Consider the following 288,358-nt stretch of genomic DNA (forward strand, 5'->3'; position numbering starts at 1 on the left):
CACAGCTACTTGAAAGGTGTAAGTGGGAGGATGGAGGGCTGAGGCTGGCCCTGGGCAAAAAAACAGCTAAATCTGAAAGGGTTTGGGTATGTGCCTCAAATGATAAGAGTGCCTGCCTGGCAAGTACAAGGTCCTGAGTTCAAACTCCATTTTTGAAAGAAAATAAAAAAAGGACTAATGTAAACTAGTATTGTAGATGGTTGTTAGGGTGCCATAATAGTTCTACAAATGAGGTGACTGAAACAACAAATTTATTGTCTCAAAATCATAGAGGGAGATGTCTGGAATAAGGGTGCATCCACATGAGTCCGTCCTGGGGCTGTAAGGAAGAATCTGTTCCATGTGTCTCTCCCAGCCTGCTGCAGGTATTCCTTGGCTTGTAAAGGGATTTTTTTCCCCTGTCATCACATCATCTTCCCTCTGTATATATCTGGGCTTGTGTCCAAAGTTCCCCTTCAAATAAGGACAGACACTAGTATTTTAGATTAGGACTCATCCTAATGACTTCACCTTAACTCATCTGCAAATATCCTATATCCAAATAAGGTCACATTTACAGTTGTTGGGGTTAGGACTCCAACATCTTTTGGGACAATAAAGTTCAACCTATAACAAGTACCATAGTTAGAAATGAGTGATTTTGCTTCTTAATTGAAAAATGAGTATCTTTCTGCAGAGAACTGATTAGATCCACATATATTTTCTTCTATTTATCACAATAAAAGAATGCTAACCACACAAGAGTGTTTCAGACTATATATCTATCACATACATAAATTATCTTATTTTCAAAATTAAAAGCTAATAAAGCACCCAAACTGTAAGGTTTCTAATGAGTGTTCTCTCATGTATAGATGAGAAAAATGAAGAATGGGCAGGAAATTTAACATTCATAAAAATTAGGACAAACTTGTTTTCACCAATTGCAGTGGCAGCAATCCTAAAGTTTGATGACATGCTTCGTTGGCAAACTTGTGGGTAAACTAGTATTTTCATCCATGACTGGTGAGAGTGCAAAAGAGATACCTTTAGAGAAGGAAATTTGGTAAAGTCTCTCAAAATTACAGTCTGATTTAGCAATCTCTGTTCTGGGAAGTTATCCTACAGGTATAAGTACACACATAGCAAGTTATGTGTATACCTGAGTTACAGTGAAAGAATGGAAATAACCTAAGTGTCCATCTACAGAGGCTGAGTTTACAGAAACAGTGGTCCACTAGTACAATGGATGTAAAATCTCTCTGTGTATTAGAATACATTAAGTACAAGAAGCTGCATGCCGAATATCACATCTTGTCTTTTGTGGGAGAAAGGGGGATCAATGAGAATATATATGCTTATATTTACACATATAGAAGCTCTCAGAAGGATACATAAGAAACCAAAGAATTGTCTGTTGGGAGCTTAAAAGGAGGTCAGAATAGATGGAAATAGGGGTGGGAGCAAGACAATTTATGTCTGTTATGTAGTTTTGATTTTTAAAACTGTTAATGCATTACATCTTCAAAACTTTAGCAAGAATAACAATAAAATATGACTAATATTACCACTATGGAAAATATTTTTAGAACTCCATATTTTGGAAACTTGATTGCTAAAAATGATGACAGAAGCCAGGCACCAGTGGCTCATGCCTGTAGTCCTAGTGACTTGGGAGACTGAGATAGGGAGGATCAAAGTTTGAGACCAGCTCCAGGCAAATAGTTCTGGAGACTGCATCTCTAAAATAAGCAGAGGAAAATGAACGGGGGGTGGGACTCAAGCTGTAGAGTACCTGCTTCGGAAGCTCAAGGTCCTGTGTTCAAACTCCAGTCCCACAAAAAAAAAAAAAATTCTTCATTCAGCCAACCTCTGAAGGAGCCATTGTTATTTGTATTTAATGGTACCTTGTGCTTGTGCACGGTGGTTGGGATGGGACCAGCCTTGTGCCTGCTAAGCATGCACTCCGCCACTGAGGTACATCCCCAACCATTTAGTTGTATTATAAATTATCAGAGCCATTGTCTAAAAATTGTTACATTGTACCAAGTTTAAAATGTTTTGAGTACAAAGGGGAGGGGAAATCCCTTTTCCTTCTGCTCCTGGTAGGTTCACTGCAGGGGGTGGGAAGTGGTCTTATAAATTAGGCTAACAAATGACATTAACAAGAGAAAAGCAGTTAAGGTTTGCAGGAGTAGGAGCCTTCATAAGGTAATGAAAACCTGCAGAAACAAGTAAATCTAAGTATTTCCATATTAGTTTTGATGAAGAGTGGAGAGTGGTGGGCAAATCTGATAAGAAAAAGGACGTGATCTCACTGTGGAAAGGGGGAATTTAGCAAGATCTGTTTTGTTAGAATTCTTCTCCATGTCCTCCACCTTCAGAGACAAAGATGACACCTTCCTTTAAGAATAGGATGAGTACCATTCATATGAGGGTCTTAGGACCTACTTCAGGGGAGAAAGAAAGGTCTGAGAATCCCTTCCAGCATCTACATTTCTCAAATTCCTTCACTTTAGAATATTCAGTTCCCAACATGTCAAATTTTAGGGTCGAATGTTCATATATATACTTATTTATAGGTTGTATACCTGTATTGAGGTTCTAATACATTATGTACATTGTAAAACATGCACAAAGTAAAAATCTTAATGTGACAAAAAATCAGATTGTAAAGCAGCACTGTGGTACATTTATATAATACCAGTTATTTGGGAGGCAGAGCCACGGGGATGGCATCAGCCCAGGCATTGGAGGCAAGCCTGGGTAACAGGCTAAGGCCCCACCTCAAAAAAAAAATCAAATTTTAATTATGTGCTTCCCATTCCTCATTGGCATGTCTTCTGTGCTCATCCCACCTACTTCGCTTTGAGCATCCTGTGATTGCCACCACAGATACAGGTTGGGTACCTTGGTCAGTAAGGAGTCCCCATCCCATCCTGCTACTGTTTAAGGGCATAATGAAAACAGAAAGAGTGCAGATTAACCGGAAATTTATCCCCACTTATGAAAAACTAAGATCCAAGACTTAGTGTAAGTGCATCAGAAGTGTCTTTTACGTATGCTACAACATAGGAATTTATCCCTATGAAGACAGGTGATTTTCCTTGCCTTTTTCCTTTGCAGTAGATACACAATAAATAGTTGTAGAATAGATTCAATAAATTAATATCTGCTCTGCTTTCATGTAGTTCTCTCAAGTTTTTGAGGCAGGGAAGGACTTGTTAGCCCCACTTTATAGGTGTGAAAACTGACATTTTACTTTTACTTGGAAGTAAAAAAAAAAAAACTAGTGTTCAAATTCAGATCATCTAATTATCAATGCAACACTCTCTGTGTGCTGTAGGGCTTCATCAGCCTGATGTTTTTCTTTTAGATTTTGAACTCATAAGTAATGGAACCTTTCAGTGACCTTTTTATTTTTTTTATTTGCACACATAAAAAATTTACAAATACTTCCTCCTTCCCATAAGTCTCTTAAATCCTCATATATTTAATGTTAACCTTACTTGTAACATCTCTCCCTTTATTCTTAAACTTGGCTAGAATTTTGTAAGTAAAAATATACATTGTTATTCAACTTTTTCATTCAATTCAGTCAATAATTCTAATGCTTTTTAAAATGATTTATTGTTAATTTGAGCTTTTGTGGCTGTTTTCTGTTTTAACAGTCTTTCCCCCATTCCACTATCCTTTAAAATCATTTCATCCCATCATCAGTATTATATGCAATAAGGAAGGGGCTAATTTATGATAGATTGATAAAAAACATTCTGCTGCCATAAAAAACAATTCAGCGTAAATATATTTATAATAATAACATCTAACATTTATCAAGGCTTATTTTTTTGAAGCCTAATATAAAGTATCTCAAAGACACTTTTATAGGGATCCTTCACAACTATTCTCCTGGTTATTCTGGAAATTGATCCAAGGCTCTGGCCACTCTACATATGTAAATGTTTCTGTACTAAGCATAAGATTAAACATTAGGGTCTTGTATATTTTTTGAGAATCAGCAAGTCCCTCTACTTTCTCAAATTGTCATCTCATCAGCATAACAGATTTTTGCTTTTTTGTTCTTTTTGCTCTTACTTGGACTAGTCATAGCAGTGCATTAGCTGATCTTTCCCTACACTGAGTTGCATACGTTCACTCTTTACCACACACATTATTATCTCATTGTATCCTAAAGCTTTAGAGATTTTTGAAAGACTGTAAGATGTAGTGTTAGCATCCCTGCTGACAGAGATAGTATTCCCTTGGTGATCAGTTCAGTGACATTTTGCAAATCATCGTATCTCTTAAAACCTCAGCTTTCTTGTGTGTAAAATGGGCATGTGCTTGGCCTATAGCAAGCTCTATAATTGTTTGGTGTTTTTTACATCAGGGTGAAAAAAACCACAATGCACATGATGCTTACGCAGATCCTAAATCTCAAAGTCAAAACCAAGCTCTGCACATACACCTCATCCTGTGTCATGCAGTCAGTGGTATACTGGTATTCCTTTCACAAGACACTTACCTAATATAACATTTAAAATTTTAATAACTAGCATGAGGTAACAAGTTCTTTCACAAATATACTTACATTTTCCCTCAATATAAATCTGGTCTATTCTTTAAACAAATTTTTATTACACAAAGGTTGTCACATAATTGGATATTTTTCTAGTTTATACACAATTATTCTTACTCTCCACAGAAAGGCTGCTTCTGAACTTCTCCTCTAGTACTGGCAAACACTAAAATACTGATTTAACAGAGTAATAGTCAAAATGCCTCAGCAATTTGAGTTGAAAGCAGTTCATTGGCCTATGACCCTTGCACCCAGTAACAGGAGTGCACAGAGGTCTTTTTATTTAAAAATAAGAAGGAAATTATCTGTAGACACGGACAATGACAGGACTAAGCCGTTATAAATTGTCAACTGAAACCAGTAGCCATTGGTTATAGTGACTTTCTTAAACACCAGTCTTTTCTCCAGTCCTTTTGTTCCACTGACTTCTCTGAAGTTACTGGTGAGGAACCCTGCCTTGAGCTCCTGTCACAATTCATCAATAATGGTAGAGCACTAGTCTAGGTATGAAAACAAACCACCTCCCATTCCACTTTCCATTCCACCCATTCCAGGGTCCTCTTCCTTAGGAATTTCAGTGACCAGGAAAAAAAAAAACAGAAAAGCCGCCCCAGCAGCATTCAGTAAAGCAGTTCTTAAAACCTTTGTTAGATCAGTGATTCCTTTTCTACCAGATTCACAAACTCTCCAAGGATAGCATCATAACCAACTTCTGAGGAACTCTGCAGAACTTTCCCAACTGTCAAAGATCTTTCAACATCTGCATTCTTAGCAGTGGGCTCTGCAGGAATTTTGAATGTTCTTTTTTAATAATTTCTGTATCATTTTTTAAATCTTTGTTAGTAGGAGTTAATGAGTCCAAGGCTGGAATGCACTGAAGCAGAGAACCTCCCTGTCTAAGAACAATATCTTCTTCAACATCCCCTCCTTGTAGCATTGAGGGCAGCTGTAACTGTCTTTCTTTTCATTCACTTCAACATCATTTGTCTCATCAATTCCCACTTCAGCACAGCTATTGACTGCTACAACCTGAATACCAACTTTTAGCCAAATCAAAGTGAGTGTACTCAGAGCTTCTTTATCAACATCTTCAGCAATTATGACCGAATTTATAGTGAGCATTAGCAATGTTAAGAGCAAGCACAATGGAATGAATGCTGGAAATTTTCTTTTAACTCAATAGATGATAGTCATCCTGAAATTAACATTTTTGACATTTTGTTGTATTCATCAAATATGGAGAAATACATCCTAATTCATCATTCAGTGCTTTTCCATACTTTACAGTGATGATACCCCAAAATAGGCAATATAATAAATGTTACCGTGAACTCTGGCCCTCAGTCCCTTTGCCACCTTCTGTCATATGATGTCTCCACATCATGGGAGCCCACTCACTCACTTGTGGGAAGATGCCAAGGGCTCTTTGTTACCATTACCCTTCCATTTTCCACCAGACCCACTCTCTTTCTGATGAGAACTAACCTGGTAAATAAACTCTTTGTGCATATGTGATTATTGGCTAGTGTCTTTTTTATGTGGCTGCTCATACAATTTTTCCTGTATTTGCTTTTTAACCAGGACTCTTGGGGAAGAATTCCTAAGACAGGCAAATTTGTTCTGAGTCACTGATGGATGGTATTCAACGAATTGCATAGGTGGAGAACACCGCTAACCTTCAAATCATGCCCTGTCTTCTCTACCTAAAATTAATACTGACTCACTGACCACTGAATTCAAGCATTGGAGAATGACACACAAAGTCTTTAAAAGTCAGGAACTTCCATCTTTTTACAGATTTTCTTTCAATGATGTTATTCAAACTTTTCTCTAAACATAAATTATAAGAGGTGCAGCGGCAACACAGTTCAAGATTCTATAACATGAGCATTATCTAATCTAGAAAAGATCAACTGGAGTCATCTGCTTTTAGCTTTTGTTGGAATATATTTATATTGCAAATAGTTTTTAAAACAGCTTCTTTTTCCTCTCTCCTCCTCTGTCCTCCCTTTCCTCTTCCCCCTTCTTTCCCCTCCTCTTCCTCCTCCCCCTCAGAATTGCAATCTTGCCTCGGTGTTCCAAGTGCAGGGATTACATGCATGCACCACCACATTGGCTCTTTTTCTTCTTTGTAGAGTGAAAAATAACTCCTAAAATTGAAAAGGGGGGTATGGGTGGAAAATCAATATATGTTGGATGTTTACCAGGTGCTGGACTCTGTTCTTAGTATTTATGTGCATTGTCTGATTTATGTCTCATAAGAAACCTATGAACTGAGAACAATCATTTCAGTTTGCAGAGGAGGACTTTAATGGTACTCACTTGATGTTTCTCAAAGTGTGTTCTGCAGATCAGTCAAAGTAAAATCACCTAGGAACCTTTAAATTCCTTTCCTCAATTCAGATTTTCCCAAATCACAAATTCTGTGGTACTTTAAAGAGAACCTACTTGCTAAATTATACCAAAGTTGTACAATACATGAGTTTTCTCTGATTGGTGACTATTAAGTCATTAGTTAATTCTCCTATATGACAGACTTCCTTAATGATCAGTAGCTCTATTTAAAATTAGATTTCTATGTTTTAAAGGATCATTTTTTTATAACTTGTGAATAAAGGCACATAATAAAGAAGAAAGGGGCCAGGCACCTGTGGATCACACCTGTAATCCTACTACTACTACTCAGGAGGCAGAGATCAGGAGAATCCTGGTTTGAAGCCAGCCCATACAAATAGTTCAAGAGACTCTATGTAAAAAATACCCAACACAAAAAAGGGCTGGTAGAGTGGCTTAAGCAGTAGAGTACTTGCCTAGTAAGCGTGAAGCCCTGAGTTCAACCCTAGTACCACCAATAAATAAATAAATAAGAAAAGAATCAACATTCTAGACTTTGGTATGTATAGAATCTCTTCTAAATAGACTGCCAGAAATGGTACCAGAAACAATTGTTACTTTTATTACTAGTAGTTACCTTTAAAGATGTATAATTTTCTATTTGCATTCCTTATTTCAGTCTCTTGCTTACTTTCTTATTCTGTACCAATTTTCTTCTTCCTTTACTAACTATGCCCTATGTTTGTCACTAGTTTCTGGTGATTATTGAGGAGGCATTAAGTAATACTCCCTTTTCCTGGTTCAGTTAAGATATACACAGAGAACTGAGACAGATGGGGATTGAGACCAAAAAGTTAGCTTGAAACCTAGGGTTAAGCTTCCTAATACTTCTCACCCCAAGTCTAAGCCATAGGATGATCCACTTACCTGAAATCACTGCCTTGAACCTGTCAAACTCAGCAAGAGGTAACAGACATGCAGCCTCCAGCCATGCTTCTAGAGACATTTTTAAGAATGGATATCAATGCATGCATATTAAACATGTTAATATTATATACATATGTATATATTTACATGAAATGAAAGGATACCTAAATAAAATTCAGTCAACTTTTGTTCTAGGGGTGGGCTGCTAGACTTGGCAGAATAGATGAGGAAACATGTACTTCTGGCAACTGCTTTAGGACACTGCGCCCTCTCAATAATATTGTATAGGAACACAGATAAAATGGTGCTATAATAGAGTCTCTCCTGGTTCCACCATGCATAATGACAGCCAATAAAGCATGTAGAATCATGATTAGTTATATTAACTATGTTAAACCATTCAATGGGAATTAATATATGGTTCAAGAAGTTACATATTGACTATTAGAAATACAGATGTCCAGGCACTAATGCCAGTCCTCTGTGACTGTTTTAATTGGGATCTTGAAAAAAAAAAAAAGGAACAGAGCCATCTTTAGCATCCATGAAAGAGGGTTAATAAGCTTCAGGTAAAGCCTCCTAAAACGATATACAGAAATGAATAAGACTGTCCTGTCATTACAGAGTTTATAGTTTAGAAGATAAATGACATGAGGAAAAGTTATTTGAATAGCATAGACAGGAAGACTAACAGCAGTCAGCATTTACTGGGTGCTTATTATACTCCAGATAGTCTGTCGAACAGTTGTCCTTATCACAGAATCCTGATGTAGGTATTAATATAGTTCTTATTTTATAGATGGAGAAACCAAGGCTTAGGTGGGTGAAGGGTGGGTATCAAGTAGTGTGTGTACAGACATGCAGAAAATGGGTCCTTAAGCTAGAATCTAAACTCAGAAAAAATTATGTAAAATATTATGAACACAAAACCCGGTAGACTAGGTAGGAAGAGAGACTTTCAGAGTGATGTAAAAGTATGATTGCTGCTAATTCCCTTTTCTCAAGACAAGTATCTTTCCTAGAACACTGTACTAACCTGAGTGTGTGTTTGTGTGTGTGTGTGCATGTAGTCATAATGAACTTGTTCATTTTTTCCTCTGTTACTCTCCTGGTCTGAAGAGAGAGGCAGGAGGAAGAGGCTTTAGCAGCCAAACTTCAAAACAGAGAGAAGCCAACTCTGCCAAGTGAGAGAGTGCCAAGAATTTATGTCCTAGAGATTATGGTAGATTCAGGCATGGGTAGCTAGGCAATTAGAATATACAAGCAATTAGCCCAAGCTAATTAGTTAACAGACTTCTGGTCTGAGCTCTAAAAGCCTGAACTTGAGAAGCAACTGAAACAGCTAAAGTAAAGTGTTAGGTATCAAAACTGTTTGCAACATAGAACAAACTAGGGCAGCAAACATAATTGTAACCAGGCCCCAAATACCACAAGTGGAAGGTTTCTATTTTTCTTAAAGGTGGCAAAGAAAACCAAAGATTAAAGAGCCACTGATTGATAAATGCTCACTTTCACAGGAATATGATTTGTACCTAAAAAGACATTTCTTTTATTTTTTTATGTATTTCACTTTGTGTAATGAATTCTTAATTTATAGCATTGAGTAAATGGTTAAATATTTAGATTTAAACTACTTTTCAAACTACTTTTCTGGAACTCAATGGATTGTCATGAACAGATTCTAGCCAGAAGGCTGTGCTTTTAAGTCTTGAGGGAATGCCCCAACACTGTCTTATATGTGGAACATAAGAAATATCTGGTAAATGAAAGATGGAAGAATGGAGGGAGTAGCCTTGGTTATTAATATACCCAGTGAGAAGTACAAAGCAGGTTATAAAACTTCCACATTGTTTAGACTCCCAGAACCCCTTGGAGAAAGTTTTGGTGGATAGCTACTGTCCTGTGATATCAAAGTTAGGACAAAGAGGGGAGACAAAATCCATCCAACCTCTATGGAGAATGGGGTGGGGTGTTAATGTATCAGGAAAAGAATTTACTGTATTTTTGGTCAACAAGGAAACGGTTTTCTATTTCAGATTTTTTTTTTATAGCTGTTCAGTTGGGGAGAACAGTTCAGTTGTGTTTATCTGACCTCAAGCTCACTGCTTCTATCCTGTCATCTCCTCTCTATGATTGAGCCCGTCCAGTGAGGATTCTTTGTTGTTATTCTTGTTACTGTATTTTTCAGTTTTCTATTTGATTCCTGAACTGCTAGCTCTTTGCTGAGGTTTTTTATATTTTAATTAATTTCAAGTGAAATCATAGTTGCTTGGCAAAGCATTTTTATAATGGCTTTTCTAAAATCCATGTTGGTAATTCCAACATCTGATTCATCTCAGAGCTGGTGTCATTAATTGGCTGATGTCATCTAAGTTGTGATTTTCCTGGCACTTGGTATGATAGGGAATAGGTAATTTTCTACTCCCCCCCTCCTCGCCCCTGCCAGTGCTGGGGATTCAACTCAGAGCCTCATCCAGACTAATACTGTGCTCTACCACTGAGCTACACCTGCAGCATTCTATTGTATACTGGACATTTAGGCTATTGTGTTAGGAAATTCTAGCCCCTATTTAAATCTTCTATTTTAGCAGGAAATTGCTGGGTTTAGATTTAACAAGTAGGAGGTGCTGTTCTACTTCTAAACTATGATTCCAATGACAACTTAATTTTTCAGAGCCTTTGCTGTGCTATTTTGGTCTGCTTAGTTCCTCTGATGTCACTAGTGTTCCCATTGGTCCCTGCAGTTACCTCACATAGAGATGGAGGGCATTTCCTCAGTCAAGGAAGGAAGTCTCCAGATCTCTGGGTTGGCAAGTACTTCCCTGGGGCAATTTGTTGTAGGAGCTTTTTCCTTGCCAGTGCTACCTGGCCATCTGGTAGTGTTACTTGAAATCCTGTTCAATCCAGGCAGAAATAAGACCATCTTCTGCTACTAGGTTAGGGCTCAGGAACAACAGGAACTGGGTTGCCTTCTGTTGGTGGTAGGATCATGAGGTACCTGGCCACTGTGCTGATTCTCCTGTCTGGTATCTCTAGTCAGCTTTCCTTTCCCTATTTACCTGCAGAGCCCTGTTATGGTTTTCCCTCTTTCTAGGGCTTAAATTTGTACTAAGAAAAGGAAGGAGAGATAAGTGTGCAATTTTGTTTGGAGTAGAAGTACACTACAAAGGATATTTCTAAATGCTGTGTAGTGCTGTTATTTAAACTCTCTGTAGGCAATCCACAGGAGATTTGAAATATTGATTGAATAAATATTATCAAACACTTTCTATGTGCCATGAACTGTTTTGGATATATGGAAATGAACAGTGTAGATACAGTGCCTGCCTTATGGGGTGAGGGATGAGACTTTTCAGTAGAATGAGGAACTATTTAGTAGTTAGAGTTATACTTAGAGGCAAAAAGGATATCACAGAAAATGATAATTGATCATTTCTCTATCTTCCACTGCAGAAGCAACACAGTAGAAACAAGGAACATTCTGTGGCCATGATGGTAGTGAAAGCAGTAGCCTAGAAAATAACATTACTAAGGAATGGAATTCTGCAGTGTTTACCAATGAAGAGCCCTAGGCACATCAGTCAGTCAAGAAAGCTGACTTGAGAGTTCTAGTTCTGATAGTGTGTAGAAGTTCAGGCCAGTTCTTACTGCCTCCCAGAACTACATTGCACAGAGATGTAGGAGATCCGTGACTATCCTTGGATGGCTGGATAATACTAAGACATGAACAACTTGAAGAGGATAACTGGGGCTATGCTTCACACAACTAGTAAGAAACAGGGTTGGTACTAAAATATATCTCTGATGGGAATGCAGTGAAAGTAGTGGGGATGTAGCTTAGTGGTAGAGTGCTTAGTTAGCATGTGCAAGGTCCTATGTTCCATCCCCAGCACTAAAAAGAAAAAAAAAAACACCTAATGTCAATCATTTAAATTTCTACCTTACAGCACTAGAAAAAGAATACCAAAATAAATCCAAAATAAAGAGAAGAAATGAAATCATAATTAGGGCAGAAATCAAAGAAATTGAAAACAAGAAATCAATAAAGAAAATCAACAAAACCAAAAACTGTTTCTTTAGAAGATGAATTGAGCCAGGCGCCAATGGCTTGTACCTGTAATCCTAGCTACCCAGGAGGCAGAGATCAGGAGGATCATGGTTCAAACCCAGCCTGGGCAAATATTTTGTGAGACACTATCTCAAAAAAAAAAAAAAAAAAGCAGGTGGAGCAGCTCAAGGTGTAGACCCTGAGTTCAAACCCCAATATCACAAAATAAATAAATAAAAGATAAATAGATGTCTCTAGCCAAGCTGAGAGAAAGAAAGAGAGAGAAGGAGGAGGATGAGGAAGAGGAAGAGAAGGAGGAGAGAAGGGAAGGGAGAGGAGGGGAGAGGAGAGGAGAACAAATTACTAATATCAGAAATGAAAGAGGGTCATCACTACAGATCTCATGGGCATTATGATTTAATAAAGGAATATCACAAACAACTCTATGCCCATAAATTTAGATGAAATGGGCTAATTTCTTGAAAGACACAATTTGCAAAAGTCACACAAGAATATTCAACATGAATCAATGAACAATATCTATTAAAGAAATAAAATCAATAATTAAAACCTTTCAAAATAGTATTAGACCCAGGTGGGTTCACAGATGAATTCTACCAGGTATTTAAGGAAGAAATTGTGCCAACTCTATATTTTCTAGAGGATAGAAACTCAGAGAATACTTCCTAATTTATTCTGTGAGGTTATCATTACCCTGATACCAAAGTTAAAACAGAAAGTATTTGATAAAATTCATGACCCATTCATGATTCAAAAAAGTTAATTCTCAGTCAACTAGGAATAGAACAGAAGTTTCTCCTCTTAAGAATATCTATTAAAAAAATCTACAGCAAACATCATAGTTAATGGTGAGAAAATCAAAGCTTTCCTACCAATGCCAGAAAAAGACAAGAATGTTCTCTATCACTATTCCTTCTCAACATAATATTGGATGTTCTAGTTAATGCTGTAGGACGAGAAAGTGAAATAAAAGGTATACATATTGGGAAGAAAAAAAGAAAACTTTCTTTGTTTACAGATGACATGATTGTCTATGTAGAAAATTCAAAAGAAAAAAACTTCTGCCACTAATAAGCAATTATTGCAAGGTTGGAGGATTCAAAGTTCAAATACAAATGTCCAATGAACAAATGGAATTAAAAATTAAAACTCAGGTGCGAGGCACTGATGGCTCATGCCTGAATTCTAACTACTCAGGAGGCAGAGATCAAAAGGATGTGGTTTGAAGCCAGCCCCAGACAAATAGTTCAAAGGCCCTATCTTGAAAAAAACCCAACACAAAGAAAGGGCTGGTGGAGTGGCTCAAGTAGTAAGAGTGCCTGCCTAGCAAGCATGAGGCCCTGAGTTCAAAACCTAGTGCTGCCAAAAAATTAAAAGTAAAACACAACACCATTTATTTATTTGTGGTACTGGGGTTTGAACTCATGGCCTACCCCTTGAGCTACTCCACCAGCCATTTTTTGTGATGGGTATTTTCAAGATAAGGTCTTATAAACTATTTGCCTGGGCTGGCTTTGAACCATGATTCTCCTAATCTGTGCCTCCCAAGTAGCTAGGATTATAGGCATGAACCACTGATGCCTAGCTCATAATGCCATTTATATCAGCACCCCAAAATGAAATACTTCTTAAAAAAATGTGTAAGATCTATATAAGGAAAATTACAAAACTTTGATGAATGAAATCAAAGAAAAGCTAAATAAATATTCTATGTTCATAGATAAGGAGACTCCACATTTTCAAGATGCCAGTTCTTCCCAACTTGATCTATCAATGCAATCCCAATCAAAATCTCAGGAAGTGGGCTGGGAGTATAGCTCAGCAACAGAGCACTTGCCTAGCATGTGTGAGGCCTTGAGTTTGATCCCCATCACTTCCTCCTCCAAAACACAAAACTCCAGCAAGTTATTTTGTATACATTGACAAAGTGATTTCAAAGTTTATGTGGAGAGACAAAAGACCCAGGATAGCAAACATGATATTGAAGAAGAACAAAGGTGGTTAACTGAAACTACCCAACTTGAAACTTACTATAAAGCTACCATAATCAAGAGAGTGTGGTATTAGTGAAGCAATAGAGAAATAGATGAATGAAACAGAAAAAAGAAATAATCTATATAAATATAGTCAACTGATCTTGATAAAGAAGCAAAGGTAAGACTATGGAGCAAAGATATTCTATTCAACAAATGATTATAGAACAACTGAACATCCATGTGCAAAAAAAAGAATCTTGACACAGTTATTAAGCCTTTCAGAAAATTAGTTAAAAATGGATGTAGACTTAGCTGTATGATGCAAAACTACAAAACTTCTTGAAGGTAACATAGGAGAAAATCTAGGTGACTTTCTGAGCATAGTGATAACTTTTAAGATACAACACTAAGAGTATGGCCCATCAAAGAAATAATTCATTCTCTGGACTTTTTTAAACTTTAAAACTTCTGCTCTGAGAAAGACAATGTCAAGAGAATGAGAAGATAAGCCACAGGCCGGAGGAAAATATTTGCAAAAAAACATAACTTATAAAGGACTGTTATCCAAAATATACAAAGAACTCTTAAAAAGAAAACAAACAACTGGATTTTAAAAGTTAGCCAAAGGGCTGGGCATGGTGGCACATACTTGTAATTCTAGCTACTCCAGAAGCAGAGATAGGAGGATTGCAGTTTGAGGCCAGCTGGGGCAAAAGTTAGTGAGAACCTAACTCTTCTTTAATTCAACATTATATTGAATACAATTTTCACTGCATTTCAATAAAATTTGTGCCTGTCATCACTGTATGTACTTGCACTGATTTACTTAGATTCAGTTAGGATAGAGTTGGTAATTCTCTCCATTTTTTCTGCAAAGTATTTTCTTATTTACATATTGCTATTCCACATTTAAATGTCAAATGTACTACTAGTTGCTGCAATATTAAAGCTGATTACTTTTTAAAAATGTAATCTTAAAATTATTGAAATGTAAGCATATTCAAAAAATCAGAACATGGTTGTATACATAAAGTAATAAGTAGAATTTTTTTAACAGTTTGGTATATACTTTTCCAAAGCATCAACAAAGCATTCCCCTACTTGAGGTCATTTGTAGTGTTGTTGGAAGTATGTCAAGGTACCAGGGTGCCCATTGTAATTCTTTATTTTGAAGAGCAAGTCTGAAAGCATGTGAGGCAACCAGAAAGGCAGAGACTAAGTAACCTGGATCCCTGTCCCTCAATGCAGATGATTAATGATAATATACCTCGTGGCCACTAACTACCATATTAAAAAAATCTCTATTCTTACTGGGTGTGGTGGGGAATATCTATAATTCCAACACTTGAGAGGCTGAGGCAAGATGATCTCAAGTCCAGAGATGAATTAATGAATTATTTCTTTGATGTGCCATACTCTTACTATTGTATCTTAAAAAGCTTCACAGCAAGACCCCGTCTAACAGAAAAAAAAAAAAAACATGCCGGGGCCAGTGGCTCATGCTTGTAATCCTAGCTACTCAGGAGGCAGAGATCAGGTGGTTTGTGGTTTGAAGACAGCCTGGGCAAATAGTTTGAGACCCTGTCTCCAAAATACCCAACACAAAAAAGGGCTGGTGGAGTGGTTTAAGTGGTAGAGTGCCTGTCTAGCAAGTGTGAGGCCCTGAGTTCAAAACCCAGTACTACCTCCCCCCCAAAAAAGTAAAGTAGAAAAATCTCAAGCTTGGCTCCTTAATCACAGTGAGAGATCTCTAGGGGGTAAGAGAGTGTTAGGACCAAAATTTGCAGCAAAAGAGCAAAGAGGATTAGATGCAGAAGAAATAGTGGTCCATTCAAGAAAAAAAGGAAAGAAAAAAGAAAAAACAAAGGAAAGTGGTTTAAAAAACTATGGGATGTCACACTTATTTGATTTTTAACCAAACTCTGTGACTCACTCTAAAGACAAAGAATAAACATATACCTAAGGACATCCTACTGATGATGAAAGATATGATACTTTTCACAACTTGGCATAACTGGGTAGTGAAAGATATTTTAACTTTAACTTCTAATACTCTATGTATAACACCAGATTTTTAACCTACTCCTCTTAGGCAACTACAGGACTAAAAAGTAAAAAATATAAAAATGAAACTTCCATCTTATATTTTAAGGTACATATTCAAATGGTCCCCAAATACATAAGAAAAACGTCAAGATGATTTCACAGGTAATATTTTTTTTGACAAATAGCAAGAAAACCCCATCTGTACAGAAATGCTTAAACAAAAACAAAATGGAACTGGAGGATGTGAATTACAGATGAAGGATGGACTTTGGAAGGACAAAAATCCTACATTGTTGCTTCGATTCTCAAGGAAATTAGAAAAAATATGGGTTCAACAAAACAAGAAAAGGCAATGTTAAATAACCCTAACTCTATGTCTAGTTATCCATTTTATGTTTTTTCCCATATTATCTGTACTGACACATACATCTTTAAAAGATAAATGACAATATATGGCCAGGTTATATAAGAAAGGACTAGTAATATATAATAAACTTGTTTATACACAGAATTTAACTGGCAATCACGGTCAGAGAGCAGAACATAAATCTTGTAATTATTGAAGAAGCATTTTAGGGCATAATGATCATCATTTAAATGTAACTAGTCTAGGACAAAATTCTCAGAGCATGCAAACAAAAACTGGAAATTGGTAAGATAGAGGGAATGAAAAGCAAAATTAGTGCCTTATTCTCTGTTATAAGGCACACAATCAAAATGGTAATTCTATGATATGACTTTACTGTATTTTTATTTTAAAAATCAGAATAAAAACCATTTTCATTTTCTAAAATGGAGTTCAAGTGGTGCAAGAAACGGGCTACTTAACCCAAGGGCATTATAGAACCTCGGATGCAGAAGGGTCTCTGAGTCTACCTATGGAAGTATCTAATAGCCTAACAAATTCCATTAGTTCATTTCAAACTGATGAAAATAATGCCAGTCAGCTGAGCCAAGTGTGTGTATTCTTCAGCTCCAGACAGCTTCCTAACTGCTCATTAGGCAGCTAGTTAGACTCAGCCACAGGCTCGTAGATCCTACGCAGTGGACACACTTTCTGCATGATCCTGGCTCTCCTGTACTTCACTTTGTTTTGCTATTCACAGGCAACTCGAGGAATTTTTCTGTTCTGTTCTAGAACAGAATATATATATATATATATATTAGGCAGCCTGTCAGTTTACTGATTGTTATTTTACTTTTTGTTGGATAAGCTTCATAAGAGGAGTACTGTATGATTTGTTACTATCACAGCTTACATCTAAAAAGAGAAGCCAGGTGGGATGGTACATGACTGTACTCCCAGTTACTTGGGGACCTGAGGCAAGAGGATCACTTGAGGAGTTAGGGGCCAGCCTGAGAAGCTTAGCAAGACCTTGTCTCAAGAAAAAAATATTAAGGGCTGGGGATATAGTCACTGGTGGAGTGCTTGTCTAGCCTGTGCAAGGCCATGGGTTTGATCCCCAGCACTGGGAAAAAAAAAAAAAAGTAAATGGAGAAGCTTAATACAGTTGCCGGGTAAGTGGCAGGAAGCTACAGAGACATACATCATGCAAGACCATGCATGTGGTTCTTTGGTGAAGAGAAGTACCTTGCTCTCATTATCTGAAGAAACCCCCAAATACATGGATTGAAAGTCCACTTATTTGACTCTTGAGGTGATAGGGTATTGTGTAAGGAGAATCCTCATGTTTAGAATTTTGTTGTGGCAAAGTAACAATTTGTGGATCTCCACGGCTTGCAAAATGATGATTTTTATTTTACTTAAACTGAGGTTTTATTCTTGCTATAAGAATTGTCACTATATTTGGGTTTATTCTATTGTTGTCTAAATATGTTATTTTATGTATTTCAAGCAAACATTTGATGTTTATTTTCCAGCAATATTTTACCATAAGTTATATCTTAAAAATGAGAAAAATTAAAACCAATATCATTGTACTGCCTGGGTTACAGTTTCATAAGTGCTGACATCTAGTGGTTGCTGTTGTTCCAGGTAGTCTTTTCTGCTGGCTACATCACAATGCAGTTTAAGAAATATTTACCTCAGAGTCTAAGATATAAGAATGTAATAAACTTTGTGTACAATTTTCCCTCTAAAAATAAGTATTTACTTCATGATTTAGGTAATATTATTTTTCCTTATAAAACCATGTGCATTTGAAATACTCTTGGTAAGAAAACTTGTTCTGAAACCTTGGAATTAAAGCAAGATTTTCTTTTCTTTATTTCTGGAGTGCAAGGGATCAAACTCAAGGCCTTGCACATGCTATACAAGCATGCTGCCACTGAGCTACACCCCCAACACAAAATGCAGGGTTTTCAAATGTATTTTCCCCTGCAGCAATGCAACTTCCCAACATCCTGCTAATGCAATGATTTTGTACAGAGGCATAGAAGAAAGGTAGGAAGTCACAGTACAGGTAAGAAGTTTTCCAAACTCATCGAAACATGCTATTTTAATTTTTTTCTTTTGTGTCTGCTTATGAAGGCATATAACGTCATGATGTTTAAATTCGCTGAGATTTTCTGGAAGCTTAAATGTAGTACCATTTTGGTGATCTCAAAGAACACTGAGAAAGAAAACACACTTATTAGGTACGTGCTATTCCCAGTCTAGCTCTAGAGACACATGAATTCTTATAAACCTCATCACCAAGAAATTTTAAGATAAGGAAAACAAGTATGTCATGGAATAACTGCAATTTAGTGTGATAGGTAGAATATTTGATCTACAATGAAGGATAGAAAAAAACATAAGAAAAGAGACAATTGGAGAGATTAAAAAAACTTCACAAAGAAATTATTGCTAAACCAGATTTTGAAGACTACTTATGAATTATCCAGATGACAAGATAGTGGTAGTCTAGACAGTCATTTATTCATTAACCTTTCAATAAATATCTATTGAGCACATACCATGTATCTAGTACAGAATGTGCAAAGGCTGGAGATGCAAATAGTATTTTTAGAATATGCTATTGATAAAGCAGCAACTAGAAGAAATTAAGGAACAGTAGGAAATGAAGGAGTGCAGTGGAGAAGGACAAATCTAAGTTCAAATCACATAGTATGTAAACTTAAGTACATATATTTACTAAATACCACTTGTTCAGGTGTAAATACAAGAAAGACTGTTTCACAAGTTATTTTGAAAGTTAAATCAACTCATAGGTGTAAAAGTTCTTCGCAGTGGCTCACACCTGTGATCTTAGCTACTCAGGAGGTGGAGATCAGGAAAATCAGTGTGGAGATTCCTCAAGGAGCAAAAAATAGAATGACCATATGATCCTACTATGCCCTTCTTGGCATATATTGGAAAGAGTATAAATAGACATATAAACATAGCAGCACTATTCACAATAGCCAACTATGGAATCTAGCCCAACAACCTATGACTGGGTAAGGGAAATGTGGTACATATATACAATGGAGTATTATTTGGCAATAAATAAGAATGAATTTAGCCGGGCACTGGTGGCTCACACCTATAATCCTAGCTACTATGGAGGCAGAGATCAAGAGAATCATGGTTCAAAGCCAGACCAGGGAAATATCTGTGTGACCCTATCTCAAAAAAGTCCATCACAAAAAAAGGCTGGTAGACTGGCTTAAGGTGCAGACCTTGAGTTCAAACCCCTGTATTGAAAAAAAAATTCTTCACATGGTTTAAAAACTAAAACACCAGTTATTATACTCATCATCTTTCAGTATATAATAAACAACCATGCTGGGGATGTAGCTTAGTGGTTAAGTTTGTTTGCTCAGCATGCACAAGACCGTGGGTGCAATTCCCAGTACTGAAGAAAAATAACCACAAAGTTATTTTTTAATTTTTTATTTTACAATTTTTATTATATTATTGTGGTACTGGGGCACAAAATTCTTTATAGCACTTATTTTCATATTGATTTTTGTGTAGACCAATAGCAGATCAGCTGGTCAAGGTTCTGGTTGGCTAGGAGACTCTGCTTCCAGCTGTGGGGCCAGCTCACACATCTTATTCTGAGGTCAGGCTGTAAGGACAGAGGCTACCAGTGTATTTTCTTCTCACGGTGATGGCAGAAGCACAAATCTAGCCATGTAAACTGCTCTCGAGCCTCTATTCATGTCATGTCCCTAATGTCCCATTGATCCAAGCAACCACATGGTCAAGTTCAAAGTTAAAGGGTGAGAAGAACTTCGTGTTTTCTAGAGCCATGACATGGGCATGAATGTATCATACTACCAAGGGGAGTGAGATTTGAAAACAATTTCCTTTGCTTTCTGTCTCTTATTGTAAGGGCCTTAAATGTCATCATAAGAAGCTTGGACTTCATCCTGAAGATAAAAAAGAAAGACCTAATTGAATCTGTGATATTAGAAAGACGGCACTTCTGATGCCATAGAGGAGTTAAAAGGGAAAGAGACTGAGAGCATAAATAACAGTTATAGTAATTTCTTGGTCTATAGATGACAAAGACCTGGACTGGAAATGCCCCTTTCCCTGCATGGATGCAGGAAACTCAATTTTTAAAAAATGAGAACAGGCATGGTGGTGCGTGCCTGAAATCCCAGCCTTTGGGACAATGCTGAGGCAAGAGCATTGCCAGTTCAAATGCAGCCTGGGCTATATTGTAAGACCCTGGAGAGAAGAGAGAGAGAGAGAGAGAGAGAGAGAGAGAGAGAGAGAGAGAGAGAGAGAGAGAGAAATGCAATCTTGTAAGATTATATCTTGAGTCTGAATCCTGAACGAATTATTAGTTTTATTTTATTTGATCTTGTTTTTTAATGTTTTTGAATAAATTGGTCAGAGCTGTTCTTTCAAAGTCCACAAAATTTAGACCTGATAAATTAGAGGTAATTTTAAATCACATAAACAAATCTCTGATGGATGTAGAAAGTGAAGCTCAAACAGAGATGTGCCAGAGGCATATTTTGTACTGGTTTGTGAAAATTTTAGAAATCTTGTGAGTGAGTCGATTTACAATGCCATCACTAAAATTTTAACTATATACACTTGCAATAAAATGAATTGTTCTAAAAATAGAAGAGCATCACTTCTACTTCCAGGCAAGATGAAGTAACAACAACTGGATTTATTTGCTCACTTGAAAAAATAAGAAAACTCAGATAAATTATGGGAAGCCAGTTTTCTAGATACTGAACATCCAATAACAATATGCAATGCAATTTGAAAGATGAGGAACAAATAAGGTGAGCCTTACAAGTGTCCCAGTTTACTGCCTTGAGAAAGGTACCATGTAGCAAGCGGAGAAAACCCAAACAGACCAGGACCCACTAGTTGAGACAGTCTAGGAAGACCAGGATTGCAGCATTCTCAAGAGAGAGCCACCTGCACAGAGAAGGGACTAGAACTCTGCAAAGGATTTCTCTGGAATTCAGAGTACTGGTGAGCACATGCATATAAAGAAGGCTAGCAAAAGAACCACCTGAAAGACTTAGACAGTACTCTGTGCTCACACATAGACTGCATATGTCTGTTTCCTCCAGCCTAATCTAGAAAAACTCATAATTTGGGTAGAATACTTAAAGGAGCTTCCCTCAGTAGTAGAGAATAACCAAAGACAAAATGCTGCTCTGGCCCCCTAACTTTAAAAAAACCTTAAAATATAGGCCCAAACAGGAACAAACTATTTGTAATAACTACAGTTCAGAAAAATCTCAAAAAATGTATAGGAATTTAAAAAAACATGCAACATTCAACAAAGTAAAATTTGCAATATCTAGTCTAAGATTACAAATAATCAGGAAAATAGTTCTATCTTAACAATTATTTGGTATGTTTAAGTAGAAACATGGAAGATAGGAAAACATCCAAATGAAATTTATATAGATGAGAACCACAATGTCTAAGATGAAAAAATACACTAAATTAGATTCACAACTGACTGGACATTGTAGAAGAAAAGACTGGTGGGCTTGAATATATAGCAAAAACAAAAACAAAACTTCCCACAATAAATCCCAAACAGTAAAAATAATTTTTTAAATGGGAAGAGCCTCAGTAAGCTTTGGGATAGAAATAATCCAAATATCCACCAATAAATGGGTGAATAAACCAATTACATCCTTGAGTGTTTGTTTTTTTGGGGTTTTTTTATGCTTTATTACCATTTCTTAAGTTTATTTATAGATATTATATCTGCACAGTGACAATATTATACAATGGTATGCTACTTTGCATCTCTTCACAATTCCACATCCACTGACATCATGCTGGTACCTTAGTATAGGTCATAGTGGGAATATTTGCGTCATAGAAATTGACAAATACTTCAAATCCTGACTGTTTCTTAACCCTCTTCCCACAATTCTAAGAACCAGCTGTTAGCCTGTCAGAGAGACAGGTCTAATGCCAGGTGTCCTTAAGTCCAGTGATCCTTTCACCAACCATACCACCCATCTCACCAGCGTAACCAGACATGGTGTGGAGATACACTGGTGAGAGGAGGCTGGGGCAGAGACTGAAAGGGTCCCTTCCTCCTGCCTCCCAACTAGGGGAAAAGCACTAGTCAAGACAGAGAGGCATTTTCATCATTTCCTCTCAGTCCCACTTCTCAACTACTCCTTGACAACCTTTCACTTCCTTTTCACCTGATGAAAGAACAGATCTGTTCTCAAAGAGCAATGAAAGTGGCATTTCAGCAATGGTAGCAATTTATCTTTTAAGGAATATTCTTCTCAACACCCCTCTGATTATAACATATGAATATAAGCATATTATATGAAGAAGAAATTTATGCATTGCTATGATTTAGGGACACAATGGATAGAATATTTGAAATCTTATTTTACTAGAAAATCCAAATTTTTGAATTTATTGAATTCCTTAGTCTTCAAATAATTGATTAAGCAAATTTCAACATTCTTGTCCCCACTGACTATTACAACACCTTCAGGCTCTCTCTGAATTCTGAGAGTATATCCAAATCAGCTTATGAAGCCCTCTTATGGCCTGGAATTCTGGCCACCTGACTAATTTGCTGCCCAAGTGAAAAATCTCCCAAAGGTGGTGCTTGCCTTTTCTTCCAGTTTGACATAACTTTACTCTCCTCAGTGGTTATCTTTCATTGCCTTCAGAACTATCAAATCTGTAGGCACCTATGTCTCCATACGTTTCCTAAGGGTGTTATGGGTGATGCTCATTCATGCAATACAGTATACAGAAAACAAAGAATATCTCTCTCACTTATGCTAAGCTGTGTTCTCTTGGCTCCATGAGTGCAATACAAAGTGTTCCTTGGATAATGTCTTTCAGTAATCTCTCTCTCTCTCTCGTTTCTCTCATTTCAAGATGAATCAATAGAGTTGAGCCAGGAGAAAAGTATCCAAAACACACAACATAACATTTCTCCATCTTTTGCCTCAAGTACATAATTGTAAGGAGTTTGCAGGTGTGGGAGGTAATGGGATAAAAAAGAAAAGCATAAGAAGAAAAATAGTTAAAAGTAGGTCCAGACATTTCTAAGTGCTGGCTTTGATTCAATAGGGACTCACTATATTCAAGCATATGGGTGGACTTCCAATTCTCCTATGGTGGTAAAAACTGGTCTTAGTTAAATTTTGTCTGACCTAATTCTTACCACAAAGATGAGATGTCTGAGAGCACGTATAGAGATCATCTTTGTTTGCCTAAGGAAGTTAAAACAAGTGTTAAGTTGGTCATTTCTGGGTGGCATGGGATGGAGGAGCCAACAGTTTGTAGAGCCACATGCTCAAGTTTTACTGTGATTACTGCAATACCTTCCTCACCCATGACTGTCCATCCGTAAGAAAGATGCACTGCTATAGTAGGAAGCATAAAGAGAATGTGAAGACTACTGTCAAGGTGGATGGAAGAGCAAGCTCAGAGGCTGTGAGGAATGATGGAATGATGCCTCCTATTATGATCTCTGCTCCTCCTCTTTCAGGAGTGATGTCCTCCTCATCCTGGTAAAATGCCAGTGGCTCATATAGGGGACCCTCTTCCTCCTGGACAATATCACTAGGACATGCTCCTGGAATAAGGCCACATATGGAACCTCACATGCCAAAGATGCCTAGACTCCTAATGATGAGATCTCCTGCCCATCCCATAATGGCGCCCATGCCACCAGAAATGATTCAACCAGATAGATAAGGACAGAGGAAAGGTATCTTTATATCAATGCTGTGGTTTAAGTGGGTCCCTCAAAGGTTCACATGCTGGAAGCTTGGCCCCTAGTGTGGTGGTAGGAGGTGGTAGAACCATTAAGAGGTAGAGTAGGCTACGTGAAGTGGCTCATATCTGTATTCCCAGGTACTCAGGAGGTGAGCAGAGATCGGGACAACCTCAGTTTGATGCCAGCCCAGGGCAAAAATGCAAGATCCTGTCCAAAATAAATAAATAAATAAATAAAATAAAGGAAAAAAGGGCTGGGAGGGTGTGGCTCAAGTGGTAATGCACCTGCCTAGCAAGTGCAAGGCCCTGAGTTCAAGCCCCAGTATGGCCAAAAAAGAAAAAAAAGTGAGAGAAAAGAAATAGATGGTCAGGTCACTGGGGATGCTGTCCTTGTAGGGATTAATGTAGCCCTTGTGGCATGCACATTAATTTCCTCAGGAGTGGGTTGTTTTAAAGAAGAGCAAACCTGGCATCTAAATCTTTCTGGCTTCCTGTCTCACTATGTGCCCACTCTTTCCCTTTCATATGTACTCCCACCTTGATGTCATCTGCTATTCTATGATTTAATTAAGGGGGTCATCACCATAGACTAACCAAGTGGCTTTTTTTGATCTTGGACTTTCAGCTTCCCAAACTGTGAGCTGAATAAAGCTCATTTTCTTCAAACATGATCTAGCCTCTGTTATTTTGTTATAGAAACAGAAAACAGACTAAAATAATCACTTTTATGTTACCTGTTCTACTTTACCAGGAGCTCAGGGTGTTGTTACTCTGGGTGTTTTCTAGCATTACAATAAGAAAACATATTTTCTCTTTCTATCAAACAAAGAAAAGTTTTGGAGGAAGTAGTAAGGACCAAAAACGATGCCATTCTTATTTGTATTATAAAACGTGAACATAGCGTTGTCAACTCTTTTAATTAAAGTGTTAATTTATACTTTCCATTATCTTATTTTCTCTTTTTACTTGACCAATGACATAATACAAGCATAATTACGTAGAAATTTAAAGTTCTATTCAAGTAGTTACTGTGGTGGCTACAGTAAATATCAATGTGTTTGTTTAGTTTGTACTTTTTCTCATTCTATGATTAGATCTAGTATTTTTATTTTTGTATCTGATGAAGATTTAAAAGGGTGTGTTTAAAACACAGGGAGAATATAACATAAAGAATTCTCTCCTTAGGTTGGTGGAGTGGCTCAAGTGGTAAGAGCACCTACATAGCTAAATTGTGAAGCCTGACTTCAAACCCCAGTACCACCAACTTTTCCTTTTTCTTCCCTCCCCCCCCTTCCCTCCTCTCCCTCCCTCTCTTTCTCTCTTTCTCTCTTTCTCTTTCATGAGACAGGGTCTTGCTATTAGCCCAGGCTGGCCTTGAACTCAAGATCTTCCTGTCTCAGTCTCCTGAGTGCTGGGACTACAGATGTACATCATAATGCTTGACTTCCTTTTCCTTCTTTTAGATGATGTTAGTAGAGACTAACATGTGAAATCAATTTCATGGAAGGAGAATAATGAGGCACTTAAGGGTTAAATGTCTTTACTTTCCTTAAGCCAGAAATGAATTAAGAGTCTGTGTTGACTCCCGGGTCAGCAAACCCTTTGTCTTGGCTGCTTTACTTTTCATATTACCTCCTCAAATCACAAATTCCAATCTCTTGATAAATGTAGTGGAGGGACACCTTTGTGCTACATTTGTTCATGACTGCAGTTCACATAGTGACTGAGGATTTTCATGAACCTGTCTATAGTGGGTATTTGGGATCATGAAAGCCTTACAGGATAGGAGGCAGTCATTTGACAAATCATAAACCTCAGGGAATCCAATTTGGTAAGAGAGCATGTTTTTACATCTCTTCTAACTCTCCAGAGGCAGAAGACGGGCAAGTAGATGGAAATTTAAAACTCCAAACACTTAAAACATACTAGAAATTCTTGAAAGTACCCAAGCAATAAAATGATTTAGTTCAGGCAGGGGTTTTATAGTACTCAAGTCTAATATTAGACAAATCAGTCCACTCATCTCTAGCTGACCTATTTGTTCATCCGTCCAAGTCATTATCATAATCTCTCTATATCTTCTGTGTTGGTAAGATAACTAGCACATATGGAATCCATTTGTAGCAAGCAGTGCTGTCTGTTTGACAGTAAGTTTAATTAATCTAAATATATACATTTTTGAGAAACTTCTTATCCCAAGAGGAGTGGCTGTTTGATTAAATGAAAATGAATAAGATGTAGCTGGATGATGGTAATTAGGCAAATGCAGAGCCCTCTCTTCACTCCAAACATGAGGATTGTTCTTATAAAGCAACACTGGAGACCCCTTTGTTACATCATGTCTGCACCTGATAGAGCTAAATGCAGCTGACTGTGCAGTGACCATGCCTACTCATCCATTATATTATATTAGCACCCTTACCTAGTTTTGGAATTATGTTCTACAAAAGTAGAAACTGTGAGTAAGAGGAAATATCTAAATATATGTATTTATATATTTATTAAGTATACACATTTTATATATTCATCTTTATATATGAAGCATATGTTTCCTATACACAAATATAAACACACTTGTTCACATAATATTCCCCCATCCAATGTAGAAGGAAAGTTTCTTCTCTTGGACTGCTGCTTAAACAGCTCTGACATGAGGAGGAAAGTCAAGGATAGTGAATGCTCCACTTGAGTTTGTCAGAAGTCATTCTTATCAGTTTGCCCCTACAAACATCACTACTCATATGGGATGAACAAATTAAATGCTTTTCCAAAGGACAAAATAACTTTGGTTGCCAAAGAAACCAAAACATCGATGGTATGTTCATACCATTTCTTCAAGGAAAGGTATATTGTATCTTCTCTAGAAAGTTATTTGTATTTCCCTGGTTTCAGAGATGTATCCTCAACCCAAAACTTTCTTTGAGCAATTCTAATTTTCTTCTGAACTCTTTTCCTCATAGGAGCTGGCAATCTATGTCCTGTTGCTCAAATGTAGCTCATGGTCTATTTTCAGAGAGACCACAAAATAAGAATATTTTTTACATTTTAAATTGTTGAGCTACTGGGGGGGGGGGATTGTAGCTCAGGGGTAGAGCATTGCCTAGAATGTGTGAAGCCCTGGGTTCAATCCCTAGCACCACAAAGCAAAAGCAATAACAAAAACAAATCAAACAAAAGCAAAGAAGAGTACATACAAAGGAGGTTGTATAGCCCACAAAGCCTAACATCTTTATTATCTACTCTTTACTGTAAAAGCTTGTCAATGCTTATTCTAGGAGTTGACTCAAAATCTCTAATGGTAGAGTCTGCAGATGAAAAATCACTATGGCCCAGGCTTAGCTCTTATCATTCCTAAGCAAGACTTGAGTGGTTTTAGCAGAAGTATTTCCTGTGCATCTCTGAACAGAGAATGAGTCTCTTAGCTAGGAAAGTATTCTGTAACAAACAAACCACAAATTTTAAAAAAAGTGCACAAGGAACATTGAAGAAGTTTGTGGACATCCATGTTGTAAAATTGCATCATACCAAATCCATTATAGAAGTCAGTGAAGATACTTGTGCTAGTGCCAACAATATTGGCATCCATAATTATGCCAGTAATGCTTCAAAATGAAGTAGCTATATAGTTTTCCATCAGTTCTGCTTGCTTATTTGCCAAACTTCAATTTCTATTTATAACTTCTATTTGTAGGTTGCAGAATTGCCCATCTCTGAGAAGGGAGCCTCTCATATTAAGACACTTACCCATTGAACTCTTGCTTTGTTTCTTCAAAAGAAACATATTTATTTACATATTTAAAAGGAGATGGTGAGAATTTCTTTCTTGCCCTATGTAAGAGCTGACTTTCCTCCTGAATGGAAAAGACTTTACTCTGTAAACCATGCTTAGTCGTCCATTTCATCCAGCTATATTGGCATGCCTTTATCTACTTTAGATAAAACCAAGACCAAAGTTTTCAACTAATACACACATTTATATTTACACACATACACATACACACATATACATATGCTTGTGGCTTTTCTCCCTGAAGCAGGTTCATATAAGGTCATTTATTTTTTGTCTTGGAAGATTAAAAAAAGAGTTTAAGTGAAATAACTAACATGAGGGTGGGGTTAATCATGTCAGTACTCATAAATTTTCCCTTCTGTGACTACCTTACTCTTCTTTTTCATTGTGTTTCCTTTATCTGTTGTGGGTGATTGCAAAAGAATTGGCAGTGAATTAAAATATCTGCTTCTAAATGTCAAGACCATGAGGACTCTGGAGGACATGGGCCACATGTGCAGTCAATAGAGTCTGTTAAATGCTGTTCATGCCTGTGAGCCCTGCACTTTTTATCTGCCCACACCAAGACTACAGCTTCAAACTATGATTTCACTGTTATTTGTATGTGTTGAGTGCTTGTAAATTAATTTAAGTTGAATTCAGATGTAAGGGCAGGAATACCTTTCTTTCACTGTGTGGATGTGCTTTCCTGCTTCTGCTTGTGAAAGTGCTATTTCTTGTCCTTGAGGTTGGATACCTCCCCTTTTCTATTTTATCCAGATTTAACTTATACCCTACTCCTTCCTTTTGTTCTCAAATATAACTTTTCCTTTCCCCAAGTGAGACTTTTAAATACCCTGTCTTTGGATTTGATGGCTTTTATCATGCCTCTTGCCTTAGCTCTGTGGATGTCAGATTGGCCTCTGAAACTTGCCTCTGCCTTAGCTCCAACAATCAGATATACATAACAGATATCTTTTCGTTTGAGTTGATTACCCACTGAGAGGATGTTAAGAGAGGTGAGCATATGTGTGCCACTGTCCATGGTTCTGAATCACCACTGAGCTGATCTGTCTGTATTCCTTTCATCTTGCTCTCCAGCCCCTTTCACAGTCCTGATCTCTACGTTCTATTCTGCCTCACATTGAAAAAGAGCACTATTTTAGGTTGTGAAGCACCTCGAGAATGATGCTGTTTGGAGGTACTGAAATAGGGAACCGGGACTGCACTGTCAGCTGAGTTTATTTTCATTTAACCAAAAGATGCCTAAAACCCACTAGTTTGAAAGAAAATGTTAAATGAAGACAGATCTTTGAGGCCTTTTTCCTTAATATTTTCCTTTTAAATCCTCTTTATTTTACTTAACTCTTTATCAATGTACTCCAAGAGCTTTATATATATATACATATATATAGCTATCACTGTCTTTCTCTGCTCAGAATTTTTACATTTTGAATTATTACAGCCCAGGCTGGCATATGAACTGGTGATTCTCCTGCCTCAGACTCCTTGGAATAGGATTTAATTTACTTTGCCACATAGAGTTATGGAAATCTGATACACAACCCTGATATTAATAGAATAAAGTTTTAAAAAATTTTTTGGGGGGGGTTGATTTAAAGACAATATCTTGCTATGTTGTCCAGGCTGGCCTCAAACTTCTGGACTCAAGTGACCCTCCTCCCTCAAACTCCCGAGTAGCTGGCAAATTAGCAGACATTTGCCCATCTATGGAAGGGGATTTTAAAGGGTAAATTTGTTGAGAATAGTAAATGGATCAGAATCTAGACATTTGTAAAATATCTTCTTTATTTTCAGAAAAAAGATGATCACAAAGTGAAGAAATTAAATGAGGGGAAAAAATAGAGTTCATTTTAGGCAAACAGGTTGGCAATAAATTGAAAATCATTGAAGCTGGGTCATAGATAGTTTGAAGTTCCTTAGATATACTCCTTCTCCTTTTCTATATGTTTGGAAAACTCCATCAAAAAACCATTTTAAAAGTTCTTTTAAATATTTGGAAAGAAATAAAAGACATGAATTAAATCATGCTAGATACAGGCTGTGGATGTAGCTCAGTGGTAAGTGCATGCTTATCATGAGGCTGTGGGTTCAATCCCCAGCGCACATCCTCAGCACCACACACACATACAAGATACGTGTTAATATTGCTTCTAGACTGTTTCATGTAAAGATGCTGAAATATAATTGTGTCACAGTAACATAGTTATGAAGGAACATTCAGAGTTACCATAGTTACGATTCATCATAGTTATTTTGGAAAATTCTATTTAATTAGGGACAAATTCTGCTATACTATTTTATAATATTTATTTCTTAAATGGCAAGATCCATACTTACCACAATTTGTGGTTTTTATAAATGAAAACAGAGATGGGGAGGGCTGGTGAAGTGGCTCACGTGATAGAGTGCCCGATGACCCAAGTGTGAGGTCCCGAGTTCAAACCCCAGTGCTACAAAAAAAAGAAGTAAAAGCAGAGATGAACAAATAATAAAAAGTTGCATGTGACCTTAAATTTTGTTCCTTCTCAGAGGTGATACCATTATTAGTTTTTATATGTTGAAGCTCAGAACATGACACTCCAAAACTATGGCCTTTTCTTAAAATACCTACTAAGTATTTTAAGATAAAGGCAGTTGATAAACTGCAGAAACAGGAAGGTCACTTTCTGAATGTCTCCAATTTTCTCTCCTGAATCAGGCCATACAAGAATTCTCTGACCTACTTCCACTGAAAGTAGGTCAGAAGACCCTCATTCCAGAGGAGTTCTGCCTTATGCTCCACGCTAAGAAGAATCTGAACAAACAGGTCTTGTTAAGTTCCTTCCAGTTTTCTACCATTAGATCATATCCTTTTGTCCTCCAATCATGCTGCCATCCATAAAATCATATAATAGTCTTTAGGCATTTATTTCTGGAGGCTCCTGTATAATGTAAAACTCATAGTAAGTAAATTTGTTATGCTTTTCTCTTGTTAATCTGTCTTTTGTTACAGTCACGTTAGCCCTGAACCTTGCAATGGATGAAGAATAGATGCTATTTTTTTCTCTTTTATAGTGGGTATTATCCTTGTAAACTTTTAAAAATATGAATTAATATTGATGTGTAAATGTAGAAAGACATGTTTTTATTATATATGTATCATATTGTAAATGTCTTATTGCAAACAGATTTTTAAGCTTATTGTACTGGGAAATAGCAATAGTCAGTAAATAGGAATTTACTTCCTCTGTTTAGAATACCTATTTCAGTGATACAGTGTTTGTCAAGCATGGGTAAAAAACAAAACAACAAAAAAACCCTACCCAAACAAAAAATTCTTTTTAGGAATAAGTCTGTTTTCTCATTATTATAATGACAAGCTTTTGAGCTTTCTTGGTGTAGAAAAAAAACAAAGAATGCAATTTCAAAGAAAATATTTAACAAATTTTCAAAGAAAATATTTGCTACTTATTCTTACCACAGATTGTACAGGTATAATAATTTGTTTACCTGAGGTTACAAAACACCAGGCAATAGTGATTTGGAAATACTTTTCTAGTTTTCTGGAGCCATGATTCTGCACCCCTGGACCTATAATTATAGATTCACCTGTGGAATAAGGTAACTATTTTGGGTCATACTTTGCTCATAAATGTCTGTCACTTGTCCCTATTATTTTTATCAAGTAGAGAATCACTGCAGTTAGAGCATCTAAGCACTGACAGGGACATAAACAGGCACATCTGATTTAATTAATAATAGTGATAGCACAAAACTACTCCAGATTGTTGACATGTCAATATCTTAAAACATTTCTTCTTCCTTAAAAACCAAGATTTTGGGATGGAGGCATGGCTCTAGTGGTTGAGTGCCTGCCTAGTAAATGCAAGGCCCTGAGCTCAAATCCCAGTACAAACAAATAAATAAAACTGAGATTTTTGTCTTCATGTAACTATCATCATCTCAAACATCACTGAAACAGATCAGGTGACTGTGTTTTAAGATATTGACTTTTAAGTACTTAGAAAGAATTTTTGTATGAAATTAATAAAACATAGGCAACTTTTTCTGAGGCGTTAAATAGCCTCCTACCAATAATAATTGATACTAAAGTAATACTTTTGAATATTTTCTACTTAAAATCCTATGTGTCCCTATCATAAATAGGCAAAAAATTTTATAATCAAATCTGCAGAAAGAGTTTTGTAAGAGGTACACTATGCCTTGCAGAAAAGTAGAGGGGACAGGAGCAAATTAAATATTCAGAATTCTATTTTTAGGACTGATGGTGTGGATCCAGTGTACAGAGCCTTCCCAGTAAGCACAAGGCCCTGAGTTCAAACCCCAGCACTGAAAATAAATTTCTAGTTTTAGTTCTTCCATGTATGTAGCTCTGTACAACTTATCTAATCTGTTTAGATTTCTACTTCATGGGCCCAATAGAACTTTTTCATTTTCTGCCTAGTGATGGTGTAGTGGCGAATCATTCAAAGATGATGTCATTATTTCTAGCTTATGCATTATTTCTAGCAATATGTATCCATTGGGATGGAATGGATATTGATAAAGATTGAGATAAGGAGTTCACACCTATAATCTTAGCTACTTGAGAGGCTGAGATCAGAAGGATCACAGGTTTGAGGCCAGCCATGGCAAATAGTACAAGAGACCCCCACCTCCAAAATAACCGGAGCAAAATGGACTGGAGATGTGGCTTAAGCATTAGAGGACCTGCTTTGCAAGAGCAAAGCCTTGAGTTCAATCCCCAGTCCCATCAAAAATGAGATAAGGAATATAGAAAGAGTAGTAAAATTATGGAATTTGTTGTTCTTGTGGCTGCATAGCATCTGAACTCTCTCCCTTTTTGGGGGGTGGGGGTGGTGGTGGAATTTTCCATAGTATGAGTCTCAGCTGTAGTTGGAGTCCATGGTTCCTACCATAGAAGCTAAAAAGACAAACTCACTTTTCTAGCCTCCTTTGTGCTAGGGCAAGAACGTGCACTATGCTCAACCAGTAAGAAGCTCCAGTCTCCAACTGGAACCAATGATTTAAATACTCCATCAGTGTGGAGGCATTATTAGAAGAAGTAGTGGAAATTCTTTGTAGCATCCAGTGTTGCTGTGAGCAGCTAACAGCAGGTAGCAGCTTCATGGATGTGGTGTCTGGCTTTCCTCATCACTCCCATCAGATGCTTTCTGTGGAGTGATCCTAACTGTAGTCCAGCTGCCTTCCAGATTCCCTTGGGCTTTCCTGGTTTCCAAACTGGCTGTCTAGGCTTCCTAGTGATTCCTCTTCAGTTTAAATCAGAGTAAGTTTCTGATGTTTGCAACCAGGTCTCCTATGGATAACAGCACACTTGGAGGGCAAAATGATGTGGGACTGTGAAGAAATATTTTTGTATTTTCATACAGAAATATTTTTGTGTTTTCATATAGAGCTTTTTGAACAAATGTTACTGAAACTTCATTCTAAAAAGCTCTGAAAGGTAATTTCTGACTAATTAGGCTGTGAGAGAATTCCCAAGTAGTTTACTTACAGAGACATGTGTTCATGGTTCCATAGGGACTGAGAGCCAGGACCATGCAGGCTTCATCTTTGGGTTGAAAAGCTGGAGACAATAGTCTCATATTTATTTATCCAGTGACATTAATTAAGATGAGAATCCAGAGACCTTTTTATCTCATGTCCAAAGTAACTTTCAGCAGGGATGAGACAACCACCCTCTTTCTTTCATATAAATACCCACATTGGTTTTTTTTTTTTTTTTGGCTTTCCTCTTCTGTAATACAAGTCTTGCATTTGTAGAGTAACACATGTCCTCTCTTTCTCTGGCATTAGCCATTTTTTCTTCTATACTTCATTATTTGTATCACTATACAAACATGTTATAATATTGCCTGACTTAAAAAAATCATTAAATGGAGATGAGGGTGTGGCTCAAATGGTAGAGCTCCTGCTTTGCAAGCACAAAGCCCTGAGTTCAAATACCAGTCCCAACCTATCTACCCCAAAAAAGCACAGTCTATGTAGGGCCAGACATGGTAGCTCATACCTGCAATCCCAGCTACTCAGGAGGTGGAGATAGGAGAATTGTAGTCTGTGGCTGGCCTGGACAAAAGTGTAAAATGCTACCTGAAAAGCAAACTAAAAGCAAAAGAACTGGGCCTTGGCTCTAGTAGTACAGAACTTGCCTAAGCATAATGCCCTGAGTTCAATCAATAGTACCGCCCAAACCCAAACCCAAACCCAAACCAAACAAACCAAAAACCCAAATAATCTACCTGGCCCTTATATTATCCTCTAGCTGTTCCCTAGTTCTCTGTTCCCCTTTAAAATGAAACTAGTTTTGAAAGAATTATTTATGTTGGCTATTATTACCTCTTTATCTCTCATTGTCTTTAAAAATATTATTATGTAATATATTTATATAAGTTCAAAACTTGGAAGTTCTAAGCCAGGCACCAGTAGCTCACGCTTATAATCCTAGCTACTCAGGAGGCAGAGATTGCATTTTGAAGCCAGCCAGGGCAAATAGTTTGCGTGACCCTATATAAAAAAATCCTATCATTAAAAAGGGCTGCTGAAGTGGCTCAAGAGTAGGCCTTGAGTTCAAGCCCCAGTATTGCCACAAAAAAAAAGGAAATTTTAAGAGAGTATATAGTGTTCCTGGGTTCCCAACTAACTATATTTCAGCCTGGAGGCAACCAATGTTAGCAATTGATTGAACGTATGCAAATATATAGAAGCAAACATGCAGTCTTTTCCTTCTTTTTTTTTTTTTCATGTTAGCACAGTACAATTTTGCTCTGCACCTTAAACCACCCTTCAACTTTACAATGCATCTTGGTGGTTATTCTATATCAGTAAAGAGTCTTCTTTATATTATATAAGGAAACAATTTCTTCATTCTTTTTATAATATATGGTTATATATTGTGTATCATAGTTTAATTAGCTCTCTATCACCACTATAAACAGTGATACAAAAAATACCTTTTCATATATTATTTTTTTGTACAAATTTAAATACATTTATAGTATAAAATATGAGTTAAATTGTTAGGATTTAAATTTTGATAAACATTACCAAATTATCCTCCACATAGCTTCTACCAATTAATACTCTTTAGTGATATCAAAAATTGGTTTCATTTTCTATGAAACCCATTCCAATAAGGTTTTATAATCATCATTAGATCGACACTACAATTTTCAAGGAAATAAAATGACCTGCCTCCGTGTTGTGAAATTCAGTGGTCAATTTTCAATAATCTTAACTAATAGGAGCATTTAAACACTTCAGTTATTTTCTTCACTTGGATTCGAGTCCACTAACTCTTCTTAGACTGCTTTGGTAGATCCACTTCTACTTGCCTACCTGTAAATGCTAAACATCTTGTTACCTCAAATTTCTCCATAATCTTCCTTCCCTAAGTAGTTTCATACAGTTCTGTGGTTTTTGTACTATCTGGAGATGATGACTCAAAAATGTAACATACCAGCCCTGTCCTCTTTCCTCAATGCCAGACTCACATATCCAACCTTCTACTTGACATTTCCTCTTAGATATCTAATATCCATCATAAACTTAAGGGACCCTTGATTCTTCCCTGCCCCAACCACTTTTCCTCTAGTGTCCTCTAGTAATTCAGGCCAAAAGCCTTAATCTCTAAGTCTTAGACTGTTGACTTCTGTCTTTCAAACCTCTTATCCTATCCCCAGAAAATTCTCAAAAGCCATCAGATCTCATCACTTTTTACCAAAGTAATTTTGGTTTAAGGTACTATCATCCTTTGCTGAATTATTGTGGTGACCTCCTAACTCACCTGCCAGTCTGTACTCCTATAGTCTATACAGCTTGCTTTCGACTCAGTAGACAAGATAGTGTTTTTAAAAAATGTACAGTGGATTACATCACTCCACTGATTCAAAGCATTTGGTGGCTCATCAAACTCTGATTCTATCCACTCTAAATCCTCCTTACCTTATTTCCTTCACCCAGGATGACTCTATTTTAGTTATACTTGGCTTTGTGCTGTGCTTCAAACACTACAAGCTCCTTCCCATGACTTTTGTACTTACACTTCCTTTTGCCTGTTTTTTTTCCTGGCAGTACTTTTAAATAGCTAATATTATATTACTAATCCTTTTTCTATATTTTATGTTTTCTTTACTGGAATGTAAACTCATGAGGATAGACATATTATATGTATTACCTCCAATACATAGAACAGCAGCTCCTGGAACAGAATAGATACACAATAAATATGCAATCTGTCAATAAAAATGTACATGTTTTTATCTGCTTCTGCCATCTTTCATCTCTCTGCCATCTTTCATCTCTCTACCTTCCTCACCACCAACTCTTACTTGTTTTCTTGTGAACAAGGTTAATGTCAGATATTTATCAGTGTCTCTTTCAGCACAAAATACAAGTCTCTGCAACTATTTCATCTGTTCAACACAGGATAAAATACAGGTTTGGAGAAATAAAGAGGTATCAGAGGGATGAAAGCCCAAATATTTTAGTCTCACAGTCTGATAATATCTTCCAAAACTGTTTAAAGTTATAATCAACTAGGGGGTTATGAGTATAGCTCAGCAGGAGAGGGTGTGCTTAATATCCCCGAGGACTGGGTTCAATCCCCAGCACCAAAAATGAATAAATAAAGCTATAATTACTCCCATTATAAACACCTGTTCAGAAATAATATTGCCATGCATACAGTTGTCCTAAGCTCAAGTACCAGCCTAGTATCACCTCTCAGAGCATCACTATAAACAGTGCATGCCCATGTGGGCTCTTCAGCGAGAGTGAGATCCCTTCCTACCCTCAGTGCTACTGGGCACTCTTTGTTCCAGAAACAGTAAGGTCATGATTATATAATACTCTAATAAGAAGTTCTTATAAGCATTACTGGGTGCAACTGATTCTTACCTTTCCTATTTCATTGGGTTTCAGTAAGAGCGTGAACTTCCCCATTCATCTGCTTGCCTGTCCTCATCTCCAAAATGACTCAGGAAGTAGAGCTACATATATTGTATTGAAATTCAGGGAGAGAGAAACTAAAGGCTCTGTATAGGTAATTTAGGAAAATGGCAAGAAACCATTTTCCAACTAAGTCAATGCTCAAGAAAGAAAGTACCATTAAGCCAAAGATTCACTAAATTCTACTTCTAAATCTGTGCACTTGCATTTCCAAGTGTACACATTGAAGGTAATCATGGAGAAAAGAGATCCAACCATCTCTATTTTCTTTCTGCCAAGATTTGCATATAAGGTCAGGATATAAAAGCAAGCCTGAAAACAAGCAAAAGAATCAAAACAAAGTAATAGCCCATTTTCAATAGAATGGATGTTAAGGATGCATCAAATAAAAATGCTATTTCCTAGACACAACTTTTAGAGTTGAATAAATAAGTTCATATCCTCTGCATCAGCCAATTTGCAAATGAGGAAAATGGAAGCTTCCAATTGTTAAAGAACTTTTTCCAAGGTACAAAGTACTAGGGGTGGAATCAAGAATTCTATCCAGGCTGTTTCCCTATAAAACTAACTCTGGTATGCAGTGAGGCTCAATAAATGTAGATAATTATTAAAATAAGACCGGAAAAGTTATCTGAGAACAAATTGCATCAGGCTTTGACTAGCACGCTTAGGAGTTTAGACTTTTAGTTATGGAGAATGGGAACTGGTGCAGAGGTTCTGAGGCAGGAAGTGAAAGGTTTCAAGTTGTCCTTTAGGAAAATAATTCTGACAGAGACCAGAGGATGTTCCTTTTTAAAATTTTTAAAAATTTTTTCTTTTATTCATATGTGCATACAACGTTTGGGTCATTTCTGCCCCCTTCCCCCCACCCCTCCCTCTTCCCCCCACCCTCTCCCTCTTCCCCCTTACCCCCTCCCTTTTCCCCCCTACCACCTCGCTACCAGACAAACTATTTTGCCTTTATCTGTAATTTTGTTGAACGATAGTACAAGCAATAATAGGAAGGACCAAGGGTTTTTGCTAGTTGAGATAAGAATAGCTATACTGGGAGTTGACTTGCATTGCTTTCCTGTACATGTGTGTTACTTTCTAAATTAATTCTTCTCGAACTAACCTTTTCTCTAGTTCCTGGTCCCCTTCTCCTATTGGACTCTGTCGCTTTAAAGTATCTGCATTAGCAGAGAATGTTCTGATGGTGTTCTGCTCTTGGTGTCCATATATCATCTACTATATTAATAAATTCCTTATTTAACATAAGGTAGCTAAAGTTGAATTTCTGTCACTTGCAACTGAAGAAATCCTGATGAATAAATCCCATTTTATAGATGAGAAAACAGATCCAAAGAGTTTGAATGAATCGCAGTTTCCTTGTGTTAAGATTAGCACTAGAAAGTCCATAACCCTAAACCAGTCCATAACCCTAAACCACTCCCTAACCCTAAACCACTCTTCCCTGGGAAATTAGACCTTTTACCTTTTTGCTGTACTTTTGTCTTGAAGGAAAAAAAAAATCAGCTCTTCCTGGACAATTTCAGGAATCCATCTTGACCTGACTATAGTCATCTTAGTTGTAACAGCCATTTTCTGACACCCAGACTATTTTGCCCTCCTCTCCCCTTTCCTCTCCCTTTCTCCCCTCCTCTCCTCTTTTTCCTTCCTTTCTTTCTTTCTCTTTCTTTCTTTCTTTTTCTTTCTTTCTTTCTTTCTTTCTTTCTTTCTTTCTTTCTTTCTTTCTTTCTTTCTTCCTTCCTTCCTTCCTTCCTTCCTTCCTTCCTTCCTTCCTTCCTTCCTTCCTTCTTTCCTTCCTTCCTTCCTTCCTTCTTTTCTTTCTTTCTTTTTCTTTGACTGATCTTATTTACTTATTTAAGTTTTGGTGGTGCTGGGGATGGAACCAAGGGCCTTGTACACGCTAGGTAAGCCCTTTACCATCAAACTTCATCCTCAGCCTCCAAATGCTTCCTTCTTCTCTCCTTCCCTCCCTCCCTTCTTCCTTCCCTTCTTTACTCTCTCCCTCCTTCCTTTCTCTTTTGAGACAGTGTTTCTCTATGCATCCTAAGCTGATCTCAGACTATGGCTGGCCTCAACTCCCTAGTGCTGGATTATAGGCCCATGCCACTCCAGACTGTCTTTAACTGACTTTTTGACACGCTAATAGTTTGTGAGAAAGCCTAGGTATATTCTGGTTAGCCCATCTTTGTCTGTTTTAGCAGTTAAATCTCTTTCCTTTGCTTCTTTGTATAGGAAACCTCCTCTCTTGCTGCCATCCAAGACATACTTCTGTCTGCAAGTCCTAATAAACCACACTCTGTGTAATCCTGCATTTGTCTATCTCTTTCTTCAATCTCTTGGCACCTTCTGCCTTTGGTGGCCTGTTCTCATACATTGGGTTTTTCCAACACAGCAATCAAAAGTTATGTAATGTGTATTAAACCTTTATCACACAGGTGTAAAAAAACACTACTCAAATGACAGATGCATTTATTAGTCTAACTTAAAATAAATGTCTTCCTGCATGAAAACGACTACAAAAGATTTTACTGGGAATATAGTTCAGTGGAAAAGCACTTCCCTAGAATGGGTGAGAACTTGGGTTCAATCCCCAGCTCTGGCAAAAAAAAAAAAAAAAAAGGGTGGGGGGAGGGATTAACAATTATTTTTTCAGATGGAGTCTCATTATGTAGCTTGGGTTAGCCTTGGACTCATGATCCTCCTGCCTCAGCCTCCCAAATGCTGAGATTACAGGCATATACCACCATTCTCAGCTTCCTAACAACTTTTAAACTCACCTTTCTCCCTCAAAAGACCTCTTCTCCTCCTGACTACCATTGAATTTCAAGTCATCTTGAGATCTTACATATCTAGTCTACTACCTAGATTCTAGATCCTGCATCCTATCAATTCAAAGTACTGATACCCATTTTTCTTCTTCACCCCCACCTTAATACAATGTTTGTTTCTATTTGCCTGTATGGTTGTAGTAGCCTCTTACCTCAGCCAGTTGTTGCTACTTTCCCACTGTCTCTTAACAATGTTGCCTCTCACACTGCTTATAGAACAACTTCAAGCTTCTATAGGTGCCATTTAGGGCTCACTGAAATCTGGCTAATGTTAGCCTTCATTCCCCAATTCCCTATAAGCCTCAGCTAAATCAGCTGTTGTGCTCAATCATCAGCTGTTATTATTTGTTGTTTAACAGATTGTCCTGCTCTTTCTATTCCCCACGAGTAACCATGACCTCCTTCAGGCATGAAATCTCCCTACACTGAAGCGATGATTTGCTCCTTTAACATCCTCAGGGTTTTGGGAAGGATTCTCTGCAGTTTGCTGTGTTTACATTTGTTCATGTCTTAACTTTCTTTCCAGTGACTGAATTCCTTCAGAGTAAGAAAAATGTTTTATTCTTTATTACCCTTTAGTATATGATAAAGCACATAAATATATGTGTTGAATTTGGGACTATGTGACCAAATGAACTTGCCAGCATCTTTTATCCAACCAAAAAAAAATAAGTTAAGAAAGAAAGCACTTTACTGAAATAGAAAAAAACTAAACATAAATAAAAATGGTTTCACATATACAAATTTGATGATAATAGATTCTCGACACTATTGTTTTCTGGTAGGAAGCATGATTTTTCATTCGGCTCTCTCAAGTGATCGCTAAGGTCATTGAATTTATGACAAACTTCAGAGAACTCTTTCAGAGAACTCATTACTGATTTGAATTCATTTATTATGAAAGCATAGACTTCTATAAATGCTGTAATAATTTAAAAAATTTCAATTCTCAGTATGAGTCACAGTTTGGCTATTGACTATGTCTACTGATAACCAACTTCCTTTCTTTGGAAGACACAGCAATGCTTTTAATATTAACATGAATTTTGAAATTTTTGCAATAGGCATATAAAATCTGAAATACCAAATTTATTGTAATCATAGTCACAAGTTCCTACTTTACAAAGTTGTGATTTATGTAAATCCTATAATTCACATTTCTTCTAAGAGCTAATACATTTTAAATCCTAACCTAACATTCAAGTCAGCTTGTAATAGTCTGTTCCTGGAAAAGTTCTGTGGCCTGCAATTCATATCCAGAAGGATCAACTACTGTTAGAATGGACCTTCCATTGTAGATGCATAAGGAAGAGAACTGATATTTATAGGACTTTGGATTCATAGAGTTAGATATTTTTACTTGATTGTTTTTATTTTATCTTATTTTTGGTGTTGGAGATTGAACTCAGGAACTTGTACATACTAGGCAAATGTTTACTATTGAGTTCCTAGCCCCTAGATGTAGATTCTTAATTTAAATGCCCCCAATATCTATTGTGTTATCTCAGGACTCAAGAAAATAGAAAAAATATTTCAATGCAGTTAGATTTTTCCCGGACTCATTCTATCTCATATATTAAGCTACATGTGGTATCAGGAAAGGAGAACATCTTCCACTCTGTCCCTGGATTCTGGTCTTAGAGAAAGACGCTTTATAAATATTAAGTTTGTGTCCTAAGAGATATCAGGGATTGGGAGTGTAGCTCAAGTGGTAGAACACCTACTTAATGAGAGAGAGAGAGAGAGAGAGAGAGAGAGAGAGAGAGAGAGAGAGAGAGAGAGAGATTAGGATGGCTTTCTGCTCTAGGTGCCTATTATATTTCTTGAGAGTAGTTTAGCGTAAACATCATTTAGTGGGTTGTTTGTCTTTTGAGTGGTTGGAAAATAAATTTCTTTTTTCTGTGGGACTGAGTTTGAACTTAGGACTTCGCTCTTGCAAAGCAGGCGCTGTACCACTTGAGCCACACCTCCAGTCCATTTTGCTCTGGTTATTTTGAAGATGGGGGTGACATGAACAATTTGCCCAGGTTGACTCGAACCATGATCCTCCCGATTGCAGCCTCCCAAGCAGCTAGAATTACAGGTGTGAGCCACTAGTGCTTGGTATAAGAATTCTTTATGAGATATGTGCTTTGTGAGTATTTTCATAAATATTTATATGGATTCATACAAATAAACTGATTCATGCGGAGAATCCATTTATTTGTTTTCTTAATGACATATTTTGCTAAGAAGTTTTGAAAGACTAACATCAAAAATTTTTTTCATGCTTTTTTGCTTTCTCTGCCCTGTTTAAGTCTGCTTTCTCCCAGGTCATGAAAACAGCATGCCATATTTTTTTTTGGAAGCTTTATATTTTTTAGATCTTATATTCAGATTTATTATCCCTTTTGAATTAATTTGTATGTGATGTGAAGGAGGTCTTGAAGATATGTGTGTGTCTGTGTGTGTGTCTGTGTGTGTAGTATTGGGGATTGAACTCAGGGCCTTGGGTTTGCTAAGCAGCACTCTAACCACTGAAGCTATGCCTCCATTGAGGATTTTTAAAAATCTTCCCCAACTGAATATCTAATTCTTCTAATACCATTTTCACAGACTAGGACCTCCAGACTTTCCTTATTCCTGATCTTAGAAGAGAAGCAATCAATGTTTTACCATAAAGTTATAGGTCTGTGTGTGTATGTGTGTGTGTGTGTGTGTGTGTGTGTGTGTGTTTGTGTATGCTTATAGAGAGAGCTAGAGTGAGGGGAAAGAAAAGGAGGCAGGAAGGAGAAAGAGACAGAGAATGTATTTTTGAAGTTTTCGCTGAAGGACAAGGAAGCTTCTTTACAGTTCTCAGTAACTTCTCATTTCTCATTGGTCTGAATTCTGAACCATCACCTGTCAGTAGTGGCTGGGCTAATGCCTCTAGAGTCAGGGATAGAGTCAGCGTATGGGCCATACGAAAGTGTGGACACCTGGATAGAATTAGGATTTAATATTAATATTAAGGGATGAGGGAAGGAGAGTGATCCTACAGAGAAAAAGAGACTTTAGCCACATATCAACAAAATGTGATATGTGAGCATTATCTGGATTCTGAGTTAAATGAGTAACTTGTTAAAAAATGGATGTTTGAGATTTACACTAAAGGAACCCAGTAAGAAAGAGGGCCAACCAAGGGCAAAGGCATGAGAACCTATCTGAAAAACAAGATTGGCTGAATGATGAATATATTGAGTTTTATTTTACCATTTTCCTTCTTTCATGTACAAAGTTTCCTTAATAAAAATTTAAAAGTCATCCATTTGAAAAAAATGAAAAAAGGTATTCTTGCAAGAAATAGACTAAATGTTTTGGAGGTAACCACAATGCCTACGCTATTAACACTTTTCACGTACAGTATATCATTAAATTTGGTTGTTTAAAATAGTTTCATCCGTTTTTAACAGATTTGACTATGTTATGGATTCATAGAGGTAAAAATCAATGATAAGTTTCCCTTTCATGCTTGGCCCCTATTATTTAATTTTTCATCCCAGTAGCTGCCCGTGTCTGTTCTTTTGCAACCAATGCTATTCTTTTTTCATATACACCATTTTTAAATGGCTTCAAAATACTATGTTATGGACTGGTGAAGTAAGTCAAGAAGTAGAGTACCTGCCTAGCAAGTGAGAGGTCCTGAGTTCAAGCCCCAGTACTGCCAAAGAAACAAACAAACAAACAAAAACCCTTGTAGACTGAATACTAAATTATATAAATACCATAATTTATTGAGCAATTTTCTAGTTGTTGGATTTTTATATAGTTTTTATTTATTTATTTACAATACCACCTATGCTTTAGATCTTAGGTCATTGATTATTCTGTCTCTAAAACTTTCAATTAGTTTCAACCAGAGAGTTTAAAACAGCTTCATTTATCTGATAATTAAAAAAAAAAAAAGACAAAAAACAAATAAGTCTTTCCTCAATCTCTCACATCCCACTCCATCTATTTCTCTTCTCTCTTACATAGACTAATCCAACACATCGATATTCTCTGCCAGGATAAACTGCCTATACCATTGAGCTGTGGGAAGTTAACCTGAAGGGATGTCTTGGACAAATTAACTTTCCTTCATTTCCACTTTATATTCTTTCCGTAGGTTTTAAATACCATCCGTACAGTTACATCTAGCAATATATATTTCTAGTCCAGAATAGTCATGTATGTCTAATCATCCATCTGATATCCCTACTCCAGTGTCTCTGAGGAACCTCAAATTTTCCATGATGTGATCTTCTTCTCCAAACCTAGTTTTGTTCCGTCTAATGTTTTCTGTCCTGGGGAATGATACCATTGTACAAGTAATTAGATAAGACATCTTTTTCTTTCTTGTTTTCCATACCCAATCTGTCATTAAATGTTACTGATTTTATCACAAAATATTTCTCAATCTATCCATTTCTCTCTACTTTCAGAGCTACCATGCTGTCTAAAGGATAGTTCTTCTTTTTTTTTAAGCTGGATTTTGGTTATGTGGCCTAGGCCAGTCTCAAATTCCTGGACTCAAGAGATCTCTGGCCTTCAGCTTCTGAATAGCTGGGACTACAGGCATGTACCACCATGCCTGGTTATAAAAGAATTATTTCTCATTGGACCAATTAGCAGTCCACTAACTAGTCTTTCCTTATCTGTCAATCCTATCTATTGTTCATCCCTCTTATTCATCTTTTCATTAGTAGGTTAAGTTTCTTTCTTAGGAAAGCCTTTCTTGATGTTCTCCGTCTTTCATGGAATAGTTTTCCACTCTTTTGGAGTACTTATCTCTATTTTTAATTACATATACACTAGTGTAATGGTTTAAAAATATTTAAAAAATATGTAATGTCTGCTGAGTGAGGTAGAAGTGCACACTTGTATTCCTAGCACATGGGAGGCTGAGGCAGGAAGATCATGAGTACCAGACCAGCCTGGGCTACATAGAGAGACCCTATTTAAAAAAAAAGCAAAACAAAACAAACAGGTCTATCTCCCCATAGACAGTATGCTGATGTTTTTGCTTAGTACTATAGTTTTTGAATGATGGAAGATATTGGATATACACTGCTGAGAGCATAGATGAATACATTCATTAATACATCTCTGTCTTTATTTCTTTGTACTATATGCACAGAAGTGAAATGAAGGGATCAAAAGCTACACAATCTTTCCAATGATTTTCAACAAATAAACAATTAAATATGCTAATAGATGGTGAAACACTTTCCTCAAAAGAGCCCACTAATGAATCAAAGATAATCTTGGGGAAATTTTTAGGTGATTTTAAATGATTATTTGAAAAACATAACCAGATTTAATTATCTTTTTCCCCTTTAGCACTCTCTGGTTTGAGCATATTATTGTTAGTTATTATTATTATTATTTTGGTGCTGGAGGCTGAGCCCATAACCATTAGCGTGCTAGGCATGTCCTCTACCAAAGAGCTACACCCCAACCCTATTTCAGTGCTTTATCTGTGACTCAAGTCTCTACACAGAGAGAAGGGAGGTTATCATATCTGTACATGCTACATACAGGACAAAAGGATAACAAACATCTGCTTAATAGATTCAAGAACCAAAAAGATGTTTTCAGGTTATAATAATGACCCCAATAGTTGGTGGTTAGCTCCTACAGGATGAATGGAGGATCCTGCACTTTGTTGCATGGGTACTGAGTAAGAGGTGTTGGTTTGGCGAGCTCTATGGCTGTCTCTTGCTCATCTCTAGGTTTTATTCTACTGCCTTCTGTGTCCCCTGCCTCCCTTGCAGCTGCTGCCAGACCTACAGCCTGCCTTATTTTGCTTTGATAGCTGTCTCCATCCACTCCATTCCTTTGGTTCTTTCACTCCCCAAGCCCGGCCTCATTTATGATTTCCCAAATTGCCTTCGCATACTGTTCTGAAGAAGAGTACAATTACTCTTTGTATTTTTATAAACATAGTGAGGAAGGCAGATAGGGAAGTGTGTGTTGGCCAAGAAGAGGCAAATGGGTGCTAATCTAGGTTCTGCCCTAGGACACGCCCCACATCCTACCTAAGACATGCCATGCCCCCTTCAAGAAACATCTGGTTGGGAACATCCTTGAAACCTTCGTTGTGTGGTTAAGTCAGTTACTGCTACATCCTGATAAAGGAAGATATTGTTTGCCCAGAAGGAAAAAACCCCAAACTAGCACATATGCTGAGGCCTCTCAGATGACCTTTTGAGACTCACCCCAACACACACATACACTTGAAGTTTCATACATATGGACTGCATCTTATGGGTATAATAATAACAGAACACATTATGGGTAGGGATATGTATAGTCAGAAATAAGTTATATAATACCCTCCTGGTCAATCAAAGATGTAAATCATAAGAGGGACCCCTCTTTCAACCCCCTCTCTTCCCCAGATTTTCCTTACATTATAACACAGGCAGGAGACTAGGGGTCTTGAGTTTCTTTGCTCAGGTCCACTCCCGTCCTCCACGGGATATATTTCCACTTGCAATAAACCTACACTTTGCTTGTTACTTCTCTGCATTTTGTCCAGTTCTTTCTTCAATTCGCCAAGAACCTGGATCATTCCCAGTAGGAGGTGTCCAGACCCTCCCTGATGGTAACAATAGCATATGTACTTTGAAAGATTGTGTAGTCCCTCCATTAGATGAAGCAAATGTTTGCATATGAGGCATGTCATTCAATATTTTGAATGTTCTGTATCTGTGCCTATCTTTTTTCTGCTAGCTATATCAGTTTCAAAGAGAACAGTGTTAAAAATTTTCCCTTGTGGTGGTGAAATTTATTCTTGTAATTTGTCAAGTGTAGTTTTATTTTTAGTCTTATCTGTTAGTTACAGGTTCAGGATGATTATAGACTTCTGGTGATTCTCTTTGACTTTAATAATTTGTTTGTTTTAAGGTTTATTTTGCTTATATTAATGTTGTTTATAGTGATTAATTTTATGTGTCAACTTGGGTAAGATTAACATTTAAATTTGTGAACTTTGGCTAAAGCAGATTGCTCTCCTCCATAATGTAGCTACACCCAGTCCAATCAGTTGAAAGCCTGGATAGAGCTAAAAGATCAGTCTTCTAGAACAAGAGTATTCTTCATTGGACTGCCTCCAACTTCATCTACAATACTGGCTGTCATTGGTCTCCAGCCTTTGAACTAGACTGCACAATCAGATTTCCTGAGTCTCCAGTCTATTGGCTCACACCATAAACTTTGGTTTCATCAGCTTCCATAATTATGTGGGACAATTCCTTATAATAAGTCTCTTAAGAAACACACGAGCCTCCTGGCTACTTGGGAGGCAGAAATAAGAGTGTTGCTCTCTGGGGATGGTCCTGGAAAAAATGTGAGGACCTTATCTGAAAACAAAATAAAGCGAAAAGGGATGAGGGCATGGCTCAAGTGTCAAGTGGCATATGAGGTCACTACCTAACAAGCATGAGGTTCTGAGTTCAAGCCCCAGTACCACACACACACACAAAAAGAAAAACCAAAAGAAAAAAAGAAAAGAATCTCTCTCTCTGCTCTGGAGAAACTTGACAAATGCATTGTTATTCCTGTTTCTTTTTCTTTTTTTTTTTTGGTTAATATTTACCAGGTATATATTTTCTCCATTTCCTCCTAGAAACTGGGAAATGGTAGTCTCTTAGAAACAGTAAAGAGCTATTTTGTTTTACCTTTTCAAATGTCAAAAATAAACCAGACCAAGTTAGGAAAAATTAAAAAACTCATTGTCATACAAAAAGTATAGGTCATGATCCAGGAGACTTTGAGCTGGTGGCAGAAAGCTTGCCCTTCTGCAATTACAGCAGTTTATAAAGCACTAAAGGGGGAAGTACTTGGCTTTTTTTTTTTTTTTAGGCCAAACAGCTATTTAAGATGATTTGTCCATATCTGATTGGTTTAATTTCACTAATCCATGCTAATAAAAACATAAAGCCTAAGTTTTGTGGTTATGATTAGAGACAGTATTTTGGGGAAATTAGGATAAATGAAGTTTTGGTTTCATTGTTACAGAGTTGGCTTTGGGTATATCTAAACTGTGCACTACATTTTTATTTTCCTTTCACACACACAATCCAGGACTTTTGTATTTTAACTTTCCTTTCACACACACAATCCAGGACTTTTGTATTTTAACCATTGAGTTTACTCAGTGTATTATTTGGACTAACTTGTTTTGGGCTTTGTTTTTATAATTATTTTTCGTTGCTTTTTTCCCCTTTATTTCTGCCTTTGTTGAACTAATTGCTTTTGTCTTTCTTCTTTAAATGGAGAAATTTAAGCTTGGGGTACCTCTATTAAAAAAAAGAAAAGTTAAAACCATCCGGGCCACTGAAGAACATGGAGTTTTAAAAATATTTATTTGTTTTATCAAAGTTATACATAAGATTTCTCTAATAAAGCAAATAGTTTTAGCTAAACTTCTGGCATCTGCTACATTAGGGTAAATCCATCTTCAATAAATGATGGAAAATTGTAACCATTTTGAACTGATATGAGGATTCCCACAGTGCATGATCTCAAAACCGGATTTTTATAAGTGAAAAAAATATACTTTTGATAATGGAACTTATGATAGAAAATGTCCTTTCAAAGATTTCCTTCTTTGATTTTTAATAATGTATGAGGAGTTTTTGGCTTTTTTTGGTGTCCTACTGGTCAATTTCCTTCTTGGTATCATTAGTTGCTTTGACCCATTTGGTAGCCACTAGCCACATGTGGCTATTTAATTTAAAGTAATTAACTTTTTTTGGTGGTACTGGGGTTTGAATTCACTTGCTAGGCAGGTGCCCTACCTCATGAGACATACTGCCAGCCCTTGTAATCTGGTTATTTTGGAGAGAGTCTCGCTCTTTGCCCAGGCTGGCCTGAAACACAATCTTATTTTATTATGCCTGCCATCACCATCCCACCACTATGCCCAGCTTTTTTCCATTCAGGTGGAGATCTTGCAAACTTTTTTGCCTGGGCTGTCTTGGAACTGGGATCCTCCTAACCTCTGCCTCCCAAGTAGCTAAGATTATAAGTGTGAGCCTCTGGCACATGGCTTAAATTAATTAATTAAATTAATTGTATTTAAATAAAAATTTTAATTCAGTTGCACCAGGTACATTTCAAGCACCCAGTGGCCACTTTAGGGTAGTGGCTATCATTTTGGGCACTGCAGATTATATCATTTCTATCACTGTAGAGATTTTTATTGGACGAAAGGTGATAATCCTGTAGTAATACTGCACCTTCATATACCTCAAAGCAGAGGTATTTGGAAGACTACCTAATAGTGCAAAATTTGGAATTAATAATCTACAGCAGAATTCTGTAATGTTCTTCTAGTGTCTCTTGGTCCTGTAGTGAACGGTGATCAGCTTGGGGAGCAGCAGTTGCCTCAGTGGAGTCTACTGGGGGTTCCTGCACCTGCCCACAAACTCTGGGCTGGTGTCCATGGGACACTGGAGGTGATTTAGATGGAGCAACAGACTGAGGAGCAATCACCACTTTGTTGGTGATAACAAGGGCTAAAGCAATTATTTCTGTATAGCAATGGGAATTATGACTTTTGTTTTTTTTGTTGAGACAGGATCTTGTTATTTTGCCAGGGCTGGCCTCAAATTCCAGGGTAAACTATTCCTCCTGTCTCAGCAACTGTGCCTGGTATTGAAACAAGCCTTATTTTATTTTATTTTTTTGTAGTGGTGAGGATTGAAATCAGGGCCTCATGGTAGGGAAGTGCCCTACCTCTGAACTAGGTTACAGCCTGGAATCTTGACTTTTTGAATGATTCAAGGAGCACAAGCAAGGCTGGAGTATTTTCAATTGAAGCCAGGTTACAAAGGTTGGGCATAGCCCAGATTGGCCCATAGCATTTGTCATTCCTTTGAAGCTATGACTTCTCCCACCTTCTTGCCAGACTGGTTTAGGTCTCATCTGAACCAACTGGTTAAGTGAAGATGATGAAGGTCTGCCCTCAGCCTGTAGCACTACTGCCACAAGTGGCTGCCAGTTGCAGGTTGAGACTGATTTAGGAAGGCATTGACAGGGACATGCATGCCATCTACATATCCTGGATGGGCAGGTGAGGTTCTCTTGCTTACACAAGTGCCAATTTGTTGCAGGGACAGCTTTGGCTCCTTGAGGGAGAGATTGAGAAAGTTAAGCCCTTTGCTTCTCTCTTACTCCAGCATTATCTTGGCATTTATGATGAATCTAAGAACAAAGAAATTTCTTCTTTTTTATTGTCAGTGGTGTTAAACCAGGTGTCAGCCACCTCTGGATTAGATTAATTCTTTTACATGTCAGCTGCTCAAATTTCTCTCTTTTTGTTTTGAGACAGGGTCTTGCCACGTAACCCACACTGCATCAACTCAGATCTTCCTACCTTAGCCTCCTGAGTGCTAAGATTATAGACATTCACTGCCATGCTCAGCTTGGATATTTGTTTTAAACTGGCCTATGTTGAACTTCTGTTCAGAGCTGGTTAGTATGACTTTTCCGCACTGACTTCCTTTCTGTTAATTTCTTCCACACTTCATTGCTATCCAAGTTTTTCTTTGGAACTCACAAAAATCGGTCTTTGTATTTTTTCCCTGGGACCTGCCATCCCATTGAGGCAGCATTGTACCAAAAAACCAAAAAATTCCTTTCAAACTGGCATTCAGATCTTTTCCCAAAGTTTCGACCTGGTGTCAGACGATGTGGGGATGCATAAATACACAAGATAGAGTGGCGTCCCTGCCTCAGGGGAGTCCCTCAGCAGCAGAAACAGCTGTTATTTACAATATGCTTCCGCATTTGATTTTTTACTCTTCAAATTTAAATACAATATTTAAACAATTAATTTATCTGGAAAACAAAAGTATCAATTCTAGGATGGTGGTGACGGATTGATTTATGAACAATTGTGCAAATCCCCAATCTGCTTAGTTGAGGGGGTTACAATGGAAGGAAACTGCTTCCGTTCAACTTTGGAGGGAGGGAGGAGGGGGAGTGAGGCCGCCCAGAAAGTCGGTTTATGGACTTCACAGGCCATACCAGAACCCCAGCCCAGTTTCTTCCAGCACGCAGCCCAGTCCGGGCGTCCGGGAGGCGAGGCTCAGGCCGGGCGCACCCAGCGTGGCCCCGCCCCGGAACTACAATTCCCAGAATTCCGTGCGAACGCAGAAGGGAAGCGGCAGCGGTGTCAGGAAAAGCGCGAGCGAGCGGAGGTAGCCGCGGGTGCTCTTCTGTCGGTGGTTTGCTTCGCACCTGTCGGGAGCCCGGAGCAGCCGTCTCAGCCCCCGTGGTGTGGCTGGCACGAGTCCGCTCCTCCGTCCTGTGGACGGGTCTGGGGCGGGATGTAGGGTGCTGGGCGCGGAGGCCGCGGGCACGGCGGGGCTGTCTCGGAGGCCGCGCCGAGGATGGAGAGAGCGATGGAGCAGCTTAACCGCCTGACGCGCTCGCTGCGCCGCGCGCGCACCGTGGAGTTGCCCGAGGGTGAGCGGGCCGCGGGGTAGGGGGCCGCGGGAAAAACTAACCAACACTGAGAAGACGCCCACTTTTACGCCGGGGCAGGTGGCAATTGCGCGGGCGGCCGTCGGGAGGACTGGGCAGAGGTCCCTTTCGATTGCCCAGTGGAGGTTTTGGCACCGGGGCAGAAACCGCAAACGCTACAGTTGCGAGCCATCTTCCGGTCGCTGAGACACATTCCAGAGATAGCTGGAGTTCCAGCTGCAGAGTGCGGCTTAGCGGGTTTAGGGTCTTTTAAAATGTAGGGTTTCGCTGTGCCTTGACAGCGGACGGGCAAACAAAAGGTGCCCTACATAGAAGGTGCTCTAAGTGTGTGTGCGTGGAACACCTCCCTCCGCTCATTTATGCATTAGTCAGACTCGTGCTGCTGGGCCAGGGGGCACTGTCCCAATAAGTAGGGGACTCTTAGTTCAGGGTGCCAGGTTCCTTCTAGGCAGGTAAAACTCCAGTAATAAACCAGAGGAAGAAAAAAACCCGACTTGTTTCCAGCTTCGTGAATTCTGACGTTTTAGTAGTGATGGGAGGCAGATGGCAGGACGCTTGTGGCTTTTGGTTCCTAAGTGAGGGCAGGGTTGTTGTGAGGGAGTGGCTGGTGAGTTGTTTTTTCATTGTAGTAGTTCTCTTATTGCATTTTTTCCCAAAACTTTACTTGAATTGGTCCGAGGAGTTTTATAGTTTATGGAAGAAGGCCTGGGGGAGATTCAAGAAAGAAAATGTAGGATTAGGGATTTGGGGATAATTTTCTTGAAAAAAATTTCCCTTGGCTATTTAGAACTCAGGGAAGATTTTACTCAGAGTAGGGACTATCAAAAATAATTTTGTATTTGGTACTTTGCTAGAATGAAGCAATTGACTTACAACAATCCTGATTTTAGTTACTACCCTTCAGCTTCAACTTTTTCTCTCTGTATTTTCTTTAACGGCTACTTTAAAATCTATTCCCTGAGTACTTGTCTCGATTATTTTCCATCGTCAAATCGTTGGTATCAGCTGATGAAGGTGGTGTGTCTAATTTCATTGACTTCACAATTTGTGTGCTACCTAATATTCTTCTTCTTCTTCTTCTTTTTTTTTTTTTAACATGAGTTAGAAGGCTTAGGTAATGTTCCTTGGTTTAAAAAGTAATATATTTTCATTGTAGAAAATTTGGAAAATAAATAATGAAATAAGAAATCTGTCATTCTGCCACTCAGTAATACACAATTAGCATTTTCTTCCATTGTTAATTATTTTTCCACCAAAATAAAATCATACTGCATATAGTCTTATTTTACATGTAGAAAACATTACAAACTTTTTATATCCCTAAATATGCTCAATGACTTTGGAGGATTTCATAGGATGCATATAACAAATTTAAATCTGTTTTATTTTTACAACTCATTTTATGAGGAACAGCTTTGTACTTAAGTCTTAGGCTCCCTCTTTGTCTCAGTTTCCTTAGGGTTAGTTTATGGAAGAAGAATAATAGGATCTAATTATATATTACCATTTTTAAGGCTGTGGGTATCAGTTTTTCAGCTTACTCCCTGGAAAGTTCCACCAGCAGTCTGAGTGCTTGGAAACTAGAGTATTACAATTAAAAATAAAACTTGAAGGCATATTATTTACATTTTTCTTGTTGAATGAATTTGTTCATTTTACTTCTTGAATTTATCTTTGTCCCTAAATTCTGATGAATCTTTTTGAATTCTCTGTTTGACTCTTTAAAGTAGGTCATGTTTAGTACATTCTAAAATTCCATATTGTGCTTGTATTTTAATGCTGAACAGAAGCTCTTAAGATCTCTAAATTTATGAAATAATCAAAATTTTTTGCCTTGTAATTTCAGTAATCAATAAGCATCTGATTATAATTAAAGTCATAAAAGTTCTTAACCAGCTTTTACAATTAAAATCACATAGCTTGAAATTGTAGATACTTGATTTCCTGATTTGGATACTTGTAGACACCTTTATGTTTCCTTGAGATGGTGAAAACTTGTGTATGACCACTAAGCTATGCAGTGCAGGTTGTGGAGTCATCCCAGGTAGGACTACCATAGGAATAGTCTTGTGGGAGAGAAAAAGGTGAAGGCAAAGAAATTAATTTAGGGATAAGAATTCTCAGTGGACTTAAAAAGGCTGTTGTATAATGTTAACAAATGTGGAGGAAATAGCTTAAACTATCACATTTACATTGAAGGTAGTTTAATAAAATAGAATTTTAGACTATTTAAGCATGCATACTTGAGTGATGATTAGGTTAATTACCAGCTTAAAAAAAAAATCACTGCCAGACTGGTGCTGTGGCTTAATGGCTCTAATGCCAGCTACTTTGGAAAGTTATCATTGGGAGGATCAGGGATCAAGGCCAGCCAAAGCAAAAACTTAGTGAGATCCCCATCTCAACAAACAAGCTTGGTGTGGTGGTACATGCCTGTGATCCCAGCTATGCAGGAAGCATAGGTAGGAGGATCCCAGCCCTACATAGAACTGGGCAGAAAGCGAGACCTTATCTGAAAAATTACCTGAAGCAGAAAGGGCTAGAGGCATGACTTAAGAGATAGAGCAATTGCATAGCAAGCATGCGACCCTGACCTCAAACTCCTTTACTGTCAAAATAATAAAATAAATCACTCCCTCTGATGGTTTTGAGGAGAAATTATACATAATATGATGAGCTCCTTGTTCTTTAAGGTTTCCTTTTAGTACTTGAACTCTGAAACTATTAATAAAAATGGCCAGTGTATCTGAGAAAGCAAGAGATTAAATTGACCAGTTTGAAAATTATATATCTCCTTTTCAAGGTATCTTCATGAGTGTGGAGAAGGCAGTAGATTCTATCTGGCAGTAGATTTCATTCTATTCTTTCTGAGTGTAGTATTTCTTAGATAGTTTCCTTATAGCACCATAGATGTGGTTATATTTACTTATTCTTACTTTTAGTGTATGTGACCTATATTTTTTATAAGGTAATGTAACTTAAAAACTAAGATTCCACTTCTAAATTTTATCTGAATAAAAATCTTAATAAAACCAGCAGAAACTTTATGATTCTAATGCTTACTTAAAATTATATGCTGTCTTTAAATAAGTTTAAATGTGTAAATCAGGGCATTGCCTGCTTATGACTTTGTTTATTATGGAGTACCTTAATTGAAATTGTCATGGTTTAGAAAGTTGGATTTTTTTACTGGGGTGTTGCATTGTTTATTTTGGAGTGACTTAATTGAAATTGTTATGGTTTAGAAACTCAGATTTTTTTTTCTTTTATTATTCATATGTGCATACAAGGCTTGGTTCATTTCTCCCCCCTGCCCCCACCCCCTCCCTTACCACCCACTCCACCCCCTCCCGCTCCCCCCCCCAATACCCAGCAGAAACTATTTTCCCCTTATCTCTAATTTTGTTGTAGAGACAGTATAAGCATTAATAGGAAGGAACAAGGGGTTTTGCTGGTTGAGATAAGGATAGCTATACAGGGCATTGACTCACATTGATTTCCTGTGCATGGGTGTTACCTTCTAGGTTAATTCTTTTTGATCTAACCTTTTCTCTAGTACCTGTTCCCCTTTTCCTATTGGCCTCAGTTGCTTTTAAGGTATCTGCTTTAGTTTCTCTGCATTAAGGGCAACAAATGCTAGCTAGTTTTTTAGGTGTCTTACCTATCCTCACCCCTCCCTTATGTGCTCTCGCGTTTATCATGTGCTCATAGTCCAATCCCCTTGTTGTGTTTGCCCTTGATCTAATGTCCACATATGAGGGAGAACATACGATTTTTGGTCTTTTGGGCCAGGCTAACCTCACTCAGAATGATGTTCTCCAGTTCCATCCATTTACCAGCGAATGATAACATTTCGTTCTTCTTCATGGCTGCATAGAATTCCATTGTGTATAGATACCACATTTTCTTAATCCATTCGTCTGTGCTGGGGCATCTTGGCTGTTTCCATAACTTGGCTATTGTGAATAGTGCCGCAATAAACATGGATGTGCAGGTGCCTCTGGAGTAACAGTCTTTTGGGTATATCCCCAAGAGTGGTATTGCTGGATCAAATGGTAGATCAATGTCCAGCTTTTTAAGTAGCCTCCAAATTTTTTTCCAGAGTGGTTGTACTAGTTTACATTCCCACCAACAGTGTAAGAGGGTTCCTTTTTCCCCGCATCCTCGCCAACACCTGTTGTTGGTGGTGTTGCTGATGATGGCTATTCTAACAGGGGTGAGGTGGAATCTTAGTGTGGTTTTAATTTGCATTTCCTTTATTGCTAGAGATGGTGAGCATTTTTTCATGTGTTTTCTGGCCATTTGAATTTCTTCTTTTGAGAAAGTTCTGTTTAGTTCACATGCCCATTTCTTTATTGGTTCATTAGTTTTGGGAGAATTTAGTTTTTTAAGTTCCCTGTATATTCTGGTTATCAGTCCTTTGTCTGATGTATAATTGGCAAATATTTTCTCCCACTCTGAAACTCAGATTTTTTTATTGGGGTGTGTATTATATAAGAGAAAGAATGTTGTAATGTCAACTTCTGATGGTGACTCATCGGTAGTTATTGACAAGAATTTACTGGGCTGCAAACAGCATTTTAAAGAAAGACTTTAAAGAGGATAAAATTGAGTGTATTATATACTGGGCACGGTGGTACATGCCTGTAATTCCAACACTCATGAGGCAGAGAATCACAAGTTTGAGGGCAGCCTGGGTTACTCATCACCCTGTCTCCAAAGAAGAATGGCTTTGTACCATGGACCTTTTGGTTATAGTATGCATTGTATACTGGATGTGTACTACATGATATATTATTATGGGGGCTCTGGACATAGCCACTTGATGCCATCATTACAGAGCTTGCTACTTAGTACTTCAGTTTCTTCATTTGTAAAATTGGAGTAGTAGTACCTGCTTCATAAAGTGATCATGCTATAAAAGAGGTGATATATAAAGTGTTCAAAACAGTGCCTTTTTGAATCAATATCACAAAAATAAAAATGTTTTTAAGATAGTGTTTTAAAAAATATTTTTGTTATTAAAATGATTTATTAATTTATTTTTATAGTTACAATTATTGCATCTACATACTGAACTTGTGAATGTTGGCTAAGATTAAATTACTTTTCATGTATATATTCACAGGTAGTAAAATAATGAGCAAAAATGTGAAGAAATGTTAATAACTTCTGTTTGTCCTATAAATAACTCAGTATGTATTTCTACATTTTTAAGGACAATCAAAATACCATTATTAGGATCAATACAATTAGCAGTAATTTTTTATTCTCAAATACTCTGTACAGGTTTAGTTTTTCCTCTTCTCAAAAATGTTCTAGTGCTGGGGATTGAACCCAGGACCCCAGGGCTTCTCACATGACAGACAAGTATCCTACTACTGAGCTACACCCCAGCCTAAAGTTGGTTTGTTTGAGTCAGTATTCCAGGTTGATTCATCTCTTAAGACTTCTAATTTATAACAGTATCTCCTTAAAATTTTTTTTTAAAATTTACAGAAAAATAGTATAAATAGGATGGAGTTTACATACCCCCTTCACCTAGCTTTCCCTGCCATTAACATTTTGTACAACTATAGTTCAGTTATCAAAGCTAAGAAACTAATATTGGCATAATGTTACTAACTATACTGTAGACTTTGCTAGAATTTCATAGATTTTCCCACTCATGTCCTTTTTCTATTTTAGGATCCAATCCAGTATGCCACATTGCATTTAGTTGGTATGTTTTTTAGTCTCCTCCCCATCTGTCCTTTTTATCTAAAGGTCTGGAGACTTTTAAAGGGGAGTGGTCACATGTTTTTTGGAATTCCCTTAATTTCAGTTTGTCAGATGTTTTCTCATGATTAAGTGAACGTATACATTTTTTGGCAAAAGTACTACAAAAGCAGTATAACATTCTTGGTAGGTCATATCAGGAACATATGTTATATTTATATGAATTATTTCTAGTAATGTTATCCTTTATCAGTTGGTTTAGGTGATGTCTGTTGGGTTCTTTACTGTAAATTTACTATTTTCCCATTGTAGTTTATATTTTTGGTAGATATTTTGATATTATAGAAATATCTTGTTTCTCCTCAAACTTTAACCTGTTAACTTTAGCATTAGTTTTTTAAAAGTGCTAACTCGGGGTTGTCAAGGTTACTTCTCTGCAAATTATTAAAAAGCATAAACTTCCAAAATATGAGAAATGACCATTAGTGATACATAAAAGCTCAAGTCAGCGCTGAGGCTCACCCTTTTAATTGTAGCTACTTAGCAAGGGAAGGCTGAGATTGAAAGGATAACGGTTTAAGGCCAGCCTGGAATTTCAGACTCCATCTCAACCAATAAAAAGCTGGGTGAAGTGGTGTCCCTGTTGTCCCCACTACATAGGAAGCGTGAATGGGATGGTTTTCCAGGCTACTCTGGGCATAAAAGTGAGACCCTATTTGAAAAATACTGAAAGCAAAAAGAGCTGGAGGCGTGACCCAAGTGTGGTAGAGACCCCGTCTAGCAAGCCCAAGGCCTTGCAATGAAATCCCAGTACTACCCCCACCAATGCAAAATACTGGCTGAAATGTATGTAAGTATAATGTAGCATTACAGATGTTGATTTTCAATGTTTGGGATAATGTTTTTGTGAATTTATAAAAGATATGAATACAGATCTTCTAAGTAGCAAAGGTATAAGTAAAATTAAAATTTTAATTTCATAAATGCTTATGCAATAATTTCTTTGGTATAATACTGACAAGAAGCAAGTATCATGTATATTTAAGGTTTTAAGTTTACCTTGGCATATATATATCTTTAATTATTACAATACTTAAAATTTCCCCAAATTACACTTGAGTATGATAAAATATGTTGTCTAAAAAAATTCCTCTTTGGAAATTACAGAAAACATCAGAGCTCCCATTTTTCTCCTTACATCCAGAAGCTAAGCTCTTTTGTGATGATGGAGAAGGGATAAGCAGTAGAGGGGTTGAGAAATTCTGCGGTGTCATAAATTTTGCAGTATTTCTGGTATTCTGTACTATTCTTTCCTCTCCCTCTCCTCACTTTTTATGTAGAGTTAAGAAAACTCTTAAATGTTAAGTATCATCCTTTAGAAAAAATAGAAAATGAATTACAGTAGACCTTTGGTATGTGAGAGTATGTGTTTCAGGGAGAACCGCCAGTGCTGAGGATGTGGATGGTTTAAACATAACTGAACATACCGTGGGATTGACTGAGCTGCTGGTAATTCGAGTATGGGGATTATTTTTTTGACTTTGGTCAGAACTGCTTGTAATAAATCTGCAAGTAAGGTGGGCTTAATATAATTCTTTTTCTGCTTTTATTTTTTTTTTAAACTCAGATAATGAAACTGCTGTTTACACATTAATGCCAATGGTTATGGCTGATCAACACAGGTGAGTGCCTTTTTTATAAATTTATGTTTTTGGGAAATATAAAAAGTTCTAAATGTTATATACACACAAACAGAGACACATACACACTTAGATGCTGTCCTGGTCAAGTTGTTTCTGTTGTGAAATAAGGAACAAGATTTTCCAAAAGCCATACCTAAGCTGTAAAATTTTATGGTAAGTGATTTTCTAAATGAATATTCAGATTTTAAACCAATTATTTGGTTGGTTACTTACATAGAAAAAAACATTGTTATGGTTTCTTTAAGAGGTCACTACTGATATCGTAGCAAAATATTAGAGCCGAGGGACAACTTATTTCCCTTATATACTTCTACCTTGATGTTCTTTTGAGTGATATAATGTTGATACTCTTTTATAGGGGCATGTATAAGATACAGTTGTCTGGCTATGTGAAGGAGTAAACAGCAGTCAGCTCTGATGTGATCAGTCATTGGGTAGTTTGGTATAAAGAGAAAAAAATGAAGAGAAACTTTTACCAAATAAGTTTGAAATGTTATTTTTTGCTTTAAATTTCCTGTGTAGTATAAGTTAAAAAATTTTTTTTCTAACTTAATTTGACCAACATTAATATGGGTAGGCTCAACTTTTGGTAAGGGAGGCAGCCAGGCATACTCCCTTTGTTATTTAAGAATCTGGGGAGAGCTGAAACCAGTACAGTCTGTTAGGTTTCCTCAGAACAGGTAACAGCAATGTTCGAGTAGCAGATCAGGAAACCTTCTGCTCAGGTTCGTTGATCAAGGTAGTGGGTTTTCTTTTTTTGAGACAGGGTCTCACTATGCAGTCCAGGCTGTCTTTGAACTTGATTTTTCTATGTCAGTTTCTCCCATGTTGGGATTACAGATGTGTGTCACTATTACTGGCTGTTGGTTTTTGGTTGATATTTTGCTGGCTACCATGCTACTCTTAGAGAATAGTACCTTACTTGATAAGGGACAGGACCTTTGAATAATTAATACCTGCTATTAACTTGATTTATCATGTTTTTAAAAAAAATCTGTTTACATATTGATTCTTTTAATCTTTTTTGGGGGGAACATAGGTCTGTGTCTGAACTACTATCAAATTCAAAATTTGATGTCAATTATGCATTTGGACGTGTGAAAAGAAGCTTGCTTCACATTGCAGCAAAGTAAGACACTAAAGATGCTTTGGGCTAAATCTGGTATAGAGTAAGGCTCATAAGCTTTGAATCAGCATTGTTTCACGGTAGTTGGGAGAGATGAGAACAGATATTTAAGTAGTTCTTTATCCTGTTTAGGGCATAGCACGCTATGTGTTCTCTCTGTGGATAAATTATAACTTTGAGATTGAACTCAGTTCTCACGTTCCTTTTGTCTTTGCTTGTTCTAGGTTAGATGTCATTGTTTTTCCTAGATGTATGTATTGTGTACATTTACCAATTTTTCCTTTTATTCTACCAATATATGGTATAAAAGAGAGATGATAACTGCATGCAAAGTCATTGATTTTGTATTTTTTTACCTACATGGGAGTATGTTTTTTTTTTTATTCACAGTCTTCCACTGTGTAATTAATCAGTTAACTAATTGATGTTTGTCATCTTTTCAGGATTTATGTAGGTGTGTTGAAATTAATTGTTCATAATTAACTTGGTTCCTGGAAAGCCAAAACGTTGAGAGTACTATATAATTTCTTTCATAAGTGAATATTACGTATTATTTGAAACTGTCAAATACTTTATAGCTGTCATAGTAGAGGGACTGTACCTTGAAAATCGAGGATATTTACTGTTTTGTGACAGAAGTTAAATTGTAGATGATTATAGACTTTAATAATGTGTTTAATAATTTTTTGTTTTTAATTAGCTTAAGCTATATCAGTATGGCTTTTTGTTGAATATATTTGAATTGTCTTTTAATATTGTTTTAGTTGTGGATCGGTAGAATGCTTGGTTCTGCTGTTAAAGAAAGGAGCAAATCCTAACTATCAAGATATTTCCGGCTGTACGCCTCTTCATTTGGCAGCTAGAAATGGGTAAATTTTAGTTTCCTTAAGTAGCTGTTGCATTGTCAGTTGTAGTCTTTAACAGTATTCAAGGCAGTCCATCCTGATTTGATTCCCCCCATCCAATATTTGCCTTGGGAAAAATTTAAAAAATGTGCATGTCTCCTATAGATATTTTTTTTTCTCTTTAAAGTAGGTCTTGGATCATTGTATTAAATTTTTAAATAGCAATCATATTTAATAATTTATTGAATCGTATATTTTGTTACTTTTTTTTCTCAAAATATATTTGTGAAGTTTACTGTTATTTGTATTATAATGATATTTTATTTTCTGAAAAGCATAATTTTCACTTTATTTTTTGGGGGGTGGGGATGTCTTTTTTTCCTACTAGTTTTTTGGCACTCCTAACTTCATAACTTATTTCCAAAACGGCTTTTTTATACCCAGTTTATAGTTGTTTTAGAGTGACCTGTATTAGAATAAGCTTTTTAGTTAAGGGTCGCTTTAAGTGCTACAGCTATTTTTCATTTTGAATGTGAAAAAAATTTTCTAAATAAATGATGTGCTTAATTAACATCTTAAAAAAGTAGTAGTTTTTTTTGGCAGTGAGCTATGACTCAGGGCCTCCCCAGGCAGGTAGTTTTACCACTTGAGCCACTCTGCCAACTCTTTTTTTGTGTGCAATGGGTTTTTTTTTTCAAGATAGGGTCTTGAGAACTATTTATCCTTACTGGCTTCGAACCTCCATCCTCTTGCTCTCTGCCTCCTGAGTAACCCTGTGATTACAGGCCTGAGCCACTGGCACCCAGCAAAGTAGTTTTTTCAAAACGTAAAAAAGAAAAAAAACCTTAAAGATGGCATATTGGATATATTTTTGCCTCTTTCTGATACTGCTGGTCATAATTATGAATATGTTATTGTGTGCTGTTATAAGCTCTACCATAATTTTTTTTGTCTCCTTTTTTCTCATGCACTTCAGGTGTCATGTATCTGTGTCTGCCTCTACTGGTTTTTTTGTTTGTTTTTTTAATTCTGTTATATCAAGAAATGATAAGAAAATGATGGGAATTAAAATTTATGAAAATAGTTTTTAATGTAGGCCTTGAGCAACTAGATTTGTAAATCTTTTTTTTCTGAACAGTGTAAAAATTGTCCATGGAAGTACATTCCTATTATGTTTTGACTAATCTTGAAGATACTTTTGTTTTCTATTCTGAGCTAGGATTCTGGATAGTCTTTAGGTGGCTGCCTAAATGACATGACTATGGAGCTAAAATTATCCATTGCATTAATCTTAGGTCAAATTTTTGTGTTTAAGAATGGAAATTGATCCAAAAGGATAAGAACCATAGTTTTTTCTAGGTTGGGCAGAGGAAGGGAATAGTCTTTGCTTCCTATTTGGTGAGCTCCATTTCATGAGTTAGCATGCAAACCACTTTAATTGTCCACTGTTTTAATAGGTAACACTGTGCTAATTAAACAGTTGTTTTTATAACAATTAGCATATTAGGTAAGTTGGTAGTGTGTAACACCCAAGGTCATAGAGTAAATTCTCTTGCTGAATTGATCTCAGATCTAGATATATTATCCCAAGAGTTGATAGGATAACAACAATGGTCTTTGAAAAGGTCCCATTACATTAAAATATCTCTACTTTCTGAACAGGTATAAACGAAAGAACACAGTGATACAGAGCAAGGATTAAAATTCCACTGTAATTGTAGTAGGAGACTACTACTGAATTCATAGGACTTCAGTGTGAGGACCAAGAAATAGGTCTTAGGCTTAAGATAGGATGTTCTTGGTCTACCAAAAGACTTTATATACTGCTTTTCTGAAATGGGGGCCTTTTAAGTAGTACATAGAAAATAGTTTTGATCACTGTTTCTGTCAACAGTGATTGAAAAGAGTATCATATTTTAGAGGTAAAGAAATATGACAAATATTACATGGTTCACTTAACAAGTCATCAAGAGCAAAAGGAATAAGAGTTTGTGACCCATTGTCTAACTTGAATGTTTTTCTACTTCTATAAGATTACTTTTGACATTTAGTACATGAATATTTTAGTTTTTGTTATTTATTGAATGGGGAACCTTGTACAACATAGAGATGCTCAATAAATGTTTGCTAACTGATTATTATTTCTTGTTCTGGTGTTTTCAGAAATAGTTTTGTACTATAATTTCATTATGAATTCTAATTTGTCTATGCTGAAGTAGAAGACATAGAAGAATACTGCCCCTTTTGCTGGTCCATCTGTTTTTCCTTTGCTCCCTCAACTGTCACTGTTAGATGGTAGTATATTTTTGTTCATCTTCTTTAGCATTTCTTTTGTCACCATTAGTGCTGTACTGGATTGTCCTCCTTTCTAGTAGGAACCTCATTAAGTTTCTGTAGAGCATTTGGATGGCTGGTCCCTCTGTTTTTTTGGGTTATCATAAGCTTCCTATAGTTGTTGAAATAACTTGTCAGGAAAATATACAGGGAATTCAGCGTTGCTCATAATCATATAAGAATGTTAAAAAGAAAGACTTTGAAATTATAAAGGAAAGACTTTGAAATTATCATGTATCCTTACATACAAATTGGTCAGATTTGAAGAATGATTTAAAAACAATTTTTGGGCTAAATTATGAACCCATAAAGGGCAAAGTCCATATGTTAAACTGCTCACAAAACAACTTCTTGAGTTATTTTGACTTATTCAGATTCTGGAAAGTAGAAATTATGGTTAAGTAAGAAAAATAGGATATGTTTCTCTTCAGTACTGCCCTGTCCCTTTTACAACTCTTTTGTGAGGGGGAGCATTACAGATTGCTACTTTTCTTTTTCCTTTTTTTGGTAGTATTGAAGTTTGAACTTAGGACTTCATGCTTGCTAGGTAAGCATTCTACCATTTGAGCCACTCTGCCAGCCAGCCCTTTTTTGTGTTGGGTGTTTTCAAGATAGGGTCTCACAAACTATTTGCCCAGGCTGGCTTTGAACTGAGATCCTCCTGATCTCTGCCTCCCAAGTAGCTGGGATTATAGGTGTGAACTACCAGCACCTGGCTCCAGATTGCTACTTTTCTTCAAAAACCTGTATCCTAAATGTTTTTGGGTATATTTCCCTGGCCCATTCCCACCTGTTTATTTTGTAACCAGGCTATGTCAACTTCTGAATAGGTTTTAGAAGTTACCTGTATATGGATACAGATTAAAAACACCCATATATTTTAAACAATATATTTGTTAATTTTTTTCCTTTCTTGTTGTGATGGGTGGAAGTACATTGTGGAATTTACACAGGTTATTACAGTGTATCAAATATATCATACATGAATTTACCTCCTCAGCCACTCTTCTTCATTCTTCCTTCCCCTGATTCCTGGAGTAGTTTCAACGGGTATCATTTTTGCATTTATTTAACATGAACACACATTTTATTGCACAGTATTCACTCTTGTACCCCCTTTCCCCAGTACCTCTTCCCCCCTTTCCCACTGGTGCCAGCCCTTCTTTCTGGGAAAGACTTGTTTGGCCCTCCTGTTTTCCAATCTTGAAGGAGAAAAAGAGAAAAGATAAAATGAAAAACATGACATTTTAGCTTGAGATAAGGGTAGCTCCAGGAGTTTCCTTGTGATATTTCCATGTATGTATGTATTATAACCTCACTTGGTTTATCTCCTCTAATTTTCTTCATTCTACTGTAGTTCCTTTTGTTTTTCTTTCTCTTTTTATTTTATCATTTTTACATTTACTTACATATGTAAACATTGTTTATACCACCTCCCCCTCAACCCCTCCATGACACCCCCCCCCCCCCCGCTGCCAGACAGATCCTGTTCCGCCCTCTTCTCTGATTTAGTTGAAGAGAAAACATGAGGTAATAAGAAAGACAGCGTTTTTGCTAGTTTGGAATAAAGATAGCTGTACAGAGAGATTCCTAGCATTGCTTCCATGCACTTGTGTGTTGCAACCCACATTGGTTCATTTCTACCAGACCTCTTTGCTACCTCTTGGTCCTCTTCTCATAGTGGCCTCTGCTATTTTAAGATTACTTTATTCTCTCCTTGACAGGGAGCACATCAACCACATTGAAGTTTTAGGTTTTGTTTCCTTTCCATATTTCTCCCGTGAATGTTCTCCCCTTAGTGTGTGACCTATGTCCAAGAATATTACTGCTTTTGTTTTGGGTCTGTAATCTGCATATGAGGGAGAATATGTGATTTTTGGCCCTCTGAGCCTGGCTAACTTCACTTAAAATCATGTTCTCTAGTTCTATCCATTTACTTGCGAATGATAAAATTTCAATCTTCTTTGTGGCTGAGTAAAATTCCATTATGTATAAATACCACATTTTCTTGATCCATTCATCAGGTGGGGCATCTTGGCTGTTTACATAGCTTGGCTATTGTAAATAGTGCTGTAATAAACATGGGTGTGCAGGTGCTTTTGTTACAACTTGAGTCGCAATCCTTCAGGTATATCCCTAGGAGTGGTATTGCTGGATCATATGGCAGATTTATATTTAGTTTTTTAAGAAGCCTCCATAATGTTTTCCATAGTGGTTGTACTAGCTTACATTCCCACCAGCAGTGTATGTGGGTTCCTTTTCCCTGCATCCTTGCCAGCATTTGTTGTTGTTCGTGTGCTTGATGACAGCCATTCTAACAGGGGTGAGGTGGAATCTTAGTGTGGTTTTGATTTTCATTTCCTTTATGGCCAGGGATGGTGGTCATTTTTTCATGTGTTTTTTGGCTGTTTGGATTTCTTCCTTAGAAAAAGTTCTGTTTAGTTCAGTTGCCCACTTCTTTATTGGTTCATTGATTTTTGGGAAGTTTAGTTTTTTGAGCTCCCTGTATATTCTGGTTGTCAGTCCTTTGTCTGATGTATAGCTAACAAATATTTTCTCCCACTCTGTGGGTGGTCTCTTCAATTTAGAGACCATTTCTTTTGTTGTGCAGAAGCTTTTTAAATTTCATGTAGTCCCATTTGTCCATCCTTTCTCTTAGTTGCTGGGCTGATGGAGTTCTACTGAGGAAGTCTTTCCCTATACCTATTATTTCCAGGGTATTCCCTGCTCTTTCCTCTACTAGCTGCAAGGTGTTGGGTCTGATACTAAGGTCCTTAATCCACTTTGAGTTGATATTAGTACAGTGTGACAGACATGGATCTAGTTTCAGTTTTCTGCAGGGAGGTAGCTGCTTATCCCAGCACCATTTGTCGAAGAGGCTGTCTTTTCTCCATTGTATGTTTTTGGCGCCTTTGTAAAAAATAAGGTGGGCATAGCTGTGTGGATTTATATCTGGGTCCTCCATTCTCTTCCACTGGTCTTCATATCTGTTTTTGCGCTAGTACCATGCTATTTTTATTGCTAACTCTCTGTAGTATAGTTTGAAGTTGGGTATTGTTATACCTCCAGCATTGCTCTTTTTGCTCAGTATTGCCTTGGCTATTTGCGATGTTTTGCATTTCTAAATGAACTTTAGGGTACATTTTCAATCTCTGTGATGAATGTCATTGGAATTTTGATGGATATTGTGTTGAATGTGAAGACTGCTTTTGGTAGTATAGCCATTTTTGCTATGTTGATTCTACCAATCCATGATCATGGGAAATCTTTTCATCTTCTGTAGTCTTCCTCGATTGCTTTCTTCAGTGGTTTGTAGTTCTCCTTGAAGGGGTCATTTACATCCTTCAGTAAGTTTATTCCTAGGTATTTAATTTTTTTGAGGCTATTGTAAATGGAATTGTTTTCCTGTATTTCTCAATTTGTTCATTGTTGGTGTATGAAAAATCAGAAAGACTACAGATTTTAGTAAGTTGATTTTGTGTCCTGCTACATTGCTGAAGCTGTTTATGGTGTCTAGGAATTTTTGGGTGGAGTTTTTTGGGTCTTTGAGGTATAGGATCATGTTGTCTGTAAACAGGGATATTTTGACTGTTTCTTTACCTATTTGTATTACTTTTATTTCTTTTTCTTGCCTTATTGCACTGGCTAGGAATTCCAGGACTATGTTGAATAGGAGTAGGGAGAGTGAGTACCCTTGTCTTGTTCCTGACTTTAGGGGGAATGGTTTCAGTTTTTCCCCATTAAGTATGATGTTGGCTATAGGTTTGTCACTTATTGCCTTTATAATGTTGAGATACATTTCTTTTCTTCCCAGTTTTCTTACAGCTTTTATCATGGAATGGTGTTGAATCTTACCAAAGGCTGTTTTTCTGCATCTATTGAGATGATTATGTGGTTTTGTCTTTGCTTCTATTAATGTGCTGTATTATATTTATTGATTTGTGTATGTTGAACCATCCTTGCATCCTTGGGATGAAGCTGACTTGGTTGTGGTGAATGATCTTTCTGAAACATTGGTTTCAGTCTGCCTTATTTTAGTGATGATTTTTTGCATCAGTGTTCATTAAGGAGACTAGCCCGTAGTTCTCCTTTTTTGGATGTGTCCTTGTCTGGTTTTGGGCGAAGTGTAATACCAGCTTCATATAATGAGTTCCTTCCCTTTCTATTTCATGGTGTTGGTATTAGTTCTTCTTTGAAGGTCTGGTAGAACTCAGCTGAGAATCCGTCACATCCTAGACTTTCCTTTTTTGGGAGACTCTATTGCTCTTTCAATTTCATTATGTGTTATAGGTCTGTTTAGGTGATTAATATCTTCTTGGTTCAGTTTTGGATGAAATTTGAAATGGACCAAATTTGTCCATTTCTTCAGGGTTTTCCAGTTTATAGGAATATAGGTTCTCAAAGTAGTCTCTGATGATTCCTTGGATTTCCTTGGTATTTGTCATTATCTCCCCTTTTCTTGTTTCTGATTTTGCTAATTTGCGTCTTTTCCTTCACCATTTTAGATTTGCCAGGGACTTGTCAGTCTTGTTTTTAAAGAACCAGCTTTTTGTTTTGTTGATTCTTTGTATTTTTTTTGTCTCTATTTCATTAATTTCAGGCCTTATTTTTATTATTTCTGTCTTTCTGCTTGTTTTGGTTTTGCTTTTCTAAGAATTTGAGATGTAGCATTAGGTCGTTTATTTGAGATATTTTTGTCTTTTTAATATATGCACTCACAGCTATAAACTTTCCTCTTAGGAATGCCTTTGCTGTGTCCCATAGGTTCTGGTAGGTGGCGTTTCCATTTTCATTAGCTTCCAGGAACCTTTTTATTTCCTCTCTTATTTCTGCTGTGACCTAATGATTATTGAGCAATGTATTATTCAGCCTCCATTTATTTGCATATTTTCTGCTGTTGTTTTTGTTGTTGAGTTCTAGTTTGTGATCAGATAGAATGCAGGGAGTTATTTCTCTTTTCTTGTATTTGCTGAGGCTTGCTTTGTGTCCTAAGATGTGATCTATTTTGGAGAAAGTTCCATGGGCTGCTGAGAAGACTGTATATTATGCTGCTGTTATATGAAAAATTCTGTAGATATCAGTTAGGTCCATTTTTTTTATGGTGTCATTTACTTCTAAGATTTCTTTGTTGATTTTTTGTTCGGATGACCTATCTGTTGGTGATAGGTAGGTATTAAAGTCTCCTACTACCACTGTGTTGGAGTCTATATGTGCTTTTAAATCCTTTAGTATATGTTTGATGAAATTGGGTGCACTGACAGTGGGTGCATATTGTTGATAATTGTTATTTCCTTTTGATGTATTGAACCTTTTATTAGTATGAAGTGTCCTTCTTTATCTTCTTTGATCAGTGTAAGTTTGTAGTCTACTTTGTCTGATATAAGTATTGCTGCTCCTGTCTGTTTTCGGGGGTCATTGGCTAGGTAAATCTTCTAGCCTTTCACCCTAAACCAGAGTTTATTTCTGTCAATAAGATGTGTCTCTTGTAAACAAGAGATTGTCATATCTTCCTTTTTAATCCAGTTTGCCAAATGGTATGTTTTGATGAGGGAGTTGAGTCCATTAACATTTGGTGTTAGTATTGGTAGGTATGTGTTGATTCCTGACATTTAGTTGTTTTTGTTGTTTAAGGATTTGATTGTGTACAGTCACATCCGTGCTACTCTCTGATTGCTTGTCTTTTCTTCTCCAATGGTTTGATGCTTCCTGTCATCTTGTGGTTTTGTTTGCTTTCATCTTCTGTATGCAGATTTCCTTGTAGAATTTTCTGTAGTAGTGGCTTGGTGGTCATATTCTGCTTTAGTTTCTGTTTATTGTGAAAGATTTTTATTGCTCCGTCAATTTTGAATGATAGTTTTGTTAAGTAGAGTATCCTAAGATTGAAGTTATTTTCATTCAGTGCCTAAAATACCTTATTCCATGCACTCCTTGCTTTTAAGGTTTTTGTTGAGAAATCTGTTATTTTGATGGGTTTGCCATTATATGTTATTTGTTTTTTCTCATAGCCTTCAATATTCTTTCTCTGTTCTCTGTGTTGTCTTGATGATGATATGCTGTGGGGTGGTTCTATTTTTTTTGTGGTTATTGCTGAGTTCCTTAGTTACATTTATCAATGTTTTGTTGAGGTCAGGAACTGAGTATCCATTTTCTTCACTTCCCACTGAATTCTGTATTGAATTATATTTTTGAGGAGTGTGGTTTCCATCCCTTCTTTCCATTGCTCCACTTGGTGCTGTGCCACTATATTTTTGGTATGCTAGTTGATGGATTTAATTTCTTCCCTGATTTAATTTTTGTGTTGTGGCTGATTTGGTTGTTAGCTAGGTTGATGTGCTCTATCTGACACTGGTCTGGGGGTGTAATTTAGCATTAATAAACTCACAGGTTCAATTCCAGACCAGTTGTTAACATATTCTATAGAAAACCCCTTAATGATAATATCTAGAAGCTGTCGGAGTTGGGGGGCAGGTAATGGTTATTAGGCTAGTTGTAGATTATGGGGAATTGGTAAAGGTGGCACTGAAAAAAAAAAAAGGAGGGTGGGAAAATGAGTGGGTGGGTGGGTTGAGAGTTATGGGATTGCTGGGTTTTGTGGCCCTTGTGTGTGTTTGAGTATATTTCCGTTGTAGTGGAGGGTGTTGGCGTCGGGGATTGCAGTGGTCTAGGGCTGTGTGCAGCTGGTGGGGTAGGCTAGTCAGCAGGCAGTGAGTGTGTAGGAGGGAAGGGTAGTGTGACAGGTTGGAGGGAGATGGGAGGAAAAGGTAAAGATAGGGGAAAAAGTGTATGAGAAGGGGCAGAAAGAGTAGTTGGGAGGGAGAACAATGGATTGTAGTACAGGAGAAGGAGGGAGAGTGAAGAGGATGAGAATGGGGATAAGAGAATAGTGATGATGGAGTTAATAATACAGGAATAAAAAAAAGAAGAGAGAGAGAGAGAGAGAAGGAGAGAGAGAGAAAGAGAGAGAGAAACAGAGGAACCTGGTTCAGGTCAGTCTATTAATAAAAGTTCTGGAGTTATTCCTTAGGTGTCCAATCCTGGTATTGATGTTCAAGCAGAAGCTCTGATGTGGTCTCACCGTGTGACTGGCTTGTGAGGGGTATTTGAATTTTTTGTCCACAAGATGAGTTGGAGTCGTGAGGTGAGGTAAGATTGTCATCTCATGCAGAGTGGTCAGAGCTGTTTTCAGCAGGTACCATCTTGGGTGTTCTTCAGATGCAGGTCTGATTGGTCAGACTCAGCAAGGTGTGGCAATTCAGTTTTGAATGCTGCCCTCTATCCTGGATATTGGCTCTGAGATCCACCTCCTGCCCTGCTTTGGGAGGTTAGTTTCCCTCTGTTAGCCTTTATGACTCTCTCGATCTCTGCTGGGTGCTGGCGGCTTCTCTAGGTGGTTGGCTTGTCAGCCTCTGCTCTCAGCCTTTGCTGCTTTATGGCGTGTCACTGAGAGTTCAGAGCTGAGAGTTCAGTACCTTGCCATGCCCCAGATAGTTCACCCCTCCCCCATTCTCCAGGGTGGATTCAGTGTCCCCTCCCCGCCATGTCAGTGTTAGATTACAGTTTGCTGTTAATGGCTTTAGTTTGTGGGGGGTGTTCAGTCCTCCCAGGGGTGGCACTGGATTATTTTCCCTGGGTTGGAGGGGAGGGGTAGACGAGTCACGTGTGCTGTGTGATGCTCACTTGTGTCTTCTGCAGTTTCATGCAGGCAAGTTTGGAGCTAGCTCATTGGGGAGAAATGGCGTTGTTCATTGAGGCATAGGGAGGCTTTCCATGGACTAGGGGTGTAGGATAGCTCAGGGTTTGATTTTGATGGAAGCTCTGTCTTCTGTTTGTTGGGAGAAGAATGAAAAGAAAAGCAAAAAAATGAAAAAGAAAAGAGAAGGGGCCTGGGGCTTTTTTCCCAGGGCTGGAGCTGGACATGCCTTGGTGGCTGTGCAGGGTGGGATTTTCATGGTCATTAGGTGCAATTAAAGGCTGATTTAAAGCTCAGTCTTTGAATTTCATCTGCACCTAATGTGTTGGTGGTAATCATTTTGGCTAGGAGCAATCAGAATTATCCAAGTGTGGCTCCAGCATCTCAAGTTGGTTTCTGAAATCATGGAGCTTAGGAGATCTGATTCCCTGCCTTAGCCACCTTTTCTTTTTTTTCCCCTCCAGAATCCATAGTTCCTTTCTTATGGTAGTTTCAGTCAGTTTAAGATTTCTATATTCATTCTTGAATGGTGGGTATATCAACTCTGTTCAAGTTCTTAGTTTCCCTACCCATCTCGTGCGTGACCTCCCCTTAGTGTGACCAGCATTTCATAATATTACTACATTTGCATTTGGTCTGTATTCCACAAATGAGAGAGAACATGTGGCCTTTTGCCTTCTGATCCTGGTTAACTTCACTTAAGATGATGTTCTCGAGTTCCATTCATTTATCTGTGAATAATAAAGTTTCATTCTTCTTTGTGTCTGAGTAAAAGTCTTTTGCATATAAATACCACATTTTCTTAATCCATTCACCAATAGTGGGCTATCTAGGCCGTTTCTATATCTTAGCTATTGTGAATAGTGCTGCAATAAATGGGTGTATAGGTGCTTTTGTTGGAAACTGACTCACAATCCTTCAGGTATATCCGTAGGAGTGGTATTGCTGGATCTTATGGCAGGTCTATTTTTAGTTGTTTAAGAAAGCTCCATACTGTTTTTCATAGTGGTTGTATTAGCTTACATTCCTACCAGCAGTGAATGAGGGTTCCTTTTTCCCTGCATCCTCACCAACATTTGTTGTCATTTGTGTTCTTGATGATAGCCATTATATCAGGAGTGAGGTGAAATCTTAATGTTGTTTTGATTTGCATTTTCTTTATGGCCAGGGATGGTGAGCATTTCTTCATGTGTTTTTTTTTTCTTTTTTTGCCATTTGGACTTCATCCTTTGAAAAGTCTCTGTTCAGTTCATTTGCCCATTCTTCATTGAGTCATTGATTTTTCTGGGACTTTAGTTTTTTGAGCTTCCTGTATGTTCTGTTTATCAACCCCTTGTAAGATATATAGCAGGGAAAGATTTTTCTCCCATTCCGTGGATAGCCTCTTCAATGTAGAGACCATTTCTTTTGTTGTGCAGAAGATTTTTAATTTGATGAAGTCCCATTTGTCAGTTCTTTCTCTTGGTTGCTGAGCCGCTTGATTCTACCGAGGAAGTCGTTGCCTATGCCCATTGCCTTCTGTATTCCCTGCTCTTTCCTGTGCTAGCTTCGAGGTTTTGAGTCTTATATTAAGGTCTTTAATTCATCTTGAGTTGGTACTTGTACTCGGTAATGAACATGGATGTAGTTTCATTTTCTGCAGGCAGATATCCAGTTTACCTAGCAACATTTGTTGAAGAGGCTATCTTTTCTCCATTGTATATTTTTTGGTGCCTTTGTCAAAAATTAGGTGGGCATACCAGCACAGATTTATAGCTGGGTGTTCTATTCTGTTCCACTGGTATTCATATCTGTTTTTGGGCCAGTACCATGCTGTTTTTGTTGCTATGACTCTGTCTCATAGTTTAAAGTCAGGTATTGTGTTACCTCCAGTGTTGCTCTTTTTGCTCAGTATTGCCTTGGCTATTCGCAGTCTTTTGTGCTTCCAGATGAACTTTAGAGATGTGGTAAAATCTGACTAAAATGAGGGAAAAGACTAAAATTAATAAAACCAGATATGAAAAAGAGGAGATAACAACAAACACCAAGGAGATCCAGTAATTATCACGGACTACATTGAAAGCCTATTTCAAATAAATTGGAAAATCTAGAAGAAATGGACAATTTTCTAGATACATATGACCATCCAAAACAGCCAAGAGGGTATTAATCACCTAAACCGATCATTGCACACAATGAAATCGAAGCAGCAGTAGTCTCCCAAAAAAGAAAAGTTCAGAACCTGACATATTCTTCCCTGAATTCTACCAGACCATTAAAGAAGAACTAATACCAACACTCCTTAAACTTTTCCACAAAATAGAAAGTGAAGGAACATTGCCTAACTTGTTTTATGAAGCCACCATTACACTCATCCCAAAACTGGACAAGGACACATCCAAAAAAAAGAACTACAGGCCAGTCTCCTTTATGAACACTGATGCAAAAATCCTCCAAATAATGGCAATCCGAATCCAATGACATATTGGAAAGATCATTCACCATGACCAAATTGGCTTCATCCCAGGAATGCAGGGATGGTTAAACATACACAAATAAGTAAATGTAATACAGTATATTAACAGAAGTAAAGACAAAGTCCACTTGATCATCTCAATAGCTGCAGAAAAAGCTTTCAGTAAAATTCAACACCACTTCATCATATAAGCACCTATGAAACTAGGAATAGAAGAAATGTACCTCAACATTATAAAGGCTATGCATGATAAGCCTATTGCCAAAATCATACCTAATGGGGAAAAACTGAAACCATTTCCCCTAAAGTCAGGAATTAGACAAGGGTGTCCATTCTCTCCACTCCTATTCATCACAGTTGTAGAATTCCTAGCCAGAACAGTAAGGCAGTAATAAGAAATAAAGTGAATACAAATAGGTAAAGAGGAAGTCAAGCTATCCCTATTGTGGATGACCTGATCTTATACCTAAAAGACTAGAAAAACTCCACCAAAAAACTTGTATACAACATAAACAGCTTTAGCAAAGTAGCAGGATACAAAATCAACTTACAAAAATCAGTAGCCTTTCTATATACCAACAATGAGTAGATTGAGAAACAATCATAGGAAAATAATTCCAATTACAATAGCCTCAAAAAAAAATCAAAGGATGTAAATGTCCTCTGCAAGGAAAACTACAAACCATTGAAGAAAGAGACTGAAGAAGACTACAGAAGATGGTAAGATCTCCCATGCTCATGGATTGGTAGAACCACCATAGTAAAAATGGCCTCACTACCAAAAGCAATCTATATGTTCAATGCAATTCCCATCAAAATCCCAGTGACATCCATCATAGAGATTGAAAAATATTTGTTAAATGTTTAAAAAGAATTTTGTTTTGTTAGTATCTTTAATTTTTTGGCTAGGCATCACACTCTACCACTTTAGCCACCCCGTAGCCCTATATTTATTTTTAATGGGACTATCTGGTGTGTTTCTTATGCTTATTGAGAATTTATTTCTGTGGTTTTCATATCAATATGTTGGATGAAGAAACCTCATAAATATTTGAGTGTACTTAGAGCTTTATTTTCTTCCATTTCTTTAATTATAATGTTGATTTAAAATGTTTAACTTTGTTTCAGGTACAAAAATAATAGTAATAAAAATAATTTGTTCTTTTTTTACTTAAAAGTTTTATTAAGGGCCCAGGTGTGGTTGTGCACATCTGTAATCCCAGCTACTCAGGTGGTAGAGATTGGAAGGATTGTGGTTTAAGGACAACTTGGTCATAAAAGTTAACAAGACCCCATCTTAACCAATAAGCTGGGCTTGATGGTGCACATCTGTAGTCCCAGCACATACCTGTGATCCCATGCTTGCTTGGGCAAAAAATGAAGGACTCTATCTGGAAAATAACTAAAGAAAAACAGGTTTGGGGACATGGCTCAGGTGATAGAGCTTAGCAAGAGGCCTTGATTTCAAACTGTAGTACCACCTCCCTAAAAGGTTTATTTAATCAGTAAAAATTTTAGCTATTGATTTATAAGATTGAATATTTCATTAATAATTAATAAAATTCTACTGAGAGTTGCTGTGTGTCTGATTATACTTATATATAATTCATAGCATAAAGAACTTTATGAACTAGTTGGTTAAATAGTAATATATATATATATATACACATATCTGCTATATATGCTACGTACTCTATGCTGTATACTGTATATAGTTTAGTGCTATATAATGCTGTATATATTATACAGTATATACATGATTCATAATACAACGTTTTACTCAGATTATAAACAATTTATTGCCATGAACTTTATTTCCTCAGTCAGTTTAAGACTACCTGTCTCATGGCTGATTGCTACATGAGGGATAACAGTAGAAAAATGAATCATCAGAGGACTATTAAGTTCCATGTAGTTCAGAAAAATCTATACAGGCTTCATTAATGAGGGGAAATTTAAGATGAATATTGAATAGCAACTAAGAATGAATCAGGCTAAGAGGAAGCATTGTGAGTAAAATGAAGTTGGTAGGCCGTTCAAAATCAGGCAGAACAGTAAATTAAAGCATTGCACAGCTGAAAAAAAAAGGAAGGGCTGGCGGAGTGGTTCAAGTGGTAGAGCATCTGCCCAGCAAGCATGAAGCCCTGAGTTCAAACCCCAGTACCTCCAAACAAAAAGTAAAAAAATTGGGCAGAGAACTTATTTAAATAAACATTAGACATTTCCCCAAAGATATACAAATGATCAATAAGCACAAAAGAAGATGCTTAGCGTCACTACTTAGGGAAATGCAACACTACAATGAGATGCCAGCTCATACCTAGTAGAATGATTAACAGAAAATAACAAATATTGGCCATGGAGACTTTGGAACCCTTGTGTACATGGTGGGAATGTGAAGTGGCAGACTTGCTGTGGAAGACAGTATGATAGTTTCCCAAAACATTACAAGAATTGCTGTATGATTCATTAATTCCACTTCTGGAATGTCTCAAACATGTGTACGCCTATATATATAGCAGCATTGTTTATAATAGCTAAAAATGTGGAAGCACTCAGGTGTCTGACCAGCCAATGAATGGATAAGCAAAATGTGGTAGGTACTTACAATGGAATGCTATTCAGCCTTGAAAGGAAGACATTTCTGACATACGCTATAACATGGATGAACCTTGACTTTATGCTAAGTATAATTCTACCGAACTGTATCTTAAAAATGGTTTAAGATTGTAAGTTTATGTGTATTTTATCATGTAACATAATTGAAAAAAAATGGGTTCATATACATGTATTTTACTGATTTCTAATTTTTTTTTTTTGTCACTGGGCTTTTGTACTCAGAGCCTGTACTTGCCTTGTCAGGCAGGTGCTCTACCATTTGAACCATGGCCCTAGCTCTTTTTGCCGTCATTATTTTACAGATAGGGTCTTGCATTTATGTCTGGTCAGGCTTGATATGCAGTTGTTCTATTTATGCTTCTGACATAGCTGGGATGACCCCATACCCAGCTTTTATTGGTTGACAATAGGGTGTTGTGAACATTTTGCCTAGGCTAGCCTCAAATAGCAGTCCTCCTGATCTCTGCTTCCTAAGTAGCTAGGATTATAGGCGTTAGCCACTGTGCTCAACTCTGATTGTGCTTTTTTTTCTTTTAAATTATTTTTAAATTATTGTTTTGTTAGGTAGGGGTACATTGTGGCATTTACAAAAGTTATTGCAATATATCAAATGTATCATACTTGATTTCACCCCCTCCACCATTCTCCTTTATTTCCCCTCCCCCCATTCTGGGAACAGTTTCAACAGGTATCATATTTCTATTTACATACAAGTGTATACAGTATTTACACTCTATTCAACCTCTGATTGTTTTTATAACTAATCTTAGCATTAAATCTTTTGTCATCAAGATTGTAGGATGCAGCATTGAAACATTTTGCTTTATCCATTTCCCACTCACTAGCCTTATATTTTCTTGTATTTTTTTAATGAAGATTAGTATTCTGTTTATTTAGTCAAAACTAGAAATTTCTGTGCAGTTCAAATGGTGAATTTGTCCCATTGACATGAATACCTGATTGTGGCATTTTTTAATTCTATTACCTTTGGGCCCATAGAAAAAATTTTGTATTTTATTTCAAATAGTGTTCATTTAAATATTGCAAATATAGTTTGAAATTATAGCTACAGATATCATGATATTATCAACTAATGTTGGTTGCAGTTAATATTTCAGTAAACAAATTGTAATTTGTATATTTTTCTAGTACTAGATCTATGACTGTCTCTTTCTCTTTTCAGACAGAAGAAATGCATGAGTAAATTATTAGAATACAGTGCTGATGTCAACATTTGTAATAATGAAGGCCTTACAGCAGTAAGTGCTACTAATCTTATCTGAGGTTTTTAAATACTTTTCAGAAAATAATCTTGACTGTGGTACTAACACAGCGTCTAGCACAGGTGTTTGTGCAAGTTAACTTCACTATCGTAATTAAGAATGTGCATGATGACTTGAGGTATCATTTTCATTTGCATTTGTTAAGAAAAATCATGATTCATCATGTTTCTTCCCTCGCTCTTTCAGCTTTGTAACTCACTTATTTTGAAGTTTTATTCCTCTAGCTTTAGTCACTGACTTTCAAGGGACTTCTTAAGAGCATTTCTGTCAAAGTGTATCATCAGTTTATTGTAGGAGAGTAGTTTTTCATTCTGTCATTTAAAAAAAAATTTTTTTTTTTTGGTGGTATTGTGGGGTTCAACTCAGTGCTTCACACTTATTAGATAGGCACTCTACCACTTGAGCCACTGTGCCAGCCCTTAAAAACTTTGATATGTTCATTGTAGGAAAATCGTATGGCTAGGCAGAAGGGAAAAAAGTTTATTCCGTGTACTCAGAGGTAATCACCATTACCATTTTGGCCATATCCTTTTAGACTTTCTATGTCTTATTTAAACTAATATTTTTATTATTTTCCTTGCAAAAATAGTGTATTTTTAATCCACGTACATATTACAGGGAGATGTTACAGGATATTGCTGGAGGGATTGTTGAAATCTCAAAAATTTAACCAAATCATCATTTAGTGGAGCACTATTCATTTTAGAAGTAGAGATGAGTTATGTCATTATCTAGCAATTATTTTGATTTTATGGCAGAAGATAAGTTTTACTCATTAAGTTGAATTTAGCCTTCCTTTCGTAATACTTGTAGATTTTGAATCTTTAATTTGTGAATAAAGAAGAATATTAAATATTTACTTACCAAGTCAGTTTTCAAGGCCTTTTTGCTTAAATTTTTTTTTTTTTTTTTTTTGGTGAGGAGCAATGAGAAAAAGCATCCCTGAAATTTGAATTTTTCTGAGTGGCTTATAGAATAATCTCAGTTATGATTATTATATAGAATCTGTAATTCCTATGAAAAATCAGATTTTGTTATATATTAGCAATGTACCATCTACCCTATAAAGTAAGACTGTATTCTGAATATGTATAGGATGCCTAGAGATGTGGTAGGTGCCACAGAGGGTTATAAAACCCTAGAAATGACATAGATCTTTCTTTAGAACACTACCCAGTCTAGGCAAGATGTTATATCCCATGTTAATATAGTTAGTTGCATAAATTTTAGTTTGCCAGCTTCTCCCCTTCGTTCCTGAACTTTAAGAAAGATGGAGTGGAAAATACCTTAATATTAATATATTTTTATTTTATTAAATTGTTCATGCATATATTTAAAGGAATCACATGGTTCTGCAAGGCTCGTTATAGGAAAGCCTCTTGGCCTTCCTCTCAGAACTTCTTCCTCCAATCCTTTCTCTTCCAAGGCATTTACTTTCAACTATTTTAATGGATTTAAAAATTTTAAGTCTTTGTATCTAAATAACATGTGAATGTTTCTTTTTCATTTGTTTGGCTTTAGGCATTACCTATTAACTTTCTGGAAGTTGAGGTTATTGTTCTCCTTTTCAGCCTTTCCGCTCCTTCCATCATATGTAAGCACATTTCCCTCACATCCTTCAAGTACAGGCATTGTAATTTTGGCTTAGGTTATTTTTCAGTATTTTTATTTTTCTAACTGAAGACTGCTCATAGTTATGCCAAATAATTTAGTATAGTTACTTTTCTTTCTTGCATTCCATTTTGTTTTCTTTGTTGTTAATAATTGCCTTTTAAAAAATGAGATAATAGTAGATTGATGTGCAGTTTTAAGAAAAAATATGCAGATATTCCCTACACATTTTACATTTTGTTCAGTTTCCCTAAGTGGTAACATTTTGTAAACCTATAATATGACAATATCACAACCAGGATATTGATACATCTTGTTGAGATGTCCCCGTTTTACTTGGATTTGTGCACATGGATTTGAAGTTCTTTGGCGTTGTCTTATTTGTGTCTGTTCTTGTGTTCACCCCAGTAGTTGATATTCTGAACATTCTCGGCACCACACAGATCTCTTGTGTTGCTCTTTTAGAGTATACCTACCTTTCTATCTTCTCCACATACCAAGTCTAACCCCTGGCATCCATTTATCTGTTCTCCATTTCTAAAGCTTTGTCATTTGAAGAATGTTATTTAAATGGAATCACACTGTATGGAACCTTTTGGGATTGGCTGATTTTGCTGATCATATTCTCTGGAGATTTAGCTAGTTTGTTATGTATCAGTAGTTTTCATTTATAGTGCTGGGTAGTCCATGGGTAAATATACTGCCATTTCTTTAACATTTCACCTGTTGAAGGATATCCGAATCATTTTGGATTCTAGGCTGTTATGAGTAAAGCTTTGTTGTAAATATAAATATTAGTGCACAAGTTTTTGCATGAACATAAGCTTACATTTCTTTGGGATTAATGTCTAGAAAGGCATTTGATGTGTTTGTGATAATTTCACGTTTAGTTTTAAGATTCACTGCTTAGCTGTTGTTGATAGTGGTTGGACCAATAATACATAAGTGATCCAGTTTTTCAGATTCTTTGCCAATCTTTTTGCTATTGTCACTGTTTTTGATTTTAGCCATTATGATGGGCATGTGGTACTATCTCACTGAGATTTTAATTAGCAGTTGCCTAATTGCCAATAATATTATCTTTTCATAGGCTTTTTTTGTCATTTGTATGTCCTCTTATGTGAAGTGAAATGCCAGTTCAATCCATTTAAAAATTTTTTTAAATGGGATTTTTTTTTTTTTTGTGGTACTGGGGCTTGAACTCAGGGCCTTCACCTTGAGCCACTCCACCAGCCCTATTTTTGTGAAGGGTTTTTCAAGATAGGGTCTCTTGAACAATTTGCCTGGGTTGACTTTGAACCATGATCTCTTAACCTCTGCCTCTTGAGTAGCTAGGATTACAGGTGTGAGCTACCTGCACCTGGCTTCAATTGGATTTTTAAAAACTGTCGTGAACATTCTGTATACACAAGAGAATAGTACTTTATCAGGTATGTGATTTGTAAATATTTTCTCTCAGTCTTTAGTTTCCCCTTTCAAATGCTTAATAGGATCTTTTTTTTCCTCTCTTGAGACAAGGTCTTGTTATGTAGCCTAGGCTGGCCCTGAATTTGTGATCTTCTGATCTTGCTTCCACTTTCCAAGTGCTAGGATGATAGGTGTGTGCAGTCATGCCCTGTTTAACAAGGGTCTTTTGGAGAGCAAAAGTTTTTAATTTTGTTAAATCCAGTTTATTAGTTTTTTTCATTTGTGGATCATGCTTTTTGTATCAAATTAAAGAACTCTTTGCCTAGCCTTAGATCCTGAAGATTTTCTCCTACCTTTTTTTCCTAAAGGTACAATAGTTTTATGTTGTGCATCTATGTCTGCAGTTTCTTTCAATATTTGTATAAGATATGAAGCTTACATTGATGTTCATTATTTTCACCTGTGAATGTTCGGTTACTTTAGAATTGCTTGTTGAAAGGCTGTCCTTCCTGCATGAAATTGATTTTGTGTCTTTCTCAAAAATCAGTTGGGTATATTTGTGTGGGCTTCTTCTGGTCTTTGAATTCATGCTGTTGATCTTATGTGTCTGTCTCTTTCTCAGTACTACACTGACTTCATAATTATAGGTATACAGGAAGCCTTAAGATCAGAAGACTAATTCTTCCCACCTTTTCTCTGTCAAGATTGTATTAGCTCTTCTAGCTCCTTTGCCTTTCCATATAAGTTTTGGAATAAACTTGTCTATGCCTACAAAAAAACCCCCCAAAACAACTTGCTGGGATTTTGATTGAAATTGCATTAAACTGATAGCCCAGTTTGGGAACAGTTGACATCTTTACTTTCTTGACTCTTCTACACTATAAACACAGTGTGTCTCTCTACTTATTTAGGTCTGATTTCTTTTGTTAGCATTTTGCACAATTCAGCTAAGAGATTTTGTGCATGTTTCATTAAGCATTTTCTTTGGAGCAGTTGTAAATGGTATTGTGTTTTTAATTTGGGTGTCTGCATGTTCATTGTTAGTATATGGAAATGCTGTGTGTGTGTGTGTGTGTGTGTGCGCGCGCGCGCATGTGTGTGTGTCTTGATCTTGTATCCTGCAACTTGCTGAACTCACATCTACAGTTTTTTTGGGGGGGGTGTAGGGTTCCTTGGGGATTTTTTGAATAGATAACATCTATAAATAGTTTTATTTCTTCCTTTTCAATCTCAGCATCTTTTATGTCCATTTCTTACCTTATTGAAGCTTGTTTATTTGTTTATTTGCTTATTTATTTTTTGAGACAAGGCCTCACTATGTAGCACAGGGTGGCATCAAACACACGATCCATCCTTAGCCTCCTCAGTGCTGGGATTGCAGGTTTGTGCCACTATGCCTGGTTTATTTATTTTAGTTTTTAAGTTTGCTGAGTACTTACTGCTCTTTGTAAATTTCCTCCTAAAATGTATTCATTTCATGTTCTTGATTATGTCTTGAAGGATCGTCTTATCGGACGGAAACCCCTGTCCTCTCCAGGCTGCATTGGTTGGTTTCTAGGTCTACACAGTTGTTCAGAATGCTTCTTCAGTACCATGCTGGAGATTACTGTTATCTTTCACTTGCTTTGTGTTTTCTATTAAATGAGTCTCATGTCTTATCTTTCCTGATAATTGTTCTCTCATTTTGCTGGAGCACATCTTCTGGTACTTTCTAAAAAGCGGGTAAATTTGTTGCTAACTTGCATGTGTGAATATGACTTGAGTCATTGAATCTGCCCATATATTTAATTGACAGTTTAACTGGAAATAAAATTCTAGGTTGAACATAATTTTCCCTTAGTATTTTGAAAGAGTTACTTTGTTGTTTAGCTTTCAGTAGTAAAGTTTGGTGCCATTTTGATTCTTGATTTTTTCTATGAAACCTGTTTTTTTCCTCCAGAAATTTATATAATCTACTTTGTCCTTAGTATTCTAAGGACCACTATATGTCTTGGATTTATTTTTTCAGTTCGACTGGATAATTTTTTTAATCCATTTGGCTAAGAGCTATCAACCTAGAAACTGATACAAATTTGATTCTGATGATTTCCACTTCTTCATTTCTATTCTTAAAATAGTAGACCTTTTAGACTAATTCCTCTAGTAATTTTACTACATTTTCTCTTGTTTCTCCATGTCTCTTTGTTTTTGGTTTGTGAGAGACTTCTTCAACATTATTATCTAAGTCATCTTTGGCATTTGTCCCTGTACATGATTAATTTCTAAAAGTTCTTTACTTCCCCCATCATTAAAATAATACTATCCTGTTCATGTTTTAAGGATGTGATCATCATTTCTCTCTTAGAGTATTAAAAATAGTTTCTTTATTGAAGATTTGTGTGTGTGTGTTTTCTTGCTTGTTTACTATTTTGTCTTTCAATTAAATGCATCTGTCAAGTATTTGGTGGAACATGAGAGAGCTATTTGAAAGCCCCCTCTGTATGGATGAAGTTTGTTCACTGGAGGCTTCAGTGTAAGGGGATCTGCCTGGACATTTGCCTCTAGGCTCCTTCTTAGGATTCTTTAGGTGGTCACTTTTGAGCTGATCAAATTACTCAGAGAGGTTTTTCCAACAAGATATTAGCAGTCTGGATTTTAGGGAAGAATGGTTTGGGATCTTCACATTCAAGATGTAAACTTGCATTTATTTAATCTTCTCTTCTTAATGTGTTAGGTACTCTTGGTTCCGTGTGCCTTGTGTCCTTCATCTATGTATTTGTTTTCAAGTTTCTTTTTTTTTTTGGTGGGTCTGGGGTTTGAGCTCAGGGGCTCACACTTGCAAAGCAGGTGCTCTATTGCTTAAAACCACACCTCTACACCATTTTGCAGATGGAGTCTCATGAAGTATTCTCCTGGGCTGTCCTCAAGCTGTGATCCTCCTAATCTCAGCCTCCAAAGTAGCTAGGATTATAGGAGTGAGCTCCTAGTACCCAGGTAAAGTGGTAGTTCTTTTTCTTCTTTTTGATGGGACTGGAGTTAGAACTCAGGACTTTGCACTTGCGAAGCAGGCACTCTCCTGCTTGAGCCACAACTCCAGCCTCAAGTTTCTTATAGTCTGTCAGATTAGTTAGGATCTTTCATTGTTCTTACAGAGAGAGATAGGTATCTTTAGGTCTAAATATTACTTAATACACTTTTGTCTAATTTGTTCTTAACCCATCTTTCACCCCTACTTCAAGAGCTGAATAGTGCTTATTTTGAAACCTTTAGGGGTTTTGTGATCTGAATTACATGCCTTCTTAGCTTAGAATTCTGCTTTTTGTTCTGATAAGTCAATATGTGTTTTCTGGCAGGGTAGAAAGGATTATTTGCTTTACAACTTCAAAAATTGTATTTTTCTCCTATGTCTTGATGCTTTTGTTCTTTAAGAAAATATTCTTTTACTATTATTTCAGTGTGGTTTTGTTGAAGCTGACAGATATGCACAATCTGCTATTTTTTTTTTTTTTGGCAGTAGTGGCCTCATGCTTGCTTTACCACTTAAAACCACTCCACCAGCTTTTTAAAAACAAGGGTGTCCTAATATATATTTATTCAGTTTTTTGTTTTTTTGAAACAGATATCTCTAGCCCAGGCTGGCTGCTAACTCTCTATGTATTCCAGGTTGGCCTCAAACTTAAGATCTTCCTGTTTTAGCCTCCTACGTGCTATGATTATAGGCATGTATCACCATACCTGGCTTAATTTTTTTTTAGCTGGAAAACAAATCAAATGACAAATACATGGATTGGACTTTGAATATATAATCCAAAATATTTTTTTCTGTTTATGCTGAAGATGGAACCCAAGGCCTAACACATACTAAGCACAGATTCTATCACTGAACTATACTCTTGGCTCCTCTTAGTCTAAAAGTTTTCTTTTGTTTGTTTTTGGCAGTATTGGAGTTTGAGTTCAGGGCATTGTATTTGCTAGGCAAGCTCTCTACCACTTGAACTACAATCCTATTCCTTTTTTGTTTCAGTTATTTTTCAGATGGGGTCTTAGGCTTTTTGCCTGAACCAGCCTCTGATTGCTATCCTCCTTTTTATGTCTCCTGCCGAGCTGAAATTACAGATGTGTACTACCATGCCCAACTGTTCTTTGAGATGGTGTCTTGCTAACTATTGCCTGGGTTGGCTTTGAACCGTGATCCTCCTATCTCTGCTTCTCAAGTAGCTGGGATTAGAAGTTGTGAACCACCACATCTAACCCTTTTAGTCTAAAGTTTAATATTATCTTTCAGTGGTAGACTTACAGGAGTTTTATGTTTCTTATTTTCTCCTTATATATTTGAGTATTTAAGTAAGATATATTTGCTATTTATAAATATAGGAAGTAAAGAACATGGAACTACTATGTTAATTACTTTTTAACTTATGTTTGTTTCTGAGAAAGGAAAAAAATATCCAATGCTTTTTTCTAGAGATAAGCAATACTTAAAGTCTAGGGTTGTCTAAGAAGCAGCATGTTTGGTCATCCTAAACCTAGGATACTTACTATTTTGAGCCATTGAGTTTTTGATTTTATAATAAACTGTGGTATAACCTATATCTTGGTGCATGTATTTTTCTTATATAAAAGGGAAAACCTGGCTAGGGGCCGGTGGCTCATACCTATAATCCTAGCTACTCAGGAGGCAGAGATCAGGAGGATCGTGGTTTGAAGCTAATCCTAAGCAAGTCGTCTGTGAGACCCTATCTCGAGAAACTTAATCACAAAAAAAGGCTGGCAGAGTGGCTAAGGTGTAGGCCCTGAGTTCAAGCCCCAGTACCATAAATAAATAAATAATTGGGAAAACCTGTATGGACTTAAAATATTGTTAGCTTGAATAACATGCTGAATTGAGAAATAATAGCATTACTTATCTGCTTTTTAAAATGAACACTTGCACAAATGCTAATAACTGAATGACTTTGCAGATACACTGGCTGGCTGTGAATGGGCGGACAGAACTACTCCATGACCTTGTGCAACACGTCAGTGATGTTGATGTTGAGGATGCAATGGGGCAGACAGCGCTGCATGTGGCCTGCCAGAATGGTCACAAAACAGTAAGTTCACCCACAAAGATAAATTAACTTTGAATCCATAGAGGGTTTTTCCCTGTGACTACTTGGGAATGCAAAGCATTATAAGCAAGATATTATTTTTTATATCATACGGAGTTCTGAGTCAAAAATACTGTAATTTGAATTTTAAATTCATAGATTTTAATTGTTGAATGCACTGCAATGTTTATTTACATATATTTTAGAAAATTATGTTGGTTCTAGTCTCAGTTTTAACAAGTAACTTTATTTTTTAATAGGAAGTGTCAGTTATTAGAATTATTGAAGAAAGTTTTCTTTCTTACTTTAGATTCATGGGTTTGTTTTATGGCAGTACTTTCCTGTTATTCTTGTGTTAATTGTTTTCTCTCATTAGGAGACCTTGCTGCCTATTTAAAAGATTGAGAGTTTTAAGATTTTAATACAGATTGAATTTCTATTTTATTATAATTTCCCATTCTGTTTACGTTAAGGTTTCCCCCCCCACATTTGATATTATTGATAAGAGAATGCAATTTCTCTCTCTCTCTCTTTTTGTGGTACTGGGATTTGAACTCAGGGCCTCAGACTTGCTAGGTAGACACTCTACCACTTGAACCATGTCCACAGCTCTTTTTTGCTTTAGTTATTTTTCACATAGTGCCTTGGGTTTTTGCCTGAGATTGGCCTTGGACAGACATACCTACACCTTCCGCCTACCTGGGATCACAGGTGTGAGCTACCATGTCCAGCTATAATTTCTTTACTTGCTAGCCATAACAATAATACGATCAACTGAAAACAAAAATGTAACAACAACTACAAAGAGACAGTTTATTTCTACAAATATTGTATATATACACATATGATTATTTATTTATTCTGGTACAAACTCCCTCGGAGTCTTACCTCTCTTGTTGAGCAAATTATTATTGGAATTTAGGTTTCCCTTTCTTCAAACACCTTCCCTAACCTTGATTTGGGAAATAGCTTTTTAGATGTGTATATGTTGTATGTATAACCACAGTTGACAGGAAGAAAAGTTGACATTGGCTTATGCTTAATAAGAGTAGGGAGAAGGAGAGATTTTGAATCCCTGAATGTTTTCAAGGAGTATTTCTTATCAGTAGTTTTAATTTCTCACAGCCAACATTATTAAACTTAAAAAATATTTAAAAAAAAGATCTGAAGTGTCCTAATTTTGAATGACTCAGGCTTTTTTTTCTTTTGTGGTGCTAGGCATCAAATCCTGGAATTTGTGCATGCTAGGTGAGTGTTCTGTCACTGAGCTGCATCCCCAGCCCCAGTGACCCAAATTTTTAAGGAACTACTTGCATATTAGAAAGTAAGCCTAGTGATAGTTCTCAGAGGACAGAAAAACACTCTCTTGTTAGCCTGACTTCACGACAGTGATGAGTTTCATAGGGAGAGTTTTAGAATTACAATAGAGGAAGAATGGTACAAAAAGCCATGTTGACTTGTGTGGATGTTTTGGCCAGTGAGTTCCTTCTGTCAGTCATTTAGTTGTAGTTTATATACAAAGATCACATACAGATAAAGGAAATATGCTTAGAACTGTTTTCTGAATCATTGTATACACCTCTGATCCTTTTTCAATTAAGCAAGAAGCAATCTTAAAAATTACTCTGCTTGTCTTCAGACTGAATTCTACTTCTAAAAGTTGATGTTGATAGTTGTGCTAATATTGGCTATGTTTCAGAATTTCTCATGTATTTCCAGGATGTATTCATATCTCAATGGATTGGATGGATATGATTTATTGGCCTATGAAATATAATTTCTTAGAGGGTAGAGATTTCTGATTTCTTAAAAGTCTTTATGAATCTTTCTGTGAGTTGAAAACTGAGTCTAAACGCTTTGTTCAGTGTCCTAGTGTTTTATTTTAGTATTAATTCAAAATGACTTTTCCATTGTCTAAAAGTAATCAGCTCTTGCACTGATTCATTACAAAGTCTCTAGAATTTATGTCCATGCACACATTATACCAGCACATGTAGATTTGAAGATTTTTTATTTTTAAAGTTAAAAGCTTGCATATTGATTATGTATATTTTATAAGATAAAATATAAAACTTTAAAGGGGGGAAGAAAACTCCATTAAAATATCTTTAAGAAATCAGTTGTCTTCAAATTAAAGAGGTCAAAATAATAAAGAAATTGTCTGAAATTTGCCTTCTGATCTCATCTTAGAGTAACTCTCTGGAGTGCATGAAAAGATTTTGAACAACTGCTTAATTGCTGTAAAGCTCCGTAGAATTTATAATTGAATTTTGTATTCTTGCTTTGATGATAAATGCTTTTTCAGATTTACACTACCTTTTTAAAAGTAAAAATTTGGAAGAAAGATTCATTTTGTCATAATTGAGAAATCAAGCAATCTTTATCTTAATTTCTTAGATGTTTTATTATAGGTAAACATCATGTCTCATCCTCCTCTTGTTAGAAGAAAGTGCTCTGGGCAGTTGCAGAGGGCATTCCATGTTTTGTTCTTGCAGCATAATAGCACGGTTATTTAAAATTATGTCTATTCCTATTTAAAGTTGACCACATGGAAGAAATACTCATAAAGTCCTTAATCATTTTATTTTCATATTGTTCCCCTTCCATCAGCTCTTATGCTGCATTACTAGGTATACAGTACCAGAATTGGTACTTTGAATATTGACTTAATGTTTCCGGCATTTGTTAATCTTTGGCAACCTTGTCTTTTCCTGCTGTAGTCATTATCATAAGGTATCTTCTGCCTAGTGATAATACAATTGAGGACAACTGTTGTGAAATTTTGAAATATATTTAAAAGCAATAATATGTATAGCTCTTATTAACTGCCGTTTTAATACGCATGATGTGATTCTGTAAAAATGAAAAAGTATCTTGACCCTTTATTCATTTGCTTTTGTGCAAGATGGTAGGCTCAGTGTCTTTTTTTATTTCATTTTTGTAATTTTATTTTTAGAAAATGTAGTGAAACCATTAATCTCTGTACATAAAAGCCATTCAGATTTTTTGGCTGTAAGTTTAATTTGCTTTCTGGTGAATTATTTCTTTGTTGTTTGTTAAGATTTATAAATATGCTAAATTGCCACACATGATTGATTGCTGTCTTCCTGGAATAACTTGGATTTAGAAACCCTCTTGAGCTGTCAGGTAGTTCAGTCTAAATTTATATATTAGATTACATAGCAGAATTAGTTTAGGCACTTACGTACAATTTATTTTAAAAAAGTTTATAAGAATAAACTTTATATTCCTAAAGTTGTACATCTGAATGTGAAGTTTAACAAGCAATGTAAAGTGATACTTGAACCCTTGGTTGGATTAATTTATGCTACTGAAACTTAAAAGCAGTTGTTTGACACTGACACCATAGATTGAATTATGGATTTGTTAGGAACAGTGCTCACCTTTGTTCAGTTAGTTCTCTTGATGTTTTTAGCCAGTTTCCAAGATTTTCATCAGAGTTACCAGACAGCTGTGCATGCTTAATTGAAAGTGTTTGCAAACCATTAATCAGATTCAGACTTGAGGCCCAACGATAGACTAATATTTCAGAATGTATTTTTATATTCAGGGTTATTTTATTTACTCCAGTGCTAGAACTTTCCTTTAATAGTGTCTGGGAAGTGTGAGAAAGTAATAAAGTCCTAACACTGTTATTTTTCTGACACAGTGGGATGATGATTTTTTTTTTTTGTACTGAATATTCCATAAGGGTTCAAAGTCTCAATAGATTTCAGCGGACAGGCCTCTAAAGAAGCTCCAATTTGTCTCTGATTTGGCGGTTTTCTTAGTGGGTTAGTTATTTGTACATTACTATAAGTCATGCCACCAGAATTATTTAATAAAAACTAAGGATGCTTTTTCGGTTTACCAGTCCCATTTTAACAAGTGAACATACCACTTCTTAGACTTTTGCATATAGCTTTATTATTGAATATCTGTTCTTTTTTACTTTGGTCAGTGTTATTTTGAGAGCTGATATTGATGAAGTAGAGCTGCTTTGAATTTCTTGCTTTTTGTAATTTATCATTGTATTGGGTACAGGTGGTCTTGGTTAGTCAATACCTTCAGTTAAATGACTTTTGAGCTTGACCCAAACATTAGCTGTATACATTAGTTTTCCATTCAGGATACCTTTTTATCACTTGAAAGGTTATGAAGTCTGTTGAAAATGTATTGTTTCTTAAGGGAATGAAGATTCCCTTTCTAAGCTTTCTTTTCTGTTTTGGTTTCTCCTGAACAGTTTCTCATTCTGTACAGAGGAGGGGCCCCTATTCTACATAATTAGGAGCTAAAAGAATAGTTTTTTGGGGATGGTGGCAGTGTTAGAATTGGACAGAAAATTTAAAGTTCTGAATTTTTTACGAGCTTGTCAGGCACACAATAATTTCAGTTCAGTATAGTTATTTAAGTTTTGTATGTTGTATTAACTTGAAAAATATATTGATAATCAGCTGTTAGTCACAGATGTGTAAGGTGATATACTTTCACATGTATACATTTTATTGTAGACTACTGAGCTAATTTTTTGTAAGTAAATGAGAAGCCATACAATTTTGAAAATAAGAAATGTCATCACTGTAAATCACAGTTGTGTATTTTGGACCTTTTATGGCTTATAACCCAATGTACAGTTTTCACAGAAGTTATTTGTATATAGGGCTTCACGGGCAAGACATTTTCTAAAATAAATTGAAACTAAATAGTAGAGAATCCTGGTTCATTTTTCTGGATTGCACTGATCACCATCTAGCACATTATGTATTTTGTTTGTTTATATTTTGTATCTTGGTTTTTCTTTTCTACTTTAATATAAACTTCACAAGAACAGGAATTTTTGTTTTTTGTTTTCATTCTTGTAACATTAGAATAGTCCATGGAATATTTTGACATAATGACATGAAATATTTTGAAAGATAGAATGAACTACTCAAATGCAGTATCATTTTGACCACTATTTTCTGCTATTTCTTTGCATTTGTGACTCTGTTACTTTTTTCCTTCTGTATCTTTAAATGGAGTGTATACTGATAGTCCTAATTCTTATAAAAGGTTGTTTCTGATTTGTTTGTATTTACTGCTGCAAAACTTTGCTTTTGGAAATCTTTAGGAATTTAAAAAATTTAATCCAAAATCCAGTTTCTTCAGTTATGTTGTGTTTCATATTTTGGTGTAATTTAAAATCCTCTAGTAGTATTGTTTCTTCAGGAGCTTTTGGTATTATTTTAATTCAGTAAATGTTCAGAGAACATTTTTCCTCCACTGGAGCTTTATCCTTAGTATACACATTAGCAGTTTTTATGTAGTTGGAAACATTTATTACTTTGTGATACTTTTGAAAATTGCATACAAAGTCTTAAAACTGTTGTTAAACTCAAATTGTTAAGGCCAGGCAGTAAATATTTCATTGCAATTTTATGTAGGTATTTATCCTCCATGACATTTCACTCCCAAATCATGGGTGTATATTGTCAGCAAGAAACAAATTTGTTGTTGCTATTAAACCTTTTGCTTTATCATTGACATATTGTCACTTTGGATTATCTGGGTCTGAGAATCCATTTTGTACCTAGCCTGTGTTTAATTAAGGTGTCATAAAGGATCCAGGAAAGCTCACCACCCTAATAGCGCTCAGTAGGAACTGCCAGAATAATACAGTGATGGGTGAGTTATGTTAAGTGTTACAGTTTCCACGATCCTGGTCTGGCATCTTGTTGACCTGATTTGTTTCCCTTACCATTCACCACTGTGCAGTGTGCTAGTTGTTGAGGTGAGTACATTTTTAGATACCTTCTTACTTGCCTCCTTCAGAGAAATGATTAGAGATTAAAAACAAAACAAAACAAAACAAAACAAAACACCTGTGAATTAAGGTTATCTGTGACTTTCTTGCTACTTCTCCTGTTATGCCATTGAATCAATAATTGATTGAATTCTTTATTATCCATTCTCCTCCTGTTTCAGAGCTTTTATAAAAAGAAACCAGCAAATGAAAACATTTTTTTAAAAAATCACAATGGTTGATGACTTTTCAGTCTCTTTAGTGCTACATGGCAGTTTTTTTGTTCTTCACATTTAGATTCTTTGTACATTTTTATCCTTGCACTAAGATAAATGGATTATCTCTCTGTTTTTCTTAAGGCATCATTGTATCTACAAGTAAAGCTTGAAAACTTTAAAATAAAACATGTTTCTTTTCATAGTTGTATATTTTGAGGATCTCAGTTGGGATAATTTTGTTAAAACAGAAAGCAGAAAAATTTTGAACCCAAAAGAAACTGGTAGAATCACCAGTTTCCACTACCATAACCAAGTTTTTTTTTTTTTTTTGTCTTAAGAAAGAATTTTTAATGTCTTTGTAGGATGTGCAAGGATACGACAGACATGTGACATTTCAAATTGTAAATCATGCTTTTTTTGCTGTGATTTCTTGAAGCTTGTCTCACTACTTTATTGAGAATAGAAGAGTATGTTAGTTTAATGGCTAAATTGCTTTACACTGTGAGCTTTTCAGAATAATAAAAACACTAAGCACTGTAAAAAATATGTAGTTTAAAAATGGCATTATTTTAAAACTAATCACGAGAAGCTATACAGGTGTTTGAGCTTGGCTGCCTAATAGTTACTTGGCAGGGAATTAGTAGATCATTTATGATTAATGTAGTTTGTGAAAATATGTCAGTTACCCATTAATACGATTTAGTAATCTGAACTCAGAAAATTTAGCATTCTTTCTTTTTGCTAAATGGAATCATGATTTGAACATAGTCTTAGGTTTTCAATCCCTGTTTCACTGCATTTGTGTTGAGGCGCAAATTACCTGATCTTTGAAACTCAGTTTCTTGTTTATAGAAGTAGAGAGAATATAACCTTTTTCACAGGATGAATTAAATGAGTCATTTATTAAAATGCTTATTGGCATAGTGTCTGGGTTCATGTCATGTTATGTTATATCATTCTGTAGTTTTGAACTGTATATATGAATGCTTAGTATATTTTGTTAATTGTTTCATTTCAGGTTCTGTATTGCTAGATTTTAAATGCATATGAATATATATTTTCAATGTATTTGCTTTTATCTCTTGGGCTGTATCTTAAAACTTTTTATCAAAAAATTAAATAAAAAATAATAATCCTTTAACTCATCCTTCTTTGGCAAATCAAGATCACTGGAGGCAATAATTTTCAGCTTTTTTTTTTAAGCTTTTCCTTCAGTATATATTTCCAAATAATAAGCTTCCTTGGCTCCTTTTCAATTTATGACACTTAGGTATTAATCAGTTTTGTTATGGTGGGGGAGGATTTATAAATTTTGTTTAGACAGTATTAGTTGTCTGTATAGTTAAGTAAATATTGTATATTGATGAGTCAAGTAGAGAACTATAACATTTTCTTTCTAATAGTTAATAATTGACTTTGCTTAGTTTTCTTTGTATGAATCAGCAGTTGTTTTTATGTGTTTCTATAAGTGTCTTGCAGTACTATTTTTTTACAAAGACAAATTTGGTAGATAATCTGTCAGTTCTGCCTTTTCCCCTTCTAAACTTAGAAATTTCATATTGCCTCTTGTGTTTGATCTGTAATATTCTAGTTTCCACATCTTCTATTTTGGTTTATTCCATTGTTTTGGGGGAGGATATTACTCAAAGCTCTGCTTTTTTTGAAAAAAAAAAAGTGTATTTTGAGGTATTTTAAAAAATCTTTTTTCAGTTAAGCATTTAAAAAAAATTTTTAAACTGAGGTGTTATGAACTCAGGGCTTCTTGCTTGCTAAGCAGGCACTCTACCACATGAGCCACTCTGTCAGCCCCCAATTTTTGATCATATATTTGAACAATAGTGGGGCCAACTAGAGAATTCTGCATTAGAAATCATTTACCTTACAATTTTGAAGGAATTTTTTTTAGATTCCAGTGTTTTTGTTGGGAAGTTTAATGTCAACCTGATTTCCCTTTATCTGTAATTTTATATGCATGGTATTAGAAAAATTTATATTGACATTGCTTTGTTGAAGTTCTTTTAATTGTTAAACTGGGGATTTGGTAAGCAGTTTAAATCTGGAAATCCATGTTCTTCAGTTCTGGGCATTTTTTTTGGTGTTACTTGTTGATTTCTATATGGTCCCCTGATCCTTTTTATTCTCAGTTTCTCCCTGGTTTGATCCACTTACTTTCTAATCTTTCTTTGTTTATCTTTTCATTCTGTTTTCTTTTTCCTAGAGTTCCCCAAAATTGCCTTTCTAAACTTTTGGGGGTTTGAACTTAGCACGTGCCCTTGCTATAGGCAGGCGCTCTACCACTTGAACCAGGCTGTCAGCCCTTTTTGCTTCAGTATTTTTTGAATAGGGTCTCACCATTTATGGCCAGGCCCGCCTGGACTGCAGTCCTATAAATGCTTCCTGTGTAGCTGGGATGACAGGCATGTTCCAGTTGTGCCCAAATTTATCTGCCTATATTTTCCTCAGATTTCTATATTTGTTTAATGGATATAGTGCCTTTAAAAAAAATTTCCCCTCTTTGAGGTTATTACTTTTCTTTTGCCTCCCTCCCTCGCTCCCTCCCTCCCTTCCTTCCTTTTCTCTCTCTCTCTCTCTCTCTGTTTCTCTCTGTTTCTTTTTTTAAGGAGTAATGTTGCCCAAGCTGGCTTCAAACTTGATATTCTCCTGCTTTAACCTCCCAATTGCTGGGATTATAGGTATGTATCACCATACCTGGCTATATTTTTTAGTTTTTGTTATTTTCTTTGGTTCCTCTTACTACCTTTATTTTTCTGAGTTTTTTTTTAAACTTAAGTTTTGTTTTTCAGGTTTAAGGTTTGCTTAAGTTGTGTATTTTAGCATATATATTTAGCATGTATTAATTGTACAAAGAGGTTTTATTGTGATAGTTCTGTACATGCACATAATATACTTTGATCAGTTCACCCCTGCTATTACTCTTTCTTAATCCACCTCAGTTTTGTCTTAAATATTGTGTGTCTATTCATATATAATAGTGAAGTACAAAGACATTGACTGGAAGCATTGTGTGAGTGTGGGGTTTGTTGACTGCTTGGATTCACTGTTCTCCAAGCCTTCTCAATCTCAGCGCTGTTGATACTTTGTCCTTGATAATTCTTTCTTTTTCCTCACGGCTGGTAAGTGATAGAACATTTCAGTATATGTCATATAATAATAAACATCGAGTTACATTTATATTTTCACTACCTAAGTGATTTTTTTTTCTTTTTTTTATTAGCATATATTAATTGTACAAAGGGTTTTCTGTGTCATATTTCCATACTAGAACCACTGCTTAGTGATCTGTTGGTTTGAACTGGACTTGTTAGCTTTTTAACATTTTGTATTTCAATAATTATGCTATTTGATTCTGAGTTACTTCTTAGTATCCATTTTTGGGGAGAGGAGACAGTACTGAGATTTGAATCAAGACCTTCCACTTCTAGGCAAGTGCTCTACCACTTAAGCCACACCTCCAGACCTCTTTGCTTTAGGTTAATTTTTAGGTAGGGTCTCCTGCTTTTTGCTTGGGGGCAGCCTCAGACTTATGCTTCTTGCATAACTGAGATTACAGGTGCCCACCACCATGCCCAGCTTTGTTTGTTGTTGAGATGGAGTTGCTCTAACTTTACAGGTGTGAGTGACCAAGCCCACTAGGTAGCTGGGATTACAGCTGTGAGCCACCAAGCCCAGCCCCAAAAGTTCTGATATCTAAAGTAGTAGTCTGCAGTTCACTAGTCACACGTGGTTACTTAGATTTGAATTTGTTATAATTAAAATGAAAAAAATTCAGTTTCTCAGTTGTATAACCATACTTCAAATCTTAGTAGCCACACATGACTATGTTACAGTGCTGTTTGAGAGCCTTTCCAGCTAATACAGTTTATATCATATTGATAATTCCACATATATTATGCAGTACCTGAGAGATTCAGAGAGGTTATCAAAGTTGAATTTGTTTTGCCATCATAAATGTCATGTGCCTGCCTGTAAAACTTCAGGTTCCCTTATATGGATTAGAATTCTGGTGAAATTATGTGTTTTGTTTAACTTTTTTTGGCTTTACTTTTAATTGCTTTTTTCTCCCCCAGACAGTGCAGTGTTTGCTAGACAGTGGTGCTGATATTAACAGGCCAAATGTATCAGGAGCTACTCCATTGTACTTTGCATGCAGGTATGATATTTTATATTTGCAGATGTATACATTAAAGATTGTTACATATGTACTATATTTCCAGACAAATATTTGTATGTACTTTTTATAGTTATCTTTTCTCACACATACTATGCTTTCTTTTACGATGAAGAATAGCATTACAGTTCTGTTATCTGACTATGTTAGAGAAAGCATTTTATATTTAGTTGCCAGTGTTTTTATGTTACAGGTGAGAGCTTTTGGTTTAGTACTGTTTCAGTGTAAGAACAAATTAATGGTAATTTCCCTAGTTTACTTAATTAAGTAACCAGGTTATTTGCTTGGGATAAGCAGTTGAAGCAAGTCTTAGTCCAGAGCCATGTCTTTGGTTTCTCTGTATCTATAACTTAAAAAAATTATTTAATCATTCTTATTTGATACTAAGGTATGTATTATTTTTGTACTTCTCTATTGGTTTTTTTTTTCTTAAATTGCACATTTTGTTTACTTATTCATTCATGTAATCAGCAAACATTAGCTAGCACTCGCTGTGTGCCCTGCATTGTTATAAGCATTACTGATACAGTTTTAAATAGGGGATAAGAGTGAAGCTGGGTTGTAGAGTGCTTACCTAGCCTGGCTTCCATTCCTAGTACCTGGGGCAGGGGACTCAAAACAACAAACAAACATTGTCCCTAAGGAGCACTATAATAATTATATATATGCACTCACACATATATACACATACATGTATAAAGTATGTTATATAAATGTAATTTTCAGTTAGGAATCATGTACAAAACACTGTAATAATTCTTTTTTACTTAAATTATAATTTTCCTTTGATATTCCTGGGTTTTGGTTCTAGGATCTCCCCATGGATACTAAAACCTTCTGATACTCAGTTTTCTCATATAAGATGTCATAGTATTTACATATAACTTTTAAACATCCTCCTGTGTAGTTTAAATAATCTTCAGATTACTTATATAGTATAATGCAAAAGTTGTGTAAATGGTGTTATATTGTTTAGGGAGTAATGACAAGAGAAAAAGTATGTACATGTTCAGTACAGGCACAACCATTGTAAGGCCTGACTGTATTTTCAGTCTGTGGCTAGTTAAATCCATGGATAAGGAGTTCTGACTGTATGTCAGTTGTAACATTCATTTATGCTCTTAGATAGATCTCCAGAAAGCTCCTCTTGTCTTTTTTCTTGCTTTATATCATTTTTCTGGAAGTTTGTTTTGCATTGAAGGACCTGTGTTTTCTTGTTTATGTTCTCATTAGGGTCTTTGATGCTTGATCAGACTGATTTTTGATCATGTATTTCACAATCTTTTATTAGGAGCAGTTCACAAAACACCGTAGTGCTTATTCTCTTTGATTTAAATTATATGAATTGCAAAATTCATTTAGGCTCTTATATACAAATGCACTTACATACAAGGGCTTTTGAATCTTTAGACTTCTAGATCTGTCCGAATCCAGGCATTTTCTAACATTATACTTAGGATTTGATTGATTCTTTACAATAGCAGTTGCTTCCATAGTGACCTGAATTTATGAATAATATCATTGTTTGATTTCTTGAAATCACATTGTGTCTTGAAGGTTTATCTGTAGATCATATCATCCTTTGAAGATCCACATTTGAGTGTCCACCTGTCTTATTTGCATAACCACTTAAGTGTCTCAGATGTTAACATGTCTAGAATACAACTTGTGATCTTCCTCTAAATCTTTCTTCCAGTTTTCTCTTCTGAATCAGGGGAACCCTTATCCTCCCAGTTATTTAAATCAGAAACCAGATCACTATTTTTTATTTCTCTCTTTTGCTGATCTCAACTGGGAATTGATTAATAAATTCTGTGAATTTTAGATCCAGAATATGTCCTTAATCTCTGTGCTCTTTAGCTCATTGAAACCACTTTAAAGTTGTTATGTGTTGCCTAGTGTACTGCAGTAGTCTAACTGGTTTCCTTGATTACTCTATTGTTTCCTTCTGTATATTCCTTCCTCACCAAAGTGATCTTAAAAAAAAAAAAAAAAGAAGCTCTTGTCACTTTGTGTTTAAACCTGTATTTATAACTTTTCAGTGCCTCTTTGTTCCATTTCTTTTTTTTTTTATTCGTTTATTCGTATGTGCATACATTGTTTGGGCTGTCTCTCTTCCCCATCCCCCTCACCAGGCAGAATCTGTTCTGCCCTTATCTCTAATTTTGTTGAAGAGAAAGTATAAGCAATAATAAGAAAGACAAAGCGTTTTTGCTAGTCGAGATAAGGATAGCTATACAGAGAGATTCCTAGCATTGCTTCCATGTACAAATGTGTTTACATCACCAAGTTGAGTCATCTCTAACTGACCTTTTCACTAGTTCCTGATCCCCTTCTCATATTGACCTCTGTCACTTTAAGGCTTCTGTATTAGTTCCTCTGCAGTGGGGACATCAAATATTCTCATGTTTTGGGTTTCTATCCCCATACCTCCTGTGGGTGCTCTCCCCTTATCATGTGACCCAAGTTCGACCACATTGCTGTATTTGCTCAAGATCTGAAGTCCACGTATGAGGGAGAACATATGATTTTTGGTTTTCTGAGCCTGGCTAACCTTGCTTAGAATGGTGTTCTCCAGTTCCATCCATTTACTTGTGAATGATAAGATTTCATTCTTCTTCATGGCTGAGTAAAATTCCATTGTGTGTGTAAATACCACATTTTTTTAAATCCATTTGTCAGTAGTGGGATATCTTGGCTGTTTCCAGAACTTGGCTATTATGAATAACGCTGCAAAAAGCATGGGTGTGCAGGTGACCCTGGAGTAACCTGTGTTGCATTTCTTTGGGTGTATCCCCAGGAGTGGGATTGCTGGATCATATGGCAGGTCTATGTTTAGATTTTCAAGAAGCCTCCAAATTTTTTTCCAGAGTGGTTGCACTAGTTTGCATTCCCACCAGCAGTGTATGAGGGTTCCTTTTTCCCCACATCCTCGCCAACACCTGTTGGTGGTGGTGTTGCTGATGATGGCTATTCTAACAGGGGTGAGGTGGAATCTTAGTGTGGTTTTAATTTGCATTTCCTTTATTGCTAGAGATGGTGAGCATTTTTTCATGTGTTTTTTGGCCATTTGAATTTCTTCTTTTGAGAAAGCTCTGTTCAGTTCAGTTGCCCATTTCTTTATTGGTTCATTGATTTTGGAAGAGTTTAGTTTTGTGAGTTCCCTGTATATTCTGGTTATCAGTCCTTTGTCTGATGTATAGCTGGCAAATATTTTCTCCCACTCTGTAGGTGGTCTTTTCAGTTTAGAGACCATTTCTTTTATTGTGCAGAAGATTTTAATCTTAAGAAGTCCCATTTGTCCATCCTTTCTCTTAGTTGCTGAGCTACTGGGGTTCTAATGAGGAAGTCCTTGCCTACACCTATTACTTCTAGAGTGTTTCCTGCTCTTTCCTGTACCAACTTCATAGTTTTGGGTCTGATATTAAGGTCCTTGATCCATTTTGAGTTGATACTATTACAGGGTGATAAACATGGATCTAGTTTCAGTTTTTTGCAGACGGATAACTACTTTTCCCAACAACATTTGTTGAAGAGGCTGTCTTTTCTCCATGGTATATTTTTAGTGCCTTTGTCAAAAATAAGGTGGGCATAGTTGTGTGGATTCATATCCGGGTCCTCGATTCTGTTCTGGTCTTCATGCCTGTTTTTGTGCCAATACCATGCTGTTTTTACTGCTATTGCTTTGTAATATAGTTTGAAGTCAGGTATTGTGATACCTCCAGCATTGCTCTTTTTGCTGAGTATTGCCTTGTGTTTCCAAATGAATTTTAGGGTATATTTTTCAGTCTCTGTGATGAATGTCATTCGGATTTTGATGGAAATTGCATTAAACATGTAGATTGCTTTTGGTAATATAGCCATTTTTACTATGTTGACTCTACTAATCCATGAGTGCGGGAGATCTCTCCACCTTCTGTAGTCTTCCTCAATCTCTTTCTTCAGGGGTTTGTAGTTCTCCTTGTAGAGGTCATTCACATCCTTTGTTAAGCTTACTCCTAGGTATTTGATTTTTTTTTTTTTGAGGCTATTGTAAATAGAATTTTTTCCATATATTCCTTCTCAGTTTGTTTGTTATTGTTGTATAGAAAAGCTAATGATTTTTGTGAGTTGATTTTGTATCCTGCCACCTTGCATTTCAAAAAAGACAATCCAGATTTTGACTTGGCCTCTGAGACTTGCATGGTCTGACCCCAGCTTAGCTCACTGTGCTTCAGCCACATTGGTTGATACTCTTTGAGTTCCCTACATGTAACCTACTTTCTCTGCCTGATGTTTGTGTTTCTGAAATGCACTTTGTTAGGCTTTTGGTGTGATACTGGGGATTGTACAGAGGGCTTTGTGTTTGCTAGGCAAGTGCTTTACCACTTAAGCTATGCTCCTAGTCCTTTTGTTTTCAGTTTATCTTTTGACATAGAGTTTTGCTAACTCTGCCCCAGCTGGCTTTGAGCAGAATTCTGGCCATTACTCCTTTTTCTTCATGTCACTGCTTAACTGAGGGGGCTCATTCCCAACAAATTACATCCCCTGCTACACATACACTTCTGATGGTTGTTGTAAGTATGAGCCTCTGGAATTCTGCCCAACTGGCTACCAGCTGGGCTTCCTACAACTCCCTCTTTAGGTTTGTTTAGTTTGCTAGAGAGGCTCACAGAATTCAGAGGAATACTGTACTTACATTTATGAGTTTATTTTGAAGGAAGGGTCCTGAGTGCAGGAGCATTAGTTCTTGTAGAGTTGGGGGTGCACCCTCGTCTTGGCACATGAATGAGTTCTTACTCTCCTTCCTGCAAGTCTCCCTGTGCTCAGCTGTCCCGAAGCTTTCCATACCCTGGCCTTTGGGTTTTTATGAAGCCTGGACAGTTGTGTCAGCTGTGTGGAAATGTGATTGAGCCAAAAGGGTGTGACCTAATGCTAACAAACTCAGAGGGAAACCCCAGCAAGGCCTGTCTGCTCAGGTTCTTCTTGGCTTCTCTATGCAGCTTTCTTTCCCAGTGGGGAAGGGGTAGGGCCCCTTCTGAAAAGGGAGTCTTATGATCCCTCAGACAAGGTAAATTATAGAATTTTTTAATGGCCAGCTCCAAGTTAGAAAACCAGGAGAGTATCAGAGTAGTATATTTTTGGTTTCTATAACTTGCCTGGGGAAGAGAAATAATAGTTTTTTCCATGGTGCCTTGTGGGGAAAAGGGTCAGGAGAAAGAGGGTAGGAGAACTTAGGTTATGGTTTCAGAGGCCTGCTTCTGAGGCCTTAAAGTGCCTCAACATTCTAACAAAAACTTTCACCTTTATTGCTCTGATCCTCTGGAACACTTAGAAACAAAGGACAAAAGACCAAATACTTTAGCCTTAATGTTCTAGTTATTTAAGAAATATCAAGGACTATGGATGAAAATCAACATCACGTCTGATTTTTTATTACAAAAGAGTCCTAAGTTAGATTTCAGTTTGTTTACTTACTAAGTTAGGTTGCAGTTAGTTATAGAGCAGCTCAAAGTACAGACGCACCCTCAGGCTAATGGCCTCCTGCTTACTTAATTTAACAATACCTATTTTATAACTGTCAGAATTAAGTCACTGAAAATAAAGGACTGAGGATAATGCTTGTCACTTAGTGTTGTAAATTGTGTTTTAGGTCTCTTATTATTATTTTCTATAGCCAGTCTTTAATGCTCAAGTGAATGGTCGTTAAAGTCAAAACCTATAATATGATTTATTGATGCTATAATCCAGCTACCATGCTTGGGTGCTATAGACCAGGTCTACTGTCAAGTTTACAATCTAATTAAAAAGATTGGACGCATGGATATTAAATACAATAAAAGGGATAAAGAGATATAACTAAAATTGAACTGGATTTTTTTTTTTTTTTGGCAGTACTGGGGTTTGAACTCAGGGCCTACATGTTGAGCCACTCCACCAGCCCTTTTTTTTTTGTGATGGGTTTTTTCAAGATAGGGTTTTTTGAACTATTTCCCTGGGCTGGTTTTGAACTTTGATACTCCTGATCTCTGCCCTCTGAGTAGCTAGGATTATAGGAGTGAGCCACTGGTGCCCGGCGAACTGGATAATTTTTATAAATGCTCAGATCTTTTCTTTTAGAAAAGGTGTCTCTGTCTTCCTAAATATATTAAGTTCAAGTTGGTTAATTTTCAATTGGCTTTTACTTTTAGGCATGATAAAAAGAGTAGGATAGTATAAATTATAATTATTATTACCTGTAGTTGGTAATATCTTATACTGCCAGCTTAATATCAAATGATGCTTGATGAAGATTTCTTGCTGTGTTCTAATTAACTACTGTTCTTTTTAGAGAGATTGCTGATTTATATGGTTTCTTTCTTTTTTTTTCTTTTTCTGGAGTAAATTAGATACTGTTTTGAGTTAATTATGGCCTATGGGTTTGTTTTAAGGAGAGTAATCAGTATTAAAGTATTAAGACAGTGATATACTTGTTATAAGTTGTTGTGGCACGGGATTCATAATAGGTACCATAAATTGTTTAATTTTAATTGGTTATTAATTATTCTTCATGCAGTACCATTTTACTTGAAATAGAATGAGTTTTGTGTAGTTTTTTTTTTTTAATCTCCAAGAAATGTCTCCTTGTGAAATGACGTGTCTATATGGGAGGAATATTAACTGAGGATCCCAGACATCTGGGTCAGTTTCACCTGTGCTTGGTTTAGTTGCTTTTTTTATCTACAAAGTAGTGCTTGGATTAGATGGCCTTTCAAACTGTATGACTTGAGAGCTTCTAAAAATTAGCCTTAAATTTTAATGTCCCTGGATTGTAGATTTATTTTTTGTTACTTTTATCTGGAATCAAATGAGCTCACTGAATAACAAGAGTAAGAACTTTATGGGTTGCTACCCATAAAGTAGCTTGGTTCTAGCTTGAAGAGTGGTAGTGATTAGCTTTACTAATATAAGAAAGAGAACAATTAAAGGATGAAGCATGTGGATAGGAGAGTTGTTTATTATAGGCTAGATTGAATAGCTGTCAGCATAAAGCAAACTGAGTAGGTTGGTAAAATGAAAGTTGAAAGCTAGATAGTATTTTTTTGCTAGTAACTCCCATTTATGCTCCTCTCTTCAATACTTACTTTGCTACTTTTCTTCTTCCTTTATAATTTTTAAAACAAAGTGTTAAAGCACTATGCTCTCTCCTTCAGTTCTTTCTTGCTACTTTTCTCTTGCTTTCTTTTTTTTAAATTAAGTATCAAAGCATCACAAAAAGGTATTCTTATTTTCAATATTGAGGTTCTTTTAGATTAAGAAGTCTAGAGATACAGATGTGTGTAGTGGAAAGAAGGTTAGACTAAATTGAGAAAGGGATTAGGAAGTGAGTAGAAGGAAAAAATTAATAAGAAGCCTAAGAAATAGTTGTTTATCCCAAAATATTATGACTTATTGTAAGTAATGTGACCCCTGTTTAAGATTTATTCTATCTGTGTTTTGAAAGTATGACCTAACATTGAGAAAAAATTTCCTGATTGCCAAAGGTATCGTTCAGAATTTTTTGGCTTAATTTTTTATTGTTAATCTATTAGTTCATATTAACCATCCCTAATTTATAGAGAAAGACTTTAAATTAAAAGATTATATTTTTAACTTGGTTCTATCTCTATTCAGTCATGGTCAGAGAGATACAGCACAAATTCTTCTATTACGAGGAGCCAAATACTTGCCAGATAAAAATGGAGTAACCCCTCTGGATTTATGTGTACAGGTATGTTTTTCAGTGTATTATTCTGAGCCCATTTATAATAGAAACTGAGAATGGTAAAATCATTTTTTTTCTTAAATGAGAGGGTGAGTGCAAAAATTTTTGTTTGTGAAGAATATGACCTTTAAAAGGTCATATTCAAACTTGAATAATTTTAAGTCTTGTTTTTAGGGTGGATATGGAGAAACTTGCGAAGTATTAATTCAGTATCACTCCAGGCTTTTCCAGACTATTATTCAAATGACACAGAATGAAGACCTTCGAGAAAACATGGTAATGTATTTATCCTAATAGTTGGAACAATCTTATAAATGTGCTTGATAATTTTTATTATTATTGTTATTTTTATTAATAATAATTAACTTTTTTGCAGTACTGGGGATTGAACTCTGGGCCATATGCATGCTAGGCAAGAGCTCTACCACTTGAGCCTTGTCCCCAATCCAATTCTATTTATTATTACAAATACCTTAATAACTTGAATTTGCTTATCTGCATTGCAGGTTAAATACGAGTTACAGTTAGCCCTTCATGTTTGTGGGTTCTTTGTCAATACATTCAACCAGATGTGAATCAAAAATATTAAAAATAGTATTTATTCTGAATATGTAGACTTTTTTCTTGCATTATTCCCTAAACAATGCAGTATAACAACAGTTTGCATGGCATTTGCATTGTATTAGGTATGATTAGTAATCAAGTGATGATTTAAAGTATGTATGAGAATGTGTGCAGGTTATATGCAAATACTAAGCCATTTTATACAAGAGACTTGAGCATCTACAGATTTTGGTATCCATAAAGAGTCTGGAATCACTCTCCAAGAATATCAAGGGACAACTGTATATATAATAATTTGTGAACTTTATGCTAGCATTTGGCCCTCTGACTGTTCTGTCAGGTTCTTCAGTCCCTCCTTAAAATAACTATTCCTCATGGGTAGAGAAAAAGAATCTGAGGATGAATATCATGTTGTGATTGGCACTCATTAATTTACTGAGCTCTGTTTTTCTTTTTTTTGTTGTTGCTGTGTAAACAAGAGCTCCACTACTAAGCTCCATTACCAGCCCTGAGCTCTGTACTGATAATAGTTCTACTCTTAGAAAAATTGCAGAGTTTAATATTCTCTTAAATTTTAGAAGTTTGAATTACATTTCCATATACATTCTTGGTGATTTCTCTTCTATATATTTTTAATTATTTTTTTACTAGGTGATTTTGAACAAAGACTTTTTTTTGTGGGACGGGGGTTTGAACTTGAGCAAAGATTTCCTATCTTATTTCTACTTTGACTCTTAGATTTATGTAAGACAAAATAACTGCAAATGTCTTGATTTCAGCTAACTTGCTTTAAGGTAGTTACTAAACTAATAGGTACTTAATTTTTGGTAAAATTTATTGGGTTACTATGTAATCACATTTTTTTTTAAAATTTATAAAAACATTAGTTACGGCAAGTTTTGGAGCATTTGTCTCAGCAAAGTGAAAATCAGTACCTAAAGATTCTAACAAGTCTTGCAGAAGTTGCTACAACAAATGGTCATAAGCTGCTTAGGTAAGTGTTTCAGTAAATCGGTCAGTAACAGCATCTGTTTCATCTCTCACATAGTTTTTTCTGTTTATGTCTTTTGTTGTGGTGATATGTTAGAAAAATTTGCTTACTTTCCATTGTTTTGTGTTGTAATTGAACTATTATTAAAAAGACTTTAGTTCTATCTATGCATAGTCTAACTATGCTAAGAGCGTATAACTTGGCTTACGTGTTTGAAATTTTATAAAATCATTACTTAGATGTCGCGAGCGCCTATTGGTTCAATTGAGTACAGAGAGACAGTACTCAGGAGACTCTTATTTCAGAGAACAGGGTTTTTATTCAAACAAATTCACATGGCACTTTCCTAAGGATCCTAATGCCTGTCTCTGCTACTGTAGCCAGCCAGGAGTTACTCAGACCTTCCCCCAAGTCTCGCTCACCGTGTGAGGTCTTCTCAGCCGATGAGGGGGGTATAGCTGTGCCCAGGGATCCTCATAGCCGCCTTCAGTGCAGGTCCAGTTCACGGTTCACCGGTGACACCCAGTGGTCATCGGGAAAAGGGGCATGCTCACAAGCGGCGGCTGCCTCTATGTCAGGGTCCCTGGTGGACTCCTGACAGTGTGGTCTCTGATGGCAAAGAGGCAAGCAAGGCTTTCGGTTCTGGCCTGAGTTTATATACCCTGTGGTGACCTTACCACTTCTGTTGTCTACACTGTCACCTTAGGTCTAGCTTATTAGCATATCAGCTGCCACCTTAGGTCTAGCTTATTAGCATATCAGCTGCCACCTTAGGTCTGGTTTATTAGCATATCAGCTGCCACCTTAGGTTTGGCTTATGAGCATATCAGCTTGTCACACTCCGGCTGGCTTCTGAGTCCTAACACACACTAGCTAATACTTCTTATTTCAGCAGTTTTTCATGCTTTAACACATTACGATCTATCAATACAATAACAATCTTATATGTGTTTACCTCATTAGATTAGTCACGTAAGTAGATGTACATGAAAAAGAATTTAGAAAGTAGTTCAGGAATCTTGATCACTAATTTATAAAATTGGGTACTTCATGGTTCATTATAAAGTTTTCTTCCAGTTCTTTAGTCTTTCCAGAAAATTTTGTGGTTTTAATAGCTCATCACTAAGTCCATGGAGTTAATGCCTTTATATTACAGATACACTTCTTTGTATGTGATTAGCCACTCCAGTTAGGAGTAGGCAGCTATTAAGAAGTGGATTTTGAAGTATGGTGGTACACTCTATAATCCCAGCTACTGGGGAGGCGGAGGCAGGAGGATTGTGAATTCAAGGCCAGCCTGAGCAAAGTTAAGGGCTGAAAAAAGTTGTTCCCAATAATCCATGTATTAGATGAAGTCTTTCTAAGATTCAGATGTACTAATTAGAAACATGGGCTTTGATTCAGTCAGACTCAAGTACCATTTAGTAACTGTGTGACCTCAGCAACTAACCTTTTCAAGTTTTCCTTTAGTATTCACCCATACATCTAATCACCAGACCATCTGTTTGATGATTGTGAATAAAACAGACAAAATGTCTCTCTATATTGGATTTATAGTCTTATTGGGATTTTATTCCATTTTTTTGAAAATGGTAATTAAGTACCTTAATGAATTGTGAAAATGAAATAATAAAATGCTATAAAGTGTCCAGCCTGAAACATAATGCTATTAGCATTGATGAAGATGATTATTTAACTGGAAAATGGTGGGGATGATTATTTTAAATATGCCCATAATATACAAACCCCAGTACTGCAAAACAATTACAAATTTAATTTGATTACACATACATAATTAAACCTGTCTTCTTCCTACATCATAAGACTTTTTTTCCCATTATGTCTTTGTCCTGTTGTCTGCTCTTCCAAAGTAATCAGAAAGCATGGATGCGTTTCTGTATCTATGGTGTTATTTTAAATTCACCTTTATTTCTTATTAAGTAGGTGTTAAGGAAAATTAAAAACCATTTATTTCATTTAAATCAGACAGTAACTTTGTGATTTAGATGTTGTCTCCATTTTACATTTTACAAGAAAATTAAAGTTAAATGATTTGTAAAGCTAGAGGAACCAGGAGACAGATCTACTTTAATACAGAGCAAATTCTGGTTCCGGTCTAGCTCTTAAAAGTGATAGAGAGGATACTACTCTTAAACAGGGTAGGAAAACAGATCTATGGGCAAAACAAGTTCTAAAACTGCTTTGCTAAACTGTAGCCTTACCTTCTACAGTGCCACCTTTCAGATACTTTAACAGATCGGTTATGGTTATGATCATTTTTGTCCTTTGTTGAGAGTGGTGGTGAGTATTGGTTTTAGTATTGTATTAGAATGACCCAAGCCTTGTATGCACATATGAATAAAAAAAAAAAGAATTTATTCTACTGATGTCAGGGTAGATTCTTAAGAGGATCACAAATAGAAATGATTTCCTCTGCTAATTTATGTGTAATGGTATTTTTGCAGATTATCTCTTATTTGTGAATTATTTTTTCTTTTGTTTTATTTTCTTTTCTGTTTTTTTAAGACAGGGTTTCACTATGTAACCTAAGATGGACTAGAACTCAATCTTTCTGCCTCAGCGTTCAGAGTGCTGAGATTACAGTCATGTGTAACCATGCCTCACTTTTAAAAAATGATATTACTTCTTTTTTTGCCATGATGGAGATTGAGCCCAGGGCCTTGTAGATGGTAGGCAATCATTCTATACCACCATTCCTTAACCCACAATATGAAATAATTTTTTTCAATAGAAATTTTCTTTAAGAAAATAACCAGGCTGGGCATGAGGCTTAGTGGTAGAGTGGTAGAGTGTATAACTAACATGCAAAAAGCCTGATTTCAATCCCTAGCACCATGCACATACACCAAAAAAAGGAGAGAAAATAAAAAATTCAAGTATATATTAATTAGCAATGATTTAGATGTTATCCAACATACTTTTGGAAAAATAGGTAGCCTGTTATGTAACTGATTCTAGGAATGTTTGCCAAATATAATGTGTTAGTCAGCTTTCTGTTGCATTGACACACACTTCAGATAAATAACTTACAGAGAGGAAAGATTTATTTTGGCCTACAGTTTCAGAGGTTTTAGTACATGGTCAGTTGGTTCCACTGTTTTCAGGCCTCTGGTAGGCAGAACATAGCAGGGAGTACATGGTGGAGAAAAGCTGCACATATCATGTGATCAGGAAGCAAAGAGAGGAGGGGACCAGGATTCCCAATATACTTTAGAAGGACTTGCCCCCAGTGATCTAACTTCCTCTCACTAGACCCTACACATAAAGGTTCCATCACTTCCTAATAGTGCCACAAACTGGCTATCAAGCCTCTATCCTATGAATATTTGAGGGCATTCAGAAATAAAACTGTACTATAGAATAAGCATTTATTGAGGCTCTTTTGCATGTAATGCTGTGTTTGTATGGAAATGAGAATGTTAGTCAACATCTTTATGTTGATGATTGAGTAAAGATAATTATTGATATGCAGATGAATAGAAATCACAGTTATATGCTAAGAAAAGGAACTACTAAGAGTATATTTTTATGCAAACCAAAGGTAAGTACATTGATAGAGCTTTGAATTAGAAGCTAACTAAATATTTTTATCCTGAGACATGGTGGCTTTGGAAGAAATGATTTCACAGGTTGGAAATTGAGAAAATAATTTTTTTGTAGATAAGTGATTTAACTTGGAATCTAACATAAAATTACTAGACTGTATTAATAATTAATGGTGATATTCAGATTCTACTGTTGAGAAAATTACTTCTTACTTAACAGATAATTCATGAAGTGTTCCCTAGATCAGATATTTAAAACAAGTGGTATTTTACAGAGGAAATTCATATTGACATCTCTCACAGAATGTGAGTGTTAGAGTTAATTTTTCCAAGAGCTATAACACAGAGAAATAGGTTCAACTAAGTTACATTTCTATTTTGTCATTGTCAACAGTCTTATGATAAAAAAATTGTAAACATTTTGTAAAGACAAATGTAAAAATCAATGCACCCTAGATAATGGTTCCTTGCCCATTTGATTTAAAGTTTCATTTTTTTTCTTCTTTTTTTTTTTTTTTTTTTGAGTCATATTGAGGATTGACCTCAGGGCTCTGCTCTTCTTGCTAGGCAGGTGTTCTGCCACTTGACGCATGCCCCAGCTCCTTTTTGCTTTAGGTTACTTTTTAGATACGGTCTTGCATTTTTGCTCTGTACCTCCCTCAGACCTCAATTTTCCTACCTATATCTCCCTAGCATAGCTGGTTTTATAAGTGAATTCCACCAGGCCCATCTTGTTTGTTAAGGTGGGATCTAGCTAACTTTTTGCCTGGCCTGGTCTTAAACTGCCATCCTCCCCATCTCTCTGCTTCCTGAGTAGCTGGGATTACAGTTGTGCACCACCATGTCCAACCCTGATTTAAAGTTTCTAAAATGAAAAGGTTTTACTAAGTTGTCCCAGTCAAATACAAATTAACAGTAATAGCTATTACATTTTACTAACACTGGTACCTGGCAGCTAATTTTTATTGACTTTTAAAAGACAATTTAGTAATTCCTAAAGTGAATATTGGAAGTAAAAATGTTAAGAAATTTTGGTTCAGATGTCACCAAGATAGAAAATGATCTCTAATTTGGCATTATTAAACTGGAATACTTGGAAGTAGGCATTATTATTTCCACATCATTAATGCTTATTTTTTTTAATGTTAAAGAATACCTAAAAATGTTAGAATGAGCAGGGTAAAATACACATAGACGTGAGTAAGCTTTTGATAAATTTGTACAAAGACATGTCATTCTGCTTAAAACTGTATGTAACTCTTTATTCTGGTCTTGTGCAACAGTTATACTAGAAGGTAACTAATTTTAGAGATTTCAAAATAAAACCATTCCCTGTGCAAAGAAAAAAAAGTTCATAAATACATCTTTAGATTCCATACAAATTTAGCCAAACTCCTAGTTTCTGTGAAAGAGTAATGATTGATATCTGTAAATGCAAACAATTTGATTCTGAGGGGCTTTCTGAGTTATATTCAGTATAATTTAGTGTTAGTAGGATTTGTCTTTTTCGTGATAGGGTATATTTCCTATATTTATGTAGAGTCATATTGAATTTGTGAACATTTGGTTACTATTCTGAGGTGGGGAGGGGATAGAATGGAAGAGAGTGCAAATGTCTTAGTTAAAACAGTTGAATTGTGGATTGGCCTAAGAACATAGCACTTATATCATTGCTTCTCTGTGAAATGTTTTCAGAGTTCTAAGCAATCACTTTAATTTATAAATGTACTTTGGAAGGTGAATGTTAGAAATTGCCTTGACGTTGGTTCCTCAAGATACCAACTGTTTTATTGGGTGTAATTTTCTTCATATTGTATGCATTGATCATTGATTATGTTCTGAGTGTTTAAAAACTTGTAATCCATTTTATGTGCAATCTAAGTAATATATATTTGATAACTTCCTATAAAACAAATATAGAGCAGATGGTCAGTGGGATGAAAATATTTTAAATAAGTATTTGAAGAAATCTGTTCACATTTTAATTTTTTATTTTCAGTTTATCTAGCAGTTATGATGCTCAAATGAAGAGTCTTTTAAGGATTGTGAGGATATTTTGTCACGTCTTTCGAATTGGTCCCTCCTCCCCCAGTAATGGAATTGATATGGGCTACAATGGAAATAAAACTCCAAGAAGCCAAGTATTCAAGGTCAGAAAACTATGTGATGTTAGGAAGATAGATATAAAAAAGATGAATAGGACAGAGCATGCATTCATTAATCAGAAATCTCATGGACAGGATGTAAGTTTGGTTAATACCTATATTGCTTTTTAAGTTAGTTACATCCTTTTCCTTTCAACTCTATCTAATCAACAGCAAGATTTAATTAGTGAGCTTTCTGTATTTTTGTTACACATAAAGTTTTATTTTTCTTTTATTCATATGTGGATACAATATTTGGGTCATTACTCCCTCCTTCCCCATGCCCCCTCACTTTCCCAGTGCCTCCTCCCTCTCTCCCCCACCCCCTCGCTTTGAAGCAGAAACTGTTTTGCCCTTATCTCTAATTTTGTTCAAGAGAGAGTATAAACATTAATAAGGAGGACCAAGGGTTTTTGCTAGTTGAGGTAAGGATAGCTATACAGGGAGATTCCTAGCATTGCATCCATGTACATATGTGTTACATTCTAAATTGATTGTTCTCGATCTAACCTTTTCTCTAGTTCCTAGTCCCTTTCTCCTATTGGCCTCTGTTGCTTTAAAGTTTCTGCATTAGTTCCTTTGCATTGAAGACATCAAATGCTATCTTGTTTTTTTGGGTAACCTACCTATCCTCATACCTCCCTTGTGTTCACTCGCCTTATCACGTGCTCAAAGTCCAATCCCTTTGTTGTGTTTGCCCTTGATCTAATGTCCACATATGAGGGAGAACAGATGATTTTTGGTCTTCTGGGCCTGGCTAACCTCACTCAGGATGATGTTCTCCAGTTCCATCCATTTACTTGCAAATGGTAAGATTTCATTCTTCTTCATTGACACATAAAGTTTTGATTACATTAGTTTTTATTTTAAGAGTAGAGGTATTTAGTATTTAAATTTAATTTTATTGAGTTAACATATTTTTAATGTAATATACAGCTACCATTGAAGGAATTTCTTTGTAGAAAGAAAATACCCAGTTTTTGTTAAATTTTATTATTGTGTGTATGTATGGTATGTGTGTGTCTGTGTATATCTTTTAGAAGTAAAGTTACTTTCATTTAGTGGGTATACTAACAATTCCCAGGATGACTTCAAGGAAGGATTGAGATACTTTCTTAAAATATTTTGTATTGCTTCAACTGTATCTACTATACAAGCACATATAAATGAAGTCCTTATAAGAATGGTTCCTTATAAAACCTAAGGCTGTGTTATTACCCATGTTTAATTATAATTTTATGAAGTAGAATTAATATGGCTGTAATTACTAATGCTCTTTTGTGGCATTTTTATGAGTTATTTTTAAATAACTCAGACTTTGGAAAAATGTATAGTTTAATAACCATTTCAGTTTTTTTGTAAAAAATATGTAATTTAATAATTATTTCATGTGTTTTTGTTTGTTTATTGTGCTGGGGATCAAACCCAGGGCCTTAACGCATGCTAGTCAAATGTTTTGCGACTGAGCCACATAACCTCCAGGCTTCTCATGTTATTTTTTTTAAAGGTAATTTAAGAGATTTTCATGGCATAAAATTTGCTCTTGAGTTGAGGTTCATGAAGACTTAAATTTCTTTAAACAATCTTTTGAGTATGAATATAGGTTATCCATCCAAAAAGTAATATAAATGTTTTATATGCTACTTCCTTTGAAAACTAATTAAGATTGACACGTTTACTGTCTTTAAAATTTGAAGCTCAATTAATGGTCTGTGCTAAATGATTCTTTTTTAACCTGTAGAATTTTGAAAGAAACTTACAGATAAATGGTTACAAGCATTTTGACACTAGTAGATTCTTTAATACCAAAATAGGTATGATAGTTTTTTCAAAAGGTACATGTTAGTGTCCATCTATTTGTTTCACTTTCATTTAGGAAAAATCAGTGTGGGAAAGATAGTTTTCAGCTGTATATATGTATATGTGTATTTCTTACTCCTTTCTTCCCCTCTATTGTGCCACCTTCTGGATGAAAAAAATTATGCATCTTCTTTTAATTCAAACTGGCTTTTCACATACCACTCCCTCCAACACTAGTTAGAACTGACAACGTAATTTTTTTTTTTAATTTCAATGTATATTATTTTGGTACTCTTTTGTCAATGCTGTAGTGAGTTTTACTATCATTCACATCATATGAAGTTGTTCTGGCAGGGCTCATTCTGTTAGGAGTGACTCTACCCCCAGTTTTACTCATCCGTAAGTATAAAATCCAGTCAAGTATAGGATGTGGTCTCATCCAAATTAAGTATAGAGTATATTCAGTTGTCTGATTTTTTTTTGTTGTTGTTGTCTTTAAAATCTGCATCTACTTGTCAGTGATACCACAAAATGGTATATGCTAAGTTGCCTCTGTAGACATTTAATGCTTGCTTTAAATGCTTCAGTAAAAACAAAGGAAATCATCCCCCACCCTTCCTCCTGTTGGGGACTGAATTCAGGACCTCACACATACTAGGCAAATGCTGTACCACTTAGCTATGTTCCAGTCACATTTTTCCTTTTTTTTCCTTCTGGAATTCAGATTTTATGTTTTGTCATCTCTCTCTTTCTCTCTCTCTCTCTCTGTATTTGTATATGTATGTGTGTGTATACACCCCATAGATGTATATAAGTGGTATATAATACTTACAGGTATTTATAAATATTTATTTGTACAAACATCTATATACAAATAAATATATAATATGTATAGATATTTATATTTTTATATATTTATGTAAAATGCCTATTGTTTTATATATATGTATGTACAAATAAAGTTCTTCTAGTTTCTTTTGTTAGCATCTTTATTTCACTTTTAACATTTTTTGGATCGTTGACAACTGCCCTTGCTTTTGACCACTTCCTTTCTCTTACATTTTGGTAAAATAGTTTTCTTCTAAAACTCAGCTTATTTAAAAAAAATTAATAAATGCTAACTGCTAAGGAATTTATTAGTCTCTTACCATCCAGTTTTATTAATTCAATGTGGCATAGTTGGGGGATGGCAAAATGATCTGTTTTTTCACTTAAAATAAAAGTAGAAACTGTTCATTGCCATCCATGCATTTAAAGTCTATTCATTGTGGGGTGATTCACGTTGTAAAATAGTGTTTGCTGAATTGCTACAATAGTAAACTGGAAATTACCATTTTTAACTTTTACCACATTTTGTCTAAGGTAGCAATTGATCTGTACTTCCCATTTATTAACTATTTACTCTTATGTGTTGCTTTATTGTTAGGATTGACTAATGGGTTTTCCATTAAGAGTGAGTGTGTTTAGAGGCCATGTGTTTTTAGTAGGTGAAATTGTTTAACATTCTGTTACCAGTTTTCTGATTTATCTTAGTAGTTCTTTAGGTTAATCTTAACACTTAACCATTCTTTCAGTGTTAAGAGATTTTTATCTAGTGCCCTGGAACTTTGGAGTGTTTGAAGGAGAAGGATGTGTTTATTATTGGAGGAGTGAGCATGAAAAAGATAGGTTAGGCTTCTTGAATCTTGATGTGCTCCTTTTTGTGTGTGTGTGTATGAATAGTAAGCTGTGACAATGGTTTTATAGAATTATAATTTGAAAGGCAAGAAAAAATGAGAATCTTATCTTTGGGGTTGTGGCATTTGACTATCAAGTTGAGAGTAGTCAGACTAATCAAGGATTTTGAAGTAATATTTTATTAATTAAGTTAGTAATTCTTTACTGTTAAATTTCTGACTTCTGCACATCTTGAAGTTTAAAAAATTGTCCATTGTTGAAACTATTCCAGAAACGAGGTGGGAAAGAATAAAGGAGAATGATGGAGGGGGTGAATTCAACTATGATGCAGTGTAAGAACTTTGATAAATGTCACAAGTTACCTCCAGTACAGTGATAATATGATAATAAAATTGTTAAAAATCAAATAAATAGGTTATACATAAAAAAAGAATTTCTCTCAATCTTTGTTTTTACCAGTTTATGATGTAATGATACATTTTTGTTTGTTCATTTTGATTTTTTTCGTATTTTGGATTTCTGAGAATCTAGAATCTCTAATTTTGTTTAAAAATTAAAAATACAGCATTTAATTTGAATATAATAAATGAAATTTTCTTTTGTCAACATTTACACTAGGAATTATGTAATAATGCTATTCAAATAAAGTATTTTTCAACTCATCTAAAAAAATTGTTCAGTAAGTTTGAGATAATATAGTATAGTTTTGAAGTATAACTTAATATGCTTATAAATTATGTATGTTTACTATATCACTATTACTGGATGTAGGAATATAATTCTGTGGTGATCATTTAATAATATGAAATGAACTAATATTTTCACAGTGCCTAGGAACCTGCTAATATTTTCTGTTGTAATTGACTCATTTTTTAGTAATAGTTGGTATGTACAATGTTTTATATTCTGCCCAATATATTTTATTATTTACGAATATTGAAAGCATCATAGATAATGACATACAATGGTTTATTTTTTATTTCATGGTGCTTGGGATCAAACCCAGAGCCTTGCATAGCACACAAATAATCTATCACCAAGCTACACTCCCAGGTCCTAGTGGTTTATTTATTTTATTTTTGGCAGTATGGGGTTTTGAACTCAGGCCTCAGGCTTTTTAGGCATGGGTTCTACCACTTGAGCCACACCCAGAGCCCTTTTTTGCTTTAGTTGTTTTTTTGAATAGGGTCTTATATTTTTCCCTGGGGTTTGGGGGGGTGGTGGGTATAATATTCCTACTAAGACCTCCTGCTTGAGTAGCTGGAATTCTGGGTGTGAGCCACCATTCCACTTTTTTGTTGATAGCTGTAAATTTCACCCCCCATGGGACTGGGGGCTTAAACTCAGGGCTTCATGGTCACAAAGCCTGTGCTCTACTCCTTCAACTATACCTCTAGTACCCTGCTTATTTGTTGAGCTAGGAGTTTTACTAACTTTTTTTTGCCCAGACTGGCTTGGAACCTTGGTCAGTATGAATCATTCTGCCTTGTCCCATTAATTTGTTTTCAGTTTTCATTTTAATCCTTTTTGTCTGTGTCTGCTACCATAGTTTTCATAATATTCCTTTTTGTGATTAAGGGATGAATTTCTGACTAGATCTTCAAAGAGACAATTCTCTTAAGTAAAGTCATCTCAAGAATGGGGATTTGGTTTGAGTGCATGCTTGATTAAAGAAAGAAAAGATGATTTAAAATAGAAAAGTAAAGAAAGGTCCAAAATGTCTCTTTTTTTCCTTTCATTTTTCTTCTAATTTTTTGCCGTATTGTTTTTATTGAAACCTATCCTTTTAGTGTCTTTGTCACTACCATTTTCATACAGATGCATCTTTTTCTTTCATATTATTTTTGGAGTATTCAATATTCACCTTTAATTTTTGCACATTGTCAGTATTGAAAATAGGATTATAATGGGTTTAGGCTCAGTGTTCATCTTCATGATTAGCATGTATCATTTCTTGCCTTAAGCTTCATTTCCATCCAGTGTGTTGATTTTCTAGGTTTTATCACTTCTCATTTCGAGGCCAATTATTTCTTTTTCCTTTTGTTTGAAGCAGTTTTACATGACCACTTGTTCTTTCCATTTGGAAGTTCATTTTCTTATATAAAACTGAATAGTTTGCCAATGTAAAAAGTTCTTTTTCATCTTCTACAGTAGGTTTAAAGTTTTGCTCATGAGGAGAAAAGTTGGCACAAATTTGGATTGTGATTAGAATTCTAAGACAATTTCAGTGAAGGTATCATGTTGGTGTTTATATTGATAGCTGGTTCTTGTCCTTTAAGTTGCATGGAACTCAAATCTTCTAACTATTGTGCCTAACTATAAGAAAACCTTCTGTGGTTTAGGAGGGTGCTCATTTCAACTTCAATGGTGGTAAAATTAGTTTCTCTGAAAAAAGGAAACATTCTACTTTCCTGTCTACAGAATGCTGACTAAATATTTGTTGAGTTAGCGACCTAGGTTTTTGTTTGGTTTATTTGTTTTATTTTCACATTTGGTTTAATATGTAAATAAAGAAATAGAGGTGACTAAATTATTTGAAAACTTACTAAAATATTCTCAGATTTATAGAAATCTGAAGAAAAGCTGAAGATGAGATGCAGTGAAAGTATTGTTAGATAGTAATTGAGAAGAATTTTCTGGCCAAGCTGGTTATTTAAACATTTTCTAAGGTTCCAAATATGGTTGTATGGTCTCTTTCCATAGTGATTTCTAAAAGTAAGATGATTTCTTTAGTTCATATGTTTTAAGGGTAGGTCTTTCTGCAGCACATGGTTTCGTTTGTAGTGTTATTTAAGATTCAAAAAGTAAGATTAAATATTATGTTTATTTTCAGAAAAGCAGCTGGCTCATTCTCAATAGGAATATTTAAAATTGTATGTAAGATGAAGGAGTGTTCAACCCCTATTCCCTTTTGAGCTGTTAATCTTTATTTGGGATTAAAAATATTCTTGCAGATCTCTTTATATAGTAGTTGGGTATTTGTATTTCTGCATGCTTTAAAAACTATTTGTTGTAGATCATGTTTCATCTTCACTGGTATTGATCCTGTTGTAGCAGTTGTGATAACACGATGGCCAAATTGGACTACACATAGCAAGACTCATCTCCAGAAAAACAAACAAAAAAAGCAAACAATAAAATGTTGTTTGCTGTTAACTCATAGAAGACATTTTATTATTCTCAGTAGGAATATTTATAATAGGAATTTATAATAGTTTAGGATTTAGAAGCATTTTACTCCCTGCTCCCCAGGAGCTCTGGGTGTAGCTAGTGATAGGGTGCTGCATGCTTACCAGGTTAGGGAATTGATTCCCGTAACTTAAAAAAAATCTGTTAAGCAGTATTTTGATAGACACTTGATTATTATGTTTCTTGTTTTAAAAATTGCTAATTATTAGAACTGGATTGTATGTGTAAGCATATATTGTATATGTATTATATCTGTATCTGTACACCATATTTTATAATTTCTTGCCAGAAATTGTTAGTATTCTAGGAATTCATGTAAAGAAAGGAACACTGTAAACTAAACTGTTTATAAGGTTTTTTTCTTAGAAATTCTAATTTTTTTAATTGAAGAAAGATTTATTTTATCTAATTGAAAATTGTTGACATGACAATATAATGTTAGGGGTATTATAATAAAAGTGGTATGTAGTTTTAAAAATAAATATTTGAAAATGAAAAAAGATTGTTTATGAGTTTTTATTAGATTTTTGGTTTTCTCATTTTACCCTGAGGAATACAGGCATGTAAATTAAAATTTTTCTGTAAATTAAGAAATTGTTATTTATGTAACATTTATATATTTTTGTTACTTTGGGCATTATTGGCATATTAGCTTGAGAAGATAGAATTACATAGAGTTGATTTTTTCTTTTAAGCTGTTTGACTTTTTTTTTAATTATCTAGTTTAAGAATGATGTTTAAAACACATTTCTTTTTCTTTTAGCCTCTGGAATTGCTTTGGCACTCATTGGATGAATGGCTAGTTTTAATAGCTACAGAACTGATAAAAAATAAAGAGGACTCAACAGATATCACTTCTATTTTACTGAAACAAAAAGGCCAAGATCAGGGTGCCACTTCCATTCCACCATTTGAACCTCCAGGACCTGGGAGCTATGAACATCTATCCACTGGCCCAGAGGAATCTAAACCAGATGCTCTTGCAGGGAAACAGGAAGCCAGTGCAGATTGTCAGGATGTTATTTCTATGACAGCCAACAGGCTAAGTGCTGTCATTCAAGCTTTTTACATGTGCTGTTCTTGTCAGATGCCTCCAGGGTAAGAAGGTTTTGGCTTATTTTTTTTCTCTGATGGATGAAGAAAAGCTATGATATTTTTGTAATTTCAGTAGCAACAAATAACTGTTGATTTTAGGTTCTATTCTGATTTTGTTTTAGAGTATTCATATTAATCTAGGTCTAGATGAAATATTTAAAATTTGAGCAATTATATATGTTTATATCTATGTAAAATGGTGAATATCACCATAAAAGCTCTTATTAATGTATTTGATATGTATAGAAAAGATGCTGAGTTTCAATATTTTTAAAAAGTAACTTGGTTATATCATCTGTTGATCAGAAGTCTTATATTACTTCATTTTACAAATTGATTAGGCATGCCTAAGTTTTTCAGATTTATTCAGAAGATCCAAATCCACATTCTTCCTTTTGGTCTAGAAGCCAGTCCTGTTCAGTATATATTTATTGTATTTTCTGTATATTCTGATTATTTCTTACCCTCCTACAGAATGACTTCACCGCGTTTCATTGAATTTGTCTGCAAACATGATGAAGTTTTAAAATGCTTTGTTAACAGGTAAGGCTTTCTGGGATTCAAGGCCCTGACGGCCTTTCCCTCTTTACATAGTTTCATTCAAACAGGAAAAAAAAAATTATTTCTGTTATGATTCAAAATGTGTGCAATAACAATTGAGAGTGTAGCAGGTGGAGCTTAATATGCTTTTATTCAGTTTCAGTATCTCTGTATCTGAATTTGCATTTCACTTCTTGGTACTCATTGTTCCTGTCCATTTAAACAAAATATATTTTTCTTTTAGAAACCCGAAAATTATATTTGATCACTTTCACTTTCTCCTTGAATGTCCTGAGTTGATGTCAAGATTCATGCATATCATAAAAGCACAGGTAGAAATTTTCTTCATCTTGTTTTTAGTCAAACAAATTAATTTTTAAAATTTGAATATTGGTTGGTATAGTAAGTTTGCTTAAAACCTAAGTAAAAGGGATGGAATTATATGTTATTTTAGTATGAAGAGTGAATTTTCTTCTTTAAGAAATGTGTGCTGAGTGCCTAATAGGTGCAAAGGCCTGTGCAAAGACAGCAAAACACATTGCTACGTTTCCTGAAATGAGTTTAATGTAAGGTGGATGGTCTGGATGGTCATTTATATTTTTGCCCTTTGGAAATTTATAAAGCATGTCAGCATCATGTTAAAGGCTTTGAAAAATGCTTTGGTTAAGGAAAAATAGCAAATTAACTTTGGAAATCCTTCACACTTAACTTGGCCCAAGTGTGAGGTATTTGCAAAGTTAATTTGCTATTTTTTCTTACCAAGTGTGTACCTATTCATTCTGTATATGTAATGTTTCAAGAAACATTCTAGGGAAAGCTTGTTTTGCTCCTTACCAGCTATATGATTTTGAGCACATTTCTTAACATCCTTGTGCTATAAAATAGAGATAGTGACACAAACTTTATAGGACTATATCTCTAGTAAATGGTATTTATTTTGGAAATAGAAGTCATTTCCTTTCTCCAGAACAATCTTAATTCAGTCTAACAAGGGAGATAATAAATATATCTATAAATTAGTAGTTATAGTATTATCTGGTTCTGTAGGAGTTTAAGGAAGAGCTTGCTTTTGGCTCCTGTAGTGAAGGGAAATTTCAAAGAGGAGGTAGATTTTAAGTGACTTGGAAAAGGCTGAAGACATGCAAAATTTTAATAAGAATAAAGGGGAAGATGAATATTCTAGTCAAGGTGTGGGTCAGGACATGCAGAAGTAAAAGTACATAAAGCTATTGGGATTGAGCAGAAGTTTTGTGTGGATAAGAAGTGAGATACAGTTTTGGAAAGGTAAATTAAGGTCATATTGTTACGTCATGTTGATCCTTGATTGCTGGATTGAAGAATCTTCTTTGTTTGCTAGGCTATTAGGAGTCACTGATAACTTTGCTTCAGAATCAAATGTTCTGGCAGCATTTTAGAAAATAATTTGTCAGATGTATAGGGTAGACTGGAGACTGTTATTTGGTTAGTAGTGATAAGGTAATAAATATGATAACTGATTTTTAATGCTTTTAGGGACACTAACCCTTTCAGAAGTTAAAAAAACTTGAGAATGCACATGTATTTATAGGGATCTTTTGGTACCTGTTTAATAATGATAATTTAAAAGAGAAGGCAGTAAAAATAACTTAAAATAATTTATTGAATGTTAATTTTAGGTTCAGTACCGTATATTTGCTTTACATGAGTTATTTAAATTTCAGGAGAATCATCTGTTTTTTCTGAAGCTGAAAGGATTGAGTGACTTGTATAAGTTATTTAGCTACTAAGCAGGAGAACTAGGATTTACAAGTCTGTCTGGCTCTTAAGTTCTTTTTTTTTTGGTGGTACAGGGATCCAAACCCAATGTCTTCTGCATGCTGAGCAATTTATATCCCACTGAGTTACATCCCAGTCCCCCTAAGTTCATTTTCTTAATTTACACTATATGACTATTCTGGGGCAAGTTATATAATCAGAGAAAGAAGCTTGTAGTTTTTGAAAGGGAGATTTTAAATACTATCTCTGCTTTTTACTTCCTTCCTTTTTTCTTTCCCTCTTTTGAACAAATCAGTTAAAAAGCATTTTTGTTAGCTATTCACCCTTGTTGACCCAGAGAGAGGGGGGGTTTGTTGACTGACTAAGGTAAAGAGAATGTCTACATTTATAGTGCTGGCCTAGTGTGGGGTTTTGGAGTTTGGGTGTGGTAAGGAAGTGTCTGTTTAGAAGATGGACTCATTCTGGAATATATTAGTTAGAGTGGTATAAGGAGGAGGTCCATGTAGACGGTGGTGGGAGCTGCTCAGACATATTTGACAGAACTCCTATGGATCAGCAGGCATTCTGTAGTGAAGGCACCGTGTCAGCAAGAAGAGTTTGGGGTATATATGGGAAGTGAGTGGAGGTGAGGATTGGTCGGATAAGTAAGTATGGAAGTCTAATTTCTCGTTGTTGGAGGAAGCAGTTATAAACTGGAAACTAGAACAAATTATGCGCCTCTGAATTTGAATTGGAGATATTAGTGTGAATTTATAGTTTGAATTCTTCATTTGTAGATATTGCACTTTTGGTCTCTAAATAGTGTTCTTAGTGAACCAGGGCTCATTGGAGGAATGGCAAATTATAGTGCTTGGGTTATAGGACATACATAATGAGTTTGGAACATTTTATTGTGCAAGATAGTAAGTGTTCAAAATGGTGGAATTATATCAAAATGACTCAGAAACCAATTTGAATTGATTTCCATTGGCTAAACTGGAACGTTGGGAACATCAAAATGCATAATGATAGCAACATATTCTAAATAAAATAGGAACCCCTATGGCTGTACTGAAAAAACGAATGAAGGGTGGGAAATAAACAGTCTCAAAATGTTTCCTCACAAAATATTACTGATTACAAAGAGTAAAAGGGAGCTTCATGGTGGAGAAGCTTGGCAGTCAGAGCAGACACACCAGTAGGATGCACTGAGAAGAACATGGCTTCACTTCTGTGATGTTTTTCTGCCAGAGATTCGCACCCTGAATCTAAGCCTGAGGAAACATCAGACAATTCCAGTTGAGGGACGTGATACAAAATTAGCTGACTAGCAATCTTTAAAAGTATCAATGTCATGAAAATGAAGAAAACATTGAAGAACTAACCCAGAATGAAGGAGACAGAAATAGAACAAATGGATGTAGTTTATGAATCATTGTTGTACTATAAAGATATTACTGGGAGCCAGGTGCTGGTGGCTCATGCCTGTAATCCTACTCAGGAGGCAGAGATCAGGAAGATTGTGGTTTGAGCTAGCCTCAAGCAAATAGTTTGACAGACCCTATCCAAAATACACAACACAAAAAAGGGCTGGTGGAGTGGCTCAAGTGGTAGAGTGCCTGCCTAGCAAGTGTGAGGCCCTGATTTCAAACCCCAGTACCCCCCCAAACAGACTAAAAACAACAAAAAAAGATATTACTGGGAAATTGTTAAAATTTGAAATGAAGTCTAAGGACTTAAATGTAGTAATGCATCATTGTTCCTAATTTTGGTAGTTGTCGTATGGTTATATAAAATTCCTTTGTAGGAAATACATACCAAAGTATTTGTGGATGAGTGGACAGTTCTCACACCAAGGGAAAAAAGTGCTTTGTACTTACATACTTGGAAATCTTTTCTAACTTGGAGACTATCTATCCAAAAAAAATTAAAGACCAACTACCTCTATTAAAGAATTGACTACTTCTATTGGTGGTTTTCAAGTGGCCAATAGTTAAAGGGAGAGACATTTTGTATTGCTGTACAAATGATATTAAGAGGATCCTCTGTAATCAGTCCTGTTTTGTGAATTATATATGGAAATTCAGGTACTCAGAAAGTTTACATACAAAAATATGCCCTTTAGCTATGTAGGGGTGTGTGTGCATGTGTGTATGTGTTTATTAGTGTTCGTGTGTGTGTGTATACACACCTGTTTTGATCTTACAGCTATCTTTATTAGCTTTAGAAAGTAGCTAGTAACGTTCCATATGAATTACTTAAAAAGTGCCATTTGTCTTTATCTCTTGGTTCTCATTTTAAAGGTAAAAGAAACAGTTTAATCTTTTAATGGCAAGTAAACTTAATGTCATTTAAAATAGTTATTGACAAGAGTTTAACACTACTGTGAAGGGTAACACACAATACCTATTTATTGAGTGTTGTGTATGTTGAATAGTTCTACAAGTTACTTCTTAGTGTTGCACTTTTTTGTACAATGGGGATAAGAGTCTTTTTCTCATTGTGTTGTGAGGTTGCATGTGGTAATGCATGTAAATTGCTTAAAACGGTACTTGGTTTAAAGATGCTTGATAAGTGTTAGATAATTTATTATTATAATTGTGATTTTTGTATTTTTTATTTGCATTATTTCATTTAATCCTCACAAATTAGTCCTTGAAGTAGGTATTAACTTTTTTATTTTACAGGTTCTATAGTTCTAAAAGGATTAATAGTTTTCTTAAGGTTACAAATTTATAAGTGATAGAACCAGGATTTCAAACTATATTTATCTGACTTCAAAACTCATACTTAAGTACGTATTTATAATGTTTTATTCTCTCTTCTTTTACCAAAGTTTTATAAATAACTGGCATTAAAAATGTTGAGTACATTATATCCAGTTTATTTACTAACAACTGAATATTTACATACACAGTAGTGCATATGACATACATATATCAATGGTAATACTTTATTTAAAAGGTAGAGGCTGTTAGAGGTACGGGCAAAATTACAACATTTGACTTCTAAAAAGGAAAAATATACTCTTACTGATAAGAAGGAGACATTAAAAAATAATCTCTTATCAGTTACCTAAATATTTTTACCAAGAATTAATGAAATGATATTTGAGTCTCTTAAAGCAAAACTAATATTTAATTTAGTTCAAATGAAGAAACTTACTGGTCCTTAATTTCTTTGTGGTGATGGTTGGCATTGGTCATATATATCTCTTGAAACCTTTAGCTTTCAAGAGATAAATATTACTTCATCTTGGTTCTACTTTGATTTTTCTGGCTATGTGTATTGTTTGCTAATAAGCAAATTCTCCATCCTGATTTGTGATCATAAATTTCTTTCTTGGTGTTTATTCTCTATATCTTTAATCTCTTGAACAAGGGACCGTACCTTGTTTCAACCTGTAACTTTATTCATAGCTATTCCAACTATAGCACTGTTAAGTGTTTATTTTCAAGACCCTAATAGTTATATCCCACAATAACTTTAAATTCAGGGTACATAATCCTTGTCTTTCAACCAGTGCCTTCTAGGAATGTGGTGGTAGGTCGAGGGAGACAAGTTTATCTCCCTGAATTATTTCAATTAGTAAGTTCTATCTCTAGAGATATTCAGAATAGTAACATCTCTCACTTTATTTCTGCTTTCCTACCACATCCAGAACCTTATCCAATACCTGTTGTTATGACTGCGATTGGAATGATGTCCCTTTAAACTAGTGGTGCACTCATTTTGATTACCACATTTATCATGGTACTTCCCTGATCAAATGTCTGCAATGGAACCTTTGTCTTTTACTTGCTTCTCAGGATCCTTAATTATGTTCTTAGTTTACTTACATAAACATATTTCCTTCATCATGGATGCCTTCATTACATCTTCTAAGAAGACATAATTTCTTTTGTGCCTTTCTTTGTCTCTCTCAACCTTTTTCCTCCCTGTGTAAATCCTACCAGGCTTTAAGTCCTAGTTCAAATGGTGACCCTGTGAAGTCTTTGTACTCCATTCCATTCATCTACACAGTTTCAAAATTCTTAGTGCAGTTTGTATTTCACTGTTTAGAAATTTATATTTTGTACATATTGTACTGTTTTGTATCAGAATCATCTTTTTAACTATATTAAGCAGAGTTCAGCAAGGAAATTGAGATTTTTTTTTAGTGCTCTTACATTATCAACAGTATTGGTGCATACTAAGTACTCACTCAGTAATACTTTTTGATTAATCATAAAAATTACAGATTACTTGCAGTTTACTTTACCTGGCAGATGAATAAAAGGTATAGACTTTCTTCACTTTTTAAGAGATCTTTTTCTTCAATTTTTAGGGTAAAGGAAGGCAAGTCAGAAGGACACAAATTTATTTCTAGTGTTGCCTGTATTCCAGAGGATAGAAATAAGAAAAAAACTAGGTGTATAAGATTTTAGTTTTTGAAAAATTAAGTGGAACATGTAAAATATTTTTTCTGGTTGTAAAAATTTATTCTTACAAGCTTTGTTGATTTGAAATAAATTTAGAGTAAATATGTTCAATAACATATCTGATATAAAGTTCTTAGATATAACAATTTATCAGTTTTTCCTGTTGTGAAAATGTAGGAATTAAAAAAATACATACTGAAGATATTTCAGCTAAAATCTGCTTTTTTGTGAATTGTTATTGAAAGGTTGGAACATTATCTGGTAACTCCTTATTGTAAATAAAGGTCTAAGATCATAATGATGTTTTGTTACTAGCATTTCTCATGATAGTAAATCTGATAATTAGGTGACCGAATTACTGCTAACATATTTTACTATTAATTTTTGGATAGCCATTTAAAGATCGTTGTGAATGGTTCTATGAACATTTGCATTCGGGGCAACCAGATTCAGATATGGTTCACAGGCCAGTGAATGAAAATGATATTCTGCTGGTTCACAGAGGTATGTTTATCAAAGAAACTGATACATGTGTGAGACACAAAGTACTTGTTAGTGTAAATTTTAAAAATTTTATTTTATTTTTATTGTTGTACTGGGTATAAATTGACATTTACAAAAGTGCTTACAATATATCTTAGTTAAATTGACTCCCTCCATCATTTTCCTTTATCTCCCTCCCCCATTATTGTAAATTTTAATATGTAAATTAAACAATGCTATATATTTAGATTCTATTTTTAGGAGTAGCTGTGAAGTTGTATCAAAAGCAAATTGTGCAAAGCTAAAGCAGGGGATTGCTGTACGGTTCCATGGAGAAGAAGGCATGGTGGGTATGAAAATAAATTACGTAGAAACCACTATACAAAAAAGATCCAAAGGCACTTGAATAAAATGTAATATTTACTTGATGAGGGAAGAAATTTAACATGATACTAAGTTTGTTATTTATTAAAAAATTCCCAGCACAATATATTTCTGTTGATGCTAAATTTTATTTTCTTGAACTCAGGGTCAAGGTGTTGTGCGTGAGTGGTTTGATATTCTGTCTAATGAGATAGTCAATCCCGATTATGCATTGTTTACACAGTCAGCGGATGGTAAGTTGTGTGGTCTAGACTTTTTCTGTGACTTGTCATATTTTCAAACTACTTCAGTACATTTTGTCTTTGATTCCCACAATAGCCCTGTGATCTAGATGGGGTTCTCCTATGTCTTGGAAGAAAAAACTGAAATTCAGAGTATTGTCTACATTCACAAAGCTATAAGTGGAACTTTATTCAACATAAGATTCTATTTTCTAAACAGTTTGTTTTCAATTGCTTGTCTCAAGGTCTAGTACTGGCCCCGAAGAAGATGTCTTTAGTCCTTTAAAATTTATTCAATTTAAGGATTGCCCATTTTTCTACTTTTTTGAGTTAACATCTTCTTTCATAAAATAGTGTTGAATAGATGAACTTAAATAAAACAAAAATCCTTATTTGGAAAGTAAAAATTTGCTAACTCCATTGAGCCTTAAATATATTGGTCATTGAAACAAAAGTCTAGAAATTGTGATGTTAAATCTTAACTCATAATCTGTTTATGCATACTGACTTTTATTTTCAGTCCTTTTAAGAGATCAAGATCCAGCAACTGAAAAACTTACTTAAACATATAGCTCAGATGAACATCTCTTTTTGTGGAAATGATACTTGTAGCCTATAGAATTAAAAATTGATATTGTAAACTACATGGAAATTGTTACCATCTCATTTTTGTAAGGTATATGTGAGAGTGCTGTAACTTAATAAAGACTTGTATTTGAAGTGAAGGTGGGATTTCTGTTTTCAAAAGCTTTGCACAGTTGCTTGTTTTTCCTGAAAATCTGTCTTTTCCCAGTGTTCACATTCCTTTGTAAGGGGAGAATACCTCGTTAATTGTAGCTTCTGATTGCTTCATACCAAACTAGTAGCAAATATCCATTTAATAAGAAGATTACTTTAGGGGAAAGAATCAGGGATGGGCTGCAGTAAAGTTAGGAAATTGCAAGCATTCACCTGTGTAATGGGCTTCTCTGATACACCTTAAATATTTGAAATTACTTAGGAATACTTAACTCTGTAACCTTTGACTGTTTGCTCTGAGGTGAAGTTGGTATCTTTGTGATTTTATGACAAATTCAGTGAAGCAGTTTAATTATTTAGGTTTAGTCTTTAAAGATAGATTTAACGTATTTTAGATTCACTTTTCTTTATAGTCCCTTTTTCTGAATCACTGTCATGTGAAAATCAGATTTGACAGGGAATCATTAGTAGAGGTACTTATTAAAAATACAAATTTTTAGCAGTGTCTGTGCAGAAACACAGAATATAAATATTTTTATAATTTATGTAAGTTTTCTCTTTGGGGTCATGGTGTTGAAATATTTCCTTGTTACTAGGTTTGGGAGTCATGAAGGAATTACGTTTAGGATTTAAGAATTTCTGAATGTGGGGAATGTTTGAGTAGCTCGAATCTATAGTAATTTTTTAAAAACTTGTTTTCTAATCAAATTAAGATGCTTACTGTAGAGAAACAGTATAGTTATTAAAAGTGGCCTTTGGACTTAAACTAGGAAGAAATCTTGGCTCTGCCACTTTTTTGATATGATTTTGGGCCAGGAAACTTAATCTTTCTGAAGCTTAGTATCTCTCTCTCTCTCTCTCTCTCTCTCTCTCTCTCTCTCTATATATATATATATATATATATTCTATATGATAGGCTATCATATAGAATACAGTAATTCAGTTAACTGCTATGTGAACATGCTTAGCCCAATGCCTGGTACATACACATAGAAAGGATGAAATAAATATTAGATGCTGATACTCTTTACGTCTTAAAAATGATATTTTCTTTCTTGAAAATGTTTGTTCACTATTTCTTGAAAAATATCTCAATAAATCTTATTGAATGATTGATATTTGAGACAGTATTTCACTATATATCCCAGGTTGGCCTTAAACTTGTGATTCTCTTGCCCAAGTGCTGGGATTACAGTCCTGCACTAGGTCTGGCAAGAAAATCTTTTTTTTTTTTTTTTTTTGTTAAAGAAACAGTACTGGGGATTTAACTGAGAGCCTGCACTTGACTCAGGCCCCTATCTGAGTAATAATTAAGTAGCTTTTAGTAGACATTGAAAACAAGAAGCTGGGCAGGTCATAGCTATGTTTAAACTTAAGTTTTAGCATAGACTTTATATTCTGTTTTTACTAATTTTCATGTTAAAAACTGTTGTTTCTTTCCTGGAGAGTTTTGCCTATTCACTTTTTTTCTTTTAATTTCTCCTGTTTTGTTTGTTTGTTCTTTGAAGTATTAGAGTTTGAACTCAGGGCCTCATGTTGTTAGGCAGGTGGTCTACCACTTGGGCCACACTTCCAGCCCTTTTTTGATGTGATTATTTTTGAGATAGGGTCTCGCATCTGTGGACGGGCTAGACTAGACTGCAATCCTTCTATTTAGGCTTCTCATGTAAGTGGGATGACAGGCGTGCACTTCTAGCCCAGCTTTTATTGGTTGAGTTGGGGTCTTGTGAATATTTTTGGGGTCTTGTGAATATTTTGCCCAGGCTGGTCTATAGGTATGAGCTACACACAGCTAAGATTTATGAATTATTCTTTATTTTAGCCATGGTGCCTAGAATAGTAGTGCACAGCATGAGTTCACTGTATACTTGATGAATGAATGAGTGAATTTGTAATCCAAGTTAGGGTTCATCACTGAAAAAAAAAAGGGAAGGAGAATTAAAATTGATGTGTTGGCCTTAAGTTTTACCATTGCTCTAGATTTTTTTTAAGACTTTTTTTGTGGTAAATATAACATTAAAATTCACCGTTTTAGCCATTTGAAAGTGTTGTTTGGTGGCATTAAGTACATTTTGCCTTGCTATTCCATCATCACCACTCCCTAATTCTAGAACTTTTTATCAGTCCACAAAGAAACTCCGTACTTATTAAGCATTAACATTTTAATCAGCCTTCCCCTAGCCTCAAGTAACTACTAATCTACTTTGAATCTATATAAATTTACCTATTTTAGATAGCTCATAGAAGTGGAAAGATTTTAACAGTAATCAATAACTATTACCCTTGCCATTTTTCTTTACCTCCGTAGTAGTTGTTTAAACTCATTTACTTGCCATGTAGAAGAATTGGTTTACTTGTAAACTTGTGATTTTTCTGGTCATTGTTTTTGTGGTATTGGAATTTGAACTCAGGGCTTTACTTTCTACACAGGTGTACTACCAAACTTGAGCCACATGCCCCAGCCCACATTACCACCTGAGCCATGTGCCCCTTTTTGCTTTAGTTGTTTTTCAGATAGGGTCTTTCATTCTTTCCCAGGCCAAACTAGACCACAGTCCTACTTGTGCCTGTAGTATAACTGAGGTAAAAAACACACTCCACCAAGCCTAGCTTTTTTGTTGAGATGGGGGTATCTCAGTCTCAGTAACTTTTTGCCCTGGCTGGCCTTGAACCATTATCCTCCTATTCTCCGCCTCCTAACCAGCTGGGTTAGGAGTCTGCCTTGGCAAGTCGCCTTGCCTGGCCTTTGATCATGTTAATAGGCATTAAGTTTAGTGACTAGTTCTAGTACTCATTCTGTAGCGTTCTATTTTTTAGAAGCAAAAACTAGTGAATACTTACTGCACTGGGTGTGTATACATGAATGAGACCTTATTTGTACTAGTTGATAGACAAGTGATTATTTTTATACTTCATAGAAAAATGTTTATGTACGTGTGCATACATGTGATCTTTTTACTGTATTTTTCCAGGGTCTCTTGGTTATTCTTCCAACTACTTCCTGTCAAAAGTATCCTAAAATTTTCTTTCTACACCTGTCCTGATAAGTAAATGTGAATTAGTGGTTATTTTCTATACACTTAGCCCTGCTATCTGTTTATATATTCCATACAGAACATTCCTGTTGAAGCTTATGTAATGTAACCTTAATTTGATGAAGTTCTATGTAAATTAATTTATCTGCTTTGAAGTTATCTGTCTTCTATGTTTAGATTCTTAAGAATAAATTATCTTGTATTTCAATAGGAACAACTTTTCAGCCTAATAGCAACTCCTATGTGAATCCTGACCACTTGAATTATTTCCGATTTGCTGGACAGATCTTGGGGTTAGCATTGAACCATAGACAGCTGGTTAATATTTATTTCACACGATCGTTCTACAAGCACATTCTTGGTATGGTTCTATTATTATTTTTGTTAACATTTATTTATATTGTTTTCCTTACAACTTTTAAAGAAAACTAACTAGATAAGCATTGTCATTTTGAGTGAGATAGTTTTTATTGTGACTGTAGATCATATGTTTGTGTATTGATTTGGCCAGAGGGAGAGAAAAATGACTTAAAAAAAGAAAAAACTGTTGTCAATAATAGTTTTTATTCTTTCCATTTTATTGTGTGTGTTTTTGCAAAGAATACATTTTAGTATGAGTGTACTTAAGATAATTAGCATTTCTGAAGTTTATTAACAACTTCCTGAATAGCTATTTCAAAGAAAGATTACATTGTAAAGATATGGAAGAAACGTAAGCTTAATTTAACAGACTTCTACATTTAGGAATTAGCATCCTTTTAAAACATGTTGCGAATAGAATTATATATTGTAGTTTTTCAGATTACCTGTAGAGGGCAGTATTTTACCATTAAACAGATGAGGAACGGCAGAACATTTAGAACATAACACTTTTTTTTTAAAATTATTTTTTAGGTATTCCTGTAAATTACCAAGATGTGGCATCCATTGATCCAGAATATGCCAAAAATTTGCAATGGATTTTAGATAATGATATTAGTGATCTGGGGCTAGAATTAACTTTTTCTGTTGAAACTGATGTATTTGGAGCAATGGAAGAGGTGCCTTTGAAACCTGGGGGTGGAAGTATTCTTGTGACACAAAATAACAAAGTGAGTATTTGATTTTACCTTAGCCATTGTTCATAACTTGCCAATTACTCTAAATTGTTCTAGCACTTGCTGTAAAAACATTACCATTATAATTTTATAATAGATTAAAATTTAAATTCAGAAAACTATCAAATATCAAATTTTGAATTGGAGAAGATTGTTTCAGTATTGTGCTGGTTCTGCTGAGATGGTTCTTACTGCACTCTATAACACTATACAGTTGGGTATATGAATTGGGCATTGGCATTTTGAAAAACTTGATTAGAAATATAAACGTAAGATAATATGTGCATCTGTTACTAGTTCATGTTTTAAAAGTATGATGTTAAAGAGTTCTGTTACAGAAAAGAAGAAATTACAGTGTTTAAACTTTCCATGGTTTTTAAGTTTATAACTTGATTATTTCTATTATGTCTCTTGTACACATATTGTTGTAAAATAAAATCTTGGCATTTGTTTTAAATTTATCTGTTGAAAATCATAATGTGACTTTAATATAATAGTTTTATTTTGCTATAAAAATGTCTGTTAAACCATTTTGTAGAGTGTAAATTTAGTAAAATATGGATTATTTTTAAAAGGAACAGAACACATGGTCACATTTTAACAACTCATCAAGCCTCAGTTTTCTGTTCTGTAGAGTTGGGATGGTAATACAGAATTGTTATTAACATTTTGTAAAGTGAAAAAGTACAAAAGTTGTTATTGGACAGTATTTTGTAAAAATGGGTTCGTATTTTGTACGTGGAAAGGCAATTGAAAACATTTTTTAAGCTATATAATTTTACTTTCTGAAACTTGCACATACTTTGTATATGTATATCTTTTGTATACCATACTTATACAAAAAGATGTTCAGTTATAGGAAAGAAAATTAGGAGCTGAGGTTTTACTTACCTGCAATTAGAAATGTTTTAGTCTACCTTCTGATTTTATTCATGAGTACAATGAAGCCTAAAGAGTTAATGGCAAAGGTGGTTTCAAAATCCATGTCTCCTAATTTCAAATCTAATGTTCTTCATAGTGTATGCAAAATTAATTATGTCAAGAAAGAACTCACTTGATTTTTAATATAATGAGTCATGTTAAACTTTAGATTAAAATGGTAAAATGTTTAAATTATTTTTAAAATATATATGAGGTTGGCAGTGAATGAAAGTATTTTAAAAATCATTGTTAGATTGTCCACCTTGAAAGTAAATTTATTATATTATTTTACATTGAAGACCTACCCTCAATTAAGCAGAATCTTTATTAATCAAGTGATTACTTTTTGAGAAAGAACTATAAACACAGTCTTATTATGTGACTATTATTTCTGGTAAGTAGACTTGTCATCCCTCTCAGATATATTTAATATGACAAAGTGAAAAGACCCCTAAACAAGTGTATGATGTTTAGCTCCTAGCAGTCCCTTCCCACTATGACTTGAGTTTTGTTTAGATTTTTTAAAATACTTATATTCTGTTGTTATTTTGCCTTTGTCTTTTATTGAAATCTAGACAGAAAATAAAATAAGCAAAACATAATAAAAACAAAAATAAATAATTACAAATAAGAATATGCTTACAATTGGAGGTGTGGCTCACCTGCTTTGTAAAATGTAAATCCCTTCAGACTCAAGTTCCACCAAAAAAACCCCCAAAAAACCCTCAAACACTAACAAATACTTATGCCAGGTGCTAGTGGCTCACATCTATAATCCTAGCTACTTAGGAGGCAAATGGTTTACAAGACCCTATCTCAAAAATACACAACATAAAAAAGGGCCGGTGAAGTGGCTGAAGTGGTAGAATGCCTGCCTAGCAAGCATGAGACCCTTTGGTCAAACCCCAGTGCCACCAAAAAGAAAAAAAAAAAACCTCTATATATGCTTACATTGAGGATGTACCCTTCTTTGTGAATCTCATCTGAGGTTGAAATACTGAGGTGATAATTAGACCTTGTACATTTTTATTTATCCAGTTTGATTACGGATTTTTTTTCCCTTAACCAAGGGAAAACTTTTTTTGGTGGTAGTGGGGTCTGAGCTCAGGGCTTCATGCTTGCTAGACAGGTGCTCTACCACTTGAGTTCAAGAGAGGGTCTCTTGAACTGTTTGCCTGGGCTGGCTTTGACCCATGATCCTCCTGATCTCTGCCTCCTGAGTGGCTAGGATTACAGGCGTGACCTAACAGCACCCAGCACAGAGTAACTTTTTTGATGATTAGGATTGATAATGACATGTTGTTCATTAATATGTTAATAGTTCTACTTTAATTTTTCTGATATAGACATTTCTCACAATAAGTTGAACCTCTTCAATTTTTAATATTAGAATCATGTATAATTCTGTTATCAAATTGTTGATGTTTAAACATTTAATTCTTATAAGCAACCTGGTTTATTTAAAATTTTTAAAAATCTTTAGAAATATACACATCTTAAAATGGTCACTTGCCTTAAAATTGTTAAAGTATTTAATTTATAAAATGTAATTTAAAAATCTCAAACACTTTTTCTTAGAAATCTCATTATTGTAGTCAGGCATGCAGGTTCATGGTTGTAGTCCCAACACTTGGGAGGCAGAGGCAGGAGGATCACAAGTTCAGGCCCTGGTCCAAAAAAAACCCAGCAAAACCCCTTGTTCCTTCCTATTATTGCTTATACTCTCTCTACAACAAAATTAGAGATAAGGGCAAAATAGTTTCTGCTGGGTATTGAGGGGGGGAGCGGGAGGGGGTGGAGTGGGTGGTAAGGGAGGGGGTGGGGGCAGGGGGGAGAAATAAACCAAGCCTTGTATGCACATATGAATAATAAAAGAAAAATGAAAAAAAAAATAAAAAAATAAAATAAAAACTAAAAAATGACAAATAATATAAAATTAAATAAATAAAAATAAAAATAAATGAATGAAACAAACGTATATATATATACATATATATAAACATATATATAAATCTCCAAGTTCAAAACAATAAAGTTTCAGTCTTAATAAAAAAAAAAAAAAAAAAACCCTATTATTGTCTTTTTTAGTTTTTCTACTTGTACATTTTGTCATGAACTTTTCTTTCACTTTAGATATAGCCCATTACTTATCTTTGTAGGTCTAAAGTTGAAATTGTCATGTCTAGAATTCAGCTTTATAATTTTAAGCACATTGAAACTTAAATGACTTGCCAGACTTGTAGGAGAGGGTCTTTTTAAGCTGATTTCCACATGAGGGAGTCATTCTTAAATTTTATTAAAAGCTTTTTAAAATTACAGAATGGAGCCAAATACATAAAAACAAAATATCTTTTAAGTTAAAAGCAATATGTTAAGTAACTACAAGTGATGTAGGCAAAAGAATATATATTAGGTTCTCATTTGAAGTATAATGCTCTTTTTTTTTTTGGTGGAACTGGAGTTTGAACTCAGTATTTTGAGTTTATATAATGCTGTTTTAAAATTTTGTATTTGTCAATTCAATGAGGAATTTCAAAATTATTCTAATGGCTGTTGGGATGATTGCAAATGTTAAAGAGAGTGACATGATCAACATTTTTTTTTTTTTTAAGGCAGCATAGAGCCTGAGGAATGGGTTAAAAAGGGCCAATATTGACATTAGGGCAGCTGATAGGAGACTGGGTATTGGTGTAAAGGAGCATGCTGTAGCAGTGAGGATGGAGAAAATGAGGCAGCTTTTAGGCTTTTGAAATGTTGAATTTATAGAACTTGGTAATTAATTGTTTGGGAAGATGAGAAAGAGGAAGCACTAAATTGGACTGCCATTTCTGTGTATTGGGCCCCAAATGACTGGTAATGTTGCCATTCTCCTTTCCATTACCTCACTACCTATTATATTTCCTAGGGATAGTAGTAGCTACACCTTTTTGTATGTTTCATATACTTGCTCTATGTTCTTTGTGATTTTCTCATTTATTGTAATAGCCTTTTAAGTAGTATTTCTCTTTATTCAGTATAGAAATAGCCTTAATATTAAAAACATTTGCTACTTATTAGGTGCTTATAATAAACTAGGAAGTATTTGAAGTGCCTTCTAGATATTAAGTTAACCCTATATGGTATAGGGAAGTGTATAATTAAATAGCTTCCCCTAAAATCACACAATTAATAAGTGGTGGAGCTAGCATTTGAATTCATATACTCTATTAATTTCAAATCTGCTTATAACTGAGATATTGTGTTTCTTTTTGTTTTCTTTCTCTCTCTCCTCTTCTCTTCTCTCTCTCTCTCTTTTTTTTTTTTTTGAGATAATGGTCTCCCTGACCTGGAACTCTATTGTAGCTCAGGTTAGCCTTGAACTCCTGATTCACCTTCCTCTACCTCTCAAGTGGTGGGATTACAGGTGTGTACGACCATGCCTGGGAAGACACTGCATTTGTTTAGAAGCTAAATAATCATCTAAAGGCTCAAAGCTAGAACTGGTGTACTCCGTTTAAACTGAGGTCTGTATTATAGTGTAACTGCTGGGCCTGTCATTTACTAAGGCAGTGCACATGAACAAGGTAGCAAATACTAATTTAGTATGTTTTCCCATTTCATTTTGATATGGTTAAATTTTTATTGCTAGTTTTTTATGATTAAATTTTTATTGCTCATTTCACTTTTTTTAAACATATAAACACATTTGATGAACATTTAAGCACGAAATGCAGATTTGTATACATAGTTTACTGACTTAAATTGGATTCCTTACTTTCATTTTCTTAACAGTATGAGAAACCTTTTTACTATAAAAACTTAAAAGAGACCATGTAAATCTAAGGTTCTCTATATGAGTGCATGCATGTGTTATTTAGGTTGATTTAAATGATTTTTAGCATTTTTATTTCAACAAGAATATACTTTACAGTAAGCACACCTTCTTCGTGGATTTATTTATTACACACAGTTTTAACTAAGTGCAGACAAAAAAAAACTTTAAAATGAGGTAGTTTCAAAGACAAAAATCTTAAATTTCCACTCATTTTGCAGCTCAGTTGATGTGGAGAAATTCTCAGCGTAGTATCATCAATTGTCTTTAAATCATTTGTGATTTGCTGAGTGTTTTCTTGCCCTTAATTTTGTGAAAACATGCCTCCTAAAAAGCAAATGGTGCCCAAAAAAAGCAAGGTAAAAGTGAATGCGCTTAATTCAAGTGATAAAGTGAAAATTTTAGATTTGTGGAAGGTGTCATGTCTTTAGCAGAAGTTGGATAGTGTTATGGGAAAAATGAGTCAAGCATCCACGGCATAATACTAAGCTTTATGAATCCTGAGCATTTGTGGTTTTTCCTCAATAGCAGTCTCCTTGGAACCTATGCCCATGGATACCAATACCTTGCACTTTATTATTATTAAATTTTACTTTGAAAATTACAAGAGCTATAAAATATTAACTTAAAGAAAGATCATTATTTTTAATGACTAAATTTGTTTCAAGGTGTGTTAGTCAGCTTCCCATAATATTGTAATAAATACCTGAGATGGTCAACTTACAAAGCAAAGGTTTACCTTGATTGGTGGTTTTAGAGGTTTCAGTCCCTGGTTGTTGGGCTCATTGCTCTTGGGCCTCTGGCAAGGCAGCATATCACGAAGAGTGTGTGGTGGAGCAAACCGTTCACCTCATGGAGGGGGCTTATACAGAGACAGGAAAAGAAGGGTCAGGATTTCCAATAGACCTGTCAAGGGCATGCCCCAAATGCCTGGGTTACCTCTACTAGGATCAACCTCTTAAAGTTCCTATTGCCTCCCAATAGTGCCAAGCTGGGGACTAAGCCTTTAGCACTTGGGCTTTGGGGACGTTCCAGTTCCAAATATAGCACGAGGAAACTACAGTAGTATGGTTTTTATCAGGCTATCAATCCTTGCAACTGAACTTGTGACCTTAAAAATAAGGCTATACTAATAACAAATTATTGGAAAATGTTACATCAGAAAAACATGCCTCTACTTTTTTCTTTATATTCTTACAAAGAAATTTGAGTTGTCAGTGAAGAAATTTTCAATAGTAACTCTTATATGCGAAAGTAATAATAAGTAGATAGACCAAGTAGGAAGCTTTTATTAACAAGTGGTTTATATAAAGTGGATTGAGTTATGCCAAAATAATGTCATTTAAATCATTAATTACTAAAAAAAAAAAAAAAAAAAAAGAAAAGCAAACAAAAATTCTAAACAGTTTTACAAATGTGGCTAAGTATGTCAGTCTTCTCAGAGAATGAGATGAGCACTTTCATTTTTACCGTTGAAAGTTGTTTGTCATTCAAATAAATAGTTGATTGAGATATCTTTCAATAAGTAGTGAAAAAAGTTTTCATAAAGAAAAATAGCTTCAAAAAATGTGTCAATTTTGAGTATTCCCAATGCACTCTCATAAGACAAAATTTAGGTCAAAGCCTGGAAGAAGTTAAAATTTTAAGGAAGATCTTTGAACTGTGATGTTATTCATTCCACATATTCAAGAGATTAGGATTATTGAAGCAAAGTACTTCTGTAACTAGATGTGTAATTTAACTGGAACACAATGTCTGAGAGTTGAATATCCTTAGTCCTAGTGTATTTGTTTTTCACTTTAAAGTTACTTTTCTCTTATCCCCCTTAGATCAGTTACCAGGCTTAGAGGTTGCATTGAAGAAGTTGCTAAGGTTCTTTTTTGTTCTTGTCTCTATACTCAGGGTTTCTAGGTTATAAACTTTCTGTATATTAATAGGATATTTCATATATTTAATTCTCCAGCTTAATTTCATATCATCTTATATTTTAAACCCTCAAAGAATTGACGGCAAAACTCAGGTAGGACTTTTCTTAGGATATGCCATCTCTCCTAGGATAAGATTCCCTACCCCCCAACTTTGTGTGTATGTGACTGGGGTTTGAATTCAAGACTTTATGCTTGCAAAGCAGGTGTTCTATCACTTGAGCCATGCCTCCAGTCCATTTTTGCTCTGATTATTCTGAAGATGCAGGTCTCACAAACTATCTACTTGGGCTGGCTTCTAATCGTGATCCTCCCAATCTCAGCCTCCCAAGTAGCTAGGATTACAGGTGTGAGCCATCAGCATCCAGTGAATATTATAGTTTGTAGCTTAGCTTTTTTTTTTTTTTTTTGGCAGGACTGAGGTTTGAACTTAGGGATTCAGGTTCGCAAAGCAGGTGCTCTACTGCTTGAGCCACACCTCCAGTCCTCTATCCCCAATTTACATCAACTCTTTTTTTTAGTTTTTTTTAAATTGTAAGTTAATAAGTTATATTTGTGTGTATTTATGGAATACAAAATGATACTATGCTTTATGACTACAATGTAGATTAAGTTAAGCTAATTAACATCACTTCAGATACTTGTCATTTTTTAGTAGTGAGAATATGGCAGTTCTTTTGATGCCTTAGAGCAAAGTAGGATTTTAGACTTTGTTTATATTTAATGTTTGACTGTGCAACTCTTCACTCAAGTGTTTTGTGGACTGCTTGGCAAGTGTACAAGTTCATACAGTTTCCTTAAAGCATGTGTGATGTGGTATACTTACACAAAGTGGGTATGATAGTCATGTGGTGCCTTCACAGATAATGGAATTTCTACACACCACGAAGAGTCGTAATGTTGGTGTGTAATATAGCGGGTGTTCTTAGGAACAGTTACATTGTCAAGAAAATGTTAATTTGTGTTACTCTGAAGATGTACTGTTTAAAGAGATAGGGAAACATTTTAGAAGGAGTTTGATTTAGTTACCTTTCCATTTGTCTGAAAAACTTTTGTCTTACTGAACAACTCAGAAGAGTTTGTAATGGCTGTGGTTTTATTATTAAGTTATTTTACTGCAAAATAACTTACACCAAGATCCATCCACATTTAAATTACTAATTACTAAGAAGATTAGGACACAAAGCTGATTTTTACAAAGCAATATCTAGTAATTATAGTCTGCATTACCAAAATAAGTGTGCAAAATACTATAGGAATAGAAAAAGGTGTGAGGAAAGATTAGAATACTTGTAAGAATTAACTAAAAATAGAATGAGGAAACAGTAGGAATTAATTGATGAAAAAGAATATTGTTTTAATAGATACAAAATGCAATTAAAATAGGTAAAATTTATTTGAGCAATTCACAGATCTTATTTTCATGCTTCATAATTTGTTAAGATCTTGAACAGTGGTTATTTTTTTAAAATTTTTTATTTTTTGGTGCGACTGGTGTTTGAACTCAGAGCCTCACATTTGCTAGGCAGGCACTGTACCACTTGAGCCACTCTGCCATCCCTTTTTTGTGTTGAGTACTTTTTCTGTTATTGTTGTACTAGGGGTACATTGTGACGTTTAAAAAAGTTCTTACAGTTATCATAGTTGAGTTCTCCCCCTCCATCATTCTCCTTTATCTCTCCTCCCTCCATTCCTGAAATAGTTTCAACAGGTTTCATTTTTTCATTTACATACATGTGTATGTAATATTTCCACTATATTCACCCTCCTTATAACCCTTCCTCCTCCCTGAACCAACTCCCCAGACAGGACTTGTTTTGCCTTCCTGTTCTCTGTTTTTGGGAAAAAAAAAAAAAAGACATTTTTATTTGTTTAAGATAGCTATACAGGTTTTTTCATTATGGCATTTCCATGTATATAATATGTATTATAACCTGAATTGGTTTATTGCCTCTATTTTTCTACTTTCTACCTTAGTCCCCTTCTTATGGTGATTTCAACAGGTTTAAAAATTCTATATTCATTCTTGTATAGGAAGTTCATCAACCATATTCACCTTAACTTCCTTCTTTTACCATTCCTCTCGAATGTGACCTCCCTTTTGTGTGACCTGTTTTTCATAATATCTCTTGTATTTGTATTGGGCTTTATTCCACATATGAGAGAAAACATGCGGCCTTTGACTTTCTGAACCTAAGATGATGATCTCCAGTTCTGTCCATTTATCTGCAAATGACAAAATTTCATTCTTTATGGCTGAATAAAATTTCATTGTATATAAATACCACACTTTTTTAATCCATTCATCAGTACTGGGCATCTTGGCTGTTTCCATAGTTTAGCTATTGTGAATAATGTTGCAGTAAACATGCTTTTATTATAACCTGACTTACATTCCTTTGGGTATGTCCATAGGAATGGTATTGCTTGATCATATGGCAGTTCTATTCTTAGTTTTTGAGGACCCTCTATAATGTTTTCCATAATGGTAGAACTAATTTACATTTCCACCAACAGTGTATGAGGGTTCCTTTTTCCCCACATCCTCTCCAACATTTGTTGTTTGTGTTCTTGATGAGAGCCATTCTAACAGGAGTGAGGTAGAATCTTAGTGTGGTTTTGACTTGCATTTCCTTTATGGCCAGGGATGTCGAGCATTTCCTTATTTTTATTTTTCTTTATTCATATATTCATATGTGCATACATTGTTTTCTCTAATTTTGTTGAAGAGAAGACATAAACAATAATAAGAAAGACAAAGCATTTTTGCTAGTTGGGATAAGGATAGCTATACAGAGAGATTCCTAGCATTGCTTCCTTGCACAAGTGTATTACAACCCAAATTGATTCATCTCTTCACTACTTCCCAGTCACCTTCCCATATTGACCTCTGTTTCTTTAAGGTTACTGCATTACTGAGCATTTCTTCATGTGGTTTTTTGTCATTGTTGTTGCCAATTTGGACAAAAGCTCTATCTAGATCATTTGCCCATTTCTTCATTGGGTCATTGATTTTTTGGGAGTTTAGTTTTTTGAGCTTCCTGTGTGTTCTAGTTATTAATCCCTTGTCAGATTATATAGCTGGCAAAAATTTTCTCCCATTCTGTGGGCTGCCTCTTCATTCTGGTGACTATTTCTTTTATTGTGCAGAAGCTCTGTGTTGAGTATTTTTGAGATAGGGTGTCTTGAACTATTTGTCCTGGCTGGCTTTGAACAGTGTTCCTCTTGATCTGCTTCCTGAGTAGTTAGGATTGCAGGCATGAGCCACTGGTTCCTGGCTTGAAATAATTATTGACTAGTATTTTAAAATCATAAAATCAAAACCTCTCAGGAGAAAGTCATTCTTGTTTAGGGAAGAGAGGATTTCAAATAGCACCTTAAACATTTAAGTGTATAGTTAATGAATGAGGCAGAAAATTTTTAATACATGCAGTGTACAATTTTAGTTAGAGCATACATAAACTAAAAGATAATCATGTGCTTGTGCTGAAATCACTGCTGCCATCATGCAAACATGTTATATATTATTTCTTGGGTTGAACCTGGAAACTTAGTGTATGTTATTTTTTGGTACATCTTGGGGAGCAGATTAAAGCCTATGAGAACTGGCACAAGCAAGGCGAGATGCAGTTTCTTGCTTTTACCCATAGGCCGAGATAGGCACAGCCCTCGGCGGTGAAACAGGGAAGGGCAGAACAGTTGCGTCTCCTAAATTGTGTTCAGAGAAGCAAGGACACAGGTTTTTCCTGTTGCAAGGTTATGCCCCTCCTGTGGCTTCACCCTGTTTGCTGCTGTAAAAGACCCCTAAAGGAGGAAGAGGGGCTTTTTGGCTTTTGCCTTTTGCAGCTTTACTTTGGGCTTTGGACTTTCTGCTTGGCTTCTGGCTTTTTTTCTTTGGGGGACTTTTTGCCTTTGAATATTGGGAAGAAGCTTTTACTTTGGGCCTTTTGGTGTGGGAAGCTTTTGGAAGGGAAAAGAATTATTGAAGTGAAAAACTGCTGAAGGGAAAAGAATTGTTGAAGGGAAAATGCTAACGGGAAAAGGGAAAAATTGCTGAAGGGAAAAGAATTGTTGAAAGGAAAATGTTAAAGGAAAGATGCTAAAGAGGGGTGATAGAAAGTTTGCACTGAGAACTTTAACATAGGCTTCAGAAAGCAAAGCTGAGAAAGAACTTCATACATAGGTCTTAGGAAATCTAAAAGCTAAAGAAAAGCCAAAGAGAACATGGACAGTGCACAGTGCAAGTCTAAGGACCGAGACCTTAAGAGTTACATATATACAGTTTTTAGGCATGGCTGCTGGTTTGCAAGTTTGAGCACTGAGGCTTTAAGAGAGCTAAAGGGAGAATGCTAAAGAAAAGGTGCAAGCCTGAGGGCAAAAGACTTTAAGAGCAGTTAAGGTAAAGATAAACTAACAGCAAACATGGGACAGTGGGAGCCTAAGGAAAGAGGTTTTAAGCAAGGTTTTAAAGAACTACAAGGAATAAAGCCTTAAAGAATCAAGATAGAGAAGAGAAGCGATGAGGATTGTGTGTCTCTAGCGGAGCTTACAAAACACCTGACCCCAACTTTCTGTCTGTCTGTTAGTCCTATGTCTCTTCAAAATCTCCAGTTGCCACCAGTTAAGCCCAGTTAGGTCCAGTAATAACCGAGGAGTGAGAGAGAAAACCTTGCTCATCAAAGGAGGGAGTGTGAGAAACAGCGCCCCCTTCAGTACATATTTGTGTTTCCCTCTTTATAATAACTACCTGAATATAATTGATAAAACTGATTAATTCCTATGTGTGGAGAAAACCTTTTTGGTAGTGGAAAGTGGAATTCAGCAGTGGGGGTAGATTGAGCAGCAGCTTTCTTTGCTCTCACTGGTATAAGGAGCCACCTATTTAGGGTTTGGAGAGAACTATGAGGAATCCACTAGGACACTTCTGTAGCTCTAAGATGTATGGAGAACTACTTGCTGGCTCAGTGCCTTTTTTAAACAAAGCATTAGATTAGTGCCAGAGAAATAAAGGAAGGGGAGTAAAATGGAAACCCTCTGTGTACAATCTATTCATGGTTGGTGAGAACTGTATTTAACATATAGAGAATATTGCTTTTAACCATGAAGTTTGACTTTGAAGTAATTAAAAATTACACAATGATATCTAATAGAGTTTATACTTACAGAGATATGTTAGCTCATTCTGGTCTGTGCCAAAATACATTTCTTTAGTACTTGCTAAATTTTAAGTGATACTATTTTCTATGATGAAAATGTGTTTTAAAACGAAATGTGTAAAATAGCTTGTCTTAACTCAGATTTGAGTTGGCTATGCTAAAATTTGCAATCTATGAAGTTCAAAGAATGTGTTAAGTGAATTTGATGAACGTATGCATTCATTTTATCACGGATGTTGAAAACTTACAAAGTAATAGCTACTTTTTCCTAAGCTGGGGATATATACTGATAAATAAAACAAAGCCCCTGCCTGCAGAGAAATTATATTCTTATGACACATTTCAGTCAGAAAGACCTGGAAGTATAAAGATGTTGAGGCCTTAATGAAGCTTGTGTTTGGGAAATAGATGCCAAGGAAAAACTGAGACTTGATTAAGCAAGTTAGGGGAAGAGTGAAGGGAGGGAAGGGAAGAGTGAAGCAAAGGAGAGGCCAGATTATTTAGGGCTTTAAAGACTAGGAAAGGTGTTTGGATTTTACTCAAGTGTGGTGGGAAGTCATTGTAGGGTTTTGAGCAAAAATAGAAATAGGGAGTAGGTATTACAGTAATCCAGTTGAGAGATAATGAATTGGAATGGTGTGCTAGAGTGGAGGTAGTAAGAGTCTGATTGAGAGTAGTTTTGAAAGGAGATCTGACAGCACCCAGTGATACAGTATGTGAGAGAAGTCATGGGTAATATATTGATTGATAGGATTTAGCTTGGCAAATGATGGTTTACTAGTTTGCTGAGATGTGTGAATATTGGTGCCAAATTAATCTTAAACCTTTCCTTTTAAATGAGAAATGATTGTGTCAACATTATCTTAAATATATGAAAATAAAAAAGAAATCATTACAAAAACTTCTTTTTTATAGGCGGAGTATGTCCAGCTTGTTACTGAACTTCGAATGACAAGAGCCATTCAGCCTCAGATCAATGCATTTTTACAGGGCTTTCATATGTTCATTCCACCCTCCCTTATACAACTTTTTGACGAGTATGAATTGGTAAGGAAAAGCATGGATTTTGTTGTCGGTTTTTTACAAGAGCACAAAACTCCAGTTGATGTAATTCAAAAAATAATTTTGGAGTACTATAATGAATAGAATAAGATATAAAATAATTTTGGAGTACTATCATGAATAAAATAAGGTATAGTCAGGTGTTAATGGTTTAGTATTTATGTTTAGAGATTTGCTATAATATTTCTGGTTGTACTTCTCTTAGGCTTAATAACCACATGAACAGTTCCTTAATGTGAATTGAGTGAGGTGGTAATAAACAAAAATGGGATACATTTCTAGCGTCTTCTATGTGGGAAATGTTGAAGAGTAGTCTTCCCGTAAGCAATATTCTACTTTATTTCTGAATTTTTTATTTGTCTACATGAAAAAGGGAAGCTGATTGTAACTACTGCGCAATGTAATTAAGAGAGTTCTTTCTTGTTGTATTTATATAGTATTCTCCAGTTTCTTATTTTGCCATGTATAAATCAAACCTATGTTGAGCCTGTACTCTTTGCTCAAGTCCCTAATGAATTGGGATTAAACTCAGGATTTGCTAGGCAGGCATTCTACCACTTGAACCACACTGCTCCCCCTAGCCCTTTTGTTTCTATTTTGTTTCTGAGATGGATTCTTTAATTTGATCCTCCTGCCTCCTGCATGTTCCACCACTCCTAGCCCTGACAAATGTTTTGTGTTGTTCCTTCCACTTGCCTACCTTTTTTTTTTTTTTTTTCTGGTGGGACTGGTGTTTGATTCAGGACTTCCTGTTTGCAAAGCTGTTGCTGGAAAAGCAGGCACTATGTTGCTTGAGCCATACCTCCAGTCCATTTGCTCTGGTTATTTTGGAGATGGGGTCTTGTGAACTATTTGCCCAGGCTGGCATGAAACTGAGATCCTCCCCATATCAGCTACCATGCAGCTAGGATTATGACGCCCAACTCATTTATCTACTCTTTCCTGTGTGATTTAACAGGATTTCTGATTTTATATGATTTATGTCTGTTTTGTCTGTTTTTCTCCATTTCCTTTTTTTGTTAATAAATTATTTTCAAACCTGTTGAATTATCCAAATCTTTAATAAAACACGGTATTTTAAATAGAGGATTGCTGCCTTTTTATTTAAAAAATTATAATTAGAATAGTAAATTCTAAATGGAAAAGCACAGTTGGGTTTTTATTATATCTCATTAAATTAGTTTTACCTTGTACCTTTTCATTTTACCGAATGAATAGAACACTGATGTACACTTCCAGTTTTACGTGCCATTATTTTCAGTTTGTCATTCATAGTGCATCTTAGTATAGGAATGCTAATTAATTTTGAAGTTCATTGTGACTTAGTTTTATTAAATGTAAGTTTTGAGTTTTTTGCTTTGTTTTTAACTTTAAGATTTTTGTCTTCATTTGTCATAGATTCATTTAGTTTTTATGTAATTATAAAAGTTATTACTTGTTAGCATTTAAAAATGTAGTACTTATTAGCTATCATTGGACATGACTGAAATCTGACCTTTCTTATACTGGTACTTTAGTTAGATTAGCCTTGTGAAATTCAAGACAGTTATGTTATTTTCTGAATTTGTGTATATCTAAAAAACAAATAGCAACAACAAAAATAATTGACAAAAATTGATAATTTGCTGATAATAAGTTAATGAAAGTTTTTATTGAATTATATATATGTAATATATCTGGACATATTTTTATAATAAGTGTATAGCTTGATGAGTTTCTTTTTTTGGAGGGATGGTACTGGGGTTTGAATTCAGGGCTTTGTTCTTACTAGGCAGGCGCTCAACCGTCTGAGCCATGTCTCCAGCCCTTTTTGCTCTGGTTATTGTGGAGATGGGATCTTGCTTTTGGCTCAGGCTGACCTGAATTGTGATTCTCCTATTTTACACTCTTTGCTGTCACTGGATGACAGGCATGTGCCACCATGTCCAGCTTTTTTCTGTTGAGAGGGGGTTCACAAACTTTGCTGTCTGGACTGGCCTATAACTGTAATCCTCCTAATCTCAGCCTCTTGAGTAGCTTGAGATGACAGATACATGTCACTGTACCAAGTTTAGCTTGACAAGTTTTAAAGAAACTGAACGCATCTGTGAAAATAGCACACAGATTAAGAAGCAGAAACCCCAGCACCCAAGATGTTCATTGCATGTCTCCTTCCAGTCACTATCCCCCCTTTTTAGGTATAATCATTCTCCTAAATGTATATAAGTAAAAAAGGCTCAATTTTTTGTTTTTGAGAATCATACATACTATTGCATGCAGTTATAATTTGTTAATTTTCATTGTTGTATGGTATTTTACTATGTGGTTTCCTTGGTTTTTCTATTCTTGAACATTTAGTTGGTTCTTTTCAGTTCCAGACTATTTTCAAGTAGTGTTACCAAAAGCATTCTAGTGTGCCTTTATGAGAACATATGTATACGTTCTGTAGTATGAACGTACATTTTGGAGTAGAATTGCCAGCATTTAGCATGTGCATGAATTCTACTTTAGTATATAACTAGCAAATAGTCAGTGACAGTGTATATTCCTACCATCAGTATTAGAGTTCTGAGTTTTCCACATCCTCAACCAGTATTTGATATTTTCTTTCTCATTTTTGCCATTCTGGTGGATCAGCTGTTTTTCCTCAGGATATTAATTGGCATTTCCCTGATGACTAATGCAGTTGAGCACCTTTCTTATTCATTGGTCATTTGTGTATCTGTTTTTGAAGTGTCTAAGTAATTTGTCTATTTTCTATTGTCTTTTTTTGCTACTGATTTGTAAGTTTTTTTATATGGGTCTTTAATCAGATATATGTATTGTGAATGTCTATTGTGATGTCTTTCAGGAAAAAAACCTTTTAATACAGTTCAGTTTATCATTTAAAAAGTAATTGAACTTTGTGTCCCATCTAATTTTTTTTTTTTTTTTTACCATACTGGGGTTTGAACTTAGGGCCTCATGCTTATGAGGCAGGCACTCTACCACTTGAGCCACTCTGCCAGCTATATCCTGTTTAAGATACTGTTTCTTATTGGAATAAGAAAGGTCATAAAGGTGTTTTTCTGCCCTTTCCTCTAAGGGATTTTTATTCCATTATCTTTCACATTTAGGTCTGCTAAAGTTTTTTTTCTGGTATTGGGGCTTGAATTCAGGATCTACACCTTGAGCCACTCCACCAGCCCTTTTTTCTGATGGGTTTTTTTGAGCTCCATCTCTCGAACTATTTGCCTAGGCTGGCTTTGAATCGCAATCGTCCTGATCTCTTGACTCCTGAGTAGTTACGATTACAGGCTTGAGCCACTGGCACACCGATTCTTACATTGGAAGTTAAACCAGGTTTCTTAATTTGTCTTGGACTCTGGTTTTTAGTTGAGCTAATGCAGATGATGGGATTATTTGGGATTAGCAACATTGTAGGCAGTGCTCTGATTTATGCAGTGATAATAATATTGACAGTTATTAAGCACTTAATATTTGCCACGTGCTTTATATATTAACTTTAAAAATCTTTTTACAAACTTCTAAGGTAAGTGTTACTAGCCCCATTTCACAGATGAGAAAACTAAAAAGAAGGTTTGGAACTTGCTAGTGATTACAGAGTATGTGTTAGATGCAAGCTATTAACTCATGCGCTCTGACTACAGAGCCCACTCTGTCCATCATTATCACCAAACTGATTCTTGGTTGCATTAGTAATAAATGCTTTTATAACTTTTGTATCTTTTCCTAGGCTATATAGGGCTGTACTACACTGAGCAAGGTACCATTTTACAATTTTGTGCAAACATCTATGTTAGGTTTGTACTTCAGTTAAAGAATTTAGGTTAGATTCTAGAGTTAGCGAAGAGAAGGTATCTAGTAGCTCCAGCGGGGTATTTGTCCATTGTGGATAAAGGACAAACCCAAGTCAAGAGGTGATTATCAGGTTAAAAAATAATGATAACAGTGTGTCATTAGTACATCTATGATACTGTTGAGTTGAAGGGTTCCGTCCAAATGTCTTAGGGATTGTCCTTCTCTGTTGTGCTGCAGAGAATTTATCCATGATGGTGCCAGAATATAAAAATGCTAAGTCATAGAAATACTAGTAGCAGCTCTGAGCATTTGTGTGACTCATGTTCTGACTATTAGTATAGGTTACATAAAGATTATATCCATTTCCAACAGACAATTACTTTGTTATTTTTTAAAAAAAAATAATAATTTTGATTGTTTCATTATATTAAAAAATAAGTATACTATTGATTGGGTCTTACAATATTTTTTTATGTGGGGTAGTAAAGATCTTTTTTCCTCATTTCAAAAATCATAACAAATACAATATTCATAAAATACTTTTAAGTTTTTTTGAGAGAAAATAGTTTCATTTTTAATTCATAATTATTAACAATGAAAGCATACTTTATTATTAAAAGCTTTTCTTTAGCTATCTAGAAGGGGAAAGGATTAAACTCACAAATTGTAAGAAGTACATAAAATTCCCTACTGTCTTTTGGTAGATCTGTATAATGGTCCTATCAGGGAACAGAATTTTTTCAGGTGATTCAAATAAGGAAACTTTAACAAAGGGGTGATAAAAAGGTGTTTATACTGAATAAAGAAGTTCTGATGGGGCATCTAGACACTGGTAACAGTGGAAAACCTTTATCATGGCTAGGACTGAAGAGACTGGTGGAAAAATTATTGTGAAAGTATATAATACCATGGCAAAGAGGATTAAAACAAACTCTATACTAGCAGTTCTAAGACATTTTTGGTCTTGGGACCCCCACTTATAACAAGTGTTCTTGCTTATGTGGGCTGCATCAGTGGATATTTATTGTATTTGAAATTAAATCAGAAATCTAAAGTATTTTATTAACACATTCATTATGTATTAATATAAATAACATTTTTAAAATGAAAACTTGTTCTCAGAACAAAACAAAATAGAAAAGTGACATTATTTATTATGTTTGTAATTTTATAATGTCTGGCTAAATAGAAGACAACTGGATTTTCATATCTGCTTCTGCATATCAGTCATGCTATGTTGTTTGGTTGAAATATGAGGAAAAATCAAATTTCACAGAAATAACTTGGAAAAGGAAGAACCTTGCAGACCCATTGAATAGATTTGAAATCCACAGGAGTTCTAAGACATTGACTTACATTAATTTTCTTCGTAGCATACTCTATACTTGTCAGGTATTTGTTTTTCCTTTATTGTTGTGCTAGGTGGGGTACATTGTGGCATTTACATTTACAGAGGTTCTTACAATGTATCAAATATATCATACTTGAATTCACCTCCTAGTTATTTGCTAATAGTTGCTGTAGGAGACAGGACTTTGAACCACATTATATGTATGTTCCTATACAAAACCATGCTGCTCTAACTTACTGTGTAAGTGTAGACAGTCATTGCCTCACTCATTGTGTAAGCATACCTAACCGTAAAACATGGACTGATTCAGAGACACAGACAAGCTCTTTTCACATCTCTTTTTCCCTGGGAAAACTTAATGATAAATACTTTGCCATTCTTAATTTCATATTTAATTATATGATTGAGATTTTTTTGTAGTGTTTGATGAATTTCCTGGAAAAAAACTAATCAAAAGTCATTAGGAGCCAGGCACAGTGGCTCACTCCTGTAGTCCTTGTTACTTGGGAGGCAGAGATTGAGAGGATCTGGTTTGAGGCCCACCCCAGGCAAAAAGTTCACAAGACCCCCATCTCAACCATTAAAAGCTAGGTGTCATGGTAACACCTGTCATCCCAGCTGCATGGGAAACATAAACAGGAGAATTGTGGTTCAGGCCTGCCTGAGACCCTCTTTGAAAAATAACTAAGCAAAAAGGATTGGGGATGTGGCTCAAATAGTAGAATTCCTGCCTAGCAAGTACAAGGCCTTGAGTTCAAACCCCAGTACTGCCACTAGATAAATAAATTAAAAAATAAAATCATTAGCTGGGGATGTAACTGAAGTTGAGTGCTTGCTTAGCATACATGAGACCCCTAGGTTTCTCCTTAGCACTGCAAAAAAAAAAAAGTCATCAAAAAAGTTGCATTTTCTTATCATGTTAGGAAAAGTTGGTTTTGAAAGATCTGAATTATTCCAGAATGAAATTTCCAAAAGGATAAGTATTTTTTTTAAGTAAACAGACAAAAATAGTAACTATTATATTACCTTTTTATTCTTAGTGGTAAGGGTTTCTTGATGAACTTTCCATTTCTTTAATCCAGATTTTACTCACATCTTTGTTGTCACCTTTATGTTGAGCATATGATCGCCATAGAATTTAACATATTTGCATAATCATAAAATTTAAAAAACTAATGCTTATAAAATTATTGTACATATAAACATGTTTCATATGCTTATATGTAAAGATATGTTACTATCTCTTTATGTTCTAATTAAATTGAATCAATGTGGAAGCATTTCCATATCTCACAATATTTGAAATTTTTAGTATTGAGGATTCTTTGCCATGTCGTACTTGTTATTGACACCATGCAGAAAACTGCCACAAAAATAAATCAGTTTGATATAGAATTAGTTTCTAATTAAGAAAAATTTACTATTTAAATGTAACTTTTTTTCCCAAAGAAGCTTAATGAAATATTTTTCTCTTTCCTGAAGGAGCTACTGCTTTCTGGCATGCCAGAAATTGATGTGAACGATTGGATAAAAAATACAGAATACACAAGTGGCTATGAAAGAGAAGATCCAGTTATTCAGGTAAAATCTCTCCAGAGCTTAGAATGAAGTTAAGTTTGCCATTTAATTTTGTAAGCTCTTCAGCACTATCTAATGAAAACCTACATTAATTAACAAAAAAATTTTCCATAAATTCTTCTTGTGGGAATATTGCACATGAAAGCATTGTATGAAATCACTTTTGATAAATGGATTTCATAGAACCAATATACTTTATGGATATTGCATACTTCTCTGGTGTTAGTCTACATTTAATTTGAAATGCAAACTAAGATTTTTGTTGTTGTTAGTGGTTCTGGGAAGTTGTGGAAGACATTACTCAGGAGGAGAGAGTTCTTCTCTTGCAGTTTGTTACTGGCAGGTAAGAAGTGTTTTTATAATAAAATAGAAATAATTTAATGTACTTGTTTCTAGTGGCTTAGAAAATAATCACAGAGAATAACAAAAATGAGGTGGTATTATTCTGAATTTTTTGGTATCTTACCTCTCCATATTCTAGGTATTAAACAAAGATTCATTTAGGTGTTTAAGATACGTTTATGGTAGTGCTGGAGAAATGTTTAGCATTTGAAAAAGAAAAAATTCCCAGCTGGGGCTATCAGTATATTTTATAATTTGGTAATCTTTTCTTCTGCAGTAGGTGAATGATAGTATCCAAACTTTTATGTTTGTATGTTGTTGGTTTGGTTTAGTAGTAAAGATATTCAGTTTTCCTTGGATAACACACAGACACAAACACATGCACGCACACACACACTTACGCCTACATAGCATTCTTCTCCAGTTCTTATCAAAGTGTTAAGATTTGTTGCCTAAAAAAGGAATTTGTGATATATTTCATTGAACATTCATTTAAAACCTATTAAATATGATTAATTACAAAACTAGATGACTTAAACCTTCTATATTTCTGAAAGATGTAATAAAATTCTGATTTTTATTTTTTGTAACTTTGCATTTCATCTCTTTCCTTTTTATGAAAATGTAGTTCAATTTTTCCATTATTAATGTACATTGTTCTTCTAAAAGTTAAGAGACAGAAAAATTATACCACTCCCTTACCAGCAATAAGTATAAACAGCTTTATATATTTTCTTCTCTGTATTTTTTTCTGCATATTTAAAAAACTATGTGTAACTATAAAATATGTAATTTTTTTAAAGACCATTATTTTCTTATTTTAAAAGTGGTATATAATTGTGAAAATAAAATGAAAATTCCATTAAGTGATCTCACTATTCAGAGATAATGACAAGTAACATTTTGTTTTATTTTCTTAGTCTTCTAACTATATAAATAGAAAATAGTTGTAGTCATAGTGGAAATTTAGTTTTAATGAATAAATAAAACATTCATAGGTTGTAGACTAAAGTTCTGAAAAAAAGCCCTGTTAGGTTTGTTTCTTGCCTCTGAGTGCCAAGAAGTATTCAGAGATTGAAGTAATTTAATAAGAGGAATTAATAATTCTATTTTCTATATAGGAAGGAAGATTAGACAATTAAGAAAAACACTTCTAATTTCAATCCCTAAAGATAACCACTGTTAACATTTCTGTTATTTTAGTATTATTCCCATATATATAAATATATTTTTTAAGTTGCTTCTATTTTATAACTTTTTGAATTTACCAATTTATCATTAAAAATTGTTTCATTTATAGATCTGTCATTTCTAAATGGCTTGCTTATTTTTCCATTCATTGATCTCCTACATTTAGTTTATCCTTTTGTTAAATTTCCTGTTCATGAATAATAATGTATAAGTAAATAATTTTAATGCTTGTATCCTTTTGTGGGCAATTTGATTATTCATATAGCATAATATATTAGATGGAAAGTGTTTGGATGTGAGAGAATGTTTGGTCAGGGATATAGCTCAGTGGCAGAGCACTTTTCTAGCATGCACAAAGCCTTGGTTTCAATCCCCAGTACCATGTCAAAAGAAAAATTGATTTTTATATCTTGGTACATATGGTTCTTTACTTTTATGAAAGCTGTTAATATTGACATAAGCGGTGAATGAGGGTACTTAATTCCTTAAATCCTTTTTTGGCTGAGCTGAGTATTTGAACCTCCTTTTTAAATCAACACAATGTGTGACCATTCTTATGTGTACAATTTTTCATATATTATGGATTGCCTGCCCTTTATTTTTTGCCCATTATTCTACAGTCAGTTTTAAAAATTCAGTTTTAACTGTTCTTTATGTATTAGCAATCTTAATTCTGCAAATACTTTTGCTATCATTTGTCTTTTAATTTTGTTAACAAATAGTTTCCACATAATTTAAATTTTATAATATGAAAATCCTAAATTGCTGTATTACCAAGTTATTCAGTACTTTCCTTTATGTTTTTTATAAGTCTCTACTGTTAAGATTATATATGTAGATGTATTTATGTATCCTTTTTCTGTTAACCTTTTTGGTTTCAGTTTTTACATTCCAGTTTTTAAGCCACCTAGATATGCTTTTGGTTTAGGTTTGAGATAGGGCTCTTTTAATATTTTTCTAAATAGTTTATGCCTCAATACTGTGTAGTGAATTATATTTTCCTTGTGATTTGTTTGGTATTAATCTTTTAAGATACAAAAGTTCCTTAGAACTATTTAATTGCTGCTCTGATAGAGTAAAAAACTTGGTTTATTAGTACACATGCCCCTCCCATTTAAGTAGCAATGCTGAGAACTGCACTGCTTATTATTTAAGTGGTTATAAAGTGTGGTGAATCCCATTTGAACTGAGGTGAAGTATATGGCTAAAGAGTAGGAGTCATGGAAGCTGAGGGGAAACAAGTAGCTATTTGGGAGGCTGAGATCATGAGGAATGATGTTTGAGGCTAGACTGGGCAAATAGCTCGTGATGGGACTCCCCCGTCCCAATCTCCAGAATCAAGTGTCAAGTGAACTGGAGGCATGGTTGAAGTGGTAAGAGTGCCTGCTTTGCAAACATGAAGCCCTGAGTTCAAACTCAAGCCCTACAAAGAAAAGTAATTTAAAAACTTTTATCATGGTGACACTACTATTTCTTGAATATATAAGACTCATCTTAAATGTCTCAGTATTATGTTTTGTTATTCCTCAACAATAATGACAATCAAGCCGGGTCCTGGTGACTCATACCTGTAATCTTAGCTACTTGGGAGGCAGAGATCAGGAGGAGCATGGTTCAAAGCCAGCCCAGGCAAATAGTTCATGAGGCCCTGTCTTGAAAATACCCAACACAAAACATGAGTGGCTCAAGTGGTACAGTGCTTGCCTAGCAAGCGTGAGGCCCTGACTTCAAACTCCAGTACTTAAAAAAAAAAAAAAAAAGAATAATGAAAATCAAATTTGGTGATTTCTTTGTGTATAAAATTGGTCCTTGATAACCATAGGATCTATGTCCATGAACTCAACCCACCATAGATAGAAAATATTCAGGAAAAAAAACTCTGTCTATGCCAAAATGCATAGGCTTTTTCCTTATCATTATTTCCTAAGTAATACAATATAACAACTATTTGCTTTGCATTTACATTTTACTAGATATTATAAGTAATCTAGAAATGATTTAAAGCATATGTGAGGATGTATGAGAATACTACATCATTATCTATAAGGAGCTTGAGCATTCACAGATTTTGATATTTTTGGGGTGGGGGAGAGTTATCCTGAAACCAATCCTCCATGGTTATTGAGGGAAAATATGTCATTTTTATTTCAGTTTCACAATATGTAATTCAGGTGTCACAATATTCAACTGAAGAACATTTAATTTATTTTTATAATATATGCTTATAACATGATGAATCATGATCTTAGCATAAAATAGCTGATATTATATAAATATGGGGCCCAGCCATAAATCATGGTATAGAAAAAGAGTAGTAAGGTTTCAGGGATGGTTCATGAATATTGGCTTATAATTTCAATCTTAGATTGATCATCCTGATACTGAAGTACTGTGCTGTAATTTGTATAAGGTCCACTGTCAAAGTTTATTTTCTTATCTTGTCCTGGTAACAGAGATATATTTATTTTTGAATTTTAAAAAATTGTATACAATATTCAGAACATTGTAATATTTTTATTCCTTGTCATTTTTGGTCACCTTGTTAATTTTAAGGCAAAAGTTAATAATATACAGAGTTAGTATCATTTAAAAAAAAAACAGGTATATGCAGGTCTTTTAAAACATACTCTCTTGCCCTAAGTAAGAATTGTTCATGCATTTGTTTTATTAGCAAGATTCAGGAATTCTTTCATTATTCACTTTTAGTAATCTAAAACAAACTTAGAAATTTTATCAATAAAGCATTTAACAGCATCCAAACTACTTTCTAGCTAGAAAAGAAAACTGCTGTTTTTAGGAATTCTTTTACATTGAATTAAAGCTTTTTTCCTTGTGGATGAATAATACCAGTGATTTTTTTTTCTTTTTTTATTATATTCATATGTGCATACAATGTTTGGGTCATTTCTCCCCCCTTCTCCCCGCTCTCTCCCTTCCCTCCCTAACCCCTCACTACCAGCAGAAACTATTTTGCCCTTATCTCTAGTTTTGTTGAAGAGAGAGTATAAGCAATAATAGGAAGGACCAAGGGTTTTTGCTAGTTGAGATAAGGATAGCTATACAGGGAGTTGACTCCCATTGCTTTCCTGTACATGTGTGTTACCTTCTAAGTTAATTCTTCTCAAACTAACCTTTTCTCTAGTTCCTGGTCCCCTTCTCCTATTGGCCTCAGTCGCTTTAAAGTATCTGCTTTAGTTTCTCTGTGTTGAGGGCAACAAATGCTGTCTAGTTTTTTGGGTGTTTTACCTATCCTCATACCTTCCTTGTGTGTTCTCGCTTTATCATGTGATCAAAGTCCAATCTCCTTGTTGTGTTTGTCCTTGATCTAATGTCCACATATGAGGGAGAACATATGATGTTTGGTCTTTTGGGCCAGGCTAACCTCACTCAGAATGATGTTCTCCAATTCCATCCATTTACCAGTGAATGATAACATTTCGTTCTTCTTCATGGCTGCATAGAATTCCATTGTGTATAAATACCACATTTTCTTAATCCATTTGTCAGTGGTGGGGCATCTTGGCTGTTTCCATAACTTGGCTATTGTGGTTAGTGCTGCAATAAACATGGGTGTGCAGGTGCCTCTGGAGTAACCTGTGTCACATTATTTTGGGTATATCCCCAAGAGTGGTATTGCTGGATCATATAATTCCAGTGATTTTGAATAGAAAATTCTGGTGCGCTTTTTTATGTGTGTGTATGTGTGTGTGTGTGTGTGTGTGTGCGTGCGTGCGTGTGCGTGTGTGTGCAGTAAAATATACATGTCTTACCATTTTAACCATTTTTAAATGTGAAGTTTGGGTGCTAACTACATTACTACCACTATCTTCCAAACTTATGTTCCCCAGCTGAAACTCTATTAAATACTAACTCCCTTTCTCTTCTCACACAGTGTCTGGCACCTGTTACTATACTTTATGCCTCTATGAATTTGACAACTCTAAGAATCTGTTATAAGTGAACTCATTCAATATTTATCCTTTTGTGACTGGCTGATTTCACTTAGTGTAGTGTGTTCAAGGTTCATCCATCATGTAGCATGTATATGTCAAAATGTCTTTCTTTTTAAGGCTGAATAAAACTCCTTATATATATAGTAGATCTTTGGGATCCATGGGTATATGGTTCAAAGGAAACTACCATTAAGAAAAAGCTGAATGATCAAGATACATAGAATCAGTACTGTAAAATTATTCAAATTTACCTATACTGTATGTACAGTAGGTGTAAGCATCCATGACTTAACACCTGCATGGTGTATGGTATATTATTGTCAGAAAAATTAGTGTGGTACATATTTTTTTTTTAGATTTAGAATAACAGCTTTATTGAGATATAACTTCATAAAATTCACCTTTTGAACATTTTTAGCATACATGTTCACAAAGTTCTGCAGCCACTACAATTATCTAATTTTTTTTTCTTTCATTATTCATATGTGCATACAAGGCTTGGTTCATTTCTCCCCCCTGCCCCCACCCCCTCCCTTACCACCCACTCCAGCCCCCTCCCTCTCTCCCCCCCACCCCCTCAATACCCAGCAGAAACTATTTTGCCCTTATCTCTAATTTTGTTGTAGAGAGAGTATAAGCAATAATAGGAAGGAACAAGGGGTTTTGCTGGTTGAGATAAGGATAGCTATACAGGGCATTGACTCACATTGATTTCCTGTGCGTGGGTGTTACCTTCTAGGTTAATTCTTTTTGATCTAACCTTTTCTCTAGTTCCTGGTCCCCTTTTCCTATTGGCCTCAGTTGCTTTAAGGTATCTGCTTTAGTTTCTCTGCGTTAAGGGCAACAAATGCTAGCTAGTTTTTTAGGTGTCTTACCTATCCTCACCCCTCCCTTGTGTGCTCTCGCTTTTATCATGTGCTCATAGTCCAATCCCCTTGTTGTGTTTGCCCTTGATCTAATGTCCACATAGGAGGGAGAACATACGATTTTTGGTCTTTTGGGCCAGGCTAACCTCACTCAGAATGATGTTCTCCAATTCCATCCATTTACCAGCGAATGATAACATTTCGTTCTTCTTCATGGCTGCATAAAATTCCATTGTGTATAGATACCACATTTTCTTAATCCATTCGTCAGTGCTGGGCATCTTGGCTGTTTCCATACCTTGGCTATTGTGAATAGTGCCGCAATAAACATGGATGTGCAGGTGCCTCTGGAGTAACAGTCTTTTGGGTATATCCCCAAGAGTGGTATTGCTGTATCAAATGGTAGATCGATGTCCAGCTTTTTAAGTAGCCTCCAAATTTTTTTCCAGAGTGGTTGTACTAGTTTACATTCCCACCAACAGTGTAAGAGGGTTCCTTTTTCCCCGCATCCTCGCCAACACCTGTTGTTGGTGGTGTTGCTGATGATGGCTATTCTAACAGGGGTGAGGTGGAATCTTAGCGTGGTTTTAATTTGCATTTCCTTTATTGCTAGAGATGGTGAGCATTTTTTCATGTGTTTTCTGGCCATTTGAATTTCTTCTTTTGAGAAAGTTCTGTTTAGTTCACGTGCCCATTTTTTTATTGGTTCATTAGTTTTGGGAGAATTTAGTTTTTTAAGTTCCCTATATATTCTGATTATCAGTCCTTTGTCTGATGTATAGTTGGCAAATATTTTCTCCCACTCTGTGGGTGTTCTCTTGGGTTTAGAGACCATTTCTTTTGATGAACAGAAGCCTTTTAGTTTTATGAGGTCCCATTTATCTATGCTATCTCTTAGTTGCTGTGCTGCTGGGGTTTCGTTGAGAAAGTTCTTACCTATACCTACTAACTCCAGAGTATTTCCTACTCTTACCTGTATCAACTTAAGAGTTTGGGGTCTGATATTAAGATCCTTGATCCATTTTGAGTTAATCTTGGTATAGGCTGATATACATGGATCTAGTTTCAGTTTTTTGCAGACTGCTAACCAGTTTTCCCAGCAGTTTTTGTTGAAGAGGCTGCTATTTCTCCATCGTATATTTTTAGCTCCTTTGTCAAAGATAAGTTGCTTATAGTTGTGTGGCTTCATATCTGGATCCTCTATTCTGTTCCACTGGTCTTCATGTCTGTTTTTGTGCCAGTACCATGCTGTTTTTATTGTTATTGCTTTGTAATATAGTTTGAAGTCAGGTATTGTGATACCTCCTGCATTGTTCTTTTGACTGAGTATTGCCTTGGCTATTCGTGGCCTCTTGTGTTTCCATATAAATTTAACAGTAGATTTTTCAATCTTTTTAATGAATGTCATTGGAATTTTCATGGGAATTGCATTAAACATATATTGCATTAAAATGTCGATTTTTACTATGTTGATTCTACCAATCCATGAGCATGGGAGATCTCTCCACTTTCTATAGTCTTCCTCAATCTCTTTCTTCAGAAGTGTATAGTTTTCCTTGTAGAGGTCTTTCACATCTTTTGTTAGGTTTACACCTAGGTAATTTGATTTTGTTTGAGGCTAAATGGAATTGTTTTCATACATTGTTTTTCAGTTTGCTCATTGTTAGTGTATAGAAATGCTAATGATTTTTCTATGTTGATTTTATATCCTGCTACCTTGCTATAGCTATTGATGATGTCTAGAAGCTTCTGAGTAAAGTTTTTTGGGTCTTTAAGGTATAGGATCATGTCGTCTGCAAATAGGGATATTTTGACAGTTTCTTTACCTATTTGTATTCCTTTTATTCCTTCTTCTTGCCTAATTGCTCTGGCTAGGAATTCCAGTACTATGTTGAATCGGAGTGGAGATAGTGGGCATCCTTGTCTGGTTCCTGATTTTAGAGGGAATGGTTTTAATTTTTCTCCGTTAAGTATAATGCTGGCTGTAGGTTTGTCATATATAGCTTTTATAATGTTGAGGAACTTTCCTTCTATTCCTAGTTTTCTTAGAGCTTTTATCATGAAATGATGTTGGATCTTATCAAAGGCTTTTTCTGCATCTATTGAGATGATCAAGTGGTTTTTGTCTTTGCTTCTGTTAATGTGGTTTATTACGTTTATTGATTTTCGTATGTTGAACCACCCCTGCATCCCTGGGATGAAGCCTACTTGGTCGTGGTGAATAATCTTTTTGATGTGTTGCTGAATTTGGTTTGCCATTATTTTGTTGAGGATTTTTGCATCAATGTTCATTAAGGAGATTGGCCTATAGTTCTCCTTTTTGGAGGTGTCTTTGCCTGGTTTTGGGATAAGTGTAATACTGGCTTCATAAAATGTGTTTGGCAGTTTTCCTTCCCTTTCTATTTCATGGAACAGTTTAAGGAGTGTTGGTATCAGTTCTTCTTTAAGGGTCTGATAGAATTCAGCAGAGAATCCATCAGGTCCTGGACTTTTCTTTCTGGGGAGACTCTTGATTGCTGCTTCAATTTCATTTTGTGTTATAGATCTATTCAGGTGATTAATTTACTCTTGGTTCAGTTTTGGATGATCATATGTATCTAGAAATCTGTCCATTTCTTTTAGATTTTTAAATTTATTTGAATATAGGTTCTCAAAGTACTCTGATGATTTCCTGGACTTCCATGGTGTTTGTTGTTATCGCCCCTTTTGCATTCCTAATTCTACTACTTTGGGTTTTTTCTCTCCTCATTTTAGTCAGGTTTGCCAGGGGTCTATCGATCTTGTTTATTTTTTCAAAGAACCAACTTTTTGTTTCATTAATTCTTTGTATGGTTTTTTTGGTTTCTATTTCATTGATTTCAGCTCTTATTTTTATTATTTCTGTCCTTCTATTTGTTTTGGGATTTGCTTGTTGTTGTTTTTCTAGGAGTTTGAGATGTATCATTAGGTCATTGATTTGGGATCTTTCAATCTTTTTAATATATGCACTCATGTCTATAAACTTTCCTCTCAAGACTGCCTTAGCTGTGTCCCATAGGTTCCGGTAGGTTGTGTTTTCATTTTCATTTACTTCTAGGAACTTTTTAATTTCCTCTTTTATTGCATCGATGATCCATTCTTCATTAAGTAATGAGTTATTTAGTTTCCAGCTTTTTGCATGTTTTTGTCTTTACTTTTGTTGTTGAGTTCTACTTTTACTGCATTGTGGTCAGATAGTATGCACGGTATAATTTCTATTTTCTTATATTTGCTGAGGCTTGCTTTGTGCCCTAGGATATGATCTATTTTGGAGAAGGTTCCATGGGCTGCTGAGAAGAATGTATATTGTGTAGAGGTTGGATGAAATGTTCTGTAGACATCTACTAGGTCCACTTGATCTATTGCATATTTTAGATCTTGGATTTCTTTATTGATTTTTTGTTTGGATGACCTATCTATTGATGATAATGGGGTGTTAAAGTGTCCCACAACCACTGTGTTGACATTTATATATGCTTTTAGGTCTTTCAGGGTATGTTTGATGAAATTGGGTGCGTTGACATTGGGTGCGTACAGATTGATGATTATTATTTCCTTTTGGTCTATTTCCCCTTTTATTAGTATGGAATGTCCTTCTTTATCTCGTTTGATCAATGTAGGTTTGAAGTCTACTTTGTCAGAGATAAGTATTGCTACTCCTGCTTGTTTTCGGGGGCCATTGGCTTGGTAAATCTTCTTCCAGCCTTTCATCCTAAGCATATGCTTATTTCTGTCGGTAAGATGAGTCTCCTGTAAGCAACAAATTGTTGGATCTTCTTTTTTAATCCATTTTGTCAAACGGTGTCTTTTGATGGGTGAATTAAGTCTGTTAACATTATGCGTTAGTACTGATAGGTATGTGGTGATTCCTGCCATTTAGTTGTCTTAGTTGTTTGAAGGTTTGATTGTGTATACCTAACTTGATGTTTCTCTCTACTGTCTTGCCTTTTCTTTTCCTGTGGTTTGGTGCTGCCTGCCTTTTCTTGGTTAAGTTGGGTGTCACTTTCTGTGTGCAGGATCCCTTGCAGAATCTTTCGTAATGGTTTTGTAATGGTGGCTTTGTGGTCACATATTGTTTTAGTTTCTGCTTATCATGGAAGACTTTTATTGCTCCATCTATTTTGAATGATAGCTTTGCTGGGTAGAGTATCCTGGGGTTGAAGGTATTTTCATTCAGTGCCCAGAAGATCTCACCCCACGCTCTTCTTGCTTTTAATGTTTCTGTTGAGAAGTCTGCTGTGATTTTGATGGGTTTACCTTTGTATGTTACTTGTTTTTTCTCTCTTACAGCCTTCAATATTCTTTCCTTAGTTTCTGAACTTGTTGTTTTAATGATGATATGTCGTGGAGTAGTTCTATTTTGATCTGGTCTGTTTGGTGTCCTGGAGGCCTCTTGCATTTGTATGGGAATATCTTTCTCTAGATTTGGGAAATTTTCCGTTATTATTTTGTTGAATATATTACGCATTCCCTTCGCTTGCACCTCTTCTCCTTCTTCGATGCCCATGATTCTCAAGTTTGGTCTTTTGATGGAGTCAGTGAGTTCTTGCATTTTCTTTTCAGAGGTCTTGAGTTGTTTAATTAATAGTTCTTCGGTTTTTCCTTTAATTACCATTTCATCTTCAAGTTCTGAGATTCTGTCTTCTGTTTGTTCTATTCTGCTGGATTGGCCTTCTGTTTTGTTTTGCAGTTCTGTTTCGTTGTTTTTTCTGAGGTTTTCCATATCCTGGCTGTTTTCCTCTTTAATGTTGTCTATTTTTGTCCTGAGTTAATTTATCTGTTTATTTATTGTGTTCTCTCTTTCACTTTGGTGTTTATACAGTGCTTGTATGGTTTTCTTTATTTCTTCTTGTGCTTTTTCAAATTCTCTATTTTTATTATTTTGGAATTTCTTAAGTGTCTCCTGTCTATTTTGGTTGACCCTATCCAGTATCATCTCTATAAAATTCTCATTGAGTACTTGTAGTATGTCTTCTTTTAAATTATTCTTGTGGGCTTCATTGGGTCTTTTGGCATAGTTTATCTTCATTTTGTTGGAGTCTGGATCTGAGTTTCTGTTCTCTTCATTCCCCTCTGGTTCCTGTACTAATTTTTTGCTGTGGGGAAACTGGTTTCCCTGTTTTTTCTGTCTTCCCGTCATTGTTCTTGGTGTTGTTACTGTCCCTGTACTGTGTGTAATGAAGTATTTTCTAGCTTGTAATAATAACAATGGTAATATTTAGAATGGAATAGTGAGCTGAGATGGAAAGCAAGAAGTTAAAGAAAAGGGGAAAACAAATATACAGACAAGAGGGAGAAAGCAGAACAAGGTATCAGACAAGAGAGTTTCAAAGGTATAAACAGGGAGCGTTAGTGTACTAATTGACAGTAAGGTGAACAGACATTAGAGAGACAGAGAGAGGATTGAAAATCAAAGATAAAAAAAATAAAAAATAAGTAAATGAAAGTAATATCTGTATATAAAAATGAATTAAAATAAAGTGGAAAATAGAAAATTAAAAAAAAAAAAAAACCAAAAAACTTCCAAGTTTATATGCAATACAGTTTGAGTCTTAATAATTTGGGTGTCCGTCTCAATCTCCAGTCCTGGAGTTGGTGCCTCAGATGTTGTTCTGTAGTTGTCTCATCAAAGGGGATGCATAAAGTAGAACAAAACTACACACTCACACACACACACACACACACACACATACACACACACACACACACACACACACTTACACACACACACACACACACACACACACACAAAGAAAAAAGCCCCACCAAGTGTCCCCTTTTCTCGGTGATTATGCCTTTTCTCGGTGATTATGCCTGCAAAGTGTGTCTCCAGCGTCTCTCCAAGATTTCACTATAGGAGGGTCACTTTCTGCTTCCTACCTCTAGCCGCCATCTTGGAATTCCTCCATGGACATCTGTATGCTTCTACATTTTCACTGTAGTGAGTAATGCTTCTTTGAATATGGATATACAAATATTTCTTTGAGTCTCTGCCTTCAGTTTTTTTTTTTTTTTTTATAATATTTTTTTCCTTGCTGTTCTGGGTACATTGTGGCATTTGCACAGGTTCTTAAAATGTATGAAATATATCATACATGAATTCACCACCTCTACTATTCTCCTATATCCTTACCAATCCCCCACCCCCGATTTCTGGAGTAGTTTCAACAGGTCTCATTTTTGCCTTCAGCTCTTTTGGATATGAACTTAGAAATGAAATTGCAGAGAGATCCAAGATGGCAGATAGCAGAGGGAAGCAGAAATCCTGATCTCCACAATATTAGAAGACACTTCAGAATCGTGGTAGCTACATTTGGGTAATTCTGATTCATTAGCCAACTAAATTATCACCAACATATAGGGTGCACATAAAATTCAATGACTGACCCTTAAACACAGCTTTTAATTGCAATAACAGCCAAGGACGTCCTGGTGCACTGGCGCACACTGGGACCCGCACAGCCACTGGTCTGCCTTGGGGAAAGCCACTGGCTGTTTCTCCCTTTTTTTTTTTTTCGTTTTTGTTCTTGGAAAAAGCAGAAGACTGTGGATCAAACTGAACTGAATTCTGCCATGTACTGGACCTGTATCACACAGACACAGCCTACATACACCCTGCTGGCCTGGATCCAACTTTGCTGGAGTGAATCTGCAATCCTAACAGGTGAGCGCCACATACCACCTGCCTTCCAGGGAACCACATAGTCCAGCGAAGCACACAGCTTGTGGGGAGATTGCACTCTCCCACCCCATCCCGCCAATAAAACTGAATGCCATAGACAGAGAACATAAGTCACCTCTGCCTGGCAGGGGTGGGGTGGAATGTGGAACTGACTTCTGAGAGCAGGGATTGGGTGAGGAGCCAACATCCCAGAGTACGGATGGGGCAGATTGCTGAGATTATCTCATGGGACTGTGGGTGGGGCAAAACACTGAGTTGCCCTACCTTGTTGGGGGAGGGGCTGACCTGCCAGAGCAAAAGCAGGTGCTGCGTGGTGAAAACAGAAACATATCTGACCACTTGGAGAATCTGGTAGTAAGCGATTATAGAGCTCATTTGCAACTTGCCCTGTGGGCAGAAGGGACCAGAGACAGGTCATAAACCAGCCTCCTGGCGAGACCACTTTAGAGATCTTGCCTGCATCAGATGACCCACCACACCAAGGAAACACAGGGCTCAAAAACCCCAAGCTGACTCCTCAAGCTTCTGATAAAGAGAGGCAATGTCCATTGCCACACAGCCCAGCATACCAATCTTGAGAAGGAACAGGGACACTGAGAAACCCCCAGTTAAAAACACTGGGTTCAGTGACAAAGGAATAAGTTCAGAGCCTTCTGTGAAATAGTTTTCTTTTTTCCCCCCTTTTTTATTTAGTATTTTTAAGTTCATTACTACCATTTTCTTATCTTTATTCTTCATTTTCTCTCCTTTTCTTGTGCTACAGTTCATTGTTACCTATCTCCCTTCTCCCTGGCCAAATATCAACCTGCTTAGCCCTCTCTTGTCCCACTTTCTCTTCTCTCCACCAACTATCTTTTCTGTCCCTTTCTTCCATTCTCTCCTCCTGTCTTCACCTTCCCCTCCTTCACCTCCCCCTACCTTTCACCCCACTGCTGTGACCTTCTCTACACTTACCACTTGCTGAATAATCTGTACCAACCCTACACATTACCTCCATCTGTCCTGTCCCCCTGCAATCCCTGACACAAGTACCCTGCTCCCATAAATGAACTACACCATAACATAAATAAGGGCCCTAATATCCTATATCACCCACACCTCACACCTCACACCTCACACCCATTCCTTCCTCACTCATCTTCCCCTTTCTCCCTGCCATGCTATTTTTTAAATTATCTATCTCTATCCAAATAACTGTTACCCCAATTCCCACTGCTTATAGATAATATCACTAAAGGGTTCTCTATATCTTATGTAAATAACTGGTCTGGTATTGAACCTGTGAATTTGTTATTGCTAATATGTAACTCCAAGTTAGGGAAGAGAAATAGCACATCACCTATTGACTAAGGCAGTCACAGCACATTAATTGATGAAAACCCCAGTTAAAAAATCAATAATATAGGAACATGGCACAAAATAGAAACCTGGGGAGAAGAAGAAGGCACGGAAATATAACCTCTCAAAGGACTAACAATTCAATAGAAGATTTAGTTGAAAACGAAGGAAAGAAATACCCAGTTGCTGAACACACTAGAATGATGATGTGTGTCCAATGAGTTCCATTGAGGTCCTTAAAGAGATGTTCAAAAAGGAACTCATAGGGGAAAGATGGACGAGCTTCATTGAAGCTTAAAGAGAACATACAAAAACAACTTGAAGAATATCAAGACAACACATAAAACTTGAGAAGACACAGAAACAAATGAACTAAGTACTTCAGTGAACTCCAAAATGAAACTAAGGAGACTATTAAAAAGAGATACACAAAGACAGCACAAGATATAAAAGAGGAGATTAACAAAGATAAGGGAAAACCTCAGAAAAAGAATCAAATAAAAATCCTGGAAATAAAAAGTTCCTTAAATCAAATAAAAAATACAGTTGAAAGCCACTCCAGCAGACCAGAATAAGTGTTAGAAAAAATTTCAGGGCTCAAAGACAAAATAGATATTAAAAAACAGAAGAATTTTTAGACAAAATACTCAAGAGCTGCAAAAGGAATATGCAAGAACTCAGTGATTCCATCTAAAGATCAAACCTGCAAATCATGGGCATTCAAGAAGGAGAAGTGGTGCAAGCCAAAGTTAATATTTTAAACAAAATGATAGCAGAAAATTTCCCAAATCTTGAGAAAGAGATGCCCATTCATATACAGGAAGTCTCCAGTACTCCAAACAGACATGACCAAAATAGAACCTCTCCATGACATATTATCGTTAAAACAGCTAGCACAGAGAATAAGGAAAGAATATTGAAGACTATAAGAAAGAAAAATCAAATAACATATAAAGATAAACCCATCAAAATAACAGATTTCTCAGCAGAAACTTTAAAAGCAAGAAGGCTTGGAGTGAGTTATTTTGAGCACTAAAAGAAAACAATTTCAGTCCTAGGATATTCTACCCAGCAAAGCTATCATTCAGAATTGATGGAGGAGTAAAAGTTTTCCATGATAAATAGAAACTAAAATAGTATATGACTACCAAACCACCACTACAAAAGATTCTGAAAGGAACCCTACACACAGAAGATGAAGAAAAACATAATCATGCAGGGACAGGAAGTAATAAACCTCATGAGAAGAATAGACAAGTATTCAGTAGCATTAACTCTGCAAACACACAAATCCTTAAACAACAAAAACAACTAAATGGCAGGAATCACATACATCTCAATGTTAACATTGAATATTAATGGACTCAACTCCCCCATCAAAAGATAGTTTGTCAAACTGGATTTAAAAGGAAGACCTAACAATCTGTTGTTTACAAAAAAATGCACCTTATTGACAGAAATAAACACTATCTTAAGGTGAAAGTGTGGAAGTGGATTTACCAAGCTAATGACCCTGAAAACAGGCAGGAGTAGCAATACTTAGATAAAGTGGACTTCAAACTTAAATTAGTCAGAAGAGACAAAGTAACTTTATGCTAATAAAAGGAGCAACATATCAAGAGGAAATAACAGTTATCAACTTAGATGTACCCAATGTTGGTACACCCAACTTCATTAAACTTACACTAAAGGACTTAAAAATCACAGACCCCAACACGTGGTAATGGAAGGCTTTAATACTCCTCGATTACTAACAGATAGGTCATCCAGACAAAATACCAACAAATTCTAGAATTGAATGACATCATAAATCTAATGGGCCTGACGGATGTCTACATAGTATTCCATCCTGCAACAGCACAATATACATTCTTCTCAGTAGCCCATTTCTCTAAGATAGAACTCTTATGGCACAAAGCAAGTCTTAATATAAGAAAATTGGAGTAATTAATTCCCTGCATACTGTCTGAAAATAAAACTAGAACTCAACAACAAAAGAAGCAGCAGAAAATACTCATGGAGACTGAACAACATGTTGCTTAATGATCAGGGGTCATAGAAGAAATCAGGGAGGAAATGAAACAGTTTCTGGAACTGAATGAAAATGGAAACACAACTGATGGGACACAGCAAAGGCAGTCCTAAGAGGAAAAAAACACAGATCTCACATAAAAAACGTAATCTTCATCTCAGACTCCTTGAATTAACAACAAGCTAAATCCAAAACAAGCAGGAGAGAAATAATAAAAATAAGGACTCAAATCAATGAAATAGAGACAAAAAAAATCATACAAAGAATCAACAAAACAAAAAACTAGTTCTTTGAGAAAATAAACAAGATTGACAGACCCCTGGCAAATCTCACTAAAATGAGGAGAGAAAAGACCCAAATTAATAAAATCAGAAATGAAAATGTGATAACAACATGCACCAAGGAAATCCAGGTAGTCATCAGGGACTACTTTGAAAACATATATTCAAATAAATTTGAAAATCTAGATGCAATGGACAAATTTCTAGATACATATGACCATCCAAAATTGAACCAAGAGGATAGTAATCACCTAAACAGATGTCTAACACCCAGTGAAATTGAAGCACCAGTAAAGTGTTCCAAAAAATGCAAAAGACCAGGATCTGATGGGTTCTCCACTGAATTCTACAAGTGCTTTTAATGAACTAATACCAACACTCTTTAAAGTTTTCCACAAAATAGAAAGGGAAGGAACACTGCCAAACTCATTCTGTGAAGCCAGTATTACACTCATCCCAAAACCAAACAAGGGACTCAAGAAAAAAAAAAAGAATCACAGGCCAGGCTCTTTACAGATGCAAAAATCTGCAATAAAATAAAGGCAAACTGAATTAAACAGCATATAAAAAAGATCATACACCATGACCAAGTCAGCTTCATCTCAGGGATTCAGGGGTGGTTCAACATATGTACATCATTAATTAAATGTAATACAGCACATTAACGGAAGCAAAGACAAAAACCACTTGATCATCTAAATAGATGGAGAAAAAACCTTCGATAAAATTCACCATCCTTTCATGATAAAAGCCCTGATGAAACCAGGAATAGAAGGAATGTACTTCAACATTATAAAGGCTATATATGACAAATCTATAGCCAACATCATACTTAACAGGGAAGTACTGAAACCATTTCCCTAACTAAAGTCAGGACAGAGACAAGGGTGCCCATCCTCTCCACTCCTGTTCAACATAGTCTTGGAATTCCTAGCCAGAGCAATAAGAGAGGAAGAAATAAAAGGAAAACAGCCAGGTAGCTGTGACTCATGCCTGTAATCATGACTACTTAGGAAGCACAGAATCAGGAGGATTGCAGTTCAAAGCCAGCCTTGCCAAAATAGTTTGTAAGACCCTATCTCAGGGAAAGAAAAAAATTCACAAAAACGGGCTAGTGGAGTGTCTTAAGGTATAGGCCCTGAGTTCAAACCCAATACCACAAAAACCCAAAAAACAACAATAGGTAAGGAAGAAGTCAAACTATTCCTATTTGTAGATGACATTATCTTATACCTAAAAGACCTAAAAACTTCCTCCAAAAAACTCTTGCACATCGTAAACACCTTCAGCAAAGTAACAGGATACAAAATCAATTTAGAAAAATCAGTAGCTTTTCTATATACCAACAGTGAACACATTGTGAAAGACTTCTACAAGCATATCTACAAACCACTGAAGAAAGAAATTGAAGACTACAGAAGATGGGAAGATCTCCCATGCTCATGGATTGGGAGAGTCAATATACTGAAAATGGCTATACTACCAAAAATAATCTACATGTTCAATGCAATTCCCATCAAAATTCCAATGACATCACAGAGATTGAAAAATCAATACTAATGTTTATTGGAAGCACAAAAGATGGCAAATAGCCAAGGCAATACTGAGCACAAAGAACAACACTGGAGGTATCACAATACCAGACTTCAAACTATGCTGCAGAGCCATAGCAATAAAAACAGCATAATATTGGCAACTAAAACAGACATGAAGACCAGTGGAACAGAATAGAACACCCAGACATGAATCCATGCAGCTATGCCCACCTAATTTTTGACAAAGGCTGCAAAAACATACGATGGAGAAAAGACAGCTGTGAAAATTGGGTTATCTGCCTGCAGAATACTAAAACTAGATAAACTTTTACCACCTTGTACAGTAATCAACTCAAAGTGGACTAAGCACCTTAATATAAGACCTGAAACTTTGAAGCCAGTACAGGAAAGAGCAAGGAATATATTGGAAGCAATAGGCAGTGACTTCCTCAGTAGAACTCAAGTGGTTCAGCAAATAAGAGAAAGGATTGATAAATGGGACTACACAACAAAAGAAATGGTTTCTAAATTGAAGAGGCTATCCACAGAATGGGAGAAGATGTTTGCCAGCTATACGTCAGACAGTGAATTGATAACCAGAGTATATAGGGAGCTCAAAAAACTAAACGCTCATAAAATTAGTGACTCAATGAAGAAAAAAATGCTCACCATCCCTGACCATAAAGGAAAGGTAAATCAGAATTGCATTATGAACCCACCTCACTCCTGTTAGAAAAGCTATCATCAAGAAGACAGACACTACCACCAAATGTTGGCAAAAAATGTGGGGAAAAAGCAACTCTCACACACTGCTAATGGGAATGTAAATTAGTATAACCACTATGGAAAACAGTATGGAGGCTTCTCAAAAAACTAAAAACAGATCTGCCACACGATCCAGCAATACCACTCCTAGGGATATACCTGAAGGAATGTGAGTCAGGTTACAATAAAGGCACCTGCACACCCATGTTTATTGCAGTGCTATTCACAATGGCTAAGCTATGGAAACAGCCAAGATGCCCCACTGCTGACGAATGGATTAAGAAAATGTGGTATTTATATACAGTGGAATTTTACTCGGCCACAAAGAAGAATTAAAATTTTGTCATTTGCAGGTAAATGGATGGAACTGGGGAACATCATCTTAAGTGAAGTTAACCAGGCTAGAAGGCCAAAAACCACATCTTCTCTCTCATATGCGGAATATAGACCTAATGCAAATGCAGCGATATGTGAAACACTAGTCACACTAAGGGGAGATCACTTTTGGGAGGGGTAGGATAAAAGAAGGAAACTAAGATGTTGAGTGTAGTTGATACACCATCTATACAAGAATGAATATAGAAATCTTAAACTGGCTGAACCACCATAAGAAAGGGACCAAAGTAGAATGAAGAAAATTAGAGGAGATAATCCTGTTGGGGTTATAATACATATATGCTTGGCTTATCACAAGGAAACTCCCTGTGTAACTACCTTTATCTGAAACAAAAATGTCATGTTTTTCTTTTTCTTTTTTCTTCTACAAAGGAGAACAGGAGAGCAGAACAAGTCCTGCCGGGTGGGGTGGGAGGCTTGGTCCCAGTGGGAGTGGAGGGTGGCAGGGAAAGTGGATAGGACAGTGAATATGGTGCAAAAGGTGTGTACACATGTAAATTTGCATTTTTGTAATGCAAAAAAGATACTTATTCCAGGAATTGGTGGAGGGAGGGATAAAGGAGAATGGTGTGTGGGGGGGGCAAATTCAAGTATGACATATTTGATATATTGTAAGAACCTTTGTAAATGCCACAGTGTACCCCCTACCCAGCACAACAATAAAGGAAAAAGTTTTAATTATAAAAAAGAAGTGAAATTGCTAGATTATGTTGTAATCTTGAATTCTATTTTTGTTGTAATAGTGAATTTTAATTTTTTTTTGTCTTTTTTGGTGCTGGAGATCAAACCAGGGCTTCACGAATGCTAGGCAAGCACTCTACCACTGAACTATTTTTAATATTTTGAGGACTGTCATACTGTTTTTACAGAGTCACACCATTTTCCACTAACATCAGCAATATTTCCACCTTGTTTCCAGTACTTGTTTCCTGTTTTTATAATGCTAATAACCATATTAATGATTGCAAAGTGATATTTTATTGTAGTTTTGGTTGTGTTTCCCTAGAGATTAGTGATGTTGAGCATCTTTTCATCATGTGCTTACTGGCAATGTGGATATCTCTTGGAGAATACTTGGTTGCCACCCCCAACCCCCAACCCCGGTACTAGGTTTGAATTCACAGCTAGGCAGGTCTTTATCACTTGAGCCAAACTGCCAGTCCTCCTTTGTTCATTTTTTAAATGAGTTTGCTTTATTATAGAAATTCTTTATATATTCTGGATATCAATCCGTTAGCTGCTGTTCTTAATCCCAGTAACAGTTCTTTTATGTTTTTTGTCTAAGATTTTTATACTTTTAGCTGTAAAGATGTCTAGATCTTTGATCTGTCTTAATTTTTATAGTACAAGGTAAGGGCCCAGCTTTCTTTTTTCTTTTTTTTTTTAATGAGTATTCAGTTTTCCCAGAACATTGTTGAGTAGATTTCCCTTTCTTCATTGAATGTTCTTGACATACTCTTGTGAAAATGATTTGATTAAAGAGTGAGGGAATAGGTTATTTCTGGGCACTCTATTATATTGGTTGGTATGTCTTTTTCTTTTCTTTTCTTTTTTTCTTGGCAGTCCTGGGAGCTGAACTCAGAGTCTCATGCTTGATAGGCAGCATTGTACCCCTCAAGCCATGCTGTCAGTTCTGTATGTCTGTCTGTATGCCATACTACACTGTTTTGATTACTATACTTGTGATAAGTTTGAAATCAGTATGTGTGAACCTCTACCTTTATTTTCCTTTTACAAGATCGATTTAGCTATTTGCAAAATCATTTTAAGTGGTCTGAATTTTGCTTTGTACTGAGTTGTCTGGGTTGGCCTTGAACTTGTGATTCTACCACCTCAGCCTCTCCAGAAGCTGGGACTATGGGTACACTTCACAACCCCTGGCCATCCTTTGTATAATGAGTTATACGTTAGAAAATTTTTTAAATATTAGTTGTACTTCTGTGCTTAAGTATACATTTAATACCTATAAATTAAACGTTCCTTGTCATTGTAATTTATCTCAAAAGCACTATAGCATCTTATTATTTGTAGCACTGGAATCAAACTGAGGGATTCTCCCCTACTAGGCAAAAGACTACCACTGAGCTATACCCCAGCCTACAGCATTTCATTTAAAAAGCATCAAAAACATTTTCAGGATTATTTGTTTAATCATAATACATACACAGAGAAATTTGAAGTATTAACTTACTTTCAGATGTGTAAAACTTGAAACGTAATTATAGCCTCTGTGGCCAAGTATCTAAGATTAAAATTTATAGTGATGTTTTATGCATTGAATCTAGCCTTGTGGTCTCATTATGTTAAATGACTTCAAAAAATGTTTGATATTCTGAATATCTGGAAAGAGAAATATAAAAAATTTTCTACTTTTCCTATTGTGAAAAACAAAACAGAACAAAAACCACTTTGAATTTCCCTATTTTTCACAAGGAAGGAAACCATTGGGTCACAACATATAAGAGACTTTGTTGCTTAAATTAGTCAACCAAACATTCATTTATTAACAAATACTGAATGTCTACTATATGCCAGGCATTTTGCTAACTTCAAGAATACAGATGGAAATATAACATGTTTGGGAGTCTCCATTTAGTAGGGAAGCACATGAAAACAAATAGCTATAAATGTATTTTGCTAACATATAATAGTAGATGTATATGTTGTGGCCAGTCGAATATATCATATAGCTGATGACAATGTGGAGGGCTGTTTCTGGCTTGCCAGATAGTCACAAAATAACATACAAGAATGAGCTGGGAGTTTTACAGACTCAAAAAATGTTATCTGTCATTGTCCTAGAGTTGAATGTATTCTGACCTTAACTTTAAACTTGAAATATTTATCTGTCAAAGATTTTTCCTTTTATAATTGCAACTTATGATACAAACTCTTAGTTCTAGGGTCCCACATGGTGGGTTTGCTAATATCATGGGTGGAAGTGGATTGCAAAACTTCACAATCGCTGCTGTGCCATATACTCCAAATCTTTTACCAACTTCAAGCACATGGTAAGTTAAATTAGTTTATTGAAATTAATTATTTTGGTCAATTTTAAATTATCAAAGTTTTAACTACTTTAACTACTTTAACTACTTTTTTATTATCAAAGTTTTAACTACTTTTAACTACTTTCCTTTCCTATAAGGAAAGGAAAACTTTATGATTACTGTTTAGGATTTTTGGAAACACCAGTAGATAAGCTGTTACATAGTTTTTGCTCCCATTTTTTTTGGAGGGAAAATATTTGGGGAAACCCTAACCACCTAAAATTGAATTGAATATGGTTCAAGAATCACTGATGTTTCCCTGTCGTAAATATCATTGAGTTACCATCACTTCAAACTAAATTGCTCTGTTACTTATTTTAACCTGAAAGGAAGTTAACTTTCTGTTACTTATATTTGCATGCTGAAAGAAACTGCAATGCAACAATTTCTTTCTTTTTTTTTTTTTTTAAATACTACTTCAGGGTTTTCCAATTTGAATGTGAATTTGAGAGTGTTTTTATGTTAACTATGAGTAGTGTTTTCACTGCTAGATAAAACAATCAGAATTTTCATAGATTTTCTGTTTAATGGTGGTGTATTTTTCTTTTAAAGCATCAACATGCTCAAGTTACCTGAATACCCAAGTAAAGAAATACTCAAGGACAGACTTCTTGTGGCACTACATTGTGGCAGCTATGGTTACACAATGGCATAGTGAAGTCTGGAAAACTCATCTGACTACTGAAACACAATTCAGAGTGGCAGAAGTAATTTAGGAAACTGTCAACAGAAAAGCAGCCTAAATGCAAACCTTAGGCAGGGATGTTTAAAATTCATAACGGATCAGGTTTTCTATTTTTCGCTCTCTCTTTTCTCTTTTGTTTTTCTCTGTTGTGCTATAATTCAAGACTTTGCTTTAATAAATGCTGATTCAAAATGCTAGAAACTGTCCTTTTTCATATTTCTTTAATTTTATTCAAGCTTGTGTTAAGGCAAAAATCTTATTCTACATTCCACCTCTGTTATGTAACTGTCTGGTAAAGGGATATTTTCTCTTTATTTTCCTATATATTAAATTATATGAGGACATCCAGCTGGCATGTTCTACTGCATGCAAAGTAGTATTTATATTTTGGAAAACTGTTGTATAGAATGGATTAATTTTGATTGTGTATAAAGCCACAAATACGTATTTTCCCACATTGTATCTATATTGCAATAATTTTTTAGCTTTTTAATATTTTAATATATAATGTAAAATTTAGACTGATGTGACTAACAGCTGATGAAATGACATCTAAATTATATATATATATTAAAGCTTATTCTATTACTATTTGGTTTGCATCTTTCAGAGGTCAGTTTTCATTGTGGTCTTAAATTTTTTCTTATGCCTTATTTTAATTTAAAATGAAAGTAAAATTAAAATATAATATTTTTTACCACATTTCTTTTCATTACATTTGTCTGTGAGCTGTGATGACACATTTGATGTAGTATTCTAATGTGCCGAGTGTAATTTAAATATATAATGTTTTATTTCTTAAATTTGCTCTTTTGTGATTAAAATATTACATTAAGTGGGATCTGCCTAATATAGAATATTGAGATTTTGAATTCTTGGATGGCCTAGTAAGTTTTTTTTTGTTTTCAAAAGACACACTGGTTGGGCAGCCATGTTGGCTCATACCTGTAATCCCAGCTACTTGGGAGGTGGAGATAAAAATCAAGGCCATCTGGGGCAAAAAGTTAACAAGACCCCATCTCAACAGACAAGCCTGTGTGGTGGTACACAGTGTAATTCCAGCTTCACAGGAAGCATAGGTTAGAGGATCACAGTGCAGGCCAGCCTGGGGCAAAAGTGTGATACCCTATCTGAAAAATAACTAAAGTAGCAAGGGCTAAGGAGATAGCTCAGGTGGTAGGAGTACCTGCCTAGCAAGCACACGGTCCTGAGTTCAAACTTCAGTACTGCCAAAGCAAAAGACACTGGAGCAGTTGAAGCATGAGTAGTTTCAGCATTCAAGAAACCAGAGGTGGGAACACTCACACATACAGAAGTACTAATGGAGGTGGTTGTAATTTTGGGAACTTGCTTGTGGAAATGAAAAATCTAGTGGCATCACTGATAGAATTACATATGCAGTTTTTCTCATAAGAGAGACCAGTGTAGTCAGTAGTATTTGAGAAACATATACATAGAAAGTAGCAATACAGAACCCAAAAGATATAAAAATGGTTTTGTTTTTGAATCCTGTTTTTTTAATATCAAAATCTCAACAGATGGCATGAGAAATTAAGAATTCTTTAAAAGTTATAATTAGCTCTAAAAGATTCAGATGCTTTATTTATAATAACTAAAGCTAATAATGTTTTAAATTTTTGTTTCTTGAAATTATAGAAGGGGTCATTACCTTGTTAAAAGACAAATTTACAACAAATCTAGATTTACAGCTTTAATTGGCTTTTATTTGCAATGACAGAATGGGATAGTTCTCAAAGAACCATGACAGGTTCTGCAAACTTCAGTGTGTCATGTGGCAGAAAAGCATTTATGAGCAGAAAATGGAAGTGAGGTACAGAGACAGCTGCACTGTTATAGATCGGCATTTGTGATTTGAACATGGCTTAACATTTGGCCATTTGTGATTCACTGAAGCTTATCTGCTGTACTATCTGAGGCTTAGCCATTATGAAAGAGTACTCCGAAGTTAGGCTTTCAGTAATTTTGTGTACTAAATTAGGTTGCAATGCAATTTATTGCATAAGGGTTCGAGTACAGATGCTTCCTTAGGCCAAATTTATGTGGGTTTTTTTGTTTTTTGTTTTGGCAGTGGAATTTAAACTCCGGGCTGCACACCTGCTAGGTAGGAACCTTACCAAATTTAATTTTATTTAACAGTTTCTCCTTTTTAGTCAGTCTGTCAATTTTGAGACATTGAGCAAAACTTTGGACATTAGCATTTCTCTATCACTATTGTAAAGGACCTGTTTGGTCTCAGTATGGAATTCACAAGTCACATTAGTTGAATAGTTACTTGTTTCTACTGATCTAGTTGAAGTGAGACTATTCGACAGATAGTGACTACATTGAGAGGACACAGTGCAACAGGGGACTACTATGGTGACTATCAGGAGAATAATCCTGACAGACTGAAGTGTATGCCTTAATAAGAGCCCCTATAAGCTAAAACAGTTAAAACCAAAGAAATCAAACCAGGCAGTATAGACAATTTCATAGTATTTAAGTCCAGTTGATCATACTGTGTGTTCAGGGTGTGATAGTGGTTAAGTGCTATAAGTTCATTACAGAATGGGCTGGTTTAAAGATGTATCCAGTTGTGTCTTTTATAAGACTATCAACACAAGTCACAATAATCTGGACACTCACTAGAACATATAAGTTAGAAAATCTTGGAAAAACCAGGTTTGCCATCTGTCCACTTAGGATGCCTGTAAACCAATTGTTAGCTGGTTCTGTAAGTGTATATTCTATTCCCTTGAGAAATTTCTACAGTATGTCTTACGGCAATGTCTCAAGAAGCAAGTCTTTTTCATTCAGCTTTTTGTAGTAGCAAAAATTAGGGGAAAGATACATACAACATTTAGTTTTGCAAAATACCATATATAAGCCCCCAGCTTAAGCAAAAAGATCCAAACCTGCAAGATGACCCATTAAATTTTGGGGATTTTTTTCTCCTTTGGTCCTGAAGATTAAACCCAGGACCTGCACATTGCTAAGTTTTCATTCTACCTTTTAGTTACATCCCTAGCTCAATTAAGTATTTTTCAAACACATAAATCATCTGGTTTTTGGAGGGTGACTTAACCTGTTTGAACCTCTGGGAGGTCTGGCTGGTCATGAAATCCAAGACTTTTCCTCAATTTATGAATTAGTTTCAAATTTCACTACCGCCATGAGTAAGCAATGCAATAACCGAGTTGGAAACTTCTCTCACTGGAAAAACTTGTCTTCATAAGCCCAACAATTGCTCTGGGTTTTGCTAGACAATAAGCTTTAGGTAAAGCCATCCACGAATTATGGTCCCATGGATTTCCTGTAGGGGAAAGGGAAAGGTTAGGACAGCAGGGAGTAAAAGGGATAGATAAGGCTTTATGATGGCTGAGAAGTGATGTGTGATCTTGGGAAAAGCTGTGCATGTCTACAATGCCATCTACTTGGGAAAGAGGGAGAAACTTCTTTGTGTAGTTTTACTGTATGATTGTATGATAGTTATAAGAATTTTGGATGGCCCTTGTGTGTTGTGAGATATTTCGACCCAAGGTTTGAGGACCCCAAAGTTTTGCAGTGTGGGTGATGAGAAGAACTTGGTGTGGTCCCTTCCAACAGAGCTCAAGGGAAATCTTTCTTTGTTTCTTTGGCAGTAGTTGAGTTTGAACCCCGGGGGCCTTGTGCTTGCTAGGCGGGAGCTCTTGTCACTCAAACCCCTACTCCCCCTTTTTTTGGTGGTACTGGGGTTTGAACTCAGGGCCTCATGCTTGCTAGGCAGGTACTCTATACTTGAGCCAGTCCGCCAGCCCTGTTTTTTTATGTTGGGTATTTTCAAGATAGGGTCTTATGAACTATTTTGCCCTGGCTTTGAATTGTAATTCGCTGATCTCTGTCTCCTTAATAACTAGGATTATAGGCATAAGCCACTTGCATCAAGCTTACTCAGCCCTTTTACTTTAGTTATTTTTCAGATAAGTCTCATGATTTTTGCAACTGGGATTCTAGGCCTGCGCCAGGATGCCCAGCCCTAGGACTGTCTTTCTCTTAAATTTTAGGAAGATAGTTTCCAATTTCTGAATTGTGAAAGATTTGATTATTCTTAGTTTGTGGCTCATGAAAAGCTTTCTTCACCTGAAAATACACTTTGGCATATACTGCATTAAAATCTTATAGCATTTAGTACTATAGGTTTAGGAAACATTTTTTTTTTTCTTTTCTCTTTCTTTAACCAGGCCAGGGATCGGTCCTGGGGCCTCATGCATTCTAGGCATGTACTCTACCACTGAACTACATCCCCAGCCACTTGAGATACTATTAATAGGTTTATAGGCCTCTCATTGACTATTTCATAAGGGTTCAACTTAGTTTTCCAGAGGAGAGGTATTACTCTACAATACCTTTGACAAAGGTAAACTAACAATTCAGTCAGGTTTGCCTAGGGCTATTATATTTATAATGTCTTATGTAGCCATTTAATAAATTGATTACTGAAATGAGTACCTTTATCACTTGAGATTTCGTCAAGAATTCCTCACAAAAGAAACATTTTTACATCTTTGAGCTAGTATCAGATTTCTTGCATGAGCAGCCTTTTTTAGACAACCAGGAAACATGCACCAAAAGTGCCAACAGAAAATTCCCCTGTAAATTTTCAAATAGCCCATTAGGTATCAGAAGTATACTTGAAATTTTTTTCTGCCCAGGAATATGGGCTTGATAAACAAAACATTGGTCATAAATGATTTTAGCAATTTTAGAACACTCAGCACACCCATATTTTTTTCACAGTTTGGATCATTTTATCTCTTCTATGATAAGTCATAGAGTGAAGAGTTTTAATAATGGGAGACATAAAGAGTCTGGAAGGACCAAGTGGCTGTCCAGGTCGGTACTGGCTTAATACTAGATTTGCATCTTCTTAAAAGCCAATTTTATTTCTGCAGTTCAGATACATAGCATTGTTTATTAAGTAGGTTATCTTAGGCAATTTGATTTGGATCAGTCTTAAAGAGTTCCTTCAAATTGCATATCTTAACTCTTTTACCACTGACTGACATAGCATGAAAATCTGTGTTTCCTTAGTATTCTTTTTCTGCTTGATGTTGGGTTGCAATTTTATAAGACAGTTATTTTCTTCATTAGAGTTCTGTACCTTTTTACCTCACCCACAGGGTGATCTTAAGGTTATCAGAAACCGGTACTCATCAGAGTCCTTTCCATGAATCTCTTAGAAGACACAAACAATTTAGGATTATAGTTCTTGCAAACAGCTGGTAGAAAAAAATCAAAATAAGGCAGTTGACTTAAATGGTCATGGTTCTTTAAGATAATGAAATTAATAAGGAAATTTAGTCTTTTTTTACATACACATTTAAAAATAATTAGAATGACTAATAGCATACCAATAATATTTCTATTAATTTCATGCAATTTTTCACTTTTTTTTGGCAGTATTGGGGTTTGAACTCAGAGTTCTACCACTTGAGCCACTCCACCAGCCCTCTTTTTTTTTTTTTTTTTTCTTTTGTGGGATGGGTGTTTAGACTCAGGGATTCACACTTACAAAGCAGGTGCTCTACCATTTGAGCCACACCTTCAGTCCCTAATTTCATAAAACTTATGAGGTATACAAATAAGATTTGGCAGCACTTATTATGACAATGCTTTCCATATTATTAAGTAGTTGGTTTAGTATCTCTGTATTATGAGATGAAGGCTACATCCTTTGGAGTTCTCTAGGGACCAAACTGGAAAATCTCAAAGTTAATTTGAGATCATGAAAAAGGCTTAGTTTAGAATTTGATTTTGATAAGTTTATAAAAAAATCATTAAAATGACCAAAATATCACAGGTTACTGTGAACAATAGTCATTCATTTAACAAAAGTGTTAACTAAAAGACCTCAAAGGCAGATGGAAAGTATATAAAAAGAAAAATAAAAACCCACCATAGCTCTTTAACTGGAAGGACTCAGTTTTTCTCTTTTTTTTTTTTTTGATGGTACTGGGGTTTGAACTCAGGGCCTCATGCTTGCTAGGCAGATGCTCTACCTCTTGAGCCACTCCACCAGGCCTTTTTGTTTGTTTTCTTTCTAGCCCTTTTTGTGTGTGTGTGATGGGTTTTTCTGAGATAGGGTCTCTTGAACTATTTGCCTGGGCTGATCTTCCTGAACCTCTGCCCTCTGCCTCGAGTAGCAAGGATTGCAGGCATAAGTCACAGCACCTGGCAGGACTCATTTTTTTCATCACGTACTTAACATCAAGTGTAGGGAATCACCTTGATAACAATTACCTTAAAGATCAAGAAAAACCTCTCATTATTTCCTTTTTTTTTTTTCTTGAGCCACACCTCCAGTCCATTTTGCTCTGGTTACTTTGGAGATGGGGTGATGGAAGCTGTTTGCCCTGGCTGGCCTTGAACTGCAATCCTCCCAATGTTAGCCTTCCAAGTAGCTAGGATGACAGGTGTGAATCACCTTATGCCTGGCTCACTATTTTCTTTTTAAGAGCAGGTCAGTACTACAAGAAAACCTTGTTGATCACACATAAAATTTCTTCTAATCACTTCTTGGCCTTTTGGCTGAGACCAAGTGTAGTTGAAAATGCCTTCCACAATGTCTGGGCACTGGAGGCTCATGCCTGTAATCATAGCAAATTAGAAGACTGAGCTCAGGAGGATTGTGGTTTGAGGCCAGCCTGGCCAAAAAGTCAGTGAGACTTCATCTCAACCAATAGCTGGTGTAGTGGCCCTAGTGATGGAGGAAAGTTTAAAATAGGAGGATCATGGTATGGGCTGGCCTGGACAAAAAATAAGAGCTTATCTCCAAAATAACCAGATTAAAAAGGGCTGGAGGCATGGCACAAGTGGTGGAGTGCCTACGTCACAAGCCCAAAGTTCTGAGTTCAAACCCTGTTATCCCTCCCCCAATTCACAAAGTTCATCTTCTGCCAATGTTCTACAACTTTTTTAAATTCCTTTAGTTATTTACTTATCTCCTGTCATTTTAGAACAATTAATAATTCTATTTTAGAACAAAACTTGCTCTTAAAAAAACACATCTTTGATTTAAGCTTCACTTACCAAAATCATGTCTTACTCTCCTTGCATATGGGATTGCTTTAATTCCCATATATTAATAAGAATTTTTATTTTTGGTAATCTTAATGTGTGGTTAAAAAAAAACCTTAGGAAGTAGGAGATTTTAAACTATATGTCATATTCCAGCATTTTAAGAATATACACTTCATAATTTCTAGAAATATGTAGAACAGTTTTTTCTATGTGGAGACTCACATTTTTATGGGGCTGGGGAGTGAACCCAGGGCCTTGCACATGCTGGGCAAGTGTTCTACCACTAAGCTATTCCCCAATCTCTAGCTTTTTCCTTGTGAAACAGGACATATTTGCTAACAGATCCAAATATATTTTGTCTTTCAATAAAAATTTAAAAGCCAAAAGTAAAATTGCAGGAAATATTAAACAGAACTAGCCATCATTTCATCATCAGGTTATTTCCCTGTTAACCATCTTTACAGCATCTGCATGTTAGAAAGTCATCACCAAGGCAAGGACTTTAAATATATCCATCCTTTTTTCCTTTCTGATAACTTAGAAGAGACAGCTGTTTTCATTAAGCTAAGAATATTAAACTAGTCTTACTAGGTCTACCCAAGTCACTTAAACCTTAAAAACATTTGAGTTAATTCCTATTTTTCTGACATAGTAGAGTAGGCCACCTTATCCGTGGTTTTGCTTTCAGTGGTTTCATTTACCCTGTAGTCATTCCTGTTTCAAACACATTAAATGGAAAATTCCAGAAATAACTTACAGGTTTTAAATGATGCAAGCATCATTCTGCTCTGTTCCATCTGGAGGTGAATCATTCCTTGTCCAGTATATCAATCTGCATATGTATGTATGTATCAACTAGTACAGTATCACTACTGTGTTGTGGGCTACTCCAGGGCTCTTGTCTTTGCTGGGTTTAGGAATAAGCTCACTTGACAGGGATAGTAGGATCAGGGTCTTGGGGAAGGGGCAGGAGGCACCATGTCTGGCCAGAAGGTGGCAAGAAGAAGCCCCTGAAACAGCCCAAGAAGCAGCCCAAGGAGATGGATGAGAACCATAAGGCTTTCAAGCAGAAGAAACTCGAGATAAGAGTGAAGGCCATGGGGAATGGGCCCCTGGCCATGGGTGGAATTAAGAAATCTGGCAAAAAGTAAACTGTTCCTTGTGCTTGAGATGATGACGATGATTCCATCCCTATTTAAACATCTGATTCCCTGCCATAACATCTTTTGCCACCTATAGACAGAATGAAGTGTTGTATTGGAGTCTGTTGTACATTTAAGAATAAACAACTTATGTAAAAAAAAAATTCAGGGATAGTGCACACACAGATAGATTTATTAGAAAAAGAAAAGGCTGCAGCTGGAGCAGTACAGTGGAGCCTGGAAACTGGTGGCTCCCTGCTGAGATGAAGGCTGGGGCTTTTTATGGACGCATTAACTCTGGGTTAGGGTAAGAGTTAGGTGGGTTCTTTCCGTTGGCCATGGATTCATGCGTGCAGGCTCTCTTCGATGAGCTGGTCTATTTGCCCCTTATCGGGGAAACAAGCTTGAGAGCATTCTGTTCATCCATCTCATGGCAGATTTATGAGGCCAGGTATCTCCTTCTCAGGGAGCAGGGCACATAGTACTCTCCATGGGAGATGGGATACTGACTCACTCATCTGTCCCTTAGCTTCCCAGACCCAACAACTGGAGCAAAGCCTAAGGCCTGTCTCCAGGGGTGCCAACAGACCAGGGATAAGTCCCACCTATCCCAAAAGGCCAGCTGAAGGGATGTTTGGTAATGAAGGCAGGAAAGGAGTTTATTCTCAGTGTGACTATACCAAGAAGAAAAACAATCTGTCTTCAAGGTGCTAACAGTTTAAGTAGGAAAGTTTAAGGTAAATGCAATATGAAGGCAGAGATGTCAAGTTTTATCTTGTTTTCAGTTACCCATCTGACATCTGTAGGCCCAAGTGAAGAGTTTTAGCAAAAGCAGCCTTTGTATTCCTGTTAGAATATTGTATTATTTTTGTTTAGTATAGGGGTTTACTGTTTGTGATTTCAGGTATCCAATGCTTTTGTTGAAAAGTACTCCTTACTTGGACCCAGTAACTAATTAAAAACAGGAGATAAGTTTGGCATCTCTGTCTGCATTTTGTACCTGTTGTCCTTTTGTTACCAGTCTGAGTGGTCTAAGAAGACACTAGTCCAGAAGGTCCCAAGTTCTTGTGTCACCTGAACAGAGAACTAGACAGAGATACAAACTTCAAAACAGTAGCAAAACTTTATTGAAAGAAAAATAAGAGAAAGCACTGCAAGAGAAGTGGTGGGCTCTTGCCAGGTGGCAAAGAAGCATTGATCTCTTTTTGTAAACCCAATTTGTAAACTGTAAGATAGGAAAAATCTGGGCAACAACCTTGAGAGCATTCTATCTTACCACATAACATAGGGTATTCTGCAATGTGCTTATGCTAATTTCAAGGTCTTTAAATTGTATATATGAGATGCAACTAATATTCATAAGGTCTTAAGTAGAGGATGTTTCCTAAGAGGACAAATTGGAAGCAGATTTTTTTTTTTTAAACCAGGCACCATAGCCTAGAGGCACTGCTTTGGAAACTATCTTACAAAGATATTTAGGACTGCCAGGGTATTTACAACTTAGAGGGGATTTCTTGCTCTAGAGATGGCTCAGGGCCATGCTAGGGGAGTAGTTTAAAAAAAAAAATGTCTAGCATGAGAGTATCTTGTTTGTTTAAGGGAAGAGAGTACCATGGCAGGTTATTTCCCTTTGCCAGCCTGCCTCACTTTGTTCTGAGCCATTCTTTTCTGCATCCATCTTGGAATCAAGGAAGGACAGGAATGATCAATAACATCTTTATGATAAGGGACTGAAATTATCCCTAAGGAATAGCAGAACCTTGCAGGAGAGACACCCCTCCAGTTGAGGACAATTACTTATAATTATGATGTTGCACCCTGGAGCAGGAGTAATCATGTATTGGGAACCAGATTGCTCCCCTCAAGTGATGACAACTTGTCCAGAACCCCCCTCAGAACCCTTGGGCTAAGATAATGGTCAACCAGAACACATCCGTGACTGGAACTGTATAACTATGTATATCTTTGCCCCCTGCCCCTAATTCTTTGTCTATTTAAAACTAAAACTCATGTCTGTACCCTGAAGATGACTGAAGGTGAGCTGAGTGTTTACTTTGCCTCTCCACAGCATGTCCTGAGCTGTATAACAAATCTCCTTTCTCTGTCTTGGGTAACCATGTCCCTTTATTTGGCGTATAAGGGCAAGTGGATGGACCTGACATGTTGAAGCCCAGGAGTTTTGGTTTGGGGTCCAACGCTTGGTTTCACACTGAGGGTCCTGAAACATATCCCCCATGAATAAGGGGACTATTGTAAATTACATAAACACTTTTAAAGCCAACTTATAAATTTTGGCAGTACCATCTGAGAAAGAGAAAATATAACTTGTATACGTACAGACATATATAAACATAGAAGCAGGCATTTTACATTTTCATTAGTCAGTTTCCAAATATTTTTCTCTCCCCCTTTTAGACTGTCAGCTGAAACTTTCAAGTATCTGTTCACTATCCTAGCAATTGTGGGCCAGGCAGCTTCATTGTGAGTTTCTAATGACTCTCTTCTCCTGCAGGAATGGAGTCATCCTTATAATTGGAGATTCCCTTCATAGATATAAATGTTTTACAAAGTTTTCCAAAGAAGCCAACTAAAGGCCAAAAAGTTTTATTTTGGAATCTGATTTAGCTCCATGGGTGGTCTTTTCAATTTGGCTTTCGTTTTGTAGCTAGATTTGGTGTTTAGAACAGAGCCCATTAACAGATAGGGCAAAGAAAGTATTTTCTATGCTCGGGCTCTTATAAAGAAGCAAACCTGCTTTTCCAGAGGATCAAAAACACTTTACCTTTCTTTCTTGTTAATAACTAAGCAAAAACGTTTAGCAGATTCAATCCTTCTAATCTAAATTAGTCAATTTATTTTTTAATTTCCCTTTTATAAGCAGCCTCTTAAAACAGGTAGTAATGCTGGAGGCATGGCTCAAGCTGTAGAGTACATCCCTACTAAGCAGGAATCCCTGAGTTCAAGCCCCAGTACAGCCCTTTCTACCCTCAAAGAAAAACAGTATGAATAAGGGCTGGAGGCATGGCTAAAGTGGTAGAGTGCCTACCTTGTGATTATGAAGCCCTAAGTTCAAACCCCAGTACAAAAAAAAAAAAAAAAAAAAAGGCAATAAAAGTTATGGAACAGTTTTAGAAACTTCTGAATTTCAGTAATCGTTGAATCTGGCATCCTTCTGTCTTAATCTATGCTCTACTGCTATATTAAAATACATGGGACCAGGTGATTTATAAAGAACAAAGTTTGTCTTGTGGTTCTAGAGGTTGGGGTGTCCAAGAGCACAGCTGTGGCATCTGCTTAGCATCTAGTGAGGGCCTTCCTGTATCATAACTTGCGTGTGGGGGGCAGTGGGTAGGCATCTTGTAGCAAGACAGCAAGTATGCTATTTCAGGTCTTTCTACTTCTTGTAAAGCCACTAATGCCATTATGGGGCCCTATCCTGATGACCTCATTTAATCCTAACAACCTCCCCAAAACCCCACCTCCAGATACCATTAACAAATGAATTTGTCATTCAAACCAAGGTATCTTCATTATAAAATGCCCTTCTCAAAGTGCAGTATTATTTATTCAGGATATTCCACACAATTGGATATTTATTTATTTAGGATATTCCTCCTGTACCCAGTCTCCCCTTAGTGTGTGATCCATATCCAATAATATTACTGCATTTGTTTTAGGTCTATAATCTGCATATGAGAGAGAACATGCGAGTTTTGGCCTTCTAAGCAAGGCTAATTTTGCTTAAGATGATGTTCTTTAGTTCCATTCATTTACTTGCGAATGACAAAATTTCATTCTTCTTTGTGGCTAAATAAAATTCCATTGTGTATAAATACCACATTTTCTTCATCCATTTGTCTGTACCAGGGCATCTTGGCTATTTCTACAGCTTGGCTTTGTGAATAGGGCTGCAATAAACATGGGTGTGCAGGTAACTTTGGAATAACCTGAGTCACATTCCTTCGGGTATATCCCTAGGAGTGGGAATGCTGGATCATATGGCAGATCTATGTGGTTTTTTCAAGAAGCCTCCATATTGTTTTCCAAAGTGGTTGTACTAGGTTTACACTCCCCCACCAGCAGTGTATGAGGGTTCCTTTTTCCCGCAAGCTCCCCAACATTTGTTGTTAGTGGTGTTTTTGATGATAGCTATCCTAACAGGAGTGAAGTGGAATCTTAATGTGGTTTTGATTTGTATTTCCTTTGTGGCCAGGGCTGTTGAGCATTTTTTTCATGTGTTTTTGACTGTTTGGACTTCTTCCTTTGAAAAAGTTCTGTTTAGTTCAGTTGCCCACTTCTTTATTGGTTCATTGATTTTTGGGGCATTTAGTTTTTTGAGCTCCCTGTATATTCTGGTTATTAGTCCTTTCTCTGATATATAGCTAGTAAATATTTTCTCCCACTCTATGGGTGGTCTTAGAGACCATTTCTTTTGTTGTGCAGAAGCTTTTAAATTTCATGTAGTCCCATTTGTCCATCCTTTCTCTTAGTTGCTGGGCTGATGGAGTTCTACGGAGGAAGTCCTTGCCTATCTTATTGCTTCCAAAGTATTCCCTGCTCTTTCTTGTACTAACTGCAAGATTTTGGGTCTGATATTAAGGTCCTTAATCCACATTGAGTTGATAGTAGTACAGGGTGACAGACACATATCTAGTTTCATTTTTCTGCAGGCAGACAACCAATTTTCCCAGAAATATTTGTTGAAGAGGCTGTCTTTTCTCCATAGTATGCTTTGGCACCTTTGTAAAGATATGGTGGGCATAGCAGTGTGGATTCATATCTGGGTCCTCTATTCTGTTCCACTAGTCTTCATATCTGTTTTTGTGCCAGTACCTTGATGTTTTTATTGCTGTGACTCTGTAATACAGTTTGAAGTTGGATAATGTGATACCTCCAGGATTGCTCTTTTTTCTTAGTATTGCCTTGGTTATTCGCAGTCCTTTGTGTTTCCAAATGAACTTTAGGGTAGATTTTTTCAATCTCTGCAATGAATGTCAATGGGATTTTGATGGGATTTGCATTGAACATCTAGATTGCTTTTGGTAGTATAGCCATTTTTAATATATTGATTCTGCCAATCCATGAACATGGGAGATCTTTCCAACTTCTGTAGTCTTCTTTGATCTCTTCATTGGTTTGCAGTTCTCATTGTAGAGGTCATTTACATCCTTTGTTAAGTATATTCCTAGATATTTGATTTTTTTTTTGAGGCTATTGTAGATGGAATTGTTTTCCTATATTCTTTCTCATTTTCTTCATTGTTGGTGTATAGAAAGGCTACTGATTTTTGTAAATTTATTTTGTATCCTACTTCATTGCTGTTTATGGTGTCTAGGAGTTTTTGAGAGGAGTTTTCTGGGTCTTTGAGGTACAGGAACATGTCATCTGCAAATGGGGATACTTTGACTTTTTCTTTACCTATCTATATTCCTTTTATATCTTCTTCTTGCCTTATTGCTCTGGCTAGGAATTCTAAGACTATGTTGAATAGGAGTGGGGAGACTGGGCACTCTTGTCTCATTCCTGACTTTAGGGGGAATGGTTTCAATTTTTCCCCATTAAGTATGATGTTGGCTATAGGTTTGTCATATACAGCTTTTATAATGTTGAAGTACATTCCTTCTATTCCTAGTTTTCTTAAAGCTTTTATCATGAAATAGTGTTGAATCTTATCAAAGGCTTTTTATGTATCTATTGAGATGATCAAGTGGTTTTTGTCTTTGCTTCTATTAATGTGCTGTATTACATTTATTGATTTGCGTATGTTGGACCATCTCTGCATCCCTGGGATAAAGCTGACTTGTTCATGGTGAATGTTCTTTCTGATATGTTGTTGGATTCGATTTACCATTATTTCATTGATGATTTTTGCATCAGTGTTCATTAAGGAGATCAGCCTGTAGTTCTCCTTTTTGGATGTGTCCTTGTCTGGTGTTGGGATGAATGTAATACTGGCCTCTTAGAATGAGTTAGGCAGTGTTCCTTTCCTTTCTATTTTATAGGAAAAGTTTAAGGAGTGTTGGTATTAGTTCTTCTTTAAAGGTCTGGTAGAATTCAGAAATCCATCAGGTCCTGGAATTTTTATTTGGAGACTCTATTGCTGCTTCAATTTCATTACATGTTATAGATCTGTTTAGGTGGTTAATATCCTCTTGGTTCAGTTTTGGATGGTCATAAGTATCTAGAAATTTGTCCATTTCTTCAAAATTTTCCAATTTATTGGTATATAGGTTCTCAATGTAGTCTCTGATGATTCCCTGGATTTCCTTGGTGTTTGTTGTTATTTCCCCTTTTTCATTTCTGATTTTACTAATTTGGGTCTTTACCCTTCTCATTTTAGTCATATTTGCCAGGGGCTTGTCAATCTTGTTTATATTTTTGAAGAACCAGCTTTTTGTTTTGTTGATTCATTAAAGAGATTGAAAAATCTACTGTTAAATTTATATGGAAACACAAGAGGCCACGAATAGCCAAGGCAATGCTCAGTCAAAAGAACAATGCAGGAGGTATCACAATACCTGACTTCAAACTAAATTACAAAGCAATAACAATAAAAACAGCATGGTACTGGCACAAAAACAGACATGAAGACCAGTGGAACAGAATAGAGGATCCAGATATGGATCTATTTTGGAGAAAGTTCCCTGGGCTGCTGAGAATAATATATATTGTGCAGTTGTTGGATGAAATATTCTGTAGACATCAGCTAGGTACATTTGATTTATGGTGTGATTTAGTTCTAGGATTTCTTTATATTTGATATTTTGTTTGGATGACCTATCTGTTGGTGATAGAGGGGCATTAAAGTCTCCCACTACCATTGTGTTGGAGTCTATATGTGCTTTTAAGTCCTTCAGTGTATGTTTGATGAAATTGGATGCACTGACATTGGGTGCTTATATGGATGATTGTTTTTTCCTTTTGATGTATTGCCCCTTTTATTAGTATGAAGTGTTCTTCTTCATCTTGTTTGACTAATGTAAGTTTGAAGTCTACTTTTTCTGATATAAGTGTTGCTACTCCTGCCTATTTTGGGGGGCTATTTGCTTGGTAAATGTTCTTCCAGCCTTTCACCCTAAGCCAGAATTTATTTCTGTCATTAAGATAGGTCTCTTATAAACAACAAATTGTCAGATTTTTCTTTTTAATCCAGTTTGCTAAATGGTGTCTTTTGATGCGGGAGTTGAGTCCATTGTCATTCAGTGTTAATATTGATAGGTATGTGGTGATTCCTGCCATTTAGTTGTTTAAGGATTTGATTGTGTGCAGCTGAATCAATGCTGCTCTCTGATTACTTGTCTTTTCTTCTCCTGTGGTTTGATATTTCCTGTCCTCTTGTGGTTTTGTTTGCTTTCATCTGTGTACAGAATTCCTTGTAGAATCTGCTGTAGTGGTGGCTTGGTGGTCAGTCATATATTGTTTTAGTTTCTGTTTATCATGGAAGATTTTTATTGCTTCATCAATTTTGAATGATAGTTTTGCTGGGCAGAGTATTCTAGGGCTGAAATTATTTTCACTGAGTGCCTGAAATATTTCACTCCATGTCCTTCTTGCTTTTAAGGTTTCCAGTGAGAAATCTGCTGCTTTTTGATGGGTTTACCTTTATACATTATTTGTTTTTTTCTCTTACAGACTTCAATATCCTTTCTCTGTTCTATGTGCTTGTTGTTTTAATGATAATATGCCATGGGGAGGTTCTGTTTTGGTCAAGTCTGTTTGGTGTCCTGGAGGCTTTCTGTACCTGAATGGGCAAAACTTTCTTGAGATTTGGGAAAATTTCTGTTATTATTTCATTGAACACATTACATATCCCTTTGGCTTGCACCTCTTCTCCTTCTTCAATGCCCATGATTCTCAGGCTTGGTCTTTTGATGGAGTCACTGAGTTCTTGCATATTCCTTTCATAGCTCTTTAGTTGTATGCCTAAGATTTCTTCTGGTTTTTTTTCTTTCATTTCTATTTTATCCTCAAGCTCTGAGATTATGTTTCCACTTGTTGTGGTCTGCTGGGGGTACTCACCTCAGGCCCTCATGGGGAACTGTTTGTTATCCACTGTGTACTGTTCTTCTATTGTCCCATTTATCAAATTTGGTGTTTGGCTTACCATGTGTCTTACATAATTCATTTTCACAGTTCTCTGCTGCATGTAGAGCAGTTTGTCTTTCTGTACTGGTTAAAGTTTGGTCTAGGAGTAACACAATATCCTTTCAGGATAGTTTGAAAACTTGACTGAGGCTTTGGAAAACCTCAGTGTATCTGTCAGGATCACCTTAAAACTTGCCTAGATCTGCATTTATTTATTTGTGGTCCTGAAGGGCAAAAGGAACTTGCACTCCAGTGCTACCATTTCTACCTGGCATTGCCTGCAGGGAAAACACAGAAGCTGGAAGTGGGGGATAAATGCTCTTGACCTCCCAAGGAGCCAGAGATTCTCTAACAAGAGGGTTCAGTTACCCCCAGGAAGAGCCCTTTTCTTTTCACTGGGCTCTGAAGATAGGACCTGGTTGGAAGTGGTTGCGCCTCCAGTATTAAGTACCCCTAGAAGAGCAGAGTCAACCTTGTGTTGTTTGCAAAGGCTAGGTTTGTTTCTCAAAGCAAAAAAGACTTGTTCATGGGGGACCTCAGTGTCTTTTCCCTCCCTGCAACAGAACAAGTTTAATTGTAAGATGAGGGTGTTATAGTTTATACTTCAATCTGTGGGTAAGTTTTCTTTGTCATCCAACTTGTATTCAGGCCAGGCTCAAGTACAGGAGAATATCAAGTGCTTTTTTTTTTTTTTCAATAGTCTTGGGATCATAGAATCCTAGTTTCACAAGATGCACTTCATTGGAGAGCAAGCCGTAGATTTTTAACCATCTGACAACTCAAAGGAGAGGAAGATGGTGTCTCACCTGCTCCCTGTCTGCCTGGAATTTGAGGTGTCCATGAATATATAGGATATGGATGTGTAGATGATTACACATCTGGAGGAGGCGAGAAGTGCATGCACTCTCTGAAAGCTCAAAGATTCCAAAGCCTAAAAGATTGGGAGGCTCAGTTGGGTGCCAGTGGCTCATGCCTGTAATTGTAGCTACTCAGGAGGCAGAGATCAGGAGGATTGCGGTTCGAAGCCAGTCTGGTGAATTAGTTTGTGAGACCTTATCTCAAAAAAAACCCATCACAAAAAGGGTTGATGGAGTAGTTCAAGGTGAAGACCCTGAGTTCAAACCCCAATACCACACACACACAAAATGGGAGACAATGTAAAAAGAGCAGAGTCCAACCCAAGAACTACTTCCTCGCAACCCTTGGGACTTGTGAGGAAAATGGAGCTTCAGAAAGCTCCGTTTTCAGTGGTGCCTTTCCTGCCTTCTTCTAGCAGTCTTCATAATTTCCAGCAGCTACTTTAAGACCTACAGTAGTCACCAAAACAGTTAAAAGGCAAAATTATAACAAATTTAGGATTATAGTTGTGAATTGGCTTTTATTTTCAATTCTAGAGTTGGGCAGCTCTCTGAACCAGGACAAGTTTAGAGAGCTCCAGTCTGCCATGTGGTTGGAAAACATTTATGGTCAGAAAGCAGAAATGAGGTACATAGATGGCCTGATTGGTCACAGCTAAGCATTTGTCTGATTTGAACAGTTTAAACATTTTCTGGCATGTGATTGATGGACACTCATCTCTGGTATTGGCTGAAACTCAGTTATCTGTTACAGGAATATGCTCCTAAATTAGGCTTTCAGTAGTTTGTGTAATGAGATAGGATGGAGTTTGTTAAAATATGGGTCTAGATACAAGGGCTTCCTCAAGACAGTTTGTTTTAGGTTTATAATCTCTAAGTTTTCAGTAAGTAACCAGCTTCTATAACATTATATTGATTATAATTTTAATGTTTACAGATATCTGTTCTGCTTGTAATTACACAAAACATTCACTTTGTCAAGTGAATGCCTTTTGCAAGTATTTATGTCAAAAAGATAATATCTCATGGTATTTTCTTTTTTTTTTCTTAGTAGGGCTGGGGTTTGAACTCAGGGCTTCATACTTGCAAAGTATGCTCTTTACCCCTTGAGCCACACCTCTAGACCTATCTCATGGTATTTTAACTGAATTTAAATATTTTAAAACATAGAGCTACCAAATTTAGAATTTCTTAATGTTTTCTTTCATTTTATAATTGTAAGAGTATAATTTATATAAAAAGATTTACATAGATTAAAAATAATATTTAAGCTAGAAGCAGAAATTCTTTTAAAAATTTTATTAGCATATATTAGTTATCAAAATAATGGTTTTCATTATGATATTTTCATATATGTATATACTATACTTTGATTATAGTCATCCCCCCATTACCCTTTCCTCTGTCTCATCCTTCCTCACCCTGGTCCCCTTCTCTTGTAAAACTGTCATTCTTCTACTTTCATTTTCTTTTTCTTGTTTTTTTAAAAAAGTCTAGATTCCCCATATGAGAGAAAACATGCAATATTTGTCTTTTTGGGTCTGGGTTATTTTGCTTAACATGATGATCTCCAGTTCCATACATTTTCCTACAAATGACTTAAATTTATTCTTCTTTAAGACTGAATAATGCTCCATTGTGTAAATATATCACACTTCATTTATCCACTCATTGGCTGTTGGGCACCTAGGGTGATTCCATGGCCAGGATATTATGAATAGTGCTGCAATAAACACCAGTATACAGGTAGATCTATTGGATATTGACTTACACTCCTTTTGATATATGCCCAAGAGTGTGATAGCAGGATCATATGGTAATTCTGTGTTTAGTCTGGTGAAGAACCTCCATACTGAGTCTATGGTAGCTGCACTAATTTACATATCCACCAACAGTCTACAAGACCTCCTTTTCCACTGAATGCATGCCAGCATTCGTTGTTTGTTTTTTTGATGATAGCTTTTCTGACTAGGGTGAAATGGACTCCTGCTGTCATTTTGATTTGCATTTCCTTTATGCCTAAGGATATTGAACATTTATGTATTTGTTTGACATTTGTACTTCTTCTTTTGAGAACTGTCTGTTCAATTCATATGCCCATTTCTTTTGGTGTTTAATTTTTTGAGTTCTTTATATATACTCTTTATATATTCTGGATATTAATCCTTTGTCTGATGAATAGCTGGCAAAGTTTTTTCCCATTCTGTAGGTTCTCTCTTCATTATGGTAATTTTTTCCTTTGATGTGTAGAAACTTTTTAGTTTGATGCAATCTCATTTGTCAATTTTTGCTCTTATTTCCTGAGCAATTGGAATACTGTTCAGAAAGCTGTTGCCTGAGTCTATAACTCAGGTAATTGTTGTGATACTCCTCTTTTATCTCTAACTTTATTAGATTCTTTTCTTCTCTCTCTTTTGGTTAGTTTTACCAAACCTGTTTATTTTCAAAGAACAAACTCTTGTTTCATTGATTGGTCTGGTTTATTCTTGTTTTTTTTAAGAGGTTGAGGTACATCATTAAGTTATTTATTTGAGATATCTCTGATTTTTTTTAAATGCAGGTATTCATGGATATAAATATCCTTCTTAGCATTGCCTTTGGTGTGTCCCAAAGGTTTTGGTAAGTTGTATTTTCATTTTTATTTGATTCTAGGAAGTTTTTGATCATTCCCTTATTTCTTCAACAACCCATTGGTCATTCAAAAGTGGATTATTCAGTCTTCATGTGTTTGACTATTTTTTGTAGTTTTTCTTTCTGTTGATTTTTGGCTTTGTTTCATTGTTTTGTGATGAAATACAGGTAATTATTTCAATTTTCTTGTAGTTTTCAGAACTGCTTTATGTCCTAAAATATCATCTCTTTTGGATAAATTTTCATGGACTGTTGAGAACTACATGTATTGTGCAGATGTTCAGTGGAATGTTCTCTAAATGTCTGTTAAGTCCATTTGATCTATAGTGTCATTTAATTCTGAAGTTTCTTTGTTGACTTTTTGATCTTGATAACCTATCTATTGGTCTGAGTGAGGTGTTGAAGTTACCACTATTATTGTTTGAGGGTCTATCTGTGCCTTTATGTCCAGTAGTTTTTGTTTTATGAATTGAATAGGCTAACATTTGGTGCATTTATGTTTACTATTGTTATGCCATTATTGTGCATTGTTACCTTCATCAATATGAAATGACCTTCTTTATCTCTTCTGATTAATTTTGCCTTAAGTCTTCTTTGTCAGATATTGGTATAGCTACTTTTGCTTGCTTTCAGGTTTCATTTGTTTGGATTATATTTTTCCATCAAGACTGTGTTTGTCTTTGCCAGTGAGGTGCATTTCTTGTAGGCATGAAATAGTTGGCTCTTAATTTTTAATCCAACCTGACAGTCTGTGTCATCTTTTGATTAGAGAATTGAGGTGATTAACATTCAGTGTTATTATTGAAAGCTATGGAGTAGTTCCTATAATTTCATTGCTTTTGTATCTTCCTCCTCAGTGATAACTTGCCAGTCTTCAATTCCAGTTGTTTTTATGAATCTCCAAAGGTCCTTAAAGAATAAAGAGTACTTAGAAGCTATTCTCAGTTTTGCAAAAGCTTAGTAGAAATTGTGTGTTTAGCTGAAAAAGATAATAAATATATTTTTATATATTTGGTACAAGTTATAATAAAAAATAGATAAATTAATCCAAAACCAAAATGTGATGTAAGGAAATCCCAGTTTTGAAACAATATGCTGAATTCAACCACTATTATTGCGACAGTCTGTTGAGTGTGGGGAAAAAAGAAAACTAGCTTTAAAGCAGGCCACATGTTGAAGGCCCAAGAGATGACTCCTACTCACATTGGTGTGTTTTGTTTGTGATGCTAATTCTGAAATTTTGAATGAGTTATCAACATTAAAAACTTTGAAAGATTTCATGCAAATGTTCAGGTTGGTAGTTTCTTCTGGGGAATGAGACAATATTAGGTGCATAGTCCTACAAAGCAGTGTCATTAGCACAATGGAACTGAATGTGGCGGAACTGGATGCAGGTGCTGCTTTGAATGTCTGGGCGTGCTCTCCACTTTGCCATTTTCTTACTTCAGTCTGCCCTGCTAATTTGTTACCTTCCAAAGCCATTGAAAGCTTTGGAGTTTGCTTTACATAAACTGTGTTGCTTGGAAGTATTCTCCTAGAGTTGAAATTGGCACAGATTGTTTGGAAGGCAATTTGGCAGTGTCAGATTTGTAAAATATACAGAAGTCTTTGACTTTTGTGACAGAGGAAAACTGGAAATAATATCAATGTCTATCAGTAGAGGACTAAGTAATGTGATATATCTATAGAACAAGATATTAACAGTATTAACAAAGAATGGAATGGATCAATATGTACTGATAAGCAAATTTTCTTAGGTTTATTAAGTGTTATAATCAAGGTATGTGGAAGAATGTTCAGTGTGATATACAGTATATTCATGGGAAGTGACGGACAAGAGATTTGCTATGTGTAAGAGGGTTATAAGATGGGATGAACTTTTTTCCTGTTTCTTTAAATCATAGGCATCTTTTATTTTCTACAGCATAGAAAATATTACATATATGTATTTGTTAAAAGAACCATCCAGTATCTTTAATTCAGAAGTGTTGCATAGTAGGTTTTACTGTATGTGGCAAGTCATAAGCAGTAGTGATATGTAATATTTTCATAATCACAAAACTTATAATTTTATAAGTTTAATCAGTTAAATTATTATAGTTAATTTAAAATAACTCTCTTAAAAGTATTTTGTAAATAGCCAAAAAAAAAAAAAATGGACTGCTGTCTTGTTCACCAGGCTCTATTTCCATATTACTTGATAATTAGCACGACTCTTAGCTTTTCAAAATTCTACCAATTGGAGACTTATTTGAATTAACACTTCTCCCTGTGGGTTTTTTGTTTTTTTTTGGTGGTATTGAGGATTGAACGAATCCAGGACTGTGCACACATTGAGGCAAGCACTATACCACTGAGCCACTTCCACACCTCCCTCAATGTATTTCTTTTATAATTGAGTTCTTAAAGAACATAGTATTTTATTGTCTTTATTTTCTTAGCATTTTATTTTAAACAGCTCTCATGCCATTAAACTTATTTGTAAATGTTTTGTAGTGTTATGCTATTTACATGCTGTAGTGTTAAGCTATATAATATGTTTGTTTATATTCTGTTGTGTATATGTATCATAACTTACTTTACCTTGTCTCTAAAACTAACATTCATATTTCTAAAATTTTTGCCTTTAAAAAATAGGTAGTCTCTTTAAGAACTACTTATACTATAGAAGTGGTAATGTTATTGAGTTACTTGTTGAGTCTACGGCCATACCACCCTGAACGCACCCGATCTCATCTGAGTTACTTGTTGAAATACCCAATTTATCCCTGGTCATGGACTGTTGCTTGAAGGCTTAGGGAAGGGCTCTTGACCCTTGAGCTTTTTGGTGGTAGGACATGGTGGGATTGCTATAGCAGCATAATTAGAGATGGATGTCCTCCTCTAGTGAACTGGACTACAAAAGGAGATAGAAGGGTGTGACAAAAGAAAATTATTTTAATAATTGCTAACTTCTAGTCTTCTTCTCCAAAACAGGGGAGGAAACTCATCTGTATGACACATGCCCTATTTCTTGGGCCTGGCACTTGAGCATTTGCTATTCTATTGCACAATTCAACTATATCAAGGCTTACACATGCTCTTGTGAGCTAAACTAGAAGCCTAGCTCACATTTATATTACTCCGAAAATGGACATTAGTTTTTGGAGTACAAACTTTTGTCAGAGAGCTTACACATACAGCTATCTTTATGACTTGATATTTGTAACCTATATTAAAATTTTGGTTATTTCAGCACAATTTAAGGCATATTAAAGTTCAATAGTCAATTTTTTTTTTCATGTGAAACAGGCTCCTTTGTTCTATGTACTTTCACAGCTGTTAGGCAACAAAATTCTACTTTAAAGTTGACAATAGTAACAGAAATCCTAATTTTGTGGTTTGGTTTTAAACTAGTCTAATGTGAGCAGATTTCTTCTACAATATCCTTTGTAAACTTTTTAAGTTCTGTGTTACAGTTACCTGCATGCAGGTCTGGTACAAATTGGCACAACTTTATAACAAGTCCCTGGATTTTTATGGATGAGAAAACTAGAGACCAGGTAAGTAGTGACTTGCTTTACGAATACTTGTTAACCAACCTGATATTTGAAAGCTAGATTTTCTGATTCTTAGTCTATCAGGCTTTCTATTGCTCCATGCTGTCTCTTTGTGGCATAACTGCTTTATAAAAGACTTTTATGAAGACACCTGCAGGCTATTAACAGTCATATATAATAAGCCTGTTGAGAAACTACAACTTAATAAGCTGATAGTTAAGAGTGATTAACAGGGCTATATTTCTTCTTTCCCACTGTGCCACAACAAGGTAGGGTGGGTATTTTTATCCTCTCAAAATGAGGAACAACAGATATATGTCAGATCATAGATCATGGGTAGTCATTAACTTTTATTATCTGTATAAAAATGTTCAATTTCAAGCATACTTGGTGCTTCAATATATGTTGTACATCTAATGCTAAAAAACCATTAAAACTATAAGCGGAGAATCTAATGACCCTTCAAGTATACTAGTTGACTTAAATGGAGGGAAAGGGGTCCTAGGTGGGTACTAGATATAGAGTTCCTTCTCAAATCGGTTCCAAAAATTCTATTTAATGCCTCCTGTGTACTCAACACTGACATGGGCTGTGTGAACCTGACACTACCTTCAAAGAAGATAAAATTCAGTTGTGCAGATGGAAGGCATAGTTGAAACAGGTTTAAAACTATGAGTATGGCATATGATTAAGTGTAAAACCAGCTACAGAAATGTATTAGTGTAAGAGAAGAAGTGTTTAATATAAACTTATTGTCTAATGTAGCTTTAAATACCTGGTATAACTGCATTCTTAAATAACTCTCTAAATCTGGGGAAAACTGATCAGTTTGTTGATTGAGTAAATAATTGGAGCTGATAAAAATAATAAATAGATAGTAATGAGGCTAACACAAGGCAGTTATTTAGTACTCAAATTTATTAGTCCTAGGCTCTAATTACTCCTTGAGAGTTCTGATATTCTGGTATTTTCCACTATTTGGAGATTTATTATAAGTCCACAAGGCAACCATAATTGAAGATGGCTCTACCTTTTTCTCAGAGTAGCAATATCTGACTTCTTTTTGAGAGAAGCTTAATGTCAGAGTGGGGAGAGTGCTTAAGAGGTATTAGTATTGTATTCCTTTATGTAATATTTCTCTTTTCCTACTATATAGTAATAGAGAAAAATAAATTTGTGTTCTCATCCCAATTTCAAAATTGTACATATAGTGGTCTACTTGACATATTCACTTGATATTCCATTTATTAGGAATCTCATCCCTTAAATATATCCAGAGAGGAACTGTTTCTCATCACCTGCCACCAGTCACCCCATCCTGATTTTTTTCCTGTCTCAGCAAATGGGTGCCACTTAAGTGCTCCAGCTAAAAACTGAAAGATATCCCTTATTCTTCCCTTTCTCTCAGCTGATACATGTAGTTCATCACCAACTGTTATTGAATTTGCCTGTCCAAATGTATTTTAAATTAATCAATTTCCTTTGCCCTTGTCCTAGCTGCCACCACCATTTCCCTTGAACTGCAATAATCTAACACAAAAGAGGACAGTAGAACATCCTCATGCCTCCATCTTCAGGCTGTAGGAGCAGCCTGCCTGGATTTCAGTTCCAGCTTTTACATTAGCTATTTTCAGGAGTGCAATAGATCTGGGGAAGAAAGCTGAGCTATCAGGTATTGGAGTAACTGATTAAAAGAAGAAGCTCAAAATAAGATAGGTAAGCCTTTAATCACTTACTGTGATGGTATAAGTAAAAGGCTAAAGCTGGAGAAGGTGCCAACTCCCTCCATTCCCTTTCCCCAATGGAACTGTGCCCAGGTGAGGGAAGGGTAGAATAGCACAGATGTGGGAGTTGTCTTATTGTTGAGAGTAGAACCTGCAGAGTGGATCCATACTGGGGATTGAGTCAAAGTACAAACAATGTTTTCCTTTATTTCCAATAAACTGGTTTTGGCAGGGGCATGCATCTGAACTGTCAGATTATGAGACCTGTGGATGAAAGTGCTTGGGTTTGGAATGAAAAATGCTTGCATAGTTGGCCAGGGATTTCTGAGTCTTAGACTGCAACTCCCTCCAAAGACTGTAGGGTACTCATTGTGTACCAAGCCTAGTGCAGGGAGGGCAGATTTTCACCCATGAGGGCTCCCAGGTAAAGCCTTTGTAATTGCCTATGGTCAGACTTGACAAATCACACATAGGTTTTTAACCAGGAGTCAGACTCTTCAGCAGTGTGACCTTCAGCTTTCATAACCTCTTTATGTACAATTTGAAATGAGAATTACATATTATATAAATTTCCTATGGCTATTGTAACAAATTACCACAAATCTAGTGGCTTAAAGCAACATTTATTATCTTACCAGTTCTGGAGGTATGGAATATGAAATGTATGTTACTGGGCTAAACTCAAGAATCACGAGGGCTCTGTTCCTTTCTGAATAATCTATGTTTTACCTTTTCTAGTTTTTATAGGCTTCTTGCATTCATTGCCTCATGGTCCCTTTATATCTTCCAAGCCAATAATAATGGTCAGTTGAGTCTCATATTGTATCACTCTGACATGGACTCTCGTGCCTCTCTCTTCAACATTTAAGGAACCTGATTACATTTGGCCTACCCAGATACCTCTGGATAATCTTCCCATCTCAAGGTCAGTTTGTTAGCAAACTTAATTCTATCCCCAACTTTAATTCCCCTTTGCCATGTAATATTACATATTCACAGGTTTCAGAGGTTAGACACAAAAGATTTTTTTTGTATCAGTGGGGTGGGGTGCAACATTTCAACGTGCTACCATATTAAAATATATTGATCACTAAAGGCTTTCCAAAATCCATTTGAAAGATGAGAAACTTAAGTAGAGAGAAATTAAGTCAACTAAAGTCACACATTGAACCCGAAGAGTCTGGCTTCAGAGTCCTCAGTAAACTGCTAGACCAGGCTGCCTTTCAAAGTATCAGTTGTTTGATCATGTTTTACATACTGAGGGACAAGTATGAAAAAAGAAACTATTTTTTTCTTTGCAATAATCCTCATCAACAGCCACTTTCATTACATTAATAGTTAATGACATACTGGTGAATAAAATGTTATACTTTAGTACTAATTCATCGTAAACAGGTGTTTTAGAGATTTTTTTAAAAACAATAAAAACAAAGGTGCAGAAGAAATATCGGCAGTATTGAAAGAGAGTGGTTTAGTAGAGCAAGGTGGTAATAATTCACTCCTTAAAACCAGCCACAATTGAATACTTAGGTGTGTTCACTTCCAGAATTTCTGAACTTTTTCTGCCAAGTTTTTTCTGTGAACTGAACTAAGAGATTTTTCTATTTTCCTTCTTTCTTTTTATTCTTGAAGTACAACATTATAAATAAACATTGCTCTTTAAAAGTGTAGTTTGATGTCATTTTACAAATACACTCAGCCATGTCACCAACACTACAATCAAGATCTGGAACATTTTCAACTGATCTGATTTTTATTCTAGTAATTCTGGAATAATTTCTGGAACAATTCTGGAATAATTTTCTGGAAAGTCATACAATATGTCATCTTTTCTGCCCTGCTTTTTAGATTCTTTTATTTTGTTGCTCATATGTTTTTACTGCTGGATAGTATTCTATTATATGGATGCACTGATGTTTCTTGTGGTGAAATTTTAGGTTGTTATGAATAAACCTATGAACTCTTGAATACAAGTCTTTTTTCATTTTGAGGCTATTGTAAATAGGATTGTTTCCTGATTTCTTTCTCAGCTTGTTCATTATTGGTATATAGGAAACCTACTGATCTGTATATGTTGATTTTTTATCCTGCTACTTTGCCAAAAGTATTTATCAGATCTAAGAGTTTTTTTGGTAGAGTTTATAGGGTCTTTTAAGAATACAATCATTTCATCAGCAAATACGGATAATTTGACTTGTCCTTTCCTATTTGTATCCCTTTTATTTCTTTCTCTCACCATCTTGACCTGGCTAAGACTTCGAGGACTAAATTGAATAAGAGTGAAAGTGGGCACTCTTGTCTCTTTCCTGATTTTAGAGAAAATGATTTCAGTTTTTCACCATTCACTGTAATGTTGACAGTTCCTCTGCAGTATATAGCATTTATTATGTTGAGGTATAATCCTTCTACTCCTAGTTTCTTCAGGTCTTTTATCATGAAGGGATGTTGAGTTTTGTCCAAGGCCTTTTCTGCATTTATTGAGATTATTATATGATTTTTGTCCTTGATTCTATGTATGTGTTGTATTACATTTTTGTCTCATATGTTGAAGCACCCTTGCATTCCTCTGTGAAATCAACTTGAAGATTCCAAGATGGTGGCTAGAGGTAGGAAGCAGAAAGCAAGCCTCCTATAGTGAAATCTTGGAGAGACGCTGGAGACACACTTTGCAGGCATAATCACTGAGAAAAGGCATAACTTTGACCCCTCCACATCTCCAGTCGGTGCAGAGAATCTCAACCTCATGTTAAACATAGAAATGAGGAAGGCCCCCGGGCCACCAGTGGCTGGTGCCCAGAAGGCTTGGGAAGACGAGGACCAGCTTACTGTCAATTAGTACACTAACGCTACCTGTTTATACCTTTGAAACTTTCTTATCTGAAACCTTGTTCTGCTTTCTCCCTCTTGTCTGTGTATTTGTTTTCCCCTTTTCTTTAACTTCTTGCTTTCTATCTCAGCTCACCCTTCCATTCTAAATATTACCATTGTTATTATTACAAGCTAGAAAATACTTAATTGCACACAGTACAGGGACAGTAACAACACCAAAGACAATGACGGGAAGACAGAAAAAACAGGGAAACCAGTTTCCCCACAGCAAAAAATTAGTACAAGAACCAGAGGGGAATGAGGGAACAGAAACTCAGATCCAGACTCCAACAAAATGAAGATAAACTAAGCCAAAGGACCCAATGAAGCCCACAAGAATAATTTAAAAGAAGACATACTACAAGTACTCAATGAGAATTTTATAGAGATGATACTGGATAGGGTCAACCAAAATAGACAGGAGACACTCAAGAAATACCAAGACAACAAAAATAGAGAATTTGAAAAAGCAAAAGAAGAAATAAAGGAAACCATAGAAGCACTGTATAAACACCAAAGTGAAAGAGAAAACACAATGACTAAACAGATAAATGAACTCAGGACAAAAATAGACAACATTAAAGAGGAAAACAGCCAGGATATGGAAAACCTCAGAAAAAACAACGAAACAGAACTGCAAAACAAAACGGAAGGCCAATCCAGCAGAATAGAACAAACAGAAGACAGAATCTCAGAACTTGAAGATGAAATGGTAATTAAAGGAAAAACTGAAGAACTATTAATTAAACAACTCAAGACCTGTGAAAAGAAAATGCAAGAACTCACTGACTCCATCAAAAGACCAAACTTGAGAATCATGGGCATCGAAGAAGGAGAAGAGGTGCAAGCGAAGGGAATGCGTAATATATTCAACAAAATAATAACGGAAAATTTCCCAAATCTAGAGAAAGATATTCCCATACAAATGCAAGAGGCCTCCAGGACACCAAACAGACCAGATCAAAATAGAACTACTCCACGACATATCATCATTAAAACAACAAGTTCAGAAACTAAGGAAAGAATATTGAAGGCTGCAAGAGAGAAAAAACAAGTAACATACAAAGGTAAACCCATCAAAATCACAGCAGACTTCTCAACAGAAACATTAAAAGCAAGAAGAGCGTGGGGTGAGATCTTCTGGGCACTGAATGAAAATAACTTCAACCCCAGGATACTCTACCCAGCAAAACTATCATTCAAAATAGATGGAGCAATAAAAGTCTTCCATGATAAGCAGAAACTAAAACAATATGTGACCACAAAGCCACCATTACAAAAGATTCTGCAAGGGATCCTGCACACAGAAAGTGACACCCAACTTAACCATGAAAAGGCAGGCAGCACCAAACCACAGGATAAGAAAAAGCAAGACAGTAGAGAGTAACATCAAGTTAGGTACACACAATCAAACCTTCAAACAACTAAGATAACTAAATGGCAGGAATCACCACATGCCTAACAGTACTAATGCTTAATGTTAATGGACTTAATTCACCCATCAAAAGACACCGTTTGACAAAATGGATTAAAAAAGAAGATCCAACAATTTGTTGCTTACAGGAAACTCATCTCACCGACAGAAATAAGCATATGCTTAGGATGAAAGGCTGGAAGAAGATTTATCAAGCCAATGGCCCCCGAAAACAAGCAGGAGTAGCAATACTTATCTCTGACAAAGTAGACTTCAAACCTACATTGATCAAACGAGATAAAGAAGGACATTCCATACTAATAAAAGGGGAAATAGACCAAAAGGAAATAATAATCATCAATCTGTACGCACCCAATGTCAACGCACCCAATTTCAACAAACATACCCTGAAAGACCTAAAAGCATATATAAACGCCAACACAGTGGTTGTGGGAGACTTTAACACTCCATTATCATCAATAGATAGGTCATCCAAACAAAAACTCAATAAAGAAATCCAAGATCTAAAATATGCAATAGATCAAGTGGACCTAGTAGATGTCTACAGAACATTTTATCCAACCTCTACACAATATACATTCTTCTCAGCAGCCCATGGAACCTTCTCCAAAATAGATCATATCCTAGGGCACAAAGCAAGCCTCAGCAAATATAAGAAAATAGAAATAATACCGTGCATACTATCTGACCACAATGCAGTAAAAGTAGAACTCAACAACAAAAGTAAAGACAAAAAACATGCAAACAGCTGGAAACTAAATAACTCATTACTTAATGAAGAATGGATCATCGATGCAATAAAAGAGGAAATTAAAAAGTTCCTAGAAGTAAATGAAAATGAAAACACAACCTACCGGAACCTATGGGACACAGCTAAGGCAGTCTTGAGAGGAAAGTTTATAGCCATGAGTGCATATATTAAAAAGATTGAAAGATCCCAAATCAATGACCTAATGATACATCTCAAACTCCTAGAAAAACAAGAACAAGCAAATCCCAAAACAAATAGAAGGAGAGAAATAATAAAAATAAGAGCTGAAATCAACGAAATAGAAACCAAAAAAACCATACAAAGAATTAATGAAACAAAAAGTTGGTTCTTTGAAAAAATAAACAAGATCGATAGACCCCTGGCAAACCTGACTAAAATGAGGAGAGAAAAAACCCAAATTAGTAGAATCAGGAATGCAAAAGGGAAGATAACAACAAACACCATGGAAGTCCAGGAAATCATCAGAGACTACTTTGAGAACCTATATTCAAATAAATTTGAAAATCTTAAAGAAATGGACAGATTTCTAGATACATATGATCATCCAAAACTGAACCAAGAGGAAATTAATCACCTGAATAAACCTATAACACAAACTGAAATTGAAGCAGCAATCAAGAGTCTCCCCAAAAAGAAAAGTCCAGGACCTGATGGATTCTCTGCTGAATTCTATCAGACCTTTAAAGAAGAACTGATACCAACCCTCCTTAAACTGTTCCATGAAATAGAAAGGGAAGGAAAACTGCCAAACACATTTAATGAAGCCAGTATTACACTTATCCCAAAACCAGGCAAAGACACCTCCAAAAAGGAGAACTATAGACCAATCTCCTTAATGAACATTGATGCAAAAATCCTCAACAAAATAATGGCAAACAGAATTCAGGAACACATCAAAAAGATTACTCACCATGACCAAGTAGGCTTCATCCCAGGGATGCAGGGGTGGTTCAACATACGAAAATCAATAAATGTAATAAACCACATTAACAGAAGGAAAGAAAAAAACCACTTGATCATCTCAATAGATGCAGAAAAAGCCTTTGATAAGATCCAACATCATTTCATGATAAAAGCTCTAAGAAAACTAGGAATAGAAGGAAAGTTCCTCAACATTATAAAAGCTATATATGACAAACTTACAGCCAGCATTATGCTTAATGGAGAAAAACTGAAACCATTCCCTCTAAAATCAGGAACCAGACAAGGATGCCCACTATCTCCACTCCTATTCAACATAGTACTGGAATTCCTAGCCAGAGCATTTAGGCAAGAAGAAGGAATAAAAGGAATACAAATAGGTAAAGAAACTGTCAAAATATCCCTATTTGCAGACTACATGATCCTATACCTTAAAGACAAAAAACTCTACCTCAGAAGCTTCTAGACATCATCAATAGCTATAGCAAGGTAGGATATAAAATCAACATAGAAAAATCATTAGCATTTCTATACACTAACAATGAGCAAACTGAAAAAGAATGTATGAAAACAATTCCATTTATAATAGCCTCAAACAAAATCAAATACCTAGGTGTAAACCTAACAAAAGATGTGAAAGACCTCTACAAGGAAAACTATAAACTTCTGAAGAAAGAGATTGAGGAAGACTATAGAAAGTGGAGAGATCTCCCATGCTCACGGATTGGTAGAATCAACATAGTAAAAATGTCGATACTCCCCAAAGTAATCTACATGTTTAATGCAATTCCCATCAAAATTCCAATGACATTCATTAAAGAGATTGAAAAATCTACCATTAAATTTATATGGAAACACAAGAGGCCACGAATAGCCAAGGCAATACTCAGTCAAAAGAACAATGCAGGAGGTATCACAAAACCTGACTTCAAACTATATTACAAAGCAATAACAATAAAAACAGCATGGTACTGGCACAAAAACAGACATGAAGACCAGTGGAACAGAATAGAGGACCCAGATATGAAGCTACACAACTATAACCAACTTGTCTTTGACAAAGGCACTAAAAATATATGATGGAGAAATAGCAACCTCTTCAACAAAAACTGCTGGGAAAACTGGTTAGCAGTCTGCAAAAAACTGAAACTAGATCCATGTATATCACCCTATACCAAGATTAACTCAAAATGGATCAAGGATCTTAATATCAGACCACAAACTCTAACGTTGGTACAGGAAAGAGTAGGAAATACTCTGGAGTTAGTAGGTATAGGTAAGAACTTTCTCAACGAAACCCTAGCAGCACAGCAACTAAGAGCATAGATAAATGGGACCTCATAAAGCTAAAAAGCTTCTGTTCATCAAAAGAAATGGTCTCTAAACTGAAGAGAACACCCACAGAGTGGGAGAAAAAATTTGCCAACTATACATCAGACAAAGGACTGATAACCAGAATATATAGGGAACTTAAAAAACTAAATTTTCCCAAAACTAATGAACCAATAAAGAAATGGGCACGTGAACTAAACAGAACTTTCTCAAAAGAAGAAATTCAAATGGCCAAAAAACACATGAAAAAATGCTCACCATCTCTAGCAATAAAGGAAATTGCAATTAAAACCACGCTAAGATTCCACCTCACCCCTGTTAGAATAGCCATCATTAGCAACACCGCCAACAGGTGTTGGCGAGGATGCAGGGAAAAAGAAACCCTCTTATGCTGTTGGTGGGAATGTAAACTAGTACAACCACTCTGGAAAAAAATTTGGAGGCTACTTAAAAAGCTAGACATCGATCTACCATTTGATACAGCAATACCACTCCTGGGGATATACCCAAAAGACTGTAACACAGGTTACTCCAGAGGCACCTGCACACCCATGTTTATTGCAGCACTATTCACAATAGCCAAGTTATGGAAACAGCCAAGATGCCCCAGCACTGACGAATGGATTAAGAAAATGTGGTATCTATACACAATGGAATTTTATGCAGCCATGAAGAAGAACGAAATGTTATCATTCGCTGGTAAATGGATGGAATTGGAGAACATCATTCTGAGTGAGGTTAGCCTGGCCCAAAAGACCAAAAATCGTATGTTCTCCCTCATATGTGGACATTAGATCAAGGGCAAACACAACAAGGGGATTGGACTATGAGCACATGATAAAAGCGAGAGCACACAAGGGAGGTGTGAGGATAGGTAAGACACCTAAAAAATTAGCTATCATTTGTTGTCCTCAACGCAGAGAAACTAAAGCAGATACCTTAAAAGCAACTGAGGCCAATAGGAAAAGGGGAACAGGAACTAGAGAAAAGGTTAGATCAAAAAGAATTAACCTAGAAGGTAACACCCATGCACAGGAAATCAATGTGAGTCAATGCCCTGTATAGCTATCCTTATCTCAACCAGCAAAAACCCTTGTTCCTTCCTATTATTGCTTATACTCTACAACAAAATTAGAAATAAGGGCAAAATAGTTTCTGCTGGGTATTGGGGGGGGGGAGAGGGAAGGGGCATCAATATATTCATTAAGTTTGCCATTATTTTATTGAGGATTTTTGCATCAATGTTCATTAAAGAGATTGGCCTATAGTTCTCCTTTTTGGAGGTGTCTTTGCCTGGTTTTGGGATAAGTGTAATACTGGCTTCATAAAATGTGTTAGGCAGTTTTCTTTCCCTTTCTATTTCATGGAACAGTTTAAGGAGGGTTGGTATCAGTTCTTCTTTAAAGGTCTGATAGAATTCAGCAGAGAATCCATCAGGTCCTGGACTTTTCTTTTTGGGGAGACTCTTGATTGCTGCTTCAATTTCATTTTGTGTTATAGATGTATTCAGGTGATTAATTTCCTCTTGGTTCAGTTTTGGATGATCATATATATCTAGAAAGCTGTCCATTTTTTTAAGATTTTCAAATTATTTGAATATAGGTTCTTGAAGTAGTCTCTGATGATTTCCTGGACTTCCATGGTGTTTGTTGTTATCTCCCCTTTTGCATTCCTGATTCTACTAATTTGGGTTTTTTCTCTCCTCATTTTAGTCAGGTTTGCCAGGGGTCTGTCGATCTTGTTTATGTTTTCAAAGAACCAACTTTTTGTTTCATTAATTCTTTGTATGGTTTTTTTGGTTTCTATTTCGTTGATTTCAGCTCTTATTTTTATTATTTCTCTCCTTCTGTTTGTTTTGGGATTTGCTTGTTCTTGTTTTTCTAGGAGTTTGAGGTGTATCATTAGATCATTGATTTGGGAATCTTTCAGTCTTTTTAATATATGCACTCATGGGTATAAAGTTTCCTCTCAGGACTGCCTTTGCTGTGTCCCATAGGTTCTGGTAGGTTGTGTTTTCATTTTCATTGACTTCCATGAACTTTTTAATTTCCTCTTTTATTTCATCAATGACCCATTGTTCATTAAGCAATGAGTTATTCAGTTTCCAGCTGTTTGCATGTGTTTTGTCTTTATTTTTGTTGTTGAGTTCTACTTTTACTGCATTGTGGTCAGATAGTATGCATGGTATTATTTCTATTTTCTTATATTTGCTGAGGCTTGCTTTGTGCCCTCGGATATGATCTATTTTGGAGAAGGTTCCATGGGCTGCTGAGAAGAATGTATATTGTGTAGAAGTTGGATGAAATGTTCTGTAGGTCTATTAATCAAGTAGGTCTATTTGATCTATTGTATATTTTAGATCTTGAATTTCTTTATTGATTTTTTTGTTTGGATGACCTATCTATTGATGATAATGGGGTGTTAAAGTGTCCCACAACCACTGTGTTGACATTTATATATGCTTTTAGGTCTTTCAGGATATTTTTGATGAAATTGGGTGCGTTGACATTGGGTGCATACAGATTGATGATTATTATTTCCTTTTGGTCTATTTCCCCTTTTAGTAGTATGGAATGTCCTTCTTTATCTCATGTGATCAATGTAGGTTTGAAGTCTACTTTGTCAGAGATAAGTATTGCTACTCCTGCCTGTTTTTGGGGGCCGTTGGCTTGGTAAATCTTTTTCTAGCCTTTTATCCTAAGTCTATGCTTATTTCTGTCGGTGAGATGGGTCTCCTGTAAGCAACATATTGTTGGATCTTCCATTTTAATCCATTTCATCAAAAAGTGCCTTTTGATGGGGGAATTAAGTCCATTAACATTAAGTGTTAGTAATGATAGGTGTGTGGTGATTCCTGTCATTTAGTTGTGTTAGTTGTTTGAAGGTTTGATTGTGTGTACCTAACTTGATGTTACTCTCTACTGTCTTGCTTTTTCTTTTCCTGTAGTTTGGTGCTGCCTGTCCTTTCATGGTTATGTTGGGTGTCACTTTCTGTGTGCAGAATCCTTTGAAGAATGTTTTGTAGTGGTGGCTTTGTGGTCACATATTGTTTTATTTTCTGCTTATCATGGAAGACTTTTATTGCTCCATCTATTTTGAATGATAGTTTTGCTGGGTAGAGTATCCTGGGGTTGAAGTTATTTTCATTCAGTGCCCGGAAGATCTCTCCCCACGCTCTTCTTGCTTTTAATGTTTCTGTTGAGAAGTCTGCTGTGATTTTGATGGATTTACCTTTGTATGTTATTTGTTTTTTCTCTCTGACAGCCTTCAATATTCCTTCCCTAGTTTCTGAACTTGTTTCAATGATGGTATGTCGTGGGGTAGTTCTGTTTTGATCTTGTCTGTTTGGTGTCCTAGAGGCCTCTTGCATCTGTATGGGAATAGCTTTCTCTAGATCCGGGAAATTTTCTGTTATTATTTTGTTGAATATATTACACATTCCCTTTGCTTGCACCTCTTCTCCTTCTTCGATGCCCATGATTCTCAAGTTTGGTCTTTTGATGGAGTCAGTGAGTTCATGCATTTTCTTTTCACAGGTCTTGAGTTGTTTAATTAATAGTTCTTCGGTTTTTCCTTTAATTACCCTTTCATCTTAGCGTTCTGAGATTTTGTCTTCTGTTTGTTCTGTTCTGCTGGATTGGCCTTCCATTTTGTTTTTCAGTTCTGTTTCATTCTTTTTTCTGAGATTTTGCATATCCTGGGTCGTTTCCTCTTTAATGTTGTCTATTTTTGTCCTTAGTTCATTTATCTCGTTATTAATTGTGTTCTGTTTCACTTTGGTGCTTATACCGTGCTTCTATGATTTCCTTTATTTATTCTTTTGCTCTTTCAAATTCTCTATTTTTGTTGTCTTGGAATTTCTTGAGTGTCTCCTGTACAGTTTGGTTGACCATATCCAGTATCATCTCTATAAAATTCTCATTGAGTACCTATAGTATTTCTTCTTTTAGATTATTCTTGTGGGGTGGGCTTCATTGAGTTCCTGGCATAGTTTATCTTCATTTTGTTGGAGTCAGGATCTGAGTATCTGTTTTCTTCATTTCCCTCTGGTTCCTGTACTAATTTTTTGCTGTGGGGAAACTGGTTTCCCTGTTTTTTCTGTGTTGCCATCATTGCCCTTGTTGTTGTTACTGTCCCTGTACTGTGTGCAATTAAGTATTTTCTGGCCTGTAATAATAGCACTAGTGATATTTAGAATGGAAGGGTGAGAGGGGATGGGAGGCAAAGAACTTTAAGGAAAAGGGAAAAACAAATAATCAAGTAGAATAAAAATAAAACAAAGAAACAAACAAAAAAAGTTTCAATGATATAAACAGGGAGAGACAGTGTACTAATCAACCATAAGCTGAAAAGGCATTAGAGAGACAGAGAGAGGATTGAAAATAAAAAATAAAAGGAGTAAAGGTAAGAACAAAAATAAAAAACAAGTAAATGAAAGAAAAAAATATATAAAATAAAACTAATAAGAAATAAAAAATAAAAACCTCCAAGTTCAAATGCAATGAAGTTTCCGTCTTAATAATTTTGGTGTCTGTCTCAGTCTCCAGTCCTGGAGATGGTGCCTCAGATGTTGTTCTGTAGTTGTCTCATGAAAGGGGAGACATAAAGTAGAACAAAACTGCACATACACAAAAAATCCCACCAAGTGTCCCAAGTTCAAATGCAATACAGTTTCAGTAAGTTTTTCAGCATGCAGGTGTATTTCGGTTGTTTTCTCATCAAAGGTAAGGAAAGAGAAAAAAAAAGAGTCTGGAGACCGGACTGTGAATTGCTATCTGCAGCTGTGGCTTGCCTGCCCGCTGCTGTCAGCCTGCTGTTGCTGGAGACGTTATTTATGCAGATCTCAGGGGTGAGCTTAGCACTCACCTGGCCCTGCAGGCTTTGTTTGCTCAGATTTCTCCTTTGTGTGAGCCTCTGCTACAAGCTTTCCCCTTTCCAAGCACACTGGGGGAGGTGACACTGCACCCGCTTTCTCAGGCCTGCATGTTTACTTACAGTTCATGTGGGAAGTTGGTCTTCCCCCCTCTCCTGTGGAGTTTTCCTCCCACTGCAGTTTTTACAAGCTTTCTCACTCCTGATTGCTGGGCGTGTGCTCCTGCTCCTTTCGGCCAGAGTGTTTATTTACAGTTCACGTGGGAAGTGGGTCTTCCCCCCTCTCCTGTGGAGTTTTCCTCCCTCCGCCACTCTCACAAGCTTTCCTGCTCCTGGTTGCTGGGCACGCCCCCGCTCCTGCTGGAGCCTCTCTGACCAGGCCCGGCTTGTTAATTTACAGTTCCGGGAAAGATTCCCCTCCCCTTTCTTCATAGCTCAGGGTGCCCCACCCTCTTTGCCACGTGTCTTTGTTGTTCTTATTGCTTATTACTCAGTTTCTCTTTTTTCCCCAGGTGGGGGTTGGTCTGTCAAGGGGGCTGTGCTGATCTGGTCCAGGGTTGTCTGTGGAAGTACTGTGTATGCTTAACTCACCTTGTCTGCATCTTCCCAAGCCATCTGGGTGTGGGTGTCTGGTGGCCTGGGGGCCCTCCTGGTTTCTCCATTTAATGTGAAGTGGAGATTCTCTGTGCAGGCTGGAGGTGTAGAGAGGTCAAAGTTTTGCCTCTTCTCAGTGGCCTTGCCTGCAAGGTGTGTCTCCAGCATTTCTCCAAGATTTCACTGTAGGAGGCATGCTTTCTGCTTCCTCCCTCTAGCCGCCATCTTGGAATCTCTATAGTTTTCTTTGTGTGTGTATGTGTGCATGTATGTATGCATGTGTGAGTGTGTCCTTACTCAGTTTTGGTATCAGGGTAATACTTGGTTCATAGAATGAGTTTGGAAACATTCATTCTGTTTCTATTATTTTATGAAATAGTTTAAGAGCATTAGTATTAGTTCTTCTTTAAAAGTCTGGTAGTGAATCCATCCAGCCCTGACCTTTTCTTCATTGGGAGAGTGTTTGTTATTGCTTCTATCTTGTTGCTCTTTATAGATCTGTTTAGGTTATTTATATCCTCTTGGTTTGATTTTGATAGGCCATATGTGTCTACCAATTTATGCATTTCTTTTGGGCTTTCCAGTTTATTGGAATAAGTTTTCAAAATATTTCCTAATAATATTCTGGATTATGGTACTATCTGTTGTAATATCCCCCTTTTTCAGCTCTAATTTTATTCATTTGGGTCTTCTTTCTCCTTCTTTTAATTAGTTTGACTAAGGGATTTTCAATCTTGTTTATCATTTCAAGGAACCAACTCTTTATTTCATTGATCCTTTGTATTGTTCTTTTTGTCTCCATTTCATTAATTTCTGTTCTGATCTTGATTATTTCTGTCTATCTACTAATTTTGGTTTGGTCTTATCCTTGCTTTTTGACTATCTTGAGCTGCATCATTGGGTTATTTATTTGAGAGCTCTCTGATTTTTAAATATAGGCAGTTATACCTATAAACTTCACTTTCAGGACTGCCTTCCCTATATTTCAAAGGTTTTGGTAAGTTGTGTTTTCATTTTCATTTGATCCTAGGAATTTTTAATATTCCCCATGATTTCTTAATGACTCACACATCATTTTAATGTGTATTCAATTTCCATGTGTTGTATGGTTTCTCTTGCTATTGATTTCTAGTTTTATTACATTATGTTCTGATAAGATGTAAGAAATTATTTCATTTTTTTAGTATGTGTTAAGACTTGCTTTATGGCATAGAGTATGATCTGTTTGTGAGAAAGTTCTGTGGGCTGCTGAGATGAAGAAGTATTCTGCAGCTGTTGAATGGAATATTCTCTAGATATTTGTTAATTCCATTCAATTTGTGGTGTACTTTAACTCTGAAAAGTTTCTTCATTGATTTTCTTAGGGGGATTCAGGATGATCTATCTATTGATAAGAGTAGGGTATTGAAGTCATTCATTCTTATTGTTTCTGGACCTAGCTGTCCCTTATGTCAAGTAGTGTCTGTCTTATGTAACTGGGTGCACCCATATTCAGTGCATATATATTTACAATCTTCACTTCTTCCTGACTGATTGTTCATTTTATTAACAAAAAGTGACTTTCTTTATTCCTTCTGGATAATTTTGACTTGAAGTCTTCTTTGTCAGATATGAGTGTAGCTACTGCTGTTTGCTTTTGTATTCCATTTGCTTACAATATCATTTTCCATCTTTTCAATTTCAATGTGCTTGTGTCTTTGCCAGTGAGGTGAGCTTCTTGGAAACAAGCCAATAGTTGTTATTGCTTTTAATCCACTCAGGCAGTCTGTGCCTTTTATTTGGAGAGTTAAGATGATTTATATTTAGGGTTATTGTTGAAAGTAATGTATTAATTTCTCCCTTGCTCATCTTAGATGTGTTTTGCTCACTGAGTTAATCATGTTTAATTCTTCCCTAATTCTTATTTTTTTTCTATTCTATTAGTGAAATTTATTCTTTCCCAAGCTCTGGTAATTGTATATATCTTTCTTTCTCTCCTGTGAATAGCATTCCTTTAAGTATCTTATGCAATGCTGACTTAATAGTCATGAATTGCTTTAGATTATGCTTATCACTGAAGGCCTTAATTTCTCCTCAGTTTTGAAGGATAACTGTTTGGATATTGTAACTTTCACTGTGGGCCTCTCCTGTGTCTACTATTGCTAGTTATTATCTCCAAGGCTGCCTAGCTTATGTTTGGATCTCATCCTCTAGGCACCACTCATACAGTGTGACAGATTTGTTTTGTGAATTCTTAGAAGAAATTTTTTTTTCTATTCTACTAGCACTAGAAGTTGACAAATCAATATTTTCTTATAACCAATGTGAGAAAGTGAGATCTGTGGTTTCAGATTTATGCTGAAGTCTCTTGTTAGGCTCCCCACTTTGGGAAGGTCCTAGGCTTTGACATGTATTCCTTACACCTTATGACCCTATGAAAATCAAAGATCAAGGTCATCAGGGTTAGTGAAATTGTTAATGTAAAAACAGACTTCAGGGTCAGTTTGGCTCTCTGGGTTCAATTTTCATGTGATTTATGGTACTCAGTGTTCCTTATCTTCTGGCACACTTAAGCAAATTTATCTTGTTAGTTTTATGCATCAGTTTTGGGTGTTTTCAAGTGGGAGTCTCAGTCAGATTATTTCTGTTGTGATATTGCCTGAAATGAAAATATTCATTATTGCTCAACAGTCAAAAAACTAATGAGAATTTTCCTAACTCTGGAAGCCATCTCAAATTCATCATTGCCATCACACCATAACCAGAACACAAGTTTGAGAATCAATTTGCCTCGTATGGATTCTTCTCAGATTTATCTGCTGTCTGGTTGCAAGAAGTTAATCAACCTCCAGTTGCCTCACTTTTGTCTTCAGAACAATTGTACCTACTTCATAGAATTATGATGTGAGTGTAATTAATACATGTGAAGCACTTAGACTAGTGAAAAGTATTAAGTGCTCAATATATATTAGCTATTATGATTGCTATTGTTACTGTGACTATGATTATTATATACTTGCCTTCTAGCTAATCTCTTCTTTCACTGGCCTTGGAACTGAACACATGCCATTCATTTCCCTTAAAAACCATCCTCCAACTGTTAATAATAGAAAGTCATTAATTGAGGAATAACTGGCTTATCATTTAGGGAGAATTGTCTGCCCTGCTCCCACACAGACCTCACTCATCATTGCTGCTACTTTACACATTTTCTTTTTCTCTTTCTTTCTTTTTTAATGTTTGCAGTACTGGGGAATTGAACCAGGGCCTTGTGCATCCTAGGCAAACACTGTACCAATGACCTACATACCCAGCCTGAGACTTGGTAATTTATAAAGAAGAAAATTTAAAATTAAAAATTAGCATACATTAATAGTACAGGGGGGTTTCATTGTGATAATTCCTAGATGCATATATTGTACTTTTAAGAAGTTTGTGCCCTCTGCAAACAGTAGTGGATTTCATTATGCCATTTTCACACACACACACACACATTCTTTGATTCTCTTACTCCCAGTGCCCTCTCCCTCCCCCTTCTTCTGATCCTTCTTTTACCCTGAAATGTCCCTTTATCATCTTCATCATTATTATCATGATCATCATTTTAGTTCTAGATTCCACATAAGAAGAACAACATGTAACGTTTGGCCTTTTGAACTTGACAAATGTTGCTTAATATAAGGATCCCCATTTCTATCCATTTTCCTGAAACAATGTAATTTCATCCTTCTGCATGGGTGAGTAATACTGCATTGTGTATATATAGCACATTTTCTTTATCCATTCAATGGTTGTTGGGCAACTAGGGTTATTCCATAGCTGGGCTATTGTGAATAGTGTTATGATAAACATGGGTATGCAGGTATTTCTTATATGTTGATTTACACTCCTTTATATATAAGTTTTAGTTTTTTGAGAAAGCTCTATACTGCTTTCTGTAGCAGTGGCACTAATTTACATTCCTACCAACAGTGTATGAGGGTTCCCCCCCATCTTAGCCAGTATTTGTTGTTTGTTTTCTTGATGATTGCTATTCTGTTTGGGGTGAAATTAAATCTCAATGTCATTTTGATTTACATTTCCTTTATAGCTAACAATATCAAACATTTCTTTCTTTATTTTTTAGCCATTTATACTTCTTTGAGAACCATGTTCAATTTATTTGCCCATTTTGTTAAGTGGGTTATTTATTCTTTTGGTGTTTTTTTTTTTTTAGTTCCTTATATATTCTGTATATTAATCCTTTATTCATTGAATAACTGGTAATGATTTCTCTCCATTCTGTGGGTTGTCTCCTGATGCTGGTAGTTGTTTCCTTTGATGTGCAAATGGTTTTTAATTGTATACAATCCCATTTGTCAATTCTTGTTTCTATTTCCTGAGCAATTCAAGTCCTAATCAGAAGATAATTGCCTATACCTCTACCTTCCAGTGTTTTCCCATAGTAGTTTCAAAGATTCAGGCCTTACAATAAGATCTTTGATCCATTTTTAATTAATCTTTTTTTAAGTGATTGGGTCTAGTTTTAGACTTCCACATGTAGATAACCAGGTTTCCTAGCACCCTTTGTTGAAGAGACTGTCTTTGCTCCAATGTATGTTTTTTGCTCCCTTGTCAAAAATTAGATGGCTGTAGCTGTGTTGTTTTATTTTTGGGTCTTCTATTCTGTTCTATTGGTTTTTGTATCTGTTTTGTGGCAGTACCATGCTGTTTTTGTTATTATGACTTTGTAGTATAATTTGAAGTCTGGTATTATGATACCTCCAGTGTTTCTCTATTTGCTCAGGATTACTTTTGCTATTTCTGGCCTTTTCTGTTTTCTTAGGAATTTTTTTTTTTTTAGTGAAGAATGACATTGGAATTTTTTATGGGAATTGCATTGAATCTGTAGATTGGTTTTAGTAGGATAGATAGCCATTTTTCACAATATTAATTCTGCCAATCCATGAGCAAGGTCTTTTCATTTTCTGGTGTCTTCTTCAACTTCTTTTTTCAAGGTTTACTCCTGGGTATTTTTTAAAGGCTACTGTGAATGGAATTGTTTTCCTGATTTCTTTCTCAGCCTGTTCATTGTTGGCATATAAAAAAGTCACTGATTTTGTTTGTTAATTTTGCATCCTGCCATGTTGCCAAAATTGTTTATCAGATATAGGAGTTTATTGGGGGAATTTTATGGTCTTTTAAGTATATGATCATTTCATTTGCAAATAGAGATAATTTAACTTCTTCTTTCCATATTTGAATTCTTTTAATTTTTTTCTCTTATCTTACTTCTCCGGATAGGAATTACAGAAGTATATTGAATAAAAGTGGGGTAGAATAGAAATGCTTATTTTATTCCTGACTTTAGGGGAAATGATTTCCTCTAAATGAATATGATGTTGGCTATACATTTGGCTGTATATCCTTTATAATGTTGAGGTACAGTCCTTCTACTCCTAGTTTCTCCAGATGTTGAATTTTGTCGAAAGCTTTTCCTGCATCTATTGAAGTGCTCATGTGATTTTTTTTGCCCTTCATTCTGTTTAGGTACTGTATTACATTTCTTCATTTGCATATGTCAAACCATCTTTGTATGCCTGGAATAAAATCAACTTGGTCATATATGATCTTTTTAATGATTTTTAAAAATTTGTTTGCAAGTATTTTCTTGAGGATATTCATCAAGGAAATTGGTCTATAATGTTCTTTTCTTGTTGTGTTCTTATTCAGTTTTCATAATCTGGGTAATACTGGTAATAGCAAGGGTGAAACTGGCTTCATTGAGTCAGTTTGGTAGTGTTCTTTCCCTTTCTATTTTATGGAATGTTTGGAAACATTGGTGTTAGTTCTTTAAAACTCTGGTAGAATTCAGTAGTGAATCTGTTAATGGCACTGGTGCAGTCTGTGATCAGAAGACTTCCAAATTCTCTGTGTCCAGTGGGGAAGAATCCATCACAATGCATGTGGATGTAAATGGAGTTCATTAAAAATTAGGCAAAGGAAAATACAAAGGGGAATGTGGTGGGCCCAGGTGGAGTCTGTCAGCTGAGAGAGTATGTTCCCACTCTTCAGGTGCTTTAAAAACCTTTGATAACCTATGGGAAGGGGAAAACCAGGTGATTCCCATCCAATAATCAATGAGTGGGGTGGGGTATGAGTGGTTCCCAGTCAGGCAAGGGCAGTTCCTGAGCCAAAGCATGGTTAATCTAAGATGTAATATCTTTCTATGAGTCTCTGTCTTTCCCTAATTTAGCCCGCCTGAAAATTCCCCCTGGGAAACAATATTCCAAAAAATTCTTTTTTTTTCTGGGGGGGATTTGTTGAAGGGGGAGCAGTCCATCTTTAGTGTCTGCTTTGACTGACAAGGGGCATCAGACCCTTCTTATAAGGGGAAATTTTCTCTTTTATTTCTTTCCCTTGGAACTCATTTGGACACAAGGCATCTGAATTATTGTTCATTACAATCAAGGTTTCTCATGGAGATCTTGTTCATTTGTAGAAATTGATATCCCTGTTGACTCATGATTTGGGTTTTGAAGGTTGTCATTCTGGAAGAGATACATCTGGTATAGAAGGCATGACTCGAGCATTAACAATGATAGGAGCATCAGAAAGGGCCCTGTGAGGTGTAGCAGGAAGGATAAAGAATCTAACTTTTCATTTTGAAAAGTGACTGAGAGTCTTATGGTTACTTTGCTTTTACATGTTTATGCCCACAGCTACTTTTAATTCTTAGATGGCCCTCTGTCTAGACTGCCACTATAATGGGCAGTTAAGGACTGATCATTTGGGGAAATATCTACATTAGAGGCCAGGAGTGCTGGGTGCAGGTGTCAGTGCAATTAGAGGGTAAACATCAATGAGTCAGTTCTGCACAGAAAGAAGACTCAGTGTCGCTAGGCAGAAGTTAGATACTATTCAAAGTTATATTGCTTTTGCTTAAACAGGAGGCCTTGGCTAAGCATATGACTTTGCCTTTTGTCAGAAGCTTGGAAGACTTAAATATTAGAGCACATGTGTAAGAGCCCATTTGTAAAAATCTCTTGGATATAGTTACTTTTAGAGGTCTAGAATAATTGACTCCATATGGATCTGGAGAAGTTCCCTCATTTGTGTATTTCTTTGAACTGTCTCTGGTGAATAAATGCCACTTGTTTCTTTAAGAAGTTGGGAGATGCTCACCGCTCAGGGGTTGCATCCTTAAACTGTATATCTGAGCAGTCATCTCTGAAGATTCTGCCAATTTGACAGTTTTGTCCCCTGAAGCAGGAGTAGCTGCTCCTGGAAAGTCTTTTTTCATAAAGTCAAATTTGTCCCATGGAGGAGGGGAAGTAACACATCAAACAGAATAGAAGTCAGTACCAATGCAACCTTTCTGGCCAAGTTAAGCAACAAAGAGGTTTATTAAAAAATGGGTCCTAGGCTGGGCTTAATTAAATCTAATTGTCCCATAGGAGAGTACTAACACCTTAAATTGCTGCAAAATGTCAGCAGACAACAGTTATAAAGTTTTTACAAGGAAAAAATAAAAACTGACCCCAATACTTAAGAATGTCTGTCCTGGTGGATAGATAAGCACTTGTCAGAGTCAATTTTCATAGGCTTTCCTGTAAATGGTCCTGAAAGATCAGAACAGTAATGACAAAACTAAAAGTAACCACGGTTGATAGTTTAGCAACTAATATAATTGTTTAGTACTACTAAACTGCCCTTATTACAATTGGGAGCATACACACAAACTTGTAAAAGAAGCTAAGACACCAGCTTGGTACATTGACTTTTTACAACTCTATTTTAGGAGGCTTATATACTTGAATAAAAAGACATCTAACATAAAAGGGACCAGTAGCAGCATCACAGTTTAAACCTTGAATTTTGGTTAAGTAAAATAACAAGTTAGTGGCTTAAAACCCTAAATTTTCTGATGGTTAGGAGAAAGCAAAGTTAATTTCAAATAGCTCCTTTTTAAATGATTAGTTGCATATCATATATATAAAATAATGTTTATCTAGCCAATGTCAGATAAACCAATGTTTATCTGATGAACAGATATCAGGTCAACCAACATTTAGCTGACAAACAGATGTCAGTCTAAATGGCAGAACTTTTAGCATTTGTCATAAAGAGAAGAAATGTCAAAGACCTGATGAGATAGAATGTACCTCAGATAAAGGAACTATAGCTGCTTACATGTATACACTTCTAATTCTATAAATGATTTTTATGACATTTAGGTACACATACAAGGCACTACCAATATTAGAATGATTAAAATTTTTTTTACTTAGTTTTTTCAGTGTTACCAGAAAAATACCTTAGGGATTTTGTGTCTGGCAAGAGTCCAATTTAGGCAGGATGCAGAGAACAGTAAATAATTTCAAATGGGCAATGTAGAGAGCTTATCATCTTTTTTGTTAGCAGGATCAAAGCACTTCCAGTACTTATGGGTACAGCCAAGTGAATATGTTGACTTTCCCTATGCTGGCTGGTGGAAAGAGAGAGGGAAAGAGGAAAATCCATTCACCCCTTCACCCCTGCACAAGGGCATCCTATGCTGGCTGGTGGAGAAAGAGATAGGAAAAGGGAAGGAGAAAAGTTGCCTTTGGTAGAGAGTGACTGGTTCCAAGATCCTCAAAGTGTCTCTCATATCTTGAAAGTCTTAGTTGCAGGTCCTCTTGACCTGGCTTGTCTAAAAAGGCTTCCTGCAGATATTACTGTGCAAACAAACTGTGGGGTACCCTGACTTCCTGCCAGTCTCCAAAGGGCCAGTCTCTTACACACCTGCATGATGGTTCCTAAATGGTATGCTGATCCTAAATGCCAATGCAAGTATTAGAGTATCAGAATTATAATACACTGGGTGAAGAGGCTGATATAAAAAACAATACAGCAGACGCCTAAAAACTTAAGATTTTTATCATCTCATTGGGAGCATGAGCTTCTTTGTTTGGTTTTGGTAAAATTTTGTATCAGCCTATAGCACCAAAAATCTCCAAGAGTTATTTTGATAAAACAAACCCCATTTTCAAACACACAGTAGTACATTAAATTTTGATCTTAGAAAACTTTCCAGGCAAAATTTAAACTGTAGTCAACCAAATCACACATATATAAACATAAGCTTTAAGTTGTATCTTGAAATAACCTTTGTAAAACACTCAAGTTTAGATAACACTGTTTTAAATAAAATTCTTAGCAACCTTATAGGAAGAAAACTAAATTAAACTATCTTTTTTATAATTGTAACAGATGTGTTAATAAATGTAATTATAAAAGAGTTAAATGTAAATTATACTCACAATAGAATGAAACAGATTGAGATTATTGTCCATAAATTTTCTTTTAGAAGGAATAAAAATAAAGAAACTGTCAAAATATCCCTATTTGCAGATGATCAACAACTATAGCAAGGTAGCAGGATATAAAATCAACATAGAAAAATCATTAGCATTTCTATACACTAATAATGAACAAACTGAGAAAGAATATATGAAAACAATTCCATTTACAAAGCCTCAAAAAAAATCAAATATCTAGGTGTAAACCTAACAAAAGATGTGAATGACCTCTACAAGGAAAACTATAAACTTCTGAAGAAAGAGATTGAGGAAGACTATAGAAAGTGGAGCGCTCTCCCATGCTCATGGATTGGTAGAATCAACATAGTAAAAATGTCTATATTCCCAAAAGTAATCTACATGTTTAATGCAATTCCCATCAAAATCCCAATGACATTCATCAAAGAGATCAAAAAATCTACTGTTAAATTTATATGGAAACACAAGAGGCCGCGAATAGCCAAGGCAATACTCAGTAAAAAAAAACAATGCTGGAGGTATCATGATACCCAACTTCAAACTATATTACAAAGCAATAACAATAAAAACAGCATGGTACTGGCACAAAAACAGACATGAAGACCAGTGGAACAGAATAGAGGACCCAGATATGAAGCCACACAACTATAACCAACTTGTCTTTGACAAAGGCGCTAAAAATATACGATAGAGAAAAAGACAGCCTCTTCAATAAAAACTGCTGGGAAAACTTGTTAGCAGTCTGCAAAAAACTGAAACTAGATCCATGTGTATCACCCTATACCAATATGAACTCAAAATGGATCAAGGACCTTAATATCAGACCACAAACTCTAAAGTTGGTACAGGAAAGATTAGGAAATACTCTGGAATTAATAGGTATAGGCAAGAGCTTTCTCAATGGAACCCCAGCAGCTCAGCAACTAAGAGATAGCATAGATAAATGGGACTTCATAAAACTAAAAAGCTTCTGCTCAACAAAAGAAATGGTCTCTAAACTGAAGAGAACACCCACAGAGTGGGAGAAAATATTTGCCAGCTACACATCAGACAAAGGACTGATAACCAGAATATATAGGGAACTCAAAAAACTAAATTCTCCCAAAACTAATGAACCAATAAAGAAATGGGCAAGTGAACTAAACAGAGCTTTCTCAAAAGAAGAAATTCAAATGGCCAGAAAACACATGAAAAAATGCTCACCATCCCTAGCAATAAAGGAAATGCAAATTAAAACCACACTAAGATTCCACCTCACCCCTGTTAGAATAGCCATCATTAGCAACACCACTAATAACAAGTGTTGTCAGGATGCGGGGGAAAAAGGAACCCTCTTACACTGCTGGTGTGAATGTAAACTAGTACAACCACTCTGGAAAAAAATTTGGAGGCTGGAAAAAAATTTGGAGGCTGCTTAAAAATCTAAACATAGATCTACCATTTGATCCAGCAATACCACTCTTGGGGATATACCCAAAAGACTGTGACACAGGTTACTCCAGAGGCACCTGCACACCCATGTTTATTGCAGCACTATTTACAATACCCAAGTTATGGAAACAACCAAGATGCCCCACTACTGATGAATGGATTAAGAAAATGTGGTATTTATAGACAATGGAATTTTATGGAGCCATGAAGAAGAATGAAATGTTATCATTCGCAGGTAAATGGATGGAATTGGAGAACATCATTCTGAGTGAGGTTAGCCTGGCCCAAAAGACCAAAAATCATATGTTCTCCCTCATATGTGGACATTAGATCAAGGGCAAACACAACAAGGGAATTGGACTTTGATCACATGATAAAGTGAGAACACACAAGGAAGGTATGAGGATAGGTAAGATACCCAAAAAAACTAGATAGCATTTGTTGCCTTCAACGCAGAGAAACTAAAGCAGATACTTTAAAGCAACTGAGGCCAATAGGAGAAGGGGACCAGGAACTAGAGAAAAGGTTAGTTTGAGAAGAATTAACTTAGAAGGTAACACACATGTACAGGAAAGCAATGCAAGTCAACTCCCTGTATAGCTATTCTTATCTCAACTAGCAAAAACCCTTGGTTCTTCCTATTATTGCTTATACTCTCTCTTCAACAAAATTAGCGATAAGGGCAGAATAGGTTCTACCTGGTAGTGAGGGGTAAGGGGGGGTACAGGTGAGAGTAGGGGGGTAAGGGAGGTGTAAGGGGGGAGAAATGACCCAAACAATGTATGCATATATGAATAAAATAAAAATTAAAAAAAATTTTCTTTTAGTCCTATGGCAGAGGATAGTTAGACCTGGTTGGGATTAGAACTTCAGATAACTTTTGAGACAGTTGTGCACTTAACTTTATGAAAGTTACTTAAGAACCATTCTAAAGGCATCTACACACACACACACAGATGTTTTCACGTAGGCATGCTAAAAAACATCTAAGCACACATATATGAGTTCAAAAAAGTAAAAATTAAGTGGCCGCAATTGGTAGCAGACAACACACACGATGACACACAAAACAATCACATTAATTCAGAGTGCACTCTTAAACAGACCATTTCTTTGCCATTATCTTTAGCAGATTAGTCAGCTAGATTCCCAAGTAGTTTATAACATATCTTTAATACAAGTACTCTATTCTTTGTCCAATCCTTAACAGATTAATGCATCAAAAAAACAAGTATAAAACTATATTAATTTACAGAATTTTAATCACAAGTTAGTTATAATTTTCTTAGAGGATGGCAAGATGGCATCCTATCCCTAGGGAGTGGCAAGATGTTGTCAAATACATGGTGTCTCCATCATGGTGGCATTTCCTGTGACCACATGGTCTCTCCAAAGGGTCTTTCAAATGGAACACAAAGACATGTTACATGCAACATAGAGGCTCAAAATAGCAATCTGTTATAGAAATAAAAGGCATCTCCCCCTGAGAGACAGGTGTCCATATGAGTTGGCATGCTAATGAAAAGACAGAGTAATTGAAGCAAACTAAAGTGGGATTTAAAAGGTTTTGATAGTCTCCTTGGATGTGACATCATTTGATAGTTTTGGAGAATTAGTCATAGGGTACAGAGCTTTTCTCTCTTTGAATATAATGTCCTGTCTTTTAGTTTTAAAAGCTTATTTAAATTTAGGATTACTAGGGCTAGGGCAAATAGCAGTAAACCTTTAAACTTTGAAGGGCTTTTTTTTGTTGTCCAGTTTACTCCAGGTATTTATAATCAGATCCTGGGTTGCCTCATAAAGGGCCTTTGTTATTACCTAGAAAGCCAGAAATCCAAATCCCATATAACTCAGCTTCTTACAGATCTACAGTTTGGAAAGAATGTTAAACAAGTTTAGAATCTGACATATTACATTGAGCCATAGAGAACAAAGTGTTCCCTAGCAAAAAAATAAATTAATATAACTTTAACCCTGTAATCTTTTGTATATCATTTAAATGAAGTTTAGACATATAGCCCACACACTTTTGGGGTGTTAAATGTATTAAAGTCACTGAAAAGACAGATACTTACATAAACTGATTTAGTTAGGACTGAGTTTCCTACAGAATCAAAAGCTTAAGAAATTTCACAATTATCCTGATAAAACATAAAATCTCTCCTACAAGCCAGTCTTTAGCAAATATTACTAATAGCAAAATATCTTCAAGATAGAATTAGATGCTAGCTTTAAGTTAGTTTACTAAATTTTGATTTTGGGAAATGATTTAGATAACCTTTTAAATTATAGCCCTATTAATTACATCATCTATTTGTTACCTTTTGAACATTGAGAGTTTTCCCCCCTTTCAAAAAGTAATTTAACTTTTTAACTACACTAATCTCTTTTTAATATCAGTTAGCCAGAGCCCAGAGACTATCACAGGAAGTTCTAAAATTAGCCACTACCTAAAACCTAATCCAGTCTCTACCCAACAGTAATCCACAGCCTAAACATCAACTATGCCTGGAACAGGAAGGTTTTCACAAGTGAATTTAACAAAATAAAGACCCAAACATAGGAGCTAGACCCAGCAAAGGCTAGGAATCTCAAACAGAAATTCTTTATCAGTTAGAGTAGGAACCAGTAGACCACTCAGTGCCTCTCTTAACAAGACAATGCCCCAAACTCAGAAAATCACCCCAGAGGAAAAAAATCCAAAGCTAAGAATTTCTCAGTAAGTATTCTAATCTTAAAATCTGACCCCATTTTTCTCACCTTAGAGACAAGCCTGAGGCTGGTTGGGTGGGGCAAGCCCCTCACTTGCCAGCAAAATGCCCATAGCACTGGACAGGTTATGGTAGGGGATGGGCAGAGAGGAACCAGCCCACGTGACTGCTGGCTTCCATGGCTAGCATGCTGGCTTCCATGGCTAGCATGCCTCCTCTGCCTGCACTGGGGGTGGGAGGTCTGGAAGGGTGGAGAGAGAGGGAGAAGTGGGTGGAGGAGAAGGACACCATGGTTTTAAGGTGTCCTGTCCTGGAGTGAAACTGTGGGACACAGGATCATCTGCATGAGTGTTCTCTGAGAATACCAAGCTATGAGGGGAGCATGTGTTGGGTGGACAGACACTGCTATGTCCTGTGGGCTGCCATCCCCCACAATGTGACCCACAGGGAGGCCCATGTGTTGAGCAGACACTGTTGGGTCCCAGAGGCCCCCACATTTCCCAGCTGCATTCCCTGAGGGCAGAGCTCAGCCCATTCCCTTGGCTGTGCAGAAGGAAGAACAGAAAAACAGAGTAAAAGTGACCCTCTGAGGTGCAGGGTCTGGGGGTTCACCATTTCTCCTGGCTGGCTTCACCACAAAATGTTAATGGTGCTGGTGCAGTCTATAATTAGAAGACTTCCAAATTCATTGTATCCAGGAGGAAAGAATCCATTACAACAACATCGGTGTAAATGCAGTTTATTAAAAGTTAGGAAAGGAAAATACAAAGGGGAGTATGGTGGGCCCAGGTGGAGTCTGCTGGCCAAGAGTGTGTTTTTCCATTCTTTGGGTGTTTTTAAAACCTATAAAAACCTATGGGAAGGGGAGAACCAGGTGATTCCCATCCAATAATCAGTGGGTGGGGAGGTGAGGGTGGTTCCTGAGTCAAAGCATGGCTAATCTAAGATGTAATATCTTTCTATGAGTCCCAATGTTTCCCTAATTTAGCCTGCCTCAAGTCCATTTGGTCCTAGGCTCTTATTTGTTGGGAGTCTCTATTACTGCTTCAATTCATTGCTGTTACAGATTTGCCTTATATCCTCTTCATTCAATTTTTTAGGTCAAATACAGCTAGAAGTTTATCTATCTCTTCTAAATTTTCCAGTTGTATAGAATTCAAATTACTGAAGTATTTTCTAATAATACTTTGGGTTTCATTGGTATTGGTCATGTTATCCCCTTTCTCATCTATAATTTTATTAATTTGTGTCTTTTCCCTTCTTTTGATCGGTTTGGGTAAGGGTTTATTAATCTTATTTACCTTTTCAAAGGTGAGGAGCCTTGGGTAATCATAATAGTAGAAAAGCAAAAGGTCATCTTCCTCCTAGACAATGGAGCCTGTTTCTCTGTCTTACCATTCTCTCCTGGTCCCCTGTCCAATAACAAGGTTATCATTTTGGGCATATCTGGCCAGCTCCTAGAGTGCTATTTTACTTGGCCTCTGGCCTGCTCTTGGGGAGACCTGTACTTCTGTCACTCTTTTCTCGTAGTCCCTGAGACTCCAGTGCTCCTGCTAGGATGAGGTTTACTATCTCAACTAGAGGCTCAAATTCTACTCCCCCCAGGGGACTATCTCTGTTGCTTTTTTCTTCAGGAACAAGTGTGGACTGATGAAATGACTAGGGTGAACAAAAATGGCCCTCCTGATTCAAATAAGACTTAAAGATCCCTCACAGTTTCCACATCAAAAACAGTGTCCCCTAAAGCCTCTTACTTATCATAAATTCCTTAAAAAAAAAAACACAACAAAAACAAGGACTATTAATCAGTTGCTTCAGCTCCTACAATTGTCCTATTCTTGGTGTCTGAAAAGGACCAGATAAACTTGTTCAAGATCTCCAGCTCATTAATGAAACAGTCATTCCTCTCCACTCAAATTGTTCCCAATCCCTATACTCTATTGGCTCAAATACTACTCTACACTAGACTTAAAGGATGCTCTCTTTTACATTTCTCAACATCCTGACAGTCAACCTCTGTTTGCCTTTAAAGACCCCACTAAGTCCTCACAACAGCTAGGTGGCCAATTCGTGGTCCTTCTGGAACAACTTATGGAACTGAGCTCCTTGGGGACACTATGCTGACCCCCTTTTTATGTTCCTTCTGATATTCCTATTTGGGCTTTATACAATAAATGCTCTCTCCAGGTTCATATCTCAACAGGTCCAACAGATCAAAGTCCAGCTCTTAGTCAAGGAATACTCACTTCTGCCTATACATGAGCCCTCTGTCCATTTCTGTCAGGGGCCTCTGGAGATTACATGGGTCAGCCCCTGAGACAAGTACCACCACACTTACCCCATGTTGCCCCATTGTCAGCAAGAAGTAGCTAGATGAGTCATCACCCCTCTCCCCAGCAGCAGTTGGGTACTTGTCTCAGAGGGGGGACTTGTTGGGTCTGGGAACCTAAAGGACAGATAAGTGAGTCAGTATCCCATTCCCCATGGAGAGCACTATGAGCCCTGCACTGTGAAGAGGAGATACATGGTCTCATAAATCTGCCACAGGGTAGATAGATAGGATGCTCTCAAGCTTGTTTCCCCTCAATAAGGGGCAAAGAGACCAGCTCATCGAAGAGCCCACATGCATGAATCCATGACGTATGGAAAGAACCCACCTAACCCTTACCCTAACCTAGAGTTAAAGTGTCCATAAAACCCCCAGCCTTCACCTCAGCAGGGAGCTACCAATTTTCCAGGCTCCTTGTCTGTGGGGAACGGATTAAAGCCTATGAGAACTGGACACAAGCAAGGTCAGATGTGGTTAATTGCTTCTACCTGTAGGCAGAGATAGGCACAGCCCTTGGCTAGGAAACAGGGAAAGGCAGAACAGCTGCGTCTGCTAAGCTGTGTTCAGAGAAGCAGGAACGCTGGTTTCTCCTGATGCAATGTCATGCCCCTCCCCATGACTCCACCCTGTTTGCTGCTATAAAAGACCCCTGAAGGAGGAAGAGGGGCTTTTGCTTTTTGCTTTTGCCTTTGGGGCTGAGCTTTGGGCTTTTTGGTGTGGGAAGCTTTTGGAAGGGAAAACAATTATTGAAGGGAAAATGCTAGAGAAAATGCTAAAGAGGGGTTGATAGAAAGTCTGCACTGAGAACTTTAACATAGGCTTCTGAAAGCAAAGCTGAGAAAGAACTTCATACATAGGCCTTAGGAAAGCTAAAACTAAAGAAAAGCCAAAGAGAACATGGACAGTGCACAGTGCAAGTCTAAGGACGACACCTTAAGAGTTATGCATATGCAGGTTGTAGGTGCTGCTGTTTGCAAGTGTGAGCACCGAGGCTTTGAGAGAGCTAAAGAGAGATGAGAGAGTGCAAGCCTGGGGGCAAAAGACTTTAAGAGCAATTAAGCTAAAGGTAAGCTAAGAGCAAACATAGGACAGTGTGAGCCTAAGGAAAGAGGTTTTTATTTATCTTATTTATTTATTTTTATTCATATGTGCATACAATGTTTGGGTCATTTCTACCTCCTCCCCTCACCTCCTCCCTTACCCACCCTGCCCCCTCCCTCTCCCCCCAACCCCCTCAATACCTGGCAGAAACTATTTTGCCCTTATTCTAATTTTGTTGAAGAGAGAGTATAAGCAATAATAGGAAGGAACAAGGGTTTTTGCTAGTTGAGATAAGGATAGTTATACAGGGAGTTGACTCTGTTTTTAAGAACTGCAAGGAGCAAGGCCTTAAAGAATCAAGATAGAGAAAAAGAAGCAATGAGGGTTGTGCATCTTCAGCCAAGCATACAACACACCTGAACCGAAATTTCTTTCTGTCTATCTATCCTATATCTGCTCTAAAATATCCAGTTGCCCCCAGTTAAACCCAGTTAGGTCCAGTAATAACCAAGGAGTGAGAGAGAAAACCTTGCTCCAAAAGGGAGGGAGTGTGAGAAACAGTGCCCCATTCACCTGTCTGTCTCTAGGGGCAGCTTTTCCTTTCTCTCTAATAATTCCTAGTTTGTGTGCCAACCTTGTTGTCTCATGAGTCAATCTGCTGCCTCACAGCCAATTCTTTGGCCTGTGGAAGCAAGAACTCTCAGACACCAGCCCACAACAAAACTTGCTTAATGTCCTAAAATATCATCTATTTTGGAGAAAGCTCCATGGACTGTTGAGAAGAATATGTACTGTGGATCTACTCATTGAAATGTTGTATAGATGTTTATTAAGTCCATTTGGTCTATAGCATTGATTAATTCTGAAATTTCATTGTTGATTTTTTGTCTGGATGACCTGTCTCTTGGTGAAAATGGGGTATTGAAGTCATGCTTTTATGTCCCAGAGAGCTTGTTTTGAAATTTTTTGAAGTTGGATGTGCCACTAATTGTTGCATATGTTATCTCCTCTTGATGGTTTGTTCCCTTTATTAATATGATTTGACTTTCTTTGTCTGATTAATTTTAATTTGAAGTCTGTTTTATCAGGTGTTAGTGTGTCTACTCCTATTTGCTTTTGGGGTCCACTTGCTTAGAAAATATTTCCATCCTTTCATCCTACACCAATATTTGTTGTTGTCAATGAGATGCATTTCTTGTATGCAACAAATGGCCAGGTATTGCTTTTTAATCCATCCCACCATTCCATGGCTTTTGATTAGAGAATTGAGATAATTAACATTTAATGTTAATATTTAGAGAAATGTAGTATTTTCTGTCACTTTATTAATTTTTTTGATGCTTGCTTCTTTGCTAACCTTTATTTGCTAATCTATTTAACTAGTGGGATTTTTTTCTTTCCTGTGTTGTATTTATCTTACTCTGTATGTACTGTATGTAGGATTTCTTTAAGTATATTCTGCAGTTTTGGTTTAATGGTTATGAGTTCCTTTAGTTTTTATTTATCATGTAAGATTTTTATTTCTCCTCAATTATGAAGGATAGTTTTGCTGGGTACACTAATTTAGTTTGACAGTTATTTTAGTTCAGGGCTTAGAATATATCATTTAATGCTCTCTTTGCTTTTATTTTGCAGTTCTTCTGATGGGTTTGCTTTTATACGTGACTTATTCTTTACCTCTTGTAGCTTTCAATATTCTTTATTTGTTCTGTATTTTTAGTGCTTAACTTATAATTGTCTAGGAGTATTTCTTTTCTGTTCTTGCCTGTCTACTGTTTTGAAGACCTAGTTGACCCTTTTGTTCTAAAGATTGGGGAAACATTTGTGCTATTATTTTATTAAATAAATTATTTATGCCTTTACCTTGTGTCTCTTTTCCTTGTCTATCCATAATTTGCAGGGTTTTTTTTTTTTGATGGTATCTCATAGGTCATATATGGCTGATTTATATTTTATTAGTGTTTTCTCTTTGTCTTTGATTGATCTAATTGTTCTATTTATCTTCAATACCTGATACTCTATTTTCATCTTATTCCATTCTTTTAGTAAGACTTTCAACTGAGGTTTCTTTCTTTCTTTCTTTTTTTTAAATTGGGTTATTGAAAGTTTGTTTCCTGGATTTCAGTCTGATTTTTTTTTCCTCCAGGATTTCTGTATTTTTATTGATTTTTCTCTTCCATATTCTGCATTGTCTTCCTTACTTCATTCAGTTATTTACCTGAATTCTCTTGAGTTCATTGTTTGAAATTTCATCCTCTTCACCATCATTCAAATCTTTTATTGTGGTATTGTTGACTTTTTGAGGAGACATGTTGCCTTGCTTTTTTCATATTACTTGTTTCCTATGTTGGTATTTATTTATTGGTTGAGATCTCATCTCAACCAATGAGATTAAGTCATTGGTTGGAAGTTTTAATCACCTGTAGCCTTTCTGTTGAAATAGTCTCAATGGTCAGGCAGCACAGCAAAGAGCTGGGTTGAGGTACTATTTCTCTCCACTGGATTGGGGACTATGGCTTAGTGTCCAAGCATTCACCCACATGCTTGGGCTCAGGGAACTGGGCCTAATCCCCAGCACTGTTCAGATCCAGGCAAATAAGCTGGAGTCTCTTGTAGAAAAGTTGGTTGTCTGCTTCTAGACTCTTTTCAGAATAGAAGCTTCCCTTTCTTGTGTGTTGGGAACTTTTTTTGGATGCAGGGAGCTTTACAGCCTGTGGGCTGAACAGATTCCCATTGATTTGTGTCCCCAGGAGCAGCAGGTGTCCAAACCTCAGGGTGACTCCTGAATCTGTCAGAAAGTTGAGGGAGCAAACAGAGTACTGAGTTTTATAATAGCTGGGGAAGAACTGAGGGACTTAGTTGCCCTGCTTGCTGGTCTCAATGCTTGAAGACCCCATTCAGAAATTGACCTCTATGCAGAGAGGAAGAGGCTGTGGAAGTTTTGTAATTCAGATGGTTTTTCTTGTGGGCCCTATTTTGTCAGTTTTTTAGGCTGGTAAACCTAAGATTAAGGCACTGTCACATTTGGTCTGGTCTCAGCTTCCAAATTGTGCCTTGAACATAACATTCTATAGAGGTTATGAATGCTGCTCCTCATATGGTAGAAAAGTGGAAGGGGGCAAATAGCCCTGAAAACCCTTTATAGTGGGATTAATCCATTCATGAGAACAGAACCTTCATGATTTAAACACCTCCCATTAGAGCTCACCTCCCAACACTTTAGGATTGGCAATGAAAGTTCTAGTGGATGAGCTTTTTTTGGTGGGGGGAGGTAGGGGAAGACCGATGTTCAAATCATAGTACCCAGTGATACTAATATCAAGAAAAATGCTCCAATAACACAATTCGAAGCATCAGGAAGACCATAAAATACGTAACTCTAAGGTCTAGGTTTGCTTGTCAGTCTGTGACTTACAATATAAATGATGTTACCATCTAATGACCACTCAATAACGAGACGTGATAAAGTCCTTAAAGTTCTTGGAGAATCTAAAACTCTAAATTGATACAGTTTAATTAAGAGGTTGTAGATTCTTGTTTAAAATTTAGGAGGTGATTTTAAAAGACAGCAACAACCCCTCTGTAAAAGGAAACAAGCACGCTGTTGATAGTGCTTGTAGGGACTGTGGGTTGTGCAATAGGAAGCCTTATTGTATAACACCATTAAACATGAATTGACATGACCACACAGAACAGTATGCTCCTTCACCAGACTAAATACAGTGATTATTAACTTATGCACAAGAGGCTGGAGTGTACATGCCAATACAGAGTTCAGCTGTATGTACTTATTCCTCTAAATACTTGTGACATGTCATGTCAAGAGTTCAGTGGCTGAATTTCACATAGGGCAGTGTGATTCATCAGGATTATTAGGATCCTCCTGGAATGACTTCCCTGAGTTGATTGCCTTTGACAGATCAGTTTGCTTAGATTAAAAAGCAATTGCTGCTGTCTAGTCAAATTTAAACACTTTGGTTAGAAGGAGCTGAACTCTTAACTCTGTCCAGTCTATAGAAACACCTTGATGTGAAAATTACATCGAATGTAGTGAGAAAACAGAGTTAGCAAGACTCTGGGGTATGGTTTTGTAATAACATGAGGGAGTGTAAATGCCAAGCAAAAGTGAGCCCAGACATATGTGAGGGAGGCAGGAATACATTGCTTTTAATAGCAGCTCTACTTTTGACCAATGTACTGCTAAGTCATTATGATGTTTGAGGTACCACTCTGCTCTATATTCACATCACACTGACTACCATTAGAATTGGGATGGAAAAGATTTGTCTTCTTGGCTGAGCAATGAAATGTATTTTGGGATATAGGAGTCTCCATCATCCCCCTTTCTGAACAGGTCCAGGAATTTAATAGAAGAAATAATAGCACCAAAGAAACTGAAAAGAAAAGTATGCTAAAATCTAAATCCCGTTTAAAAAACACAGAATGGAACATCTGATTTCAGCAAAATTTCAACCCAATGTCTGAGATTATGTTCCCAGTCTGGGGCTGTAGATAAAAATGGAAGCTGAGGTAATATTAAGCTGACATCCAACCTACCTGTGGCGTTTAGCAAATAATATAGTTGTGAAGCTAGAATGAGAAAGAGGAAGATCTCTCACACAGTCTCACATTCATCACACCTTCCATTTTTTTTGGCAGTACTGGGGTTTGAACTCAGGGTCTCACGCTTGCAAGGTAGGCACTCTACCACTTGAGCTATTCCACCAACCCATCTTCCTTTTATATTTAGGTTCTTTTATCTTTTTGAATATGGAAATTGACTGGGATGTTTAAAAATGGAAAAGAAGAGAAACTTGGCTTGATGGGTTCCTTTCTTCTGTTTTAGGAGTATAATCCTTACATGGACCTAGGCTATAGATCATCAGTTATGCAGTATTAATTATAGTGAATTTAGTGTATGTTATCTTTGCCACAAAAGAAATGGTTACCATGTCCATCTATTCAGGGAGTTGTGCAGCCATCATGATAATCTAAGTTTAGAACAGTTTTATCAGCCAAAAGAAACCCAGGTACCCATTAGAAGTCACTACCCAATCCTAGACAATCACTAATCTACTTTCTTCTTTTATATATTTTTATTCTGTATATTGCAAATGACTGGTATTATATAATATGTGATCTTTAGAGGCTGCCTTTTTAAAAAATTTAAGAGTCTTTCAGTTTTTATGTTGTTATTAAACCAATTGCAAATTCTAAAATTCCAGTATTTCCATTTGGGATGAAACAGGAAAGTTGTTGTGTCTCAAGTGGTTTCTCTATGTTCACATGGGTAAGAACATTAAATTTGAGAGATCTTGTCAAATAACAATTCCAATCCAATAATCATATTCATTTGTCTTGATCTCCCCTGGAGTATTTTTGGATGGGGGCATCATTACTTCTTGCCCAAAAACAGAGGCTGCTCTCTTTTCTGTAATGTTTTCAGACTTATCCATGTTGTAGCAATTGTCAGTTCTTCCTTTCTTTTTATTGCTGAATAATTTTATATCTATAGCACATTTTATTTGTGTACTCATCAGTTGATGACGGTTTCTGTCTTTTGACTGTTACGAATAATGGTGCTATGAACGAATGACCAAGTTTTTGCCTGAGAAGTATTCTCGTTTATTTTTGGTATACAACTAACAGTGTCGTTGCTGGTCATATGCTGACTCTATGTTTAACTTTTCTTTCTTTTTCATAGTACTGAAAATTGAACTCAGGGCCTCACACTTGCTACAGAAGTGCTTTACCACTCTAGCCATGCCCCAAGTTCTTGTGCTTTCAATTTGTTTTTCAGATAGTCTCAAGTTATCGCCCAGGCCAGCCTAGGTCTGTTTTCCTTCTACCTCTGAATTACAAGTAGCTGGGATTATAGGCATATGCCATCTGCCTGGCTTGTTTTTGAGATAGGGTCTTGCTAACTGGATTGGCTTCAAACTGTGATCTCCTATCCCCACAACCTGGAACTCAGCTCTATTTTTTTTTTTAACAAACTGTTTTCCAAAGGGTTATAGACAATTTTCCATTCTCAAAAGAAATGTGTGAGGATTCCAATTTCTTCACATTTTTGTGCCAACTCAATTATGATCTGTCCTTTTGGCTATCCTAGTGGGTATGAAATGTATGTCATTGTGGGTTTAATTTGTATTTCTCTTGTGGCTGATCATTTTGGTTGAGCACTTTTTCATGTGCTTACTAACCACATATCTATCATTCTTTAGAGAATTTTTGTTCAAATACATAGCTCATTTAAAACCTGAATTATTTGTGTTTTTGATTATTGAGTTAGAAGTGTTCTCTACATATCTAAAGTGCCAGTCCTTTTATCAGATAAATGATTTAAAAATATTTCCTATCGTTCTCTAGCTCACTTTTTCATGATCTTCATGATATCTACTTCATCATAAAAGTTTTAATATTTTTATGTGGTTTAATTTACCTCTTATTTCTTTGGGGGCTTATATTTTTAAAGTCATATGTAAGAAACCACTATCTGACCCAAGGCCACATATCTATGCATTCTTCTGAGTTTAATAATTTTATAGGCTGTGGATGTAGCTCAGTGGTGGAGTACTTTCCTAGTGTGCATGAGACTTTAGGTTCAATTCCCAGCACTACAAAACAAAAAAAAAGGTGTGTGCTGGGGTTGTACTGAGTTCTATAGTTTTAACTCTTGCCTGTAGACTTATGATTCATTTTTTAGTTTTTTTTAAATGTGTATGTTATAAGGAAGAACTAAACATTTTTCCATTTTTATATGAACATTTAGTTGTCCTAGCATCAGTTTTTGAAAAGATTTTTCTTCTCTCTAGGTTCTTTTTGACACCTTTGTTGAAGATCATTTGGTCATATGTACAGGCTTATTTCTGAATTCTTAATTCTATTCCATTTTTATATATGTCCTATGCCTGTCTTAATTACTGTAGTTTTGTGGAAAATTCTGAAATCAAGAAGTATGAGTTTACCAAATATTTTGTCTATAAAGTTTGTTTTGGTTATTCTAGGTCCCTTTCATTCCATAAGAATTTTAGGATAATTTTATCAATTTTTGCCAAAAAGCCACTAGTGATCTTGGTGGGGAATGTATTGAATTTGTAGATCAATTTGAAGAGTATTACCATCTTAACAATAATAGGTCTTCCAGCAATCCACAAACACGGGATGCTTTTCCATTTATTTAGATTTTCTTACATTTCTTCCAATAGTGTTTGTAGTTTCCAGTGTGTAAGCCTCACACTGCTTTTCCTAAATTCATCCTTAAGTATTTTGTTCTTTTTGGTGTTCTTGTTCTTTTTATCATTATTTTCAGAATGTTAACTACAAGTCCATAGAGATACCACTGATTTTTGTATCGATCTTGAATCCTGCAAACTTGTTGAACTTGTTTACAAGTTCTGATAACGTCTTGTGAATTCCTTAGGATTTTCTATATACAAGATCATATTAGATGTAAAGAGAGGGTTTTACTTCTTCCTTTCCAATACAAATGTCTTATTTATTTTTCTTGCCTAATTGCCCTTGCTAGAACTTTCATTACAGGGTTGAATAGAAATAGTGAGAGTGGATATTCTCGTATTGTTCTTCCTCTTAGGAGGAAAGTATTCAGTCTTTTATCATTAAATATGATATATTAGCTATATGCATTTCATAGATGCTCCTTTTCAGATTAAGTAAATTACATTCTATTTTTAAGATGTTATATCATGAAGTTGTAGATTATGTTAAATTTTTTTTGTGCCTATTAAAATAATCGTGAAGTTTTTGTCCTTTATTGTATTAATATGGTATATAGCATTGATTTTTACATGCAAACTAACCTTGAATTCTGGGATAAATCCCAGTTGGTAGTGGTATTTAATTCTTTTTGTATGTTAGTGGGTCTGGTTCGCTAGTATTTTGTTGAAGCTTTTTGCATCTGTATTACAAAGGATATTGGTTTATAGTTTTCTTTTCTTGTTTTGCTTTTGCCTGGTTTTGCTCTCAGGGTAACACTGGCCTCGTTGAATACATTGGAAAGTATTCCATCTGGTTCTGTATTTTTGGAAGGGTGTTAAGAATTGGTATTAATTTTTTAAATGTTGAGTAGAATTCACTCAAGGAAGCTATCTGGATTTTTGTTTATAGAAAACTTGAAATTAGCAATTTGATTTCTTTTCCTGTCATACATTACATACATAAACACATACATCTTAGATGTATATATACAAACATATATATATATATATATGCACATATATATTTTAATTAGATTTAAATTTTTCTTGTGATGCTAGGGATTGATCTCAGGACCTTATGCATATGATGCAAGTACTCTACCATTGAGTCACATCCCCAGCTCTTACCTGTTATATATCTATTTAGATTTTCTATTTACTTTTTAGCCAGTATTGATAGCTTGTAATTTTTTAGGAATTTGTCCATTTAATTCATCCAAATTATCAAATTTGTTAGCACATAGTTGTCATTGTATTCCTTTATCAACCTTTTTATTTCCGTAAAACCAGTAATGTTCCATTTTTCATTCCTGATTTTGGTTATTTTTATCTATTTTTCTTGGTCAGGTCTCCTAAAGGTTACAATAGTATTTTATCTACAGGATGTCTATATGTTCAACTTGCTTAAATACAGGAATTAAATAAAAATTCTTGTGTCTTCCCCCCTTTTCTCCTTTCTTTCTTATATTCCTTAGTTATGCCCACCTCTTCTCTGTACATGTAGATAACATTTCTTTCTCATATTGTGAAATCTAATCAGTGGGTCAATTGAAGCACCTTTCAGTGTTCATGTGTGCTTCTTTGTGATGTCTTTGCTCCATCTTGTGTAGCTCAAATGACTCCAACCATGTCATTTTAAATAATCACAACTCAAGAATTCACTTTACTTCAAAAAGGTGCTCTGAGCTTCACTCTTAGGAATTCTATTTTATAGATGCTATATGAATTCAAAGTTTACAGCAAACTTGTCATAGTCATATTTACATACTCACAGTTCATTCTGGGAAGGAATTTGAAGATTATCTGGTCTGTAGGTTAAGCAGCACTCTGTGCCAATTTGTTGCCAAATAGGAATTAAGACCCAGTGCAACTGGGTGTTTTAGTGAGAAGACAAAACAAAAAGCAAGCAAACAAAAGCAAACAGAAATCTGGATATTTGTGGGACATTTCCAAAATTTAAATGATAGCAATGAATTTAAAACTCTGTTAAGGTTAAGGACTGTTCTTTTAGTTTGGTTGTATTCTCCATTGTCCTCATACTGTGGGTTGGTGATAGATGTTGCTGGTGACTTTAGTTGAAGGAATTCTAGATTTTGCTGGATCTGAAGAACTGACATAGACAAGAAAAAAGGTATTAGCATTTGCCTCTTAATATAAATATTCCTGATTTGGAACCAAATGAGTATTACAATACTATGTCAGTGAACTTTCTTTCCTCTTCAAGCTTTTATGCTTGGTGAACCAGTGATTTATAAAGCTGGATCTTCAAAGACACTTTATGTTAGCCCTGGGAATTTCTTCTTCTCCTCAGCTAGAAATTGAGAAGATACTTTAAAATCAAGCATCTATCCTATTTAGCTCAAGTTTACGGATTAGTGTCTTTTGGAAGTAAGGGTGTCATTAAGAAGCATCCTGGACAATTTGACTGTCAAGGAGAATGGGCTGCAAAGTTGCCCATAGAGAGTCCAGCACCATTTCTCAAAGCACAGCTCTCAGCATATTTAAAGCCATACTTGGAAGTGACTAAAGATATGTACATTTAAAAAACTGAAAATGGTGACTTTTAAAAAAATATGTAGATAATATCCCTTGTGATCTTTTTCTCTTTTTCCTTGGCTGATCTCAGGATCTGATTTCTTTGTTAGAAAAAAAAAAAATAGAGGTTGGTGAACCCTTTTTCTCTGAAGTATTTTGAGCTCTTTACAGATCACTGGCCTGGTCCTCAGTTTCCTGATATCTTTCTTGCTTAAGATTTCCTTCCTGAGGAAACTTTGTCTCACAGAGGAACAAAGAAGCCTCTGACCACATCCTGATGTTCTGGAGTGTGGTTTGAGTAGCCTTTTTCAGGACTTGGGAAAAGACAAGGTGAATTCGGCTCCTAACACTTCTCTTTTTTAAATGTAGACATTTAGAACAAAAGAGGCTTTGAACCAATGCAAACACAACTAGGTATGTAGATATGTTGTGCCAAATATGGAGATCCTTTTGGAAGGAACCAATTAATGGTGAAAATGAAAATCTTCAACATTCATCCTGGAAGATTGCTATTTAAGAATCTCTCTATTGAAAGACTGAAGTGATTTTACACCCCTGTTTGTGACTTCTGTTATAGTCTCCATTTAGGTTATATAGATTTTCTTCCCTTTTAGTAAACAGCAGTTGAATTATACATTTTACATATCAGTAGGTGACTATGAGATGCTTTTGAAAATTAGCCACTAGCAAGTACTTTTCATGTATGAAGCAACACTTAGGCAGATGGATTCAGCTTAAAATTGGGACTTGTCTCAACAATCCCAATTTCAGAATCACAAATTAATTCCACATGGAACCCCACCAAAGCTTTAGGCATTGAACAGAGCATGGTGTAAATGCTTGATGTGTATATCATACTTGATGAGATGGCTGGCCTTTCCAATAAAAAGTGAGTCCAGAGGCTAGACATCTGGTGGTGGTGTTTATGCAAAATGTATTGTCAAATTGTAGCACATAGGAAAATGATTGTCATTCTCTTTTGCTGCCATTCCTCCCAGGAGCATATTATTGTCTGCTTTCCTGTCAAAATTATGTTAAACAATAATAATAAAACATAAACCTCACAGTTTTCCAAACTTACCATTCTTGGTTGGTTGCTCTTAAGGGATGTAACTTGACCTCTACTTTGGGATGTGCAATTTCTTTCTCACCCACATAAGTAAGGTCTACTCAAAGAGTAAATCAGGAGAGTGTAGGTTTTTCAAATGCTGATTTCCCTTTATGATCTGCTATTATTTGTGCCAAGGGACATGTATTTCTTCCTTTTTTTCAAAAGTAATTTACTCCATCTCAATTTGCCTTCCAGTTTGGGTTAATATTTATTTATTATTTTGAAGGTTGTCTTTATAATTACCCACCAGATTCTTAGTTTTACTTTTATAAACTTTAAGATCTTTACTTCAAATTATTATTATTCTTTTACCCCGATAAATATCTTTTAGGTGTTTAATCTACTAGAGCTTCAAAATTCTTAAATTGATAGATAGAATGTGTCACAGTGGTTTAAATCTACCATAATAATTCCAAATTTGAAATGTTTTGAATGTGAAATCAAAAGGAATGTGATTTGACCCATGTATCTTATCTTTGCAGGCCAAGAGCTATAGGTTGGAGGAAGAAAGGCACACAGGTGTCAATTCACCTCTTCTGTCTGTAAAACCTTTTCCACTGACTCCTTTGTATATAAGTCAAATCCCATTTATCTTTCAAGCATTTTGGTATATCAGAAGCATTAATTATATGGTCTCTAAGCTTGTTACATTGATGTACAAAAAAAGCTCCTTTCTTGCAATATTTCTTCAAGTATGAGAAGTTTTAAATGGACATTTGGGACCAGGCTTTCAAAACACTTTGAAGAGACGTTTCCCAAATTGTTAATGTCAAAGAGAACCAAGACCTGTGTTAAAGGAGAGGAGTACAAAGTAATTTATATCAGTGAAAAAAAAAATCCAAACTTTATTGAAATCACAGTATTGTTCACCAACAAAAAAGGAGCCTGTTATTTTGAAAGCCTCTTCCAGAGACTGAACTGCCATTTACCTGAATTGTCCTGGCCTCTCTGTGAGTGAATCTCTGCCCATAAAATGACATCTCTTTGTTGCTTGTGGTCATAAGTTTTTGTTCTTTCATAATAAATCTAGCCCAAAGACATTTTTTAACAGTAAATTTGTCTCCTTGGAAGTGCTGGAAATAGTATTTGCTTCCATTACCAGTGGTAGAACCAAGTTTAAGCATTTTGAAGAGTAAGCATTTGCAATAAGAATCGATATGTGTTTTATTAGCATCAAGAGACCCATTGGATTGATTTTTTTTCTTTTTACCTTTATGGGCAATTGCCATAAAAAAGGTAAATTAAAAAGTTAACCATCTGCTACCTCACTTTTCATTTAAAATCTTTTATTTGATTACTCTTTCCAGGTAATCAATGTTTTCTATTTTGCTATTATGCTAGCCAGCGAATGAAGGTGGTTTTAATTTATAGCTTTTATTTATCTAACAGTATTGTCAGAGTCACAATCTTTATGCATCCTATTAGTAGTCTGGAAAATATTTCTTACTACATCGAAACAGAACAAAATTCAATTTAGAAATATAATTTCCTGCCATGGAGACACTTGATAACGGGGGGATTAATGGTGCCCAGTGACAGAAACTTGATTTAAAGCAGGAGATTATTACTGCTTTATCAGCCTACACTGCAAGTGAATTGGCTCCAAAAGAAAAAACCTGTTTGAAGTTGCTGACTTGTCTGCTTGTCGGATGGATGAAGGTCTCTGGACATTTATTTTGTTATTGCTGAGATTTTGCTGCATGCTTGTCTATTTGACAACATAGGGACAAACCTGCACATAGCACCAGACTTGCTTATTTTACAGAGGTAACATGTTTCTTATTATTCCGTTTGATCCCACAGGAAGTTTGAATGCTGTGGAGGTCAGCTTCTGACTTAAGGGGATTATGTGCAGTAAATCATGTCAAAATTAACGAATAGAATTGCGCTGACACTCCAGTTTGGTTGGATTTAAGTAAAATGTTTAAATGGTATTTTTAATTGCAAAACTCCTGCTTCTAAGTCCCATTGTAAATATTTTTTTCTATCCTTTACAGAAGTCATTTATTTCTTTTCTCAACTATATAACTGTAAATATTCCAGAAGAATTTAAGGCAAATCTGAAGATTACCTCAGTAGATTAACATGCCCACTATGTATATTCTGAAACAAAATATAGAGCTTGCTGAATTGTTAGAAATTAGTGCAAAAGGAACCAGGTCCAAATTTCAATTTTGGATTTAATTTTAGGAAATTAAAGTACTCATATTGCTGAAATTAATTTTTTTGATCTTGCTGTTGAGCTATATGAATTTTTAAACCTCATCTTTATCTAAGAAATTCCTCCTAAAAAATAAAGAATAAATAAAATGAGTTTCACACCTGCTGGCTTTATAATAATGGCTAGTTGGTTTTTTTTAAAGCTTGAATTATAAAATTAATAGTTTACAGACTAATTATTTAGTTGTCACCTCATTGAGGGAAAGAGGTATGTTTAACAACTTTTACTTGGTTTTTCTGATTTGAAATTTTGTAGAAATAAACTAAAATATTTCTTTTTAGTAAATTTCATCAAGTTCTGTCGTAGGAAGTATTTTTTCAGAAATCAGAATATCTGGGTTGTTTGAAGTCATTTAACAACTTTGTGTGTTCTTGTTCTTTCTGTGTTCTGTTTCTTAGACAGGTGAATAAATACAGTATCTGCCTTACCATATTACAGGGTTGTTAAGAATATCAAATTAGGTGATTTTTCAAAATATGTAAACACAAGAAGAGCTATTGCAATACAATCAATTTTACTTAAAATAATGCCTCTATGGGTAAATTACTTTAAATATTTTACATTTAGGATTTTCCTGGAAGACGATGCATAGTTTCACAGAATTTACCTTAATTGTGAGGTAATGTAATGGAAACTGTCAATGTTTCTTGGAATTGGATCCAATGAAGATTGTTTGCAGTTTAAAATGTATATATGAACAAAAATGCCTTGTAGTGCATTTCCCTTTGAGAGTCAGAACATGGGATAATTGATGTCAGAAAATCTAGAGGCAGTTTGACTTGCTCATTGGGGGCTCTCAATACATTAGAAACAGGGTTGAGAATGAAGGGCTAAGTGAAGATGGCCAACCTTGTGGGCATGAATTCTAAGGACTCTGAGCCAGGTGCTTTGGGTGGCACTCTCATGTCAGCTACAGGGCCTCTTTAGGCTTTCATTAACTTGTCATTCTGTTTGTTTGGTGCTTGAAAAAACATATAAGCAGGAAATATTAAATCCTACTATAAACTCTTCCTGTCTTGAAGGCACACAACAAACTCCTAGGTAAAGCATCTTTAAGTGGCTACACATTTACTCAGAGGGGAAGGAGTTCAAAATTATTTTCCAGCCATAGAATTTAGCAGTGAGGAAAACTTAAAAGAGTTTTTAATTTCAGTGAACATGCATATGCTTTTCTTCCCTCTTGTTCACTGATCCAGAGGGACCTTCAGCGAATATGCCCCCTTGACCTTTTCCTAGTCATGCAATTACCCTCATCCTGCTTTTTCCTCTTTTGCACTTCCTTTCCCAAATGGCTTTTCTTTGCAGATGCAGTTTAAATTGTGCAGTGCCTACTCCAGACATTGCCATTTGGATTAATTTTAATCCCCTCCATTCTGCCTTTGCTAGGACATGACCATTAAGTGCGCTGCCCTCTTGGGGGCCAGTCTGGGTTTTGCCTGAGGTTCACAGCATCCCAAAATATTTGTGAAAATTTTATTTTCCATTGTTGGGAATGCAGCACTTTTTTTTTTCTTTGCCGAGAGTGACATTTGGGAGCAGGAGAACCAAATGTGAAGATTACTGACTGTGGCATCTCAGCTGTGGCTGTGATTCTGAGTTGGTAATTCACACTCGGGAAATACAACAGGTTTTAATTACCACTACTTTTACTTAGCTTTCTGCTAGAAAGACACAATAAGGAGACAGAGCATCATAGACTCATGAGGAGGCTCAGCAGCTACCCCAGTAACAGCTTTCTTTGCCTCCTCACCCACATACAGCTAAGTGTGAGAACCAAGGTGTGTGGGGTAACCTTGTCACAGAGAGGCCACAGTCCCCTTTCCTCACCAATCTTGTGTATGGTTTTCATCAAGTCTGAGGCCTGCATGCCAGTTCACAAATTCCCCCAACCCAGGTTTTTGTTTCACACAATAAGGAGGGAGAGACAACTGTTCCCCATTTATCTTTACTGTTTCCAAGGAAACAAGGCCATAGGACAGGAGGTCATTCTCAAACAGGCCTTCCCTAGCCAAGGCCTGATGTTAACCCTTTAGTCACACTCACAATGACTGCTGTAGAAATGGGAGCATCACTCTGTACAACAGCATCACTCAGTGTTCATGTGCTAGAAGATTGTCTTCAGCATCAGCATTTACCTCCATCTAGTTTTTAGGGAAATACATAGAGAAAGGCTGAAATAGATATTCACCCATTTGTCCATTCACCCACTCTTCTAACTCCACATTTACTGAGTGTATGTTGTATGCCTCACCTGATTTTTAGGTAATGAGGAGACTGACTAGGACATAGATGCCTGAAAAATGAATGTGACAAGTACTTCAGCATATGGAGGACAATCTTTCCGTATATGGATTACTACAACACAAATGCCCAGGTTCCATATAGAACAGTGTGGCGAGAACAGAAAATAAAGCAATCTACTATTCTGCCAGTATTTTGTGTCTTTCCTGAACAAGCTTGTCCATTCTTTAACTTATATTCACAGTGATTACTCTGTGATGTGACAAGATCCTGAATCACTAAAAAGAAGACTTTAGAGTCATCTGTAGTTTATTATATTCCAGACCATAAAAAACAAAGGTCATCTTTGATCTCTTCCTAACACATTAATGTGGTGTTAGGCATCTAGAAAGTGAATGATAAGGTTTGTTGAATTAAGTCCTAATAATAGCACTAAGGGCATTTCTTGGTATTCATGGGGAAATAAGTAAAATATGCTTCAAATCCAAACTTCTATCTTCCAAAAGTTCATTTGTACTGAAAAAAGAGAATTATTAAAAAACACATTAGATAAGTCAATGAATGGAAATTCTGTAATAGGTTTTGAGAGTAGAGTATGGAGGTATGTTATACCTCTAACCTTGAAACTGATGTCAAGTAGTCTATTATCTCTTCTACAATATGCTTTTATGTTTTGTTTTGTTGGAGACCAGGTTGGACTCAAACTCGCTATCCTCCTCCTTCAGTGTTCTGAGTGCTGGGATTATAGGCATGTACCAGCATCCCCTGCTGACAACCTGATTCTGTAGGTCACCTCACATGCAATTCTAAGCTGGGGGAAGCCTTGGGTCTGACCCTGTCATTCTGAATTTATTACTGAGGACACTTGTTTACAACATTCATGTACAGCTTTTTTTTTCTTCTTCTACTTCTTAACTGAGTACAAAACGAATCCATGAGTCTTTTGCCAGCTGGGGAAGAATCCAATTTTATTCTTGGCTGAGAACATGATCAATATTCAAATTTAGTTTCAACCAAAGAAAGAAGACAAAGTTGAAGGAATCAGCCAGATTGTAGAGTGAAAAATAATTTTTAAAATATCTGAGAATTGAAGGACAAGAATTTTCAGAATCCATGAGGCATGGACCCGTGGGAGTATAAATAGATCCAACCAATCTGGAAAAGTTTTGCATTACCTGTTTTGTGGGAAGTAGACATAACATAAGGGGTAGTGTTTTCATAACAAGACTGATAGTTCCATTTGACCGTCTAAAATAGATGTAACTGTTAAAACATTTGAAAGAAAGCTATTGTGCCAGTTTTTTCCTTTTCATAACAAACACAGTTACTATTTACTAAAGATCTTCTATTAAGCCTGAAGACAAGCTGTTTTTAGTCATTATTTCTGAGTTTTACATGACTTTGCAAATGAGCTATTATTTTCATCTTTTACAGAGAAGAAAACTACCCCTTAAGGGAATTTTTTTTTCATTTTTCTTTTATTATTCATATGTGCATACAAGGCTTGGTTCATTTCTCCCCTCTGCCCCCACCCCCTCCCTTACCACCCACTCCGCCCCCTCCCTCTCCCCCCCCTCAATACCCATCAGAAACTATTTTGCCCTTATTTCTAATTTTGTTGTAGAGAGAGTATAAGCAATAATAGGAAGGAACAAGGGTTTTTGCTGGTTGAGATAAGGATAGCTATACAGGGCATTGACTCACATTGATTTCCTGTGCGTGGGTGTTACCTTCTAGGTTAATTCTTTTTGATCTAACCTTTTCTCTAGTTCCTGTTCCCCTTTTCCTATTGGCCTCAGTTGCTTTAAGGTATCTGCTTTAGTTTCTCTGCGTTAAGGGCAACAAATGCTAGCTAGTTTTTTAGGTGTCTTACCTATCCTCACACCTCCCTTGTGTGCTCTCGCTTTTATCATGTGCTCATAGTCCAATCCCATTGTTGTGTTTGCCCTTGATCTAATGTCCACATATGAGGGAGAACATATGATTTTTGGTCTTTTGGGCCAGGCTAACCTCACTCACAATGATGTTCTCCAATTCCATCCATTTACCAGCGAATGATAACATTTCGTTCTTCTTCATGGCTGCATAAAATTCCATTGTGTATAGATACCACATTTTCTTAATCCATTCGTCAGTGCTGGGGCATCTTGGCTGTTTCCATAACTTGGCTATTGTGAATAGTGCCGCAATAAACATGGATGTGCAGGTGCCTCTGGAGTAACAGTCTTTTGGGTATATCCCCAAGAGTGGTATTGCTGGATCAAATGGTAGATCGATGTCTAGCTTTTTAAGTAGCCTCCAAATTTTTTTCCAGAGTGGTTGTACTAGTCTACATTCCCACCAACAGTGTAAGAGGGTTCCCTTTTCCCCGCATCCTCGCCAACACCTGTTGTTGGTGGTGTTGCTGATGATAGCTATTTTAACAGGGGTGAGGTGGAATCTTAGTGTGGTTTTAATTTGCATTTCCTTTATTGCTAGGGATGGTGAGCATTTTTTCATGTGTTTTCTGGCCATTTGAATTTCTTCTTTTGAGGAAGTTCTGTTTAGTTCACGTGCCCATTTCTTTATTGGTTCATTAGTTTTGGGAGAATTTAGTTTTTTAAGTTCCCTGTATATTCTGGTTATCAGTCCTTTGTCTGATGTATAGCTGGCAAATATTTTCTCCCACTCTGTGGGTGTTCTCTTCAGTTTAGAGACCATTTCTTTTGATGAACAGAAGCTTTTTAGTTTTATGAGGTCCCATTTATCTATGCTATCTCTTAGTTGCTGTGCTGCTGGGGTTTCATTGAGAAAGTTCTTACCTATACCTACTAACTCCAGAGTATTTTCTACTCTTTCTTGTATCAACTTAAGAGTTTGGGGTCTGATATTAAGATCCTTGATCCATTTTGAGTTAATCTTGGTATAGGGTGATATACATGGATCTAGTTTCAGTTTTTTGCAGACTGCTAACCAGTTTTCCCAGCAGTTTTTGTTGAAGAGGCTGCTATTTCTCCATCGTATATTGTTAGCTCCTTTGTCAAAGATAAGTTGCTTATAGTTGTGTGGCTTCATATCTGGATCCTCTATTCTGTTCCACTGGTCTTCATGTCTGTTTTTGTGCCAGTACCATGCTGTTTTTATTGTTATTGCTTTGTAATATAGTTTGAAGTCAGGTATTGTGATACCTCCTGCATTGTTCTTTTGACTGAGTATTGCCTTGGCTATTCGTGGCCTCTTGTGTTTCCATATAAATTTAACAGTAGATTTTTCAATCTCTTTAATGAATGTCATTGGAATTTTGATGGGAATTGCATTAAACATGTAGATTACTTTGGGGAGTATCGACATTTTTACTATGTTGATTCTACCAATCCATGAGCATGGGAGATCTCTCCACTTTCTATAGTCTTCCTCAATCTCTTTCTTCAGAAGTGTATAGTTTTCCTTGTAGAGGTCTTTCACATCTTTTGTTAGGTTTACACCTAGGTATTTGTGCCAGTTTTTTCCTTTGTGCCAGTTTTTTCCTTTTCATAACAAACACAGTTACTATTTACTAAAGATCTTCTATTAAGCCTGAAGACAAGCTGTTTTTAGTCATTATTTCTGAGTTTTACATGACTTTGCAAATGAGCTATTATTTTCATCTTTTACAGAGAAGAAAACTACCCCTTAAGGGAATTAAATGACTTTTCCAACATGACATCTGCCTGACTGCAAAGTCCACCTTCTGCCCTCTAAACCAGACTTCATTTCTCCCAAGCAGTTGCCTAAAACCTTCTTAGGCATAAATATATTCTTTGCTTTATGGGATTACTGGCAACTGAGGCTCATACATAGCTTTGCTGTGTGACATACATTCATGATCGGGGCAGCAGTAACAAAATGTTCTGCTTTTGATCATCAGAAGTGACAACTTTGTTCTCTTCCAGAAACAGGAGGCATGTAGAGGGCTTTTCTGCTGGCCACTGAAGGAGACCACCCTCCGATGCCAAGCAGCTTCCTAGTAGAAACATGTCGAGTAGAACTGCGAGGGTAGACAGCAAGTGTCAACATGTGGATCAACTATGACTTTTGATTTGCTTTTTTGGTGTGTGTGAGCTACTTTTAGACTGTTGAGTTGTGTATAGGCAACTTCTGAATAAACCAGAACTGACAGATAATAAACATACAGCTAGGGCTGTAGTAACAGAAATCGATGCATTTCAAGTTCCACATAAGAGAAAGCAGTCAAGGTGTTTCAAGTCCTTTTAGGGTGATGAATGCAATTTACACAATAAGCAAGAAAGCATGATTGGAAATAGATGGTGTAAGATCCCATCTAGGTGACTGAAAAGAGGTGTCTGATGGGGTGATGTTGCTAACCCTAAGAAGCTGCCAGAAAAATCAGTTCTGAAAGCTATAAAGTAGAATAAAAAACTCCAAACCAAACCAGACAAAATGAATATAAACCAAAGAAACAGAAAAAGTGTATGCTATATGTTCATCTACATTACTTTCATAATGGAGGTAGGGCTCAGCCTGGATCATACAGCTGACTGCATTTGTTTTGAATGGTTATGCTTTGCTTATCTAATTGAAGTGCAGCCAAATAGTCAGGTCTATACGCACATAAAGACATTTTTTTTTTTTTGCAAGTAGTTCCAAGATGAGTCTGTGTGTTTCTAGAGAGCTGTCCAGGTCACTGCCGAATCTCATACTATTTGCTACAGTTAATCTGAATGTCACAACCCCTGATGGGAGCCATAAACCTGGAGTTTATGATGACATCTGTTATAAAATGAGCCTCATGTATCCTCAACCTGTAAAGTCATTACACCAGCAGAGCATTAAACCAAGTGCAGGGCCCCTCTGAGCACTGAGCCCTCTATGACTTCATGGGTCCCATGCCAATGAAAGCCGCATAATGTCACCCTTACAATACAGTCAACCAGTCACTAAGGTCAATCCAGATTTAAGGAGGGGAGATGCAGACCTATCTTTCCCCCAGCATGTTTAACAATCTCTAATTCAAATGTGAAAGTCCTGTACAAGCCATTTGTAGGGCTTGGGATTTTAGAACCTACTTTTAATAAAAAGATTGTCAAAGAATTTTTCAGATATGTATTAAAATCTTCACATCCAAATTCCTCTATTTCTCTTCTCTTCTACTTTTCTGTGTTCTACTTGGTGGTCATTCTCTAAGATTTACATACATTGTTCTTTCATGTGGATTATCATATTGTTGTATTAGAGGCATTTGTCTGATTTGCAGAACATTCAGTTTGAACTTGAGGCTAGACAAATTTAGGTTTTTGAATAACATTTATTTAGCAAATGTATGGACATATGACTTTCAAATTTCATTGATGAACTACTTCTCACTTACCTGGAAATGGCTTGTCAGTTTTCTTTCAGTGATCCCTCTGCTTTATGGCCAGATGCTTCTGGCTTGGGTCCCTTTGTGTTCAGCATCTGCCATGGCAAAGGGAGGGACTGAATTCACTGATTTCCTCAAAGAGGATGAACAATTTCTTGATTGGGGTTCAAGCTGAATAACGTGTTTCTTCTCACCCCACCATGCCTCTTGGATAAGTGTAAACAGTGGCTGCTACTTGGGCACCTTGAACATCCTTGCCTCCTGCAGCTGAGGGTTCTTCAATTAATCCTCATTATCATATGGCCTTCATTAATATTTTCTAAGGTATTTTCTTCTATGCAGGCAACTGAATTTCTAACTTCTTACAAGTTATATATTAACTAGCTTGTTTATGTCTCTTTAAGTTTATACATGACACTAAATTCTTAGAAATTAATTAGATATTAACCATCATATTTATGTCATGTTAAGTTTATATGATACTTTCAATTATATTACCCAACTGTAGCTGCATAGGCAACCCTATTGTGTTTGTCCTGGTAGCTGAAAAAAAAAAAACAGATGTTCAAAAATGTAAATGTCCTTTCCAAGACCACAAAGCTTTTAAGACAGGAGACTGAAACTGAAACTGGGTCTTCTGCTTCCAAGTACTAATTGTGTTTTTGCATGGTGCTATTTTCTACTGAATTTAAGACTTCACTGAATTTCAGTGCAATTCTTCATTACTCATGTCAACAATAAGGCTCAGTGGTGTTGGCAATTGTAAATCACAGATCATCTGTTTCTTCATAAATAATAAATGAAAATGCTAAAATTTAAAAATTCAAAAGTTTTCCTCTATTCTTGATCCTACAGTTTATATATGTGCACATATATGTATATATTCATATATATGCCTTATATGCATACACAATGCTGATACCATATGTTCTGTTCTTTGATTTATTTCACAAAACAGTATAACTTGAAGCACACTCAATGCACCTAGAGCTATTTCACTCCCAGTAATGACTGCGGAATATTTCATTGTATTTGTGTGTCATCACATATTTAACTCGTCTTCAGCTGAAAGGTATTTAAATTATATTTGATTGTTTTCTATTGCCAAATACTGTCATTGATTTTTAATTTTCTTTTATATAATTTTTTGAGTATGTATCAAGTATTTTGTAAGATATATTAGGATCAGAGTATGTATATGTGAAATTTTCATGAATACTTAATTTTGATGCAAGTAGAATTTATAGGTTAAAAACATGTAAATTTATGTTTTTGATAATCCCAAGTTTACCAGTAAAGAGGATGTTCTGAGGTGGTAGTACATTTCCATGAACACTATTTGAGAGTACTAATATAATATACAGTTAATTTTTTTTACCAACTTGATAGTTAAAAACAATATTCTTATAGAGTTACTTGAGTTTCACTTATTTTGTTCACTTTATAATATGTTGGGAAGCCATTTATATTTCATTTTCAGTGAATTATTGTTTTTGTCCAGTTTTTCCTTTGAGTTGTTGCTACTTTCTTGTTGATTTCTTTGAATATGTATATGTGTCTGTATAAACATTTCCCATTTGTCATTTGTAAACCAGAGAAAGAGCATAATCAGGCAGGAGAATAGCAAGTAAAAATACCTTGAGGCATATAAGAGTACAGAAAGAAACACGAGTCTATTTAAAATTCTTATGCAGACAACTTCATTATTCTTTATTTAAAGCTTTGAAGTAGTTTCAAGACCATCCTAATCTGAGATTGTAAAAATTTCTCCCAAGTTTTCTTTTACAGGTTTCATTTTGTATGTTGAAGTCATTTATCTACTTATTTTATCTTTGGAAAGAGTAAGAAATAGAAATGTTTTCTCCCTAGATGGCTATTCAGTTGTTCTGACAACATTTATTGGATAATCAGTCTTTTACCTACTGATTTAGAAAGACATTTTTTATCATATCTTAAATTCCTGTATGTGTTAGCACTGTCTGTTCTTCTCTACTGTTCTGTTCTTCAGATGTAATACCATATTGCTTTAATTAGCATAGTTTTATAGCAACCTTTTCCTCTCTGTTTGGACTTACCTTCTCATTGCTCTCCTTTCTTAGAATGCCCCTGATTACTCCATATTAACTTTAGTACTAGTTGTTTCATTCCAGATATTCCTGTTGATATCTTTATTGGAATGGCATTGTGGTTTGGATAAGAAGTGTCTCCAAAAGGCTCACATGTGGAAGGCTTAGTCCCTGGTTGGTGGATCTAATCCTTTTTTTTAAAAATAAATTTTTATTTGGATATATTCATGATACGAGAGGGTGTTTCATAGTGACAATTCTGATTAGACTTACATTGTACATTGTTTACATTGCCCCCATTGTTTCTCCCCCTCAGCCTCCTCCTCCACCCCACTTAAAGCAATTGCAAGAGGTTTTCTAGTTCTGTTTCATATAGGTATATAAAGTCCATCTACCATACACTGTCACTTTAATCTCCTTAGTTCACCCTCTCCCCTCCCACTAGTACTCCCCCCCCACACACACTGTGCCTATTTTACAGTCCTCATTTTCATAATTAATATTTGAGTTGATGTTCAGAGTGGTGTCTCAATGTATGCCCTCTGTGGGTGTGCTTTACTTTGGTCTGTTCAGTCCCTTAAAATATTCTCCCTTACTCCTTTACCTCCCACCACGCAGTGTTTTTCAACATCTTTCAATACACATTCTTATATCTTCTACCTTCACATCTTGTGTTATGTGATATTACTGTTGCTCTGTCATTCTCCTTTCTTTCTCTCTTTCCCCGAGTTCCATAGAGTAGTTTCACTGTTACAAATACGTTCTACATCGAATTTGTTTGTGATCATGCTTCTTTTTGTGTATATATTTATCTTTGGCTCTATCTTCCATGTATGAGAGAAAACATGAGTCTTTTGTGTTTCTGATTCTGGCTAACTTCACTTAACATGATGTCCTCCAATTGCATCTATTTACCTTCAACCTCCATGTCATTATTCGTTGTGGCTGAGTAATACTCCATTGTGTATATATGCCATAATTTCATGATCCATTCATCACTTGTAGGGCATCTGGGTTGTTTCCAGAGCTTGGCTATTGGAATAGTGCTGCAATGAACCAGTGTACTGGTGTCTCTACTGTATTCTATTTTATGTTCTTTTGGGTAAGATGCATAGGAGCAGTATCACTAGATTGCATGGTAGTTCTATCTCTAGTTTTTTGAGGAATCTCCATACTACTTTCCCTAGTGGTTGTACTAATCTGTATTCCCACCAGCAGTGTATAAGGGTTCCTGTTTCACCACACCCTCTCCAGCATTTGTTGTTGTCATTACCCTTGATTTTGGCCATTCTAGCAGGGGTGAGATGAAATCTAAGTGCTGCTTTGATGAAATCTAAGTGTTGTTTTGATTTGTATCTCTTTTATAACCAGGGAATTTGAACATTTCTTCATGTATTTACTGGCATTTGTACCTCTTCCTTTGAGAATTCCCTATTTAATTCATGTGCCCATTTTTTCATTGGGGTGTTGATTCTTTGGAGGCTGAGTTTTTTGAGTTCCCTGTAGATTCTGGATATTAGACCTTTGTCAGATGAGTAGCCGGCAAAGATTTTCTCCCATACTGTGGGCTGTCTCTTGAGTCTGGTGATTGTTTCTCTTGCTGTGCAGAAGCTCTTTAGTTTAATGCAGTTCCATTTCTTAATTGTTTCTCTTAGATGCTGAGCCTTTGGAGTTTTGTTCAGGAAGTTGTTCCCTATACCTATCTGTTCTAGTGTATTTTCTACTGCTTCTTGGAGTTGTTTCAAAGTTTCAGGCTTTATATTAAGGTCTTTGATACATTTTGAATTGATTTTGGTACAAGGTGAAAGACAGGGATCTAGTTTCAGTCTTCTACATGTGGATATTCAGTTTTCCCACCAGAATTTGTTGAAGACGCTCCTTTGTAAAGGATCAGCTGGCTATAAACTCATGGGCTAATGTCTGGATCTTCTATTCTGGTCCGTTGGTCTTCATGTCTGTTTTTGTGCCAATACAATGCTGTTTTTGTTGTTATGATTCTGTAGTATAGTTTGAAGTTGGATATTGTGATGCCTCCAGTATTGGACTCTTTGCTCAGAATTGCTTTGGCTATTCAAGGTCTTTCGTGTTTCCATATATACTTCATGATTGCCTTTTCTATTTCTGTGCAGAATGTCATTGGAATTTGGATAAGGATTGCATATTAACAAAATAGACAAAAACCACATGATCTTCTCAACAGATGCAAAAAAAGCCATTGACAAAATCCAACACCCTTTCATGATAAAAGCTCTGAAGAAACTAGGAATAGAAGGAATGTTCTTCAATATAATAAAGGCTATATATGACAAACCTAGAGCCAACATCATACTAAATGAAGAACAACTGAAACTGTTCTCCTTAAAGTCAGGAACAAGACAGGGCTGTTCACTTTCTCCACACCTATTCAATATAGTTTTGGAATTCCTAGCCAGAGCAATAAGACAAGAGCAAGAAATAAAAGGGATTCAAATAGGGAAGGAAGAAGTCAAACTACCCCTATTTGCAGATGACATGATCCTATACCTAAGAGACCCCCAAAACTCGACCAAAAAACTACTAGAAATCATAAACTCAGCAAAGTAACAAGTTACAAAATTAACATACAGAAATCAGTAGTTTTCTATACACCAACAACGCACAGACTGAGAAAGAAATCAGGGAAACAATTCCATTTACAATAGCCTTAAAAATAATAAAGTACCTTGGGATAAATTTAACAAAAGAAACCAAAGACCTTTTTAATGAAAACTATAAACCACTGAAGAGAGAAATCAAAGAAAACATCAGAAGATGGAAAGAACTTCTACGCTCATGGATCGGTAGAATCAGCATTGTGAAAATGGCCAATGGCCATAGTACCAAAAGCAATCTACATGCATGATGTTGGCTCTCGGTTTGTCACATGTAGCCTTTATTATGTTGAGAAACATTCCTTCTTTTTTTTATATTCATTTATTCACACTGTTTGGGTCATTTCTCCCCCTTACCCTCCCACCCTCTCCATCTCCCCCCACCCTCCTTGCTTCCAGGCAGAATTTGTTCTGCCTTTATCTCTAATTTTGTTGAAGAGAAAGTATAAGCAATAATAAGAAAGACTAAGCATTTTTGCTAGTTGAGATAAGGACGGCTATACAGAGAGATTCCTAGCATTGCTCCCATGTACAAATGTGTTACATCCCAAGTTGATTCATCTCTAACTGATCTTTACACTGGTTCCTGATCCCCTTCTCGTGTTGACCTCTGTCACTTTAAGGTTTCTGTATTAGTTCTTCTGCAGTGGGGACATCAAACACGTTCATGTTTTGGGTTTCTTACCTATCCCCATACCTCCTGTGTATGCTCTCCAATTGCCATGTGACCCAAGTTCAACCACATTACTATATTTGCCCTAGATCTAAATTCTGCATGTAAGAGAGAACATACAATTTTTGGTTCTCTGAGTCTGGCTAACCTCGCTCAGAACAATGTTCTCTAGTTCTATCCATTTACTTGCAAATGATAAGATTTCATTTTTCTTCATGGCTGAGTACAAGTACCACATTTTCTTGATCCATTCATCAGTAGTGGGCCACCTTGGCTGTTTCCATAACTTGGCTATTGTGAATAGCATTGCAATAAACATGGGTGTGTAAGTACCTCTGGAGTAACCTGTGTCACATTCCTTTGAGTATATCCCCAGGAGGGGGATTGCTGGATCATATGGGTGATGTATGTTTAGATTTTTAAGAAGCCTCCAGATTTTTTTTCCAGAGTGGTTGCACTAGTTTGCATTTCCACCAGCAGGGTATGAGGTTTCGTTTCCCCACATCCTCGCCAACACCTGTTGTTGTCGTTGGTGTTTCTAATGATGGCTATTTTAGCAGTGGGGAGGTGGAATCTTAGTGTGGTTTTGATTTGCATTTCCTTTATGGCTAGAGATGGTGAGCATTTTTTCATGTGTTTTTTGGCCATTTGAATTTCCTCTTTTGAGAAAATTCTGTTTAGTTCAGTTTCCCATTTCTTTACTGGTTCATTGGTTTTGGGGGAGTTTAGTTTTGTGAATTCCCTGTATATTCTGGTCATCAGTCTTTTGTCTGATGTATAGCTGGCAAATATTTTCTTAGTTTAGAGACCACTTCTTTTTTTTGTACAGAAGCTTTTTAGTTCTATGAAGTCCCATTTGTCCATCCTTTCTCTTAGTTGCTGAGACACTAGGGTTCTATTGAGGAAGTCCTTTCCTATACCTATTACTTCTAGAGTGTTTCCTGCTCTTTCCTGTACCAACTTCAGAGTTTTGGTTCTGATATTAAGGTCCTTGATTTATTTTGAGTTGATACTAGTACAGGGTGATAAACATGGATCTAGTTTCAGTTTTTTGCAGATGGGTAACCACTTTTCCCAACAACATTTGTTGAAGAGGCTGTCTTTTCTCCATGGTATATTTTTAGCACCTTTGTCAAAAATAAGGTGGGCATAATTGTATGGATTCATATCCGGGTCCTGTATTTGGAACATTCCTTATATTCCTAGTTTCTTCAGAGCTTTTATCATGAAAAGGTGTTGGATTTTGTCAAAGGCTTTTTTTCTGCGTTTATTGAGAGGATCATGTGGTTTTTGTCCTTACATCTGTTTATGTACTATATTATGTTTATGCATTTACACATGTTGAACCATCCTTGCATCCCTGGAATGAAACTGACTTTTTGATGTGTTGTTGAATTCTATTTGCCAGTATTTGTTAAGGATCTTTGTATCAATATTCATTAAAGATATTGGTCTATAATTCTTTTTTCTGGTTACGCCTTTATTGGGTTTCAGAATGAGTATAATGATGGCTTCATACAATTAGTTTGGTAGTGTTCCTTCCCTTTCTATTTCCTGGAAAAGTTTGAGAAGTATTGGTATTAGTTCTTCTTTAAAGGTTTCCATCAGGCCCTGGGCATTTCTTTGTATGGAGACTCTTTATTACTGTTTCAATTTCATTGCATGTAAGAGAACTATTTAGGTGGTTAATATCTTCTTGGCTCAATTTTGGTTGGTTGCATGTGTCCAGGATTGATTTTCCAGTTTACTTGAATATAAGTTTTCAAAGTACTCTCTAACAATTTTCTGGATTTTGTTGGTATTTGTGGTTATGTCCCCTTTTTCATCTCTGATTTTATTAATTTGGGTCTTCTCCCTCCTCCATTTTGTCATGTTTGATAAGGGTTCATTGATCTTGTTAATCTTTTCAAAGAACCAACTTTTTGTTTCATTGATAGTTTGGTTTCTATTTCATTTATCTCAGTCCTGATCTTTGTTATTTCTCTCCATCTGCTGGTTTTGGGTTTGGTTTGTTCTTGTTTTTCTAGGAACTTAAGGTGGATCATTAGATTGTTTATTTGAGAGGTCTCTGTTTTTTTTAATGTATGCTCTTTTAGCTATTAACTTTCCCTTTAGCACTGCCTTTGCTGTGTCCCACAGATTCTGACGAGTTGTATTTTTCATTTTCATTGGATTCTAGGAACTTTTTTATTTCTTCCCTCAATACTTTGGTCACCATTGGTTTTTCAGCAGTGTGTTGTTCAGTCTCTGTGTTTGAATATTTTCTGTGGTTTCTTTTGCTGTTGAGGTCTAGTTTTATTCTGTTGTACTCTGTGTTATTTCAGTTTTCTTGAATTTGTTGAGACTTGATTTGTGTCCCAAAATGTGATCTATTTTGGAGAAAGTTCCATGAGCTGCAGAAAAGAATGTGCATTGCCTATTTGTTGGGTGAAATACTCTGTAGATGTCAACCATGTCTATTTGGTCCAATGCATGGAATAGCTCTGAAGTTTCTTTGTTGATCTTTTGTCTGGATGACCTTTCTATTGGTGACAGTGGGGTATTCAGGTCTCCCACTATTACTGTGTTAGCATCTCTGTGCTCTTAGGGCCATTAGAGTTTTTGTGTAGATGGGTGCTTTTGTGCATATATGTTAAAGATTGATGAATTGTCCTTTCATTAATATGAAGTGACCTTCATTGTCTCTTCTGATTGATTTTAGTCTGAAGTCTACTTTGTCAGATATGAGTATAGCTACTCCTGCATGCTTATGGGCCCCATTTGCTTGGAAAACTTCTTTCACCCTTTGACTCTAAGCCAGTGTTTATGTTTTTTAGTGAAATGAGTCTCTTGTAAGCAATAAATGGTTGGGTCCTATTTTTAATCCAGTATGAATATGCTATTATATGTCTTTTGATTGGGACATTGAGGCCATTTACATTCAGTGTTAATATTGAGAGGTGCTTGTTGTTTCCAGTCATTTTTGTTCCCCTGTTGTTTAGTTTTACCTATTCCTTGTTTACTGGTCTGCTTGCTTGAAAGGGTTTATTCTTTCTTGAGTCTTCCTGTCTCATTCTAGTTTCTTCTTCTATATGTAAATGTCCTTTAAGTATCTTCTGTAGTGCTGGCTTGGTGGTCACAAATTCCTTTAGTTTTTCCTTGGTTTGGAAGGTTTTAATTTTTCTTTCAATTAGGAAAGATAGTTTTGCTGGGTAGATTAGTCTAGGTTGACAGTTGCTTTCTTTCAGGGCCTGGGTATGTCTTTCCATGACCTTTTTGCATTTAGAGTTTGAGTTGAGAAATCTGCTTTTATCTAATTGGTTTGCCTTTATATATGATTTGTCTTTTCTCTTTTGCAGCTTTCAGAATTCTTTCTTTGTCTTGTGTGCTGAGTGCTTTGATTATGGTGTGTCTGGGGTGTTTCTTGTTTTGGTCCTGATGGTTTGGTGTTCTGTAAGGTTCCTGCATCTGGGTGACTATCTCTTTCTTGAGGTTAGGGAATTTTTCTGCTATTATTCTATTGAATATATTGTCAATGCCTTTAGTTTGTATCTCCTCTCCTTCCACACCCATGATTCATAGGTTTGGTCTTTTCATGGTGTCACAGATATCTTGTATTTTCTTAGCATTCTTTCATGATCTTTTACTGTTTGGTTTAATTCCTCTACTTTGTCTTCTGTTCCTGATACTCTATTTTCAACTTGCTCTACTCTGTTCACCAAACTTTCAATTGTGATATTTATTGGGATATTGAGTTGTTTATTTCAGATTGATTATTTTTCAGGGTTTCCATATCTTTATTGATTTCCTCTTTCATATCCTGTATAGTGTTCTTAATTTCATTCATCTATTTATTTGTATTCTCTTTGAGCTCACTTAATTGTTTATTCATGTTCTCTTTGAGTTCAAGTACTAACTTTTGCTTTTTTTCTTTGAGGTCATTAATCATTTTTACTACTGTTTTTTGGAATTCATTATTTGATGAGTCTTCTCTATGTAGGTGTTTGGAACTGTAGTGGTGGGATTGGCTTTTGATGGAAAGTGGTTGTCTTGCAGTTTCATTTTGCATTGAGATTTACAAATCTGGAGTGCTTTTTGGTTAGGGTTTTAACCTCTTGTGCCCCTGTAGTTGGTGTTTTGAGTTTTTTTTTTCTCCTGGAGCTCCAACAGTGTTCTTCAAAGAAAGTATTCTGTATATATTACCCCTTGAAGGATTCTTGTTGTGGTGCCAATTACCTCTTTTCTTCCCTCAGTGAGGGGGCAGGAATTCCGGCTGTTTGGTGGGGGGGGGGGGGAAGGGGCTCTCCTGCAGTTGTAGTGGGGAGTGCTGTGTCTCTATGTGCTGTGGGGGCAGGCCTACTAGCACCAGCAGAGTAGTGGATTGCCACCCAGTGGAGGAGCTAGGATTCCAGCTCTTGGACAGGAAGGATGTGAGTCTCCTGTAGAGAGGTGCACTGCGAAGCACTGGGCTTCTGTGTACCTGGGAGAACAGGGCTTCTGTGGCAGCCTGACAAGTAGCAGGTTATAGCTTTCCTCCCCTTAGTGGGGAATCTGGCATTCTCACTCTTTGATGGGGGAGCAGGGGCTCTCTTGCTGTCAGGGATAGTGGTGAGTGCTGGGCTTCCATGTTCTGTGGGGAGAGAAGCCTCCTGGTCTACCAGAGTAGCAAAGCCTGGAGTCCAGGATTCACTTAGATGTGTGGTGGCAGGCTCCTGGCACTGAGTGGCAAGTTGAGGGATTTTAATCACCTGTTATCTCCCCCTTGACTCAATTACTGTGCTGTGAGTGGCTTAATCATTAGCTAGGTTGTTTCCTGCCTAGGCAGTATAAATTAGCAATAACATATTCACTGATTCAATGCCAGACCAGTTATTTACACAATATGTAGTGAGCCCCTTTGGTTGTGGAGAATGAGGGGATAACCATTGTCTGGGTAGAGAAAGGAAGGGGGAGAAGATGGAAAGAGATAAGAAAGAAAAAATTGAGGTAGAGAAAGGAAAGTGGGCAATAGAGGACTGAGTGAGTTAGTGTTGGGACAGAATAGAGAAGGGAGTTAGGTAACAGTAAGATGAAAGAAAATATAAAGAAAATAAAAGCTAAAATTAAAAATTTTAAAAATATGCAAAATATAATAAATATATAAATTAAACTAGAATAAAAGTAAAGTAAAATTAGTTCAGTGAGTTTTCTGGACTCTTTCCTCTAAATTCAGTTGAGGTGGTGACTTTTTTTTTAAATAGGGGATTTGGCCAAGACTGTCCCTTCTTAAGGTTGGTATGTTGGGTTGCATGGCAATGAGTGTTGCTCTTCCCTATCAGACAGCTTTGGGGGGAAGAGGGCTCAGCTCTGGGTTTTGAGCCTGGTATTCCTTTAGTGGAGTGGGGCCTCTGGAGCAGGTGGATTCTCAGAAGTGGTCCCATGAGTAGTTGGTAAATGAGCAGTCACCAGCCCCTTCCACTCACAGGGCAAGCCTGTGGGTTAAAAATGAGTTTTTCTTTTGGTGAGACCTTCAGTTTCAGCTCACCCCTGGTTTCTCCAAGGCAGTAGAATGCCTGGCTTTCTCCACAGAGGCTGCTGAGTTGCCCCCACCCCCACATGGGCTTTTACAGCTCTATGTTCTGCTCCCCAGGAAGAGGGGAAATATTCCCTCCGTGTATTTGGCCACCAGTTTTGTCCAGAGGGAATGCCATCAGCTCCCCAGTTGTGCTAGAATATGAGGTTACCTCCCAAACAGCGTGTTGTGCTTACCTGGTGGGTAACAGATTCACTTGGTTGAGAATGGGTCAGCTGCAGGGCAGCGCAGGCAGGTGGCAGACAGAGGTTTTGTGTCCCCTTGTGTTTGGTGGGTCCCGGTCTTCCCAGATGCTTGCAGCAGCTCTCTTTCTGAGGTTCTCTGCATTGTGTTATTGTTCACAAGGTTGCAGACACACTAAGGCAGAGAGAGAGAGAGACCTGTGCATGTGTGTGCCACTTGGTGGTTCTGTGTCTGCATGTATTATGGTTGGTCCAGATACTCCCAGATGCTTGCAGGTCCCTGCCATTCTCTGTGTTGTGTTTTAGCTTTACCTACCCAGGCAGGAGGAAATTAAGAGAGAGGGGGAAAAAAAATGCAGCGGATTGGCCAGGCCTATCTGACTCAGCCAGCAAACAGACTGGTGGGTTGGCTGCAGCTGCCTGTCCTGCATCTGGCTGTTAAGCTATTTAAAAAGTTAGTTTTAGATTCATGCCTATCACCCTGTACTAGTATCAACTCAATGTGGATTATGGATCTTAATATCAGACCTGACACTCAAGTTAGTACAGGAAAGAGCGGGGAATAATCTGGAAGCAATAGCTACAGGTTAAGAATTCCTCAGTAGAACTCCAGCAGCCCAGCAGCTAAGAGAAAGGATGGACAAATGGGACTACATGAAATTAAAAAGCTTCTGCACAACAAAAGAAATGGTCTCTAAACTGAAGAGACCACCCACAGACTGGGAGAAAATATTTGCTAGCTATACATCAGACAAAGGACTGACAACCAGAATATAAAGGGAGCTCAAAAAACTAAACTCCCCCAAAATCAATGAACTAAACAGAACTTTTTCAAAAGAAGAAATCCAGATGGCCAAAAAACACATGGAAAAATGCTCACCATCCCTGGCCATAAAGGAAATGCAAATCAAAACCACACTAAGATTCCACCTCACACCTGTTAGAATAGCTATCATCAAAAACACTACCAACAACAAATGTTGGTGAGGATGTGGGGGAAAAAGGAACCCTCATACATTGCTGATGGGAATGCAAGCTAGTACAGCCACTGTGGAAAACAATATGGAGGCTTCTTAAAAAACTAAACATAGACCTGCCATATGATCCAGCAATACCAGTCCTAGGGATATACCCAAAGGAATGCAACTCAGATTATTACAAAGGCACCTGCACACCCATGTTTATTGCAGCACTATTCACAATAGCCAAGCTATGGAAACAGCCAAGATGCCCCACTACCAACAAATGGATTCAGAAAATGTAATATTTATACAGAATGGAATTTTATTCAGCCACAAAGAAGAATGAAATTTTGTCATTCACAAGTAAATTGATGGAACTGGAGAACATTATCTTAAGCGAAGTTAGCCAGGCTCAGAAGGCCAAAAATCACATATTCTCCCTCATATGTGGATTATAGACCTAAAACAAATGCAATAATATTATGGGACCTGGGTCACACACTAAGGGGAGAATGGGTACAGGAGGAATAGGGAAAGGGAAGGAAACCTAAAACTTGAATGTGGGTGATGTGCTCACTGTAGAGGAGAGAATAAAGTAATCTTAAACTGGCAGAGGCCACTATGGGAAGGTGACTGGGAAGAGGTCTGGTAGAGATGAACCAACTCGGGTTGTAATACACGTGTGAATGGAAGCAGTGCTGGGAATCTCTCTGTATAGCTATCTTTATCTCAAGCTAGCAAAAATGCTATGCCATTCTTATTATTTCTTATGTTTTTTCTTCAACAAAATTGGAGAAGAGGGGAGCACAGAGTCTGCATGGAAGCAAGGGAGGTGTGGGGAGGGGGAGGGGGATGCAGGGGGGGAGAAATGGCCCAAACAATGTATGCACATATGAATAAATGTATACATAATTTTAAAAATAATAAAAAATCTAAAAGTTAGTTTGAGGGTCAGTCAAAAATATGTGCCCCTTCAGTGTTGGCAGTATCTTGACTGGCAGAAAAAGCAGTATTACCTGATCCTTGCTGCTATGAAAACCTGTAGTAATTGTTTGAAATCGTGCAGGTCAAGGTTCCAGGGTCCATCAGCTATCAGCCATCTTGATTCTCTTCCAGATCTAATCCTTGATAGGTGAGTGGGTCATGATGGCTCTGACCTAAACAATGGATAGATTCATAATTTAATGACATTATTGGGAGGTGGTGGAAACTAAGAGTGGGGCCTAGCTGGAGGATCACTGGAGGCATGCCCTTGGGGTAAATATCTTGTCTCCATCCTCTGTCCCTCGCTCTGCTTCCTGTTCACTATTATGTGAGTTGCTTTTTTTTTTTAATCACATGTTCCCTGTTGTGATGTTCAGCCTTACCACTGGCCCCAAAGCAAAAGAGTCAAGTGACCATGGGCTGAAACCTCTGAAACTGTGAGCCAAAATAAATCTCTCTTCCTCCCTTAACTTGATTCTCTCAGGTATTTTGTCACAGCAATGAGAAATTAACACAGAAAGCATTGAATGGGTAGATATAGCTTGAATTTAAAGTCAAGTCTCACTAGCTATTCCCCTGAATTTTAAGGTAAGTTTTCTCAAAGTCAACAACTGTATGAGACAAGTATTTATAATATTCTCATTTAACAGAGGAAGCAAAAATCTGGGAGGTTGAAAATGCTCCATATTCCTTAAGGTCACAAACCTTCTGATAGAAGGCACGAGACCAGATGTACTCATTTACTTATACAGTTGATCTTCCTGCTCCAGTCACTGTCTGTAAACCCAGTCAGTTTCACTTATGTCTTTGTGTAAAAGAAAAGCAGGCCCTGGAGACCAAGGACAAACTTGTGATACACAGTTGTGCAAAGAAGAGGGGTGTAGATAAAATAGCGTGCACTTTGGCCTTGGGAAGACTTCAGTTTCCCTTGTTGCTTTGCTATTTCTTGTTGGTAAGATCTTGGTAAATTACTCAACTTTTTAAGAAACTCTTACTTCTTCAAAATATTATATTTAATATACAGAAGATTGGCACTCTACACAATATTTGGAGTTAGCTAATGGAACTCCCACTGCCTCTTCAGAAAGTCATTTAATGATGTTCCCACATAGTGTTGAAATCTTTGTGATCACTTTATGGTGTTAAGTTTGCCAAACAGGTGATTTTTCCCTCACAGATGAGGTTTCATGAAGAAACTTCAATTATGGGGAAAAACTTTGGCTCAGATAGGGAAAGAGGCTCTGTTTAAGATGGGGTGTGGTCTTGTTCTCCATAGTTTTGCTAAGGTCTCTTGCCTGACCACTAGGCAAGGACCTAAAGGTCTTCTTTGAAGTTTGTTCTTCATGCCTTACTTTCTTCTTGGGCTATTTTTGCGAGAAAACAGCCACTGAAAATGAATCCACATTGAATAGAGGAAAAATTGATGGTAAATAGTAAAAAAATGTTTAAATTGATTATTTACCTTGAAAAATAAAACCAAAAACTTATGAGAAGTTTTCCTTTTTTTGGCTGTAACTCAAATTATAAGTTTAGAATGAATGAATCAAGATTGATTCTTTTTTTGGGAAAAAGTAAGTGTAATATTTATTTCATATATTTGCATCATGAGCAAAATATTGAGGGTTTCATCAGTTTTCCTAAGGCTCTCTCATGATCAGGTGACATTTTAATAATTTTTGCTTTTCTGTTTTCAACTCTTCTTCTTCTTCTTTTTTTTTTTTTTTTGGTGGTACTGGGTTTGAACTCAGGGCCTATACCTTGAGCCATTCCACCAGTCCTTTTTTGTGAAGGATTTTTTCGACCTAGGGTCTCTGGAACTATTTGCCTGGGCTGGCTTTGAACCACAAGCCTCCTGATCTCTGCCTGCTGAGTAGCTAGGATTACAGGTGTGAGCCACCAAGTGTCTATCTGCTCTTGATAATTCTGTATGTTTCTTGATTGCAAAGGATTCTCTCTAGGATTCTCATTTGTCCATGGCTTTGCTCAGAATTTCTGAAGTTCTCAGCCATAACTTTTGTTGACCATGAGTTTATTTATCTTTTGCAAGTCTGGCAATTTCACTTTGCAGTTGTCTTGCACTTGAACTGATCTTTAAAACAAAGTTTGTGACATCTGAGAGCCAGTGTTGTAGGCTGAATAATGAGTTCCCCAGTGATGTTCATGAACAAATCCCTAGAACTGGTGAATGCTGCTTTACGTGGGAAAAGGGTCTGTGGAGATATGATTAAGTTAAGGATGTTGTGATTTTAAGGAACTTCTCCTGGGTTATTCAGGTGGGTCTGATATAATCACAAAGGATCTCATTAGAGGGAGGCAGAACAGAATGAGTAGCAACAGATGTGATAATGGAACAAGCAAGATATTGGAGCGATGCAGTCGACAGCCAAGAGAAGTCCACTGCCTCTAGAAGTTAGAAGCAGCAAGAAACAGATTCTCTCCTGGACCTTCTGCAAAGAACAAGCTCTGCCATTGCCCAGGTATTAGCCCCTTGAGCACATCTCAAACTTTCAACCTCTAGAACTGTCAGAGAATAAATTTGTGTCACTTTAAGGTACTAAATTGTAGTACTTTGTCTCAGTAGCAGTATGAAATGAACACAGCCATGTATTGAGCAGAATTATAACAAGAGCACAGGAGTAAATAAAGGCTGTGAGGGGTATGGGGTGGACAGAGTCAGTTACTAGAAAGTGTTTTAATGACTTTGGCTTCTCCGTATAGCATATAACTATGGTGTATGTGGGTCTCTATGTATACTACTGTATGTAGGAGGGTACAAAGAAAAAGAAATATTCAAAGAGCAATTTATAAAAATATTTTCCTTTCTTCTATCTTGTCCAGAGCTAGGATTTTTCATTACAGAATTTCCATATCCAGTTGGGAAATGGCCAATGATAAAAACTGAAGAAGCCATAGAGGTTTGATGACTAAAAATAAGAAAGAGCCTGACACTACCTGAAGAAAAAGGGAAAGATGCTGGCCAGTTAGTAAGAAACATAGCCCCTGATGCTGGATTTCAGGGCCTCATGCTTACTAGGCAGATGTTCTACCACATGTCCTCAGTCCTTTTTGCTTTGGTTATTTTTGGAATAGGGTCTTATATTTATGCCCCAGGTAGCATGGACCACAATCCTCCTATTTATACTTCCCACATAGCTGGGATGACTGGTATGCGCCCAGCTATTGGTTGAGATGGGCATCTGGCTAACTTTTTTGACTGGATTGTCCTCGAGCTGCAATCTCCTCCTCCTAAGTAGATGGGATTACAAGTGTGAGCCACTGTGCCCAGCTTGATGCTGGAATATTTTAAGAGATAGAATGAGAGCAGGTGTACCTGTGCCAAGAAATAGGACTTGGGATGGGCATATATAAGTAGCCCTAAAGCAGGAGGAGGAATAATTTTATTTGGATCATACTATTTCAAAACGAGCTTTTTATCATTTATTACCCAAGGCTTCTAAGCCAGGTCTTTCTGACCTGTGATCTAGACCGATACCAAAATGTGCATGGCACTGGTCTTTGCCATTTGGGAAAGACTTCTTGTTGAGTGTCTTCCTAGGAGGTGACTTTATGGCAATTTGTGCTTTCTGAGCTGCTGCTTTGTGGACAAGGCCTTGCTAGCCTCAGCTTCATGCTTCTGTTTCTCATTTTCTCTGCTTTTCCGAACCAATAGCAGTCAAACATCTGTCATTTTGGAATTCCTTTCTCTGACTGCCATCTCCTTGGCCTGTCCTCATAACTGACTACGATGGATGTTCTTTCCAGGAACAGCTCCTGTACATTTTGATGAGTACTGTGAGGGCAAAGTCAATGAACTGTGTACATTTGCACATAAAAGCCCACATCCTCCTACCACTTCATACACCATCAACCCATGTCCAGTTCTGATCAATAACAGTCATGATTACAACCAGATTTGCAGCATGTGGCCCAAAGGAAATGCAGACTACCCAGCCAATTTCCACATGGTGCTTGGTGACTGTCAGCCTGAAGCAGTGACTGGAGGCTTCTGGTCAGTTTCAATTAGAATTAGAGGTCTCCTTTACTATGCCCTCTGTCCTAGCCCCAGAGAGATTAAAGACAGTTTTCAACTTTGAAATATCCTCCCAAGTTATTGGACTTGTGGGTGCTGCTTGAGATTATGTGCAGTGAGAGTTGAGTGTCTTTATTGTTATTTTTTTCCCCCATGACTGAAATTTAGCTGGATGATTAACAGTTGGTCAGAGGGGTCATTCGGGGGTCACAACTTGCTGGAATTCCACTGCAGAGCTACGTGAGTTTGTGCGTTCTATTCCCAGCAATGATTCCCTCCCTGTCCAAGTATTTATGAGCTAAAGTTGGGGGAACGTAATGGGACTTTTCTTTAGGCTCTGAATGTCTGGTACTACTATGTCCATATGGACTATCTGTCCTGTGTATCCCATGAAACATGGCCGAATCCAAAGTACCAGGGCCTCTGACTGGAGTGGCTGGTGGATGCATCTTTTCTGATTCTCAGGGTATAATTAAGTCCTGAGCAATGACAACAGAGAATTAATAGCTCTAGAAATGCAAAATAAGGTGAGGAGTCTCTAGCATGAGTAAGAAACAAGAATTTTGCATTAGCAAATTTTTGACAAAGGTAAAACAAATGGACAAGTCGTACTTCCCTGTTTTTTTTTTTTTTTCTGGGTGAATTTGGTGTGTGCAGAAGGAATTGTTACACACAATCACTTACTAAACAAGCATGAAAATTCTTAGATAAATATCTTTGTTTTGCCTGGTGGCTACCATGCTAGGATTATTTTGATGGAAAGTAAATAGCAAGGCAATATGTAAGACCTGTGAGAAAAAAATTTGGATCAACCCATGTGTTATTCTGTGAAAAGATCAAATCAGTTTTACTCCATTGCCAGAGGAGGAAGTTATGTGGCTGTGTTAGGCAAGGTTTACAAATTACTCCACAATCAAGAAGTAAATAACACAGAAACTGTACAAATTGAATTTTTATTAAGAAATTCATCTCTGGCTACCCCAGGGTTTCTGAAATCTTTTAGAGTTGTGAGGAAAGCAATATATCTCAATGTACAGCATCAGATTGATTGGGGTGAGGAATTTTAATTTTTAGGGTCAGGAATATACCTCACCTTTTAAAACAGTCTTAATGAGAAGGAAGCAGACAAATGTAGCTTTAAAACTCATTGTAATTCTTCTTGTGTTGTCCTTTATCTATATTACCACTCCTGTTGCTGGTTTCATGTACTTTATAAATTGGGATTAATGGCTTTTTTACATCAGAGTTTCAAGGTCACAATTTCATAAATTGAGTAAATAAATAAATCCCTCTCTATCATTGACTGTGTACTTAACATCTATATATTCATTACTTTCTGCATTTGTAAGACGCCGGTACTGCTATTAATAAAATTTGTATTTCCTTTTACAAGGCTTGGAGTTTAACTAGAAAATATAAGTGGCAATGCTTAACATATCATTTTTCAAAGATGAACAAGTGCAGATGTTTTTCTGCTCTTGTACTGCTCATTGTCAGAATCTCTTCTATAAGAACAGATGATAACAGCAGCTGCAACTTGCAAATTTACCATGTGAAAGATATTTTGCATGCAGGTTTTCATTTAAGAAAAGTATATTTTCTCATTTTATTGTAGATGAATCCGAGGCCAAGAGAGTTGAAAAAACTTGCCTGTGTAATCAAGGGTAGTATCATAGTCAACTTTTGAATCTTGGTGTTCTCGACTCTGAAAGTCTGGGTCTTTCTACGGTCAGCATAGGTATCAGTCATTGGCAACACATATCTATCCTAGAGGCAGACTCTCATTCACGATTTTCCCCCTCAGGGCCTGGACACATTGGGATATTCATTATATGCCACATTACTGGACCCTGTGGTAGGGTGAGAGAATAGGGTCAATCAGATATTAGCTCTTAAAGCCTTCTGATGGGTGGTAACAGTGCACTTCTGTCATTCACTTATCATTACTAGGCAGTAGCTGCAGTATTACCACATGCATGGAGAATAGGGAAAGAATGACATTGACATAATGCTACATGCATTCAAAGGAAAGCTCTGTTGGTCTTAAAACAAATATACATTAGCTGTACAAGTTTCAATACATAGTCATTACACTTTTTAAAAGTTCCTTAGACTTGTTTCTAATGTCTAGAAAACATACAGCTCTTTCAGACTGTTCTGATTCAGTTACCTACATTAATGAATTCCTTGAGGAAGAATTCAGTGATGATAGCTTTGTTTTCCCTTAAAAAGACACTATTATTTGTTAGCTAGGCATTAAAGAAGAGATAGAAGTAGATTTAAAGAGTAACCAGCACAGGTATGTTGAGAAAATAATTTAAAGAACAGAAAAATTATCCTAGTGCATCAGATTTCTCCCTAAAGCCTTCCCATTTATATAATCCACAAATGAAACTGAAAAGCAGAATTTAGACTTTTAATTCAAATGAGATAGTTCACTAGGTACCTTCTTCTGAGATTGTTTTTGTAAAATAATAAAGCATAAATTAACTCTTGAACAAGCCCATGAGGCACATGGAAGATTGGTTAAAGAAATTTCTTCAGCAATGAGAACAATGATGGTTGGGACTTGAAGGTAAGAGAAATATTAGCTGTCCTAAAGTACAGCTGTGTGCAGTGATTGCAATTAATAGCCTGTGATATAAAAATAGAATGGAATCATCTGGAGCGCTGTCCTATAGTTTAAGACCAGAATTTTTGATTTTCAACTTTGGCATTTGAATTTTGTGCTCCTTTCAACATAAGCTAAGCACAGCAACTCCACAAAGGTACAATATATTTGCTGAGGCTCTTAGCTTCTGTCTTGTAGAGCCTGGCGGTGTTCCTGTGTGCTCTGTGAAAGATGCAATCACACAATCAAAGTAATATTTTCCCTGAGGCTACCTGGGGATGACTAGTTCTATAATTTTCCAGTAATTGTTTTGAAAGGACAGCTCTAGATTTGGATTTTCTCTTAAATCTTTCCATGAGCTCCGTGGCTCCTGACTTCTCTTTTGCTACCCTCATTTAAGTGTCTGAGGTTGGGGTGGAGTGAGTAGCCTCTACCATTAACTAGCCAGTGGCAATTGGTGCCTCTCTGAATGAACCCGACTATAGAAGTTTCTTCTTGTATTGCAGATTGGAGTCCAAAGTGTCTTTCCATAATATGTGATAAGGTTAAAGAATTTTGGGACACTGAATCCAGTGGCATGAATTGCTGAGGTGGCCTTTGGGATTAATACATTTCTTATTCACTCCTGGGAATTAACTAAGGTTTGTGTTTACAGATTTTTTTCCCCTCTTACTTATTGGCCCCCATGTGAACCAGTGAAGTTGGTAAGTGCATGCAATTGCCATTGGTGTTATTTTTTTTTCCCTTCTATTTCACTGATAAGATAATGGAGACTTTGGGTGGTTGGTCAAATCAAACAAGAAAATGTTGGAATCTGCCTTTTCAGAGTTAAGTCCATGCTGTTTTCTTATACAATGCTTATTAGTATTCTGGCTATGAGGTTTAATAATATGGAAACAATAATAATAGTTCAGTGTACCCCTTTTGCATACCATCGTTACCGACACTTAGACCCTGGCTTACTGTGAAGTGCTGTTCTTGACTGGGGTCCTTCTTGTAATGTGGTCTGCTGCCCTCTGCTGGTGAAGCGGCCTACATTGCTAGTTGCATGCTTCCTTCTGGACTTTTATCTCCCTCTTCTTAGTGCAACATCTTTCAGTGTTCCATTATTACATGAAGGTAAGAAACTACTCTGGTTGGCATTTTGTTGAGGAAAATATCAGAGAAAATCAAGGAAAGCAGGGCTTGTCACTTCTTCAGTGCACTCCTATGTGTGTAAGCTTCCCATTCTCCTACCGTCTACCGAGCAAGTGAAAGTGGCCTGTAGCTCTGGCATCCTGATGATTCCATTTAAAGAGGGTAAAGAACCTTCTCCAAAATGCCAGGGAAGGCATGAAGAGAAAGAGATTTATAACACACTTAGATGCATGGGAGCTGTGGGAAGAGTTGAATGGAACACCTCACATATTCGGGAGCCATGATGGAAAGAACCCAGGACTAGGTATCTAAAAAAGCAGGTCGGCTTCTGCAGGTGGCAATGAGGAATGTAAGTTCTTGGTGGGAAGAAGCAGGTCTTCTTAAAGTTAATCCAAGTTCAGCAGATTAGCTGAGACCACAAGGCAGGCAAACAGAAATTACGTAGAAATGCTTAAACCAAGGATAGATGAGTGACTTGACTCATTCAGATTTGTTTAGTAATAAAAGCCAATAGTCTCACTTGCAAACTTGAGATCTTTGTTGCATGGTCTTCCCTAAGAGTAGAAAAATAATTATATGGTTGTTAAAGGAGTTGTCAATTTGCATCATCTCAGCACACCATCTAAGCAATTATTAGTTAGGATTCTCACTACTAATTATGGAAAAATTTACATAAACTACACCAGTCACAACATTATCTGATGCTAACACCAGAAGAAGTTGGCAATTACCTTGCGTCAGAGGTTCTCAAATTGTGGTCTGTGGACCAGTACCATCATCATCACCTTGAAACTTATTAGAAATGAAAATTTTCAGGTCTTCTCACCAGACCACTGAATTAGAAACTGGAAGCAGGCCCAGCAATCTGTGTTTTAATAAGCCCTACAGGCAATTCTGATGCATACTCAAATTTGAGCAGCTTTGTCTTATAGCAGGAATGACTAATGTTACATAATTTCCACCAAGGAAGATCTGTAAATGAGGTAATGGGGTAAAGGAAAGTATGCAGAAATAAAAAACCAAGATTTGAAAAATACATGTCTTTGCTGTATCCCAAATGGTTAGGATGGCTTAAAATTTATCACTAGATAAACTGAGGTAATAACACCACCACACAGTTTAAAGGTGAATTGCCAGGATCACAAAAGGGCAAAGTGGAAAAGCTGAAAGACACAGTGACAACTAGGATTGATCAGATCCACTTTATGATTGTTCCAGGACATTGTCATGAGGCTGCACTGTTTTCTGACACCATGACCTTCTTTGATACAGATACAGCAAAATTATATCTTCTTGAAAAGGTCAAGACAAAAATTATTTCAAAAAAACTAATTTTGAGTGTGTGTGGGGGGGGTAAGGATTTGCCAATGTCACCTGAAAATTTTATTGAAAAAATATTTATTTAATTGGGGAAATAATAAATCATAAAATATCAGAGAACTTCCTCTTTTATCAAAACTATCATTCATAAGGCTTCAATTAAAGAACAGACACAAAAGAGCTATAAGTATTATTCTAGTCTTTACCATTTAGTTGTTTCTTGAAAATCCAGCATTTCTTTAACATAGTGTTAGATCATAAAATGCTTCTGGGGAATTTAGTCCTTATGGCTGGAATTCCTGAAATGGCAAAATAAGTCACTGACTGTCATTTTGTGTGAAGGAGATGAAGAAAACCTGTTCTTAATTACTAGGCAGCTGGTATGCTTTAATTGTTTGCTTTTTATATGTAGTAAAATAAAGATTATTCCTTAAGTATCCTTGTACACTATTAATGCAGTGCTTCTCACACTTTTTGTGCATCACAATCCCTAGGGAACTTGTTAAAAATGCAGATTGCTCACTCCTTGAGGTTCCTTTTTAGTAGGAGTATGATTTTTAACAAGCATCCAAATGATTTTGGTGCAGGTGGCTTGAGGACCACACTTTTCGAAACCCTGCCCAGGGCCTACCCATAATTTATGTGCTCATTATTTGAGCACATCTGAAAGTGACTGGCAATTCATAAAAAGCCAGTTTAGTGCAGATAAAGAATTAACTGTGAGCAATAGGTGTTTATTTCAATAGAACCTCCTTAGTTCGCATTTGGGGAAAATGAGCAGTTTCTACAAATAAGTTTTTTTTTTAATTAATACTGTATTTTTAGAGCAGTTTTAGATTTGCAGAGAATGAGCAGCTAGTACAGACTGTTCCCATACACTTCCTCTACTCATTCCCTTCTAAGTTTTCCTTCTTAATAAATCTTGTATTAGTGTAATACATTTGTGTTGTAACACAAATGAAAACAATATTGGCACATTATTATTTAAGAAAGTCCATAGTTTGTTAGGGTTCATGCTTTGTGTTGTGTTTTATATGTCTGTGGGTTTTTGATAAATTCGTATTGTTCTGTATCCATTACAGTACTCTACAGAATAGTTTGCCCGAAAAATCCTCCGTGCTCCACCTATTTATCGCTTCCCCTCACCCATACCGCAAGCCCTTGGCAGTCATTGATTTTATGGTGTCTATAGTTTTTGCATTCCCTGTGTTGTATAATTGGAATCATATAGATGTAGCTTTTCCCCTTAATTCCTTCTACTAAACAATAGGCCTTTAAGTTCCTTTATATTTTTTTAGTGGTTTGATTGCTAATTTCTTTTTATTACTGGATAATATTCCACACTGGCAATTGATGTTTTCCCAAGTTTGGTAGAGATCTCATAAATGTTTATCAACTGGATCAGGACTGTCTTTAGTGTCCATTTCTTTTCTTTTAATTTTCTGCTCTAATCTGTTATTTTCTAGAAGACAGAACAACTTTGTTAAAAACGCTATATTTGAAAAGAGTTAACAAGGCTCTAAACTTAGCACAGTCTTTGTGAGTGCTATTGTGACTTTTGAAATCCAAGTGATACTATTTTCAAACATATAGAACATTTGAATATCCATGTGTCTTCCAACTAAATAATTGTTCACATCTTATTATATTATTACTGCATAGATATAGGTGTTTTACAATGTGAAAATTAGGAATCAGTTGTAAAGTCCTAAATGCTTCACCATGCATTCTCTGAGAATAAATATGATGGAAATACTTTATTACATTTAAGAAAATAATTATAACCATATAATATCATTTGGTAGACGTTCATTCTGTATCTCTCCACAATTATTACAAGAATGCCTTCTTTAAGGTACTAGAGTTTGAACTCAGGGCCTTGCGTTCTCAAGGCAGGTGCTCTACCACTTGAGTCATGCCTTCAATCCTTTTACTTATTTTTAAGGAGTCTTAAAAGTAGAAATGTCATGCTGTAAATTGACAGGAACTGATAAATGACCAAAATACAAGAGGAATGTATTCAAGTCAGATTTCAAATACTAACTAAATTTAGGATACGTCTGTGAAGTTTTTAAGTATCTCTTCTATGTGAAACTCAGTTATGTGAAAATAAATATTTATCTATCTGTGGAGACTGATGCCTTTAAATACCATGGAGAGCCAAAAAGATAATTGGGGCCACTGACTACTTACTGAAGCCTTTCCCATGTAATAACCTTCTTAGCCGCTATGACCCTGCTCAGAAAGTAGAGCCTTTTTGACAATTGAATTGATTTCTCATGCCAAAATAGTGATCCATTTTAAACATTAAAAATTTTAAAACCCTCTTCATTTTGTGATAATTTTAGACCCTTGTACACAGGGTACCCTCCACCCAGGTCGCCCGATGTTTGTTTTTGCATGACTAACGTAAAATTATCAAAATTCCTTCAAATTTGGCTTAAGGAAAAAGGCTCCTCTTTTTCTTCTTTTTAGCATTAGAAATTTCTCCACCAGTTTCATGATAGACTGTTCACTAGTCTTGGACTTTAAAAATGTCCGCCCACTTTGTAGCCCAAGTGAGACCACTCTCTGTCACACCCTCATCCTTATCTCGAAAGGCAGTCCCAGTCCTATCTCCCTATGTTTCTTCTCAGGAGCTAGCAAGACATTAAGCATATGGTAAGGCAGGTTCAAAATAATTTGCCTTTGATTTCAGCTTAAGGTTTTGTCCTGGAGAACTCTCAGAATTGAGCACAGGAGTGGAAGAATACCAGCAAAGCCGAGGTATGACAAAATTGGCCGTGAACTGCAGAAATGCACGCCGGCGCCTTAGCTTTTTCCCAGTTAGATTTTTAAAAAATGGTTATTGCCCAGGGGTGCTTAAGAGATTATGGCATTTACTTTTTTTCCCTTAAGAACTAAAAAGTCCTGAGAATAATTTAAATTCAAACTACTTATTTTCGTTACTTTTCAGATGACTATGTAATGTTAAAATAGTGCTGGGTAGTGCTTTTACTCTCTGGCAGCTGTCGTATACTGCTGTATCTTTCATACATAAGCATTTCATTTTATTTTAATATGTTCCAGACTAAATAAGCTTAGCATCCTCAAGCAAAACATTTAAAATCTAATTGTAATTAACCTTGACTTGTGTTATGATTTATAATTAACACAAGCTTTTCAATTACTCTGGTTGATTTGATCAATTCTGACACTTGTCTTGATAAAGCTCACATAGACATTTGGAAGTAGTATTGATAAAAAGATGGCTCAAAATTCAGGAATGTTAGAAGTTATATAAATTCAATGTGCATTCATATTTTTATGTATACAATTCAATCATTTCAGAACTTAATAGAATATTTTTAGGTGAAGTACACCATTACAGTCACCTTCCTTAGAGGATTAGTGAGATTAAGAGAATAAACTGTGAATGCCAAAATAGTCAGGCTTCAAGGAGTTGCTATAATGAAAGTTTATGAAAAAAATTGAGATAAGAATTAAAAAGCTACGTGTAACTTTTTTTTATTTTTATTTTTTAAAAAAATAGGGGAAAAGGGTCTTTGGTCAAAATGGATGTGTTTGGATTTCAAAGACCACTATTGTCTCATATTGCTATTTTCATGACATTAAGAATATAATTAGTGCCCCAGGTATCTTCAGTAAGATTATTTTCTTAAGGTAGATTGCCAAGGTAAAATATAAAACACAAGGGTAAATTTAAATATATCACTGATGAATGCTAGATGATACCTATGAAGAAATGTTAATACCAATTAAATTATATTAAGAATACTTAAAATGTTGACTAGATGGGAGAAGAAAGAGATTACAGAGAGAACTAATCCATATGGAACAGTTTGGAGGTATTTAGCCAAGTGACAGAAAATCCTAGCTCAAAATGGATTGAAACAATGAGGAAGACTTATTATCTCACATAACAGGAATTCCAAATGTGAGGCAGCTCCAGTTTGGTTGATTCAGTTGCTCTACATAATAGACGGGTAAGGTCTTTCCGTCTTTCTGTCTTGCCATTCTAGACCTGTTTGTTCCCCCACATGGTTGTAAGATGGTTCCCATAACTCTGGGAATCATCATGGGCTCAATGTCTTCCAGCAGGAGGGGATGTTATTTATTCTCAATCAGCAGACTTCCTGCTTATCACACTAGCCAGAATTATATCAGAGGCTCAAGTCCAAATGAATCCTTGGTGATGGGATAGGAAGGCAGGGAACAGGAGGTTCTGCCCTCTCTCCTGAGTACCAGGGTCTACTGAGGAGAGGGGACTCCTAAACCACAAAATCCCTCTTTTTGGAAGAGGAAAGAGAGGGCTAGATTTTGGGTTGACAATAGTCTTCCTTCTACTATGGGTGACATCATTTTTCTCCATTTCTAATCCACTTAAATATTTAATATGAAGAATTTGGGAAGAAATAGCAAATTAATTTACCATATGTATATTCCATGAGTTAGTAAACCAATGAGCTCAGATGAACTCATCTTACTGACACTGAGAGAAAGAGAAATGGGAACTGATTCAGTCAATGATTAAAAGTTCAGCTGTGCTCTGAGGCTGAGATGCTTCAGAGCTGTGACCCACAAAAGAGCTGTTAACCTTGTTCATTGCAAATCTTTCTTTAGCTATCTCAGGAAGGAAATTTCTATTTTAAGCCACAGAGCCTTCTGCAAAATATTTGGCCATGGAGTTTATGAAAAGGATTCGGAAAAAAATAATGTGTTTGGTCTTATCTTAACAATATCCCCAGGCTTGTTTGAAGTTGGTAAATAGAAATATGTACTTCCAAAAGAGATTTTGGGGTATATAACTATATGAGAAATGTGGAAAACTTAAAGACTTTCAAAATATAAAAATATAATTCATAATTTATCAAACTATATTGAGGACAGGAAATGGGATTCGTGCTTCCTGTCCTTTTCTTTGAAATATTGCTGCATGGTTTGGCTCATAACTTCTTTTTTTTTTTTAATTTTTGCTTGCATTGTTTTTATTATTTTTTTATTATTTTTTTTTTCATTTTTCTTTTATTATTCATATGTGCATAAAAGGCTTGGTTTATTTCTCCCCCCTGCCCCCACCCCCTCCCTTACCACCCACTCCACCCCCTCCCGCTCCCCCCCTCAATACCCAGCAGAAACTATTTTGCCCTTATCTCTAATTTTGTTGTAGAGAGAGTATAAGCAATAATAGGAAGGAACAAGGGGTTTTGCTGGTTGAGATAAGGATAGCTATACAGGGCATTGACTCACATTGATTTCCTGTGCGTGGGTGTTACCTTCTAGGTTAATTCTTTTTAATCTAACCTTTTCTCTAGTTCCTGGTCCCCTTTTCCTATTGGCCTCAGTTGCTTTAAGGTATCTGCTTTAGTTTCTCTGCATTAAGGGCAACAAATGCTAGCTAGTTTTTTAGGTGTCTTACCTATCCTCACCCCTCCCTTGTGTGCTCTCGCTTTTATCATGTGCTCATAGTCCATTTCTTGATCTTTCACTTAGTGTACTAAAATAATAATGAAATACCAAAATCAGGAAGTGAGTTTAGGCTTGGGTGGAGGAGGCTAGTTGAGATTGTGGCCTAAAGCATCCCCCAAACTATCATTTGCTTGTGGTGAGTTCCTCAATGGCAGGGACTATGTCTCGTTCTCTGCAATATTCCCACCACCAAACATTGTTATTTAGGTGCAATCTCCGAAAACTTGTTAAATATTGGAATTAACAGAATCTGTTCAAGTTTGCCATTGTAGATCCTAAGTAACTTGTCACATGAAGTAATGAGTGCTAACTTTTTTATTTTCCTATTTATAAATGTTCTAGGAAGAGAAATGACAGGCTTTTTTCTTTTCTTTCTTTTTTTTTTTTTCTAGTTTGAGAAGTCTGATTGTGCAGAGACCAATTTTTACTCCTCTTCATTAAAACTTTATTCTGGTTTTCATGGAAAGCCTACAAAAGAAATAGATTTTCTCAGTTCTCTTGTGTCTGAAAATACTTCTAGTCTCACCCTTGCATTTGATAGGATCTCTGTGTATTGAATTTCAGAGTCAAAATGATTTCTTCTCTAAATTTGAGACCATTGTGTTTCTATCTTTTAGCATTGAGGACATTATAAATCTGTCTTAGAAACTGCTTTCAGTCAAAGGAGCTATCCATGAATTGAATAAAGATATGTCAGAGCTGACACAGTCAATTGAGACAATAGAGTCTTCATGTTGGAAGTTCAAATCACAGGATAGGTACATGTGGTAGATTGACAGTGAGCTTTGAAGCTGGACACAGCTGTGTTTGAGCCCTCTCACCCTTTGCTTCTTACTAGCTGTATTACCTTGGGAAATTGTCAATCTCTTAGTTTTCTCATGCATACATGTAGAAGATAATAATATATGTATCATAATAGCTGGGATAATTTAATGGGGGTACTTATTTAGCTTTTAGAACATAAAAAGCCCTTAGTGAAATTTAGCTATTATTTATTATCACTATTATAATTATTAATAACAATACTTACATAAATGTCTTAACTAGAGTATATGAGGCAGCCTACCTGAAGCACACTGCCTTTTCAATTCTAAAAAAGCATAAGGTCATTGAAGTAAAAATTCAAACAGTATAAAACACAAACAAAATAAAAATGAGAAGACTTCATTGCTCTACAACCTTAACCTCACTTCTCAGAGGAAGCCACTCAAAAATGTGTAAAAATTAATTTTGATGTAAAGTATATCCTAACATTCATTGAGATGATTTATTGACTTTGTTAAACAGTATCAGTTGGCTATGTCATGAAAATTGGTGAATCTACATAGACTACTTACACATTTTCTTTCTACTCTGACCAAATAGATAATTGCATTTGAACTCATCTATTGATTATTTTATAACATTAAATACAGAATTGAATGAGTTCTATTTCTTGGTCTTTCAAACATTTTACAAGATCCTGGTTTTGCACTCTGATGTGAAGATATTAGCTCTCCTGTCTAGTTCTCCTCCCTTATAACCAACTCCCAATTATCATCAGATATCTTATTACTTTTAGATTGTCAAGATACATTATGTTTATATTATCCGATAATTATATATTCTATAAGTTTATTCTGAAAATTGAAAATCAGTGATGAGTTTTCATATATAATTATGTAAATACTGTTCTATGTGGAACCAAATTATATGATTGGATCTATAAAGAAAATAAAATCTTAAATGTCACAAAGCTTATCTTGTAAAGAAAGAGAATTCTAATTATAAAACTCAAATGGATTTTAGTTTTCCAACTCTGTCAATTGTTCAAAATCATGCCATTGGTTATTTAGACCACATATGCTTCTATATTTCTTTGTTTCTCATATTATTTCTAATTGCTTTTCTTTTTTTATATATAAAAAACACATCGTATCTTAAGGTTGTCTAGCTGATTAAGTGTAATATTTCTTTAGGGTGGATTAACCACATTAGAGACGTGTTAAGGTACAAGCGAATGAACTTTCTCTGTTCTTTATGTCTGATAAGTTCTCTATCTTATCCACACATTTGATAGGATTTCTTGGTAATAAATTTCAGATTTAAAATTATTTTCTTTAAATTTGGAGCCATTGTTTTGCTATCATAACAGCTGGTAAATCTGATCCACTCTGGTTCTCATTTCTATGTAAGAAGCCTGTTTGCTCTTTTTGGGTTTTTTTGGTGTGTTTTGTTCCCACAAAGGTCTTTTGGAATCTTCCTTTTATCCTTGGGTCCTTGAATTTCACAAGAATTTGTTCAAGAATCTGCTTGGCTCTCAATGGGGCTTCCGACATGAAGACTTACATCTTTCTTTAGTTCTGGGAGATTGTCTTCAATAATTTATTTATTTATTTATCTCTGTTTCTTTTCATTCTTTCTTTCTGGAACTTTTATTAGAAGAATGTGAATTTTTGAAGATTTATCCTTTATGTATCAACTTTTCTTTATATTTTTTTATTTTGAATCTCTATGCATCATTTTTTATGTTCATCAATCATACTTTTAGTTTCCAAGAACACTTTAACTTTCTATTTATTTTTTGGAGGGTGTAATATCATCTTAAACATCTCTGGGATATTGGTTGTTCAGATTTGTGAATGAAGAGCAAGTTTGATAAATACTGGTAGCTGATGTGGATTATTTTGTCATTGTGATGAAGCACTCATTTTTAAAGTGCATTTTTAATTGAAAAAAATTAATGCATATGAAGACTAAAAATCTAAAGTTCAAAAAGAGTATACTGTAAAAAGTAAATCTAACCTCAAACCAGCAATGGCTCAGAAATCCTCTATTGTCAACCACTGTTACTAGTACCTTTGCCCTCTACTTCAACATTTCTAAGTAAATACGAGGATATGTGTATTTCTGACAATCTAGCTATCTACCCGACACACTTTCTACAAAAAGTGGTAGCATGCTGTATATAGTGTGCTTCACTTTGATTTTATTTTAAACAACTTACAGACTATTTGGTGTGTAAATATTCTTTTTCATAGTGGTAAAGTTTTAAAATGAATGGATGTGCTGGAATTCATCAAACCATTCTCCTGTTGATGAGAAGTTGGAGTGATTTTGATCTTTTGAATTACAAATACTAGGGGTTGGGTTGTGGGGGGAGGTGGCACAAACAATGTATACACGTGTAAGTAAATGTAAAAGTGGTAAAATAAAAGGAGAAAAAAATTAAAATATGAATTACAAATACTATTACCCTGAATATCTTTTACAGGTTTCTTGGTATTAGTAAATATATTTAGAAGAGAAATTTCTAGGTCACAGGGTATATATATTTGAAGCATAGATTTAGAAAAACCCCAATTTATGTTATGCTAGTTAAGTTTTCTGAATATGTAATACATGTTTATTGGACAAAGTCCCAAAGGTACAAAGGGATACAGTAAAACTTAATCTCTTTCTGTCCTCCTACTGTGACTACTCATCCCCTCTCCCTCCTCCTCCTCAACCACTGTTCCCACATATGGCTGTGCACGTGTGTGGGTAGGTTTCTTCTTTGGGGTGCAAGTTCCTAATAGCTGAGTCAAAGGTTTGGGAAGCATTTCTTTTTAAAAGTGAGTAAAAATTTTCTGTGGATGGTCTACAAATTGGACTACTTTTAAATTGAGCAATATGAGTTCTGCCAGCAGTGTGCCATGAGACAGGCCCATTTCTCCTTCTTTCGCTTCAGCTGTTCCCAGCCCCACATTCCATATGGATTTAAGGCTTTTTCCAGGGACACACTCTAGCTTCAACAATATTAGAGTAGATTCTTGTGGTTTTCTAATCTCTACTCCTTTCTGGTGCCCAAATCCATGGCAAATGATGTTGGTAAAGAAATGACACTTTTTTTTATTGTTTTATTATTCATATGTGCATACAAGGCTTGGGTCATTTCTCCCCCCTGCCCCCACCCCCTCCCTTACCACCCACTCTGCCCCTCCCTCTTCCCCCCAGCCCCTCAATACCCAGCATAAACTATTTTGCCCTTATCTCTCATTTTGTTGAAAAGAGAGTATAAGCAATAATAGGAAGGAACAAGTGTTTTTGCTGGTTGAGATAAGGATAGCTATACAGGGAGTTGACTCACATTAATTTCCTGTGCATGTGTGTTACCTTCTAAGTTAATTCTTCTCAAACTAACCTTTTCTCTAGTTCCTGGTCCCCTTCTCCTATTGGCCTCAGTTGCTTTTAAGGTATCTGCTTTAGTTTCTCTGCATTGAGGGCAACAAATGCTATCTAGGTTTTTTGGATATCTTACCTATCCTCATACCTTCCTTGTGTGTTCTCACTTTATCATGTGATCAAAGTCCAATTCCCTTGTTGTGTTTGCCCTTGATCTAATGTCCACATATGAGGGAGAACATATGATTTTTGGTCTTTTGGGCCAGGCTAACCTCACTCACAATGATGTTCTCCAATTCCATCCATTTACCAGTGAATGATAACATTTCATTCTTCTTCATGGCTCCATAAAATTCCATTGTGTATAAATACCACATTTTCTTAATCCATTCGTCAGTGATGGGGCATCTTGGTTGTTTCCATAACTTGGCTATTGTGAATAGTGCTGTAATAAACATGGGTGTGCAGGTGCCTCTGGAGTAACCTGTGTCACAGTCTTTTGGGTATATCCCCAAGAGTGGTATTGCTGGATCAAATGGTAGATCTATGTTTTGATTTTTAAGCAGCCTCCAAATTTTTTTCCAGAGTGGTTGTACTAGTTTACACTCCCACCAGCAGCGTAAGAGGGTTCCTTTATCCCCCTGCATCCTCGCCAACACCTGTTGTTGGTGGTGTTGCTAATGATGGCTATTCTAACAGGGGTGAGGTGGAATCTTAGTGTGGTTTTAATTTGCATTTCCTTTATTGCTAGAGATGGTGAGCATTTTTTCATGTGTTTTTTGGCCATTTCAATTTCTTCTTTTGAGAAAGTTCTGTTTAGTTCACTTGCCCATTTCTTTATTGGTTCATTAGTTTTGGGAGAATTTAGTTTTTTGAGTTCCCTATATATTCTGGTTATCAGTCCTTTGTCTGATGTGTATCTGGCAAATATTTTCTCCCACTCTGTGGGTGTTCTCTTCAGTTTAGAGACCATAAAAATGACACTTTTTTTGCTGTTGTTCTCTTTTCAGCATTGTAGAAGGTAATAGTGCAATTAAATTTTTGCATGACAATAAAAAGAGGCCAAATTGATGATGGACAGCTTTCTGTGCAGAGCACTGTAGCTGTTGAAATGCTATTTGTCTTCCTGCATTTTCCATTATAATTATCTTTATTCAATTCCAGTGATCATTACCAATTTCCATTTCTCCTTCTGAGGATAGTCTTGAGTACATGAAATTTGTCAGACACTGGTCTATAGAGAGGCACATTTCCCTTATTATAGCTCTAGAAGAGAATGAGATCAAGAAAGAATAGCTTTTGCATCAACATGCCCAAAGGTAGGTAGTTTATTTTAATTTTCATTGTGAGTTTTGGTGAATAGTGTGGAGATTTCTTCATCTACAAATATTCATAGGATGTGTGGATTAAAGAGATAATATAAGCCAAACACTTTTCAAATGCTGTCACATATCATGTAACATTATAGTCACAATTGTAAAGTGAGAAGTAGGCAGACTTATTAAACACAGTAAGAATAATTTTTATTGTAACTTCCAACACTGCATATCATGCTGGAGTTTTAGCTTCAGAAATGTGTTTTTACAGAAATGTGTATTTATTTATTAATTATAAATAAGTAATTATTTATAATTATTAACTGAATCATTTAATTATATATTATTTAATTATTTATATTTTAATTATTGAAATTATACCTTTTTTTAGATGGGACAGCTCAGTAATTCAGATTCTTTTTGGCCTCAATAACTGTTTCAAGTGGCCCTGCTGGGACCAGAACCTAGGACATGAGTGCAGGTGTAGAGGAGATAAAGCCAGAGGGACAGGTGAAGACAGACTGGGAAGGGCCTGGAATGTTAGCCCAAAGGAGCAAGGGTCTTAGTTATTAGATATTGGAGATCTGAGGGGCTGTCACTTTGGGAGGGAGAAGTTGAATATAAAAAAAAGCCAACAGACTTAAAAATTTTTTTTGACAGTAATGGGGTTTGAACTCAGGGTCTCACACTCGATAGGCAGATGCTCTACCACTTGAGTCACTCCATCAGCCCCCAGCAGACTTGAGAGGATAAAAAGTTCCTCAATGGCACTCGGTTCAGAAACATATCCAGTAAGTACATAAACTAGGAGACTAGCGTGTTCCCAAGATGGACGCTTGGGACTTCTCAAATTTCCTGTAAGTGGGCATTACTGCTGCTAAATGTACCTCACTGGGTGAGGATTTGGCTGGGTCTTGGAGGCTCACCTTTGCAGTCTTCTTAACTGCCTGCCTGAGTATACAGGAGACTCTGGCTCATGAGATGTAAGAAACCATTTTGAAAAATCTCAGCACATCCCTGAGTCTTTGCTCAAGAGACTAAGTGGTAGAGTGACCTACCTCAATAGAGCAAGGCTATAGCTCTCTAAGTCTATTCCTACAGGGTGCAAGAAAGGTTTGTAAGAAGGAGAAAACTTATCATAGAGCACAATGAATGGACTGAAGAGGCTGGAAGCAGGGAGATTACTGAGGACTATTGCTATAAGGGAAGCATAAAGTAGCAATGTCTTAAGTTGGAAGGTGGTAGTTGGAATGGTGGGCTCAGTCAGATGGCAGAAACAGTGTGAGGAAATAATCAGAGAACTAGAAGGATGGGTCAGGGATTCTGTCAAAATTTTATACCCCAGTAAGTGGGAGAATAGAAACATCATAATGAAAACTGGATGGAGGAGATTTGGGCAATGGGCAGAAGAAAGGGGCAACACTCAACAAGCAGTTGGAACTGCAGAATAAAGTTTGTAAGGTTATGCAGAATTGGAGAAATAGAAAACAGACTCAGAAGGTTTCCATTTGGAAGCCAAATAAAAGCTTGGGTGTAATAAAGTTTCTATGTATTATAAATGAAGCAAAGACTGTCACAGAAAAGTTTATTCAGATTATACAAGGTGGAGTCTGAGGGACATGTGCAGGACATGTCCAGCAACCTGTACTGGCTCAGCCATTCCCTGTGGGCCATAGCACATAGCTGATTATATCACTCAGAAACACATTGAATGAATAGGTAGAGTCATGGTGGCTGGCAGAACCTGAAAGTCCCAACTGGCATTAGGAGGAACTCATCAGTTTGAGTAGTCATCCATTTACTTAGCCCCATATATACTAGTGGTACTCAACTTGGCTGAACAATGAATCAGAATCACCTGGGGGGATTTTTAGAATCCTAAAGCCAGACTTTAATCCAGACCAGTTAAATCCCCCACCCATGCTGATTTTCATGTATAAACGAGGATCAGAAGCACTCCCTCTTTGCATGCAAAGTAAGTTGATGCTTATCTTAAACAACATCGATCCTCCGGAAAACTGTGTGGAGTTTATTGGGCAGGGGGTCACTCCATGTGAACCTCCCATACACATGAATGGCTGGCTGCATGACCAAGATAGAAAAGAAGGGTGCACAAGAGGAAGAGCAGCAGAAGAAGGAACAGTCAGAGAGGAAAGAAGAGAATTAGGAAAACTCAGTACCTTGGAACTCAATAGAGGGCTTTCAGGAGTGTGAGTTAGCCATCAGTGTCAGTGGCAATTTAGGGTTGGTAAGGACTGGGAAGAAGCTAGCCAGAGTGCTGCCTTGAGGTTCGGCATAGTGGTATGGCTGGAAGCCAGCAAAAATGTTATGGTTGCAGAACAAGAAAGGAGTTGGACATGGAGGATATGAGGTAGCAATAGACTCCCAAATATACTTTGATTGACTTACACATTGTTGTCCTACGTAGTGTTCAAACTTAAAAAATTGATTTGCAGCATTTAAAAATGGAAAGGCTCATACAAAACTTAATTTGTCATTTTCCTTGAAAAACTAGGAGATCTGATGACACTGGGACTTCATTCCATCTTGGCAACACTTGACTGTCTACCTTAGGAATAATGTGCCTTCTCTCCATTCACCACATAGTTCCTGTCCCCAAAAGTTACCCTTTAAACCCCGTTCTCTTCTCTAATTTGTGTGACCTCCCTGGTCTCTGCAGGCACACAATTTTAGGCCTTGATTTGATCCAAATATCTGTCTGGTGGTTTTTCAGGGCAAGAGAAAGGAGAAGCTCTGATCATCTTTGCAGGAGAGAGGGGACAGGAAGAAGTTACTCTGGGATAGTAGGGACACACATGTGGGGAGAGAAAAGAGATATAGAGAAACTGGGAGGAGGGGGAGAGGAGTTTGGTGACAAGCACAGGACTGGGTGTGAGCAATCTGGAGATTTAGGATAACCATAATCGAAACATTCAGAGCATTTTTAAAAATTTTAACAGCACTGGGGTTTGAACTCAGGGCCTCACACTTTCCAGGCAGGTGCTCTACTACTTGAGTCACTCCACCTGCCTTTCATGGGCGAAACAAATGAAAAGAAAGCTTAAACCAGGAGTAGGAAGGAGGGGGAAAATGGCCCTGGAGAGTACTGAATACATAGGGATTTCTGATGGCTCATTTAGAAACAGCATTTCCTTATTTATTTGGAAACAGCAGTTTTAAACCAGAAAGTTATATTTCAGAGCTTTTGAAGTCCTCTTATGTCATTTTAAAACCAATCTTTTTCAAACATTTAATTTCAAGGGCATTAAGGAATAAGTCCCATAAAAGCCATTACTAGAACAATAAAGCTTAACTTTCACTTGATTGTGTGCTGCAAAATTTCTTGTTTTATTATTTTCCCAATGGTAGCACCATTTTTATTAAATCATTTAAAGGAATGGATTAAAAGCACTTCTGCCAAAATATTCAAATGTGTTTTAATGCCAATATTTGTGTTTGACTGAACCCTTTCAGATAACAAAAACAATTTGTTTTTATTGAATGGAACAAATGTTTGTTTGTTTCTTAGGGAAATTGTTTTTGTTGTTATTCAGGTTTGCTTATTTTTAGAGATGGAAGACTTTACATAAGTTGAAATGGTGTTACATTAAAATTATCCTTCAATTTGTTTTACACCACTTATTTTTAATTGATGCTGGAAGGTCCTGGGTTGCTCATGGATAAATTGTTTTGCTGATTTAAGTATTTGGAGATTGTTACATGGAGTCTGGAGAGCATTACAAATCCTGAGCCTGTGTTTGAGAAGACTAAGGTTTATAGGAAAACAGGATGGTAAAAAGCCCTATTGTTTTATTAAGGATTTTATGAGTTAGAGAGAAAATTGATTTTCATAGTAAAAGTTTACATATTTATTTTTATACTCAGAATTGTCTTATATAACTGTACAACTTAATTTCCATCACAAGAAGGGAAATCTTCCTATGATTTACAAGGCAATTTCATAAATGGTAACTTAATTATATAATTTGAGCAATGTTGAGACTTGGGACTTGAAAGGTCCAGTCAGTTCATTCTCCCTGTGTTCTGAACTGACTAAGAAACAAGCACATGAAATAGGGAAAATAGAACACAGAAACAGACACAGAAATTTTCCTTACGGGTAAAATTAAAGAATATGGCTTTGATGTGGACCAAAATGAACTTCCTATTTTCCTTCCCCATACATTTACCTGGTGGTAACTTCATGGGAGATGGGTTGGGCTTTAAGAGTGATATTCTGCCAGCCATCTTCATGGACTTGGTCCAACCCCTGTGAGAGGCCATTCACACAAAGCAGCCATGAACTGACTGATGCACTCAACAGGGAAAAGTGGACCAATGGGCGCCAGGCTCTCAGCACAACACAGAAAAATGGCTTCTCCTATTAGAAACCAATGAACCAATGGTTCATTCTATGAACCTGGTTCATAGAAGGTAACACACATGCACAGGAAATTAATGTGAGTCAACTCCCTGTTTGGCTATCCTTATCTCAACCAGCAAAAACACTTGTTCCTTCCTATTATTGCTTATATTCTCTCTTCAACAAAATTAGAGATAAGGGCAAAATAGTTTCTGCTGGGTATTGAGGGGGTGGGGAGGAGAGGGAGGGGGTGGTGTGGGTGGTAAGGAAGTGGGTGGGGGCAGGAGGGAGAAATGACCCAAGCCTTGTATGCACATATGAATAATAAAACAATTAAAAAAAAAAGAAACCAATGGTTCAGATACTTACAGTATCTAGGCAATATTTCTCCTACAAGTTATTTTATGAGAAAGGAAGAATGTGAAGATGTGAACAGAAGTTTCCACTAATACACTAGAAACTCAACCCCTATGTATCTCCAACTACATTGCACAAAGTTTTCTAATTAAGCTAAATATTCCTTCTTTTGTTCTTGCCATTCATTTCAAATGGTTTGATGGAGAAGGACACTCGTGTATAAAGTTGGAGGTGCCATCCTCTGACACATAGCTTCTTTACATGAAGGTAATGTAGCATGATACATGGAATTGCTTGTCCTTTTCTTTGATTCCTTCCTCCAGTTGGTTTCTACTGTCCTCAGCAGTCATTGTGCAGGCAGGAGAAAATCCACAATCCCTTGTGCTTTTCAGCCCAGCCCCAAACTCATTTCTGTGCTCCAGTACATGTTGTAGTAAGGCTCTTTGTTCTTGCTCTGATTGAATAGTTACCCATGATTCAAAAAAAGTCAAAAATGCTTTTATTTGTGGAAAAAGGTCATTTTGTAGATTTATTTGTTGCCAAAATTTTATTTGTCTAAAAATGATCTGGGTGGCTACACAAAAACTCTCTCTGTTTGATATGTTGTAAGAGCTTTTGTAAATGCCACAATGTACTCCCAGCACAACAACAAACAAAACAAAACAAAACAATAACAATACTCTCTAATGACCAGCACTAAGACTTAACACTGCTTCCCAGCAGGTCTCCTGGCCTGAAAATGGCCTCCTCCAAATCCCCTTCCATGGTTTCACCAGTAAAAGTTACCAGATTACATAGAAAAGCAAGGAAGGGCAATTACACAGTTGAGGCTGGTAGTTACCTTGGGTTAGGTGGATGGAAATATGCAGAGGTGGAATTCAGGAAGTTCTTATGGGGCCATCAACGGCATTAATAGATATTTATAAAGTGGATGGTAAGTTATTTATATTTATCTTATTGGTGTTCTTTCTTTCACAAATACAACTTTTTATACATATTTAAAAATAAGAATAGTTAGTATTTTATAATTTGAAATTATAAAATAATTTTCAAAAGAACCCATATCGCCTTTTTCCTTTGCCTCTGAAGCCTCTGTTCATTAGGTTCTGGGAGTATGGATTTTAAAACTCCATAATTAACCCATCTGTGCTTAGTAATACAGACTGTTTTAGCCAATATTCTCAGGGCAAGTGACAGGAATCCAACTCAGATTGTTTAATTCTCCCTCTTCCCCCTAAAAAATGACAAAAAGGAAAAACAATCTGTTAACTTATATAACAAGGAAGGCCATACTCAGGAGCTCAAATAATGATGATGCTTCACTTTTCCTTGTCTCTCTTAACTATTTCTTGCTCATTGAGTTTGGTTTCTCTTCCAATAGGTGACTTCACCCACCTGGCCGGGGAAGATTGCAACCAGCTCACATTGTCCTCATAACTCAAAATCCCAGAAAAAAAATAGTGTTTTTCCTGATAGCCAGAGAAGCTACAGAATTTATGGGGCAGAAAGCAGGAAAAAAGTGTTGTAAAAGATTCTAACAGAAGAAAAATTTCCTTCCGTGTTCTCTTTCAACTTTTAATGATGTTTTTAAAATTTCTTATTTAATATCTAAGTAAAGAACAATTAAAATTTAAATTATGAGCACAGATCTTACTGATCATCTTTATATGTGCAATGCTAGTTTTTAGTGCATTATACAAAAAAGATTTAATTCATGCATGAAGTCATCCAAATCAAGCAATCTGTATTTCATTCATGTATGTACACTTTGTTCTTCTGAGAAGAACAGAAATGTGGTACAAAACTAAGTCAACTGTTTAGAATTCACTTCTTGATGCACCCAAGCACTTCAACACTCTTCAGTTTACTAATGAGTAAGGAAGAACTGGATGGAAAAAGAACTATGGGGGTTGGCAGCATGGCTTAGTGGTACCACTAAGCAAGTACAAGACCATGAGTTCAAAC

At 36.1% G+C, this 288,358-nt stretch overlaps 1 protein-coding gene, 1 long non-coding RNA gene and 1 pseudogene across 5 annotated transcripts; 1 reads left to right on the plus strand and 2 right to left on the minus strand.

Annotated features, from left to right (window-relative positions):
* Positions 1 to 5,053: 5,053 nt before the first annotated feature.
* Positions 5,054 to 5,680, minus strand: LOC109695628 (60 kDa heat shock protein, mitochondrial pseudogene; annotated as a pseudogene).
* A 45,135-nt stretch (positions 5,681 to 50,815) lies between these two features.
* On the plus strand, positions 50,816 to 174,017 carry Hace1 (HECT domain and ankyrin repeat containing E3 ubiquitin protein ligase 1). Of its 4 annotated transcripts, XR_012449254.1 has the most exons (25): positions 50,816 to 51,128; positions 58,492 to 58,546; positions 59,607 to 59,696; positions 60,458 to 60,562; positions 76,820 to 76,895; positions 84,878 to 85,009; positions 95,095 to 95,177; positions 102,828 to 102,924; positions 103,093 to 103,194; positions 104,370 to 104,476; positions 110,039 to 110,189; positions 117,613 to 117,947; positions 118,419 to 118,487; positions 118,729 to 118,816; positions 125,032 to 125,143; positions 125,371 to 125,468; positions 125,652 to 125,739; positions 129,712 to 129,861; positions 130,395 to 130,591; positions 143,326 to 143,457; positions 150,086 to 150,184; positions 150,454 to 150,524; positions 163,092 to 163,215; positions 172,478 to 172,591; positions 173,183 to 173,205. XR_012449254.1 is itself a non-coding variant. In XM_020178256.2 (24 exons), exons 1-24 carry the CDS (start codon positions 51,053 to 51,055, stop codon positions 173,283 to 173,285), a joined length of 2,730 nt encoding a protein of 909 aa, XP_020033845.2. In that variant the 5' UTR covers positions 50,816 to 51,052; the 3' UTR covers positions 173,286 to 174,017. The 4 variants fall into 4 exon arrangements, 3 of the variants coding, with proteins under 3 accessions (XP_020033845.2, XP_073933867.1, XP_073933862.1); XM_020178256.2 differs by lacking the exon at positions 163,092 to 163,215 and having other exon boundaries at positions 173,183 to 174,017; XM_074077766.1 differs by lacking the exons at positions 50,816 to 51,128; positions 58,492 to 58,546; positions 59,607 to 59,696; positions 76,820 to 76,895; positions 163,092 to 163,215 and having other exon boundaries at positions 173,183 to 174,017.
* On the minus strand, positions 63,965 to 105,148 carry LOC141424242 (uncharacterized). The gene is made up of 3 exons (XR_012449258.1): positions 104,896 to 105,148; positions 72,429 to 72,519; positions 63,965 to 64,074 (listed from the first exon to the last, which is right to left on the minus strand). It is a non-coding gene; the product is annotated as an uncharacterized lncRNA (long non-coding RNA).
* Positions 174,018 to 288,358: the final 114,341 nt, after the last annotated feature.

This window comes from Castor canadensis, chromosome 1 (genome assembly GCF_047511655.1).
Source record: "Castor canadensis chromosome 1, mCasCan1.hap1v2, whole genome shotgun sequence".
NCBI lineage: Eukaryota > Metazoa > Chordata > Mammalia > Rodentia > Castoridae > Castor > Castor canadensis.

What these genes read in the sequence shown, in the direction of transcription:
- Hace1 (XM_020178256.2), top strand. Translation starts at nt 51,053, where the DNA reads ATGGAGAGAGCGATGGAGCAGCTTAACCGCCTGACGCGCTCGCTGCGC. An exon ending in TTGTGACACAAAATAACAAA is followed by an intron (nt 130,592 to 143,325) that starts GTGAGTATTTGA and finishes TCTTTTTTATAG; the next exon opens with GCGGAGTATGTCCAGCTTGT. An exon ending in TTACCAACTTCAAGCACATG is followed by an intron (nt 172,592 to 173,182) that starts GTAAGTTAAATT and finishes TTTCTTTTAAAG; the next exon opens with CATCAACATGCTCAAGTTAC.